We start from the raw sequence: 288,358 nt of genomic DNA, 5'->3' as shown, positions 1-288,358 counted from the left end.
TCCGAATGGAGGCGTGGGTTCGAATCCCACTTCTGACAATACTTTTGCGTACTTCTCTTCCCTTCTTGCGCACAATGGTACGTGTAAATTTTGTTTCTATTCGCCATCGAAGGTTGTTTGTAGAAACTGTTTATTTTGAGGTCAACTTGTTTTATTTCACGTTGTTCTTTTCTAATGCTTTTCTTCAAATTCGATGCTAACTTTACCTAAGTACTTTTGTCGCTATTAAGAAATGCTAATCGTTGGTTTGTCGAAAGCCTAATGAATGATTGAAGAGGGAAAAGTCAGTTTTGTGAGGTTACATCTAAAGCATTTGTGTCAGACGGAGTTAAGTGCTTTCTTCAAGGTCTGCTAAACAGCTACGATAAATAGTTTTATTGAACGCTTGAAATACGGTTTGTGAAATAAGACTTACAAGTTGATGAGCGGTTTGAAGATTGTTTCTGGAAACGTTTCAGCTAGTAGATTATTGGATTGTAGGATGGGTGCAAGACGATTAGACAGGAGAAGCTGGTCGGTCTGAAGTTATCTTGGTTATTTGTACCGAAATTGTTTTCGATATTACTGTTGCAATAGTCGTTTCTCACTAGAATGTGCAGTAGGCTGAAGTAACAAGCACGTTACACGCATAAGATGGAATTATTTTGAAAGAAGTTCGGTGGAATGTCTCATCACTGCAACTAGGACTTCATCACCCCCGTTTGATTTATTTCCAAGTGAATTGATGTTAATTTAAGATTTCGACGATTTAGTGGGGTCTGTCTATGTGAGTATTTGCGTGATTTGAAATCGTAAAAGAGTTGTGTGCAGGGAATCGATAGTGCAAGGTATCAATGTTGTCTTCGATATATCTGTCAAGTATATTGAGCGTAGTATTCCCCTAACGTAGAAGATGCGGATTAGGTGGAAAAAAGTGGCAAATATTTTGCGAAAAACTGAGATTATTCTTCGTGTTTGTGTGTGATCATGTTTTATAGGTTTATCAAAATAAATTGCCTTTTCTCTTTGCGAAGGTAATTTGGAATTACATTTTCTTGTGATCGGTGGAGTAAGAAAATAATTGCCAGTTTAAGTGCTTTTGTTCTTCAATGATATTGTTTTCTTTATTAATTTCATGTCGAAGAGAAGTGTCCGTGTGAGATTAATGGTTATTGTAAGTCGGCGTCTCTCTGAAACGTATTCTTTTTATGCGTTTATGTAATATTTAAAGGTTTACGTTGTTCTTTTTTGGGCTTTTTAAAACTGCATCAGTGAAATTCGTCGGTAGTAGTTATCTAACGAATCAGGGAACGAGGTGACCTATGTAGTGGGAATAGGAAACTTTCCAGGTTACTTTGAAATGGTTTCCAGTCAGCCTTGTCAAAGTTGAATACTGGGTGGGTGCAAATACGTTGATCTATCGATGGGTTTATCTTTCAACTTCCCGAAAACGAGGTTATGATCACCTCCGATGTTTACACGTACTGTAAACAATCAGCACAGCGGCAATGAATGACTAGATGTGATAACGAGGAATAATAAATTTTCTGAGCGGGTGTGTTACTATTATTGATGATGAAGAGACTGTTCACATTTATAAATGAGACCGATTTTATTTGCAATTTTGCAGATCAAATCCGTGTGTATTGAACATAATTTAAAAATTAAAAAATATTAATTACTACTTCTTTGATTGTTAGGACATAGTTAAATATCGTGATTTCTTAGAGAAGGTTTTTTCTACAAAATGCATGCTCAACATCTCTTTTATCGCGATATGAAATTGCTTGATTCTAACCGAATCTAAAGAAAACACGAGTCTGTAGTTTGCCTTAAACTGTTTCAGTTTATATTAGTGAAGTCGATAAAGTTGTGGTCGTGGGGTTGGGTTTGTGTTACTGGGGCTGACGTTTACATTAAATGAAATTTGGTTGTGATCGTCTCCGATTTCTTCTTACATCTTGAAATTGCATATGGAATGAGAAATTGCGAGATCTAGAATGTTTTGTAATATTTTTGTGGCGGATGTTATAATTGTGTAGAATACTACGATCGTGGAGTGTTAAATTCGCGATGGTTTGAATCGAGGTCTCGAAGTGTAAATTGTATGCATTTTGTGCTTAATTACCGTTTCAAGAAGATTGACGTCCGGTTGTTTGTTTGGTGGGACGTAGTGGCAAGCGGTGCCATTTTGCAATGTTTTGGTGTGTGTTATGTGACACGGTATGCGCAATTGCTAAATTTCCGAGTAACTCGAGTTTTCAAAACTATCAACTTTGAGCGGGTCCGTTTAACGACTATAGGGTGAAATTTCACAACGACGACATAGAAAACAATTTATTCCCTTCTTGTACGGAACCGATGAATAATTCTCCATAGAGCCGGGAACATCTTGTCGAAAGCAAGTAAAATCGCAAGAAACTCATTTCGGATAGAAACATCTTGGTTGTTAAAAAATGCTGCTGCCAAAAACATGTTACTTGAAGAAATGGAATAAGAAATGGTTGTGAGACTCGTAGTTATAGCATTGTTAAGAATTTCTCAGCAAATATTCATTGACTTGTTAGCCACGCCGCGTCGTTTCTAAAATTTGAGGCGCGGTGGTGGGTGAAAGTAAATAAAGAAGACAGTGACACGTCGTAGTAACCAACCTCAGCTTCATGTTCGAAACCCTAATGTCTCGGAAGATACTTATACTTTACAGAACCAACCAGCGTTTTTAGAATACGTGCTGGGTAGTTTTTTTTCACCTTTCTAAAAATGTGTTAATGGCTTTCTTGTCAGAAAGAGCCACGGAACCTATAGTAACGGATTCATGTTATCACCCGCATGCACTCGGTAAAGCCTGATAAGACATCACTATTTCCACTAGCTGCTGAAGTTAATATCACGTGACGCTAAACACTCTTAAATAAGGACAGTTTCATAAAATTTATCGAATATATGCTTCGAAGCTGACAATGTCTAATGACCGTATGATTGTTTTGAAAACTCGAACCAGAAGCTAGTAATCTAGTTTGCTTGGCCTAACGAATACTCATGTATCTGCCATTCCTTTCACTCTATGGTTTTGATACTCTAAATCAGTCGTCTTCAATCCGAATAAGAGATAACTGAAAACTGCAGTAAAACTTTTAGACAGATAGGTCACGTGTCTTTGCGCAAATAGTTCGGTGAAATTTGAGCAGTTTTTGTTCAATAACTTTTCTCGTGTGGGCTTGTATTCAAAGCAAATGTGACATTTTATTATTGGTTGTAGAGCTCTATAAAAGCCACAAATTTGTGAAAAGATAAAAAAAAAAAAACAGAGAAAGAAGAGGAAAGATAATTATGTTTTTCTTTATTTAGATACGAAATATAAAACGTCATTTTCCAAGGTCAGGATGGCCGAGCGGTCTAAGGCGCCAGACTCAAGGTATAAAAAACCTTCCGTTATTATAACGGTATTGCGTATTCTGGTCTCCGAATGGAGGCGTGGGTTCGAATCCCACTTCTGACAATACTTTTGGAAAGCGCCGGTTCTCGTCAACGAGTACAGACGTGTTTTTCGAGCTCCTCATTGCCTTAGTGTAAATTTAACAGCTAAGCCTAGTGAGCGTGTAGTTCTTTTTTTTGCTAGATTTTTATTTTTCCAAGTTGTTTGACGATGTCTTCATCAACCAAGAAGGTCATGGAAGTTATGCGTCGTACAGTTTTTGTGGAAACGACAACTTCAAGCCATGGGGACGTTATCCATTCTGTTATTTCTACGTTTGGTGCTGCTTCGGTCACTGCCGTAGTTCCTCGCCCGGTGGATATGAGGTAACTTTTGTTCTTCCCGACGATGTGGACCTGGCTATAGATGCTGGTCTAACTGTAAATGGTGTGCACTGTTCGGCTAATGGTGTCACTAAACGTACTATTACTGTGTCATTTATGGACGTACCCGAATATATCGACGATGATATTATTCTAAATAAACTTAAAGATTATGATTGTGAGGTGAAAAGCCCTATTGTGTGGAAGAGGGACCAGGGCATATACTTAGGTATACGCCATGTTCGTGTGTGCTTTAGTGAGAAGTGTATCTCTTTGCCGTACGTAGTAAAAGTTTTTGATCCTTTGGGCAAGGCGGTAATGGTAAAAGTGAAGCATGATCGTCAGTCAAAAGTATGTAATTTATGTTTGGGGGCGGATCATCTATATCGAGATTGCCCCCAGTTTATATGCCGACATTGTCATATGCAGGGACACGTCCGTCAACGTTGTCCCAAGCTTGTTCCTCGAACTTCCTCTAGTGACGACGCTGAAGTGGCCACGCCTACTACTTCTCGTGACGCCGCTGAAGTAGACACGGCTGCTCCCTCTCGTGCAGTGCCTCATGATGTTGACACCATTTCTGTTTGTCCACGCGTTGATTCGGAGATTCCCCTTTCAAAGAAGGCTGCAGCTACCCATCGGGTGGTGGACGATGTTTCTGCCGACGATCGACGGTTTCTGGTGGGGCCAGGGAACGGGCAAGTAGTCACCCCTGCTGCAAATCGCAATTTTGATCGTCACTTCCCGCCACTTCCGGTTAGTGGTGTGAGTACCGCCGGCGATGTGGAGGTGCCTCTTCCTCGTCGTTGGAGGTATGCTAGTGTGGTGGCAATGTCTCCTGGTGACACTTCTAAGAAGGGCAGTGGACGAAAACGGGTGTCGGACGTGCCAATACTACGGATATCTCGGGCGAAGGCGAAGGCGGTGTCGCAGCCTTAAATGTGTTTTTTGTGACAGTTTGTTTGTTTCAGTTCGTGTAAGACTGTCATTTATTGTTATTTGAACTTTGTGCATGTTTGCTTAGATCTTTACATTTATTCTTGTTATTTTTGTGTTTGTGACAGTTTCCTTTCAATTCTTGTACCTTTACTTTCTCTTTAGCATGGTACATTTACTAAGGGTGGGAGTTTTGAATTGTAATGGGTTGCGTAATGTTAGTAAGCTGGCTTATTACCTGGATTACTTTGTTACTAATTTTGATGTTGTTTGTTTACAGAAACGTTTTTCACTGATAACTTTATGATGTCGTTCTGAAATTTTGGCCAGGTGTAGTTTTTTTTTAATAATTCTACTTCTGGCCGATGAAAGTTACCATCTTGGTACAGCAGTTTTTTGTGTGATAATGTTACATTCGTTTCTTCTGATGGGGTGGGTAGGGTTCTGACAGTCAAATTCAGTTTCGAGTCTTTGTCTTATCTGTTATCATCTGTGTACGCTCCTCGCGATATCTCCGAGCGACAGGAATTTTTCCAAAACTTGGAGTATTGTTTGGATGGTTGCACGGGATTGCTTGTTGTGGGAGATTTTAATTGTGTGGTGGATGTGGCACGCGATCGATTTCCGGTCCGTTTCTACCAGAGACGCCAGCCGTTCGGCTTTTGTCCAGTTTCTTAATAGGTTTGATTTGCTTGATGCGCATTCACTCATATCGCCGACTACACCTGGTTTCACATGGAAGCGTTTTGTTAATGGTGAGATGATGTCGTCACGTATTGACAGGGTTTTGCTTTCTTCTACCTTGCAGGGGACTGTCCAACGTTTCCGTACCTTGTGGTTTCCTGCTACAGATCACGCTTTATTGGGCTTCGACCTTACTCTGCGACCAATTGTCAGAGGTTCTAATTTCTGGCACTTCAATAACCAGTTATTGAGGGATGCCGAATATGTGAAAGCCATTAAGCTGTTGATCGCCAGAAGTAGTAGTTGGTCAGTTTATGGGACTGATAAAATTAAATGGTATGAACAATTGAAATGCGCGTTCCGTTTACTTACCGAGCGTTATTCGATTCTTCGTGCGCGGGCATCCCGTTCTCGCAAATGTCAGCTTGAGTCGTCCATCAATCGTGAGCTTCGAAAACTGACCCGTTTCCTGGTAGATCTAAGGTCAAATTGTATGAACTTGAAGATGCATTGGAGACTTTGGATCACGATACCATAGAGGGGGCGAGGATTCGATCTCATATTCGTTGGTTTGAGGAGGGTGAGAGATCTACGTCTTACTTTCTTCGTATGGAAAAGGTCCGTCAAAGCAGAATTGAGTTTAGATCCATGCTCACTGATAGGGGTGTGGAGGTGTCCGGTGTGGAAGATATCGCTGCTGTTTTACATCAGTATTATTCCGCACTGTACTCTAAGGATATCGTTCTGCAGGCAGACATAGATTTAGTTCTCTCATTTGTTGATCGAACTCTTTCCAGTGAACAAGCTAATATTTGTGATGCTCCATTCACGGTTCCGGAAGTTATCGCTGCTTTAGACAGTTTACCGCTGGGCAAATCTCCTGGTTTGGATGGTTTTACCTCCGAATTTTTCAAATATTTTCTCCCTCTTTTGTTGACGACTTTTTTTATCTGTCTTGTCTCAACTGTTTCACTCTCCACAGTTGCTCCGTACAATGTGTTCTGGGGTAATTGTTCCTATCCCGAAAGGGGATCGACGGTTGGCGGCTAACAGCCGGCCTTTGACATTGCTTTGTACTGACTATAAGCTTTTGGCCAAAGTGCTGGCTCGTCGCCTTTCGTCTGTGATCTCCAGTTTAGTTTCAGATGACCAATCCGGGTGTATACCTGGACGGACGTTGCTGATACTCCATTAACACTCGTTTTGCTATTGCAATCTTTAGCACGTACCGGCCAGGGTGGAATCTTTTTGAAGCTCGATCAGATGCAAGCTTTTGATCGGGTGGCCTATGACTATCTATTTCAACTTCTTCTGCGTATGGGTTTTGGTTCTACTTTTGTTCATTGGGTTCGTCTTTGCTATACTTCTATTTCTAGTTGTGTAAAGTTTAATGGATTTCTCACTAATGATTTTGCTATTACTCGGGGTATTCGTCAAGGATGCCCCATGTCTCTCTACTTTACGTTCTCAGTGTCGAACCGTTACGAAATATGTTAGTCCATAATGTACATATTACTGGTATTGGTGGTGATGTGCTACTCACCACGCCTTCACTTACTTATCAGCATGCTGATGATACCACCTTAACCTTACGAGACGCCGAATCTTTGCCGCATGTGTTGGATGTCTGCCAAACTTTTGGCAAAGCTACTGGTGGGAAGATCAACTGGACCAAGAGTCAGGGTTTGTGGGTTGGGTGTTTGGCCTCTTCTGCAGACTTCGTCCTTGGTGAGTTGAGAATTTCCCAGGATCCTATTCGGATTTTGGGAATAGTTTTCCACTCTAATTTCGATGTCATGCTGCAAGATACGTGGCAGGGTGTATTGCGCAGGGTATCTCGTGTCTTGGTGTCGTGGCGATTTCGTTCTTTGTCGCTAAAGGTAAATCTCTTGTGGTGAACTCCTTGGTGGCATCGGTGTTATGGTACCCGTTGAATATACTCCCGTTGCCAAGACAGTTTGAGGCTAGATTTCGCAAATGTATACTGGATTTTATTTGGCGGGGAGGTATACATAAAGTGGCATAGGTATTCTGATTCGGAGTTATGATTGTGGAGGTATCAACTTGGTTGATGTTAACACTCGTAAACTCGCATTCCGTTTGAAGTTGTTGCAGCGTTGTTTGGATGCTTCTTGTCCTTCCACCTTGCGACAACTTCTTTCTGATTTTTCTTGTTATGGTAATCTCTCTTTAAGCTTTCGGATTCTTCAATGCCGTATTTTGCCACGTTTTGTGAAATCGTTACCTTTCTATATTCAGGAAATGTTTCATGCCTGGAAGGTTCTTCTTGGGGATAAAGGGATTGTCCCAGCTCCTCTTTCCCCCCAAATTTTTGATGAACCTTTGTTTTTCAATCCGGCTATTGTTGATGTTCGCCACCGAACATTTCATTTTCCTTAATTTATTAACGCAGGTTTGGTTCAGGTCCGTCATTTAATGTACGAGGTGCTCCCTGCTTTTCTTCCGGTGGGGGCAGTGATTGAAATGTGTACGGACGCTGACCCGTTGGCCAATGCCCGCACAATTTTTTTCACATTTTCATATGCTCAAGGAGGCGTTGCCTGTGGAGTGGTTGCCGATTTTGTCTACCCAGCCGGCTCCTCTTCCGTCGTCCACATGTGTTGTGGATTTATATTTTCTGGACCACTCCGATAATCGAGTTCATTTTCAAGGTTTATCTGTGCGGCAACTGGTGGGATATTTACAGTTTTCACTCGCTACTAATTTCCCTGCTCCATTCTACTGGGGATATTGTTCCTCCTGGAGACTGGAAACGCATTCGTAAAACGCTTATTCTTCTTTTGTGGGTTTTTTTGTTTGTGATGTGGATTATTTACTCTGGTTGCGGGCGATTACCACAAATGTCAAGCTGATACATATGGACAGACATCCCACAGGGTTGTGCACTTTCTGTTCCCAGGCGCCAGAAACCATAGACCATCTGTTTTTCCAATGTCCTTTTGTACAGCCCTTGTGGTCATATGTATATAAATTATTGGCATTTTATTTTGGATGTCCCATATCAAACTGGGTATGGAGGAGATGCCTCTTAGTGGGATCTCATCCTTCGTTACCCAGGAGATGCTGGAACATATTCCGTTTAATTACAAGTTTGGCACGTCAGGTTATATGTTCTGCTCGTTCAGTTTCTTTGGCACGAAATCGCGTCATTCATTTAATTTCCATGTTTAAAGTGCGTGCACGGAGACATATATATCTTCATTATCATAGATCTTTGTTACATAACTCATTAAATGTTTTTTATTCTGTGTATTCTTATGTTGGTAGCTTGGTAACCCAAGGTGCCCAAGGTTATTTCTTGTGTACGTTGTTAAGATAAGTTGTTATTTCATTATATTTTTGTTACCAATGAAAGATCCATTGATTTCTTATTTGTTAATGTTCTTTATAATGTTTGTTGGATTACCTGCTGTTCCAATTACCTCTTTTATTTCTTTTTCCTTAATTTTATTAACTTTGTGGTAATTTTCAGCATGGTAATCTATAGAGCTATTGTTACATGCTAATTCATTAACTTGTGTTTTATTTGTTGTATTTCTGTGTATACCCCCTCGTTGAGGTGGGATAAATAAAGAAAAAAAAAAAAAAAAAAGCCAGACTCAAGGTATAAAAAACCTTCCGTTATTATAACGGTATTGCGTATTCTGGTCTCCGAATGAAGGCGTGGGTTCGAATCCCACTTCTGACAATACTTTTGCGTACTTCTCTTCCCTTTTTGCGCACAATGGTACGTGTAAATTTTGTTTCTATTCGCCATCGAAGGTTGTTTGTAGAAACTGTTTATTTTGAGGTCAACTTGTTTTATTTCACGTTGTTCTTTTCTAATGCTTTTCTTCAAATTCGATGCTAACTTTACCTAAGTACTTTTGTCGCTATTAAGAAATGCTAATCGTTGGTTTGTCGAAAGCCTAATGAATGATTGAAGAGGGAAAAGTCAGTTTTGTGAGGTTACATCTAAAGCATTTGTGTCAGACGGAGTTAAGTGCTTTCTTCAAGGTCTGCTAAACAGCTACGATAAATAGTTTTTATTGAACGCTTGAAATACGGTTTGTGAAATAAGACTTACAAGTTGATGAGCGGTTTGAAGATTGTTTCTGGAAACGTTTCAGCTAGTAGATTATTGGATTGTAGGATGGGTGCAAGACGATTAGACAGGAGAAGCTGGTCGGTCTGAAGTTATCTTGGTTATTTGTACCGAAATTGTTTTCGATATTACTGTTGCAATAGTCGTTTCTCACTAGAATGTGCAGTAGGCTGAAGTAACAAGCACGTTACACGCATAAGATGGAATTATTTTGAAAGAAGTTCGGTGGAATGTCTCATCACTGCAACTAGGACTTCATCACCCCGTTTGATTTATTTCCAAGTGAATTGATGTTAATTTAAGATTTCGACGATTTAGTGGGGTCTGTCTATGTGAGTATTTGCGTGATTTGAAATCGTAAAAGAGTTGTGTGCAGGGAATCGATAGTGCAAGGTATCAATGTTGTCTTCGATATATCTGTCAAGTATATTGAGCGTAGTATTCCCCTAACGTAGAAGATGCGGATTAGGTGGAAAAAAGTGGCAAATATTTTGCGAAAACTGAGATTATTCTTCGTGTTTGTGTGTGATCATGTTTTATAGGTTTATCAAAATAAATTGCCTTTTCTCTTTGCGAAGGTAATTTGGAATTACATTTTCTTGTGATCGGTGGAGTAAGAAAATAATTGCCAGTTTAAGTGCTTTTGTTCTTGAATGATATTGTTTTCTTTATTAATTTCATGTCGAAGAGAAGTGTCCGTGTGAGATTAATGGTTATTGTAAGTCGGCGTCTCTCTGAAACGTATTCTTTTTATGCGTTTATGTAATATTTAAAGGTTTACGTTGTTCTTTTTGGGGCTTTTTAAAACTGCATCAGTGAAATTCGTCGGTAGTAGTTATCTAACGAATCAGGGAACGAGGTGACCTATGTAGTGGGAATAGGAAACTTTCCAGGTTACTTTGAAATGGTTTCCAGTCAGCCTTGTCAAAGTTGAATACTGGGTGGGTGCAAATACGTTGATCTATCGATGGGTTTATCTTTCAACTTCCCGAAAACGAGGTTATGATCACCTCCGATGTTTACACGTACTGTAAACAATCGGCACAGCGGCAATGAATGACTAGATGTGATAACGAGGAATAATAAATTTTCTGAGCGGGTGTGTTACTATTATTGATGATGAAGAGACTGTTCACATTTATAAATGAGACCGATTTTATTTGCAATTTTGCAGATCAAATCCGTGTGTATTGAACATAATTTAAAAATTAAAAAATATAAATTACTACTTCTTTGATTGTTAGGACATAGTTAAATATCGTGATTTCTTAGAGAAGGTTTATTCTACAAAATGCATGCTCAACATCTCTTTTATCGCGATATGAAATTGCTTGATTCTAACCGAATCTAAAGAAAACACAAGTCTGTAGTTTGCCTTAAACTGTTTCAGTTTATATTAGTGAAGTCGAAAAAAGTTGTGGTCGTGGGGTTTGGTTTGTGTTAGTGGGGCCCGACGTATACATTAAATGAAATTTGGTTGTGATCGTCTCCGATTTCTTCTTACATCTTGAAATTGCATATGGAATGAGAAATTGCGAGATCTAGAATGTTTTGTAATATTTTTGTGGCGGATGTTATAATTGTGTAGAATACTACGATCGTGGAGTGTTAAATTCGCGATGGTTTGAATCGAGGTCTCGAAGTGTAAATTGTATGCATTTTGTGCTTAATTACCGTTTCAAGAAGATTGACGTCCGGTTGTTTGTTTGGTGGGACGTAGTGGCAAGCGGTGCCATTTTGCAATGTTTTGGTGTGTGTTATGTGACACGGTATGCGCAATTGCTAAATTTCCGAGTAACTCGAGTTTTCAAAACTATCAACTTTGAGCGGGTCCGTTTAACGACTATAGGGTGAAATTTCACAACGACGACATAGAAAACAATTTATTCCCTTCTTGTACGGAACCGATGAATAATTCTCCATAGAGCCGGGAACATCTTGTCGAAAGCAAGTAAAATCGCAAGAAACTCATTTCGGATAGAAACATCTTGGTTGTTAAAAAATGCTGCTGCCAAAACATGTTACTTGAAGAAATGGAATAAGAAATGGTTGTGAGACTCGTAGTTATAGCATTGTTAAGAATTTCTCAGCAAATATTCATTGACTTGTTAGCCACGCCGCGTCGTTTCTAAAATTTGAGGCGCGGTGGTGGGTGAAAGTAAATAAAGAAGACAGTGACACGTCGTAGTAACCAACCTCAGCTTCATGTTCGAAACCCTAATGTCTCGGAAGATACTTATACTTTACAGAACCAACCAGCGTTTTAGAATACGTGCTGGGTAGTTTTTTATCACCTTTCTAAAAATGTGTTAATGGCTTTCTTGTCAGAAAGAGCCACGGAACCTATAGTAACGGATTCATGTTATCACCCGCATGCACTCGGTAAAGCCTAATAAGACATCACTATTTCCACTAGCTGCTGAAGTTAATATCACGTGACGCTAAACACTCTTAAATAAGGACAGTTTCATAAAATTTATCGAATATATGCTTCGAAGCTGACAATGTATAATGACCGTATGATTGTTTTGAAAACTCGAACCAGAAGCTAGTAATCTAGTTTGCTTGGCCTAACGAATACTCATGTATCTGCCATTCCTTTCACTCTATGGTTTTGATACTCTAAATCAGTCGTCTTCAATCCGAATAAGAGATAACTGAAAACTGCAGTAAAACTTTTAGACAGATAGGTCACGTGTCTTTGCGCAAATAGTTCGGTGAAATTTGAGCAGTTTTTGTTCAATAACTTTTCTCGTGTGGGCTTGTATTCAAAGCAAATGTGACATTTTATTATTGGTTGTAGAGCTCTATAAAAGCCACAAATTTGTGAAAAGATAAAAAAAAAAACAGAGAAAGAAGAGGAAAGATAATTATGTTTTTCTTTATTTAGATACGAAATATAAAACGTCATTTTCCAAGGTCAGGATGGCCGAGCGGTCTAAGGCGCCAGACTCAAGGTATAAAAAAACCTTCCGTTATTATAACGGTATTGCGTATTCTGGTCTCCGAATGGAGGCGTGGGTTCGAATCCCACTTCTGACAATACTTTTGCGTACTTCTCTTCCCTTTTTGCGCACAATGGTACGTGTAAATTTTGTTTCTATTCGCCATCGAAGGTTGTTTGTAGAAACTGTTTATTTTGAGGTCAACTTGTTTTATTTCACGTTGTTCTTTTCTAATGCTTTTCTTCAAATTCGATGCTAACTTTACCTAAGTACTTTTGTCGCTATTAAGAAATGCTAATCGTTGGTTTGTCGAAAGCCTAATGAATGATTGAAGAGGGAAAAGTCAGTTTTGTGAGGTTACATCTAAAGCATTTGTGTCAGACGGAGTTAAGTGCTTTCTTCAAGGTCTGCTAAACAGCTACGATAAATAGTTTTTATTGAACGCTTGAAATACGGTTTGTGAAATAAGACTTACAAGTTGATGAGCGGTTTGAAGATTGTTTCTGGAAACGTTTCAGCTAGTAGATTATTGGATTGTAGGATGGGTGCAAGACGATTAGACAGGAGAAGCTGGTCGGTCTGAAGTTATCTTGGTTATTTGTACCGAAATTGTTTTCGATATTACTGTTGCAATAGTCGTTTCTCACTAGAATGTGCAGTAGGCTGAAGTAACAAGCACGTTACACGCATAAGATGGAATTATTTTGAAAGAAGTTCGGTGGAATGTCTCATCACTGCAACTAGGACTTCATCACCCCACGTTTGATTTATTTCCAAGTGAATTGATGTTAATTTAAGATTTCGACGATTTAGTGGGGTCTGTCTATGTGAGTATTTGCGTGATTTGAAATCGTAAAAGAGTTGTGTGCAGGGAATCGATAGTGCAAGGTATCAATGTTGTCTTCGATATATCTGTCAAGTATATTGAGCGTAGTATTCCCCTAACGTAGAAGATGCGGATTAGGTGGAAAAAAGTGGCAAATATTTTGCGAAAACTGAGATTATTCTTCGTGTTTGTGTGTGATCATGTTTTATAGGTTTATCAAAATAAATTGCCTTTTCTCTTTGCGAAGGTAATTTGGAATTACATTTTCTTGTGATCGGTGGAGTAAGAAAATAATTGCCAGTTTAAGTGCTTTTGTTCTTCAATGATATTGTTTTCTTTATTAATTTCATGTCGAAGAGAAGTGTCCGTGTGAGATTAATGGTTATTGTAAGTCGGCGTCTCTCTGAAACGTATTCTTTTATGCGTTTATGTAATATTTAAAGGTTTACGTTGTTCTTTTTGGGGCTTTTTAAAACTGCATCAGTGAAATTCGTCGGTAGTAGTTATCTAACGAATCAGGGAACGAGGTGACCTATGTAGTGGGAATAGGAAACTTTCCAGGTTACTTTGAAATGGTTTCCAGTCAGCCTTGTCAAAGTTGAATACTGGGTGGGTGCAAATACGTTGATCTATCGATGGGTTTATCTTTCAACTTCCCGAAAACGAGGTTATGATCACCTCCGATGTTTACACGTACTGTAAACAATCGGCACAGCGGCAATGAATGACTAGATGTGATAACGAGGAATAATAAATTTTCTGAGCGGGTGTGTTACTATTATTGATGATGAAGAGACTGTTCACATTTATAAATGAGACCGATTTTATTTGCAATTTTGCAGATAAAATCCGTGTGTATTGAACATACTTTAAAAATTAAGTAATATAAATTACTACTTGTTTGATTGTTAGGACATAGTTAAATTTCGTGATTTCTTAGAGAAGGTTTATTCTACAAAATGCATGCTCAACATCTCTTTTATCGCGATATGAAATTGCTTGATTCTAACCGAATCTAAAGAAAACACAAGTCTGTAGTTTGCCTTAAACTGTTTCAGTTTATATTAGTGAAGTCGAAAAAAGTTGTGGTCGTGGGGTTTGGTTTGTGTTAGTGGGGCCCGACGTATACATTAAATGAAATTTGGTTGTGATCGTCTCCGATTTCTTCTTACATCTTGAAATTGCATATGGAATGAGAAATTACGAGATCTAGAATGTTTTGTAATATTTTTGTGGCGGATGTTATAATTGTGTAGAATACTACGATCGTGGAGTGTTAAATTCGCGATGGTTTGAATCGAGGTCTCGAAGTGTAAATTGTATGCATTTTGTGCTTAATTACCGTTTCAAGAAGATTGACGTCCGGTTGTTTGTTTGGTGGGACGTAGTGGCAAGCGGTGCCATTTTGCAATGTTTTGGTGTGTGTTATGTGACACGGTATGCGCAATTGCTAAATTTCCGAGTAACTCGAGTTTTCAAAACTATCAACTTTGAGCGGGTCCGTTTAACGACTATAGGGTGAAATTTCACAACGACGACATAGAAAACAATTTATTCCCTTCTTGTACGGAACCGATGAATAATTCTCCATAGAGCCGGGAACATCTTGTCGAAAGCAAGTAAAATCGCAAGAAACTCATTTCGGATAGAAACATCTTGGTTGTTAAAAAATGCTGCTGCCAAAAACATGTTACTTGAAGAAATGGAATAAGAAATGGTTGTGAGACTCGTAGTTATAGCATTGTTAAGAATTTCTCAGCAAATATTCATTGACTTGTTAACCACGCCGCGTCGTTTCTAAAATTTGAGGCGCGGTGGTGGGTGAAAGTAAATAAAGAAGACAGTGACACGTCGTAGTAACCAACCTCAGCTTCATGTTCGAAACCCTAATGTCTCGGAAGATACTTATACTTTACAGAACCAACCAGCGTTTTTAGAATACGTGCTGGGTAGTTTTTTCACCTTTCTAAAAATGTGTTAATGGCTTTCTTGTCAGAAAGAGCCACGGAACCTATAGTAACGGATTCATGTTATCACCCGCATGCACTCGGTAAAGCCTAATAAGACATCACTATTTCCACTAGCTGCTGAAGTTAATATCACGTGACGCTAAACACTCTTAAATAAGGACAGTTTCATAAAATTTATCGAATATATGCTTCGAAGCTGACAATGTCTAATGACCGTATGATTGTTTTGAAAACTCGAACCAGAAGCTAGTAATCTAGTTTGCTTGGCCTAACGAATACTCATGTATCTGCCATTCCTTTCACTCTATGGTTTTGATACTCTAAATCAGTCGTCTTCAATCCGAATAAGAGATAACTGAAAACTGCAGTAAAACTTTTAGACAGATAGGTCACGTGTCTTTGCGCAAATAGTTCGGTGAAATTTGAGCAGTTTTTGTTCAATAACTTTTCTCGTGTGGGCTTGTATTCAAAGCAAATGTGACATTTTATTATTGGTTGTAGAGCTCTATAAAGCCACAAATTTGTGAAAAGATAAAAAAAAAAACAGAGAAAGAAGAGGAAAGATAATTATGTTTTTCTTTATTTAGATACGAAATATAAAACGTCATTTTCCAAGGTCATGATGGCCGAGCGGTCTAAGGCGCCAGACTCAAGGTATAAAAAACCTTCCGTTATTATAACGGTATTGCGTATTCTGGTCTCCGAATGGAGGCGTGGGTTCGAATCCCACTTCTGACAATACTTTTGCGTACTTCTCTTCCCTTTTTTGCGCACAATGGTACGTGTAAATTTTGTTTCTATTCGCCATCGAAGGTTGTTTGTCGAAACTGTTTATTTTGAGGTCAACTTGTTTTATTTCACGTTGTTCTTTTCTAATGCTTTTCTTCAAATTCGATGCTAACTTTACCTAAGTACTTTTGTCGCTATTAAGAAATGCTAATCGTTGGTTTGTCGAAAGCCTAATGAATGATTGAAGAGGGAAAAGTCAGTTTTGTGAGGTTACATCTAAAGCATTTGTGTCAGACGGAGTTAAGTGCTTTCTTCAAGGTCTGCTAAACAGCTACGATAAATAGTTTTTTATTGAACGCTTGAAATACGGTTTGTGAAATAAGACTTACAAGTTGATGAGCGGTTTGAAGATTGTTTCTGGAAACGTTTCAGCTAGTAGATTATTGGATTGTAGGATGGGTGCAAGACGATTAGACAGGAGAAGCTGGTCGGTCTGAAGTTATCTTGGTTATTTGTACCGAAATTGTTTTCGATATTACTGTTGCAATAGTCGTTTCTCACTAGAATGTGCAGTAGGCTGAAGTAACAAGCACGTTACACGCATAAGATGGAATTATTTTGAAAGAAGTTCGGTGGAATGTCTCATCACTGCAACTAGGACTTCATCACCCCGTTTGATTTATTTCCAAGTGAATTGATGTTAATTTAAGATTTCGACGATTTAGTGGGGTCTGTCTATGTGAGTATTTGCGTGATTTGAAATCGTAAAAGAGTTGTGTGCAGGGAATCGATAGTGCAAGGTATCAATGTTGTCTTCGATATATCTGTCAAGTATATTGAGCGTAGTATTCCCCCTAATGTAGAAGATGCGGATTAGGTGGAAAAAAGTGGCAAATATTTTGCGAAAAACTGAGATTATTCTTCGTGTTTGTGTGTGATCATGTTTTATAGGTTTATCAAAATAAATTGCCTTTTCTCTTTGCGAAGGTAATTTGGAATTACATTTTCTTGTGATCGGTGGAGTAAGAAAATAATTGCCAGTTTAAGTGCTTTTGTTCTTCAATGATATTGTTTTCTTTATTAATTTCATGTCGAAGAGAAGTGTCCGTGTGAGATTAATGGTTATTGTAAGTCGGCGTCTCTCTGAAACGTATTCTTTTTATGCGTTTATGTAATATTTAAAGGTTTACGTTGTTCTTTTTGGGGCTTTTTAAAACTGCATCAGTGAAATTCGTCGGTAGTAGTTATCTAACGAATCAGGGAACGAGGTGACCTATGTAGTGGGAATAGGAAACTTTCCAGGTTACTTTGAAATGGTTTCCAGTCAGCCTTGTCAAAGTTGAATACTGGGTGGGTGCAAATACGTTGATCTATCGATGGGTTTATCTTTCAACTTCCCCGAAAACGAGGTTATGATCACCTCCGATGTTTACACGTACTGTAAACAATCGGCACAGCGGCAATGAATGACTAGATGTGATAACGAGGAATAATAAATTTTCTGAGCGGGTGTGTTACTATTATTGATGATGAAGAGACTGTTCACATTTATAAATGAGACCGATTTTATTTGCAATTTTGCAGATAAAATCCGTGTGTATTGAACATACTTTAAAAATTAAGTAATATAAATTACTACTTGTTTGATTGTTAGGACATAGTTAAATTTCGTGATTTCTTAGAGAAGGTTTATTCTACAAAATGCATGCTCAACATCTCTTTTATCGCGATATGAAATTGCTTGATTCTAACCGAATCTAAAGAAAACACGAGTCTGTAGTTTGCCTTAAATTGTTTCAGTTTATATTAGTGAAGTCGAAAAAGTTGTGGTCGTGGGGTTGGGTTTGTGTTAGTGGGGCTGACGTTTACATTAAATGAAATTTGGTTGTGATCGTCTCCGATTTCTTCTTACATCTTGAAATTGCATATGGAATGAGAAATTGCGAGATCTAGAATGTTTTGTAATATTTTTGTGGCGCATGTTATATTTGTGTAGAATACTACGATCGTGGAGTATTAAATTCGCGATGGTTTGAGTCGAGGTCTCGAAGTGTAAATTGTATGCATTTTGTGCTTAATTACCGTTTCAAGAAGATTGACGTCCGGTTGTTTGTTTGGTGGGACGTAGTGGCAAGCGGTGCCATTTTGCAATGTTTTGGTGTGTGTTATGTGACACGGTATGCGTAATTGCTAAATTTCCGAGTAACTCGAGTTTTCAAAACTATCAACTTTGAGCGGGTCCGTTTAACGACTATAGGGCGAAATTTCACAACGACGACATGGAAAACAATTTATTCCCTTCTTGTACGGAACCGATGAATAATTCTCCATAGAGCCGGGAACATCTTGTCGAAAGCAAGTAAAATCGCAAGAAACTCATTTCAGATAGAAACATCTTGGTTGTCAAAAAATGCTGCTGCCAAAACATGTTACTTGAAGAAATGGAATAAGAAATGTTGGTGAGACTCGTAGTTATAGCATTGTTAAGAATTTCTCAGCAAATATTCATTGACTTGTTAGCCACGCCGCGTCGTTTCTAAAATTTGAGGCGCGGTGGTGGGTGAAAGTAAATAAAGAAGACAGTGACACATCGTAGTAACCAACCTCAGCTTCATGTTCGAAACCCTAATGTCTCGGAAGATACTTATACTTTACAGAACCAACCAGCGTTTATAGAATACGTGCTGTTAGTTGTTGTTTTTTTGACCTTTTTAAAGGTTTATTAATGGCTTTTTTGGCAGTAATGGCCACGGAATCCATAGTAACAAAGTCATGTTTTGTTTTTTATATGCAAAAACGGCTCGTTTGGGTTGAGAAAATATTTTACATAGAAGAGCGAACAACGTTTTGACCTTCTTCGGTCATCGTCAGGTTCACAAAGAAAGAGGTAACTGACCGGAAGCTGACCACATGTTTGAAAGGGGTTGTGTAACTGTGTGTCGAAATGTTGAGGGCGGTGTTAGATGTTTGAATATATAATTTTATTTATTTTATTAAATTAATATAGGTATAAAGGCGTTCCTTTATATTGGTTTATTTTGGGTTTAAGTTGTTGTATAAGTAAGGCTTCTTTAATTTTGCGTTTGTTTATGTTTGTTTCTTTATTTAGTATTTGAGTGTTTTCTATGGTTATGTTGTGTTTATTTAACTTGCAGTGTTCGAAAACGTGTGAAGGTGACTTTTTATGTTCTTTGAATCTGGTTTCCATTTTTCTACTTGTTTCTCCAATATAGAAGTCGTGGCAGTTATCACATTGTATTTTATAAATAATGTTGGTGTGGTGTTTGTCAGTCTAGTTTTTACATAGTATAGACCTCAGATTTGTGCCGGGTTTTTGAATAAATTTGGTATTAACTGGAATGTCATATTTTGTTACTAATTTTTGCCAAATGTTGGTTATTTGTTTGCTGATGTCAGGAATATATGGTATACAGCAGTATATGGTTTCGTGGTTTTTTGATTCGTGAGCTGTATTTACTTTAGTTGGTTGATTTTGCTTTCTCTCTAAGTGTTTGCGTATAATGTTTTCTACGGTTTGTGGAGGAAACTTATTGATGTTGATGAAGTATTGTTTTATTTTTTTTTTGTCTAATTCATCGTTAATTTTATCTGGTGAGCATAGTTTTATGGCTGTGTTTATTTGGTTTCTTAGTATGTTGAGTTTTTGTTTTGTTTCATGTGCTGAGTCCCAAGGAATGTATAGTCCAGTATGGGTGATTTTTCGGTGGATTTCTGTTTTGAATTGTGTGTCAGTTCTTGTAATTTTGAGGTTAAGAAATGATATTTGATTGCTTTCTTCCTGTTCACATGTGAAGTTAATGTTGGGATGTATAGAGTTAATGTGATTGAAAAAATTAAGTATGTGTTCTGTAGATTTGAATCCCGCAACCGTGTCATCAACATATCTGTACCAGTATAGTGGTGGATGTAATGCTGTGTTAATTGCTTGTGTTTCAACTTGTGTCATAAAAATATTGACTAGAACTGGTGATACTGAGTTGCCCATGCTTAGGCCATTTGTTTGTATGTAATTGTGGTTGTTGAACATGAAGTTTGTCTTCATTGTGGTGAATTCTATGAGGGTTGCTAATTGGTTGCTGGGAATGTCTATAGATGGGTTAGGGTCTCGGATATAGAGTTCTAAGACTATCTTGCAGGCTTCAGTGGTTGGAACTTCTGTAAAGAGGGATAGAACATCGAAACTGGCCATTAAAGCTTTATGATTAAGTTGATTTAGATTAGACTTGAAATTAAAAGAGTCTTTGATGAATGAGCTGGCTGATGTTACATATTTGGAGAATGCCCATGCTGTGTATTTACCAAGATTGTAATTAAACGATTCATATGTGGACATTATTGGTCGTAATGGACAATCTGGTTTATGAGGTTTGGGGATGCCGTATATTTGCGGTGTGCGTGAGTCGGTTTTACGTAGGTAGGAATAAAGTGTTTCTGAAATTGTGTTGGCTTTTTTCATTTGTAGTAGTAATTTGTTCAGTTGCGTCTCGTGTGTCTTTGTTGGATTTGTGTGTATTGGTTTAAATTTGTTCGTGTCTGATAGGATGTTATTCATTTTTTGGATGTATTCATTCGTGTTCATTATGACTATAGCGTTACCTTTATCTGCTTTTAGAATTTTTATGTTTTTGTCTTGTTTTAGGTTTTTAATGGAATTAATATCTCTTTTTGTAAGGTTGTTTTTTAGTTTTCTGTTTTGTGAAATTATGTTTTGTTTTGTTTAGCAATACCGTATTAGGGTATCTACTCTTTTTTTTTTTCCTTTGATGGTTGAGCTTTTTATATTAGCTTTTTACATTTGCAGACATAGTGCTGACCCATTATGAGATATATTTTTAATGAGGGACAATGTTTATTACATATGCGGTGTAAATTTTCATTTTACGTTTATTTTTTACAAATTTTCAAATGTCTTTATTTTTAATTTATTTCGTGTGTTTCAATACGCAAAATTCACGGTTCCTGAATTTGCAAAGAAGTCTTTCAAAACGGACGACAGAGGGTGTGTAATTTTTTTATTTGTTTTTCATATTGAGTTACGATGAAATATATTTTTGAAATATTTTACTTGTTTGGAGTGTGTGAGGTAAGAGTATGGTGCAAGTATATCAAATATTAATAATAGATTGAGCCAAAAATTTGATGAGGAGTTTGTTATAAAGTAATTAGTAAGCTATATGTTCCGTTTTATAGAGTAGTTACGTAATATTAGAGTTAGTCTGTTTGCTTTTTTTTTTCTTCTACTTATAGTATTAGTAATACTACTTTCTGGTCTTGATCCAGCGTGTACGACGATAGTCGTTCAGATTAAATGAAAAGCACCCAAGCTGGTCGAGACTTAGTATGCAGCATTCTCTTTTAAATGATAACGAGGAAGTGGAGATAAATCTTGACGAGGCGTAGATATTAATATTGATGGCGTAAAATATTAGTAGTAATAGTAAAAAATGGGGTTTACGTTAAGATGTTAAATTCTGGTTTTTAATCTTCAGTTCGAATAGCTGTTAGCTGGAGATGTTTCATTCATAATTTCTGGCATGTTTATAAAAGTTATGAAGAGTTGAGAGGACACTAAACTGCATTGTATGTATTTTTATTACCCTCGTCTTCCAATGTGAGGGAGAAGGGTATTCTAATCAGGTGTGTTTCTCCACACTTGTATCTCAAAAAAAAAAAAGAAAAAAAAAGACCAACGTACACGAAAATGTTACATAAGGTAGGAAGTTAGTAAAGAACAATCGTCTTTAAATTTTATTTGGGCCTGGATTCTGAATCACCTTAAAGATTTGTTTTCATCATAGATATGCATTTTTTACAGTTTTGGGTTAATAACTATGTAAAGTATGGTTGTATTTATACATAATGTCATGGGCTTATTAAGGTTGAAACTTCTCATCATACTACAAAAAAAAAATCATTGATCATTCTGGACCTGAGAAGGATTTCCAAAGTTTTCAAAGACAAAAATGTGATTCTATCCAGTATAAACATATGGCATATTGAAAAGAAGCAGTAGGTGAGGGTGTATAGTTCTTTTGAGTGATGTTATTTCGTATGAATTGAGTCCTTTTTCAGTACTTTGGAGAGAGACAGATACAGTTAGATTTCTCATTTATAATGCAACAGTTGACATAGCAAATTATACTTGAACTATCTGAAGTAATTCACTTATTTCAGTTTTTATCGTGTTTCAGTATTTATCAATAAATATGAAGTAGGTATCCGTAGAATAGTCTTGTATTTATATATTTACTTCCAAATACATAATGAAATATATCATTATCTTTAAACTTGATTATTTTTTTTTTCTTCTTTAGTGGGGGTGGGTGTATCATTAGCCATCAGTAGTTTAACAAAGCTTAAATAATCTCTGCAAGCTAATAATAATTAAAAACTTTAAGTATTAATAGTAGCATTCTGCTTTTTTGGCAGTTCAAAGCTAGAAGTGGCAACAAACAGTGCAAACTCATCACACATATGCTTCTGAAACCCTTGTCAGTTGTATTTTCTCTCTGAGGAAAATATAAAAGATAAACCACTACTTTGCCTTATTATTGCCAAGAGCAAATAATTTGGTTATGATTTTCATGCCATAGATTTTCAAGTTTTAAGAAAACTGTGTATTTATGAGATATCAAGCTTTCAGTGGTTAATAGTCAGGAAGGAATTGTACACAACTGAATTTGATATGTGCTAAAGCACATTACAATGATGGTAAGACAAAAAATATATCATGTATCATACTGCCCATATTGTAAGATATGGTCATAGTCAGTTTCTTGTAAAGACTTGACACAAATGTTATTGTGTTTACTGTGGTTTAGGTACACAGTCAGTCTACAAATGTTGGATTTCTGGCTTTATTTGAGTATTTGCAAGTGCTACTACTGTTGTTGTGTCAAATATGGACTCAGAATGGGAGTTTCCTTATCCTTTTTTCACACATTAACTAAATGTGAGACTACTGTTCAATCCTAATAGGAAAGGTAAAATAAGACTGCATGGGATGTTTGGGTAGTATATACTGATGTAACATCTGCATATGAACTTGTTTCTACATGCCTTCCAGAGATCATAAAAGAGAAACTTCAGGAACGTGAGTGATTTGTTTCTCTGTTGCATTCAGAAACAACTGTGGTGCAAATGTTCTTTAAAAGTACAAGAACTCTAGCATTCCACCAACTCATGGAATTTTGATGTTGTATGTTAGGAGAGCCACTTAACAATAGTGTAGGAGTTATGCATTTACAGTTTGTTAGGTGTAGTGGGTGCCATAAATGGGTTTTATTTGGAAATTTGGGACTAATCTATACTTTTAAGGAAGCTAGTGATAAAGATGTGCCATTTTTGTGTAGAGTTTGTAAATAGGAGGATAAGTTAGAGGCTATCATAATTAAAGTAGAAGCAATGAAGAAAAGGGTAGACTGTAAGAAATGGCAGCAGGGTTCATGAGAAACTTAAGCTTTTACATGCAAGGATACATCAGATAACAATGACTTTCAGGAATTTAGGAAGAGCACTGTTAGAGTATAAACTAATAAAATTAGTTGTAATGAATCTATACTGTTGAGCAGCAAATTTCAACGCTTGTCTTCTATAGATGAGGAACTGCTAGAGAGAAGAAAAACAGAAGGGTCAGAAAAGGATATGGATGATAAGGAAGTTATATTTGTAGGTGATTTCTCAATAAGACAAGGATAGGATAGTTTGTGAGGTAAATGGGGAGAAAGTAATTAAATTATGCTATGCAAGGGTACAGGTTGAGGATACAACTTATAGATCCAGATATTATAAAGAGGGCTAGTAGAAATACAATTTTTGTGTTGCATGTAGGGGTTAATTGATAAGTACAAATGGTTGATAAAGGTATTTAAAGAAAAAGGCCCTAACTTAATTTTATAAGGGATACTGCCAAAAATTAACTGAAAGAACGAAATTGTAAGTATTTCCCTAGTGCTAAATACTACGCTTAGAGTAGTATGTAAGGATGAGCCCCTAGGATAATTGGACTGGTGAGATTGGTTCAGTAGAAGAAAAGAGCTATTTATAATGGATGGTTTACATTAAATGTGGTAGCAGCTGGCTTGTTTGCTAAGGTTATTAATTCAGTTGTAAGGGAAGTTTTTAAACTAGGACTAAACAGTGGTGAGAGCCAAAAACTAAATGCAAATAAAGTAAAAAGCAGAAAAAGTTTAGCATTGGAAATAAGTATAGAATTAGTTATAAGGATAGGCTAAATTGTTACTACTGTAATGCTACACATATAGGAAATAGATGACATTAGAACATTAGTAGGAATGGAGAATTTTGATGTAATAGGAATAACTGAAACATGGTTAAGCATTGATGATTTCTTTGAAATACAGGTTTACAGTCTATTTAACAAGTAAAGAGTATTAAAAAGGGGGCAGAGTAGCTTTATACATGAAATGTGAATAATAGCAAGTTGAAGATGTTAAAGATAACAACAAGGAGATTGAATCCATTTGGGTTTCTGTTAGTGGATATAAAGGGAAAAGGCTTTTAATGGAAATTTGTTAGAGACCACCAAATGATATTAGTATCTCATGATTATGAGATAATTAGGTTATTAAATTGTTTTTTCTCCAGTTTTTAGTGACAAATATTTGAACAGTATTCCACATCTAGAACAGTTGATAAATGTAAACAAGATCAAATGAGATGACTGCATTAATTCTGAGCTGGTTTAAGGAAAAATTGAGAAGTTTAAAAAAAAAGGCTATTGAACTGAATATTTCCCCAAGGATTTTTATGGAGGTTAAAGATTAGGTACGTGTCTTGCTTACTGCTATTTTTTGTCAGTTCCTGAATAGTGGGCAGGTATCAGGAGATTGTAAGTTAGCTGATGTAACTCCTTTCTTCAAAGGAGGTGATAAAAATTGCCCTAGTAATTTTAGACCTATTGATCTTACAGCATTTGTGGGAAAAGTTTTGGAAAATCTGTTAAAAGATGCTTTGCAAAGTCACTTAACAAAGTTTAGAATTTTATTGGATAGTGAACATTGTTTCACTGAGGAAAATCTTGTCTTACAAATCTTTTGATATTCTTTGAAAATGTTGCTGCTTATATGGATGAGGGTAAAGATACTTGATGTATCTGGATTTTCTGAAAACATTTGACAGGATGCCACACAAGAGTTTGTAAAAGTATTTGTGGAAGATAAGTTAGCAAATTGAATAGAAGAGTGGCAGGATGGAAGAAAGTAGAGTTGTTACAAATGGAATTCAGCCAATCTGGATTAAAGATACTTTAGAGCTCAGTCTTAGGACCTGTTTGTTTTGATTTACATTTAGATGAAGGAAGAGTGAATGAATTACTTAAATCTGCTATCATATTAAAGTCTTGGATGTCGCTAGCCGTGAAGAGGATGCTGCTGTTTTATAAAATTATTTAGATCATTTAGTAAGTCTAGCAAATAAATGGCAGATGGGATTTAGTTATAATAAATATAAGATAATGGATGTGGGTTATCATAATTTGAATTATAAGTATAATATGGATGGGAATAACCAACAATGTCAGATCTTGTTGTAATAGTTGATCAGTCTCTTAAGTTATCCAAGCAGTGTGCCATTGCTAGTGGTAGGACAAATGGTATGTTAAGTTGTATCTACAGAAATATTGAATACAAGTATAAAAGAAGTTATGATTTTATTCTTCAGGTCACTGGTTAGGCCACATGTGAAATATTGTGTTCAGTCTTGGGCTCCTTACCTTAGGAAAGACATTGATTTTTGGAAAGGGTTCATATAAGGGTTACTACAATGGTGTCTGTGATAGAGGGAATGATCATGAGGAGAGGCTGAAATCTCTTGAATTATTTTCTCTTGAAAAAATAAGATTTTGTGTGTGTGTGCTAGGGGAGGATCTTTAGTGAGATGTTTAATGGAATTGATAGTATTGGTGCATCATTTATTTCCATATTTAACTATAAAAATAGTAAAATTAGAGGACACAAAAGTAAGTTGTGGAAGGGTAGGAGTCATCTTAAGCTAAGACAGTTTTATTTTTCACACAGGGTTTTTGGCCTTCAAAATGGGTTGACTTCAGATGTTTTTAAGGTAATAAATTTAAATGGGTCTAAGAAAAAGCTTGATAAATATATAAATGACAACAACTAAAATACAGCTCTTGTTTTTTTAAGCTAATTTAGTTTAGTGCATGGAACAGCCAAGATGACCAGTAGGTCCCATGTTGTCCCAAAACATTATTTCTTTGTTCATATCTGAGGTAAAGCTTTCCTTTGATATTCAGAGCTTCCTTCTTCTGCTAACTGGGATTAGGAACAGACTGAATATTGCTGGATGTGAAAGTGGATACTCCTCCTTGGAGCCTGTGAGACTTGTTATTAACTTGTATATTGTGGATGCAAGAGAATATATAGTGAACCATGAAAATGCTTCTGGGCCAGCTTACCTATACAGTTCTTTGTGCTTGTGTTGGATAGTACAACAGACAAGAGAACTGGTGTTTTGATTACAGTTTATAGTCTTGATAATTCAGCAGTGTTAAGATAAACTGTGTTTAAGCCTATGTTTTATCACCATAAAAGTTTTAGAAAAATATATGTATTTCTGCCTCATCCTTGCATATACCCCTTTGTTATACATTTTTCATAGCACCCATAATGAAATAAAAATGCATATATCAAACTACTTCTGGGCCAAGTTTGGTGCTTTTATTGCAGTTTGAATGATTTTGGAACTATGTAAAGTTCTAACAGTTCTAGCTGGTCATTATGTAATGTTAAAATAGTAAATTTTTAAGTGTAGAATTAAAAAAAAAGAATTAAGGGTGTGGGTATTAGATCTTTTAAACAAGGAAGACTCCTCCTTCAATTTTTAAAATATGCATAAATTTCCAATATGTGACAGAATTTATCTGTTTTTCTGGTAGTAAGTTAGGAGTATCAATGCACTTTGTTAAACCTTCAAGTTCTACTAAGCATAGTACTAAAACTAGAAAGTGCTTTTCCATGATGTCAACACAGATGCTATAATTATATAGCATTATTTAGCATCCTTTATTTTTTATAGTGAAGTAGGTCTTGTGTTAAAACAAATGAGAAGATAATAAGTTATATTTTTGGTATAGTTGTATATTTTATTGGTTTAAATTCCTCTAAAGAAGAGCATGTTGTGCTCTTCTGTTTTAAACTTGGAGTGCATATTTTTTTGTAATTTGATTGTTTAGTTTAAATACATGTGTAATGAAAGTAAGATAAATCATTCTTTTTATACTTAAAACAAATGTTTGCTGATTGGTTAAAATAAATGATGTTTTACTACTTCTGTAAATGTCTAAGATATTATCTAGAAACAGTAAGTATTCATGTGGTGGTGTCTCTGTCCAGTGTAAGCCATGCTACCACAAGAATACTTCTAATATTAGTAGCTAGTACTAAAATGTACCAGGGGTTCAATTCCCCTCAGTGGACTCAGCAGATAACTTGATATGGCTTTGCTATAAGAAAAACATACTGAGATGTACAATTACAAGAAAAATCACTTAATTTAGTAATATTACAAAATACAAACCAGAATACAAGAACTTTTAAATTATTTGAATATAGTAAAATGTAAATTGAATTCACAATTTCTTTTAGATGACAAGATAAAATTGCATCAATAAATAGCAATTCTCAATATTTCTAGCTGCTTCTACAATAGAAATGAGTGGGGTTGTGAAGGTTAAACTCTTGTTTTTTGCAAAAGCAAGAGAACTGGTGCATGTCTCAGACACTGAACTAGAGTTGCCAAATGGACATTACAGTCAGAAGAATATATTGTCCATTATTCTGGAAAGATATCCAGTGCTCTGTCCCATTCAGGAAAATGTTATTCTGGCCATAAATGAAGAGTACATGGACAGAGCTCAGAGCATACAACTCAAGGAAGGAGATCAACTTGCGGTGATCCCACCATTGAGTGGGGGTTAAGTTCTTAAAAGACCAGAATAAATCAGAAAGTTGTACTTTTTTCTAACTGCTTTTGAAATGAAAAGGATGACATAGGACACCTGAAATCTAAATTCTTTACCATTTTTTCAGCTAAAAATCAGTGTAGAGGAAGTGACAGCTCATGCTTCATCTGATTCTGAGATAATTTTCTGTTTTACAAGTAGCATCAGTCAGTAAGGTTAAAAAAGAATTCTATTTAGTGTATCAAGCTTATAAGCCATTGACTGTGAAAGAAATGACATAAATTTGTTATGAAAGTATCCAGAAATGGCCTCTTAAAATTTTCATTATGGTGCATTTCAATGAGTGCTTTTCCAGTTATAGAGGAGTATTGTCATAGCTTTTCCTTCTGAACATAAAAGGAAGAGAAATGGTCCATTGATAGTTTAAAAGCAAGAGTTAAGTTTGAAAAAGAAAATATTATGTAAATGAAGATGAAGTAAAATAATGAGCATCTGTGGGAAACATATTTCTGTGATTATAGTGTATTGAATTTTGTTTTTCATTCTGTAGTTTATTTTACTTTATTTTAAGCAAAAACATCTGAGGTTTAATAATACATTTGAACTAAATTTGGGTTTTAATAAAATTTATTTTTTTAAATAAAAATATATTGTATGACATGGTAATCTTTAAAATGTAACATGATCTTTAAAACACTAATTTCCAACACTGTTTACAAATTTGAGTTGTTAAGTGAATTATTTTGATTGAAGGAGTAGATACCATTATAACTTAAGTGCATGTCAAAAGGAGATACTCCAATGATATATAATTAGGACCTGCTACATTCTATCAAATTAACAATTTATAGATGAGAACTATACCAGTATCTCCCTCTTTTATTTCTTTTAATAACAGTTTCTTAAAGTATTGATTGCTAATGATGCTATTCAACTATATAACATAAACTGAAACATGATCTATATACTTATAAGAAATGTACTAGCAGTTAGCTTATTATGTTTGGTAAAATATCTTCTTTGATTCCATTACTAAGTAATGACTTTCCTTGAGAAAAACAGCTTATTATGCAGGTGTTAATACGTATCTCTTAACTATTAGATTGTAAATTACTTCGAAATAATGTTTATAGAAGGTTTGGAAAATTGGAATGTTTTATTTTGTGGATACTATTGATGCATACAAATTATAAAATTCAAAAAGTAATTTTCTTTCAATATAACATGGGATTTTGAAGTTTTAGAGTCCTGACATGTTAGTGAAACAGTTAATCTTAGCTTAGGTTACCTAAAAATTATTTTAGTGATATGAATTTAGGTAATTTGTATTAGAAATGCATAACTGATGTTTATATTGTATGGCATATGTTAATGAATAATAATTCTTTAAAGAACTCTTAAACATTACTAGGAAATGCATTGAGTATATTGCATATAAAACAACTGTAATTGCTATTTCCGTAATGTATTTTCATTGAAAGTCTACTGGGGCAACTTTATATTACAAACAAGGGTCTTACAGGAAGTAACTATACTGTAAGAAGGAAACTAACAATGTGTATTTACTAAAAGGAGAGACATGAAAAGATAAATGAAAGTAACTTTCTGTATTTTATAGAATGCATAGAAAACATGCTTTATTTTGGTAATGGTATGCTACAGTGAAGTATAATAATGTTTAATAAAAAATATTGAAACAAATCCTTACCTACCTGTACTAATGTTTTTATAACATTGTTACCATAAGCACAATGTTAATTGTTTTGGGCTTTATTTGCAAGAACAAACAGGTATTTAATAAGGATAGAGCTTTGTGGAATTGATTTTTTGTTGGATCAAAACAATGAATTGTTGGCCTGCTATGCACTAGAATATTGTTGTGGACAAAACAGTGACTAAGGTTATAGTCCTGGATAATCATATTCTCCTTTCTACAGTAAAAACACACAAAATATCCACATGCTTGCAATGTAGTTGCATACAATCTTTCCACAACCATGGGACTGATTAACTCTATAGTTGTGTTTATATAAAATCTTAAATAGGTTCCTCCCTACAAAAAGATTGCTTAGTTGTAATTTTATCTTGGTACAGGATTTGCACTATGTTGTGTATATGATGAATTTTTATATGTAACAGTTTAGAATTAAAAAAGTAACTTAATCATAAATTATTATATCTTTCTAAATGAAGGGTAATTCAATGTCTTTTAAAAATATCCAGAACAAGCTGAAATAGGAGTATTAGTCTTACAAAAATAATCAATTAGTTGAACGTAATTGATTAATGAGTTTAAGGATTAATTGAATGATAAATTTCACTAAGCACCCAGGCCTATTTATTAAATAGTTGCTATAAAATTCACAAAATTTATTGACTTAAAACATGCGTACAACAAACAGCAAAAGAGAGGGTGTCCCATGAGTCCCTACCCATCCATATATCTTATGTATCCAGTGTATTTTGTGTGGTGTCACCAGTATTCTTGCGTTCGTGTACCCACGTACTTGTCACAATACGTTCTTCAAGTGTAAATGGGCTTACTTCGGCCATATTTCTCTGAAAGAAAAAAGAAATTTATAATACATGCGTAATTGAATATAACATAATAACATATGGATGTGTAGGGACTTACGGGCCACCCTGTACATATTAATTTTAACACCTTTACTTATTGATGTATATGTGTGGAGAGAATGAAGCTAATGCAATCTTTTTGTAATATGCTGGTTAGAATATATCTGTATCCAGCTACTTTATTCTATACTTGCATGTATATCAAGACCATTTTGAAAATATATATAATTTTAATAAAAAGGTCTTTTTGATGATAATAAAATGCTTCAGTAAAGATTTGTTTTGTGCATTAATACATGTAATGTTTAATCTGTCTTGTATAGCTTTTCACAGACATACAAGTATTTTAATACTAATAATTGTAAGCACATTGATTAACCTCCAGATATTTTGTAACACCTTTAGATTAGGATATGAAACTGGTATAATAAAGATATAGTAGTTTTAATTAGGAGTTCTGTGATAATGTGGAGTTGTTTCTAGGTGCTTTGAAATAATTGAGTGTTGATTTAATAAAACATTTAATTTTAGAATGAACTTTGAGAAATTTTTGAGTTTATGAAATGTAGTTAATGTTTGATTAATACTGAAGTATTTGGATAAATGTTAAATCAATCAAATATCTAGTTTATGCTGGTTTAATTGAAATATTGGGTAATTCTAGATTAACTCAGAACAGTTAACCATATAGAAGTGTAGATGCTTCTTCTGAATGCACTTTTAGTTGACTGTAAGGTATTTAGCTTTAAATTTTAATTATATTCTTACCTAGTATGGTGATAAAAAGAAACAATTTTAAGAATGGTGTAATGTCAAAATTAAAAGAAAAAACTTAAATAATATCTATATAAATTATCAAGTGCAATACCTTAATTTCAAAACAATATTGTATATCACATTGTATATCCAGCTGTATATCACATATTAAACTAGCAGTTGATGTGCATGTCTTCACATTTATGCAAGTCTGTAGTTTTGTGCTGTGAGAAATAAAGTATTTTAATTGCAAATATATATGGTTTGTTTTACACATAATGATTTAAAATGTATTGGAAAGCAAAGCTTAATGTTGAAAATGTTGACTCAGATTTTATGTTTCACAGATAGTTGCAGTCTTTTATTTGTTCCTCAGTATAACTCATACAGAACACTTACTGTACAAATACATACACACACCAGTTTATTGTGAAATAATTATGGATTTACATAGAAATTAACTACTATGTGTATAGTATTAACAAACTAATGTTGACATTAAACTGTCATTGACACTTGTGAGTGGAAAAGGTTTGTTTTCTGAAAAAAAAAATTTTATGGTCACATTCAAATTCTCTTTCCTAACCTGAAGATGACCTAGGAAGGTCAAAAAGTGTTTAAGCACACTTTTTACATGATTTACAATTTAATCTAATATTGTATTTCATTCAGTTTTTCATAATATTTCAGGAATCAACCATCTTGTAATTTTACTTTCTCATTTAAAAAAGAAATTATGATTTAGAAAATCAGTACAAGGCATGCATCTTTATGCTCAACTTTTATCACAATTTGCAGACAAGCAAAACACATAGTGTATACTCACAGACCTACATTCTTCAGCTAAAACTATGATCTAGGCTTTCCATATATGTATATCTATATAAATGCTATTTAACATATGTACAGATAGTAGAACAAAAAATTTGTAGGTGGCTGAGTTCATAATGAAAAAAAACCTATTATTCAATCAAGCCATCCCCAAACTTTTTTCTAAAAAAAGTGAGTTCCTCATCATTAAAGATAATATAGTATCTGTGTATCATAGACTGTTTTGTACTACCTATATATCTGATGTTCACCAATTTCTTGAATAAAATATTGTCTGGGTTATATGTATATGTATGTTCCAGATTCTTCTACAGTTGGTGTTTGTGACTTGGTGATAAATTTGTACAACAAGTTTACAGGACAAAATACACTTTTTTTAAAATAATAAATTCAAAACAAGTGTATGTGCAAAATTGATTTACATTACACGATAACACAGTTTATTTTGTCTCTAAAACTAAATAATTCTCTTTTCTTGTCAAAAGTCCAGTCAGGCTGATTCAATTACTTTAGAATCCAATTGACAAGACAAATTATTTTTCTCTACATTATTTCTCACTGTACAATATGTGATAAATTCACCCACATTACTCTATTGGATTCCACAGTTGTATCTTGAACCTTAAATAATTGTCTCCTTTCATCAAACTCCTAACAGATGAGTTCAGTTACTTTAGAACACCCTTTAACAAAAATTATTTGCCTTGTCTCTATTAAATTGTGAAATTCACTTTAAAATATTGCCCATTACAGCTAACTACAAATGCCAACTAACTTTGTTTTTCAACTTTTCTCTGACTCAGTGTTTTACAACATAATTTGTGCTTGCTTGCCACTTGTATATATACATATACTTTGTTCATTGAGGCCTGAAATTTCTACAAACTGAGCAGTGTTATAATGTAACAATACCAACTTTAGGTAATAAGAAAAATGCTGAAGGTTTGAAGGAGTAATGTGACATTATTAGTAAAGCCTAAACAACAGTGTAATTGCAAACAGTGTATAATTACATTTAATTCTTTTGTTATGAAAAGTAAATTAAATATTAAATCACAAAATAAAGTAATTAATACACTCTTAAATTTAGTAGATTTGTATATCCAACAAATACAGTTTCATATTATTTTGATATGTAAAGGATAATGACCTGTTGATCTGATGTAAAAACAATTCAAGTTAAGTACCACTGTGTCATATAGTTTGCTCATCAGATATTCAACAAGTATTTATATGCTTATGTAAATTTTTGATAAAAAGTATTGTTTCATCATAGGACATTCAGTTAATATTATATGCTTTTTTGAGCTGGTTTGTACAGATCAGAACTAGAAGTTCAAATTCTTGCCAACCAAGCCTAATGAGTAAGAACTTAAATTTTTGTATAGATTGAAGCCTTTCCATGAATAAAGACGTTCTCTGTCCAGAAAGGGATTAATGGAAATAGTTTCTCTTTGCATGTAGGCCCTGAGCTTCCACCCAGGCTAAGCATGCAAAAATGTACACTTTTAAGCTCACTATCAATGTCATTAGGTGATATTATGGGTGTATGTATGCGTGCCTGTGAGTGAATGTGCCTGTGTGAATGTGTATGTGTCTGCAACTGTATGTATGTGTGTACTAGTGAGTAGCTTAGTATGTGAGTGCACACGTATGCAATGATGCTTGTGTGTCTGTTTAGCTGTGATTAAGTGTGTGTGTGTGCTCGCTTGTCGACACGCGGAGTCACATGTCCGTTGTTGATTGATGGATGATGAATCATGCGACTGGCCACGCTCTCTTCCCTCCCAATACTTACCCCATCATTACTCTACCTGCACCCCCCACAAGTAGTCAGTGTAAGATCTACAGTTGCCAAAGCATTCATTATTCAAAATTTTTATTTTATTTTAACAAGGAGATAAGTAAGCAGTAGAGGTGAGTTGTGTCTATGGCTAAACTGCACAGATATTCAGAATGCTACCTCAACATTGGCTTCACCACTGTGCACGCCCAACGACGGCATCGAGAAACCACAGTATGTTTCTTTCCCTCTCCTTCACAGAAAATAAAAGAAAAATTAAGCTGCTGATAGTAAGCCCTTAGTAGGGGGTCACATGGGTTTCAAACTTTTAGGTAAGGGGTTGCGAGTGCCAAAAGGTTGGGAACCCCTGTTGTAAAGAGTGGTTATTTGAGTATTTGTGGCATTCATGTCAGTTTGAACTAGTCTGGCCATTCTTCTCTTATTAACAGGGTGTTTTTGCCCACAGAACTGCTGCTTACAGCACCATTCTCTGTAAACTTTAGAGACTGTTGTATGTGAAAATCCCAGGAGATCAGCAGTTTATGAGATGTTGGAACCAACAGTTATTCCACAGTCAAAGTTGCTCAGATCATGCATCTTCCCCATTCTAACATTTGGTCAAAAAACAAATGAACCTCTTGACAATATCTGCATGCTTGTCAGTGTACCATCTTCCACCTGTCGCCATTCTTCACTCTTTGGTGAGACTGTACTTGATAAGTTTCTCTTTTGGTATATATATTTTCAGTGGCTTGTCCTATGTTTTGACCAGGATTTCACTCTGTAGCAAGTGACATCTGTCCAAGTATACTTCAGTCACTTAAAGCCCAAACTGTAAAACCATATTGGCTTCATTTTTATAATTTACATGGCTTTAAAACACACATTGTTTATTACAATCACATAAAAGAAGAATGAGGTATTCTACAAGGATTGGCCTGGCATGGCCTAGCGGGTTAAGGCGTGCGCTTCGTAACCTGAGGGTCTTGGGTTCACGCCCGAGTCGCGCCAAACATACTCTCCCTCCCAGCCGTAGGGGCGTTATAATGTGACGGTCAATCCCACTTTTCGTTGGTAAAAGAGTAGCCCATGAGTTGGCGGTGGGTGGTGATGACTAGCTGTCTTCCCTCTAGTCTTACACTGCTAAATTAGGGACGGCTAGCACAGATAGCCCTCGAGTAGCTTTGTGCAAAATTCCAAAACAAACAAACAAACATTCCAGAAGGATTCTTGTAGGTTATTCCTTGTGATATTTTTGTTTTATAAATATACCCATTCCATACCTATACTAACCCATGAACTTCATCAATAAAACAAGGTGATTGCTACCCATCCTTTAGATTGAAGACACTGGGTTTGGACTGCTTTTCAAAATAAGGTTTTGTGATCACCCATTACACTGTCTCAAGTATAAGCATTCCCTTGGACTATCCATTGTACCCCCCCATTTCTTCCAGTAGGTAGTGGGCCATAGAAATATCATCCTGAATGAGTGATATACAATATAAACAAAAGTCCATTCAGTTGAAAGTAGGGTGATGGTTTTCTGCTGACATAAATAATATAACCTCTAAATGGATGCTTTATCTCTGCATTGGTTTGTCTGAGGGGTTGTTTTAGCTTTGAACTGCTCCATCATAACAGTTTGGATCTCTTATCCTACTCCTTCATGAAGGTTGGTTTCTGGCAGTTAAGTTTTGGGTTTATAGTTGAACCAAGCTCCCTATTTCTCACACAAATGTTAAAATGATTGGGATTTCTCATTACATACCCACAAGGATGCAAGTTTGTTGTGTTTAAGTTTTGGATTTAGAGCTTAACCAATTATCTCATGTCCTCACTCATGTCATGTGATTTGTATCTCTCATCCTATCCCTCTATGAATATTGGTTCACACATTCTCAGATTTAGAACTGAACCAATTTACATGATGTACTCACATGCAGTGTGACAGTATAAATGCATTTCAACCCTTTGATTGGGATCCATCATCCTACTCTCACATGGATGTCCATTGTCAACAGTTGAGTTTTGGATTTAAAGTTGAACCAATCAATGTACATCCATATGTGCTCAGGGCATCATTGGTCTCTCACTCAATTTGCCTTGAGTGCACTACCCAAGTGCAGTCGTGGGTCATAGTGAATGCACTTGTTGGTTGCTCCACTTCCTCTTTTTGTGCTACCCCTCTATGCTGAGGATGTTACTGGATTTTAGATGGTTCCAGTCTGTTTAATTTGAATGGAATATATGTATATGCCATGTTCACACATTTGTGGTTGGGATTTCTACCTATAATTGGCTGAGCTTGAGTTGAAGACAGTATAGTTTTATTTTCTACCCATGCATAGATGTTAGTTGCTGACAGCTGAGTTTTGGATTGTAGTTGACTTACCAACATTATGATCCTCATCCTACCCTGCATGGATGTCAGTTCCTGGCAGTTGAGTTTTGGATGCAGTTGATTTGCCTTGTACAATCCACTGCACTCTAGCCACTTCACCTTGGGACACATCCTTTGTTTTTCCCACATTATTCATCAGAGAGATTGTAATTATAATATATTCTGGTTAGGATCACTGTACAGCCATTTTCTCTCCCATTGAAACATACTCCTCACAATTTCCCACTTTTTCTATGTCTGAGCAAAGAGTATAGCTATTACAGAAGTGGTGTGGTTTCCCTCATATAATCCTCTTATTAGAGTCCCCTCATTAGGGTGTCTTTTGGATGCTTTTGAATGCTTCTATTTTCTCCATCACATTAGTTCCTTCACCTATTCAATGTAGGATTTTAGCTATGTATGTGAATGGAAGTAGAGGGTATCTTCTCAGAAATTATTATTTTCCTACACTGCAAATGTGTTTCCAGCAAGTACTTACTTCTGCTCAAACTTCCCACCCTTCCTTCTCAGTGGCAAACAGAGCTTACACCTCTGTCTGAACTTGAAGTGATAATTAAGTAGAATAGCAAACAGGGAATCAAATGAGTCACATGGTTGTGTGGCACTGTTATTGGTGGAAAATATTTTGTAAGATAATTTACATATGAGAATCAATGCATACGAGTTTAATTGATTAACTGACTTCCCTCAAGATGCCTTTCTGCCAACCAACACATTTGAGATCCTGTACATCAATGTTTAAATCTGAAATTTCTTATATGACATGAAATGTTGCATTTACCATTAGCAACCATCATTTTCCATTTGACTGATCATTTTCTCTTAACCAATTCACTGCAGCTGCCAGTTTTAAAAATTGGAATTTTTTTATCTGTACACTATTGCTATGTTGTACATGGGAATTTGTTGACATTGCAAAGGGGTATTTATAAAAAAAGATAAAACGCTATATTGGCCCATTGTTCAGTAACAGTGCTTAGGTGAATAAGTATCCCTTTCCAGTTTGCAGAGGAAATTTAAAAATTATATCCCATATATGGCACAGCCACAGTGTGCAGAAGAAAACAGATACTTGTATGTAAGTTGAAGTGAATGGGCTAACGTATAGGAAGTCATAACCTACAGCTATCACCTGCCCTACCAGTGAAAGACAGTGCTGTTAACTACATTCTTTGCTCAATGTTACAACAGTAATTCACAAGGACATAAAAACGTATCTCTAGAAAACACTAAAGGCACAAAGTGAACTTAATGTTTTGATAACTAATACCTACAGATTAAATAAACATTCTGCATCAAAATAATTAAATTATTGTGATGCTACAATTAAATTTAAACTTATTAACTTTATGCTTGTATATGGCCAAAAGTATTTTAACTTTCTCTCAACTTTTAAGTTTATACAAGCAACATGAATGACACAATGCTTGAAGAACTACAATTTATACTAGCAACCTTTAAAATAAATTTAAAATTCTATACATTACATAAAAAGAAACTCTTTTCATTGTGCAAAGATACATAATATAATAAAATTATGAATAAAAACTTAAAAAATACTAACAAAGAAATAAAGGCTATAAAAGAAGAAAGTCATTTTGAGTTTTTAACAGTGATCACTTAGTTCCTTTAATAGGGGGTAGCCCACAAAACATACACACAAATATATATATGTATGTATGTAGGCACAAAAACATTGATTCAACTCTGATAGGCATAAAAATAAAAACTAAACAGATTGATATATGAGATGTTACATACACTCTACATTTAAACTATAGTACAAAGAAACAAAGACCATTTATTGAAAATACATTAGACAATTAGCCATTCTTAAAAGATCAGATGAAATACAAGGTAAAAACCTTTAGATATAGTAATTGCATCAAAACAAATTTAGAAACAAAAACATTTAGATAATTGTAACAGTTAAGTGTATAAAAAATATGCAAAATATGTTTAAGATTCAGCATGAAGCTGCATTATCATCACCTTAACACTGTGTGTGAAATTTCTGGTCTTGTTGTCCTATGGTGGTTTTCAGCATGTGTCAGTCTTTTGCTTGGGCCTGCTGTGACTGCTAGCTTGGAACCACAAGTGGTGAATCTCATCTGTTCCTCCAGCCACAACGGAGGTATTGGCTGCTAGTGCAAGAGATTCTTAATTGTAGAAATTTTCAGTCTGGTCAGTGACCATCTCTTGGCATTGTCTTTTATATGTCTTTATATATTTCATTCACCTTTAGTTGGGTGGACTGTTAATATTATGGGTGATTAGGAGCTCCACACCTAGCAACCTCTTGGCTTCTTCTCAAAGTAATTTTGCTGGTGATCACTTGTAAGCTGCCTTGCTTATTTCCGTTGTGTTGATAGTAGCAAATTCTGTTGCCAAAGCTGCAGCCTCCTCATTTATGTTTTACTAGCTTATTCGCATTGCTGTGATTCAACTCTGATAGGCATAAAAATAAAAACTAAATAGAAACAAATGTTATAAAAATATTCACTAAAATTGTGTGCTTATTAAAATTAATCTGCATGGCTGAAAATATTCTGTTACAACCAAATAAAACATTGAGTGCACCAATTTTACATCTGTTATGATATCTAATACTGTTAATAAAAGTATAAAGTTTAACTAAGTCACTATTGTTACTGGAAAATAAATGATATTCAAGAATATAAAATCTGCTAATATTGAGAGCTACCCTCTGTAATGTCTTTATTCTCAGATTATGTGGGCAACTTCGGCACTTTTGGTCATTATTATGAAATACCTAAAGGAAGATTACACCCTTAGGTATCACGTGCTCTTCATTTTGTGCTTGTCTCCGTTACATACGTTGATCATAATGGATTAACAAAACTATGCCGTTCTTGTGCTTTCTAAGAGTTAATGCCCATCCACTGTTTGAAGTTACCCTTCAGTTTCATTTTTTCTTATCATTTTGCTCTCTCTCCTTCCATTATTCCTGCTAGCATAAATTTCCATATCTTGTTGTGCCTTTTCATGTTTATAAGGTATTATGTTTTCCATGACTTTATTGTGTCCATGAGTTCTCTTTTAATATATTTATTTTTTTAATTTCTCAATTTGTGTTCTCTCTCCTTGATATTCTCCTAAGTCTTCAGAGTATCCACATCGTAGTTGCTTCCAGCTTTTTTCTCTGTGCTTTTATTCATTGTCTAAGTTTCTGTGCCATGTAGTATCTAATGATTTTCATTTTTAGTTGGAGACTTTTTCTTAATCACAGAATTTGGTTAATGTTATGAAAAATATATTTCATGTTTGCTATTATTTCTTTTATCTATTCCATATTCCTTACCTGTTTTTATAGATTTTAGCATATTGTTTTTCAGTTTTTAGACTATTTGATCTCATCATGCATGATCTGGTTTCTGATGTGCTCAAATTTAATTTCCAGCCATTTTTCTTTCTTTGGCTTTCTTGCTTATCATCTGGTTAATATCGTATCCAGAGCATATATTTTTATCGTCTTTTCACGGGATTGAAGATACTTTCTTTTATCTACAGTTGTTTTGCACCTTTTACTTTAGTAGACATCGTTTCATTGGCATATTGTATACTTTCTTTAAAGCATTTCCATTTCATATGTATCTTTTTTTTTCTATTATTTTTTATCATTTAATGCATTTTGCTACAAATGCTTCATATTTGTTTCTTACTTCAACAGATGTGTGTGTAAAGTTTCTTTCAGTGATTTCATATCCAATCTGGGTTTCTTGCGTTACTATTTAAGGCCTTTTTTTTTCTTGATCCTTGTGTGGCCACTAAAAGATTGTCTCGATCGATGTCCACTATCGGATGTCTTTATCTGTTTGATACTGTTTTATAAACAGTCTATGATTATTACATAATCAATTTGGTTTCTGTGTGGGTGTCCTAAATTTTTCCAAATATACCATATTGTTTTTTTTGTGCCCAAATCTGTGATATAAATGTATTGTTTTGCAGCTACGTTGGCATTTACATCACCCGTTACTATAAGCAAACCAATTGACTTAGTTTACTTCTTGTACCTTAGGCAAGGAAAATACAAATGTTAACATTCCAGAGGATTTAAATATAACTCTTTACCACACACTCAAACCAATGAAGGAATGATTTTATACTTTAAAACAACACATAAATATAATATCAATAGAAAATTTTAAGTCTAAAATAAATAAATGAAACTATATTTTGTAACATCCACATAAAGAATAGAACATTTTGATAGTACTATCTACTGTTCCCCTTACAAATATATTGACAAAAACAATCTCCAACAACAGATGTCAAGAAGCCTACAACCCCTAATTATAGGTGATTTAAATGTCCCACATAAAGACATAAATGGAAATAGAAATTTACCAAAAGGGGTAACTATACGAGAGTTATTTGAAAGAAACAGCATGTACATTATACATGACGTCACACCATGTTAGATTAGTCACAATTAAAGAAATGAAAATTAACATAAAAGCACACACTTAAGAATTCAATAACCAGTCATGGTGGAATTAGAAATATTGTTCTTAAACTTTAACCCTTTTACAATTGCACTTAACAAATACTATCGGGATATCACTGCTACACACTTGAAAAAAAAAAAAAAAGCAATAATTACAGTAATACCTAAAAGATCAGTAAATTAAATCCAGACAATTTCCGCCCAATTAGTTTGTTAAGCAGCCTTAGCAAGATAATGGAGAAAATAGTATGGAACAGACTCGTATATTTCTGTGAAACAAATAATCGACTATCAGATATTTAAATTCATCACGAAAGAACTGACAAACAGTAGACCGCCTTACGTAACTGAATCAATCTTCAAATCATTGAATAATACTTAGGCTACAATTGTTGTATTCTTATATGTTAAAAAAGGATTTGACAGTGTCTAACACAGTGCTATAAAATAAAACTAAAATAACAAAATATTAACGAAGCTCTAGCTTTATGGATATCGAACTTTAACCGATAAAAAGGTTAAACTCAACGATACATTATTAGAAAACATTCAATATCACTGAAAGAGTGCTGCAAAGACAAGTCCTAACACTTCTGCTGTATATCATAATTGTTCATAGCATCTCTCTTCCTCCCCTTTGCTCGGCATTGCCAGGTAGGTTAAGACGTTCTACTCGTAATCTGAGGATCGCGGCTTCGAATCCCCGTCGCACCAAACATGCTCACCTTTTCAGCCGTGGGAGCGTTATAATGTGTCTGACCCTCAATCCCACTCTTCGTAGGTAGAAGAGTTGGCGGTGGGTGGTGATGACTGGCTGCCTTCCCTCTAGTCTTGCACTGCTAAATTAGAGAGGACTAGCGCAGATAGCCCTCGTGTAGCTTTGCGCAAAATTCAAAAACAAACAAACAATCATCTTGCTTTCGACGATATTCATAGACGCTTTTTTCAAAAATTTCTTGTCAATGTTTATAACGCAATTATAACCACGTAATAACTATTCAGACACGCGGGGTTGAAGGGGCACAATCGTTAAGAAGAGCAGATAACTAACATGTTTTTTATATATATTTCTGACACGATTAGGTTTTTGTGTTTTTTTTCAAATCATCAAAAAGACAAACGCAGAATGATTATGGTCAATCTACAGCCACCTGCTTTTGCCGGCAACAGGTTTCAGAGAGATTGTTGCAGACTTGTTCTTACCTGTTTCGTATTACAATTTCAAATAGCCTAAACTGAGATAAATTGTAATTTATATTCAGAAATTAAATAACTTTCGATACGTAACAAATTTATGATACTTGACAAGAAAATTGATGCACACAGTTTTTTTAACACGAATATATTTTCATATACAAAAAATAATACAATGTACAAAGACTTTACAAGCTTACAAACAATATTGAGTCTTGAAACTTTGTAGAATGGACGGCAACTGCCTGTTATGGAGACACAAGTGTAGAGGACAACGTTTCGAAAGTCTTCCGCCTTTCGTCTTCAGGTCAGTGTGTGTGAAACGAACGAAACCTTGGCAGGGGTTTAATTTAGAGAGAGAGAGAGAGAAGTCTGAGGAATTCTCTCCCCAACAGAGGTGTTCAGGAATGTTGTAGTTCCTCTTTGACCCTTCCCGTGAAAGATTAGTTATCTATCTGTGCATGGGGTTTTTTCTACATTTTAATTTAGTTTGTTTGATGCTATGAAGTATGGTGGGGCAGTATGAATCTGTCAAGTGAGAATACCGGGCGAGACGAAGGCGACACGAGGAAAGTAGGCAAGGTCGGAGCCCATAGTCTAAAAAGCTGGGCGGCAGACGAGATGAAACATCAACTCAAACGGCACGATTCGTGGCCGGGCAAGGATGTTGCCTTGGCCGGGATCTAAAGATCCAATGCCTCAGACTTAGATGTGAGGGAAACAGGAGTACCCCGATAAAACCCACTTTCACAGCTAGGGCGCCGAATGATCTACTCAGACCGTGCCCGGAAGTAGATAGAAAGAAAATAGAGGTTATTAATACATGCAGGAATAGAACACATGTGGCTTAAGGCAAGAATGTAGAAGTAGCTAATTGGATAATGACTTGAAAAACTACTTGTTGTGGTCTTGTAAAGCAGAGAGGAACTTCAGGTTGAACTTGAAGTGATGGGGAAAATCGTGAGAGTGGAGGTGAGTCGACTGGCTGTCTTCTTTGGTGAATTGTTCTTCAGCGGTCTGGGATTATTTGTTTCTTCTTGCAATTTTAGTTTGTGACTTCTGAGTGTTTGTGGACTGGTTGTCTGTTTAAACTAACGAGTCGGTATGCGTAACTTAAATGGTCTGAGTCTGGCAAGTGGTTATATTACATGAATCTGGAATTAAAATGTGGCAGGACCTATCGCATGTCTTCTTCGGATTAGTGAGTCTTGAGATGTTGCTGGCAGTGGAAGTTGACGGCGTCGATGTAGAGTTGCATGAATCTGTTTTCGTGTTTTTCCCGGCTGGTTCTGGAGTTAGTGGTAATTCGGTGGTTGATCATTGGAAGTCATCCGTTTTATGTTAAAAGGTCAGCTGAGATGGCAGTTTGAATGTTATTTCTATGAGGGTCACGTGTGCTCATGCTGAATAGCCTGTAGAGCATGTATCCTTAGCATCTATGAACCCCACAAAGATCCCATAAGCAAGTGTTATAATCGTTCTATTATTGGATGGATTTTGTTTTTGTATTATAATTATTTAGTAAAAATAATCCCAAGATCACCTACAAAATGGTAACAAATTCATTTATTTAATAATGTTTGCTACAGGGTATGTTCACGTTGAAACAAGTTGTGGTGCGGCCTTTATTAACAAACTCTAAAACAAATATACCTTTAATTTACTTAAATATTTTTGAATAGAAGTTTGTCACTAATCGATTGGTAAAAATAGAATCATTCGCTGAATAGCTGAATATTAAATTGTACTCTTGATATCAAATACTTTACAAAATTTTTAAATTATTAAAATACTTCAGCTTTCATAAATTTTGTAGATATAGCGTGATGTACTTACTGGTAAACAAACATCTAGTTTAAAATATTAAAAATATAGCTTAGAATAGTGTTTGTCCAGAGCGACTAACGTAACATGTACTAGTCATTCTCTTTCAAACGCAGGTGGAGAATGTAATTTCAAAACAACACATCCTGTGTCATGTACAGAACAGTTATATCAACTTTTAGAGAAGGACAAATGAACAAAGGCAGCTAAAACGCTGATGATGAAACTTAAGACAAATTGGAAACGTATATAATTAAATATTTTTTAAAATGTATATTACCATTTTTTAGTATTTGTTACAAAACTTTCTTGCATAATTTTCAAGACCTTGTAGCTAAGAATCTGTGAAACATCAATATGGAAGTTATTTAGCTGTTTAGCGATTATATTTCAAATAACTTGATACATCTGTTATATTCCTATAGAAAAACTAAGAATTATATTAATATGAGTATTTTGTTCGTTGCACGATTAACGTTTCAATATTTTCACTTCTTTTTTTATATCCAGCACCAGAGGGCAAAATTCTGGTAATATATACATTAAAGATTCAGAGTTCTTGTGGAGCTTATGAATCATTTATATTATTACAGGTAATTTAATAATACGAGAATGTGTTTAACATTGGAACAAAAACTGATATGTTCAATAATTCCACCACTAACATTTTCGACACACAAGGGACAGGCAGGCAGGATTGGAATAATTGGAGGTTCTCGAGAATATACTGGAGCTCCGTATTATGCAGGTATTTCAGCCCTCAAAACTGGAGCCGATTTGTCTCACGTTTTTTGTACAAGTTCAGCAGCTCTTGCAATCAAGTCGTATAGTCCAGAACTGATTGTACATCCTGTATTGGACATCGTTAATGGCCATGAAGTAATTTCGTCATATCTTCCAAGATTACATGCTCTTGTCATTGGCCCAGGACTTGGGAGAGAAGAAAACACGTTTATGGTAATGCATAAGGTTGTTGAAAATGCGAAAGAATTACAAATGCCAATTGTATTTGATGCTGATTCCTTAATATATATAAATTCACATCAAGAACTTGTGCATGGTTATAAAAAGGCAGTATTGACCCCAAATATTGTAGAGTTCTCTCGACTGTACAAAGCTGCATTCAAATTAGAACCAGATATTTCTGTAGATTTGAATCAGCAAGTTAAAGGTTTATCTCAAAGATTGGGAAACATTACAATCGTTTGTAAAGGAGCAGATGACAATCACAGATGGTGAAATAATAGCTGCATGTAAGGAGAGGGGTAGTCCACGGCGCTGTGGGGGGCAAGGAGACCTCCTTTCTGGTTCTATGGGAACCATGATGTATTGGGCCCATACGACCTGTAATAAAAGTCAGTCTGTTACATTTTCTGACTGGGGACCAAATATTTTAGCTGCTCTTGGTGCCTGCATGTTAACTCGAAAGTGTAGTCATCTTGCTTTTCAAAAATATGCAAGAAGTATGACAACTCAAGATATGATTGCAGAAATCCATTCAGCATTTATTAATTTATTTCCTGTAGACAGATTACCTTTGCAGGAATAAAAACTTGTTTTTTCCAAATAATGTTTTGCATTATCACATTTCTTATAGTTATGATGTGTTTTATGAAAAGTAGACTTTCACTAGCATTAGAAAGTTGTGTTCAATGTGTTATTGCTACATGTATTTACGTACACTTGCATGTAGAATAATTATTGAATAAATAAATAAGTTATTGAGATTGTTCCTACCACATACATATTCAGTTTAGCTTTATTGCTTTGCTAACTGTTTAGGAACTAATACTTGAAAGTATCATAAAAGCATTTTTGTACAATGTTTATTCATTAAAAACTACACTATCCCAAAAACTGATAAGCATTGTATATCCAAAACATAAGATACAGAATGCTTTCTTAGGGTAATATCACAGTCTCAGACAAAGGCATTTTCCTGTGAACAAATAACTGCAATAGTTAATTGTATGAAATACTGTTGGTACAACTTATTACATGACAAAAAATACTAAACATTTTGGTTTATTTCTAACTTTATTCTGTGATTTTTCTGTATGTTGAGCTGAAATGAAAGGTCAGGTAAGTATCATTTGACAAGAAAAATTTAGATAACATGATTCCCTATTGTTTTGAATACATATTGATTATTAGTACTTTATGTGTTAGTTTCTTTTTCAAGTCTGGTTGTATGTTTCAAGTTATTTAATTTATAATGCAGTATTTGTTTTACCATCTAAATAAAAAAAAATTGTTGATTTTATATATTTCAAATCCTTCTGGTTATAACTGAATGACAAAGAACTTAAATGTTGTTTGGTGAATTATAGCAGTGAGAAAAAATGGATTTTTTAGAATGCTTAATTTTAATTGATTTTTTAACAAATGTAATGAAACTAAGTAGTTTGTTTAACTAAAATATGACATATACTTTAGTTTTTAATGAAGAAAACTATGAGACATGTGACTAGTAAAGGCATTTCACCAATTAATAAATATTGCAATAATTTGAATGAAGATGTATATATCAACCTTAAGCTTTATGGCAGTGTTTCCCAACCAGGAGATAGCATTCCAGGGGGTGCGAGATAACATTTGTTTTGGCCACCTTCACCTTTATTCTTAAATAAATAATTACTGTGAGGGGTGTGAGAACATATTAAAATTTTTAGGGGTGTGGGGCATAAAAAAGGTTGAGAATCACTGCTTTATGGTAATAAATAAGTTGTTAATAATGTATTTTCAAGATGGCTGATAGGGTATTAAAAATTTAATTAACCTGAAGATGACCTATGAAGGTTGAAACAATGTTCTGTACTTTATCTTAAAGTCTAGAGATAATATTTACTTTGAGTGGGTTTCTCATCATCATGAAGTAGATAATGAACAAGCACAATGTGGGGTTCAAAGAATATTACTCAGTTTGGCAGAATGAGTTTTTATTGCATAATACTATGCAACACAAATTTTTGTTCCTGGATAGTATGTGTTATTTATTAATTGCTTAATTAATTATTTATTAAAAGTACAGAAAATGGCCATTATTCCCTTCAAACTTTGCTTTTATGACCTGGTTAACCTATTTTCTATGTAAAAATGGGCAAATTTGCACATTTTCATTTACATAATTCTGAATATAACAACATATGAATCAAGATTTACATGTATTTATACTAAAGTTATACAAAAATGTTCAGAAGTGAGTAGTTTTTCGAGATTTGTGACTGTAATGTAAAACACTTTCACATATCAGCCTCCAAATATAGTCTCCCATCATGTTTTCATTACATGCTCCCAGGTCACGAAAGTAAAGTTGGAAGAGAAAAATAGGTTCTTTCCATTTACTTCAGGCAAAACAATTGGGAAATAACACTTTCTGCCCAGAAACAAGAAAGAGTAGAAATTTTGTTACATAGTGTAATCAGTTTACTGAAGTTATTTGGTAAATCATCACATCTGTATGTTTTGTGGAAACAGCCTGGTTGATACATATCTTAACTAAGAAAAATATTTTCATACAGTGGCATTAAAGAAAGTAAAGGCTGGTGATAAATTGGTGTGTTTTTGTTTTACTTTTGTTCCTTATATCAGTAATTTGTAAGTGTTGTGGACACTCAAATGTCTAAATTTGCTTTTGGTACTAAATTTTTGCAAGTTAAATAATATTAACAATTTACAATTAATAGGAGAGAATGTTAAAAGTGACTTTACTACATCTTTTTTTAGAACTATATTTAAAGTGTTTTTAAGAATATTTATTCACTAAAAACATATGAAGTAATGTAGAAAATAATCTGTTTTGTGCTAGCAATCATTCTCATTTATGTTGATAAGATAATAAAAATGTAAAAACTAAATTGGCTATTTTATTAAATATATTAGTGTATATTCCATAAAAAATGATAGGGTAAGTAGTACAACCTCCACCCAATAATATACTCTAACCTAAAAGTTTTTAACTGAAATAAATAAATAAATTTGGTGAAATCAAGCTTGACCAAGAGGCAGAAAAACACAGTCAAACATCAATAAATTCCTTTGTGAGCCAGTCAAAATTAAGAAACAAAGTTGTGACATGCACATAGATTAATTATTGGTGAAAATTAGTTCGGTTGACAACTTCTAATATATAGAAAATTTGGTGCATTTTGGAAAAACTACTTTCTAACAATGGGTTTTACATCATGTTGCTTAGCAATAGAAGTATAACTTAATGCTGTTAGTCTGTGTATTGAAAGTATAAAATGAAATATGTAGACAACAAAATAGGAAAAAAATGTTAATTTCTTAATTTAGTGTCTCTTGATTATACAGTTTTTTATATTAAAATATTGGTGATATAACAGAAAACGGTTAATTTAAAAACAATTTGAGTTTAAAATTGAATTGATATTTTTACTTTTGTGATAAATTTTGTGCACTTTGTATATTATAAAGACTTGTTAGTTTTCTATTTCCATAGAAAGATTGAATTAGTTACTCTTCAAAAATCATATACCTTCCTTATATTTTACTCTTTGGCATTTATTATAATGTTTGTAGAAAAATGTAATAAATGCTTCATACTCCTGTAAATAATTATTCAGTTTTTGTTTTTCAAAGTTAAGCACAAGGTTACACAATGGGCTATACTAGTAGGGGTATCGGAACTTAGTTTCAAGTTCTGAAGTTTGCAGACATACTGCTGTGCCACTGGGAGAACTGTATAAAAAGAATGAAATACTAAGATTTTTTTTTAAAAATAAGCTTTGTAGTTTAAATGTTAAAAATATATTAAAGAAGAAAGATCTTAAAACTTCCAAGTGGAACGCAAGAGCAAAGTAAATAGTGTATTTCAAATACTCTGGATAAAGGCTTCGATATCCTTTTATCTCTTGCGTCTTTTTGAAGAAACACACAAGTGCTAGAGAATGGAGGACTGAAAAACATTCTTCAATCGCTTTAGTTGATCTCTGACCAGCTTTATAACTTGATAATTTAAAAGGATGTAATATGATGTGAACTACCACTAACAATTAGTTTTATTAGATTCCATCATTCTAAAATTGTCAATATTCTCCCATTTTCCATATTTACAGTAGAAACTACTTGTAATATAAGTCAAGTAACACTTCAACATTGATTATTTTCATAAGAACAATGCACAATTTATCAATTTTTCTGTGTATTTTAGTTTAATAAAACTTAGAAGAACCTTGATTTTGATATGTGGCATTTTTTTGCATGCATGATGCATATTTCACTTTCACATAAACTTTCCAAGGCTGCTGCCATTTCTACCAACTACAGTATTAAAGTTTTGTTCACCAGGTGGTGATAAAGAATGTAATATGAAATACTAATTGTTTGTAGTGGACAATATAGAGTGGAATATTTATGAGCTGTAACAATTTTCATTAGTACAGTTACTGATGATAAAGAATGTTATATAAAAACATGATTCTATATTATTATGTGTAAGAGAACGAATTTTTTTAAGGACTTTTTTTGGTAATTAGATAAAAAAACACTGTCAATATACAGTGAAAACAGTATGAAACAATTTTCGTTGAAACTTATATTTTGTTTAAAGACAGAAAAACAAACCTGTCATCTAATAGCATGTATATACCACTTTGTCCCATGGAAGTTTTGGTATTAGTAAAATAACTATGATTGTAACAAAGTAAATGTTGCATAAAAAAGTTACTGTTATAGCTTTATTAGTTTGTGAACTTATGATTTATTTGTGGAGATGCTTTTTATATTGTGAGAAAGTTATTTTAAATCTTTCAGTAAAAAGAAATCATGAATTATATGTGATGGGGATTCAAACCCACAACCCTCAGATTACAAGTCGAGTGCCTTAATTAATGTCATACCAAACATGGCCACCCTTTCAGCTATGGGGGTGTTATAATGTGACTGACCCTCAATCCCACTGTTCGTTGCTAAAAGAGTAGCCCAAGAATTGGTGGTGGGTGGTGACGACTAGCTGCCTTCCCTCTAGTCTTACACTGCTAAATTAGGGACAGCTAGCGCATATAGCCCTCGAGTAGCTTTGGGCAAAATTCAAAACAACAAACTACTTTTAATGGGAAATAGAAGTTATTTTACTTTATTCTGAATTTATGCCTCAAATATCTGGCATCCTAGGTAGTTGCCCATCCTTAGAGCAAGGCCTGGGCCCACAACATGTCATTCCACATCACTAAAAATTATTTTGTTGTACTTCTCCATTCCTATATTATATACCTGTCAGTATACACATACATTTTCAAATTGATTTACTAAGTTAATGATGTCTTGCATACTTTTCCAAGAAGTTTTGTTATTAATCAAATAAATATTATTCAACAAACTTTTCCACTCTTAGATCCAAACTTTATGGAATCCCATTTTTTTATTCTGGACTCTAGTATTTTAATTATCTTATATCCTACAAAACAACAGAAGAATCTGGCTGATACAACAAGAATGAAACTTTTCCCCTGCTAAACAGGAAAAAACATTGCTGTCTATAAAATTTCATATATTTACTTCTATGAACTTATAAATGATCACTGAAACTGCTCTTTAAATGGAAACTTAACACATTATTTTTAATGTATTTAGACAACAGAGGAGTGCAAGGTTCTTTATACAGTTTAAATCTATTGAACTTTGGAGACTAAGTTATCCTACATAAAGACACCATGAACTAGACAATTGGTAAGTAATGATGTATTTTACCTGATAATTAACATCATTATGATCATTTTACTGTGGCAAACATTATAAGAATTCCATTACTTAGGTAATTTCTGATGAATTAATAATCCAACTTATTCTGCAATACTCAGTAGGGTCAGAATTCTTTGGTGTTGAGAAATTCATGAATTTGGAATTTCAACAAGTTCCTAAAATAAGTATATTTACTAATAATGCATCCACATGTAGAAGAAACGAAAGAGTATGTCAGTTTTGGATGTTAAACCTAAAGTATTGTTTTTCTATAGAAGCAAAATGCTGCTGACTGGGCAGATGTTATTTTAGTTGTACTTTTGTTAAAAATATGTTTCTTAAACTGTCAGTACAGTATTTACATACTTAAGAAAAAAGCTGTAAAACCTTTCTCTGCTTTGTTATTTTTTCAATCAATAAAACTAAAAATATTGAATTTTTATAAAAGTTGTATTTTGTAATAAAAGTCTTTGGATTATCAGTTTCATTTACCATTAGTGTTTCAGTTTTTGTATCCTATGCTCATACACAGTAATTAATTAAATAAAGATCAAAGATATGTCATTTAAAACTTTTTTATTACCATTAATACAGTTAACTATGTAATATCAAATCTTTCTAAACAATCCTACAGCAGATTTTTTAAAACAGTGACAGTCATTAAAAAATTACACTTATAGATGGCAGAAGGTTAAATACAGTAGTGAAATTTGATAATTAATTGTTATAATAATGAGAAATTATAATTGCAATATTTCAATTACTTGCATATTTGGAATAATTATATATATTAATTATCAGAAACATTAATTTTGATTATTTGATTATTTTAACAATAATAATCAATTATGTAACTCTAATTTAAGGTAATATTAATTATTTGAGCTAATCATCTAGCTATAGTCTAGGATAGTTTCTATTTAACAATAACAGAATAATTCCATTTATCAATTTCGATGCTTTTTTTTTTTTTTTTGAGCTGATGCACAACAATCTAAAACTCTTAAATTGTTTCACCAGGTAAATACTCAATTTGTAAATTATGAACAAAATTTCATGGCATGCCCAATAAATGGATCTAATGGGGCTTTCCAGCAGCTTGTAAGAAACTATGTAATTTATCAAAAAAAAAAATCAATTTATCTAATTACTGTACTGTGATTTGCATAAAAACAAAGGCAGCTAAAATGAAGCTTTTCTACTAGAATAAAAAAAACAACAACATAATCTATGGCAAAGCTTTTTGTCATTTGTCATCATTAGTGGGATAAGACACACAAAAACACTTCACAGATAACCTAACAAGAAATTTATTCTACTTGATTTATAATACTTGATCAATATAAAACAAAAGATGGTATGAAAGCGTAAGTTGTAACTTTTTCAAAAGATCTCTGTGTAGTTATGAAAAACTGAACTTAAAAAAAAATATTATCCCCTGAGAGTAAATCACACAAATAAAAAATATACTAAACAAATTCCACACCAAATTTAAATTTATTGTCAGTGTAACAAGATGTACTTTAATTTCAGCAAGGAAAAGATACAAAGCACCAATGAATAAAGGAAAGTAGAAATGAAAATGAGGAAACAAAAATAGCCTCTTCTTTTCCATCAGTAATTATAGAATGGAGAAAATTAAAGCACACATTACTTTGTGAAGCCCATGATGTGTTGCTACAAATATAAAAATTTGATATGATAGTGATGATGATATAATGCTTACAGGTTCACATTAAAATATTAGACTGAAATAAACCTTCTTGAAACAGTTTTTATCACAAGTTTAACACTATTAAGTTACTAGTTCAAAGAGTATACATTACTGTTTTGTCATAATAATGCAATAAATGCCTAATTACTTATCAAACACTTAAAAATAGTTTATAATCTTAATAAAAATAAATGTTACAGATACTACTAATGGTTAAAAGTATGAAAGACTTTTGGCAAAACATCCAAAAACTGCACATTTCTTCCTCAAATTTTGTTTGAACTTTTAGTACACTAGTAACTGATATACAATATACAGAAAATTACAACAAAAACACTTAAAAACTTGAATCTTAACTTGATCACAATCAGTCTTCTAAGCTATTTAAATCAGATTATCATCAATTTTCAGAAAGAGAGAAAAAATACGACCGAGCTGACATTGTTGTCACCATATGAAATATTTCTCTTGTTTCATCTTCTTTATGTGTAGTACGTGTGTGTGTGTGTACCAGTGTCAAGATAAAGATCACAAATGTACTTTAATGATAATACAAATGATGGAAGAAATGTTAAGTTACAAAAGCACAATGTATATTCTACATGGGGCTTCACAAACTAGTAAGATATTCTAAAGTGGTTGCAATCCTCTTGAAAAGGCAAGACAATGATATACTCTGTCAAAATTGTCTTTCACACCACTATAGTATCATTATCATTACAAAACTACACAAAGTTCTAATTCAACCTAATTTAATAGTAACTAGCCATTTCACATGGGTACAATTCTTGAAATGCTGGTGCATGATCTGTTGTTTAAAATATATATTGAATATATTAACAGTGCCATAGATGGCCTGTTCAAAAATGTATAAAGAAGTTATTTGAGTTGTACTTAGTTGTGTCTCTGAGTTTAAACTTTCTCAAGTTGGTGGTTTATGGACTCTGCTTGTGAAAGTAGGACCAGTTAAATTTCTTTGTAATGAGTATAGCATCAAACCTAACAATAAAGTCCATGGGCTGCACACATGCTCATTACATGCAACATAAATATTGTGAATGGTGTACTGAATTGTAAGAAACTGACCCCAGCCTACAATTAGCAATTTACAAATGCTAAGACATTTTATTAAAACTGATTCATTGAAGATGGACATCTCTGAGGTACATCCAATCTAGTTCTAGTGAATAAGACCAAGTTTAAAACATATATAAGTTTTAAAAAAGGGAATATAAAATAATGCAAAAACATACAATTCAAAACACTACTTTCATTGAAACCCATTCACACCCCTCAATTTATCCACTTTACATTATCTACAAAACTACTAAATTATACCTTGCACAGTAAGGCCATTCCAATTTATACTTTTAGACTTCTCAAAATTTCTACTACAAGAATAAAAAAATTAAAAACGAGTTTCAGTTGCCCTCTTTTCACCTCTTACTAAACTTGGAGGAGAGTTTACTGAAGAAAGATTGATGATTTCCTGAAGTTATGCTTGACAAGTCCCGATATATGTATGGGTACTGTTCCAAGTCTATCATAAGCACTTGTGTGATGACATTCTCTTCTTTGTCTACTGTGGGAAATGCTGTGATTGGCAGTACCTCATGGAAAATATCTACTAATTGGAGCTGCAGCTGACAATGTTGCAGGTGGTTTTAATAAATCCCCGTCACACGAAACATGCTCGACTTTCAGCCTTGGGGCGTTATAGTTTACGGTCAATCCCACTATTTGTTGGTAAAAGAGTAGTGGGTGGTGATGACTAGCTGCCTACTCTCTAGTCTTACACTGCTAAATTAGGGACGACTAGCGCAGATAGCCCTCGTGTAGCTTCGCGCGAAATTCCAAAACAATGCTGACCTATACACTCAGTTGTAATTAAGATAAATTTAATTTGTAATAATTTTTAAAGCGTATTTAAAATAATATTAATTAGATATAATGACAAAATTAGGTTTACACAAATAAGCCATAATCAGACAGAGCATCGTATCTGAAATTCAAAGCAAATGATCTGCATTCTGCGATGGTTTGTCTCCACCTAGAATAAATTCTTCGGACATTGCTAGGGTAGAAGAAACATCACCAACTATTGAGAGGAAAGTGTGTGTTTGTTTTTCTTATAGCAAAGCCACATCGGGCTATCTGCTCAGCCCACTGCGGGGAATCGAACCCCTAATTTTAGCGTTGTAAATCCGGAGACACACCGCTGTACTAGCGGGGGGCGAGAGAAGAAAGAAAGAAACAAAGAAACTATATCAAAGTAATCTTAACAACTTTCTTGGTCACGTATTTCTACTATTATAACATTAAAATTAAATAACCAAAAAATAAAAAATAAATTCTATATCAGAAAAGCGGTTAAAAAATTTACGATGAAATAGCATAGCACAACACTTTGCATAGATGCATATGGTAATTCACCGTGAATAATAAACTTTATATTCTTAATCACAAAAGCCACATTGTTAAACCAACTAAGGTTTTCAAAAAATCAAATGTTAATTTTTATTCAGTCTCTGTTTTACCCGTAAATCATTTGAATAACTTGCGAAAACAATTCTCACTTATGTTTCTTTATTGTTATTCAATCCTCAAGTACAGTCGTCTTGTGTTCCTCCCTTGTGATCGTTACTGTTTCGAGGTTCATTATTCTGCGAATCATCAGAGCTTATCTCATTTTCTACTATATGTGTCATTCTTTTTCATCCACCAATGTTTTTGTTCAGGAGAAAACTGAAAAAGAAATATCCATCTTTAAAAAGCGCTCGGTTTATAGCGTTTTTATCATTTTATATTAAGACTTTGAATTTGTGTTGTTGTTGTTTTTATATCAATTGTTCCTATTAAATCAAAATCCTTCATTTCCAACAGTGTTCTAAAATCATCTGTTTTATTTCTTGTACTTCTGGCATTATAATAGTTATAATTAAGCCTACCCTTAGAACTACTTCTGTACTCTTTCGTACGTTAAACTTTCCCCTGCAACTTTTTTTTTTTTTTCATTTGGTTTATCCTGATCTTCACCATTGGCTAGTTCTAGAAGCTGAGTTAATAGCATATGCGAACAAGTCAGTATTTACTCTTTTTAGATGTGAACTATCCATTTCAGTATGGTCTTTTTTCCTATTAAATTGATCCTGCAAGTACAAACATATTAACATAAGCCTGGCATTCAGCTCTAGTGACCTACTTATAACTTCAATCCTACAATCAATTCTCGGCAATATCCCTGACAAAATTATGTTATGACCATTTTCTTTAAATGCCTTTATAACTGTCGGTGTTTTGAATATGAGTGTGAGCTGGTATTCTTCTGCGATAGGTGTATATGATTTGTTGACGATAAATTCAAACAAGAAACGGAAAGGACACAGTCTGCTTGTTTTAAAATAATATATTCAAAAGAAGTCAAATGTATGTACAAAAATTCTTTAACTTTTATCTAAAATTCTAAATAATTATCTTTCATGTTGAAAGTCCACGCGGATTGATTCAATTCCTTTAGAATCTAATTGACAGGATGAATTATTATTCTCTACTATTTATCATTTACTTTTACCTCATTGGTTAAAACGCTGTTCATTATCGTCAAACATGCCCTCAGGCAAGTTCAGTTACTTTAAAACTCAATTGATAAAAGGTGCTGATTTTTCTACTTTGTTTCTTACTGTACAATCTGCGATACATTCATTTACTTCACCTCATGTGCTGCCACAATTGTATCTCGAACTTTTAAATAATTGTCCTTTTTTTGTGTGTTAAAGTCCACACAGATAGGTTCAATTACTTTATTACACTATTTAACAAAACAAATTAAATTCATTTAAAATATCGCTTTTACGGATAAACTACAAATCACTCAGTCTATCTTCACTTTCTCTTACTTTGTGTTTTGTGAATTAACTTTTTTGTTGTTGTTACCACTGTTGTATGCAGAGCCTTAAATAACTTTGCATTTCGTAAAAAGTCCATACAGGCTGGTTCAGTTATTTTAGAACCCAACTGACAAGGCAAATTATTTTTCCTATCTCTATATATCTCAAAACGGCTGGTCTTTCTTAACCTGAAGATGACCTAGGAAGGTCAAAACGTTGTTCTCTCATTATCAGTAAAAGTATTGATACCCATACCGGCCGTTTTGAGATATATTTTTATTTCGAGTGGGTTTCTCGTCATCAAGAATTTTCCTGTCTCTGTTGTTACAACACAGCTGTGGAACATATTACGGCTAGCTTGACTTTTTCTTAAAATAACTAACTTTTTTTTTTCATTACTAAACTTCCCTTTTTTTAACTTGATATTTGCTTGCTTTATCACCCACATCCGAGTCTTGGAATTTTCTACAAACGAAGAGATGTATGATGTAACAATACACACATAGTAAGCAAAACTAAAGACCGATGATGTCAACAATACTGCAACAGTTGAACCATACGCAATGTGCGACTCTTAAGTATCAACGCCTCCCACTGGTACAGCATTAAGTCTAGGGATTTACAATGCTAAAATCAGGTGTTCCATTTCCCTGGGTGGACTTAGCAGATAACCTGATGTGGCTTTTATATAAGAAAAACACACACGCTTACGTAACAAAATTTGTCATCACTATTACTTATAAAATAACTAACTTTTAATGCTATTGTTATGAAAACTAAAATAATCATTAAATAGTAAATTATTAAATAATAACTTTTACATTAAACAGTCGTGTTAACCCAACAATTAATCTATTTTACTTATCAGTTAGCTCCTCTGACCTATCTTTCCCTATATCATTAATATCAACATGCACAACAAAAACTGCATCATCGTAAGCCTCTTTATTATATCGCTTGCTCTGTCAGTTCTATCCTCCACCCGTGACCCCGGTGAGCATGATCAAATTATTTTCACCCTATTACTCCATTACAATGCTATCCACGTGTCTTGTCAGAAAATTACTTATAACTATAGCCTCTTTAAGTTTATCATTCAAATCCTTCTCTGTCCCTTTTGTTTTTCTTGCTTCCAATAGTTCACCATCTGTCCAAGCTGAAATTTGTTGCTCAATTTTAAGATACAAGTTGCTATTCCTTATTTAACTGTGATGATGCTATTTTTCATTATCCCGGTGTTTCGTGGAAATCAGCTGTCATTCGGTGTATTTCTACTTTGATTTTATACATCAGTTTACTTATGAGAAACGGTATTAAAGTTGTTAAGATTTCCACACATGCACGCAGTAGGGTGGATGGTTCAATCCAACCCCTTATGTTTTATGTAAAAACAAAACAGAAAAAAAGCTTATATATTTACAGCACAGTTGCTTACAGTTTTTAACGTTTTCTACATAGTCTATATTTTTCTGATGAACAATAACACTTTTTAGCTTGAAACAGTAACATACCACCGGATCATCATAGCATTAGCACGCTTTGTATTCTAGTTATGCTTCATAATTTTGATTCTTTTGAATTTCGCGCAAAGCTACACGAGGACTATCTGCGCTACTCGTCCCTAATTTAGCAGTGTGAGAGTAGAGAAAAGGCAGTTAGTTATCATCACTCACCGCCCATTCTTGGGCTACTCCTTAACCAACGAATAGTGGGATTTATAGAAACTTTATAACGCCACCACGGTTGAAAGAGCTATCATGTTTGGTGTGATGGGGATTCGAACCCGCAACACTTACATTCCGAGTTGAGCACCTTAATTACTTGGCCATACCGGGCCTAGATATAAGAAAAGGTGTTAGAGGATTTATGACTTTTAAAGACTTTTAAGCTATGATTTTTGTTCTTTTTTCTTCTCCTCATTTCACACAATAAACATTCTATTTTGTCATCGTTTCAGGCTGTCTCATATCATGTGGTATAAAAATACTCGACTTTTCTGGTATGTTTCAAAAACATAATAATTTATGTATGAAATTTTCATTTCACGAACTTCTCAAAACTGCAACTATACTATAGCACTAAAACTATTACACATCACGTTGAGTGCTATATTCATGTCTTTTCAACATGGCGGAAAAATCGACATTATATAAATAGATGTACTTTCAAAGTGTTTTGTTTGAAGAGTAAATACAATCAAAGTCAAGAGTAAGAAATACCCTGATTTATTGCTTTTGAAATTTGCTCGCTTTCTTTTTAGTGTTTTGCTAAGCGTGATATTACAGTAGTCTAAACCCAGATTTATCGTTGCTTCTTATAATTATTTTCTTTATATTATGAATTCTGCATTTGTAATGATAATTCGATATGCGAAATGGCATATTCATTTATATTATTAAATTAATAGTGGTTTATCACTTAATGCTTGCTATGACCACTACAGACAATACAAGTTTACAGTACAGGGCATGTTTACCAATTATATGTTTTTTAAGTGTAACTATATTTTAATGCAAGTAAAATTAAAACTTGTAATTTGTATTAAACCTTCAAAGCAATTATTTTTTGGTGATGTAAATGAGTAACAATTACCACTTGCATCAATTTTTTTTAAGCATAGTTACAAAGTTAGGTTCAGGTGATAGATGTAGTCTAGTGGTTCCCAACCTTTTTTATGCCCTGCAACCCTAAAAAATTTTAATATGTTCTTGCACTCATCACAGTAATTATTTATTGAAGAATAAAAGTGAAGATGGCCAAAACAAATGTTATCTTGCACCCCCTTGAATGCTATCTTGCACCCCTGGTTGGAAACCACTGATGTAGTCTAAAAATTTTACCCAGTGTTTTAAATTTGTATTTCAGCTTTGTATGTTTACATAGGATAGTAGATGAAGCACAAATAGTGTACTTTGGTCAGAGTTAACATGAGTAGTCCATATTTGTTTTTGCTTATAGAGAAAATTGATTGTCTCTCTTCCTTCCAAATGTAACATAGCAGAAACGTGTGAGTGAAACATTTTAATTTAATACTAATAAGTTATATTTTCAAACATCTTTTTTTCTTTTTTAGGTCTGATAAATAAAACTAGATTAAAAATACTATGTCTTGCTTCGGTTATTGAGTATCTCTAGCTTTGTGCCAGCACTTTTCTATGGGAAAACTCTGTCGCATGTTTGTTTACCATTTTCGTACTTGGGTCTTCGTGCATAAGTGTGTAGTCATCAAAAGTACTTACCTTTGTCATAGTGTGTATCTATATAAAGGTTATGGCTAACTATGTTTGACTATACATGTAGTTAGCAGTATGCATGAAAACTGTTCATCTGCAAGATAACAGCAGTGGAAATTATGTCAAGCTCAATATACTCTTGCATGTTCATGTGGGTTGCACTTAGTTTAATTGGTCAGTTATTTAACAGCTAATTAACTGGCAGTTTTTAGCAGACATAATTGTTAATAGAAAGAACATTGATGATTATTTAGGTAGCATGTGACTGCTTTTATTAGTGTGTTACACATGTACAGGGTGGCACGTAAGTTCCTACCCATCCATATATCTTATGTACTCAGTGTATCTGTGTGCTGTTCCTCATTCTCGCTGCATAATATTATGCAACGCCATGTTCTATGAGACATTTTCCTCAACATAGGCTTACATTGGCCATATTTCTCTGAAAAAAAAGAAACAAATTTATAATGCATGCATAATTGAATATAACATAACATATGGATGGGTAGGGACTTACGGGCCACCCTGTAGAGCTGGGTTATTAGTGGAATTTGCTACTTAATTAATCAACAACCCCTCCCCTTAAGCAGTTACATTTAATTAATTAATCAGTACATTATCCTTGAAATCATGATACATACAATTAAAAAAAAAGTTGATGATGTGTCCTGCCAGCCAGTTGTCTTCTATGTATTTAGCAATTATTAAAAAGTAAAAGAAAAATTATTCGAGAAGGGTGCAGCCAGGTTAGTTGCCTTTTTTTTCTGATCAGCAATTCAAAATTAGCAACAGTGGCAGGTAGTCTCAATAGCTTTTCTTTAAGAACAAAAAAAAAAAAGTGAGCACATTTAGTGACAATGTCTCAATTACTTTGAGAATTAGAATAATCCAAGTGGTAATAATAAAATAAATAATAATTTTGATTAGTTTATTATTTTTGTAGCAGATAATATAATCAACTTACTGTCCCCCGTTAGGACAGCAGAAGTCTATGGGTTTACAACGCTAAAATCCGGAGTTCAGTTCTCTTCGGTGGGTTCAACAGATAGCCTGATGTGGCTTTTTTATTAGAAAACACAAACAAATAATCAGCTTACCAATTAATCAACTGTTGGAATTCTTCAAAACAATAATAATCAGAAACACTATTTTTGATTAATGTTTAATTGTAATTTTGACTAATTGATTAGCTCATGTGACACTTATCGATATAATTGCTGTCATTAGGCAATCACTTAAACTGCCTAGCTCGACAGACACACTCACAAAGTCAACTAGGGCCACTGAATTGAGTTACATTGTTTTGAAATGGTAAATTTGAATTTCAAGCAAAATCTCTACCTCATCACTTGATTTTTTTTGTTAATATTTAAATATGATACATTACTATTATATAGAATTTCACAAAGAAATTAAAAAATTGTATACATTAAAAGCTCTATGCAGATTTATGAATGAAAGTCAGTAGTGGAACTGCTGAATTTGTGAACAGTGTTTTCCTAAAACAAACCTGAACTTATTCAGAATACTAATGTTGGTAGCCATTAAATAGCTTTATTCCTCATATTTAATGATATACAGGAAATCTGAAATTTCTAGTACTGTTTAGTGAGTAATATGCCACTGATTTGTGTATCTAGGTCAAAACCAAAACTTTGTACTGTCAGTTTTGGTTATAGTGAATGTTCCTAAAGAAGCTGTAAAGTGAAATGTATAATAAAGCCATTTATTTCTTGTATTAATATATCTTCTGTGCACCACTATGCACTACAAAAATTAAACGAGGATTACATGCTTTAAAAATATCAAAATTAAACAGTTATTCACAAATACAACATTACTGTTAGGTTATTAGTGTGATTTCTTTGTTAATAAAATTATGAACTGATCTTTTGTGTATTTAGTTTTTTACTTATAACTCCTTTCTAGTATTTATAGTAGGTTTTAGGTTATAAGAAAATGCTTACTGCTTCTTATAAGTGACACAACACAAACAGTTTCAACTAGATAGTAATATCTTGTAATATGAACAAATATGCTTGATACTGAATGTTTGTTACACCCCATTACAAAATATGAATTTTGTTGACAAATTTACTGTCTTATAGAATTAAATTTCCATTTGAATAATTTCATCCTTTCAGTTTTTCAAGTTGAATAATAATCAACAATGACAGCTTATTCCTCTTACTCCTGTTTTTGTATAATAAATATGAAACATGCAGTTTTCAATACACATTCTGACTAGAAGTAGTTGATTATTGGATTTTCTTAACATGGACCATTTGAGTTATTAAATGTTTCATGCACGTTTGTTTTGAATTAAGTATTCTGTGTATTGACTTTGAAAAAAAAAATCTGCTGAAGAAAGGCTAAACTTGGGTGTTGGCTCTCTTTTATATTTAATCTGTGTTATAAGATATCATGTTTGGCATTACCCAAATTAAGGAGCTTTATTTACCTTTTAGAAACTTTTAACTGCAAATGACCTACATTTAGAAGCTCTAACATGTACAGAATATTTTTTCCTTATAAATTACTGTAGTTTTTATACATTTATCCATGAAATATAGATTTTTTTTTTATCTTCTTGAAGCTATTTGTTTATATAAATAGTAAGCTTTGTATGTTTATATTTGGGTTTAGTCAAAATATATTAAAATTCATTAATGTGTTAAGAAGAAGTAAGATTTTCCAATTTTTATTTGAAGCTGATGAATGGGAACTTTATGATGCTAAACATTCTTCAGAAGATTCGTTATTATAAGTTTGTGATCCTCTTTCCCACCTTTACTATTTTGGTTATTGGTGCAGACTACAGACGAACACAACATTATAAAGCTTTGAAAAGGAATGCTGAAATCTCTCATAAAAGGTATGAAATTGTTTACACATTATTGATAAAATTAATGTTGCAATAAAATTTGTATGTACCTCAGGACAACTGGTCTGGGTATTAATTAACCTGAAGATGACCTGAGAAGGTCGAAACATTGTTCTCTGCTTTATTAGTAAAAGTGCTGATATCCATACCAGCTGTCCTGAGATACTAATCAGTGATGACGAGAAACCCACTTTTTGTGAACCTGACGATGACCGAAGAAGGTCGAAACGTTGTTCACTCTTCTATGTAAAGTGTTTTCTCAGCCCAAACGAGCCGGTTTTGCATATAAATGTCCTGAGATACATTTTTACTTCAGGTGGGTTTATCGTCATCACAAAAATTTATGTATAAAGAAAAGAAAAATAAGAGAAAAGAGGAAGGTATCAGGCCATTTGGACCATCAAACTTTTTTCTTACTCACTGAAAGAATTAAAACTAAATCAAATGTAACTTGTTTGTCCATTAAATTAAGCAACAAGATGCAAGATCTTAATAGAATGTAGTTGCAAAAATCAAAATAACAGGTAAATATTTTTACAAGTTTACATAAATTAATTGAAAAGTAATTTATATGAGTAAGTATACATCTGAACTTCAAAAGCTTAAGTCTGTTAGCCCTAATATTTCACTTGTATTCTTTACTTTATAATAAATACACTACTTCAGTAGAATACTTACTAAGCATATTGTTCAAACCACTATTAATTTTAAACTTCTATCAAATTAAGTCAAATATTACTCTGTGTATTGTTTGTCTTATCAAGTTTATGTGTTATATGTTTGGTAGGTAAATGTCTAAAAAGGGCAATATATAACTTGTTATGTAATACTAGTTTAAAAGTGGGTGTGATAAGATTGGTATGAAGTAAAAATGAAGCTTTTTTTGTATACTTTAGGAATTGTCAAGGGCACTAAATATGTACAATCACACACACACACAAAATAATAATTACTATAAAATTTTTTGAATTATACTTTTCTTTCATATTAGAAAAGCCTCCTGTGGCTGAGTGGTAAGTCCGATGGTCTACAATGGTAAAAATTCGGTTCTGATATCTGTGGTAGGCAGAGCCCATATAACCTGTTGTGTAGCTGTATGCTTAACAACAAACAAATATATTATTAAACTTCATTTTTTTCATTATTTAAATTATTTTAAGATAATGTTTAATCAAGTTCATTCAAAGGTATTTTTAAATGGATTATTTTAACCATTATTGTAACCATCTACTAGAATGTGTTTAAAGATATATATATAATCTTTTTTTTTTCAAAAGTTATTAGCTCAACAAGAACACCTGTATTGAAGAATACTGTAAAGTTTGGTATGATAATTATCAAATCTAATCTAATGTGTTATTCATAACATTTGCTATGTTTGTTCCCATAATTTTGTCATTTCTTTTGCTTCAAACATTTTAATTTTTTTTCCCCTGAATAAAATGTGCTATGTTCATACAGAGTACATCTTGAATAACACTTTTGATCAGTACATAAATATAGCTTCTCAGTCATATAACTTACTTAAAAAAATTAAATTGTAACAAACATAATCTTACTGTATATTTGATTACATCGTGTATTAAGTACATGTAGTTTAGAAAAGTACAACTGTAACAGGAAATCTTATTGCTACATTGCTAATTTATTAAATGTGAACTTACTGTATATTTGATTACATTGTGTATTAAGTACATGTAGTTTAGAAAAGTACAACTGTAACAGGAAATCTTATTGCTACATTGCTAATTTATTAAATGTGAACATAGACAAATGGTGTTTTTCACCTTGCATATAATAAATTTTAAATAAAATGAAAAAAAATTAAAATATTCATGCCTAAGGAAAGTTATTGTTTTGTCCTGATGTTTTAGATGTAATATATGTGTGTGTGTGTGTGTGTATAAATGTACATAAAGTGTTTTTGTTCTTGTGTATTTGAAATGTGTAATATACAAAGTGAATAAGTTAGTTGCCTTTGTGTGTATGTGAATCTGATGCACAATTTTTGCATTTGTGGCTTGGATATTCAATTATATAGGACTATATATGAATTACTAAGTTAATTTATCTTAAAAATGCACAGTAACTTTGTCAGAAATTGATTATGATTGAGAAAGAGAAGTTTGTGTTAAGAAAACCCCTGTGAATTTTGTTTTTAAAGACAGAGGTAAAACCTGATCATGTGGCATTTCAATAACATTACTATTCTGAAATTTCATTTGTTTTTTAAATGTTTTACATTTCATTCATCATGTGGTCTTTTAATAACATTACTATTCTGAAATTCCATTTGTTTTTCAAATGTTTTACATTTCGTTCATGAATAGGATTTTGTTGACTTGTTATTTTTTAATTTAAAGTTGAAGAAAACCAAGGAGCATGGCTTTTCAAAATGTAGGAAAGAAGTGGTGGCCAGTCTTGCTTCCTATTGGATGGTTGATGTTTAGTTTTTAATTGGACCACTGTGAAACCTTATGGATGACTGATTTCAGAGGAGAAAGCAAGCTGTTTGGTAAAGAAGGGTACTCTGATGATACAATGTTATGGCCATAGAACTGATATTGCAAAGAGTTTGTTCATGTAGATAAATAATGTAGCTTTTCACAAAATAGAATATAAGTGTATTGTTTACAGAATATAAAAAAAAAATGTGATGTTTATTAACTCAGCTAAAAATGAGCATCACATAATATATTTAACAAGTAAAGCCAAAGAGAATAAGGTTGATGAGAAGTTTGTCATTTTGAATTGCAAAATACATTTCTTAGGAATGGATAGTACTTAGCATAAAGGTTGATTGATTCATGATTTTCTAAACATTTTTACTGCTTGTTTCAGAGAATACATATAGTATCAATCTTTACCATGAAAGAATAAGACTTCACACAAAACAAGAAACATTTTTATTGTAAAGCCAAATATGGAAAACAAAAATACATCTGCAGCAAACAGAGACACTTCTCTGTATTTCAGGTTAACTTCCACATATATTATAACAAAAAATATGTGGTTGTACTTTAAAATGACTACATTGGTTATCAAAACATTATTATTCTAATATAAAAAAATATTTTAAACTATCTGCTATAAGTTGCCAACAAAGTTCAGAGGTTAATAGTTGTCATTTGTTTTAAAATGTACCATGCTTCAATCAGTTTAGTAATTTTAAAATGCTTTGTTTTTCATTTTGACAGTATCATCTAAGTAACTGTGAACAGTTGATAGAGATATTTGAAATGAGAGTCATGAATTAGACAATACACAATAATATGTCACCTTTATTCAAATATGGACAGAAAAGATGTATTCTGTTGTCTACACAAACAAAAACAAGGTTATAACACAGAAAGATAACTAATTTTGAAGAAACTGTTGTGGTATTCTCATGAACTAGAACCAATATCTAAGTCATCAAATCACAACCTGAAATCTAATAGGATTTCCAAACAGATATAAACCAGACTTGGCCATGAAAAGCTATACATTAAATATTAAACCTACTTCACTGAGTAGACCAACTTGGAATTTAAAATTTACAATGTAGAACCGACAATAACACTATTTAACACAAATTTTGTTCCTGAATAGTATGTGTTATTTCTTAATTGCTTATGTTGTAAAAGTACAGAAAATAGCCATTATTTCCTTCAAACTTTGCTTTTGTGACCTAGATAATGAAATCTAGAAATCTATTTTCTATGTAAAAATGGGCAAATTTGCACATTTTCATTTACGTAAGGTCTGAATAAAATAACATATGAATCAAGATTTACATGTATTTATACCAAAGTTATACAAAAATGTTTAGAAGTGAGTAGTTTTTTTAAGATTTGCAACTGTAATGTAAATCACTTTCATGTATCAGCCCCCATATATAGTCTCCCATCATGTTTTCGTTATATGCTCCTTGGTAGTAGTGTTCAAAGCCCAGTATATCTTGGTGGAAGCGCTCACCTTGCTCCTCTGAGTATGCTTCCATGTTTTCCTTGAATTTATCAAGATGAACGTCAAGGATACGGACTTTCAGGGACATCCTGCAGCCTATTTTGCCGTAGTTCTTCACCAAGATCTCAACCAGTTCCACATAATTTTCGGCCTTCTAATTGCCCAAGAAGTGCCGAACCACTGCAACAAAGCTGCCCCAAGCTTTTTTTTTCTTCCTACTGAATTTCTTGAGGAATTCTGTGCACCCCAGGAACATCTTTATTTGTGGTCCAACGAAGACACCAGCTTTGACCTTTGCCAATAGGTTACAGAAGAAGTCTCGAGGGTACTTGAAGTCTGCAGACTCCTTATCAAGAGCTGTGACAAATTGTTTCATTATGTGTAATGGTGGGAACAACACCTTCTGGAGATCCACTAGTGGCTCACACTTGACATTGTGCCTCCCCACAGAGAACTCGGTCCGTTGTGGCCAGTGTTTCCTGTTGTAGTGTGCTGCGGTGCCCCTGCTGTCCCAAAGGCAAAGATAACAGGGAAATTTGGTAAAGCCTCCTTGGAGACCCATCAGCAATGCCACCATTTTGAAGTATCCGATAACCTTTCATCCATACTCATCATACTTCAAGGCTTCTAGCAAAGTCTTGACACTGTTGTATTTCTCTTTGAAGTGCACTGAAAGATATTTAAACTTTAAAAAGTCTAGAATTTGTATAATATAAAATCTCACTGTTAAAATAAGGCGAAATTGCTCATCTTACCTTCTAGAGTGTTTTTTGCAATACTTGCAGGTAAAATGAGGGGTTTGTCTTGAGCCTCGACAGTCACACGAAAATATGCCTTGTAGGTTTCACACATTTTAGCAGATGCTGTCAGTTTTTTGCTCTTGTCTTGATAAATTAGCCACATACATAGCAGAATGCATCTGGAGAATGCAGCTTCTTGATGCCATCTCTGATAAAATTAGATAGGTCTATGTATTCACTTAGGTAGCTAGAACTAAACTGAAGTGGTGAGCCCCTGTATATATATTACTATAGAAAGTTCTAGGAAATTCTAAAAGGTTCTTAAATTCTCGTAAGTTTTACAATATTCTAGAAAGTTCTCTATCAGCTACTCAACACTGAATCTACCTGGAATGTTCTGGAAAATGGGTAAATTTGAAAATTTCATTACCCAAATCACAAAAGCAAAGTTTGAAGAGAAAAATAGGTGTTTTCCATTTACTTTAGGCATAAGCAATTAGGAAATAACACTTCCTGCCCAGGAATAAGAAAATGTAAAAATTTTGTTACATTGTGTAATAGTCTTTTTCATTTTTTTCTAAGGTTGGTTACTGTTTATAGTTATAAGGAGTGAATCCAACTAATTTGAACAGCTTCACCAGTAAATCTGTAAACAACTGCATTACGAACAATATGGAAATTCTCAATAGACAAATTCATTTGACAAACATTAAAATTATTCTAAAAATGTAAGCTTTAGTTGAAAATATAGTAAATGCTCAAAGCTCTGCTACATTAAAATCGGCTGGGTATTTTACATCAAAATCTAGACAGATATATGAAATGCTGCGAATGTCCATGACAAATTTAAAAATTGATTTTTTCTGTTTGAAAGTTGATTAAGGTGGTTATAGATACATAATATGTGAGATGCTGTTGTGAATGGTTTCATTTATACTAGACGCTTTTTAACTGCGTGGTCACACGAAACTTCACTTACAGAATCACCTGGATCAGTGATCGTGATGATTGGGTGGAAAAACTAATGCAGCAGGAAACTGCTGAAAAACATTTAATGTTCAGCTGAATAAATGTGCACCTATATAGCTTAAAATTTATTCTCTATAAATATACATAAAAATGTAATGAAAAGGTAATTTAAAAAAGAAGAGTGATCGTAAAAAATACAGAAATACGTTGAATGGATAAAATGCAAAGATTACATTTCCAAGCCTACAACGAGGTACCTAAAACGTTAAGCAAAGCTAGATCTAGTCTTATTTTCTCAATTGCAAGTCCATATTTTGACTCCACTAAAATTGATAAACAGTGAGACGTGGAGTCAAAACAGGGACTTGTGCATTGAGAAAATAAAGTAGATACTATTTAAAGTCTAGTTGTGTGTTTGTTTTGAATTTCGCGCAAAGCTACACGAGGGTTATCTGCGCTAGCCGTCCCTAATTTAGCAGAGTGAGACTAGAGGGAAGACATCTAGTCATTACCGCCAACTCTTATGCTACTCTTTTGCCAATGAATAGTGGGATTAACCGACACTTTATAACGCCCCGCGGCTGAAAATGCAACTATATTTGGTGTGACGGGGATTCGAACTCGCACCCCTCAAATTACGAGTCGAGTGCCTTAACCACCTGACCATGCTTAAAGTCTAGTTTGTTTACTTTTTTAGGGTCTCTCGTTGTAAAGGCTTGGCATGGCCAGTTGGAAAAAAATAGCCCAAGAGTTGACGGTGAGTGGTGATGACTAGCTACGTTCCTAAATTAGGGATGGCTAGCGCATATAGCCCTCGTGTCGCTTTGCGTGAAATTCCAAACAAACCAAAAATCTGTAGTTGTAAGCTAGAAAATATAATCTTTGCATTTTGGTTCAACTTGTTTCTCTGCTTTTTGACAATCCCATTCCACTTTTTACATTAACAATTTTTAATTGCCTTGTTAACCTAAAAGTAATACAGAAATAAACCCTATACGTAAAATAATAACATAAAACAATGCATATGAGAAAAAATCGTGTTTGAGAGAAAAATGAAGAAACAATTATTTAAAAGTCAACTTTAAAAAAAACAAAAACCGAGCGAAGTAGAAAGCATGAGGCATATTCCCCTCAGACTCTAAACTAAGATAGTTGTATTTTGATTATCCATTGTAACAACTCTTATGATTTCTCAAACTTTAGCCAAGGACCTCTCTGTGTCTGCGAGTTTCGATAGCTCTGTATTACAGCTGATTCTTTTCCTGACAGTGCTACTTGCATACGGGTATGTGCTATAACGCAAATTGGTTTATGATGAACTTTGTTTCCTTTAGGAGTCTAGCTCTCAACTTCTTTCGGGGCTACTTGAGTAGTGGCGCCTCGACCATTGATGATGTAGAGGCCCTTCACCTTGGCGAAAATGTCCATGAGCCAGCTGGATCATTTGGACTACTAGAGTGGTCATTGCCATTTTAGTCAGATCTCCGGAGATGGCAGGCACTATTAAGGACTGATCCCATTCCTTAACAATGATGATAAACCTGATCATAACACAGAAATATAAACATGACATAAAATAACCCATTTGAGAAAATCACAGGACAATCCATTTTCCAGAAAGGTTTTCTTAGATTGAAGTATGTAGTGATCATGCCAACAGATATAGTCATGTCTATTGTAAAATACACTTTATTATATTGTACCTCTTATAAGGCATTTCAGGAGCACTAGTAGTTGTGGATAAATTTAGCATTCCCTATACACCGAAGAACGTTAATTTTAAACAGTGTGGTAGAGAATTAATTCAAAAAATAGTTCTGATTTAATACAAGTGATAATCCACTACCAAAAGTAAGTACAAATACTATTTGTTTTACATTCTAATGAAGCTTATGTTTTATTTTACATTTTATCCTGTTTGCTTTATTCCCACAAACACAGATATTTGGAGAAATGCGATTTTACTAAGTTATTACTATCAGATGAAACTGATTTCTGATATATTACTAAGTGATTACTATCAGATGAAACTGATTTCTGATATATTACTAGTGATTACTGTCAAATGAAACTGATTTCTGACATATTACTAAGTGATTACTGTCAAATGAAACCGATTTCTGACATATTACTAAGTGATTACTGTCAGATGAAACTGATTTCTGACATTACTAAGTGATTACTATCAGATGAAACTGATTTCTGATATATAACAGGAAGGTGAATTAAGCAAGTTGTAAAGTAAATCTAACTGAAGAACTTAGTTTTAAGTAAGAAAGTAAACAGACTGGACACGTGATGTAAAGCGAAACATTTTATTCATATTGTAAAACAAAGTAATATGGTGGTTACGTAAAATCAAGCATACAGCCATAGATAAACATTGGCAGTAGAATGGGTCGCACTGAAGAGTTCAGTGACTTTCAACCTGGCACTGTCATAGGATGCCACATTTCCAACAAATCAATTCGTCAAATTTCTGCCCTGCTAGAGCTACCCCGGTCAATTGTAAGTGCTGTTATTGTGAAGTGGAAATGTTTAGGAGCAGCAATAGCTCAGCCACGAAGTGGTAAGCCACACAAGCTCACAGAACGAGACCGCCGAGTGCTCAAGTGCGTAGCGCGAAAAAATCGTCTGTCCACAGTTGCAAAACTCACTACCGAGTTCCAAACTGCCTCTGGAAGCAACGTCAACAAACGAACTGTTCGTTGAGAGCTTCATGAAATGGGTTTCCATGGCCGAACAGCCGCAAACAAACCTAAGATCACCATGTGCAATGCCAAGCGTCAGCTGGAGTGGTGTAAAGCACACCGCCACTGGACGCTGAAGTAGTAGAAATGCGTTCTCTGGAGTGATGAATCACGCTTCACTATCTGGCAGTCTGTGGATGCCAGGAGAACGCTACCTGTTTGAATGCATAGTGCCAAGTACAAAGTTTTGTGGCGGAGGAAAGGTGGTTTGGAGCTGTTTTTCATGGTTTCGGATAGGCTCTTTAGTCCCATGAAGGGGAAATCTTAATGCTACAGCATACAATGACATTCTAGAGAATTGTGCTCTTCCAACTCTGTGTCAAAAGTTTGGGAAAGGCCCTTTTTGTTTTGGCATGACAATGTCCCGTGCACAAAGCGAGGTCCATAAAGACATGTTTTGCTGAGGTTAGTGTGTAAAAACTTGACTGCCCTGACCTCAGCCCCATCAGATACCTTTGGGATGAATTGGAATGCCAACTGCGAGCCAGACCTTCTCGCCCGACCTCACTTACGCTCTTGTAGCTGAATAGGAGCGAATCCCCACAGCACAGCCATGTTCCAAAATCTAGTAAAAAACCTCCCCAGAAGAGTGGCTATTATAGTAGCAAAGGGGAGACCAACTTTATATTAATGCCCATTGTTTTGTAATGAGATCTTTAACAAGCACATAAGGGTGTGGTTGTCGGGTGTCCACATACTTTTGGCCATGAAGTGTATCTCACGGTAACATTCGAAATATCTCTATCAGTTCAACTTTTTTTCTTGTTTTCACATACAATATTCGTTAAGTCTTCTTGTGTCTGTACTTTAGTTTTGACTGGTGTTTGTATTCACTTTCAATTTCATAAAGTGTATAGTTGGTGAAGAACAGAGCATTACTTTTGAAAGTTATATAATTTTATTCTTATCCTCATGGCCAGGCGGTTTAGGCACTCGACTAGTAATCCGGGGTTTGAATCCCCGTCACACCAAATATGCTTGCCCTTTCAGCCTGGTGGTGTTATAAAGCTTCTATCAATCCCACTGCTAGTTAGTAAAAGAGTAGCCCAAGAGTTAGTGGTGGGTGGTGATGACTAGCTGTCTTACACTGGTAAATTAGGGACCGCTAGCACAGATAATCCTCACGTAGCTTTTCGCGAAATTCAAACCAAACAATCATATTCTCAAATTATTTTTCACTAAATCCTGGGAAATAATTTTAAATAATAAAAGTTGTATCTTTTATTAGTTTTGTTCATAAAATATATTTATATTTGCAATGTATTAAACAATACTTTCACATTTCATAATCTGTGAGACAATATATAATATTTATTAATTTTTGAAACCGTCCCTTAGTTGTCAGTGATGACGTCCCTTAGTTGAATGAGCATATATAACCTTCGAAGAATTTACAGTCAATACAATATTATACACACAGCAACAATGTTACATTTCAATTGAGGGATACAAATTTGTTTGTGCAGTCTGCGTCATGTTTACTAATCAGCTTGTTTGTTTGATTTTATTGATTTACTAATAGGAAGTAAGCTAACGTTTCTTAATTTTGTGTCGCTAAGTTCAAGTTAAGAAGAAAAGATAATGTTGTCAGGTGGGTGCTTTTAATTTTGCATGGTTTAATATTTAAACGTTATTACTTTTCAAGCACGTGTAGCAGAAGCTTGTCAATGCCACTGTCAAATATTCCGCATCCGAACACGTGAAAATGGGTTAAAAATATATTGTCCGAACTGTGAATTCGATAGTTTATGGTTTGCGTCCCTTTGCTGCAGAAACGCTTTCAGTATTTTGAGGCTGTAGATGCGCCATAATAATGACAGTTTCACTAGATTATTATTTAACTTTGCTAGATTATTTTTTATTTGTTTGCAAATTTATATTTGTTGTTTTAATGCGTTTACATTTCCTAAATCCTATTTTAGCTGTTCTAATTACCTTTTCCATATTTTTGCAAATTTTAATAATATTTACGTAATAAGTTCAACAGCACTTTATTAACTAGAAACTTTGTATTTTCTTGCCTTTCAATGAGTTTCTGTAAGTCTAATTACATTGTTACACTGGATTTACTGTCTTACAAAGGGCGTCTGCTTGTAAGTAATATTGACTATCTGCCTTTCGTCTAGCCTTTCATTGAAAAATTAGAGACAACTGTGCGCATATAGCCCTTGGATGACTTGGAATTAAAATTCTGAAACAAACAAACGAACAACAAGTTAAAATATCTCGCATTTCAGATTTTTCGTAAACTGTGTAGTAATTATTTTTCATATTCACGTTATTTCAAAATGCACGATTTTTGATTAAAACGTAATGAAAGGAATATTTCAGTCCTTTATAGTTTGACCTGCTTGATGTTCCGCTTGGTGTATCTGTTTTACTGTAACATGTTTCTCTCTTCACTACAATTGGTATGAAATGTCGATGAATATGTTATAGTTTTCGTTGTTGGGGTCATTATAACTAGGACAGTTAATCCCGTTATTCATATAAGAGTTGCTTTTAAGAAAATAGGTGACGTTGACTGATTTTACATGTTCAATCTCTCAGTATCTGCTCAGTCCAAATTTCCTAAATGCTAGGACACATGTAGTTTTAGAGTATAAGCTTGTTTATTTTCGGGTATTCGCCCTTGGCTCTTAAGGACTATCTCTCTGTGTGTATTTTCTTATAGTAAAGCTACATCGGGCTATCTGCTGAGTCCACCGAGGGGAATCGAACAAGGACTACTTGCGCTTATCAACTCTAGTTTCGAAGTGATAAACTGTAGGATAAGCAGCTAGTAAACAACACCGACCAACAACTTTTGATTTACTGAATAACGTTTTGATGTTCATCTTTACAACATGCCTTAACACGCTTGGCCATGCCGGGCCTTAGTAGTGTAAGACTAGAGGGAAGGCAGCTAGTCATTATCACCCACCGCCAACTCTTGGGCTACTCTTTTACCAATGAATAGTGGGACTGACAGTAACCTTATAACGCCCCCACGGCTGAAATGGCAAGCATGTTTGGTGTGACGGGGAATCGAACCCGCGACACTCAAATTACGAGACGAACGCCTTAACCCACCTGGCCATGCCGGGACCACCACGAAAGGCTATCCCAAAGGATTCTTCTTTTTGGCTTTCTTCTTGTTTAGTAAATCAAGTGGGAGGATTTACATCTCTCCTCGGTGAATTATTCCCGCAACCGATATAATACTATAGTAGAACAACATGTATTAGTAGAACTACATTTTGACATTTTGTAGGTAGTTTGGTGCCAAAGAAAATTTATTTCTTTTGGGATGGGTATTCAACAGTTTTTCCCATTTCGAAATATTCATAAACTCAAAGCGTAATGATATGTTTATATTTGGAATTTAAAACAGGAATTGCTTTTGTATTTAACGGTAATGGAAAAATTAAGGAAGACTAAATCATAATTCGTGTTGTATCACACCTTTGTTAAAAGGTCATTTATTGTCATAGCTGAATACCAAAACCAAGAATAATGCTATTTGCTACAACATCACTATCTGTAGGTCATGAAATTCGCATTAAATAGAATCTCTCAGACAAATTCCAAGAGAACAGTGACTTTTCAACCATAATTTACTGCAATCTTTGTTATTTCTCGTGCTGTTCGAGAGCACAATTTCTCTACTCTCTAGTGAGAATGCTGGTATAAATTGATGTTCCAGTAAAGTCCGCACAACATTTATTTTACACATAACATGTACCTTAATGATGATGATGAGGGACTATCGTTCTACTCAACTGGCCATTTGGTCACAAAAACATATTTGTAAAAGCAACCTTAAATATACTGATCTCGTGTAAAAGTCCGTAGGTGCTTTTGCATCTATGTGTTCGTTCTTGCACGTATTGATTGGTTAGTTGGTTTGTTGTTTTATGGCACAAAGCAACTAGGCTATCTGCGCCAGCACGTATTATATGTCTTCAGTTAAATAATTATTTGTTAGATTACATATAAACAAGCCAAGTCATGAGTCTAGCTTAATTTGTAACACGCTTGTATATGAGATGATGACATCAAGCACGTGACGGATATTAATAACGAAATTTTTATAAAAGTACTATGCGTTAATTATTAATTTCTAAAATATTTTATTTTTAAAAAGTACTAAGTTCATGTAGTTTTACTTTATGTGTAAGTTAGTCTGATTTATTCAAGATATTCAGTTGTAAGTGAGTGGTCAGTTAATCAGAAGATACCCATTCAGTTTAATTATGGATAAAAGCTTAATCCCTAAGTAAAGTCCCCCGCTAGTACAGAGGCAAATCCGTAGAATCCACCGAGAGGATTCAGCAGATAGCCCAATGTGGCTTTGCTATATGAAAACACACACACCCTAAGTTAGTTAACCTATAAATCTTGTAAAAATAGTTATTAGAATAAAGTAATGGTGTTCCAAATGATAACTGGTATACATTACCCCTTTTATAGCTAGTATCCAGGCATGATATTCAAAATCATACAGTATCAAAACTAAAGAGTTAGCATAAGAAAGTAAACCTAATAGCCCGAGCTCTTTTAGAAAATACCATTTTCCGAAACCTCTCTGGTTATTGAATTTCTATTCTTATGAAATCTTTATTTAAGTATATTTAAGTAAATTTTCAAAGTTTTGTTTAGCTGTTCTGCCGTTATTTTTCATAATCGTCAGCAGGATGTAATGAATTTAAGATTGCATTAATTCTTGTTTCAGGCTAAGGTTACAAACCACTGTGATTATTCCATAGACATTATACTGGCTGTTCATACTTCTGTGTCGTTACTCCTTTGGAATGTGAGTCATACCAAATGGAGGGATGGATGGTGAAGAGATATGAAAAAGCTAGTAAGCTGAGAGTCTGTGATCGCTGATGTATGTAATATAAAACAATGAGATACCACACCAAGTCTTTGGTCAGGCTTAACAATTTAATATAGACATAATTCTGCAGTCTAGTATCTGAAGAAAAAGTGTTATTTATTTGCTCCAGTGCCAAAGTAAACCCCAGGAGACTGGCTTGCGGTTTCCCTAAATCGTCATAGACCACTTAAATGCAAGTACATTGAAAACCATTACGATTTCCATATAAATATTCTGTCGGGATTTGTTTGTGTGTGTAAAGTCATACAAAGTGGTAAGATAGTTGTGATGGGCCGACGCCATTCTGTGGATTAATGAGTGAGAAACGCTGCTCTATAGGACTCCCAGACATTTATTGACATGTCTAGGTATCATCAAGTACTGGTCAAGGTGACCTATGACTGAGGAAGAAGTAATGTCCAATAGGGTAAGCTATGCTACAAGGTGGATTAGCCAGCATCTTATCACAATTCTTTGGATACTTGGGGCAGTTAGGAACCTTAAAGGTCAACAGAGTTCAGTAATAATTCTGGTTCTGACCCAAAACACTGTATTTAAAAGGTTGACTTTGTCTCCAGATGAAAAGGTCTTCCCTGAGCAATGAAGGTGTCTCACCCACTTACTCAGTAATAAAGAAAGTATCAACACAACCATTTCACAATTATGCTGATGTGAAGTAATTAATTTATCAGTGTTTAAAGGGGTTATGAAGGAAGTTCTAAATGCTTTTCTAATATATTTCAGATAATTTGTCTTCTAAAATTCTTAACATGGAATAATCAATATGATGTTTGATACAACGTTTAGATGGTATGATACCTGCTACTGTATAGAACTTGGATAGGGATTATCTCAGTAACTATAACATGGTAATTGATAAGTTGCACCGTAGCTTTTACTCTATGGAGAACTGGGTGATGAATAAGGAGAAGTACATGGCTGGAAGCTGTGGGTCTATCAGGTTTTATGTATGGGCTAGGATGTTTATAGTCAGTGTCTGTGATTTGTTGGCGATAAATTTCAACAATAAACAAACAACACACAGTCAACTTGTTTTAAAATAATATATTAAAACAAATAAACCATATAATTAAATATTCGTTACCCTGTTGATTAACAGTAATATCCATAGCTTTAAATAATTGTCTTTGTTGTCAAATCCCACACAGACTGGATCAGTTACTTTAGAATACAAGTGACAAAATAAATTATTCTTCTATATTGTGTTATTACAGTGCAATATGAAATAATTCCACTTTAATAATCACCACTATGTGCTCTTTATGGCTAAACTTAAAATTATGCAATCTGGATGTATATATGGAACTAAACTTTCTACTCGTATATTTACCCCTGCGGCGCAGAAGCCTAGTTGCTTTGCGCCATCAAACACCAAACCAACCAACCAACCATATACCCCGACAAAGGTCTAGAGCATTCTACACACTACTAGATACTATGATAAAATAATATTTAATCAAAACAACGAGAAAAACTCGGAAGGTTCCAATAACGTGACGCAATAATGCAACAGTCCTAATTCAAAACTACTGAACAATGCAACGTATGATTCGTAAACAGTTACCTAAGTAGACTTGCTATATACTATCAATTCTAAAGATGAGTAAATATAATACTCACACTATACAAACTATTTAAATCATAACTTTTGCATTACCATAAAATTAAACAGTCGTATATATATCTAAGAGGGTCTAACGTCCAACATAATATTGGATACATTAAAGATGATCTAAAGAGACTCATGAGAAGGGCTTTCATGATACCTCCTCATTGTGATAAGATTTTTCAGTTACGAGTTCACAAATGGGTTGCTACATGAGTTTAGGAACATTTAATCCCTGATGGCCCAGCACGGCCAGGTTGTTAGGGCACTTGACTTGTTATTTGAGGGTGGCGGGTTCAAATCCTCATCACACTAAACATGCTTACCCTTTTAGTCGTGGGAGCATTATAATGTAATAGTCAATCCCACTTTTTGGTACAAGAGTAGTCCAAGAATAGGCAGTGGTTGGTGATGACAAACTGTCTTTTCTCTAATCTTATGCTGCTATTAATTTAGCTAGTGCAGATAGCTCTCGTGTAGCTTTGCGTGAAACTCAAAGACAAATAGACAAATAATCTCTGAATGAGGCTATTTCTTTATGCAGTGCATTTAAATGTGGTTATAGTGAATTGGATACTAGAGCAGCAGCAGAAGAAGCTGAGAGCAATGGCTACTGGAATTGCTTTTCCAGCTTCAGAACAATCTATAGTGCTCATGGTGTCATCATGCCATATGCAAGTGTAGACACCAACCTTTTCCACTGGCCAATTATGTGATCCCTAAAAGCTAAATCCTCCCTTATAACCAACGTAAGCGATCAATGTTTACATGGGTAGTGAAAGCAACTACGGAAAAGTATTTCATTATAGTTTTAAGTATATAACATGGTGTTTTCTTAGTGTGGAAATAACTTTCAAATAATTGAGATTTTGAGAGTCAAAGAAACTAACGAGTTTAGAGAAAACTAACTTCATCATGAAATCATTCTCCAGTAAAGACAACCATCTGTCATTTGTTGTTTGTGTTCATAAATAAAAACTCCCTTCATTGTACTATGACATTTATGTCCAGTTTATTTCACAAATTCGATTAGGATCAGAGAAATTTAAAATTTATTTTTCAGTATGTCGTGATCAAATCTCTTGTTCTAGAAGTTTGTCATATTAACTCTTGGAGGAAATATATTATCTCACTGTATATTAATTTTGTGGAAGTTGTAGTGTTTTAGGTTTTACTGTAACGCATTTATTGTTATACATTTATTTTAATGTCTATGTTTGTTTTAATTTAACGTATGCAACGAACATTGTTAAATGTGTATTGTGAAAGTCCTGTTTGTTCTTGTTGAATGTGAGAACCAACAATGTTCGACGTATGTGTGTGTAAAATACCAGTGATTGCCAGCTGAATTTTAAAGAATCTCGCCTAATGAGTATAAAAGACAGGCAACAGTTTTAATGTTGTTGGTTTGCTACAGACAGTATACTTTAATTGTGATAAACTTTTATTAATCGGAAAACTGTAGATATTTGACTAGAAATATTTATAGATTTCGAACGTTACCAGTTATTTAACTTTAGAGAATTAACTTCGGACATTAAATATTTTCGACGGTAAAACATTTACGTGTGTTCAGTGAAACAGTTAGCTGGTTGCTTCGTCAACTGTTTGCTTGTTTGGTTTTTTGAATTTCGCATAAAGTTACCCGAGGGCTATCTGTGCTCGCCGTCCCTAATTTAGTAGTGTAAGACTAGAGGGAAGGCAGCTAGTCATCACCACCCACCACCAACTCTTGGGCTACTCTTTTACCAACGAATAGTGGGATTGACCGCACATTATAACGCCCCCACAGCTGAAAGGGCGAGCATGTTTAGCGCGACGGGGATGCGAACCTGCGACCTTCAGATTACGAGTCGCACGCATTAACACGCTTGGCCATGCCAGGCCAGGTATTGTTTGTAAAACTGTTGTGTATAAATTATTATTTGTAATAACTATTTGTAACAACCGTTATTATAAATTGTATTGTTGTTTGTATATTAAAATGTATTTGTTCTAAGAGAGGAAATTCTGTGTATGAACCTTGTTGGCAAATATCATAAATTTGATACACATCAATATTCAATTAACTTCTAAATTCAAATTTCCGCTTATTTGAAATCTTAATATGTAATGCACGGGCCCGGCATGGCCAGATGGTAAAGGCGCTTGAATCGTAATGTGAGGGTCTCGGGTTCGAATCCCTGTAGCACCAAACATGCTCGCCCTTTCAACCGTGGGGGCGTTATAATGTGACTGTCAGCCCCACTATTCGTTGTTAAAAGAGTACCCCAAGAGTTGGCAGTGATAACTAGCTGCCTTCATTCTAGTCTTACACTGCTAAATTAGGAGCAGCTAGCGCAGATAGCCCTCGAGTAGCTCTGCGCGAAATTGAAAAACAAACAAACAAACATAATAAATTGAGCACTCGTCCTAGATAAATTATAATACGTAACATAACTATCGTTAAATATTCTTGGTGATTTTTCAAAAAAATTATTATGAGCTTTTTAAGTGTTTTGAAATGTTTACTATCAATATTTAACATTTCCATTTGAAGTTTCTACATTGTTAATTTTAGTATCGTTCCTCATACTGTAGCACATAAATCAGTATATTGTAGAAATGGGTTTTAATATCGTAAGAAACAAATTTACTGACTCTTCGAAAAAGGTCAGGTGGTTTGGGCACTCGACTCGTAACCCGAGGGGCGTGTGGATGAATGCCCGTCGCAACAAACATGCTCGCTCTTTCAGCGATGGAGGCAGTGATGGAAACAGGATTTTTTTGTGGTGGTGGGAGGGGGTGATCGACTAAGTTACAGTGACTTAAACCTGACACCAAGTAAAGTTTTCCTTGTTACTGCAACGTAACTTTCATGGAATTAATTCTGAAACAAAGAAAAGAAACATATATGATTATGAACTCTCATTTATTGATTTTATTTTAAAATATCAAGTTACAAGTAATCGTACAGCACTATACTGAATCATACAGCATAGTGCATGTGACAATGAACTTTCATATATTCCTAAATGACATGTTATAAGTAAACATACAGCAAAAAATATTTTAATTGAGATGATCAGTACTTTATATTTCTGATTTCCCATTAACCTACACAATTTTGGTATGGCTAGTGGGGGGATGCATTCCCCCATACCCCTCCTGTATCCATCCCTGGGTGGAGGCGTTATAAGTTTCGTTTAATCCCACTATTCGTTAGTAAAAGAGTAGTCCAAGAGTTGGCAGTGGGTGGTAACGACTAGCTGTTTACTCTTTAGTCTTTCACTGCTAAATCAGGGAGGACTAGTGCAGATAGCCCTCGTGTAGTTTTGCGTGAAATTCAAAATAATAATTAAAAATATCATTTTGTTAAGCATTACGTGTGTGTTAAGAAGAAAATTTAGTAAAAATTTTTACAGCTGCTCATTGCATTGTGCTTTTATAGGCCGAAAGTGCAGTAAGCTATGAAGAATTAAAATTTTAGCTTCATGACCTCAAATTTGACTTCGTGAGAAAACAAATTACTCAGGAAAAGTAACGGAATTAATTTGTATGACGAGTAATCTTATCCACCAGTTTCTAGTGATGCCAGTTTTAACTTTCCATCTGATGAGTTTGATTTTGAAATATTATATTAGCCCTCATATTTTTGAATTAATAATATATATCAGTTATAATCACCAGACAATGCATTTGACATTTTATGTGTGTGCTTTTGTTTTGTTGAAATAAATTTGTGAATTTCTTCATTTTGATATGAAGTGAAAGACAAATATGTATTGCATCTTATACTTGACATTAATTTGTTTTTGTTTTTTTATCCTTTCCTACGTCAAGTACCAAGTGAAGCTGTTGCTTTTCTGGGAGTTGTGTGCGTCTTAAGTCTGTTAGTGGTATGTTACTTGTACATATATTTGAAAAACAAGCTTTGTTTTTCTGGAGAAAATGACAACTCGTACTATAATGATCTGGAGAAGGAGAAAATTGTTGGAAAGAACTTGGGTAAGTTGTTAATAAGAAAATATACATATTCATAATGTGCTGATATGCCAATAACTGTTAAATATTTTACAAAATATTTACTACAGTGAGATTATATTATTAGATTCAATTGGTTATTTATATTAGCCTCAAAGATTGTGTTGGTATGCACTGTACTTATTATTTCTTAGTGATTAATAACATAGTTTTTACTTTTGGCAAAAAAAGGAAAATAATTTTGGTTCATAAAATGTTCAAAGTATGATGTTAAATGGCAATGTTAATTTTTTCTTCATTGGTTAGTTATTGTGCACAATTTCCCATTTCAAGTTATTATTAATTTATTCTGGTAAGTTATAAGGTATTCAAATACACTGATATCCATCAAAGTAGTATTCACAAAACAGAGGTTCTAGAAACACCTTACAGGAAATAAAATTGATATTACCAGCAAATGAAATAAAAATGAAAACAAATGTGCAAGTAACACAGAATCTTTAATGATACATTAATGTTAAGACTTGACTTGCTGATTGGCTTGTAATTCTGTTATAAACTCTCAACTTGCTATTGGGGATAAAACAAAAATATGTCCACATTGGATAAAGATGAGATCATGCAAGAGGAATAAAATATCACATAATTAAGTGAGACTAGAAAGACTAGTGCATTATTCCACAATATTTTGATTACTTACATTACTGATAATTCTCATTATGCATATTAAGTGGCAATAAACAATTGTCAATTTGCATTTTCAATAACTTAGATACAAATAAGTTGCTATTCTAGTTTAGAAGAATTTATAGTTTAGTAGGGTGTAATAATCCAATAGTTACATTTGTTATACAAGGCATATGCATATTTTCTTTCTTGTCTGTACATTCATTATGGAAAATTGTATCTATTCATTTTATGAGAACAATAAAAGCTATTATTGTTAAAATATAGAATTCAATACAGTTTCAAAAAGGAATTCTAAAAGGTATATAAAATATATACAAAATTCATTCATCCAGAGTATCTGGTTTACTAAATTTGTAATTTATTAATTGTGTAACTTTATAATACATTATGAGAAAAAAAAATTCTGCTAAGTAAATAAATTTGCTTTGATTTGAAACAAGATTTATGTTTTAACATAAAAGATCTAGCTTTGCTTTCCAAGTGTAAACAGTGATAATTTCTTCAGAGAATTGTTTGAAAGGTTAATTGGCATTAGCAGTACACATACTTCCTGTTGTAGGAAATACTTTCTGATAACCCAGATGTAGTGTGTAAGAAAAGGAAGTCTTTGCCTTTTATGTACACAAGCAGAAACATTTCTTTTGTGTTTTGAGAATTTGAATATAAAAAATTATGTTGTTTTAATGAAAAGCTGTGGGAATTTTATCTGTATAACTCACCATTATTAATAATAAAAATTATTTATAATAATAATTTAATTTGTTTGCTTTTATCAGTGTTTTAATATTTTTTTTTACCCACATAATGCATTTGCAGGTGATGGAATATGGAACAAACTGTTGTAAATATAATTAAAATTGATGTAACAAATAAAGTTGTTTTGTTATTTATATAAAATACTTAATAATCATCACTGTAGAACTGTACATTTACAGGAATTAAACAGTTGCACATTAGAATTGAAGATATTTATATACAATTTTCAAGCATTAGTCATAAGTTATCTTATTCAATTATTAAAAGATAATTAAAGATTACAAAGACAGATTTGTAGTACAGTGGAATAAAATGTAATCTCATTTTGGAATTTTTGCAAAATAATATTTGTTTTTTTATAAGTCAAATTGCTGTATAAAAGTTAAAAGGATAAAAATAATCTGTTTTTGTTCATTTAATTATGATTCAGATTTTGAAGAAGCTTTATAATTAAAGATAACATCCATTATTTTGTAATATTAGTTTATTGTCAATATATTAATATTATTATTAATATTTAATAATGTAATATTAATATTACATTTATATTAATAATATTTGCTTCAAAATATTAATTGCTTCAAAAACAGAGAAAAAATTTGAAATTTTCTTGCATACTTTAAAAGCTAAACTTTTATCTTTAAGAAAAGGTTGGAAAATATATGAATTATAAGGCTAGTTTTAGAGGTTTTTTTAATTATCATTTTAATTTAATCTTTTGGATAGAACAGCTGGGTCCCATGTTGTTCCAAAACGTTATGATAAAGATGAAAAAGAATTGGAACAACTATATTATAAATCCTGTTAAGTAATTAAAATATTTCATTATAGGTTTGGCCTCTAGTGATGACTATTCTTCAACAGACAGTGAAGATGAGGTGTTTCAGATAATACAAAAATCTGCTAGTTTTCAGATTCTGTCTCAAAGAGCTGCTAGTAATCATGGAATTTCTGAGACTGAAAAATCAAATAAACTCTGTCACCTTCAAGAACAGGCCAGTATGTTTTTCATTTTGATTTTATCATCATTGCATATTTACAATTTAGCAAGGAGTGGTAATATATACATATTTAGTTTAATGCTGAAATCCTAGAGAAGACTGAACTGCTAAATTTTTGTACTTTGATGTGAAAAATTGAAACAACTGTTTTAATGGATAATAATAGAAGTGTAGGTTCTTATCATTGGTGTTATTTAAAAAAACAAAAAAATGGCATTTTTTGGACTTGAATGCAAGGATTAATCCTGAAACAGGATTTTCTCTGCTCTAACCAGTATTTTTCACAGTTTTGTACAAATGATAATTTCATTTTCTTTGTATCCAAGCTTTTCCTTTGTCTCCTCATTATCTAATATCAAAATATTTTAAAGCAAGTTTAAAGGGAATCCTAAATTATTACGATTCATTAATAATAATAATAATAGATACAATTAAAATTAAAAAACTTCTTAATTAAACAAAGAGCAATGATGGTTGGCAAGCTAGGAGTAAACACTGCATCATGTGTTTTTCTAAGTTCTAACACAAAATTGTCAAATCTGTTCTAAATTCAAAATGTGGTTAAAATACAATTATAGCTCAATTACTTTTCAAATTTAGTATTTTATTAAACAAGCTTTTAGTTTGTTTCTTCAAATTCAACAAGTTCACAAGTTATGTTTATTCTATAATAATTGGAATTTGTTGTATAATGTGAGCCCCCCTTTTGCCTCTTCCTGTGGGTACCCATTACTATGCAGAACAATTGGATGTAATTTTAAGAAAACTGTATAACTGAAAATAACATGCATAAGATAAATCCTTATATTATTCACAGCGTAATCAAAAACTTGTCACTATAAAAGCTACTGCTATAAAAGTTTTGTTTAAATAATCTGAGTTCATAATATTCACTTATTCTATTTCATGTAATAATTTTGCTTATTTTGTTAAAAACTGTACTTTAAAGATACATAACACAAGATAATTCTAGGAGCTTACCATTATTATTTTTATGAAATGTTATTTATACTATTTGCAGAAAATATTAGTTAATAAACTTCAATGTTATTCTTTCTTAAAAAATTAAGTTTCATCCCAAATCAACAAATGGAGATGAAGCAAATAGCTTTCAGTTCCAAATTTAAAGTGTATATATTTTTTAGAAAAATTCAAAGAACAATGTATTTTATAAATTTAGTAGTTAGACATAAGAAATTTGAAGCTTGTATTGATATCAAAATATTTGTTGCATCTTGTTGGTTAATACTATTAACAAAATGAATAAATACTTTTTGTTATAGTTTTTACAGTAGGTTTCAAAGTATTACTTGTTAAAACTTTGCATTTGTCTCTCTTAATCTAGCACTGAATCTTCATGAAACACACTCATCCCAAGGGTACAGACTTGGAACTAATCTTTGTTGGGCATAGTTAGATTATTGTCCCTGTTAGTTAAGTTTGAGAAGTCTTATAAAGCTTTTGTTATAAGGTTTGCTCTTTATGGCTGCCTCCATTTTCTGATCACTAAGACATGGTCAGTACAAGGAAATGTTACTACTAAAAGCACACAATACTTATACCTTTGTATTTGTGTAAATAATTCACTGCTAATCGTGAAAGATTTCTAAAACAATTTTGTTCTAAATATCTTCAAATTTTTCCAGCTTATATTTGTTATTTGTTTTCTAAACAATAGTAGTATTTATTTTAGATAGTGTTTTATATTTATCCTTTTCTGCAGCGTAGAAAGGGTTCCTGAAGCTTATGCTAGCTTATCCATTTGTCTGGGTAATGTATTCTGGGTCTTGAAGCAGCCTCATATTGTTGCTAACTTTCTTATTCCTGAGATGACATGATCACATAATAAGCATTTTTAGTATTTGAGGATCCATTAGATTAATTTTACTTTAGTGGAAGCTACAATGCAATATATATATTAAACTTCTTTGGTGCACTTTGCAGTTTGTGAGATCTGGACTGTAATGTAGAACTGCATGAATGCCTGTAATATCAAGTTAATCTTCAACAATAATTTTTGTATTTTACTTTTGTCATGTTCTTTACCTTAAATTCTTCTTTCCTTGAAAGAAGACTTTCAGGACAGCTTAAACCTACTTTCATGACAGTAAGCAGCCAACAAGACTATTAGACTTGACAGAAATAAAACATTCACAGTAATTATTGTTTTGCTTGTGGTGATGTATTTATAGACTGTGGGTGATTAAATACATGAGAAGTAATTAGCCTAATAGTAAGTTGTTAGAGGTTTTTTTTGGTTTAACCTTAAAAATAAGTTTAATTGATACCCATATGGGAATAGATTGTAGTTATATGAAATTTATAGATGCTCGTGTCTAATCACTTTAGTAAAAGTAGCTACCATGTTCCATTTCCAAAAGAGAAGTTTCACCAATCAGTGTAAACAACACCAGAAATTTTTGTATCTTAGAGACTTGATTTCTGTGGTTTAATGCTTTCTGAGACTATACGCAAAAGCTTGGATCCAACATGTAGTCAGAGAGAACATGAGCTATTTCTAAAAAGTTTGCTCTTATTTTCCCATTAATATTTCTATTCAGTATTGTTTTTCACCACACAGCAACCATTGCCATGACAGAAGAATCAGATGGTAGTGAAAAGAAAGATGTTAATCTGTTAATAGATAAAGAGCAACATGAAAAAGTTGCGAGTGATTATTCTGTTACTGATGGAACAATGGAGCAATGTTCTGAAGCCACAAATGACTTGTATCAATTTCTCTTAAAAAATGGTGCTTTCCAGAAATGTGAAGATTCACTCTCTAAGGATAATCAAGCAGTCTCTATAGTTGAAGATCCTTTATTTAACCAAGAAGTGAGTGATTTAAGTTTTCTGGTGAGATTTGTCTAAAGAATTTATACATAAAAAAAATTACTTTTATTTCATTTAAATACAGTTCAAATTCACAATAAAAGTTAAAATACTGCTTTTACTTAAAATTGTTATCATTCATTTTTATTACAAGATATCATTGCTATTTAACTTCAGAAAAATTGCTAAAAGAGGATATTGTATTAATTCTGTAACAGTTAGTAGCTTACATGTTATACTTTCGTAAAATTGTGATCAATATTTAACATACAAAATCTCAAATATGCTTTCAATGTTTGAAATAAAATATGCTGCAGGAGGAGAAATCACAGCAAAGAAAATAAGTTGCATAAATGTGAATAAAAATTAAAGCAATCTGCAGGTACACTCGCAAAGTGTTACATACATCACCAGTCATTCTTACAACATTTTATAAGAGGTTAATACTCTATTCAAATATCAGCACCATTTGTACATGGTCTACACATTAGTGAAGGCCATTCAAAAACTTGATCAGGCAAGCATAAACTCTCTAGAATAATTGTCCAGAGACTGATTAAAGCAAAGTTGGGCTGGATGCATCTTGTTTGCCAGGACATTAATTAAGTGTGGAATGGCTGCATAAACATTTTTAAAAAAGATATTTAATATTTAGTTGCAATTTAATCAGTACTGTAAAATGTCTTGAAAATTTTGTCTTACGAGAAAGATATCAAAAATAAATAGAAACACTCTTAGAAATTTATGGGAACTTGAAAAGCCAAATTTTATCTGGTTTAGAGACTTCCTAAGAAATGCATTTACAAGATTTCGTGAATCATCAGTTGCTGCTCTTTCTCAAATCTGTTAACTGTATTAAAGCTATCTGTTGCATTTTATGACAGCATGCAGTGAGTTGAGTACATCGTATTAAAATATTTCCAAAATGGTACTACTTTCTTCCACTCAAGGTTCTCTCAATCTTGATTTGTCCTTGAAACATTGCTAAAACTTTCAATAGCAGACTAGTCTGTTATACCCCTTCATTTTTGCACCATTGCAGCAGCATATGCTAGTCAATGTTGTCTATTGGGGAAGCACAAACTTTAGTTCTTGGGTTGTTTGTGCCTTACATTTGGCTGGTGATTTTTTTTTCTTTTTATGTTACAGTTTTTGTATAGAGGGATATAACTACTATGGAAAATTTTTAAAGTTTTTTCATATGGGTCTTTCCACCTGATATCATGCTTTCTTGTAATCTAATGGGTTTGGTATTATTCTTTTTCCCAGAAGACCTGTGGTAAGATTTTCAGTGAGTATTTTACACTTCCTGTAGGTATATCCATATTCAGTGTGTTCGTATGAGCTGGTGTGGATAGATCTAATTCCTTCACTCTATAATTTAGATCATTTGTGTCTTCTCTGCTCAATGTTGGGTAAGCTAGATTTTTAAACTTCTTTTTACCATCTACGTTACTTTATGCTTGTGTATGAGGTTTGTTTGTTTTGTTATTTATTTTTAAATATTTATTTCTTTTCACTGGTAATGTTATTTAGTTTGTAAATCCTTATTTTTTTACTACTAGTCACATCCAACTGGGGATTTGTTTTGAGTCAGACTTTGTTATTGTTAAATAGTTGCTTTTTATTTTGATGTATTTAGTGTAGGTTTTATTTTAGTGTCCTTTGTCTTATTGATGCTTTGAGTGGACTTAAGTTATATGTTTAAGGGTCATATATATTCATTTATCTGATTTTGTACTTTCAGTGTTACTTGTTTTTTTTTCTGTTTGAGGTCAAATTTCATAGTTTTCCTGGTTTGTTATTTTTATTTACTTTGTAGACTATACACATTTTTACATTTTTAATTTGTTAGAAGGGGTTATCTTAGTTATTCTGGAACACCAGGAAGAAATCAGTGAATGGGGCCCCATAATGATAAGAAAACTTGGAAGTAGATTAAAAGGCATGGCACTAGGGGGCCCTTCCATGTGTGGGGCCCCAGCAATTGCCCAGTTTGCCCAATAGATAAGACAACCTATGTCTGTTAGTAATGACTACTTTCTCTAACTTCTTTATTGTATGGGTCTTTTTGGCTACACATTCATTTTGTTTATATGGGCTTTTTCATAGGGTTACTGGCTTTTGTTATGCTCTTTCTCAGGATTGCACCTTGTCCAGTCGTTTTGCTGAATCTGTTCAAGTCCTTCTATACAAATAAGCTATGAAACTCCCCACCCAATGAGGATTTTATTCACATCCTTGTTTTGTCTCCAAATACATGTGAATTTGGAGTCCCATCATTGATCTGGCCTGGCTGCATATTTAATTGGAGATGCCTTGCTTCACCATGGAATCCTAGTTCTCACTTCAAGCAAATTTTATTGCCCTTGGGTTGGAAGCACATGCATTCCCTTCATTGGATGCTTCTCGACAGGTGGAACTTCTCACAGTCCCTTGGACCATCCCATTTCCCTTCCACCTAGGATCAGGGCTGATCTTGCCTGGTGGTTTGACAGGGACTTGACCATAGTGAGGGGTTTCCTATTCCTTAGCCTTGTCCTGTATCTTATATGTTCACAGATGCTTCCTTTGTGGGTTTAGGAGGTTATCCTTATTTCCCTCGGGAGTTTGGATCAGTGGTCAGTGGAGGAGGCTCTTCTCCATATCCACATCCTGGAATCTTTGTCAGTTCATCAGGCTCTGTATCATTTCCTCCAATACTAAGCAAGGGAAACAAATCCATATTTCTGTCTTTTCAAAATCTGGCTTTAGTTCTGACATGTTATGTTCCCAGAGCTATGAACCTTGTAACTAGACTATTATTATGTTCCAGCCAGGTTCTCCACAGACTGGACTTTTCATCCTCAGGTATTTTTGTGGCTGTGTTCTAAACAGGGAACACTGCATACATGTATATGTTTCTCACCACTGGTATGCCAGTCTTTCCTCCTCACCCTTCAGCTCTGGATATGGATGCTTTCATTTAAGATTGGAGGGGTCTTCACCTATATGTCTATCTTCCATTTTGACTCCCTTAACCAGACCACTCCTTGTTCTGTTTTGCTGGAGGTTCTCTTTTGGTTGACTTAGATGTGGTTCCCTCTCCTCTTACCCTAAGCAGAGCGATAGACTCTTCCTTTTTCTCTATCCTGTTCATTTCTTCCACAACCATAATGTGTCATTTTTCATGGGAACATTGCCACACTACATCTTTCTATGTGAAGTTTGTCCAGTCCCTTGCCTCAGCTCAAGGACTTGCTCCTCTTGTAATGTCTTTCCTTGTCTGTGCCATTTGCCTTTCCTCCTTGTCTATGTACCAGAGGCATTGGTTTTGCCTCTGACTTTGGTCTGTTTACCATAGCTTCTGACCATCTTTTACTTCTGTTCTTCACCTTTCCCAGTTCTTTGGTTGTTTAATCAGAGTTTGTCTGTTTCAGCTGTTGCTTTTTATAGGATTGACCTGTTAAATGCCTCCTATTTTCCTACTCCTGGAATGACTTCTTTTCCTGTTTTTCCCTCTTTTTTCCATCCCTTTCATCTGTTCAACTGCCAAATTCCTTTTCTCTGCTGAATTTGGATCTCGTTGTTCTTCATGCCCTGTCTGATTTTCCCTTTGCACCCATTGCAATTTGTTCTTCATACCATTTCCTTTTATTACCTAATTCTTTCTCTTCCTGGCATCTGGTCATCATCATTCTGATATTTATGTCATTTTTCATCATTCCTTCTTTCGTCGGCTGCCTGGGAAGGTTGTTTTGCCTTTTTCTTATTTCCTAACCTTTCTTTTTCCACTTGTATTTCCATTTGGATCCAGTTCATCTCCTCTGTCCAATTTCTGCTATGTTATTTGGTTTGCACTGCCTGTTTTCATTATTCTTGTTCCTGTTTCATTGTTCTATGGCATTCCTCTGTTTCCCATGATCTTTTGTGTATTATGCTCTTTGGTTGGGGTCATCATATGATTGGCATTTTTTTTAAGTTTTCATAATAGGTTGCCATCTACATACTGTTTCCTCACCCTATATTCATCATCTCATGTTTAGCTGCTCGAAGTCAGTTTTTTGAAGGAGAGTGTTCATGCTAATATGTGGACAACTCCCACCACATTTGTCACTCTTTCTCTGGACAACATAGCTGTGTCTTCCTTGGGTGGGTATCATCTTTCCTGTGGTGGTTCTACACATGTCTATTAGCCATTAATTGGGGTATGTAAATATATTATTAATTTTATCTTATTTCATTGATATACATCATATTTCAGGATCTCACCTGGTTGCAGGTGCTGCTTGGTCAGGTTATGTCTCTTATCCAATGATACATATCTACTTGTATAGTATTTTATTGTTGCTGTATCATATATAAAGGACCTTCATTCATAAACTTTGTGAGTAGAGCAGGCAGGGATTTTTGCCCATCCCTACTGATACATGATTTTTACAATCACAGTTTTTCTGCTTTTGAAAATAGGGAAATGCAGATTCCCATTCCACTGCCTTCAGTTTGTTGTTCCTTTGGAAATCCCTATTTTTTCTTCTAGTGGATCGTGGGGGTCCTTATCACTAGTTTGGTGAACTATAGAAGTGTCTTCAGGAGTGGGATTTGTACAATAAATCAAACTTCATAGTCATGTGTACCCACTCTGTGAGAAGAGGGCTGTCATCATCATCATACTACATGTTATATTATGGTTTTGCCTGGCCAGTCTACACTCATTGATCTCTCAGTACTTTTTGTACAAGATATGAAACACCTTATTTTATGCAAGACACTTTTACTGGATGGATTGAACTTGTCATACTACCACTAATTACAAGTTTTTGTCCCTCATGTTGTTGTTGTTTTCTTTTCTTAATGGGAGGATGGAAATATTCCATGTGATTTTTTTACTTTGACCCATCATCAGTATTTCCTGTCTTATAGGCTATGAATTTGTTTTGTGTGAGACTTCCTTCTTCAGAGTAAATTATTCTATTTCAGCCACAATACCTTTGATTTCAAACATCTATATTTCACACAGTCGATGTTGTTGGCTTCACAGCTGAGTTTGTTAAGTGCTTTTACTGACAAGTTGATTTTTCTAATAGAGTGGTTTGATCAACATCTCACTTCTGCTGTTCCCTTGGTGTGCAAACTCATCAAGAAATAGCTTTTTTATTTCATGTTTTTGGTTTATGATTAGTTGCTTATACTGCTGATTGCAAAGCTACCTTAAATCCTTCAGTGCCAGGAAACTAATAATATAATTTCTTTATATTGTTAAAAGAAAACCCTCTTCCAAGCATTTCATTTTTGGTGAGCTTGAGTTCCAAAACACTGTCTTAAATGGATTTGACCTAGTTTTGTTACATTTTTTGACTTCTTTTCTTTAACATATTTTTTTCTATTTCTTGCATCAGGCAGAAGTCATTCCAACATATATGCCTTTCGTGATGATGAGAAACCCACTTGAAGTGAAAATTTATTCTCAAGACAGCTGATATGGGTATTAAAATAAAGTACAGAACAACTTTTCTACCTTCTTGGGGTTAATAACCTTTTGTTGCTTTATATGACTTCTTTTCTCGAAAGCCTCATACTTCTACCCAGTACTCACCTCTCTACTTTAAGTTGGGTGTGAGATCAGGTAACCATTGTTTATCCCCTCTCCTGGTATTCATCTTTTCTGATTCAGATTCTCATTCTGAATATCATTCTTTTATGGCTAGTCACAGATATTGTTATCTTGCCTATATTTAATCTTTCGTACAATAAATGATGATCGTCAAATATTGTCTAGATACATTGACAAACTGGCATGTGCAATGGATCCATATTCTATACCTTGACATTCTTATATTTTAAAAGTGAATGTTGGGTTACATTTGATCTAACTTGCAATTAGGTAAAGTCTTTAGGATCCTGGTTGCAGTTCTGTTTAGAGGGTACAATGTAAATATATCTGAATACATTCTTAAAATTTTATTTACACTACATTGCTCTTTCTTCAGCTTGTAGATTACAAATGACTCAACTGAGCAATAAATAAAAAAATTGTGCATGTAAAAGTTATTACTACTAGTCATAAAACATTGATAACAATGTTCAATATTAGTTTAAATAGTGTTAATTAAATAAACATGAAAAATGGAGTATTTTAATACTTAGGTGTGGCTTTAGAAGACCTCAATAAAACTTCCAAGTTTGCCTGAATATACGTGTATATCATTTGTAAATAATATGCTTTTCAGTATACTCTGAAAACTTAAAGATATGGACTTTCAATTTGACAGGAAGGAGAGGATAAGAAAACAAATGAAACATCCAAACCACACTGGAGGGTGGAAATATAAAAGCTGGAAAACCATGTATTCATCAAAAATTAATAAATCAAAATAACATTTGTAAAATGAAATATTACATTAATCAATGATGTGTAATGCTAAACCTGTTGTTTATAAAAAAAATATTAAAGCTAATCATATTATGACAGTCAAGACTGAAATTTATCTGCTTGATAATAGAGCCCTAGCACCAACATTGGTAAGAATATCAATCTCAGATTAGTTGTGCGAGTCAAGGATCCAATATTCAAGCTAAGTCACTACAGAATTTTTAATATTCTTTCATATTAGACTATTGTCACACATGATATTGTAATTATGTTCCATCTTCAAATTATGATAAATCAGTTCTAAGCAGGTGCACTTTTTATTATAATAGCTTTTATTGCAGTTTGAACACATGTGAATGCTGGTGGTGCTTCAACACAAGTTATAAATCACCTGATTTTAATGTAATTGATCATAGACCATATACTAATATTGCCTTGTCATTTTGTGTCAAATGTTGTCATCGAAAATTTTTATATAATTTTTCTGTAATAGTAAGTTTGCAGGTCTGTTATTAAGTTACTAATTAAACTTGTGTTTGTAGAATCAATTATTTATCTGGCACTTTTTCTATGAATATCATTACTCTTAGGATAGTCTTTCAAAACACAACCTTCAGGGGAAGACAACTGACCATGATCAAGGCCAAATTACTCAGTGTGGAATGCTAGAGGTGTCATTTCGTTATGATTCTGAAGCCAAAAGTTTTGTTGTTAATGTGCTGCAGATACATGAGCTTCCTTCTAAAGAACGTGGGAGCCCCAGTTATTTCCAGGTGTTACATGTTTGGTGTATTTTGGTTAACTGCATGTATCACTTCTCAAACAGAGACTTCATTGTAAAGTAAACAATAAGTCTTTAAACATAATGCTAATAGTTGTATTTTGTTTGATAAGTATATTGTCATTGTTAATATTATGCTCACACAAAAAGGAAGTAAGTGCTAGATAACTAAGATTCTGCATTAAAAAACAAATAACCCAAATCAACAAATATTTTGAATGTTATTAATATGATGTATTCTTGAATGATGCACTTTACAAACAAGTTGTATAGCTGAGGAACTTCATTGTAGAAAATACAACAATATGGAGTTCTAAGGACAACATTAATGAAGTAAATTTAATTATAGCTTGACAGACACGTATCCTTTAATTTAAAATGTATTTGTGTTGATATGACTGCTAAGGCTTATTGTTATTTCAGTTGTATTGTATTAGCTCTTTTTATCTGCATTTTCTAGACTTTTTTGGTTTTTGATGTATACACACATACATAGGTAAAGAAGAACATTTTAGGTGTTCCCATAGATTATGTAAAAATAAAGGGAAAATTAAAATTATTTCTAATTTACATTTTCTCTATATTAATGTCAAATAATAAATAACAAATCAAGAAGTTTCTTTGAAATCACAAAAAGTAGTTGTAAAAATAATAATTAAATGTTACACACAAAGAAAATCATAATTATGGGGGTTGATTCCCCAATGGTGGACAAAGCAGGTATCCCACTGTGGCTTTGATGTAATACAAACAAATATACTGTTTTCTAAAATTTTCATTTGTATTACCATTCAAAGTTCTTATATTTTAAATAATTTTACAGCTTAGACTTGTGCTTCTACCTCACAAGAGACAAAAACACAAGTCTAGGATAATGCACATTACTGAAACGTATGTGAGAGAAACTTACACATTCAACCGGATTAACACGGGTATGTATTTAGTAAAGCAACAGATATTAAATGACATTTTAGCATTAATAAATAATTTATGGTGTGTGTGTTTTTCTTCTATGGTTAATTGTATTTATGAGATTTAGTATTTGATCAACATTATTAAATTAAGGTTTTTGGAGTTGTGTTTTAATATATAACCTGCTGAAAAATAAAGACATACCATTATAATTTGAGAAATGCAATTTGAATAGTAGCAGTTCTTTAATGACAGAGAATCTCTCACAATGGAGCTTGTATCTTTAGTGATTGTGATGATTGGCCTGATATAATTTTCTTAAAATAGATACACAGGTTTTTTAATCTTTAATTAAAATGTAGTCTTTACATCTGGTGATATTTACTATATTTCATATCAGTCTTAGCATGAATTATGTTACAATTTTCATTTTAAAGAACGTTATATTTAAGACAGAAGAGCTGAGTGAAGCATATAATACTGCACTATGTTAGTTGTATTGATGATTATTCATACTACTTGTAATTATATAGATATTTCAGTAGCTTGAAAAAAAAATGAAAAGGTTTTGTAATAAAGACTATTGCATCATTTTATCACTTGCAAACAAATTATAAAAAAAACAATTTTGCAGATTGTCAGTGGAATCAGTTACATAAATATCAAAGATCCATAGCAGTTAACTTCTGTATGTTAATTTTTCTTTTATTACAGTTTTCATTTAATATATTTTTATTCATAGAGGACTTAAGCATCATGGGAATAAGATTTCTTCTGTTTGGATTTGAGCGTATGAGACGAGAACACTTATTTGGGGAAACAATTGTGTCTCTTGCTTCACAACAGCTAAATGAAGAAACTACAGTAATACTGAAATTAGAGCCTAGGGCCAATTTAGCAGTAAGTTAGATTTATTATTTTTACAATGTATTACATACAAAGTACAAGTTATCGTTTCAGTTAAACACAGTGTGAATTACTGTTTTTGTTTTTGGTGTATGACATAATTCATTTACATGACATATTCACAAGGATTTCATCAATAAAACTTGTGTAACCTATTATTAGGTACTAAAGTAAGTTTAATTTTCTTTAGTTTAGAAAGTATATTGGTGTACATTAAACTGACATACAGTTGTGCTCTTGTATTTACAGCAAGTCGACTCAACAACTGATGTATCTAGCCCAGTTCACAGTGATAGTGTTGAAACAACTAAGTTCATTCGGGGTAGTATTTGCCCAGAACTTCTTCTTGGGTTAACATACAATAGTACCACTGGCTGCCTAGTAGTAGAAGTATTGAGGGGCAAACATTTTCATAACATATCTCTGAACAAAATACAAGGTATAGGATGTCTTTCTGTCTTTTGTAGAAGTGTAGTTTAAACAAACAATAACATGTTATATTGTGAGTTTACTTACTGATAATATTTTATTACAACTTACAGCTTTTACAGTAAGTAAAATTAGTTTTTAGAACAGGTACAACATTTCAGTCACTGGTGTGATCATTATCAAGCACACAAGTTTTTACAGTAAATAATATTTTACTATTTAAATAAACATTCAAAATCCAACCATTACAATATCGATTTTGAATGGTAATTTAAATACTAAAATGTTCTTTACCATAAAAATTTGTGTACTTGGTAATAATTGTACCAGTGATCAAAACAGTACCTGTTCTAAAAACTAATCTTATTCAATGTATTTTCAGCATGTGAAAATGTTAATTTCTATAGTTTCTTTCAGTCTTTATTGTAAAATGTGAACACATTAATCAATGTGTTGTGTTATTTCTAAACTTTCATCTCAATCAACAACTTCTTGTATAAAAGCTTGTGTTTTTTATACTGTTAATGTTGTCAACTATTTTTTTTAAGTTCTCATGCTGATAAAAGAATTAGACAACAGTTGAGGACTGAAAAAAATAACTTAATTTTAAATTATTGTACCTGACAATGTCTATGAATAAGCAAAGACATGTATATAAAAATATAACAAAAGTCTCTACTAATACAACACAAGATTACTTACTGACTTCAAAGAAAGAGAGTGAAATTCAACTCTACTGAAATGAAGACAAGAGCAAAATTATTGAAGAGGTTGTTAAATCAGATGAATATTACAGTATGGTATCCTGCAGTACTTCACTGATCATTTTGATAATCCATATTCAATGGAGATAAATCCCAACTTTTACATTTTAACAGTTTCTCAACATTTTTTATACCAGAGACCAGCCAGGTACAAACCATTAAATTGTTAGTAAATTTAAAACCATTACAATTTACATATGAATATTCTGTCAGTTTTGTTTGTTTCTATATATTTTTGTGAAATTCTATGAACTGCAAGGTGATTGTGATTGATTGGTGGTGGAGAAATCTGCTCTGTACTACCCCTTAAAATGAGTATGACCTTAACCTATGATAGTGCGACCCAGGAGAAGGGCAAACCAAATACAAGTCCTATAGCACAATCACTGTGGTACATAAGCTTTCTTGAAGTTTGAGAAATAATGCAAGTTTACATCTTTGTACATTTGGTTGATAAGGATGTCACTAATTATTCAGAATAGCTGCACATAAATTTAGAAAACTTTACTCGAGTATAATTAAATAAAAAATTATTCTTTATATTTAAAAAATGGTAAATTATTGCAGTGTTCTGCAATCAAACTAATATATAAGTGAAACTTCTTAATAACATTTGATAAAGTTATATGAAATAGTATAAAGACATACGTTTATGAAAGTTGAAGGTTGAAGAAAATTGTGAGGATTTAGTGAACAAAATATTGCAATAGGTGTCCCTTATTTCTTTCATAAGTACTTTTTCCTGCTTATTTAAGCATATATGACCAGAATATATTCACTCTTTGGGCATTATTTTTGTCCTTCTCACAATACTACTTTCTTTACACTTCATATTGAATTCCAGCATCTAATCAATAAGTATGAAACATGATATGAAAGATTAATACACATTTGTAGCTGGTAATCAGCTTCTCACATACACTTGTCTTTTCACTACTACTTGTTATTCTTCTACTTCATGTGTTTTTACAAAAAGTCACATTTCTTTTCACTTTTAGTTAATTTGTAAATTATTTCAAATTTTCTCAGCTTATTTCATACCTTGTGTTTTAGTTTTTGCTTATATTTTTCATGTTTTGTAGAAACATAACATTGTAACTTATACAATACAGACACATATGTGAAGTTAACCTTTAATTCATCAAATGGACAAGAGATTTCGAAAAGCAAAACATCAGTACAACGAGGTGACTCAAACCCAGTGTTCAAGGAAACCTTTGTATTTCGGGTGAGATAACATAACTTTTGGAAAGTAATATTTGAAAAATGCTATGTATTAAAAAAACAACAAAAAACTTAGTTTTGTGTGTCATAAATAGTGGAGAGAGGAACATTAGTGTAACTATATTTGTGTTATAATCCAATTAATAGAGGTATGAACTTACTTGAAAATATTTATATGAAAACTTATATAAATGTATGATAAAATTCCAAATGTTCAACCCATAGTTAAAATCCAGTAAATGGAGAATAACATTTAAGTATATATAACAATGTAGTGTTCTTAGATTCACTGATTTCTTTTAGAGTAAACAGGTTAAATACAGGCTTGCCATAAAATGCATTGCTGAGCAGAAATCTGAATTTCTCTGAACTTGACTGAATGTGGCAAAAATAAAGAGACTAGACACAAGTTTAAACAAAGTAAAGCAATTTTTACCTGTAAAGTACAGGAATGGTGATTCTATGCATGTTATAAACTTAACTATGTTATATTCAAAATTGTATTAAACATCTGTAGGCATTTGGCAATAAATTTAGCATCAAAATACAGGTTTTTATATATCTCCGTAATCCATACATTTTTCCTGAAACATAATTTAATGATAAAAAAATACATGAAATATTTATTAGATCTTTTAGAATTTTGAAAATTCTCTCTTCAGTAAGCTAGAGGTACAAAAATTATATAATGGTAATTGCCAGAAGTGTGATATAACCTGCAATAAACAATTAGAATAGAAAAAAAGAACACAAAGAAAGAAACAATATATAGCACAAATGAAATAAGTCGTACTAAAATAAATTTAGATGAAGAATATGTAATATACTTAGATGTAAGTAGAGTTTTTATGTACAACGACTTTATAAGAATTTCAGTTTCATGCTTAGCTGTTGAAAGTATTTTAAAATTTGAGAAAAAAATTGGATATCATGTTTTCTTATTGAATTAGTAGAAAGCAGAGTTGGGAGGGTTTGTAATTGTTTTTCCAGTTTTTATAGATACACCTTTGTTTTCAAATGTTTGTACTTCAGTGATGTATAGTTTCACCAATATAAAAGACCTTACAGTCTCATCATGTGTATAGATAGATGAGATGTGAACAGTGTGATAAAATTTAAAGTCTGAAATTGAGGATAGTAACAGTTAAATATTTTTATAAACTGCTTCATGATAAGGGAGTTCTGTCTTCCAAGATTTAGTAAGTAGTGTATAAAGATAGTTTGGGTACAGTAGGTATTTTGTGTAGCCTGTGAAACACAGTTGTTAAGAATGAACAGTTTATTTCTTTAAGAAATGCTTAGGAAAGCTATTTCAGAAAAGAATGCTTTGCATAGAAGAAATTTTCTTGTAAAAGGCCAGATAGGAAGAGGTAAAATTGTTTGCCCTATTTAGGAGGCACAGTATGAGACTGTGTTTGAAAGAAGATATAAAGCTGTCAAATGGGGTGAAGAGGCCAGTAAGTGTATTTTTATGATAGACAGAAATAGAAAAGCCATTAGTTCCATCATTAACCAGAACATCCAAAACAGAAATTGAATTAATCTTCCATTTGGACATAACACATATATTTCATTTAACTTAAATCTATAACAATCCTTGAAAGTGTTTCATACTAGGGATCACACAAAAAATTTGCTCAAAACTCTAACAGAACATTCACATAAAAATCACCCTAAAGAGTAGACTGATTCTTGAAGCAATAGTCAAAACCTTCCTTTTCAATAGTTAAGACCACCCAAATATTAATAATAAACAAAATAAGTTATTTCATGATTATTAAACAAAATCTAAGTTTGCCCATTAGTTCAAAGTATTGTTTTACAAGCCTGCAGCAAAATTGCCCAGGTATTTTTCACCAAAACTAGCCAGATATATTATGTGAAACACTGCAGATGTCCATGACTTCTTTAAAAGTTGATGCTTCATTGAAAGTTGAATTCTGTGGTTATAGATGAACAATAGGTGTAATGTTGTTATGAGAAACTGCCTTTGTACTTGATGCATGTTAGCTCAGTAAATAATCACTTTCAAATACGTGAAGCTTTATTTAAATTGATATCTTAGACATACTTGTTTTATTTTATAAGGCTGCTTTTCTACTGGTAAAATGTTATACATACTTAGTGGGAGTTGTATCTTAATCTAGGCATGTATTTGTCCATTGCTGTGCATTAACAAAGCAAATATACAAGGTAATCAAAAATTGATAATTTAAAATCTACAAATAGAGGTCACAAAAAATTAAGCAAACAAAACTGCTGCTGACAGTTTGCTCAAGCTACAAATCCCTGTTATGATTAGACTGAAAGTATTACAAGTGATATCTATGATAACATTGGGATTTTAAAAAACAATGAGCGAGTACTGTTGAAATTAGTTCAGTCTCTTTAATTTTGCCCTGCTACAAAATTTTTTTTCCTTTACTTTCTGCCATCAGAAAAACTGATGTTTTCCTGTCATGCTCATTGATTAGAAATCAAAGTTCGTGCATTTTATAGCTCATTAATTTGAAACTGTCACATTAAAGATTCCTGATCTTGCTATTGGTCATCTTAACTCAGTTTTACAATCTTTTTCTGCAACTATATTTCAACAAGTTTTTAACAGTGGTTGATTACTGTAGTTAATTTCCAAACTCAGACAATGGAGGTAATTCTTTCACCTGTTTCTTACACTTAGCTGAAATCATGAGTGTGTATTCAGTATTTATTACCACTACATGTAGCACTATTTCATATATTTACTGCTATTTTTAAATAGTTGATGCTTAAGGTAGCAGTTGTAAATGTTGCCAATAACTGGTGACTTATGCTAAATCTTTCTGTTGTCTGTTTTGTATACATTATTTGTGTTGTCTTATTCTAGCACAGTAGACTGTTGAAAAATGTGTGTGTCTTGAGTTCATAATAATTACTTACGATTATTTCACTCACAAAATTTTTAGAGGTTTGTGGGTTGGCACATACTAGTAGGATTGACAGTAGAAGACTGGTTTTGGAATGTGGCTTAAATTTTGTTGTCCTAGTTGCACATTCTTGTGGAGTCACCCCTTTGATGACTTTCAATTCTTTTGTGAAAAATTTGGACAGTTTATACACTCCATAAAAGATGTGTTTGTTGAGCTTTCTGTATTTTGGTTAGCTCTTTCAGACTGTTTTAGGCTTTTGACTGGTAAAGTTCTTTCTCCAGTTTCTTGAAGAGAAAAGCATTGTCCTTTATCCAGTGTACACATCTTTCCTACTGAATTGGCCCCTAGTGGTACAAGGGCATGTAGGTAGACTTATACTGCTAGAAATTAGATTTCAATACTCCTGGTGGGCAGAGCACAAATAGTCCATAGTGTAGCTTTATGCATAACTATAAACAAACACATTGAATTGTATTTGTTTGTGTATATTTTTTATAAAACACTGTATTTTTATTTTACTGCAATTTCATGTTCTATCTCTTTCTTCAATTCAATTAGGTAAGAAAATAAGTTTATCACTGCATAATATTCTCTCCTGTTCATCTTATTATAACAGTCATTATTCTTAAATCTAAGATAATCACAATAACTGAGAATATATCACACATGTAAATATTATTTGTTCCATTTTTTGTAGATAGGCCATAAATGTCTGAGCTGTAAATAATAAATGTTTTTTCTGTCAAAGGTATATTATAATTTTTCTTCTTAGGTGGCACTTTTTCAACTTCCTGATGTTACCCTGATTGTTTCGGTTTACAACAAACACAACTTGAAACGCGATGAGATGATTGGTTGGTTTTCTTTAGGTTTATACAGCAGTGGAGACAAGGAGTTGTCTCACTGGAAGGATGTACAGGAAAGCAAAGGAAAACAGGTGTGTTGCTGGCACACTCTTCTGGAGACTTAGAATTGACAAAAATTATTGGGTAAAGTATACCTGGAAATTCAGAATTTCTAAAACAGAAGATTCAGTGTATCAAACATGTCTGGGTATCACCATTTTCGTCTATTTCTATACTGTATATATATATATATATTTTTTCCACGAAAACATTTTTTGAGAAAAAATCATGTTGACATAGTACCATAAAAATGTTTTGTATTACTTTTTGTCTTGTATTACATGAAAAGTAAAGGTGGCTGAGCCATACTATTAGCTTAGTTCCTAAATATTTAATCATTAGAACCAGCTGTGAGCCAGGACAGAAAATGGTTGGTAAGACTGCATGAGTGGCACAATGATCTTGAAATAAAAGACAAAGAATAGATGATACATTAATCAAATTAAAGACAAAAAAAGGACGTACAAATGTGGCATGGCAGCCTTATAATTAACCATATCTGAGTAAGGTAGAAGAAGGATGGTAAGTTTGTTTTCTTAATACAGTGAATCTGATCTATTTTAATTATTTTCTTGTATATATACATTATTTTGAAGAAACAGCCAATAGAAAAGTTATGGAGTTTTTTGAGCTTTTATTCATTCAGAGCTGTAATTTAGGTTAGTAAATAAATGTCAAGTGAGCCATTTCATACATGCATCAAAGGAGATGTAAATTAATTTGTGAATATTGTTATGGTATATTTGTAATGGTCTCAAATGAACATGCCACTACAGTCCACGGTCAAAGAACAAAAACAAAATATTCACAGTAACAACACTTAAAAATGAATTCAATACAATTAATATACAAATGCCTGGCTATGACTTCACACCACTATTAATGAATAATTTGTCATAAATAGTAAAAATCAATAGCAATGGAACTGAAAAAAAAGGACCAGAAAGAAAAATTATAATTTAAAACAAAAACAGCAAATACAATATTGAAACAATGCTTTTCAGTATTGATAACGGTACTGAGTGACAAACATCAATCTTGTGACTCTCTCTGTTCTAGTGAAGCTTCTGACAGGGTATTTAGTCACAGAGTAGGTCACAACAGTAGAACCTCACATGACAATAAGTTTATATAGTCATCTGCTACATTAATGGTGTCTGTATATCACTGCTAGGGAAGCTGACATACACATCATGCACACACACACTTACTAACAATACTAATGATTTTGTAGAAGGTGAGTTAGTGTCTTAATGCAACTAAAAATTCACAGATAAACTATGCAACAGAAATAAATGAATGATAACCACACTGTAATACTTAAAAATGAAATTTGCAATCTCACACTCCTTCTGCCTTGAAAAGTGAAGTGATGACATTAATCACTTCATATAAGATCTCATTTTTTATATCCTTACTTTTAACTCCCTCTTTCTATTGACATATTAATCCTTTACAGTTTTACCTTACAAGAAAATACAATTTACATTTTTAAAATCTTTAGCTAAATCTACTATAGCTTTTGGCTCTGGTTCAGCTACTGAAAGTCTAAAATTGTGAAGACCAGCTAACTACAATAATTATCTGGAACATGGTCACAATGTCTTTTGAGGAAGAGATAGATGTAGAACATCAGCAGGATTTATTGAAGGATAAGAAGTAGACACACCAACAGGAGCCCTTTTTATTGTGGTGGAACAATTGCCAAGTCTTCTGCAGTTGACATTTTCATTTTGCTGCAATTGCCTAAGACAATTACCATCTTACAGTAATAGTAAAACACCTATTTGAAATGTGTGTAGGTGTCTCTTAAGGTTATATACTTTTCTCTGTCATTTCTTATCCTTTTGAATGTTGGATCTTGCCTTCTGTATGACATCTTGCAGTTCTGCTGTATGTCCATCAGTAATTTGAGGTGCTGTTTGGTGTTTCGTCTATTGGTCCCAAGGAAGGAAGATTTCATATACCATGTGAAGTTTGACTGGCATGTAACCTGTAAACTCATGAACAGAAGTTTTAATGGCTAAAGAAAATTTGGATAAATGATAATTCAGGTTCATTGATTTGTTTTCAACATAAACAGATATCATTCTACCAATATTTTATTCACTCGTTTGATAATGTTGGATGGAGGATGATATGAAGTTGTCAAAATGTGTTTAATTCTCATAGCTTTACAGGTTTCATTAATCAAATGAGACATAAATTGTGAGCCATTATTAGATAATATCTACATAAGTATTTATTAATGAGTTTATTGATGAGTACCTTCAAGGTTTTGTGTTTAAGAAGATGTAATTCAACCATTTGTTTAAGTAATCTATCACAATCAACAAATAACTACTTCCTGTCCTAGACCTAAGATAAGATTCCATCATGTGTGCTCCTATTTTCTTACCAGATTCCATTAGTTTAGTGCTTTGTGTAAATCCAGTAAATTTAGTGGTCTGACTAACTTGGCAAGACAATACATAAGTTTTAATATTCTTTCTTATACTGGTCAATAACCATATCTGGATACTCTGTATACTGATTTTCAGACACTTAACTGAGCAGCTATAGGATGATCATGTGATTCTATTAAAATTGCCAGTTTCAATGTTTTGGGAATAACTGGTCTGAATTCACCATTGCTAGCAATACTTTTTGTGTAATAAAGAACATATTATTCAAGACGTAGTGTTTGGATTTACTTACAGTCTTTGCAAATATAGTAGAATTGTTTGACAATAGTCAAGTTTTCAAATGCTTGTTCAGTAGCCAATTATTCTCTAATGTTAACTTTAAGAATGGCAAAAAGTTTAGGTGATAGTTTACTTATGTCCAAATCTGGAGTTTCTTCTGGGTGATCTATAGATCGGGCATCAGGATTTTCTTTTCCTTTTGTGCAGTATTTCAAATGTTAAGTCTTGTAACTGTAGTGACCACCACATCAGTCTACCAGTTAATGTCAGAGCTGTCTGTAACTACTTCAAAGCAGCATGGTCAATTATAACTGTAAATTCTTCTCCATCTAGATGTATCTTAAATTTTTCTACAGCCCAGACTATGGCTAGATATTCTAACTCTCTACTAGTGTAGTTTCTTTCTGCAGAGTTCAGTGTTCTAGTGGGATATGCTGTGATGTCTTTCTGGCACAGAACTGCTCTTAATTTAACATTTGAAGCAACAGTGTGCAAAAAAATGTTTACTTTTTTCTGGAAGTTGGAAGACAGAGGATTCATATAAAGCATGCTTTAATTTTTGAAATTCATTCTCATACTGGGGAAGGGTCCATTTTTACCTTATACATTTTTTTTGTAACTGATATAAATGTTTAGTAATTGTAGCAAAGTTTGGAATGAATTGATTATTCCCTGGCATATATACCCAAGAATGTTCTTAAATCTTTGCAGTTGCTTGATGTTGGGAAGTGTGCAACAGCTTTCGCTTTGTCATCATTTGTGTATTCATTCAAAACAGTTTAAATTCTAAATATGATACTTCTGATTGGCAAAATGTGCTTTTAGAAACATTTGTGGTAATATTTCCTGTACATAGCTTGTGGAAAACAAAAAACTTGGTCTTTTAAGTGTTGTTCATATGTGAGTTAAATCTATATAACATCTCAAATATAAGCCTTGGAATATTTAGTTGCTCCTGCTAAAGCCTTACCCATAAATCTTTGGCAGATGCATCTTTAAGACCAGAAGGCATCACTTTAGATTGATAAAGTCCATTATCTGGTATGAAAGCAATTTTATGTCAATCCTCCATCTTAAGAGGTATTTGTCAGTATACACTGGATAAGTCTGATACAAATTGCCCCTGAGCAAGCATTCAAAATATCACTTATATGAGGTAGTGGATAGTGGCTGGATTCTGAGACTTGATTTAACTTCATGTAGCCAACACAGAACCTACATGAGTCTTCTTCTTGACTATAACTATTAAATAAGTCTAAGAAGAAGTGGAGGGTTCAATTAAGCCATCATGAAGCATTTTATCCACTTGATATTTAGTGGAAGAATAATGAACTCCTCAACAGGTATGGGTAGTGGGTTGACTGAGGTGATGCATATTGATGAAGTTTCCACAGGGTTGAGGTGAAAGATACCTAGGTTCTCTTGCTAGTAAATAAACTACTAATCATGTTAATATTTCCATCTCTTCTGTCAATAGTGACACGGACTACTTCAGGCTTGGCACATTAGACTCACTAATATCCATAGTGAAAGTTATTCTCAAACATGAAGTAACAAAGTAACTTATATTTCATTTAATTTAAATTATTGCTGATTTAATAATTTGATACCAAACTGAGAAACAAAACGAAATTCAAAGTAACAATTGAACCTGTATGAAGAAAATCCCTGTTCAGACACCATGGTAATGGTCTGAAATGAATATGCAACTACAGTCAAGGTTCAACAGCAAAAACATAATTTATTCACAACAAACACTTAGAAATAAATTCAGCACAGTTAATAAACACATGTCTGGCCAGGACTTTATATCAATGTTGATAAATAATTTCTCTAAAATATCAATAAATCAATAGTAATGGAACAAGGAAAAATAAATAAATAAAAACAACCTAATTCCAAAAACATATAGCAGTTTTGATTATCAAACAATACCTTTCATTATCAATAACAACATCTAGTGATAAACAGCAATAATTATGCCTTTCAATAACTATCTCATTCTCTTTCTTTTAGTGAAGCTTCTGGCAGAGTAGGTCACAAAAGTACAACCTTGTGATAATAAATTCATGTACTCTTTTGTTTCATTAATAGCAAGGAAAATTATTTCAATTTTATCATAAACACACACACACACACACACATATTTAGTCAAAATATGGATTATTATGCAGGATTGAGTTAGGGTTTTAATGAAAGTAAAAATAATAAATAAACTAAGTGATAGAAAGAAATAACAAGTGAATGATAATCACAACCATGGTTATAAGAAAAATTAAATTTTCTATCTTGTATTTATAGTTGCAACTGTATATCACGATCCATGATAACGCTTATTACAGTAATTTCTTTCTTAAAACCAAATATTTGTAAAGCATGTACTAGCAATTTTGCCAAGTGATTATACTGTGTGTTTTGTTACTTGATTACAATTAGACTGATTATAATTAAAAATGAATTCTGCTGTTGTCTAAGGTTTTATATTTGAGAACAAGTAGTAAAATTGTACACAGATATTACACCACATATAATGGAAGGAAAACAGTTCTAGTTTGCTGTAGAGGTGGTTGGACTTAATCCCCTAAAATGATTGTCATTGTACAGAATTATTTTGTTTGCCAAAAATAAGAAACAACCTTAGTTGGATTTTTACATTAAATATATATTTTCCTGTTTTACTACATCATGCTTTGTCTATTACATTAGTCATATTATAATTTAATATACAATTACAGTCATTATATTTGATTAAAATTACATACGATAAAGGCATTGTCACCAAAATATCAAGTTCTTTTGTCTGATTGCTGATTCCCTGATAATGTGCATATGGTACAGGTGAAATATTTTTATAACATTATTTTGAGAGATAAAATGCTCAAAGCTCTGTCTCTTTTCTTCATTAATTTAATATTATTAGGACTTGTTAATGGAGAGATAGGATAATGGTGTAAATTTTTCATCCCAAAATGTGTGTACAATGATCAAAATATCCATTCTTTCTATCTGTGTTATTTTTTATTCTTGCTTATGGTTTCTTGGCTTTACTTGAGTTTAGGTTCCAAGAGCCAATGCTGTGGCTTGATTTAAGATCAGCTCGACCTTAAAAATTTCTGCTCACCGACCTGTAAGTTGATAATGTGTAAACGTATAACATTTTGAGATTTTTAACTAAAACGTTGCTCATTCTTGTGCAGATATGCTGTTCTACTGCTTTCTCTTACATTTGCTGGTGTAAATTTGGAAATCTATAGGATATTATTCAGCACAGAATTTAAAAAGAATACAGGAGAATAGTATGTATACATGATATCATTGAATAAGATTTTGACAGGACGAAAGCACAAAAGGTGTTTATAATATATCTGTGTTAAATATCATCAGAATGTTATGTAAGTTTCAAAAAATCTATTACATATGGTCCCTAGCTCAAGAACAAGTATGGAAGGTGTACTATATTCACAATACTGTCAACTTCATATACTAAAGTATTAGGTTTATTATGTATAAGCTTTATTTTTCATCACTTTTAACATAAAACTAGGTTTTCAATATTATTTTATGTTTAAAAGTAACAAAAAATATGATACATGTGAAACATTTTTATTTTTATGATGCTTTTAAGTTATATTATTAATTTGGTTTTCTTTTAATAACAAGGTGAACTAATAGCATTTTTTATACAATGTTCATTTGAATTAATAAATTTTGACTCCTTTTTACCATGATGTCTGTAATAGAAAATATAATTTACAGATGTAGCATTGTACAATTTGCAAACAATAAGACATGAACTACCAAAAGTTCTTTTCATGTGATACCATCCATTGGGGGTCCTAAACAGGAATATTTTCGAATCTCTTACCATCTTCAAAAATACAACAGCACAGCAGTAATGTGCATGTTAGAAGTCATTTCCATCAATAATACTGCACCATTAACATTTGCAAATCACATGATCTGTGTATGTTGCACTTAGCAATAAATCAGCATGGCCTAGATGTTTATCAGGTTTTAAATGTCCCTTTATTATTTAGTGATATGTTTTTGGACTGATTTCAAAGAAAACTTTTGTTTTTTTCAGTTATATATAACATTAAAACAGTCAAAATTCGAAGTTCCAATGAAACAAAATCTCTGTGAATCAGAGGCTTCTTAAGTTATTTGGAGCCCTAATCAGTTGATTAGTCTACTTATGTCTAGTGCTTCCATTGTAGTTATACATATTCTGAAGACCTGAACTTTTGTCATAATGCCCTGTCTTGCAGTGAAGGAGTTTATCCACTCCTATTGTCTCTTATGTGTGATATTCCATCACACAAGCTCCACTATTAAGGCTTAATCTTGGGAGGAGGAACTTTGTAAGGCCTTGGTACACCAGATGATTTTTATTTCCCTATCTCCTCCTTTGCTCTGGGCTTACAAAAACAGGAGACTTTTGGTGCATTCCCTTATGGGTGTGGCAGTTAGGCTGCAAAGGAAGGGAAAGTACTTGTAAATTTATAAAAGGACCAATCTTTAATCAACACCTTGTCAGTTTCTACATTTTGTTTCTGTCTGAGCTTTCAGTCATGAAACTTTATATTCAGATCCTGGACAATCTAATCCAAACTGAGAAAGCTAAAAAATGCTGATATTGTGTAAATTAAATTTTCAAATCAGAATATTCTCAACTGTACAAGTACTCAACCCCTTTGCTACAGCAACCCGAAATCAGTTCATGTTCCAAAGATTAGTTTGAAAGATCACAAAATTAATGTCATTGTCTCAGTTTGGATTTAATCAAAGTAGTTTAACTGGACTGAAGTGTAAATGTATCTGTTCAAGCCACAACTCATGTAATGATACAATAAATCAACCATGAAGACCAAGGAGCTTTCCAAACAAGTTAGGGATAAAGTTGTAGAGAAGCACAGATGAGAAGGTTTACCAGAAAATTTCAAAGTTACATGACCTTCCAATTACATGATTATCCTAACTTATGAAGTGCATCAATTGCAAAATATAGAGCTTACCTCATAACATAATATACCACCAAATAACTTAGAATGCAAAACTTTCAAAGCATTTCAACTGAGTTTTGAACCACTAACTACCTTTCTTACTTGTATATACTGTTTTATTCTAGGTACTTTATCAATTCACTTTTCACAACTTTTGCTGATCAAGTGGTAATCACATGATGTGGTGTACACAGTGTTTAATGGTTGGAAAGTTGGGTCAGAATGGCCGAGTAGTCTAAGACACCAGACTTAAGTTCTGGTCCTCGTAAGAGGGCATGGGTTTGAACCCCACTTCTGACAACAAAACAATTAATTAATTCATTCATTCATTCCAGCACTAGCCACTGAGCAAGCAACACATGCTGATATCATGCTGTTTTAGATGTCAGGTCCTGTTACACCAGTGACCCCTCCAGTATCCCCCTGTAATCATTGATGGCCTACCGTCCAACCTCACGCCGCTTTAAGTAGCCACGTTCATTGCCCAGGCCAAGCCAGGTGCAACTATTAACCTGTTCAAGACTTGTATCCTTTACTAGGGTGGCATTTTCATCCAGCCCTCTATGCTACACCCACGGATTTAGAATACTTTTGTTAACCATGGAATACTATATTCAATATCAGTTGTTCCCCCACAAAAAATCCAGTTAGCCTTTTCTCAGTGTTTCTTAAAGGCATTCACCTGAGTATTGAATCAGATGAAATCAAACAAGCCATGGAAAGCCAGACCCAAACCAAGCTCCACACAGTTCATTGTATTTTCTCTAAGCATACTAACTGGCCCACCCACTTTATCAAGATAGTAACAACTTCAAAACATAGTGCTGACTACATCTTGCACAATGGGTGTTACTACCATATCTTCCACTTCAGCACCGAACACCCATGTTGTCGTTCCACCCATCCGCAGTCATATAACACTCCCAGACAAAACAGGCAACCTACAGGTGACTTTCAGCAGACAAATATTGATTTTTACTCAACCCAGATTCAAGTAGGAATGACATCCAAACATCCTCTACCAGCTCTACATCAATGCCCTCAAACCCCAATACCAGCAATATGTCTGGACTTACCGACCCAATGAAAACATACAACAAATTATGCCAGACCACAGCTTTAATTTCAAGCACGACAACCTCAAGCCTGATGCAAACCACATGAACCAAGACTACAAACACATTAGTTTAGACTGACTTCAAGACTACTAACACTCCAAAGATACAAACTAGGACAACAAGAAGACACAAATCAGTCCAAACAACTGAAGAACAGAACACCCAAGGAGTACAACCTGATTTTTCTATACTTCTATACTCTTCATACGCTTATGCTCGTAACCAACTACCCGATTACCCAGACCTTTATTTCTTCGCTCATCAATAACCACCAGATCAACGAGACTCCATTACCTGCAGTCCAGCCGAACAGCGAAGTGGATTCACCACCTCTCTTCAACCTCATCTTGCTGATCAAACATGCAAGACATTTCAGTGACAAAGCCCTTTACCTCAACTGGAGCTACAACTCGGACACTCCTTCTTCCTGAAGTGAACTTAACAGGCACTAGTTAGATTATTGGCACCAGCCAGTGAAAGTGTTTTCTTGGAGTTCTCTCGTTTCCCCCACATCAAAATTGTGGCATTAGATGTATAGATCCCAGCTGCCCTGATGAACCCTTAGTCATATATCGGCCGTTGATTTTGTGATATTCACACATAGCGGATGCCTGGTTATAGGTTTTTCGTCTTTCTAGCTTGCTCATGATCTCAAACCTAATATCATTACTCTCATGATGATCTCGTTTTATGTTATGATTTTTTGGGTTGCTCGATCAAACTCTGAAATGAAGAGTGGGGCAAAGAGAAAGTTCATCTTTCTGAGCACCCCCAGTTTTCTCTATCTCCTCGGGGATGGAGAATTTTTAAACCAAAATAACTGTCAGTATTTTGTTTGTTTGTTTAGGTCATGACAACCTTTCAGGTATTGATTTTTCAATCATCTGGCTGCCCTAGCTGTCAAAGATTGAGTAATAATCCTTCAATGCAGTACATAGTTCAGAAAGCAAGGGTTGCAATACCATTTTGATTATTGGTTGTTTACTTTAATCATTGTCCTCTGTTTCTCAGTTATCAATTAGTTCTATCCATATCAATTAGGAAGTTGATGTCTGTGGCCAGGCTGATGTTTAGATCTGTTTTTCCCTTCTAACTTCTCATCTGGTTCATCGTGGAGAGCAAGGTAACTGTTTGTAGTTCTTTCTCTTCATCAGATTAATTTTGTAATTCAATACAACATTCTCATCCTTCTTTGACTCACAAGTCTCATTTTTAGATTTCTGGTCAAGCCAGTGTACCACAGTTGTTGTTTTTTTTGAGATGGATGACAAAAATGGATTTTCCATTTGCATATTAGGTACGGTAGTCGTACATGTTGGTAGTAAAGAAGTAGTTTGCACCTAGGTGGAGTGGTCTGTATATGTTACTCTGACAGTTTTGTCTTTGATTAGCATTCCCTAGTTATTGTAGCAAGAACTTGTGTACATCACCTATTGTAAACCTTTTCTGCTCCACATATTTCTGTGGACCTTGTGGGGGAGAACCATACATGATACAAAGTTACAAAAAGGGCTATCAGTGTTCTGCCCACCACAGGTATCAAAACCCAGTTTTTATCATTATAAGTCCACAGATATACCACTGAGAGGCCTAACATTTTATAGTGGTTGTTTTTATTGTAATTGATTCAAGGTTATTAGCATTTGTGTAGAGTGTATGTTGTCCATGCGAATCTGGCCAAGAAATAGCATGAGGTCCAGCGAGAAATTGTTGGGTCTCCTTTGCAAGAAAATAAAAAGGCCTTAATATCATTGTTCCCATCCTCAAAACAGTAAGAGGTCATCATTATATATTCATCACCATGTACCATTGAATACTTCACAAAATGAGGTTAAGTTTGTATATGGATTAATATTCCAGCACAGACCATTACATGTGTTAGCTGAGAACTGGATAATATGATTTAGAGGTCAAAAAAATTTACACTGAACAAGGAGTTAAATTAAACAGCTACCTGTTTACTGAGTTGTGTAAATTATTAGGTGTGATGAAGTATTGTTTTTAACTTATCACCCCCAGTCTGATGTTTTGGCTGAATGGATAATATAAATTATCAAGTGAATACTTGCAAAGTTTGTTAACTCCAAAATAACTGGTTCCCAGCTGAGATAGCTGTAAGTCTACGGCTTTACAACGCTAAAATCAGAGGCTCGATTCCCCTCAGCAGACACCCTGATGTGCTTTACTGTTATAAGAAAACACATACAAACTCAAAATAATTGGCTTGGTATATGTAATGATGGTATATCTAGCAATGAAAAAAGTGATCAATAGGCTGTTTGCTAAAGATGGTCATGTTCAGACAGGAAGTGTTGTTCTCTGTGTATGTGATACATAGTTATCCAAGATAAGAGGAAATCCCCAGGGTCCAAGAGTTTGTAAAATAGTTAAGGTTAACAATGACTGACACCCATTAATTCACCTATACAAACTAGGGAAAGTAGGCTGAAAAGAGATGAAGTGGTAGAATTGAATGGTGAAAGAATAGATGTTCCAGTGTGGCAACAACTAAACATAACTGTGTTACGTGTCAACTACATGAAAGCAGCTGGGAACCAACTACATTAATCTGTATCCAACAAGTAACTTCTAACATATGAATTACAGCAGACTCAAGATATACAAAAAGTGTGTTGAATGCATCAATAAGCTGAACCTATACATCACAAATGAGCCCCTTGTCATTGACTTGATGAGAAATTTGGAGAGTTAAAAATAAGCCAGAACAGGATGAGGACACTATCTAGCCTATCTGACTGAAGGAGAGGAAGCTGTATATTTATTTTAAAGTCTTCAAAGAACCAGATGAGGAATCAATGGAAATGAAAATGACTACCAGATTTCATTGACAGACTAAGTAATAGCATCAACTTTCCAATATAGGTGGGACTGATTATACAGGCCTGCAAAATTTGTGCTTCATAAAAGTTGTTTTAGTTTTTTCTGTAATTCACCTACAAAGATTTTTAAAATATTAATTTTTGTCTATTACATAAGCATCTTCTACAAATCGGGAAAAAAAACAAACTTACTTAGATCAAATTTACAAGGACTGAGGTACCTACAACAAATTATTAAAGAGTATGCTAAACATGTGACAAGAGACCACGTAACTGGGGCAGGTACATGCAAGCAACATTATTTGCTTATCAAGAAGTCCCAAAAGCAGGTACAGGATTTTCACACTTCAAGTTACTGTATGGAAGAACAGTACATGGTTCGTTACAAGTATTGAAAAAAACTATAGACGAAAGAGAAAAAAATCAAATGTGAGAAATAGATACCAGCACATGTTAGACCTCAGAAGCCATCTGGAAGAGATGTGTTAATTCATTCAACAGAGCTTGAATGGAGCTCATGGTAGTCAAGACAATTTTATAATAAGAAGGTCGTGGATCGATGTTTCAAGGTCAAAAAGAAGATCTCGGATCTGCTACCTACAGATAACAACAAATTCACCCTGCAGTGGAAAGGACCTTTTGATGTGCAGGAAGTACTCAACAGAATGGACTATAAAGTGAAAGTGGATGGGAAGACCAAAATCTACCATGCTATTCTGTTGAAGAGATACTCTGAGAGGGAAGAAGACTTAAGGAGTGTAGGTATTGAGGCACAGAGGGACATGGCAGGTAGCTATCATAGATACAGAACTAGAAGACAGTGATTTTCTTATAAATTAGACCTAAAACCAATATGCAGAAATGAGACAAACAAAGTCATCAAAGTAAATGAAGAACTGACTAGCCAGCAGAAGAAAGTAGCTATAGAAGCAACTGTGCCAGTTTTACATATGGATCAGACAGAGTAGACTTCAAACAACACAAGATCAAGGAAAAATCAAGGGATCCTCTCATGCTGAAGCCTCAGCTATATGTCATATGTAAAGAGTGACTAAAAAGGGAAATGACCAATGTTTGTGCAGACTATACAAAACTTTGTGTATATGTCAAAAATATATACATTGTAAATGTTTTTCTTGAAGAGGGGCTTATTGTTTGATATACAAGGTTGTTTAGTATAATAGTATTTACTTTTTTTAATGATTTAATATTTAATGAATATTTAGTTTTCATAACAAAATTGTTAAAGTTTATTATTTTGAAAGCAATAGTTGTGACAAGACATACATTGTGTGTGTATAGTTTAACTGTCGTACCAGGCTCTTGTAATAACGTTGACAGCATCTTGCTCAGAGCTCCCAAGTTTTTCCTGTTGCATGTAAATTGATGCTGTTGGAGGACTAGATAGCTCTAGATTATTCTTTTGCATGTTATAAATAGATGTACAGTATCTTATGTTAGAAAAAAGTTAGTGAAAGTGAAGTTACACTGCATGATTATTAATTTAGACGTAACAAGCAATATCTAAAGTGAGTTTCACAGTGGTATTGTAACAACAGAGAAAAAAGAATAAGTTGTCTTATCAAAAGGAATTCAAAAGTAAATGAACCGATCTGCATGGAATTTAATGGAAAGGAGACAGTTACTTAAGATGGGATACAACCATGATAATTAGTAATGTAATGTTTTTATACATGTTTGATTTGTTTTGAATATATTATTTTAAAACAAGTGGATTGTGTGCTGGTCACTTATTTTTCAAACTTATTGCCAACAGGTCACAGACACCCACTGTAAACAAGCATTTTCTATATATAAAATTTGACAACTTCTCTGCTTTTACTTGTGTTGTTTGTATAACTTCAATGTTATAGCTTCTGGAGTGTCTAACAAATAATACAGATATAAGTTATAAATAATAATATTGTCAAATGTACAATTCTAATGTCCTTAGTTTCTCCACTTGTTAACATATTTTTACAACTCAAAGCAGAAGTTCCACTTATTTGAATTTGGCAGCAATTTACAGTAGTTGAAAGGAACTGTTTGATGCATGTGGAAATGAAGTTGTTACTTATAAGAGAGCAGAAAAGGTAGTTTTTTATCCTACTTATAGCTTAGTTAGAAGTCAAAAAAAAAAATAAAAGTAGAGTTTACTTCATTTCATAACAATGTATGCTGGTGATGTAACTACAGTTAATGTTAGGGTACAGAAAATAACAGATAAAATATAAAATGTTTTGATAAAAAATCACCCAATCCTGAATGACAAACAGCAGTTTATTCACAATTCAGTACCTCAAACATTTATTTAAATCTTTTTCAGATTTCTCTGAATTTATTTGAGCAGACAAATGATCATAAGATATGAAAATGAAAACCAATTAATCTAAAGAAAACAATCTTATCTGATATGTCCATCTTGCTTAACATAACTTAACATAACTGAAAAACATCTATGTAATGAACCACTGTGTAAGTGGGGAAATGTTTTAATCTCATTCTTCTATAAATCCTGTAAATTAATAGCAATATGAAATCTCTAGATGGGAAATCATTAAAGCTGGTATTATATTCATATATTAATGTTACAATGTTTTAACTTTTAAATGTGTATCTACAGTGCTTGAAGGGACAATTTTTTTCCCAACTGTACAAACTTTTTTTAAAATCATAGTGTTTCATTAATAATGTAATTTAATAAAATTTAATACACACAGTTCATGTTTATCAACAAGCACAATGCTAAAACACAACCAACATAAACATTTCCAAATGACTTAAATAAACAGTATAAGTGTTTAATTGATCTAAGTCATGACTTAATTTATTGTAGCAAAACAAGAAACAAGTATGTAAATAAAGCAAGCTCAAACATAGGTATTAAATCCAATTTCTTGAATGTTGCAGCCTTTTGCATTATTCTCTGTATTTCTATAAAAGATCTGGTTTTTACGACTTGTAACGTGAATGTTTTATACAAATAATGTCTCCCACTTCATCAATCACCTTCAAGGCCTGAAAACAGCAAAGGAACCTCAGATAGATTTGCAGTTTTATTTTAAAAATTTTCAGTACAACACCAAAACAGATCAACCAAGGTTAATTTTGTTCAATAATAAAAACATATTTGATCAAACTGTCTTTTTTATTGCAATAAAACTGAATGGTATCCCAGTAAATTGCATATTGCACATAATCTATCAATTATCATCAATTAAAAAGCTTTGCTTAATTACCTGTTATACATTGGTTTGTTTTGTATTAAAATACTATCAAGCTGTTGCATATAAAATGTCAGATTTTCATGTGCAAATATGAAACTATTTTGTGGCTGAAATATTTAGTTGGTTTGGCATTTTATGGCGCAAAGCAACTCGGCTATCTGTGCCTGGCTGAAAGAAGAGCATTATCATAAATTTGTCAGAATAACATAGTATATTGTCTGGTTCATTTAAAGCTTACTTTATTTTTCTTATTTCATGAACAATCATATTTATATTGATTTTTTGTCACCATGGATAAAATTCTTATTCATGTAATTTTCTTGTACAAGTTCAAGGTTGGTCAACAATGTGGTAACAGCAGCTCATAATATCAGTCATGAATTTGGTGATGGCACATCTAATGAATGTTGGTTTAGGAGATTTTGCTTTGGCGACATAAGCCTTCAAAATGAGCCTTGGAGCCACCCTCAGACAGCAATTAATGAGAAAGAATTTAAACCCTTAGTTTACTCAGATACCTGCAGAACCATCAAAAAACTTGTCAACAAACTTATTGTTCATTATTCAGTGTCCCAACATCTTGAAGCAATTGGTAAGATGAAAAAGCTTGATAAATGGGTTGCTCACAAATTGACTGAAAACCATCAAACAAGACGAGTTGAAATTTGTTCCTTACTCACAACAAAAAATGACCAATTTCTCCATAGAATTGTCACCTATGATGAAGAATGGATTATTTATGACAACCAACAATGATCCAAACAGTAGCATGACTATGAAGAAGCACCAAAACCATATCTTCACCTTAAGGAGCTTATGATCAGCATTTGGTGGTCAGCAGGAGGTGTTATCCATTCTTAAACCCAGAAGAAACAATCACAGCAGAGAGATACTGTTGTGAACTTGAAATTTTGCATCAAAAGTTGTAATGAAAACATCCAGCCACTAGTCAATTACAGTGGATCCATATTGTTTCATAGCAATGCTCGACCTTATGTCTAATATGTTACTATCCCAAAACTAAATAAACTTCAGTGTGAAACTTTACCTCATCCACAATATTCATAAAATCTTTCCCCTACAGATTATCACTTTTTTAGACATTGGACATTATTATAAAGGAAAAAAAACGTTTGCAAACCAAAGGTCAATTGAAAGTGCCTTCAAAGACTTTACTGCAGCAAAGGATATCCAATTCTTTACAAATGGGATTTATAAACTTACAATTTGTTGACAGAAATGTATTGAGTCTAGAAGAACTTATTTTGATTAAATAAATTAAACAAAGAAGAGATGTACTTGTCACACATTTTCCTTTAAAAATCCAACATTTCACATGCAACAGTCTGAGAAATCCTTTATGTTTAAACTGTGCATAAATCATTGTAAACCATTGTTCTTTCTTATTTGCTCTTGGGTCCCTTATCAAATGATCAACGTTATGACTAAATATGTAACCATCTTTATTCTTCAACATATTTCCACCTATGAGAACTGTAAATTCAATATATAACAACACAGCATCACTCATTTTTCAACATATCTAGATAAGCATAATACTAAACTTAGAATATCCTTTGCACAAGAGCCAGTTCCCCATAATTTCTAGAGCACTAAGATACTTAAATAAATTCATCATAAAATTAACTTAAAAATTTTTACATAGCTAAAGTAAAAAAAAAAAAAGCATTTTTAGATATATTACAGGAGGAAACAATTTCCAAAACATTAAAAACGTGTCAAAAAAAGAAAAAAAAAAGGTTATTATGCATTATAAAGGCAGTATTTTAATCAAGTATAGAACTAGAGCAAATAATGCACAAGATTACTGTACTTGAAATATCAGGTCATCCCATAAACTAATATCCAAAAAATTTAATACAGACAGTGCATCATTATTTCTGTCTTTGCAGAAGGCTTTAATGACTAAAATATGTAGTAGGATATGTTCAGACAACTAAGAAAAACTAACCGAACTCCACTTTTTCAGATCATTAATCAAATAAACCCTTATGAAGATGGATATATCTGAGGAGCACATTAGTCATATAATGCTTTATAAGTTTAAAAAAGGCAATAGTGCAGAAGAAACTATATGAAATATTCAAGATATTTATGGTGTGGAGTTGCTCAATGAAAGAAAATGTCAAAGGTGGTTTTAGAAGTTCAGATCAGGTAACTACAGCTTAAGTGATGCACCATGTTCAGGTCCTCCTGTTGAGTTTAATGATGACTTGCTGCTGGCTGCACTTGATGAAAATTGTGCTGTAACAGTTGAAAAACTAGCACAGAAGCTTACTTCAACCCATTCAACAGTTCACCATCATCTGTAACAGCTTGGAAAATGGGTCCTCCATGATTAGACACAAGCCAACTTTAGAGCAAGAGTGGACATTTGCACTCTCATGAATGTAACTCACCTTTTTTGGACAGTTTAGTTACTGGAGATGGAAAATGGATATATTATAAAAAATGTTAAGCACTGCAGACAATGGCTCAGTGCATGTAAACTGGCTAAAGTACAGCCCACAGTAGACCTCCACCCTAGGAAAGTCTTGTTAAGCATTTGTTGAGATATTGTTGGTGTGATCCGCTTTGAGTTGCTGCCACTCAAAGTAATGATTACATCAGACTTCTATTGTCAACAGTTAGAACACTTGAATGTTACACTGAAAGAAAAGAGGCCTGTTTTGATCAATCGTAAAGGCTTTATGTTACACCACTATAATGCATGGCCCCATACAGCAAGGATCACATCTACAAAGACTGCAGAGCTAGACTGGGAAAAACTTCCACATCCTCCTTATTCAGATCTTGCCCCATCTGATTATCATCTATTCCGAAGTTTGCAGAACGATCTTGATGGAAAAGAGCTTGGAACACATGATGTCAAACCTACCCTCTCTACATTCTTTTCCTCCAAACTCCAAGAATTTTATAGAAGTGGCATCCAGAAGCTTGTGAATTGTTGGCAGGAAGTAATTAATGATAATGGAACATACATTATTGATTAAATAACATTAAAAGCATTTGAAATCCTTTCTCTTTTTCTGAACCTAAAATCAGACATTACTTAAGGGATGACCTGATATTTGCTATTATGTTATTGTAACATAATAAAAAAAGTACCTCATTAATCTATTTTAAGAGAAACCAACCTTTTGTAATAACATACCAAAATATAAGGCTAAAGAAATAAACAAATGAACCTTTCATCAGTTACACTTACCTCATCTAACATTTCTTTAGTATGTGCAGCAGACATGCAAAGTCTAGCTCTGGATTCTAACAACGGTGTGGCAGGGAAACCAACTCCTACAGTAGCAACCCCACGTTTCATCAAGTTACGTACAAGGGCCCTGATAATCAAAACAAATATTAAAATTTCATATACATCATAACCTCAACAATCTGTGATTACTAACTGTTTGTATGATTCAAACTATATAATATTGTGTATCCCACTTTCAAACATGACTACCATTTCAAACATTTATTTGCATTTACCTTTTAAAAAAACTTAAGAATTGGCTTGAATGATTTTAAAAACTGTTTAACAAAGTTTTATTAAACAATTAAGATTATCTTTAGAAAACTTCTATTTAAACTTTTACATAATGCCCATTTTATAATACATGTGAGAAATGATTGGTTAATTTATCTTTGCACTTATAAAATATAACAGACTTACACAATTTTTGTTGGGAGATATAAGAGAATAGGAACAACAGGTGAGTAATCATGGCCATAAACAATGAAGCCCATCTTTCTTAAGTTTTTACGTACATATTGAGTATTCCATGCCAACTGCTGAATTTTTGTCTGTCCTATAAATAAATCAAGAATAAGATGCTTTAAAAGGACTTACTTTACAAAGGTTCTATAGATTATTCAAACTTTAATAGGTTTCAGAAACAAAGTAGATATGTGTTATATTTTGTAAACAGTGGAAAATTTACATGACTGTCACCTCACCTATATCTGTTCCATCTTTACCCATGATGATTTTCATACAGCTGACAATCTGTTGTGCCACAGGTGCTGACATACTGTTGGCATACACTGCACTATGGGAATGGATTCTTAGGTGATCAATCAATTTCTAAGAGGAAATAGAAGTTTATGTTAGAAAATACAAAAAATTTATTATGAAAATATTAAAATTTCAGCAGTAATGGAAATATTAATATCAAAAAATAATATAATACAATTCAACTTTCAAAGTTGTCTTCTGACATAAACCATCAAAAGCTTTTACAAAACTTATCTAATTCTTGATAAAAGGCTGAAATTGATAACTGGTTTATAAACAGATAAAACATAGTTTTTGATAAGCTGGTTAGTTTATTGGTCAAATACTCAATCAGTTCTATAATTTCCTTTGACAAAACTGAACTGAATATCACAAACTTTTAGAAAATGTCAGAAAAAATTATACTTTGTAGAAACTTACACTTAATTAATGCATAACAATCTACCTAGGTATTTTATCTTATGGCCTAGCCTAAGCAAACTGGTTAAACAAGATTTTTGTACAATATAAAAAAAATAAAGGCTTAAATTCATGATAACCATAAAACTATTGTTCTAACAAATGGATTATATAAACTGTTCTAACCACTGATAAGCTCTGGATGGAGCAAAATATGACACTGCCAATGGATATCAAAAGTACAGTGTGGTTGAAATACTATTATTATAAACACTTCTAATTCTTGAAAGTCCTTAAAGGACTTGAAAAAAAAAGGAAAAAGTTTGTTTGAAACACTACAAGTTGCATATTATTAGAAAGACCTTTGTCTAGGGAGTTCAGATTGCATTTTGGCTTTTCCACTCAAAATCACCTTTAATGTTTTATGTTCAGTGAAACTTTTTAATGGCATGAGTATGCAACACGATGGCAAATTGTCATTGTCTTCATTTGATGACTGACTTTAATTTCAACTTTTTGTTATTTGCAAAATATTTTACACAAACAACACTTTACCTGCAGGTAATTTCCTACACAATTAACATCACATTAAATAGAATTTCTATGAGCATTCTCAACTTATTTGTCTAAAATACACATATGCAATTTGTTCAAAATCATATATTTGTCACTTTGTGAACATGCATTGAGAAGTTTGTGCATATTCAACTAAGTTCATCTTCATTAAAGCCTTACATTTACTTTACTTTGCAATAATTTACCTTTGGTATGATATATATTCTGCTGCAAATACCTTTCAGCTACTTTTTTCTTTACTATGGGAATTACTTTTCATTTTTGCGTGTTTCTTTGTTTCAACTTGTAAAACTATATCATACACTGTATTCTATTATAAATATCATTACTTTATTGTTTAATTTACTTGTATAGTTCTATTAAATAAAGTTACGTACATGTTGTTTTATTAATTAATGTTACATCTACACAAGTTTGTTTGCCTAACTACATGAATTTTGTTTTTGAAAATAGACCAACAAAAAACGTAGCTTAAATGCTGTGCATTAAAATGATAGAATCAAGAAAATTCAAATGAAGGGCATGAAAACTACTGAACATTTTGGGGAGGGGGTGAGGTCACAGTTGATTTCACAGTATTTAACCATTACTTGATGAACAGACCAATTCTTTATACCAGTCAAATGTTCAATTCTAATAAAACTACTACTCAGATCAACACCAGGTTTTCCCCATATGTACAAAAATAAGAATATAAATATCACATTAAATAAACAAACACATAAAATGTCATACTTGTGTTATTCTTAACAGAATATATTTTATTAAAATGAAATAAACTGATTATACTTCTTACTTTTCATCTAAGAGGAAACAGTTCTGGACTAACTTCTTTAACTCTTAATGTGTATTTAATCAATTGTTTCTTACAAAATCAGCTTAGTCTGTTAATTATTGTGGTTGAAAGTTTTTGTAAATCAAGCTGGTAAAGACATTCTACACAAATGTACTGTGATTTTATTTTTCTCTATAGTAAATATTTATAAAATACTTTAATAACTGACAAGAAGTAAAATTCCTACTGAAACATAGGACCTAGTACCTCACTGTTTTAATAAGCCAACAGATAAAGTTTATACTGACCTTGGTACCTGCAATGTATCCTCCTGCAGATCCAAAGCTCTTGGTAAATGTCCCCATAAGAAGGTCTACATCTCTTGGATCACATCCATAAAAGTCAACAACACCTCTTCCATGTGGTCCCAATGCTCCAATACTGTGTGCTTCATCCAGGTACAAGTAGACATTGTATTTGTTCTTGATTCTAATTATATCTGGAAGCTTGACAATAGAGCCTTCCATACTGTATTTACACAAACATGAATAAGCTTTAAGCTTTATATATTGTACTTACACAAATATATAAACAAACTTGAAACCTTCCATTATTATTTACCCAAATATATGTAAGCTAAATGTATTGACACAATTACATATAAGTTTTAAGTCATTTACATTACATTTGTGTGTTTATAAGAAGAAATTGCAAACCAATAAAATATGCTTTATTAAAACATTTGTTTTACGCCTTGTTGGAATGGAGTTATGACAGCTGTGGCTGCAAAATGACAACAGATTCTCACTAATGGTGATGTTTGTAAGAAAGATAAATCTATACCTTACATATACTGAATAAACATCACAGATTTGTACATTAAATTAGGTAAGTTACAAACTAAAATTAATGATTTAAATAGTTATAACCTAGAAGATTGCAGCTAAATGAATCACTGCCCTACAGAAGTCAATATAGCAAAGAAATCATATGAAACAAATGAAAAGAGTTAGAGCATAAGATGGCCTGGTAATAATAATAATAAAAACTACTAGTATGTTCAAATTTTTCAAAGTTGTATCAAAGGCTTGAGTTGTGAATTTTTGTTAATATTTAGAATTTGTTAATTTAATCTACAGTCTATTTATAACATTAGAGGAACTGTAAGTCTCTTGCTTTCAATGTTGTCCTTAAGCAACTTTATCCATTAAAATATTAAAATGTGGTCATTTTGTAAAAGTCACTACACTCAATCAGTCATACTCCTGGACTATTATAAGTAAAGTTTAGTGTAGCCATCATTTTAATACACTGAAAGAAGATTCCAATTGTTTTTCATATGTACATGCTACCGAACTTTCAATTAAATTACATAACGTAACCTACATAAAGTTCCAAAGCTTTTGTTCTGAATAAAAAGTGATGTTTACCTGTACACTCCTTCTACAATAATAATGATTTTCTTCCAGGGCCTGTGAGTTCTTGGTTGTCCTGAGATTATTGCTTTTCTAATCTTCTGTTCTAAATCTTTCATATCTAAATCAAGGGAGTATTGGTGAAATTTATTTATTGAAGTATACATAAGCATTAACCAAACACAAAAAACACTGTAATGAAACACAAAAAAACAAGGCCAAGAAATGAGTAAAATCAATACATCTTAACACCCTCTAAAATAAAAACCATTTAATATTAATTTAAACTTTTTTTTTATTGTACAGATAAGATTTCAAACACATTACATTTCCACTGGATTGTCTAACTTGTGGTTGTAATAAAATACAGCATAAAAATCTCATACATACAACATATGTATGGATGTGTTTTACTCTCTCATTGTGATGAAAACAGTTGACTTCTTAATCTATACACATATTTCACTTCCTACAGAATCTTCTTTTACCATGTATGTAAAAACATACATAAAATACGTTTCAAATCCATATATCTTATATATATATAACTTATGAAGATAAAATTAAACAGATTTATAGAGAAAAATCTTACTTTTCAATTAAAATGGACTGATATTTAAGATTTATATTATCAAAACACGAGGAATAAATACAGTCACTCTATAAATGAAAATAGTTTTACATCCTACCATTATGCTTGAAAACTTGAATAACAGCTCCAGAGAGTCGACATCCTAATATCAGAGAGGCATGGTTGAGTTCATCACTAAAAATCAGACATCCTTTACACACAAGAGTGGGGATATTGGTTGAATTAGTGGCAAAACCCATTCCAAACACAATACAGTCTTCTACACCAAGGAACTCAGATGCCAAAGCTTCAAGCTCAACTTGAATGTCTAAGGTACCTAAAAGAATGATCTATGGTTTTTTTATACAGACATCTAATTAAAATATCTCATGAAACTGATGAAAAGAAAATACAATGTACATTTTTTCTCTTCCTTTTTTTTTAATCTTTGTTATTAGGTAATACATATACTAAAAGAAACTTGTTAATTATCTTGTAAATTCCTTTGGTTCATTAAGTTTTAGAAAATCTGCTTTTCTTTTTTTGGGTGCAAGTGTGTGCATCTTAATTATATATCAAACTTATATAAAGTCCAATCAGTTCATTATGAGTGTTTCATACACAAAACTATATTTTATATATAGTATGGTAACAGTTTCTTATTTATACATCAAATGAAATCTGGTCTCATGCTTCTCTCTTTTATACCTTATAATATCTGACATCCATAATAAACACCTCTTTGTTCAAGAAGAATGCAACGTATCACTAAACAAAGCAAATTCTAGCTCATAGAAATTGTTTTCAACATTATTGCCTTTAAAACTAGCAGTATCTATCAAACAAAGTACCTTTCACCTTATAACAAGTCTCTACCACCCATAACACTATTTAGTTTTCAAGACATCTACTCTCTCTCAAACAAAAGATCTAGAAAACTTGGTTCAAGACAGATAATATATTTCACCTCATGACATTTGTCTTTAATACCTACTTCAATTACTTAGTTCATAAACACACTCACTTCAAAGTGAACTTAGTGAAATAAACCAAAGTCAATGTGCAATAATTCCTTTCCTAGTCCATAACAAATTATTATAATTTCACATGAATGCAATTAAAAGGTGACACACACACACACACATGTAAATGACACAAGCAACTAGTATAACATAAAAAATGTTGTTCTGTTATGTCAATTGTACATGATGCAATGATTACATCTGGCAATGCATACAGTTAAAAAGTTTCAAAGGATGGATTTTTAGAAGTTAGAAAGTAGTTATATCATTATAGAGATGTGATGGCAGTTATTGGGCAGTGTTTTTCTACTATTATGAATTGGCACTGAAAATGATTCAGTGATATTAAGCAAAGAATTCCAAATAATGTGATGTCTGTCATCTGCAGCATGTGTATTATTGACTGGTTTTACAGGGTTTCACAATCAGTTAATCACTGTACACAAAACATTTTTTAACTCTTAATTACTCTAATAACAACATCTAACAGCAACAAATTCATGCCAAATGTCTCTAACATATCCACAATCAATAATATCTTGTTCATAATGAGTGTCCATTTCAAACAATAAACACTTTCTTTTTCATGATAAGTTATTCAAACATTGTAATAATTACTACCTAAATCACAACATCTGTATCTATTGTGCATAACACTACCTAGGTTACAAGTGCCTTTAGCATTTACCCTTATTAATGCCAATGTTTAAATTCTGAGAATAAATACTACCTAGATAATGAAAAGTATCCTTGACCCATTCACTGCTGCTGTCAAGTATACAGGTCATATGTTTTTTCTTCAGTATACTGCAGCTGTACAATATGCGAGATCTCATTTTTAAATTTTCTGTGTGAACTGATTAGTGATACTTATGAGTGTTGAGGAATTCTCCATCAACCCAAAAACTGTTACGAAGAAGTTGTTCAATAATGTTTGTCTTTTCTTGTCAATATTCTTCAAGTGCAGTGTGCAGAAGAGAAAAAGTCCAACCCATATACATGACAGGAGAATTAGTTATTTTCAAAGCAAATACTCCTCACTTTCACATCAAATACTACCTAGTTCATGACAAGTGCTCCCCACTCCAACTCCATATTCATAAATAGTCTTCTCCACAGCATCAGTACATGGGCCATTAGTTTGTGCAAACCCTAAATAATTATAAGAGCCCATATTAAGGGCCCTAATAGATTCTCCTGTCATTCTGCAAAAAAAAAAAAGAAAGAAAATAATTTGACAATAAACAATTATAGAAATGTAAACATGTTTAATTATTTATTCAGAAAAACATACTATAGTTAATTCCTATTATGTAAATTTTTTTCAAATAGAGTTAGTTTTCAATTACACCTAAAGTTATTAAAATCAATCATACAGACAGTTGATTTTTTATCTTAAATATGTGCATTCAATAAGTGCAGATTTTTTTTACCTTAAACTGGGACATCTAGAGTATATAAAAAAGTAAAAGCTGATTGTGGAAAATTGACATTTTAAAAACTTTATGATCCAGCTTATTAGAGATAAGAAACAAAAGCTGAGTAATTAGTGGAACTTGTTAATCAATTATTTGTCAGGCTCTTTAATTTATTACATTCAACTCTTTCATTATTCTCAAAATATGAGACTTTGACAGCTGGAATAACTGAAAATATCAACATTTGGAAACAAATGATTTTTATAAGTTGTGATACTTTTAAACTGAACAACTTTGAATTAAATAATAATAATAGGAAATCATAATAGCATTATTTTTATTAGTTGGAATAATTAAAAATAGTAATAACTGGAAAGAGTAACTTTATTTTTTACATTAATAATCAAGTTAAATGCCCACCTCAATTACTAAAACTATCTGTACATACACTTGAAAGGTGAATTAGATAAACACCTTCTAAAGAACTTCATGCTATGAGGTTTCTTTAGTTGTTATTAATATTTTATTATTTCAAATATTATGTAAACAGTATTGTAATAAACTGAACACAAAATTTTGTAATATTTGGTTCAATTTTCAGTTTACCTTTCATAACAGTGAAAACTATTTGTGAATTAATTTGCAATTTTTCTATGCACAAAGACAGAAAGTACAAAGAATGTTATTTTCTGTTAGACATGCTCAATAAGATGAAATAGTAAATGAACATTAACAAAAATAATTAAAATAAAAACTCCTGAATAAGTAATAACAATTTATACCATTTTATTTAATTAGGAAGAAATGTATATTATCACATTTTGAGATAATTTGTTTCTACCTGGACAAAGTAATTATAGTTGTTCTTTTACTTAATTAAATGAAACACATGCATAAATGTTATGACAACCCAATAATTACAGTGTTTGACTTGACCACCCAAACCATAGTACTTTATCTTTTTGATTTCCTTTAATTTTATTACACTTTAAAGTTATATAATTACAAAAATCCCTAATTTACATACACATTATGAAATCCCAACTGACTATAAACAAGATGGCAGTCACATATCGTAATGAAAATACCTGAAGATACAAAGAGAAATTGAATGCAGTAATAAACAAAAGACAGAACAACTTGGTATTGCTAATACAACAAAGTCTGTTAGATGACTGAATACATATACAGGTGATGATGTACACATGTTAACTACAGTATGTTCACAAATACATTACGATTACACCAGCATGTAATTTTCTTTACCCATGTAAAGGAGACTCGAGACATTTGGTAGCATGTAATTAAAGTGAAACTATTTTTCTATAAGATAAAAGCAGAAATAAAGATGTGAAAATAAGTAAACATGTTATGTTCCTAGATATTTATGAATTATATGTACTTTGATCACAAAGACCATAGCCATTTTTCTTTTATGTATGTTAGGTCCATGTTTTAGAAAATTTATGATTATTGGTTTCTGTACATTTCAGTACATGCGAGGGAGGGTTGCAATATTTTCCTATTTGTACCTTCAGCCTATGTCCTGTTTCACCTACATGAGTCAGAAAATTTGTTGTATTGAATCTTGGAAAACCTCCTGGTTGGTTGGCTTCGTTATGTACATCTTTCTTAACATTTGTTTAATATGCATTCCTGGGTTATAAATGAATGTAGTACTAGTATATAATTTGTTTTTGAGGTAATATTTGACATATTTCTTTATGAGGAGAATTGAGGTGGCCAATAAATTATTGTATAAAGAAGATTCGATTCATCAGCTCTATAAAGCTGGTATCTGTGAGGTTTTCCTAAGTTCTGTCTACAGAAATAGTTAAGGAAGGTTCTGTAAAGCTTAATCACCTCAATGTAGTGCCTAACAAAGATAATCTGTTTAAACATGAGCACTTTTATTCTATTTTGTGATAGACAAACACAGCACAGTCATCTTCCTACACTGTGAATTTTTGTCACAGAATGCTAGTGAGAGGTAAGTTTTGTTAGCATTAACATTAACATTTATGCAGTTTTGTTAGCATTAACATTTATGCAGAGTAACAGATCAAATTCTTTATAAGAGTACATATTTTGTGGTTCTAACTCGGTTCCTATAACCCACAATATTCCTCTGTAACACCTAATCTCACAAATTCAGTTTAATTGATTCATATACTGGGTGTTAAATTAACGTAATAGATATTTATTTCCAACTATTCACTGCAAGTTATCATCCAAAGTGAACATATTGCATATGATTTACAGTTTATCTGAATTTTAAATATAAATGTAAGTTTACTTATTCAGATAGATTGTGTTGGCTTTTCTATAACTCATATTAACTACATTTTAAAGTTAAAGAAATAAATATTGATTAACTTAAGTTACTTTTGTGCATAATAAATTAAATTTTATAAATTCCAATGTAGGTATGTTTACTTATACCTAATGCATAATGTATTTGTTATGGTTTTATTTCTACAAGCAAACATGTGAGCGACCAATACTAAAATTCAAGGAAAAGATAAAGAGTACAAAAGGATGTGAGTGTAAGAGGTGAGAATTATCCAGTTATGTGAAAAATTATGAAAAACTGAAGCATCAATGAGAAAGGGAGTCACACTGTCAAATGCTATCTGTAGTGTTTGCATAATGTCATTTCTGATTCTCTAATACTATATGTTTCCACACAGACATTAATTTTCCAATACAATCTCCAGTCAGCCTCAACTCCATGGGAGTTTTCAATAAGCTTTCAGATTTTCTCTGGAAAAAGTATTGCTTCCCTCAAGGGTAATGCTTGAAGAAAAGCTAACTTGAATATAAGAATAATGGCCAATTAATAACATACCCAAAATGAAAATATCATAACAAGACTGGATAGCTGACTCAAAATATATGAGCTTTCGAAAGGTAATTTAGTACTTGGCATTCTTCAGTTATTACATTTTGAGTTTCATGTTATAATGTATAATGTGGCATTAATTCCTAGTACTATGCCTGTTATAATTTTCAACAACAGTGCTAAAAGATCACAAAAATAAATGATTCATCTCATAACAAAATGTCATAACATTATTCACCTACCTAAATTAACTCTTTCAACCTTTTATCTTTTACTATATACAACAGAAAGTTTTAATGTTTGACTCTCAAAATTTTGTTAAACTACTTTCAGTTCATGTTATGCCAATTAGTATAGAACAAAATCTTAGCTAACAATCCATACTTTAAGAGTAGAATTAGGAACTTAAAACTATATAAGAGGAAATATTTGTAAAATATCCTGAATTTTCCTTAGTATAATGTGACATTTTTCTCTTGGCATCTTTTCAGTCTTTTCTATTCTTTCCATTACCCCTTGAAAGATTAAGAAATCAGATGTAAATTACTTACTATAGAACTATTATTGCTCTGAAAAACCATACTTTTTATAGCCTTCAATTCTGTTTAGTTAGAAAGCCAAAAAAATTGCGAGAGGTATGAGAAATTGTCTCCTTTTTGCATTTTATTAGTCTGTGTTATTTAATGCATTATTTAATTAAATAAAAATTCATCACATTACTACCATTAATATAAAACACTATATTTAAATGTTCTCAACAATCAATAGCAAGAAAAAAAGAAGACTGGGTTAAAAGCTAATTTATTGTTTTTCATGCTTACTCTTTATTTATTATAAAAGTAACTAAAATGTACAAGTAAGGTCTTCTTAGGTTAGCTGAGATTAGATTAGGTAAAAATTAATAATAATAATAATATTACAAAAATGTTTCACAAGGCAAGCATGCGAGTAGCACATGGTTAACGTAGTTTGATAGCGAAACATGAGTTACACGTTTACCAAGTAACTTACAAATTATAATGGCATGGCCAGTAATAAGACATGGTTCAAAGGGCAATAAAACAATAAAATAGAATAATAAATAGATGTATATTGTTATGAGCTTAAAGCTACTAGGACAAACAATTGTAGTTTGATGTTACAATGTGAAGTCATTCTAGAAAGAAAAAAAGGCTAATTTAGATTTATTTTTATTTTCTTTCTTGGCAGTTATGATCTGAAGTTGGTCAAATTGACCTATCCTGTACAAAGATGGGGTAGAGAAAATAGCAGATAAAATATAAAGTCTCATTGAAAACAAATGTATGAAATGTATTTAAGAGGTTTTAGGGATTACACAAAGGAAATTTAAGGTTACTAAGATGAGAAGTATTTTTAATCTTAACATAAAAATTACTTTGCACACAAACTATTCAAAATAAATATTCAATATATTAATGGACAAATTTTTATTTTAGTTTATTGAAACTACTTCACTAAAAACTATGATTTATATATTTTATTTTGTATGTGAAAGACTTATAATGTTATGTGAAAGATTGTCAAATTTTATGAATATATGCAAACTATAATGAGAGTTAGAATAATCAAACAAAGATTTTAAATGAGTACAAATAGGTGACACAGTTGGTCAGATTGGCTGAGCCATTGTTCAAAAAGTTAAGTTACTACATGATGAAGTAAAATGGACTCAAAACCCCACAAAAGATTCATCTGTTTCTTTTGTGAGGAAAAAAGGTGGAAAATTCTCTTGATATAAAATATTATATTTTTTTGCTACCATAACTGTATTGCATCGTATCATTAATGTATTTGATAAAATACAGTTCAGGTCATTTTTTATTTAATAACATTTTTAAGGGTAATAACACTATTGAATGTTGAAACCCTAAAAAAAAATTAACAAACCTACTTAATATCACATATGCACAAAATAAAAGTTTGTATTTCAAATTAATATTGAGTCCTCACTTAAAGTGCCAATTTTGGTCTACAGAAACACGTTGTTTCACATCAATATAAGCTCCAGGAACACTGCTTATGGGCTGATTCCAACAGTCACATATACGTCTGTAAACATTTCTTGTATAGAAGCTTTCAAAACTGTGGTAAAGTGGAACATATCCCTGAAAATTAAACAACAGTGATAATGTACAATTCAGGATGCTGGTTTAAAAAGTCATGAAAGTATAATGCATGTAACAAAAATTCACAAAGTACATAAAAATAAACTATACTTGAATTTATCAGTTGTTTCTTAAGAACTTGAACAGAATCAATCAGTTCAGACTAAAGTTTTCGACTGGAAGAGTGTCACATATCCCATATTTTTATCCTTCTCACAGTGAAAATAACAATATTCTACAAATGTAGCATAAATTTGTTAAATAGTACTTACTTCAGCTTTTAAAAAATAAATGCTTCTATAATTTAGTAGGTTGTGTAAATTGTAAAATTTTCTTGAGACACTATTTGGAAAATAAATTAAAAATACTTAAATTTTAAATCTTACATTTTTAGAATTAAAATGAATTTCAAATTAAAAAATACTGATAGCTTTTTCTTTGATGAGTTTCTCTTATGCTGTCGACAATTATGTAACTCAAAGTTTCAAATGTCTCTGACATAACGCAGAGCACGTGTTAAGTTACTCATAATTCTCCACTCTCCAATATTCTATCTACATGGCTTATTGCATATGTAATAGAAAAACTTACATACACTGTGCTTTGAAGTGGTAGTCAATATTTCTTAGGTGTAGCCATAATGGAAAACTATGTACTGTATGGTGATTGCGGAGAAGTTGTTGAGAATGCATTTCAGGGATAAGTAGCCATTTGAAATTAATCTAAAAATTCTAATCCTAAAAATGTAAAATTCAAATCAGTGAATGTACCACAATTGCAAAGGAGGTGGACAATGGAGAGTGTTAAAATTATACAAGAAAAAATATAAACACGTGTTACAAGGCAAGAAAGTAATAGCATACACTACAATAAAGAAGTTAGAAACAGAGGCAGAGTAGAATACAAAACTTGAAACATCTGTACAATTGAATTAGAGAGAGAATGATGGACCAAAGGAATTCTTCTCAACAGGTTACTTCTTTCCCCTGATGGGTGGTGATATAATATGTTTACCTATGCAACCAACAAAGTGAACACAGGTAGTGTCATAAACAGGAAGAACAAATACTGTGTCTTGTGTGTGGAAGGCTCTCAGAAAAGAAAACCAACTAACTTCACAAGAAGACACACTGATGGGCCCTTTTATCCATATCTGAAAATAGCAATAAAACCAAGAAAATAAGAGAATTGGTAGTAGCTCAGGCAAAAGCAAATAAAAATCTAAGTTGTTCCAAGGAGGAAACTCAAGAATTTGAGGGCAGTGCAATTGGAACACCAAGGACAATAGAAAATTCAGATATTCCCATTCTGATTGTAGCTATGAAACATCCACTACAGTGGCATTTCTAGTAACTTATATTTGAGGAGTAGAATGGATGTAAAGGGTTAACTGGAAGGAGGAGGGTTAAAAAGGGGTAAATTGTTACTAAACACAAAATATTAGTTTGTCTAGAAATAAATGTCATTTCTGAACTGTGAAGTTTGGAAAAGGGTAACCAGTGTTGTAAAACATGCTTTAATCAAAGTAAGCACCATTTGTTTCAACACACTTTTGCCAATGTGTAATGATGTTCTTTATGCCCCTGTTGTAGAAATCATAATTTCTACAGTCAATGACTCCCTGAAAGCTTCTTCTGCAACTGTCTGGTTTTTAAAGCATTTATTGTTCAAAAAGTTGTCAAAGTGCTTGAAAAGATAAAAATCTGTATTGGAAAAATCTGGGGAGTAAGGTGGATGAGGCAGAATCTCAATTCCCAAATCATTCAATTTTTTTTTAGTGTTGTCATTGAAATGGTCTCATAATGCTGATTTTGATGATCTTCAGTCAGCTCATGCAGAACCCACTTGTCCACCTTTTTCATCTTTCCAATTGCACTCAGGTGGTTAGCAATACAATACTTGATTTGCTTGTGCCTGGGTTTTCTGCAAGCTCACATACTGTTGTGCAAGGGTCTGTCTCAACTGCTTCCCTTAATGTGTTTTCATCTAAGGATAGCTTCCTTCCACGAACTTCATGGTCTTCAAGACTTTCACTTCCATATCAAAACCTTTTGAACCAATGCTGAACTGTACATTCATTGACAGATTCATGGCCGAATGCCTGGTTGATGTTCTGTGTCATTTCAGTAGCTTTTCATCCAAATTTGAAGTCACAGAGGAAAATCAGAGGAAAGTCCTTCTTGTACATGTTGCCTTTGGGGGTTGTAAGACTTACTCTGAGTAGAGTTGAAACAGCAGACACTTAAGACACCTTGTAAGTGACAAATACTGGATTAAACCAATCAACCAATGATAAGTTACTCAATATCTAGTTTCTAATTGTCATTGTGAGAATTCCAACATTTATTTCTGGACAACCTAATAAATAGGTTATTTTGCTTTCAAGGAATGTCTGCATACTCATTTTGATTATTAAGACAGCTGAAAGTACTTTTTACACAGCTCTGCAGCAGTCTCATTAAAGCCATCCCTAAGTCTCAACGAACTATAGATACTTCTTTCAGTACAAGTTGCATAGTATAACTACACTATTTTTTCATACAAATTAACATTTTCATTATCATGCAAAGTTCCTGGCTCAACAAATTCTGAGAAGTGCATACTCTCCTGAGATTAGAAAAACTTCAAGCTATTCACATAAGACTCGGAGAAAGGCAGAGGTATGAATAACCTGCAAAATATCTGGTTGTGCAAAATACCTGAAACCTAACTCTTTTTTTTGGTTAATCAATGACTTGTTAACCCCAAATAATTATAGATAGGAAACAGAATCCTGAAGTTGAGAAGACAGTAATGCAATGTAAATAGAAACTCAGAAATGCATACAACTTCATTCAAATACTAGACTGTAAAATTTTCTCCAATGGGTACAGAGACCAGTAAACCAATGACATTAACAAATGATGAATTTAAAGGGAAATAACTTCAAATTAATTTCTAAGTTGTTAATCTACATCACAATTCACAAAATATATTATCTGCACAAACAATTTTTTTCATGCTGAAGGAACAAAATCCATGAAGCAAGGCTATTTATTGAGCCATTTAAAGATTCTACTCATACAATATAGTAGTAAGTGACCCTACGAGACTGAGTGGACAAAAGGGTTAGAATAAGTCAAATGTCCATGTAAAAGTCAGTGTTGGGTGGTTCAGGTAAACTAGCAAATAAACTATACTTCACAGAAAACACATGAGGGTAACAAGCCAATGTGAATGGTGATGGACTGAAAAATTAACCTTCTCTCTTAAGGACACAAAAGAAATGATGAGATGATGGATAAACATGGGTATAAAGACAAGTAATTCCATATATCCACTCATAAAAAATCAATGGTCTTCACTAAAAAAATCTTTGTTAAAAAAAACCTCAAATCCAAATAATGTGGTGGAGCTATAAAGAAATGAATTGAGATATGTCTCAAAATCTCAGATATTCTCAGAACCAAAAAAGAAACAGGAATAAACACCTGAAGAAGCATAATAATACAGATTGCTATTTCTGGAGGAGATTCTAGATTTACTCATTCATAATTTGTGAGAACTGGATCAGAAGAAAGAGAATGACACATTACATCACTCTGTAGTATCTGTAAAATTCATTAACCACAAATGATCATGAATATCATACATGAATCAATGAATTTTAGAGGACCCTCTGCAACAGCCAAGATGGGTACTGTGAAGTACAGAAAAAAGTCAATGATTTGGTAAAAAAGACTGACTTTACTAATGTCTACATTTTGACACATGGTAGGTCTATGAAAAGGAATGAGCAGAACTAACTAACATAGACAAGAAACAGGGAAAGACAGCAAGGCAGGAGAACAAACAGTATTTGCTGATCATTTTGAAAGATACAATTACCAGAAACAAATTAAAATGCTAGAACCCTAATGGTAACAGAAACTACAGCAGTAAGAGTCAAAGCTAAGTTAAAAATGATACTTACTATAGGACCCTGAAGAATGAGAGTAACTGATAACTAATAACCATTCTGAAAAAGAAAGCTGCAAAAATTAAACAAATCATAATATCCTGAGTAGAATGTCAACAAAGGATGAAAACAGGACACAAGAAAGACTCCCTTCAAAACAAAAAAAGAAAATAATACCAGATTGAATGTTAAGAATTAAGATGAGTAAAATATGACCCCAATAAAAGTTATTAACATTCAGTTGATTCCTAAAAGTGTAATTGGTTATTAAAAAAAGGAGAAACTCAAATATATAAGAATCACTAAACTATTCGATATGAAATTAACATTCTCAGACATAAGAGAAATTAGTTAAAGATGAAAGTGTAAAACACCTAAGAAAAAATGAAAAATTTGAGCAGCAGAAATGTTTTCAGGGTTAAAGCTAACTGACAAATTATTTACAGCAAACATTGAAAGTGAACAGGCTTAAGCAATTTTATTTCTTTTAATCCTCATGGAAAAAAGGTAGGCATTCTACAAATGAACATCCATACTTGCTTGAAACTTATTAAATGCATCAGCTCACACAATTAGAATTAACAGCCTGAATATGTTGATCAATAAGAACCAATAATGCTATCCCATGAACTCCTTGCAAATAAAGGCTGATAGTATGAGTACAGCTTTACAGAAGTTATATAATATCTGATATTAGTAGAAACATTTGCAGCAGTAGTTAATCTTGGCATCAGAATTCACAGTAAATGAAAAACAGCACAACTGTCAACATGAAAACAGAGATTATGTATGCTCTCTTGATGTACGTGCAGTAAGTCTTGTGGAGGATGGAAGAGTGAAAAATTCTAGAAATGTTAATGTATGTTCTGCATAGCATTAAAAATGTTCAAACCTTTGAGTCATAATTGTCAACAGTTGGAAAGAAACTCAGTAAAGAAAGACTTTCAGTTATTTCAAATGTGTACCTACCTAATTTGAAATTTCAATATTTTTATTTAATACCTGCAGTTACTTTGAACTTGACTGATATTCAATGAGAAATTTGCTTTGATAGTTTATTTTGACAACTGCAGTAACAACCACTTCCACCTATAAATCATTAAAAAAAAAGAAAGTCCCAGTGCAGAGCAGAAGTTCTTGATGATGAATGGGGTCCAGAATCTTTAAGGCCAAGGTCCTGGCAGAGTCATAGATCAGAGATCCATATTCTAGTTTTGATCTAATAAGAGCACAATATATCTTTAGCATAGAAGAGAGATCCACTCCCCAAGTGATGGTAGAGAGGACACGGAGGATGTTCAATGCTCTTGTACATTTGACACATAGCTGCTTCATGTGTGGTATAAAGGTCAGTCTGCTGAAAAACAATATGGTTTGAGAGTGCAGGATACCAACGAAAAGTGTTCCAGGCCCGTTTTGAGCCTTTCATGCCATGTGGCAGGCAGGATTCCATCACGGATTAGGATATATTGTGGAAAATGCATCAAAGTTTTAGGAATACATTGACCAGTTGCCTGTATAATACAGTCAGTTAATGCTGCCACACAGTCCTCTATTGATGGCTTACAGACGATGACAGGATCAAGTTCTGCAAGAGCAGTGAAAGACAGCCAGTTTGCTTGATCCAGCTTCCAATGGGGCACGTGGGTCAGGTGTCATTGACCACAGCCAGTCTCTCTCAAAATTATAGGAAAATGATCACTGCCTCGTGGATTATTGTCAACTCGCCATGAAAAGTGGGAGAATAGTGAAGGAGAGCAAACTGAGAGATCAATTGCAGTAAAGGACAGACTAAGCACATGAAAATAAGTATAAGAACTACTATTGAAAAGAGAAAGGTTGTGATCAGAGAGCATACATTCTATGGAGCAACCCTTCCCATCAATATCAGCACTTCCATAGAGGGGTGATGTTCATTAAAGTCCCCCAGGATTAAAAAAGAAAATTGTTCAATGATCACATCAAGGTCTGATTGATCATAGGTCTCTCCAGGCACCAGGTAGAGAGAACAGTGATAGTATGATCCAAGGAAACATGGATGGCTACACCATCCAAGGGGTGTGTCGAGGGGCAAAGACAGGGTGGGCACAAGCTGATCAACCAACAGTGCCACCCCTCCTTGCACTCATCCATCACACAGCTTGTTATTTCTGTACAAAGAAAACCACCAAAAGATGACTGTATTGGCAGGTTTCAGAAATGTTTCCTGTAAGAAAAGACAAATAGGATGGTAGGAAGCAATCAGTGCTTTGATGTCATCGAGATTAGAATGTAAACCTTGACAGTTCCATTGTATCAAGGTGACCACTTTTGTTTATGTGTAGGTGAATTGGGTGGAGAGCCCTTCTGTTTATGATGCCTTTTTTCTTTATTGTCTTTATTTGAGGGAGGTCTATTGATCTCCATGGATCCTGCCTTGGGTTGATTGTGCAGGTCTTTGCTGTTGGAAGAGGATTCCATCGATTGAAGATGTTAACAAATGATTGTTTTGCATCTTTGGGTGGGAGAAGAAGAGGTACCCAAGGAAATGCCAGTACCCAGAACCAAAGGAAGTGGATCTTGAGGTTTGCTGGAATGTATTTTAGGGACAGAGATGGTTGTTGAAGTTGAATTGTCAACTTTATTAACTATGGAGGTCAAAAGACTTTTCATTCGATTAGAAAACAATTCTTTTTGAGGCACAGAGAAATCCATCTGCACTCTCACTGCTGTAGTGAAATAAAGTGCAGCAGCAAATGTCTGACATGAAGTGGTGGACAGCAACTTTCAAACCTTATGGTGAGTAATGTTTTGAATCATTTTCAAATGCTGCACCTCTTTTTTTTCCAACCATTTAGGGCAAAAACGAAAGTAGGATGGGTGAGAGATATCGCAATTGATGCAATGAGGGTCCATTTCACACTCAAAGGCATTATGGTCCTTGCCACTGTAATGAGCACACATCAAGGAACCACAACATGACTTTACCGCTGATACTAAAAACATCTGAGAGGGTTTGGAATGTATGGCTCTACCTTGCAATTAAGATAACCTGCCTTGATGGCAGCAAGTTGATGTGGTGATGTAAATATCAGAATAAAGATATCGGTTTGCATCATAATTCCATCTTTGTGAGTTGAGATACTCCTCACTGCGGAAACTCCTCGAGTGGAAAAATCAGCGAGAATCTCTGACTCAGGGATGTTCTTCAAATCCCTCTCAATGATATCTCCTTGTGATGAATTCAAAGTAGCATGATATACCTCAACAATCACCTTTGAATGCAAGAGAAGTTCAGTGTGTTGAGATGTCAATGTTTCCACCAATATGTTACCAGATCGTAGCTTCTTTACTGATTTTGGAGAGCCAGCAAGTCTCTCTAGTCCCTTCTGAATGAAAAAAGGAGACATCTACCCTAAAGGTTTGTCTGAAAGAAAATGTAGTATAAGAAAATGAAGTACAGATGTTACAGATGTTAAAAATTGCTGCTCAGAATCTTCAATACATGGTCATTTGCCTATGGACTGTTTTTCACTATTTTAGTTAAGTTTTTATTTGGAGGATTCATAATAAAAAAAAGAATATTTCAGTGCTCATTGACCACACCCACCATGGAACCCTACGAGGGGACGCACTACAATGCCAAACAAGGACAATGCAGCAACACCACGGTTTTGTGAGCACTATACCCAAACACCAGCATCAGATACAATGTCCATAACACGTGTTGAGAACATCCAACACTGGCACTTGATTGACCCTATCCCAAGTGGACCAGCTGATTGACCCAAGGGGGGGCCCACCTCAAGGCTGCCCGTCTACAGAAATTCAAGGCCAAAGTGGTGTGTTAGGGTCGGACCCCTCAACCACCAGGTGGGTGGATGTTTAGATCCCAGAGGAAGTAAACTGAAAGAGCAGAACCTTAACTGGGAGGTCCTCTCACCATGTACAGGAATCCACACCAATGAGTAGAAAATTGATAAATAAGCTGTTTGCAACTTGAAACTACACAGAAATTAAAGTTCAAACATTCTTTTTTTCTTTGCAAATTCCACTATTTAAATGTTACAAAAAGAGAAAATAATTTTGAACTAAGAATTCTTAAATAGAGTTAGAATTAAAATTAGTCACTTAAATCTTTGTAAATATGATATACATGTTTTCACTAAAGTGAAGGGACCTCATTTGATGCAATATTGTTAAGAGGCTGAACCACAATCATGTGCACCAGGAGTATGGCCCACTCCCATTCTAGTGTTCCACTACTAGCAGCCCATGGATGAAAGTCTTTCAAATTCTCTACTTTATAATATCCACTGGAGTGAAAGTGTCATTTTTTGCATTACCAAACAAACTTCTTGCCCTCTCTCTTATGCTTCCCCAATCAAAGATATTTTAGAATTAGCTAGGGAGAAATGGAGAGAATTAATAGATTCTGCCTCATACAGGAAACAAAGATTAAAAGTGTAGAGAATAAATGGGAAAAAACTTTACCCAAAGGAAGGTTTAGCCATGGAAGAGCAAGGCATGCTAGCACCATATCTCAAAAGAGGGACAGAAAGCCCAGCATGAACTAAAATGCCTGGAAGCATTACAGTGGAGAACTGTAAAGCATGTATAAAATGGGCTGAAGTAGGCCTAAGTCAATTCATAATCAGGTGGAGGAAAATTGTTAAACTATACATTATCCTGAACAGCAGTTTGAGGATGAAGACAAGCAATAGTGGACTTTGGATCTTCAAAAATTAACTTAATTGTAGGAAATACAAAATATAATTAATGACAAAAATGAAAAACTATTCTAATGAAAAATTAAATGTGTATTGACAATGAAAATTTAGTAGGTGGAATTTGCTAAAGAAACAACATACTTAACCTAATTTACAATTTACCAGTAAGATAAATGGCATGTAAGCCTAAAATTACAATGACACTTATTAAGCCTAAACTAACATTGTAATACAAAAGGATTTCACTAAGCATGAATTAAAGAGCCCTAGACCTTACAAAAATTAGGTAAAAATCAAACTTCTCAGATGTTATTGAAACCAAATAACTACAAGTGATAACATTAATACCAAAATATTAAAAAAAACCAGAAGAGTATAACAATTTATCTGTCCAAAGTCAATAGACCCAAAGAAGGTCAACTGATATAATAATCAATCTCCTAACGTATTAAAGCTGACAATTCCTCAGTTAAATACCACAACTTGAAACCTAGGTAACTGTGCTGGAAGTAAATAATAACATTTTTAAAGTGGAAACATAAGCTTCAGCAAAAAAAAAAATCCTCTTCACATGAAATTCAAAAACATGGAAAGAGAGCACAAATAAAAATGTCTTGACAATAGCACTTTAATGAAGTGACAGTTCAAGAAAATCAAGCAGAGGAAGTATATTCATCAGGAAGTTGGGTTTCACTATTAGTGGATGGTTGTCACAGGATTATTTGCATGTATATGGAGGGAAGCACTGAATAAAAATAACTATTTATGTGAAAGTAATGTACTGTACTGTAAAATTATTTTCTCTTATATCTTAAGACTGAATTACCCAGTCCAGTGAACAAGAAAAAGTTTTTAACCTGAAGAAAAAATTTCACTTTGACAGAAAGTGATAAAATCTACTGTGTGGCACAAGCAAATTTTAGATAAAGAACACTGATAATGAAATTAAATTATACACAAAATGACAAGGGTATGAATTTAAATAGCAATACAAAAATGTTCATATGCAATTAATGATCTCTTAAATTAAACCTAATACTCAAAATATTTAAAGAAGTTACAAGTTTTTAAGGATATGTAAATAATGACCTAGAGAAATAGAAACAGTTCTTTATGGATTTTTATAGATAATATATACTGTAACCACAGGAAAGTAAGTCTCACAACATATCAAATTTTCTGATACTAAACAGTCACAAAAAAAGTGAGTTTGAGCATATCACATGAATGATGTAAAATCTTGATTTTGAAGAATCTTATAGTTAGTGTCAGATGTCCCAAAGCTATCACATTCAGAACAGTAAAAAATTCTTGTGGCATCTATTAGGTCATATATCCTCCTCAAATACAAGTGAAACATTCACTGTGATATCAACAATTTAGAGATGTCATCTGCATCTACAAGACCTTATAGAAAGATCCTACTGATATAATTAAACATAAAATTTTTAAGACACACATTCCAGTATTACCATAACAGTCCACAAGAACTACATTTACACTTCTCAGAGTCCTCAACTATGTAAGTGTGCAATATAACTGTACTTCATGTCAAACACCCAATCCGTTATTAATGGTAATAATTCAAGGATTTCATATATAAATAATTAAATAAAATCTGTTTGTTATCATTGGGAAAGTTAAAGCAGAATGAAAAAACTTGTTTTATAATACTCAAACACTAATTTATTTTCTCATCAACAGAATTGAAGATCCAGATTTTTCAAATGTCTGATGCATTGTACAAGGTTTTGTTTTAACTACGTATATACACACAAACTAGTCACAAAAGATCTGTGGTAACTTCCTTAACCTATGTTGCAACAAGTAAAATTATATAACAAATAAGTAATATCAAATTCAATTGCTAATAATATATATGATCTAAACAATTAAACAGGCATATGATGAGACAGAACAAGAAACAAAAAAAAGTTAGTTAGTTTAAAGTTCAATAAATTTCATAATATAAGTATAATAAATTGTTATACTTCTCTATTTTTTTCCACAGCTGAATGACTCTCTCCAAGTCCATTTCTACGCATGAAATCTCGTAAATGGCCAAATATTGTTAAAACTGCATAACAAAGGTACGTCAGTATGGCAATATGAAGAGGAGTTTCCTCAAAATGTTCATAGCTTTTTTGGTCCAGCTTCACTCTTTCAGAGGAATTCTATCAAATCAATAAATAAATATCAGTAAACCTTATGGAATAATTCATTTCAATGACACACAATATTTAGGCCTAATGTTTTGTACATTATTTTACCAGTTGAAGATGAATCCATAACTTAATATAACAACTTTAATAAACAAAATAGAAAAATTCTTACCTTTCAGAATGTTCGTGCTTAGCATCATATATAATCAAACCAATTTTTCTTATTTTGAGAGTTTTCTATCAGGCCCCTCATGAACCAGTGGGGGATATTTTTGTTGAATAAACAAACTACCATCTAATCCAGTTTTTCTTAATTTAACTTTTTGGACATCTTTTTATTAGCTAAAAAGAAGGCATTTTCCACAGTCCTTCAGTGTTGGGTCTAAAAAAGTGATTTGACGTGGTAAGGTAACAGAAATCTATTAGAGCACCACTAGCTTAGCAGGCAGAGCCCAAGAAGCATGGAAGTCTCCAAATGACATGCAGAGGTATTCAGGAGCTATCTATTTTTGTAGGTATTGTGCAGCAAACTGAGTATAATATTATGGCTATAGCTGTTTTCAAAATGTTACTGTCTGCTCATCCTACTACAGGTTATTGTGATGCTACAACCATCCCTACTGAATCACAGATGAAATCGTTCGTATCTCAGATAAAAATTAAATACAAAAAGGTGAGAAATGAGAGAAAAAGATCAAAAGATCTGATGAGTGGAACCACAATGCTTCTGAAACAAGTATATGCTTCACTCTTCTGTGAAATGTGTGGATGATAAGGGTGGAAGAAGAGAGGAGCACATACAGGTGAGAGAGAATTGTGGCTTGATAGTGACCCCAACAATGAAATGTATATCGAACTCAATCTAACAAAATATAAAAGTAAGTAAATCAATGGATGTGCTCCAAGGTGTACAGTGGCTATGGCTCATTGGACCATATTTGACAAGTCAGCTACATCCAAAATCCATGCAGGGATAGGATTAAAATCATACCATCTTCACTCCAAGTTCAAGAAGCCAGAGGGAACATAAAACAATTCAGACACCTGAGCATGACACTTGATTTCTCCAATCTTCAATCCAGGGACCTAACATCTGGTATCAAAATGATGTCTGTACAACAGAAATCATCTCCCTCAATATTGTAACTAACTATCTAAAAAGCACTAACATCCTTAGCATAAAATACAGTGAAGGGTAGCAAAAAGGACAGAACCAAAACAATTCTCCTTACCACCACAGTGATCAAAAATACAGAATAAGAATGATTGAGGGAGGAATATAGACAACCATAAATGTGTGAGGATTTGTGTTGATTGGGTCTACTCAAAATCAAAACCCAACCATAGGGTACTGACATCCATGTAGGGGTAAAATGAGGGCTCTCAATCAAAGGGGTAAAATGCAATTTGATGTCTCACTACTTTGTGATTGTATAATGCATATTGAAGGCTATCATGTCATCAACATCCACAGAACACCACTGCCCTACTCTACACTAAATAGTTATAGTCACCTCTGTGAGGAACCCATTCAGGAGGGTACCTCCACAATTGACCACTCCAGTAGTTTGGAACTGACAAATGGTGAAGACTCCCATACTCCACTTAAAAAGAGGTGGGAGAGATCAGAAGTGCATGACAGTGAGTGGTATGGATGAGAGAGACCACCAGATGAAAAAATCAGATATGAGGATAAACAAACAGAAATATGTAGGATCAATTCTAGCTGAAGGCATAAAAGGCCAGAACCCTATGATGAGGCACCAGGGGCCACATCAAAAAGGGTAATGTATGACTGAGATAAATGGTAAATGCATCTACATGTAACACACCCCACAGAATGTAAAGACCACTTCATCAAAGATATTTTGTTGGAATGGACATGACATTCTACTATGATATTGCATTCACCCAGACCATGACACATAATGTGATGCATTTGGTTCACTGGTGTGTGTGAGTGAGAGAGAGAGACAACAGAATGATATGGACTGGGTGTCTCCTCAGTGATTTGTATGTGTTACTACTGTAGAATTTGTGGAATGAATCATCACCAAACAATATCACGCAAGAGCAAAGAAGTGAGTCAAAGCCCAAGGAACTGCAAACTTAATGATGTTGATATGCAAAGACTTCTCATCAACAGTTCAAAGACCAGAAGCCTCTAAGTGAGTAGCATATACATCCCAGCTTTGAAGAAACATGTCCCTGAAGAGATATAAATCCAGATGAGAAATAGGTTATGAAATACTTGCTGACATATGGACCATGCCCAATCACTAAAAAAGATTGACTATCAAGGTATGAGAAAGGTTAACAAGAGCTGTCAAGGGGATCCTGAGCAAGGTTCCATTGATTGTAAAGAGCCTACTAAAGGGATTGCAGAAGTGTATGATCAAGGGGGGGAGCAGTGACATTATTGAAGATCACATCCTAAAAAGCAAAAGAACCTTAATCAAAAAACAAACTTAGAAAAACTTATTTGATTTTTTTTACTGAAAACTCTCTGAAGTTTTGCAACAGAAAAGAGAAAAACTTTCATATATAACTGCATTTACAAAAAATACTTCAATAAAATTTACTTTGTGATGTAATGCTGGTAAATAATACTTTACATTATTGAATGTCAAGTATGATTACACTGTTATAGAACTGTCAAAAAAAGTTGCAGGCCCAACACCCTTCCACAAGAATTAAAAGTTATACTTGTCCAGACATTGGGTATTTCTGCTAGTAAAACCTAAATGAGCAACAATCACTTTCACTCAGATGTTCCACAGTTTCCACCCTATTAACAAATTAACTATTAGAAGTTAAAAAATAAATACAGAACAGCATAGTTTCTAGTAGATTCATTCACCAACTGGTAAACAAAACTGCAATGAACAGTTTCTATGAATTTTTCTCTCATGATTTAACTAAGCTATTTCCCAATCTACATGCCTGAAATTAAAATATCCAATAATTATGATTTCATTAACAGCTGAATTCTTTATCTCACTGTAAAGTTTCTCATTAATTTCATAATTTTCATTTGGTGGTATGTAACAAATTACCACTGAAAGCATTCTCACATCATAACTACCAACAATCCTAAATAGAATCAACCTCAATGCAATTAACTTTGATAATCTCAACTTGTACAGAATGCGACTCACATTTTACATGTACAGCAAACATTGTTAACAAAACTGTACATATTTATCTTGTTTTTGTTATTTCTATTAGACCAAAATCCTCCCTTACAACTGGTGCTATGAAGTAATCATTTTATTTCATATTCCTTTAACACTGCAATAATAACAGTTTAATCTTCCATTACTAACACTTTTGTACTTTTCCCTTCACTGTAATTTTCTCTACTATTCTGATCCTCACCACATCCTAGTCCTACATTAAAGTTACCCTTAAAGTTGAGTTAACAGCATAGTTTAAAGTTTTACAGACTTGCCAGAGTTTGAAGGAACAGTCCATAAATTATTTAAATATGCTGATGATATTAAATTTTGGGTGTTGCTGGTTGTGAGAAGGATGCTGTTGCTTTACAAAAGGATTTGGATTATTTGATAATGTGGGCAAATAAATGGTATATTGCTTTTAATTTTAATAAATGTAAAGCATGTGGAATGTCACAAGTTGAAATATAATTTTGAGGGGAATAACAATAACATTGTTATGAAGTGTGTGTTCTCTATAGCAAAACCACATCAGGCTATATGCTATGTCTACTGAGGGAAATCAAACCCTCAATTTTAGCATTGTAAATCTGAAGACTGGAAGACAACAATGTTACTGAAGAAAAGGTTCTTGTTGTTCTGGTCAATCAGCCTATTAAACCATCCAAGCAGAGAGCTATTGCTAGTGGCAGGTAAATAGAACTTTTGATTATATCTACAGAAATAGTGAATAAAAGTCAAGATGTTATAAGGTTATAATTTTCCTATACTGAAAATGTATTTCCAAAAGGTACTTACCTTCTCTCACAAGTTTAGCTACACTTGTTCAGTGCTACCCTCTAAATGCAAATGTTTTCTTTGGATGCCATAAACCTTCCACTCCTCCCTTACTGGAATTGAATCATTCCAACTTTTGAATGATGTGAAATCATTCAAATGAACATCTCCAAGGTCAACATCCCAAGGGATAGGAAATGGAAAGTGTTAAGGGCTCCCATCCTCTACTCAAAGAAGGAGGGTGACAATGTGTTGAAGTGTTCTGAAGAATATCGCCACTGGAGTCAGTGCAACAGGTGACCATGAAACCCTATTTTGAAAAGCAGACCTTATGGAGGTATTCACTCGTGGCATGATACAGGTGGGCAGCTACCCCCTTCTGCTTTACCCATGCAGTCCATGGGTGATACAGTAAGGAACAGATATGTTTCTGAAACAATTATAGCAAGGTAGATAACCTTCCAGTGACCTTGTGGAACACCCCATCTCTATGGTAGGCATGTGGAGCCATAGATAATAAATCCCAAGTCTACATAGTTTACAGTGTGAATTTGAAGTCAAAGAATACCTTGTTAGGTACCAATTGCACACAGCAGGATTCACATAATATAAGGGATGAAAGAAAGGCCCCTGCAAAAGAGAAAAATGAAAAAAACTTAGCAGTTAGTCACATTGCATCTGAAGCACAACCACAGGTGAAAATTGAAACCCCAACTAGATGAAAACAAAACGTGATAAAGATAGTGGGAGATGAATGTATTGGGCATGATCCACATGCCAGTGTGGAGAATCTCCTCCAACAGACAATGAAGACAAGAATTGGAGAAAAATGTTAAAAAATGTAGTGGATGGGAGGAAACATGGAATAAGGTATGGGATGAAGAAAGTAGAGAGAAGTAGGTCATATGGGCTAGAAGAGCTGACCCAATTCTTAAAGGAAAAGGGAAAATATCATGAAGGAATGAGGATTGCCAAGAAATAAAAAGATGGTTGGACATACACTGGATGATGGCTGTACATGCAATATCACATCTGAGGTCCCTGAATCTCTCAGGGACTGTATAAGGGAACAATGAGAGACAGAAGGTAGGAAATAGGAGAAAAGGAAGAACAACCATCCAAAGATGTGTACTTGGAGAGAAAGAAAACCTCTGCAGACCATGAGAAGGAAATATGTCTTGAGAGACAAATGAAACAAAGAGTGCAAAGAAAGTGGTTCAAAAAAAGAAGTCAGAGCATGAAGGACCATAGTAATGGCCCAATCTAGAAGAGGAAGATGAGTAAAAGGGCTTTGAATCTGGAAGAAATATAAAAGTAAAGTGAAAATAGGGGAGGTAAAAACCCCAAGATAAATGGGAAAATGGAAAGTATGGAAAAGGACCACCAAAAACCAGAAAGCAAGGAAAATGAAGACTCACATTCAAAGTAGGGTAGAAATTTTGCCATCTGAACTACAGAAGGTTAGTCAGCAGGAAATTGCCAATAATGGAAGGCACTCCCCCTGCAATAGTACACTTTCATGGAAGATGGATGAACATAAAGAGCTGGCATTGAGATGACTTTACATGTGCAGCATGTTCTTCTTGTCCAAAACCAGACACGAAGATGCAGGACAGGGAGAATGGGATCTAGAATGGGGGATCAAAGCTGACTCAGAAAGGAAGGAAACAGAGAAATGGGTGGTAAGAGGAGTAGACATTGGTTTCTCAAAAACAAAGGTTATGCTGTCCAAAGGAATGCAATCAAGAAGTGGAGCATAGCAGTGAAATCATCCAAAGGTATATATAAAAATAAGTGAGAGCCCAATCCTAACTGAAGGCATCAACAGTAAGAACCTGTGGATGAGGTACAAGTAACCAAACAAGAGACAACTATGTAATGAGGCCCATGACAAATTTATCCAATTGGGTTTAACTCCTTTGAAGGTAAAGGCCCTTGAAAATGAGTGGATCAAATTGCCACTCTGTGGAAGAGATGTGGCTCAGGTGTACAAAAACTATCTGTGAATGGATTGAAAGCACCTGGCACATGAAAAGGGGGTAAGACAAGTGTGATCTACATGGGCCCAGTATAGAGGATCCAAAGTCTGAAAACAGATATTTCTGGGCCACGTTCCCATTTCGTGGCTGATCAGAACCACCACAATAGAGCTATCTAAAAGTTCACCACCAGCTGGTGAAAGCAAGAGAAAGTAAGTAATGTAATGTTGACAAACCACAAAAAGACCATGAAAATCATTAAGCAAGACAGTTTGCAAACCAACAGCCCAAAGCTTCACAGTGCTTCATCCAAGCCCTCTAACTCTGAAGGAACCATCCACGAGCAGATGTGTAGCCTCACACAGGTGAGGAAATGGCACAATTGTTGACTAATAAGCTCAATCCACCTACCACTGCAGATCATCTCCCAGGGAAGAAGAAAGGTAAACACTGGCATAAGATGATCCTGTGCATGATTCCATTTGCCAAGAGAGCATGATTAACTAAAAGGTCCATGGAATGCAGATAAAAGAGAGAAGATAAAGTGTGACTGAAGTTGGTGTTGAGGAAGACTCCCAAATGCATTGGGACTAGATGGGTCAGAGTAAAGACCTCTATAACGTCAATAACCAGCCCATAGAGCTGCTACAGATAGGAGGTGGTGAGTTTCAGTGGTTAATTTCTGGTCAAAATGAGCTGAAAAAAAGAGTCATAAGTCCATGTACTTTTGGAATCTCAGCCTCAGAGCCTTAAAATGATGAGCAAAAGTCCATACAATGTCACAAAACATTTATGGAATCAAGGCAATTGAAAGGGAGCATCTGAAATAGGTAGACCAACAAAAAATGGACAAACTGATTGATCGGTTTGGTGTTTTAGGGCAAAAAGCAACAAGACTATTTGCACCAAACATCCAGTAAAAAGTTAAAATTAGTAAAATTCATAAAAGGAAATTAAGGTAAAACAAAACAAAGTTTAAAAAAACATAAATGACAATAAAACCAATTTTTACATCTAGTCTACAGCAGTAAGAAAAAAACTACAGTAATACAAGATGTAAAGGACATTGTGTAGGAAAATTTAATTTTATCATAACTCACCCAAAAGGCTAACAGGTAAGTTCAAAAACCACCAGTAGTTACTTGAAGATGGCCTTTCCAGTCCTGGTTCTGAGTTATTTGATGTTATGGCCATTTTCAGAAAGTATGTAATAAAAGTTTTAAAAGACTTGTAGCAAAATGTTATTTATAACTTGCCAGAATGACTAACAGGTAGTTCAAACAGCAGCATTAGTCACCTGAAGTTGGCCTTTCCAGTTCTGGTTCCAAGTTATTTGATGTTATGGCCATTTTCTAATTTCAAATTGAACAAGATGGACTTTGATTCCTGAAAGGGAATCACATTAAAAAATGTCTAATGTATAAATTAAAAACTTAAATAGCATTGAAAAGATTAATGGCCTTTAAAAAACTAAAAACATTTCTATGGTGGACAGTGACATCATTGCCAATAACACTATCTAAAATATGAACAAACCTTGAGACAGAACATGTTTAAAATGGTCCAGTTGTTAAGAGTCACAATGACAGCAAGACAGTAAAATGTGGCTTACTGTGACCTCAGTGTTACACAGACAACACATTTGTGCATCAGTCATAGTTAAAAGAAAATGACGAGTTAAAAAACTATGACCAATGCGAAGTCTGATTAGAACAACTTCCTCTTTCCAATCCTTACAGAAGCAAGGTGGCTAAAGTCCAATAGAGAGTTTTATTTGTAAAACCTTGTTTTCACATTGCTCACTCTTAAGTCGACTGCCAACTGGCATGGAGCCGAGCCTTGAATACAGGATCACAGTCCATGTATGGAACAGGCACAGCAGTAATACTACCATAGCAGGCAGACTTGGATGCGGTGTCGGCGAGCTCATTCCCAAGAAAACCAACATGACCCAGTATCCAGAAAAACTGGATAGAAGTATATGTTAAAGAGAAATGAGCCAGTCAGTTTTGAATATTGGTGAGAACAGGGTGTGAACTAAAGTGAAACAATTCCAGGACTAGCAGAAAACTAAGCAAGTCAGTATAAAATTGCAATTTGAGTACTGCTTAGCTTCTATGTGATTCAGGACAAGAAAAATGGTGTACAGTTCAGAGTGAACACAGAAGCTGTATAGGAGATTCTGCGTGCAACCAATCAAATCACAACAAACCATGCTAGAGCCCACACAGTCACCTGATTTCAAACCATCTGTATAAATAGGAATGAAAGGATGGTTCAAAAGATGTTCAGCAAATAAAATACTCCAATCAGGAGTATCTGTTTTTTTCAAATGACTTATAGATATGTCACATTTGGGGACTGTAATAAGTCATGGTGGGATGGGCTGACCGGTGGATAGAGCAATGTTATCCAATGGCAGACCCAATTCATCCAGATGCTCCTGGATATGAAGGCCAAAAGCAACAATGGCAGATTGTCTGTTCTGAAAATGTGTGGCCCACTGAGAAAGGAAAACACAAACCCAGGATCAATGCTTTGGTACGGAACAAAGTTTCAAAGCATATAGTAAAGACAGTTGCAAATGGCAAAGGTGCAAAGAAAGTTCATGAGACTCTGTGTGTAAGCTCTGAATTGGGGAAGTGTGGAAAGCCTCAGTGCAGAGCAGAAGTTCTTGATGATGAATGGAATCCAGCATCTTTAACACTGAGGTCCTCGCAGAGCCATACACCAATGATCCATATTTGAGTTTCGATCAAATAAGAGCACAATATATCTTTAGCACAGAACATCAATCTGCTCCCCATGTGGTGGAAGAGAGGACATGGAGGATGTTCAATGCTTCTGTACATTTGACCCATAGTTGCTTCATGTGTGGTATAAATGTCAGCTTACAATCAAAGATAAGCCCCGAGAACTTTGTCTCAAAGACCACAGGTAGCATAACTTCACCGATATGGAATTCAGGATCAGGGTAAATACCTTGTTGGCAGCAAAAGTGCATGCAAATGGTTTGAGAGAGAGAAGTTAAAGCTGTTTGCTGTGGTCCACTTCAGTAAACAACTGCCACTCAATATATCTCATGTTCATTGACTGATATGAGATGTGAAAGTCGTTGACATAGAGCCAATTTGCAACAGTAAGAGGGAGTTGTTCAGTGAAGGCATTAATTTTTATACTGAAAAGTGTGACACTCAAAACACAACCCTGAGGGACTCCAAGTTCCTGTAGAAAAGAACGGGAAAGCGTCGAACCCACACAAACTTGGAATCGCCTGTCCATTAAAAAATGTTTAATAAAAATGACCACGTAACCTATATATATATATATATATGGAGGACTTGCAAAATGCCATACCTCCATGTTTTATCATAAGCCTTCTAAATGTCAAAGAATATTGATACAAGATGTTTGAGAAAGGCTTCTTTGATTGATGTTTCAAGTCGAATCAGGTGGTCCATTGTGAAGTGCTGTCATCATAACTTAAATGGGTGAGAGGAGGTTCTTTGATTCAAAAAACCAACCAAGACAAGCATTAACAATCCTCTCTTAGGTCTTACAGAGACAGCTTGTCAAAGCAATTGGACAGTAGTTTGAAGGAATCTTGGGATCCTTCCCAGATTTAGTGAAAGGTAGAACAAAAGCCTGAAACCAGGCATCAGGAAAAACATTCTCCTGCCAGATCCGGCTAAAAATAATCAAAAGAATAGCAAGAAAAGTAGAAGATAAATGATACAGCATTTCATAGTGTACATCATCAGGTCCAACTGATGTACTGCCAGACCAATGAAAAGCCATTTTGAGTTCCACCAGTGTAAAGGGATAATTATAGTCATAGAGACAATCAGCTTGAAAAGAAAGAGGTGAGCACTCTTCCTGAGTCTTGATGGCTAAGAAGGTGGAGGAAGAAGCAGAAGTGCTAGATATCCAGCAAAAGCATTCACCTAGAGTATCTGTGATGCTACAGGTATCAGCTGCTTCGTAGCCATCAGAGAACAAGATCAAGAGGGAGACAGAACTATATTTCCCACTGACCTTTCAAATCTTGTCCCATATGACTTTGGAACTGGTAGTAGAAGATATGCTGGTTGTGAGCTTAAGCCAAGAGTCCTTCTGGCTTTGACTTCTTACCCACCAAGCATGTGCATGGGCCTGCTGGAAAGCGATTTGGTGTGAGAGTATGTATGGAATATGGGATACCTACGAAAAGTATCTCACGCCCATTTTTGAGCCTTCTGCACCATGTGGCAGAAGGATTCCACCAAGAACGAGGATATCATGGAAAATGTGTCAAGGTTTCAGGAATACATTGAGCAGCAGCCTGTATAAAACAGTCAGTTACTGCTCCCACACAGTCATATATTGATGGCTTACAAATGATTGCAGAATCAAGTTTTGTAAGAGCAGTGAAAGAGGGCTAGTTTGCTTGATTCAGCTTTCACCAAAGCAGAGGGTCAGGTGTCATCGACCATGGCCAGTCTCTCTCAAAATTATAGGAAAATGATTACTGCCTCATGGATTATTGCCAACCCTCCAAAAAAAAATGGGAGAATAGCAAAGGGAAGCAAATTGAGAGATCAACAGCTGTAAGGGACAGACTAGGTGCATGAAAATAAGTAGAAACCAGTATTGAAAAGAGAAAGGTTGTGATCAGAGAGCATATGCTCTACGGAGCAATCCCTCCTATCAATATCAGCACTTCCCCAGAGCTGATGATGTCCATTAAAGTCCCTCAGGATTAAAAGGTGATGCAGCAACTGTTCAATGAGAGCATCAAGTTCTGATAGATCATAGGTCTCTCCAGGTAACAGGTAGAGGGAACAAACAGTGATGGTATGACTCAAGGAAGCACAGATGACTATGGCTTCCAAGGGTGTGTTGAGTGACAAAGACAGGGTGGGCACATGCTGATCAACCAACAGTGCCCCCCTCCATGTACTCGCCCATCACATAGCGTGTCATTTCTGTACAAAGAAAACCACTGAAAGGTGACTGTATTGGCAGGTTTCAAAAATGTTTCCTGTAAGGAAAGACATACAGGATGGTAGGAAGCAAACAGTGCTTTGATGTCATCCAGATTAGGATATAAACCTCAACAGTTCCATTTTTATTTATATGTATGTGAATTGCATGGAGAGCCCTTCTGTTTATGACCATGTCTGTTTTCTTTATTGTCTTTATTTAAGGAGAGTCTGTCGAGCTCCATGGATCCATCCCTGGGTTGATTCGGCAGGTCTCTGCTGTTAGAAGAGGATTCCAGCAACTGAACACATGAACAAATGATCTTTCTACAACTTGGGGTGGGAGAAGAAGATGTGCATGAGGAAATTTCCATACTTTAAACCAAAGGAAGTGAAATGTATGTTAGGAACAGAAATGGGTGTTGAAGTTGATTCCCCAACTTTTTTAACCATGGAGGTGAAAAGACTATTCATTTGGTTTGAGAACGATTCTTTTGGATGCACAGAGAGATCTGTCTGTTCTCCCACTGTAGTAGTGGAATGAAGTGTAGCAGCATGTGACTGAGATGAAGTGGTGGACAGCAACTTTCAACCCTAAGAATAAGTAATGTTTTGAATTGTTTTTAAATGCTGCACCTCTTTTTCTTCCAATCATTTAGGGCAAAAATGAAAGTAGGACATGTGAGAGCCATTGCAGTTGATGCAATGATGGTCTGTTTCACACTCATAAGCATCGTGATCCTTGAAACCTCAACGAGCACACTCTACGATCCATGACATAACTTCTTTGAGTGACTGAAACACTGACACTGGAAACATCTGAGAAGCCTTGGAATGTATGGCTGTACCCTGCAATTAAAATAACCTCCCTTAATGGTGGCAGGTGGACGTGGTAATGTAAATGTCAAAATGAGGACATTGGCCAGCAGTATAATTCCATCTTTGTGAGTGGAGATACGCCTAACAGCGGAAACTCCCTGGGTGGAGAAACCAGTGAGAATTTCTGACTAGGGGATGTTCTTCAAATCCCTCTCAACAGTAACTCCTCATGATGAATTCAAAGCAGCCTGAGATGTAACCTCAATAGGTATATCACCAATCACCTTTGAATGCAAGAGTAGTTCACTATATTGAGATGTGGATGTTTCCACCAATATGTCACCAGATCAAAGCTTCTTTACTGATTTTGGAGAGCCAGCAAGTCCATCTAGTCCCTTCTAAGTGAAAAAGGAAGACATTTACCCAAAATGTTTGTCTGAAAGAGAATGTAGTATAAGAAAATGAGGTACAACAGGTGCTACAGATGTTGAAGATTGTTGCTTAGAATCTTCAATACATGGTCATTTGCCTATGGACTGTTTTTCACTATTTGATTTAAGTTTTTATTTGGAGGATCCCTATTAAAAAAGGAACATTTTAGTGCCCACTGACCCCACCCAACATGGAGCCCTATGAAGAGACACACTACAATGCTAAACAAGGACACTGCAGCAATGCCAGGGATTCTTGAGCACTACACCCAAACACCAGCATTGAATACACTGTCCACAACACCTGTTGAGAACATCCAACACTGATACTTGGTTGACCCTAGCCCAAGTGGATCAGCCGACTGACCCAAGGGGACCACCCCAAGGTTGCCTGTCTACAGGAATTCAAGGCCAAAGTGGTGTGTTAGGGTTGGACCCCTCAACCACCAGGGCCCTCTCCTCTCCTTCACAGGCCACCATGCAAGGCAAATGCGTGGGTGGACATTTACATTCCAGAGGAGGTAAACTGAAAGAATAGAACCTTCCCTTGGAGGTCCCCTCACCACGTACAAGAATCCACACCGAGGGGTGGACAAACTGAAGAGAAGTCAAAACTCAAGTGCTAATAGGATCTGTAGGTAGGCAATGGAAACACCCATTATGATCACCAACCGTCAGGAGAAAACACCCATATTGGAGTGAAAAGAAAAACACTCCATGGTGAGCTCTGGAGGTGTCATAAAACAGTTTAGGTGATAAACTGATGACCAGCCTTATCTTCCCAGTTGTTGTGGGAATAATGAAAAAATGGGAAGAAAAACCCCTAAAGAGATGGTGAACTGGTGAGACTGCTTGATGCAAAGTAAATCCTGAACTGTTGCTGACAGATGCAAGCATGTCACAGAACCTCAAGAAGAAGGAAAGGAAATGGATAAAAATATAAAAACAGGCAGGAAGGAGAAGAAACTGGATAATGAAATATTCAGAAAGAATCATTAGCCCCATTAATTCTTGATGAATGGAAGCCAGTGAAGTAGAAACATCAACAGGACCTGATCCATCAGGGTGGTCACTAGTACCTGTAGTACTTCATCAAGGAACAGGGAAGAGCTGGGAGAAGTAGGTGGCAACTCAGACAAATTGACTACAAAAACTATAAGGGTAGGCTGCCACTGCATTGACATCATTCACGACTCAATAATGTCCAGAGTTGGAACAAATACCTAAAGCCTCAAAAAAGAAGAAAGAGATAATACCAAGATGTATGGATGGATAATATGGCTGAAGTCAAAACTGAGTAACTACATAGGAGGTACCAACAGCAAAGGAAACACATATGTAAGGCCATTGTTGAGGATGAAGTTTAGGCCAAAGTGGGGGTTAAAAGTAAAGGGTATCAGCTAAAATCCCTAAGGATATCTGTAGAGATCCTCTGAGAACCAATACAAGGAAGACAAACAGTAGAGATAGGCATGTATAAAACTAACAGTAGATTTGGTAGCCACCTCCCAAGGAGGTAAAACATGAAAAAAACTGATGATCAAAAAATGTATAGTCCATCCAGTGGTAAGACAGGTGAACTGATCAGAATTTTTCAGGGGGTGCAACAAGATAAACTTGTCATGGAAATGTGAAGATAACAGAACAACAAAAAACCAACTATCAGGGGAGGATGGACCCCTAAAGATGGGAAAAACAATAAAATGAATGATGAGATAATAATAAAAAATAGATGGCAGAAATAAAACAACACAAACTGGGACAGAAATTCCAAGAAGACCAAATTAAGCCTAGGAGAATCTCCAGGTTGCAAACAAAATGATTGGCAAACTTGATAAGCAGATACAAAAAGTCCTTACCAGCCAGCAAAGGCTCAATAGTTTCAGTAGGAGACATGGCAATGTTCAGGAGAAAGATTGGACTCTAATACATGACAATAGATAGATCTATCATCCAGTCATCCACACCTGAGATCTGTGAAAAATGCTAGTCACTGTTGTGACCCCAAAATGCATTGCAAATAAAAGTTTCACAAAATCAAGTGCAGAAATAAAGTGACATAAATTAACTAAAAAAGTACAAGAATCTGGTTAAATAAATCAGATGAAGTTTAAAATGAACTATTTTGTGAAGAATACAAAGTCAAACATGCAATAACAGATAAATAAAGTACATCTGAACTCAAACACTGCTAAATTTGAAGTGAAAGTTTGGTAAAAGAGTATAGGAGGAGTCACATGATGATTGATGAGATATAATGATTTACAAGAGAAATATGTTGGAATATACTAACTTCAATATGGAGGTGGTAGTGAAAGGCTTGTATAAAGAGAAAGTTAGCATATAGAAGGCAGCACTGAATAAGAATAACTAATTTTATGAGGGGAATAAGTCCTGCATTGGAAGTCATTATACATGTCATTGATTAGCCCACATTTGGAGTTCTGTGTTCATTCTTGGGATCCTCACCTTAAAAAGTACATTGAATTATTGGAAAAGATTCAGAGAATGATTACTAGGATGATACCTGGGATGGGAAAGTTGTCACATGAGAATGGATTAAGTAAGATCTTTGAAACTGTTTAATCTTGAAAAAAGAAAAAGTTAGAGATTATATGAGGTGTAATATTGTTAAGAAAATTCATATTGTTGATGTATCATCCAGTCTTTTTTACTTAATAGTGATAATAGTAAGACTATGAGACATAAGTATAAATTTTAGAAGGGTAGGAATCACCTTCTGCTAAGGCAATCCAACTTTTCTAAGTAGGTGATTGGTCTTTTGAATGAACTGTCTTCAGACGTAGAATACGTAGTTTATCTATGAAAAGGCTTGATAAATACTTAAAGTTAAAGAGCTAACACTGTGTTTTATTTTGAAGTTCATTATCATGGATGAACATCCTAGATGGATCAATAGGTCCCTCCCTCATTGTCCTTAAACCATAAATAGTAACTCATAATTAATTACAAACCAACATTATACAAAAATCTTACATACAAAAGTTGTTACAAAAAAATAAAACTGCATTTACTCAGCGAATATCTGTCATTCTAATAACATGCTTATATATATCAACTTATGACTCAGAACAGATTTATGTGTGAATGGTTTGATAATTCATTCACAACTAAACCATTCTTTTTGTACTAAGATACAACTGATATTATTCTTTTTTCTTAATTCATTGTAACACTATTATGTAACTTACAATTCTATTTTTTCAAGTTTAACAGCAGTTACATTTACTGTTACTTAGTGCTTTTAATCTTACGTGATAATGTTGCTTCTGACATATTTATCTTGATTATGGTTGCTATCACTTGGTTATGCAACAGCAATTTCAAAACCAAATTAGCAAATAAAATATAAGCAATTGCCTTTTATTATCTATGTATGTATGACAAAACTGTACATGTACCTGTCTTTTTGTTAGTAAAGGCACAAATATCTATCTCATTATGAATATTTTGGCAAAAGGATTTATATAAAGACATTTAATACATATTTATTTTCATAATGATGACAGGACAGTCAAGGAAAGAGGGCAAAACTAAAGTGTATTAAATGCACTTTAATTGATTCTTTTTATTAAAAATCTCAAGTGGTATGATTAAATAAAAATAGCTTTATAATAGAGAAAAATATAACTTTGGTGCAACTTACAATGTGTCTGATAAAATGTACTTTATTTAAAAACAGATATCTAACATTAAAAAAAATATCACTCACACTGTGGTACAGAAATACTGTTTTTCAGTTTTAACCTCTGTTCACATGATTCATATGGGAGATGCAAAAAGAAGTTAGAAATAAAAAAATTATAAGTTGAAAACTACAAATTAGAACTAGAAGGCACTGGTATTCAAGCTTATGTCTACAACTATTATACACCATTTGCGTCTATATTAGTTATGTGAATTGTTTCTAAATTCTAATAAAGCATATAATAAACCAAAAATAAAATTAAAAATAATCACTGTATTCGCACACATTACACTGTCATTACACTTTGTCAAAATACGTCACAGAATAAGCTTTACTACAACCACTTTCTCATCGTTAACATTTCATGCCCCATTCGTATGTGTTTAAATATTTATAAACTTTTCTATTTTTCTTTTTTTTTTCTTCTCTTCTTTGTCTATTTACAGGTAAACTTTACAAACCTATTATATTACAACATCAATAATGCGAACAAATAAATAATCAGGGCGTGGCTTAGGTTTCCATAGTAGCCGACTCACGTGAATTGATCTGGCAATAATATTACACTTGAAGTATTACTACAATCATAAATTATTACAATATGGGATATATATATATATATACACCAAAATTTTTGTAATCTATGTGATAAATAATATCATTGTCCTATTATTACTTACATTGATCGGGACAAAACCGTTAGATGAAATTGGTACAAAACCATTTTGCTTTTCTTCGTATGTCATTATCCTTTATTTAAAGACGAAATTCCTTCCACACCTCCTCTCCTCGTCATGAAAACTCAACTTGGGAAATGAACTTACCGTCAACATCTTACGTGGCGTCCTCTATAAGCATACGATCAAATCTATAAAATATTATTTGCTCGGGAATACAAAAGAAGCTTAACATGTATAAAAGCCTAAATTTTAATTATACAAATTGTACAATTAATATTAGTTAGAATTTTGTAAAATAATTTTAGAGAAAAGGAACATTGCTTATTAATAACATATTTTTGCTACTAAAGAAGAAAGGTACGAAATGCTTAATATGTTTTTAACAGGTCCTCATGAGCCAGAGGAGGACATTTTCGTAAAAAAAACCCTACCTAACCCTTTTTTTCCATTAAAAAAACCTTTTGGGTATTTTTATTGGCTAGGAAGATTGCGCTTCTCACATTATTTTATTGTTGAAGCTTTGTTTGTTTTTTGAATTTCGCGCAAAGCTACAAGAAAGCTATCGGTGCTAGCCGTCCTCAATTTAGCAGTGTAAGACTAGAAAGAAGATAGCTAGTCATCAACACCCACCACCAACTCTTGAGCTACTCTTTTACCAACGAATAGTGGAATTGATCGTAACATTATAACGTTCCCACAGCTGAAAGGGCAAGCATGTTTGGTGTGACGAAGATTCGAACCCGCGACCCTCGGATTACCAGTCGAATGCTTTAACCACCTGGCCATGCAGTGTGTTGAAGCTGCTAAAAGTGATTTGAAGTGGTAAGGAAAGAAAAATTCGCCAGCGCATCACAAGCTAAAAGGCAAAACCCGAAAAGACAAGCAATTTTTTTATGTTGTCTCGTAAAGATACGTCCAAAATTACCCTTTTTTGGAGTTTCTGGGGTGATTTTTTAATATTTAACAAATAACAGTGTAAATACATCCCTTGGCTCCTGAGGGACGTGTTAAAAACACGAAATGACTTACCTTTAACCTCATCAGCCTTTGAAAATAAAAGATGTTTTGCAACAATTTGTGCACCATTTTGGTCATAAAACTACATGAATGGAAAATATTTACCACGAGCGTCCATGGTTTATTTGGATTAACTGATTTGCGTGCAAATGTCAGGTAGGTTCACTTCGTAAAGGAAAATTAGTATATCACTCATACAGCATATTTAAATCTAACTAAATGACAGAGAGTTAAACTAGAAGAATAAGCAAATTGCATATGTTATGCAAAACGGACAAAAACCTTTATTACTTGCAAAACAAACGAAAAAACACAGTGTCCATACTCGTGTTAGACATTGGAAAATCACTTTCCTACTGGACCTGTGAAGTAGTAAACGACTGTAGAACCTCGAGAAGTTTATCTGTTGTACTACTTACTTCGGTAATCAAATTAAACCTACTAAAATTAATGCTCATTACAAAAACATGTAACACCGGTTTTAAACCATAAGCATGTTCGTTACCGCGTGACTGTTTGTACTCATACAACATTCAGAAGTTATTATCTCTAGATAAGGGTTATTTAACCTAATATATATATAGCAAGGCCAGCATATGCAGACAGACGATAGCTCGTTAGTTCAATCAAGTCATAGTAGACCTAACTAACAATGACCTATAACTGTGCGTCTCACTGCCCATCGGCTACGAATTATTGCTCTGGATATCATCTATTCAGCCAGTAAGGGATAGTGCTGTTGTTGACTTGTTTCTAACTACTATGTGAAATTGTTGCATCACATTCACAGACAAAAGTCCCCCGCTGGTACAGCGATAAGTCTACGGGTTTGCAACGCTAAAACCAGCGGTTCGATTCTCCTCGGAGGACTCAGCAGATAGCCCAATGTGGCTTTGCTATAAGAAAAACACACACATACAAAATAAATATTATCTTCTATACTAGAGCAAAGGCAGTTAGAACAAAATAACTCCAATGGTTTTCTGAACCATGTTTTTATTTCCAAACCCACATAGAGATTAATAGAATAAACGAAATTAAGAAAACAACAAAACAAAAAAAAACTCCTGTTTGTGATGATGATAAACTCACTTGAAGTAAAAATGTATCTTTAAAAACGTCTGTGTCAATAAAAGTGGGTTCTAAACATAACAAATGCCCGCATATTACAAATTTTAATCATAGAATAGGTTCAAGGCCCTCAGATGCTTCTGCCACTAATGAAGATCATGTCCCTGAAATATGGTTTTTGAGAGGACATAACCTAAGGTTAAATTTGTCCAATAGGAAAGTTAGTTTATGAAATACGTTGCCATTAGCAGTAGTAGAGGCTGAACACAAAGGAACTGAGGTTTCATATATCAGCATGAAGCCTTAGTTCTTTTGAGTTCTGCCTGGTCCTCAACGTGAGTAGTTACTTAGAATTTCATTTCACGGAAACAAAACTGCAGATATATTTGCAGTTCCATCAAAAGCGATCGTCCATTTGTTTGTGTGTGTTTTCTTATACCAAATCCACATTAGGGTATCTGCTGAGTCCACCGAGGGCCGTCCATTTGTCCAGGAAATTATGCATGCTGTTTTTTTTTTGTAATAAAGATTGTTTCATTTAACATCACAGGTGACCGCTGTTTATTTCTCAGTTGAGGTTTACATTCAAATTACTCTTAATTTTTATTTTTGATCCTGTTATTAATAAACAGAAACATTAACACTTATAAGATGAGCTCACTGAACACCATAAAGACTTTCGATTTATTTTTTTGAGCCTTAACTGTATTTTCCCATAAATGTATAATAACAGAGTTAAAACATTATAACTGATTTACACTATACACCTGAAAAAAAAAAAGACATTTTGAGATGTTGCTAACAACAGAAGAAACTATATTTTAGGATTATATGTTTTCCATTACCTTGTATAAAATGTAATTATATTTTTTGTAGTCTCACTTTTGAATGCAGTGAGATGCTCAAAAAAATACTAAACTTTTACTTTCTCTAGAAGTAAATGGGGTGGTGACGTAATTGGGCAATTATCTGGTTTTCTTGGAGGAATAACAAGATATAACATTAGCAAACGTACCTACTTTCTAATGACTCGAATGACAGCTGCAAGCACTTACACTTTTGTCCGCATGCCATCAACATACTGAGGTATAAGTGCAAACAAAGGTCTTCCGTGTTCTAACATATCGTACCAAATATGCTCGCCCTTTCAGCCGTTGATGCTATATAATGTGACCGTCAATCCAACTATTTGTTGGTAAACAAGTAGCCCAAGAGTTGGCAGTGGGTGGTGATAACTAGCTAGCTTCTCTCTAAGTCTTACACTGCGAAATTAAGGACGGCTAACGCAGATAGCTTTCGTGTAGTTTTGCGCGAAATTCAAAATAAACTAGCATACCGAGTTTTATTGTTATATTGAAATCCATCTATGCTTTCAAAATTTAAGTACTGTTTTGATTTTTATCTAGCTTTTAAACATTTAACTTTCAATAATCCATTAAAAATCTCAGATATAGACTTATGATTTTAATTTTGTGTAGAATTTGTATACTTTCCATTTCTTTAATGTGCAGCAAGAGCTCTTAAAGCTATTATGTAAAGAAATGTGTAAAATCAGGTTTGTGTTTTCAAGTGTTATTTGAATTTCAAAAATTAGAATGCTTTGCTTCTAGTGATATTTCTTAAAAAAAAAACACAACCGTTTTACTTATTTAAATAATAAAAATGATTTTATTTGAGAACGACCAATAAAGGAACATATCTGATAAGAGTTAATTTATTATTATATCCTCTCTTTTTGAATTTTTCAATTGACCACCAGACAACACAGATCACATTCTATTGTTTATTGAGTATAAAACAATTTGTTGTGTTATAAAGTAATTGCGTTGTGGTCTTATCTCGTTTCTCGTGTGATACAATATTATTTGCTACATGAAGAAAAACACAATTTAAAACTTGAAATCTAAGAACCCCTTTTAAGGGGGCTTAGTGCTGCGCTATGAGATAAATTCTTTTGACATCATAGAGTGAAAGGGAAGACGGAAATTTTAGTACCATTATCAAAATATTTCGTGATTATGGTGTTCGCAATACTTTACCTTTGAAATTAAAAAAGACAGTCTTGTTGCTATCCAAAAGTAGTTTATCTGTCTAGATTTTTGTGAAGATAGTATTTTTCTATTTGTAGGCGGGATTAAGACCAGGATGAAGATGAGCCAAACGGAAAGGCAGGATAGTCGTCAAATTGGAAGGGAAATCACCTTCCTGGACCTGGGAATTTCGCTATAGCTATAGGAATTCCAAAAAGTCATCTATCTACAGCCAAGGACTCAGGAGACTGAGGAATAAAGCTCTCCTGAAGCATTCACGAAGAGTTATGGACTTCACTTAAAACCAAGCCACGAGTAAAAAAAAAAAAAAAATGTGCAACTGGCAATTGCAAGAGAGATAGTGGGGAGAAACAGTTTGTGCGAGACCCAGTGAGCAGTTTGTATGGGACTCCTAAAAATATGTCAGCCAGAAAGTCTGAGTCTCACGCCTGATCTCTTGTGGCAGAGAAGAGAAATATCTATGGTAGATAAGCTTTATTACCATAAGGTTTTTGCCATTCAAAAAGTTGGTAGTTAGCGAATTAAAGGGTAACTCTGTATGGAGAGAAATTGATATTCACGGGTAATTCATGAGGTGCTGTTAATGGATAATCTCCAACAATGGAAACTGTTTTAGCAAGAACTTAACATTTGGTAGGGCATAAGAGTGTTTCTCTGTAAAGAAATGTGACCAGACTTATCAAGATTTAGGATCGAGAGGCTGTTGATGCATGAGATTCACTAACATTGTTCATCTCACTAATTAGCAATACGTTGGTGAAGATGACCATGACTAGGTAACGGACGAGGGCAGTCTTTCAAAAGAGAAGTGATTGTCTATCATTCCTCACATGTATTACTTAAATTTTTTATCAATTTTAAGTTTACTTATTAACATTTTATATCATATCTTTAAGCAGCTTATATATCTTCATTAATAACAATTAAGGTATTACTATATACATTTGTTAAAATATAAACATCTACAACGCCCTCCAGTGACACAGCGATATGTCTGTGGATTTACAACACATGAAATCTGGTTTCGATACCCTTGGTAGGAATAGCACAGATAGCCCATTGTGTAGCTTTGCGCTTAATTCCAAACAAACCTTAATACAACACATTATTTTACCTTTTCACCAATATTTGTCCTTAGCAGTGCCCGGCATGGCCAGGTGGGTTAAGGCTTTCGACTCGTGATCTGAGGTTTGCGGGTTTGAGTCCCCGTGGCACTGAACATGCTCGCCCTTTCAGGTGTGAGGGCGTTATAATGTTAGGTCAATCCCACTATTGGTTGGTAAAAAAGTAGCCCAAGACTTGGCAGTGATGATGACTAGCTGCCTTCCCTCTAGTCTTACACTGCTAAATTAGAAACGACTAGCGCAGATAGCCCTCGTGTAGCTTTGTGCAAAATTCAAAACAAAAAAAAACTAACATTTGTTCTCAGTATGAAGATACACTACATGACCAAACGTATGTGGACACCCAACCATCACACCCATATGTGCTTGTTGAATGTCTCATTCCAAAACCACGGGCATTAATATGGAGTTAATCTCCTCTTTGCTGCTATAATAGTCTCCACTTTTCTGGAAAGGCTTTTCACCAGATTTTTAGAACATGGCTGTGGGATTCGCTCCCATTCAGCCACAAGAGTATTAGTGAGGTCAGGCAAGAAGGCCTGGCTTGCAGTTAGCATTCCAATTCATCCCACAGGTGTTCAATGGTGTTGAGATCAGTGCAGGACAGTCAAGTTCTTCCACACCAACCTCGTCAAACCATGTCTTTATGGACCTCCTTTTGTGCACGGGCATTGTCATAATGAAACAAAAAAGGGCCTTCCCCAAACTGTTGCCACAAAGTTGGAAGCACAAGCATTGTATACTGTAGTATTAAGATTTCACTTCACTGGAATTAAAGAGCCTAGCCCAAACCATGAACAACAGCTCCAGACCATTATTCCTTTTCCACAAAACTTTACAGTTGGCACTATGCATTCAGGCAGGTAGTATTCTCCTGGCATCTGGCAAACTCAGATTCGTCCGTCAAACTACCAGATAGTGAAACGTGATTCATCACTCCAGATAATGCATTTACACTGCTCCAGAGTTCAACGACAGCGTGTTTCACACCACTCCAACTGACATTTAGCATTGCACATGGTGATATTAGGCTTCTGTGCGCCTGCTCGGCCATGGAAACCCATTTCGTAGAGCTCCCGACGAACAGTTCTTGTACTGACATTGCTTCCAGATGCAGTTTGGAACTCGATAGTCAGAGTTGCAACAGTGGGCAGACGATTTTCAAGCACTCCACGCTTCAGCACTCGGCGGTCTCGTTCTGTGAACTTGTGTGGCTCAACTGTTGTTGCTCCTAGACGTTTCCACTTCCCAATACCAACACTTACAGTTGACTGGGACAGCTCGCAGGGCACAAATTTGACGAATTGACTTGTGTGAAAGGTAGCATCCTATGACCATGCCAGGTTGAAAGTCACTGAGCTCTTTGGCACAACCCCTTCTACTGCCAATGTTTGTCTATGAAGATTGCATTTCTGTATGCTTGATTTTATGCACCTGTTAAAAATGGGTATGGCTGACATAGCCGAACCCACTAATTAGAAGGGGTGTCCACATACTTTTGGCCATGTAGTTTATAATAGCATATTGATACATTAACAAAACCTTTATGTATATGAGCAAATTATTTAAGCTACTTAACTTTTCACATCATAACACTTCAAAACACCAATCCCTTATATAATATTCATAATGGTTTTATGCGTAATAAAAATTATACATACATTACGAAACATTTATTATAATGTCATTCTTTACTATATAGACAATCAGTAATATAAAAAATGTATTAAGTGGTATTTTTATATTTTCTACGACAACCCAAGTATTTCAATAATGAAGGTACAACGTTAGTCTTAAGATTTACAACGCTAAAAGATTTCGATTCCCCTCGTTTGGCACAGCAGATAGCCCGATGTGGCTTTGCTGTAAGAAAAACACATACTAATGGAGGTTAATATTTATAGAAAAAAATTTTCTTAGTTCGTCACACAAACTGATAATTTTATTTAGGCTTCAGTGCCTTCAACCACAAGGATAATATATTTATGAATCAAGTGGTTTTCCAAGTTTGCCCAGTTTTGGACGGAGCAACTACAAAATAAAATCATTTATATATTATTATATTTTATATAATTATATAGTTTCGTGTGTACATATATACTATTATATTACAAACATTTCGGACTTAACTAGGCTTACTTATGCTGACATATTCAGCTGATTCAAGCTGCAGCGTTGGCTTGCCGACTAAGTGTGATGTAATGCTACCTACAATATATAGCGTTCTTTATATTTTTATAATTTAATATTAATTTAGAAGGTTTATTAATTTATTTTTGTGTAAGAAGTTAGTTTAGAGGTACTGTTGAATGTTTTATTACATTCCAAAGATAAACAATTCTAACAAACTTTTCTTGCTTTTATTTATTTGTAATAAAACACAAAAGGCTATAGGTTATCTGCCCATCACAGGTATTGCAACCCGATTTCTGGCGTTATACGACCCCGGACATATTGCTAACACGTTTTAACTGATAATACAATACATTCATAGGAACCTGAAGCGTTTTGAAGTTGCCTGACAGATGCTTTTCATACATTGTTTAAACTGATTTGGATTAGCCTAAACACTAGGATAGAAACTGTAAAAGAAATGATGATTAAAAACTCAAGATGGAAGTGATGAAAGTTCATCACATGCTGATTCAAGTGATATTTCATCATTTTCGAACACTGAAGGAGATTGATGAAGACAACTTCTTGATTTGCTTTAAACAAGTGATTCGTAGAAACCATCAAATCCCCGTCACACTAAAACATGCTCGCCCTTTCAGCCGTGGGAATGTTATAATTCAACAGTCAATCCCACTATTTGTTGGTAAAGAGTAGCCCAAGAATTGGTGATGATGAATAGATGCCTTCCCTCTAGTGTTACACTGCTAAATTAGACAACTAGTGCAGATAGCCCTGGTGTAGCTTTGCCCAAAATTAAAAAAACAAACAAACTATTAAATAACACCATTACTGAGCAAAGAACCATCTATTTCAAAAGATACAGAATCAAGATCCTTCTCTTCACCAGCTTTTAAATCTCGCTTCAGTTACTTCAATACAGCCATTCAATCAAGGGCAGCTGATGAGAACGGTTTCTCAAAAGTGAGACATTTTGAAAGAGCTGGATTGACATATAACAATTTTGAGAAGCTGATAGTGCTGAAATTAAACAATTAAAACAATAAAAAAATTGGAGAAATAATAAGGGATGTAATATATTCTAGTATTAGAGATTTAATAGCTCATATTAGCTCATTTATTATTACTACTGTCATAATATTCTTTTAGTTTTTGACATTATGTTCTCAAGTGCTATCACTGAATGTATCAAAGTTCATTATGTAAAACCATATATGTAGAGTATGTGTAATGTTATTTCATTATAAACTTTGTATGGATTACAATATAAGTTTCAAGATATTGTAATCCATAAAAAGTTTATAATGGATTACAATATGTTACTATTTACTTATGTTCGTAGTGAGATGTGCATATAAAGTATAGACCATATTACTTAATTATGCAAAATTATAGTAAGTATAATGGTAGCTTATTAATTAAGTGAAGAAATAAGACAATAAGAAAAACAGTATATATTCACACATACACTAGTTGGCCACTTCATAACGATTTATATCTTATAACAGGTTGAGCCATCATTTGTCTGAATAACAGCCACAAGACATGGTATAGAATCCACAAAGTGCTAGAAGAGATTCTGAAGGATTTTCCTCTATTCACTCATTAATATTGTACCATTCCATGAAAATTCGATTTTCAAGTTTATTTCTCACTTGCTTAATATGACCAAGATTCAGAGACTGTGAATGCCATGGGAGATGTCCTAGTTCACTATCATACACTTCAAATGAGGCATGCATAATGTTAGCACGTTGAATGAGAGCATTTTCATCTTCGGAGTAGCTGTTCTAATCTGAGTACACGTGAAGTCATAGATACGCTTAATTGGAAATTATGCTTAGATGCATAACTAATCAAATGTTGAAAAGGCTGCAGTGAGTGTGAGAAAAGAAATCCAATCTATGCATGTTTAATGGCATATTTTAACTTTAAAGATGGTATGTTTGAATTTGAAACCAGGAAAATACAGGTTGAGATTTTGCAAATTTAGGTCAAGTTTCTACAATTGAAGATGATTTATCTACATAAGTAACATTCTGTTGTTTTGTCATACGTTTTTGTGGATAAAGACAGCAGTATTAAAAATTATGCTGTGAAAGTGTATACTCAAATGGAGTTTCTTGGGCACATAGTGAACAGGAAAGTCCATCAATCCTGTAAAAATCACAGGTTTTATGGATTGCCCTACCCTGTAAAAGAAATAGATGCATACAGCTTTCTGATGTTTCCAAATATAATTGATTCTGTTGCAAATTTATTCAAGACAGCAACATTCTTGTTAAACCTGATCAAGGTTTATATGCATTTCATATAATGAAGACTGACCAAGCATTCTAGTCACTAAACCATGCTTCATTGGAGGTTCCAGTGATTATTCTCAACAATGTTGTCCATTTATCTTGGATACTGATGTTAGTGATAGAGGAATCAATGCAATATTGTCACAGATGCAATAAGATATTGTGTGAGTTATGAAAGATAAGTAACATATTGAAAAACTGGTAGCTCCTTATGTATACATGTGCATCTTCACTGTTAAAAAATAAGAAAAACAAATAAATATTTATTGATTATGCTGAAAAGATTAATGTTTTGAATTTTGCACAAATCTGTTCAAGGATTATCTGCACTAGCCATCCCAAATTTAGAAGAGATAGACTAGAGGAAAGGCAGTCAGTCATTACTGCCCACTGCCAACTCTTTTACCAACAAAAAGACGGATCAACTGTCGCATCATACACCCCCTAAACTGTAGGGCAAGTATGTTTAGTGTGATAGGGATTTGGACCTGTGACCCTCAGGTGCAGTCAACTGCCTTAACCAGTTGGCCATAAAATATATACAAACGTTATTTTAAACACTATCTGATTTTTGTTATTTACTATGTAAAATATTTAGAAGAGTAATTAAGAAGTCAGTAAGATTTATGTATTACCCTGTAATCTCTTGGGTACTCAGACCCTAGCTAATTACAATCTATATTCTTTATATGAACATTTGTAATAATATAAATATCTGCAGAAAATATCTAAAACTTATCCGGCATTTATACTTTCTGTACATGAAATTTGATTCCACTCATCAGTATTATACCATCAGAAGTTACCTGGTTCTACAATAATTGCATGTGTTCACAGCAAATTATAAAATGTTCTTGTTTGTTAAGCTAGATTAAATAAAGCCTCTGAAATAATAATGCAAATAATTACAGCACAAAATACATTCATTTTTTACAACTAGTCTAGACACGCACACAGATACCCACATTTCTTTTCTACCAACAGATTAAGACAAAATAAGAACACATCTTTGAATATGCTAAAGAATACATACAGTTATAGAGGAGAGATAAAAAATTTAAAGTATCTACAGTGTGAAATGTTTTTATGAAATATCAATTTGTCTGATGTAGATTAAAAGAAATAAATCTAGTTTAAAAGTCAGACATTGATACCTTTAACATAAAATACAGACATGGTACCAAAAATTTCATAATAACAATAACCAAAATTGCACACTTAATATACTTGTAAAAGACAGTTTAATGAAATGATTATCATTACAAAATTATGTAACCTAGTGTGAAAATATGATATCTGAATTTTAACAGCACAAAAATATATAGGAGCAGGGCATTATTAACACACTGTTCAGGAAAATTTACACAACAGAATAAGCTCATTCAGTATCAGCAGTGTACACATAAACAAAATCAAACAACTGAATAACAGAAAAGATAAAGCATATGTGTACTTGGGTCCATTACAAAGACCAGTAAGATAACTTTTGGATGAATTGCAAAAAATTTAAGAATTACCTGATCAAATTCAACCAATATAGTTTTAAGAATAGGTTATTTGATAGTTTGTTTGTTTGAAATTAAGCACAAAACTACACAATGGGCTATCTTTGCTCTACCAACCATGTGTATTAGTGATGTGAGTATGCAAACACACTGCTCTGCCACTGGAGGGCATTTCTAGAGAGACAAATCATGGCTGTCTTGGTTACTGTCAAATTCTGAAAAATAAAACTGAATGTTTATTTCACTTAAATCTAGAAGAAACTGCAAATTTTAAACTAATTTTTTTAGATGTTTTTCCTTTGTGCAGGAACTAAAATGTTTTTGTTTATAATCTGATACCATAAAATAGTTAAATAAGGTTACATTTATGTTTGTTTTTTTCCAGATAATTTTATTTTCATTATTTAAGAAATAAAAAGATTACATAATGTTAAATAATTAAATATTCACTGCATTAAGAGCACAAAATCAGTGGAAAAATGGTGCAAAAAACACGTTTTTATATCTCACAGAGTTGAATCTACACATTTTCCAAAACCAGTAAAAATCAAAATAAAACTATTACCTATGTTTAATTTTTCACAGGCAGACAAATGCTTGGCTACATGACACAAGAAAAACTATAACACAAAAGTACAAAGATTTGGAAAAACAAAAATAGTTATATTTTAATACACCACTTTCACATAATTTGCATTTAGTATTTTGAACTTAGGTTAAACATTTCTCTCATGACTCACATTAAAAAAAAATAAATACCATATACATTAAACTTTTATGAACGTAAAGGCAGTAGAAAATAATGTTCAGTCAACCTAAGTACAAATATTTTGCACTTAACTATGTGCCAAGATTTTTAGAAAAATGGTTCTTAATAATTATTTCATGATTTAAACTACTGCACGCTAATGAGCTTATATATGAACTTGTTCTACTAAAACTACTGAATCATCATTTGGACATCTGACTTTCCACTTTTGTGTGAAGAGTCAATTTGGTGGGTGTGATGGCTGGTCTCACTAGAGGTGGGGGTTGATGAAGCACATTCTTTGGAGGAGTGGATCTGTCAAAAATTGATAAAGGATTTGTTTTTGTATTCTAAATACTGATTTAAAAAACTGAAATTTCTTACATAATATTTTAAAAAAATTAAAAATCTTGAGCTGTTTATTTCTAAAGCTAAAAAGCTTATCAGCTCTCACTACATTTATCTGTATAAAATGTGTAAATTATATAAAATCAGTAAACTCTCAAGTTTTATAATTTTTTTGCTGCTAATTATTATTAGAAAAATAAACATGTTATGAACTCTATATTTATTTTAACAAATTCAAGTAAATTGCTAAAGTACATTTTGAATAGCTAACTGAACTATCTCTAATGGTGCACAATTTAATACATATTAACCTGATAAACTAACTCTGACTATGAGACTGGATATATTGCAAAAGTTTAACAGTAAATTTTGCATGGCTTTTCTACACAAAATATCAAGATTTTAAGTTAAGTATAAATTTGGTCATGAAATTTTTCTTTCAGAACATTTATTATCCAACATGGAAAGTAATTTTCATTTGAATTATTTCTATAACCTCTGAGATAATTATCATGTTTATTTGTATTTTGTTAAAGAGAAACTTTATATTTTATCTGTTATTTTCTCTACCTTGACACTGTGGGGTTGGTCAATTTGACTGACCCCATAACCGCCATAAAAAATTATAAATCTAAATGACCTTTTTTAGACCTACAATGACAGCTACTTGTAACATGAAATCACAAATGTTTACTATACATAGCTTACGTCTGGAAAAAATATACATAATATATTTACTAATTTGTTTGTTGTATTGATCTTTGGACTGTTTCTGACTAATAACACTGCCATACAAGTTGTAAATCATACAATACCCATTACCCTATTGAATAGCATAAAACTGGCCTTTACAAAATATAAATGTCTTATTCTTCTTTGTCTTAGTACTAGAATACCAGTATTTTGTAAAATTCACTCGCATTTCAGTTGTTATACATCACACAAGTACATATATTATTACTTTTATCAAATATATTCTTCAATTTCAGTTTTTTTGCAACTGCACATTCAATAATAATGAAAAGAAAACAATAATCTTGACCATAAATATTTTTATGAAGTTTTTTTTTGTATTTGTGTGTCATACATCCAAAGTCTTGTCAAACATCGCATGTGAAAGATGTAAAAAAACAAACAAACAAACAATGAATTACTAAACTGATATCACAAGAGTATAATGTAATTTATCAGGTTTCCTAATCAAGCATGTCATCTTTTCACACTCTGCAACAGTGATGATGGCTTTACCAAAAAAATACTTCAGGAAGACTGACAAAATTATGAAGTTCAAAATGAGCACTTCTATTGGATATAAATATGTACTTAAAAAAAGTAGATGCAGCTATTTTGGTAGATTCACTAAATACAATATCTTAGTGAACAGAAAAGGTATGAGGATCTTATTTTATATCCTAGCTTGTCAGTATTGGTAAACTGTGTTCCCAGTTTGTTTGAAGCTGTAGAATTTACATTTTATGATGCTAACAATAGAAGTTGAGCAAATACAGAAAACAATGTAAAATGTTACACAAAAAAATCTATAGTTTCCAAATTTGCCAGGTTTTTATGTACATGTTGGCATGATTCTTTACAGTCGGTGCCTGTGATTTGGCAGTAACTTTCAACAATAAACAAACAGCATATAATCTATTTGTTTTAAAATAATGTATTAATGGGACCCTCACAAATCAGTGGTGGACATTTTTGTTGAAAAGCAATAACAACAACAAAAACTACCCAATCTTGTTTTTCTTAATTTGAACTGAAATTATTTGGACATTTTTCTGGCTAAAAATAAGGCATTTCTCACAATCCTTTAGTGATGGGGCTATGCAAGGTGATTTTACTGAAATCTATCAGCACATCACAAGCTCAACAGCCAAGCACAAGAAGCATGGAAGTTTCCAAATCATACACAGAGGTATTCAGGAACTGTGTAGAACCACCTTTGTAGATACTGTGCAGTAAGTCAAGTACAATAGTATGTCTGTATCTAGTTTAAAAGTGTTACTGTTTGCTCATCCTATTGCTGACTATCATGATGTAATGACCTTCTCTATCGAACTGCAGCTGAAATCATTTGTATCTCAGTTCAAAGCTAAACATAAAAAGGTAATAGCAGAACCATAAAAGATTATCAATTGCTTAATTAATGATGCTTAGAATGTGGCTTTATTGATTTATTCCGAATTTATTCCTGGGGTAGACTTTAGTACTAACTAGTATGAAGACTTCAGAGTGATGTACTTCATTTGAAAATACATCAATTAACAAATGAAAACTTATTTCAAAATTGTTTAAAAAACCCCCATCCAAAACCACTCTTTTTGAGTTACTGGACTGAACTTATCTTTAATATTCAACAAACTAATGTAAATACACGACTTCTGAAAGTTGTGTTAAATCAAGTCAAGAATATATATACAAATGTTTGTTAGACAGTTAATTACCACAGTTGTATTCAGAGCTTTAAATAATTGTATCTTTTTCTTAAAGTCCACAGAAGCTGCTTCAGTTACTTGAGAACATAATTAACAACACAACTTATTTTCCTCTGCTCTGTTGTTTACAACAGTTGTATCAGTTTTAAGTAACAGTTTCTTTTCATCTAAAGTTCACACTGATTGGTTAAGTTACTTTCAAACAGAATTGACATGAGAAATTCTTCTTCTCTACTCTGTTGTTACAATACAGTCTGTAATTATTACACTTAAAACACGCCAAAATATATTCTTTTACAGCTAAACTCACTAACACTTAACTTGGATTTATCTAATTTAATAACTAATTCACACTACATTACCCATGTGTATTTTATAACCTTACTGAGGACTAGAACTTTCCACACACTACAAGATTGTCATGTAATAATACCTGATCAAAAGAATGAGAAAAAATTAAAAGTTTCTGGCAACATGATGTAATAATAAAATCAAAACCAATTCACAATATAAGATTTGTACTACTACTTACACAAGCATGTGATAAATTATCACTTTTAAACATAATTACATTTAACACTTGCACTATACTTAAGTTAAAACAGTTGTGTATATGCAATATGATTTTTTAAAAATGTTTTCTTAGTTTGTAAGAAAATCAGTAATCTATAATAATAAAATCTGCTTTTTGCTCATTATTATTCTGTTCTTTACATTTCTCAATTAAATAAAAAATTATTTGCTACAATACTACCATTAGTATAAAAAAGTAGGTTCATCATCAACAGAAAAAAAGAACCAGATAAGTATGTTTTTCTTGTATATTACTTATTATAATCAAATGAATTAAAATGCAAAAACAGGAAACTTTTTATGTTAGTTAAGGTTAGATTAGGTGATATAAATAATAAATAATTATTAAATTTTTTTTTTTAAGATATGCTCTTGTGCAATGTAATTCAAGTTTACTGTGAACTGAATATTCACTAAGTGATTTACAACTTATTATGATAGAGATAGTTAAGGTTCAAAAACAATAAAATTTAAGTAGAAATAGAAGTTCACTATTATGAGTTTAAAAATATTTATGATAAACAAAGGTAGTTTCACATGACAATTTGAAGCCATTCTAGAAATAAGGAAAAAAGGTGACTTAGACTTTTATTTCAATTTCTTCTGGAGATTGTGCAGTCAGCCAAACTTACCAACCTTGTACAAAGTTGGGGAACAGAAAATAACAGATAAAATATAAAGTTTTACTGAAAATAAAATGTCTAAAATCTGTTTAGAAGGTTTTAATGATTAAACAAATAAAAACAGATTTTTGAGACTAGTACTTTTAATCTTAACATGGAAATCACTTAGCATTGGACCAGCATATAGAAATCTATGTATATTTATGAACAAATCCTAATAAAAATATTTCATTAATAAGTCAGATTTTTTGTGTACAAAAGACTTGCAATGTTTAATAAAAATCTGTCAACTTTTGTGAAGGTACCCTACATAGAAAAGTGGTTACAATGTCAGTCAATTAAACAGATCTTATTGGAAGAGTTATTAATTGTGTTGTATACAAGTGAGACTCCTTCTATAGAAGCTGAACAAAAATACAAGTTTTACCATTTTTAAAATTTCCTTTGCAAATATTATTCTAAATACATTTTACAAATTAAACTTCAATTTTCAAACATTTTTGAGTAATAAAGAAATAACAGGATTATTATATTTACTTAAGTTTTAAAATACAATATACATTTGACACCTGAAAAGTGCTAATATGTTCATATAGAGCTACTGTGTACACACTACACATATGGACAGCAGCAATCCTTGAATATCTTACCTAGGTGACAGCTGAGGAACGCTTGAAAGATAAGGTTTAGAGACAGGCTGTACTGGTGCTAAGAGTTCAGATGGTTTCACAAGTGGAGGTGGGGGTCCACTAATTGCACCATTATTAGTGGGGGGTGTCTGGACAGGTAAATCTGGAGAAGTAGTTCCTTTCTGTTCAATAGCCATCTTAAAACAGAAAACCATGGGCTCAATTAAGCAAAAGTACAAGACAGTAACATTAGTGAATAGTATCTGACAGAATGTATTTGTAATGAAAAATCAAACTGCACACAGACACTGCTAGATATCTTCAACAACATATTTATCACCAGCACACTTTTAATTACACTTCTTAACTTAATAAACCTTTATATAAATATTTAAAGAGCTGTACATTTTACCTTTGTCTCAATTTTAAACATTTTATTGTACTATACTATAGAATATATTGCATGAGTCAATAATAATACAGGCTTGTAATGGTTTTATTGTCTTGAAACAATGAGAAACACACCGTTAGTACATGTACACCATTAACAGACTATAACATGCCATTTCTGCATAGTATTGGAACATGCATGCACTTTGATGCTATTTTTTTCTTTTGAATATTATTTACTTGTTACCATGATTTCAGGCTATAAAACTTATTTTCTCCAGAGAAATACTTTTACAGGTACAGAAAGTGTGAAACATGGTTTATACCATACTTTTCACAATAAGGTTCACTGGTTTATTACAACAATAATGCTGAATTAATACCAATGCTAGGAACTGCAATTTATGAACTGAATGAGTGGCAACTGTTCACTGATTTCTTCAAAAGAAATCTAAAAGATGTTCTCCTAAACAATGGTAATATATATGCACCTGTTCCTACTGCTTGTTTGGTTGACTGGAAGGAAACTTACAAAAATCTCTAGGTTCTTAATAAGGTCAAATACAAAGAACATGGTTGGCTACTTTGTGAAGACTTAAATGTTGTTTGTATTGTTGTTTGAAAACCAATTCAATGTCTCAAAGTTTCCATGCTTTTTTGTGTGAATGGGACAGCAGAACATGAAACCAGTAATGGACAGTGAAACAATGCTTATGTATTGTCAGCCTGATATCACAACTGAAAAACATTCAACATGAAAATTTTGTTGACACAAATAAAGTCCCATTACCTCCACTTCACATAAAACTGGGCTTGATGAAACAGTTTGTAAAGACCTTAGACAAAGATAGCAACTGTCTCACATATCTACGTGGGCAATTCCCAGTTTTTCCAGAAGCGAAACTTAAAGAAGGGATTTTTGTTGGGCCTCAGATAAACAGTTCAAAAGGACAACGAGAAAAGTTGAAAAATGAAGCATGGATTATCTTTAAAAATGTTATTGACAAAGTTTTAGGAAGCAACAAAGACAAAAATTATGATAATATTGTCAACAACATGCTTGATAAACTTAAAGAGCTTGGTTGTAATACAAGCTTGAAAGTTCATTTCTTACATTTACATACTGACTACTTCCATCAAATTATTGGTACCATCAGTGAAGAACAAGAAAAAAGGTTCCATCAACATATCAGAGAAATGAAGAGGAGGTATTAGGGAAGGTGAAACATCAACATGATGGCTGATTACTGCTGGTCATTAAAATGAGATGCTCCACACATAATAAATAAAATGAAAATCACAATACACACTATTAACACTGAAATACATATATTTCACATTAAAAAATAACGATGAATGGGAATATATATAAATTTGTTTGACATCAATATTCTTCTCTTTTCTTCAGTTTGTTTGTATTTTTGTTAATAAATATAATAATAATAATAAATATTCACTGTGTTAAACAAAATAATAATTTGATCTAAGTAAGTTTTTTTCCTATTAGTAAAAAATCCTTATGCAACAGAAAAAGTAACTGATATTCACTTAGGAGGTTCTCAGGATTATGCAAATGAAATTTGAAAACTATATTTTGGAAAAACGTATTGTTATACTCTTATTGTTTTGTTGGGTATATGAGAAGCTACTTTGGTAAAGACCTATAAATTTAGTGATAAAGGTTGTAAGTGGATATTTAAAAAATAATTACAAATTAGATACTTGCAAGTTCAAAACTATTCTCAAAAAGTATAAGTGTGTTTGTGTTTGTCTTATAGCAAAGCCACAAAGGGATATCTGCTCAGCCCACCGAGGGGAATCGAACCCCTGATTTTAGCGTTGTAAATCCGAGACATACCGCTGTACTAGCGGGGGGCAAAAGTATAAGTAAATTGTAATTTGATATATCCCTTACCTATGAACTAATTATTAAACTTGACTGCATAAAGATGCAGTTAAAAGTATCATTTCTGTGTACATGTAAAAAAGGGATAGTACAGACTTAGAAAAGATTTCAATTTCTTATAGTTATGTAATTATCATAACCTACATGTATAAAATAAAGAATAAATCAGGCACCTTTTCATCCTTATCCTGATCATCAGTGGTTATCCCATGCTCAGCCTCATACTCCTTGATCACTGCATCAAGATTGAATCGGCGACGATAGTTAGCAAAGAAGTTACGAACATGAGCCTCATTCTTATTTCCTATAACTTCAGCTATAGCTTTGAAATCTTTACCATACTTTCTAACTCCTGAAAATAAAGATTTAAAAATGTGCTATAAATATTAAAGTTGCTTAAACAATTCATTTATATCCTTGTTTCCAGTTTTGAAAGAATTATCATACATTAAAGACACTTCTGTTAATTTAATACTCTTGATACGTAAAATGAGACAATTCTTTTTGTGATTTATTCTATTGAAGATGATGGAATTATTTCCACAGAAACATAGTTTTTAAAGTTTGTTTTTAACTTATATTTTTTACACATTACAAATAAATTATTCTGCAAGTAAAAAACATTAATGTTTCATTCTATTAATTTTTATTTAAAATTTAATACTCTGATAAAATAATTTATATCTAGTTTCAAAAAAAATTTTAAATCTTCTCTATGCCAAAAATTCATCTATAATTTCAAGATCCCCACAGAAAAATTCCTTGGCTTTCCCTGATGACTGTTTTTTTTTCCAAATTATCAATACCCTTCAGTCACCCCTCACAGACATGCCTTTGCCACCAAACACACTTCGATATTCACAACTGTTTCCAATTAAGTTTAATGGAAGATTTATTATAAAGATAGTTATAAGCATAAGAGTTACATTTAGTTATTTTTAGAAGCAACAGTTCATTGAAGATGTGTTTACATAACTGTTTACAAACGATACATTATGTAGTTCAACTGTAGTTACTTGAGCCTTCTGAGTTTTCTCATTGTTTAAATTGAGTATTATTGTTACTGCATCATAATATCTAATAGTGTATGAAATGTTCTAGACTTCTGTCAGAGTATAAACCTGTGTTGGAAATTTGGTTGAAGCTAAATCTACACTGTGAATTTAGCCATCAAAAGTACATAGTAGTGATTTTTAATGGAAAATTATCACAGACTGTATTATAATAACAGAATAGAGAAGAATAACTTATCTTGTTAATTGAATTTTAAATTAACTGAACCAGTCTGTGTAGAGTTTGATGAAAACAGAAAATTATTTAACTTCTTTCATTGCACAACACTATAGACTATATAGTAAGTTTATGATAATGACTACAGTTAGTAATAAGATAGAAAAAAAAAAAGAGTAAAAATATATAAACATTCAACTTAAGCTTAAAAAAATTGATATTCACTAAAGAGAAAATATGGTTTATGTAAATTAAAATTTAAATTTGTATATTGGAAAAGGCACTTTTTTATACTTGTGTTATTGGCTATGCAAGAGGCTACTTGGGTATAGACTCTTAGAGTTAAAGCTCTGGATATTTGTATATATGTTTGATTTGTTTTAATATATTACTTTGAAACAAATGGACTGTGTTCTGTTTGTCTATTGTTGAAATTTATTATAATGACTTAGACACCCACTATAAAGAATGTGGCCTAAACATAAAATATGATACAAATATAATGCGAAATAAACAATTTCAAATTTGCTTATATTGATAATTAAAAATTACAAATAATCAAAAACAACCATTTTACTATTTTAAGTCTTAAGACTTATTGATGTGTTACTGGAAGCAAAATAAAACACAATTTACTGAAATTATTTATATCACATTAGAAGTTACACAACACTGATACAAACAGAAATTCAATTTGCACGTACATGAGACACACTTAACAAAAACAGGTATATTCTTAACCAACATAAGTACACAAACAATTAATATATAGGCAGGTATTCTGAACATAAACAAGCACCTTCTCAAACTTCTGAGGAAAAGTAAGTTTAAACACCTAATTCGTTAGACTAAATGGTAATCTGGTTAAGAAGATATTATAATTTTCAAACAAGATTTTACTACAGTTCTTCTACATAGACTCAGAAAATGTAAATAGTATAGTTTTGCATGAGCAAAAGGATTTAAAAAATGTGACAGAAAACATTAACATGTAATAATATAAAGTTTTATTCTATGCTACTAGAAGGAAACAATACTCATTTTTTAACTTGATTTTTCACTTTAATTAAGTTAACTGTGAAAAACATCTGTTCATTTCAACATTGTCTAACTTTTCCACAGGGCAAATTATGACCATTTCTCCCTGATCCCTGGGGACTCTTAATCCTTTGATTTTTTTTATCTGGACATATAATAACAACAGACTTCTAGTTGCTTGAATCATACATTTTTAGAATTCAAATGAGTTTCAGACTTGCACTTAAACCTGAAATAATGAAAGTTTTTCCTTGCTGAGTTCAAATTCATGCTGCCAACTAAAGTACTGACTCATATTTCTGAATGTGTTTTATGCATTACACAACATGAATCACTTATCACCATCCACATTATTTATTATGTATTTATCAGGGGATCTTACATAAACTCTGCTTTCTCACCATAATTTATAATTTATTGAAAGTAGAAGCTGTAATGAAAATTTGGTTGTGAGGAGAAAGAAGGAAAGATATTTCAAAAGTAAGTAGCTATTTGAAATACAAAACATGCAAGACTTTCCTCTTAAACAGCAAAAGCCAGAATACCCACATCATATAAACCAAATCATATGAGAAACCCAAAATCATAAATATAAAAGCTACAGGGAAGGAAAATCAAACCTAGACTACATCAAATGTCCAACCAAGCAAAGTAAGAGTAGAATCCAGAACCAAACAAATAATTTAGATTTGAAGGAAATTGAGTGAAGTGAACTAGTTTTTAAAAACAAACTGGACCTAAAAAACACACCCAGAAATCAGGTTTTCTGTTAATTGCCCATGAATGTCCTTTATTCAGGCAAAGGGATGAATCATATGAGCAACAACTTTGTAATCACAATTCTGTTAAAAGATTTAACCTTTGTTTTAAATTAATTAATAAAACATTTTGTTATCCTTTTATAGAACTGGAAAAACGAAAAATTAGTTCTAAAAACATAAAAGATATATTAAGTTTCTGTATTTATAATTATATATTCTTCAATAAAAAGTTTTTAAACAAGTAATAGAATTTCCAATGGGAGCTAACTATTCTACTTGTATAGATAATTTATAGCTTTACTATTATGAGAATATATTTATTGAAAATCACACAAATCCAGATATTTTCACCTTAACTTAGATATATAGTTGATCTAATCAGTATAAATAATCCTGAAATAATGTTATTAACACTATTTATCCAATGGATTTAGATACAGAAAATACTTCAATATGTATTGCAGAAATACATTATTTAGATTTAGAAATTAAAATTGATCAGAATATAAATGTAAATATTTTTTTATGAAAGGAAATATTTTACCTCTTAATGGTAATGTACCATACCCTACTGTTATAAGCATTATAACTTTGCAGTTATTCAGATATTGTAAAATGTGTAATAAATTACAATATTTTATCAGTAATGTTGAAATACTAATACAAAATTAATAGTTAATGGATTTAATAAAGAAACTAAATAAAATTATTAAATTATTCTGTAGCAAATACAAGGATGTATTTAATAAATGTAAGGAAATAAAAATTAAAGAAATTTTACTTAAAATTTATACGAGTATTTTTAGTTAAGAATAAGGTCATTTAACAACTTGGCACTACTTTATGCAGATGTACACCTTGCTGCATATAAAGGCTTATTTAGAGCATGATAGTCACAGTAGACTTGATGAATGGGTGATGATTGGGAGCTATACTAGTTTGGACAGCTGGATGAGATACTTTATGCTGGTATAGTTCATTTGCTGTGCTGTCAATTAGTGCCTTTCTACCATATTGGGGGCTAGAATGCTGACATCAAGAGGTAAGTTTTCATCTTACTTACCACCAAATGGTAGTACACTATTTCTTTCTTTTCTTTTTTTATTATTTCATTTCAATTAATTCTTTATTTGGGAGAGCAGTCACCTTCCCACAACTATCTGCAGGCAGTGGAGAGTGATATAGACATGGGACATTATAAGCTTAGGCACCCACATCTTGCTCTCCTAATTTCTATTTCTAATTCTCTAACTGTTGATTTTCTTTATTTCTTGTATGAGACTGGTAAATGGAGGTTAAGATTGATAAATGATGTATCCCCACCTCTATGTTGGTCCTATTTCTTCAGTCACCTCTAAAACCTTGGGTACATTTTATAATCTCACATTGTAGCTTGTATCCTAGAATCTTTACAGTTGATACAACATTTTTTTTTGTTTCAGCTTGTTTTTGAGTTAAAATAACAAATTATATATAAAAAAATGTAGATGGTCCCCATCCTGCTTGGAATTGAGAGATCTTGTTTCTGTTATCTCTTATGACATGCAGGTGGGAAAGGTACCTATTAAAGTATCACCAAGCACCAGATGACACCTTCTGTCTACTTTCAAGGGCTGAAAAAATGTTAAAAAACACATCTAGAACAAAACTTGTTATAATTATCATTATTATTACTTACAACATTTCAAACAGATGCCCCTTTTCAGGCAGTATAAACTGCATTACACAGTTTATATTGCCTGATGAAGGGCTTCTGCCCAAAACATTTTTGTTATATTTATGTGATTTTAGCATTTTCTTTTTACTTTTCACATCTTGTGGTCTTTTCTACTGTATGTCACTTCCAAAGATTAACATCTTTCCACAAAGCTTTTGCACAAAAAATGGAATTTTGACTAGGACCAACCCAAATGTACATTTGAAATGATTCCTGACTGGTTATATCCACACAGAAAGTCATATGGAAGACAAGATCATATTGTTTGACAATATATTTTTTTATAATCTAATAATTTCTTACTCTCAGACATCAAGACTTTTTAAAAATAAGCATCTTTGGTTATATAGAAATATTTTGATTTCTTATGGCAGACAAGGAGGTCAAAGAACATACAAAAGTCTCAATTGAATACAGATTCCTGATAAATGAAAAAGTGACAATAACTAATTTATTTATATTTAATACTTTGAAGTTAAAATCATTCACTATGCCAGGCATGTTGCAAATGGTTAACAATGGAAGTTGGACACAATATACAAAAATTCACAAGATGCAGATTCCAATGAGAATTTTAACTTGAATATAACTTGAAATTGAAGATACAGTGAAGTAAAAGTAAAACAACAAAAAAGGATGAATATTTTTTTCCTATATTGGCCTACAAGATGCCTATTAAAAAACAAAGGTCATAAGGGCAAAATAACAAATTTCATGTAACTGGAAAGCCCATTATAACCTGCTTAAACTGTAAGTAGGTATGCAACTCTCATGAAAGTTCTTTATAAAAATGAAACTAGTTAATGAAATACTTTTAAATTTGTTGATTTTTTCTACTATTCAAAATAAAACGTTATTTAATGTAGTTACTTGCACTTAAGACTGAATAGTTCACATGCGACATGATTTTCATTCTGAGTATAAAAATACTATTTATCATCTTAGTCTTCATATTTCCTTTGCTTAATCTCTAGAACCTCCTTAATTAAAATAAAATGTTTATATTTTATTTTCCATTTTCTCTATTATATCATTAACTTGAAATATTGCCATCAATGTATGGTGCAATGAAAAAATTAGACTAAGGAAATGGAAATATGTACATACCTTTAAAATATTCCTAGAATATTTTTTTTAATTTTCTGTTTTTCATGTGTGTAATTTCCTATCTTTATTTTTTTACTTACAGTTGTATCCTCTTTTTCATGTTTAGTTAAAATACTTCTCTCTGATGTTTTGTACTATTTATTTATAATAAAAGAAAGCAAGATGCAGAGGAAAAAAAAGAAAAGGAGAACCTAAAACAGAAAACTCATGAATGAATTATACTTGAAGGTAGTTCAGTGTGGTAGAAGAAATTATAACAGACAACAGGTCTAAAGATAGACTATACAAAGCTGCAAGATTCCATCAACAATACGTTTCTCAATCAAAGTGAATGTATTTGGCAGATGGATAAGTACACATGTAAACTCTGATGTATCACAAAGAAAAAGAAAACATCTGAAGATTTCCTGAAAGAATGTTAATAAGTGATCTGATATATGAGAGGCTGAGAATGTGCAACTTTAGACCTGGACTCCTGACCAATTCATCTTGGAGAAGTGAACTGAAAGGTCAATTCAATGTGAGGGAACCAGTGGATGAGAATTCTCTAACCATCAATATAACAAAGACAAGTAATGACAAGTGTGTTTAGAGGACCATTTAAGAGTTGCATTACATGTACAAAGACATAGTGCCAAAGATTGAAAGTGAGAGTGCCATAAATTGATAAACCACTCCACAAGATGAAAATGAAGATGTAAATAAAAAGATGGATGAATTAGGAAAGACAAATAAACATCTCTGAAATTTTCAACTCATGTCCAAACCAACCTCAATGAAGAAACGTTCATGAGTTCCACCTAGAAAGTAGGAATACCTAGATAGCAAATCAGATGGGAAAAAACCTAAGGCCAGTTTCCAATACCCTTTTGACAGAATAAAGAGATAAGAGTAAAAACCCTGAAGAAACATGAAATACAATATCATATCCTTGTAATAGAAAAGATTCAAAATACTCAAATCTAAAATAAAATTGAAAACTGAAAGATAAATAGAAAACTAAATTAAACAATTTGACAAATCCAAGGAACACAAAGAGAAGAGCCCATACATCAAAATAATTTTGAGATGATCATCAATAGTTCAAACAGATGAGTAATTGAGAATAGTCAGTGAGTAAACAGAAAAACTCATCATGTTTACATCAACATTAGTTAAAATGAAAGCATGAGTAAATGTAGTGAGCACTGAGTAATGTTACACACAAATCTCTTGGACAATAATATATTTACCAGAAGTAAAATTAAATGTTAAAATCTTAAATAACTCATGCAGGAAAGCTTCCTCTATACAGAAGACAAGTTGAAATGAAACTTCGGTGACAGTCGGCAGATTAAAAGATAAAACTTTGCAGAACAGCCTGATTGGTTAAAGTATCAAATGAATCTAAGAACTACATGGTAATAGAAGCAATAACAGTGAGATCCTTAAGTAATAAAGATGTGAAAGTAGGTAAATAATTCTGATAAAAAATAATCAGGAAAACAAACATAATTAATATTGGTGTGGAAAAGGAACCCTAAAAAAAGGGCATATCATAGCATACTTCAAGTCAGTCTGTACTACATATTTTTCAGTCCTTTCAATGTAAAGTTCATAAAATTTATTTTTTATCTCTATAGCTTCCAGGGTTAGAAGCATTACTTTAGCAATTTTCTGATTTTAACTTTCACCATAAGCTAGTTGGGTAAAGTAATAATATGCTCTTTAATTAACCTGCCCAGTTATCACTGTCAGGAAACTCAGCAGTAGCTGCAGATGGACTCATTCATGACTTTCACTGCCTGTTGGCCAACTGATATGAGCACCAGTCATCATTTTTTTATGCCAAGCACCTGAAAGTTTATCACCAGACTTAAAAGTGTTAGGACCTGAAAGGGGCTTCTCCAGATTTTACATATTTTCTAAATATTTTAATGTAGATTAACTGCTAACTTGTTAATTTAACATATAGCAAGAACTCCTAAAACTCTTTCAGTAGAACTGTGTGTATAACTTTGGGTGTATATCATATATTGTCTTGTTTGAGGATAATTTTTAAAATCTTCCTGAAAGTGCTAGTTGTACTTTAGCTTAGGCACAATTAACTTCACTTAATTTAAGGTGAGCACCACAGAGGTCTCATCAGTAAATCAAGTTTACTTTGTTATATGCATCTGAAATCCTTCTGCTGCCAATGTACAGTATTATGCCTTTATATTTTAATATATAATAATAATTAATAAGTGCCACCAAAAATAAACGTGTATAGTTCAAATAATGACATAATATTTATTTTACCTTTTTAAAGTGTATTTGATTTTTTCAGTAAAATTATGAATTGGGATATAATGAAAAACCACTATATAACAGTTATTTACTATGCTGTTATGCATGCTCAAAGAGTCAGCTTAAAGATGAAAAAATTAGGTCACTTTATTACAGAAAATGATGGTAAAAATGTTTAAAACACTAAAACTAATTTAAATGGGTTACATTTATTTCTCTCTAATTAATTTATAAAATATATGTATGATGTACATATAAAAATATATATAACATATATTGAAAAACAGGATATAAATGTGCAAGGAAACAATACTTATTACATTTCCATGGCTTTAAAAATAACAGAAAGTTATTATAAAATAATAAAAAGTCAAACTCAGCCTTGAAACTTGCTACTACAACATGATTTTTCTTTCTTGTGTACTTACAACAGGAAGGAAGCTCTACAGTAAATAGATTGTGAAAAAAAAATTGAAGATTTGATATATATATATATATATATATATATATATATGTATATACATGATAAATACACTTAGAAATAAGAAATTTAACAACAACAAAAAAGAAGATAACAGCAGCATTGAGTTTTCGTGATGATGAGAAACCCACTTGAAGTAAAAATGTATTTCAAGACGGCTGGTATGGGTATTGAAACTTGTATTAAAATAGAGAACAATGTTTAAACCTTCTTAGGTAGAAAGGTTGTTCTCTACTTTATTTTAATAAAAGTTTTAATACTCATACCAGACATCTTGAGATAGAGAATTGAGTTTTACAGCTTTTTATATCAAAGTTCAATTTTAAAAATTTATTTTAAAATTATTATATGAAAAAAGTTCCATTATTGCATTGACAACTTTGTTATTTTTTCTATGTGGGCAACAAATTTACTTATGTCCACTATCAGAATACAAGTTCCAACAGGTAGCTAAAATTTGACTATCAGGGCAGAAGTTTCAATTTTTAAAAAAATTACTCCACCTAAAACAAATGGTGATAAAATATACATTAAAAAAATTCAAACCCTCACCATATTAGTTATTTCATCTTTGGAGGATAACTGAAATGCATCAGAAATGATTTTTCAAAATTTAATGTTACACATTTTCTACAACCAATACCTGTAATGGAGAGGCTGGAAAGGGTTAATATTCATAGTAGAGTTGGCTTTTATACTGTCAGAATAGCATTTTCTTTGTTTATTATTCAGTAAATGTACTTTGATTGTTGATTTAACCTAAGGTCAGGAACTTTAATTTCACTACTTGAGTGTCTAATTTTATTTACATAGACTTGGGGTTGTTTTTATTTTGTTTAATGGTTCTGTTTCATGGTTTACTTTACATGATTCTGTTAGGAGCCTTTTTTGTTAGCTCTTGCTGGTCCTGCACTTTCCACTTAAAGTGTACACACATCTCACCACTGGCCTGTTCTCTGGTAGTGTATTGAATGGTATTATGTTCTGTATGTATTGTTTGCCTTAGATGTAAATAAACATTTACATTTTTGTGAAATCAGTGTCAGTCTAATTTTATGTGGCTCAACTGTTGATAAACACATCCACATACAAAATCAACAAACATTTTGCTTATATGGGTCTAAATTTCTCTGCTCTGCTGTAAATTGTCAAGATACCTCACAAGCATGACAGAAACTGATGATGGGCAGCAGTAAAAAATTATAAGTAACCCCCCTCTCCTCTAACAGCCAAACAAAGGATCAAGAACATGAAAAGGAAGAGAGGGATGTATAAACATCTTACATGACACAAGCAACTTCAGGTGCAATGGAATTACCTTCAGTATTGAAAATACACTTGAGATAAAAGTAATGAGACAAGTGGAAGTGTCACCACAATTAGGACTAACACTGTATCAGACAAATCTAGTTCTACAGACTCCGAATGAAATTGGAAATGAGCAAAGGAAAGATCCTGACGAAAGACAAAGTAAGATGTCAAGTGTTACACAAATTAGCTGTCCACATGAATGTAATTTCTACCAGGAATACCAGTACAAACTGCACAAATACACTGAACAATTAGGGTTGACAAAGAGCTATAAGTTTACCTTCCATGCTACAGATAAATTACATAAGTAAGTCTGTAACTAAGTTATTAAAATTCTGATAGTGTCTGAAATAATTACCTCAAAAAACAATACAACTATCATCTTGAAAATTTAGATTATGGCAGGAAGGCAGAGATTATGTAAAACACTTGCACAAGAGTTGATGTGGAGGGTGAAATATTATGATTAAGTGACACATGCTCTGCAATGTACAAAGGAAATAAAAAAATTTGATTCACAGTTTCTCTTGATAGTTTGAGTTTAAAATCAAGACAAGGCTTCCAGTATTTCTGTTGTAAGTCGACTTGATTTGAAATGAGTCAGCATTTAAAAAAAAAGTGTAAACAGTAATAATAACATAACATATTTCTACACACCTAATATATGACCATGAGTTAACAAAGTAACTATATTCAATCAATATTTAGTATCGAACATTATCTTTAACCCTATCATAACAGACTCAGTATAGAAGTTTGTATACACATTTGCACACATTACATATTTATACTATAACTTCTGATGCAGTGTACATATCTTCACAAAGTTTGGTATAATTTTAGAAAATACTGCAAAATTTTTATACACAAAAAATCAGATTTTTAATGAAGTATTTTTAATAAAGGTGAGTTCATGAAAATAAGAGTCTGTTTCATTACTAGTCTAAGTATGAAGCAATTTTCAGGTTATGATTAATATAATATTCTTCTTTCCAAAATCTCAAATATTTTTGTGATCTCTAAAAACCTCCTAAATACATTTCAAATGCTTGTTTTCAGCAAGACTTTATATCTTGTCTGTTACTTTTTATTGTTTGTTTTTTTGTTTTTTTTTTTTAATTTTGCACAAAGCTACTCGAGGGCTATTGGTGCTAGCCATCCCTAATTTAGCAGTGTAAGACTAGAGAGAAGGCAGCTAGTCATCACCACCCACCGCCAACTCTTGGGCTACTCTTTTACCAATGAATAGCAGGATTGACCATCACATTATAACACCCCCACGGCTGAAAGAGTGAGCATGTTTGGTGCGACGGGGATGCAAACCCGCGACCCACAGATTACATGTCGCACGTTTTAACACGTTTGGCCATGCCGGGCCCGTTACTTTTTATACTCTAACTACACAGAGCCTGTCAATTTGACCAACCTCATAACAACCATAAAAAAAATTACAAATATAAATTATGCTTTTTGTCATTTTAGAATGACTACATATTATAACACAAAAATACAAATGTTCATTCTAAACAGTGTAAGTCTCATTAGGTTATATATTTATTATTTTATTTTATTGACTTTTCAGTTATGTCTGGCTAACATTACATACCTTGCATTGACACAGTTCATTTGAACTTATGTTACACATACAATAATATAAAACTGACATTTAGCTTTCCATGTTTTAGCAGACTAGTATTTGTAATATAAAGTCACATTTCAATTATTACACATTATATATGTAGATTATTACTATTTAGAAATAAGTTATTAAACTTATTTCATTTAAAATACAGAACAATAAATAAAGAAGTAAATCAAACAGTTATCTCTTTCAGTTATGAATTTGTACTTGGCTTCCAATGGACATAGGTTGCCGAGCCTTAAGAAATTTTGCACATGGAAGATATAAAACGAGGTTGTTTTTTTTTAAAGATTTATGTACATAGCTGTATAACAAAAAATCATAAATTACTACATACAATACTACAGAATTCCACTATAATTTATCAAGCTTAGTAACTAAGATATATTTATGTGTAAAAAAAAAACCCAGAAATTTCAAGCAGACAACCTGCTTCCTTGAAACTTTGGTAAAAAGAATGAAACAATGTCTGACACACTTAAAAGGCTGAGAAAACCACTAGGGGGACATACTAAGCAGTTGGTTGGTATCATATTTATTCAGCACATAAACCACATCTCAGCAAAAAGAAAAGATACAAGGTTCTTATTTTATATTGCTTGTTAATATTGGTAATTTGAGTTCCTATTTCATCTGAAACTACAGATTTGACATCAAAAGCATCTAATTTTAAACACTGCTTTAACATACCATGTGACCCAATAAAATCTATATTTAGGTTGTTCATTTAATATTTACTTTTAAATTAAGAAATTAACTCATATATAAAGTTTGAATTACAATCTACAATTTGGTACCAAATTTATTGATATAAATTCATAAAATAATAGTTCAATAAAATTTTGAATGCAAGTTAACAAACGTGATGACATGGCCTGTCATTGACACATCACCTCTCACAATAAGGTTAAATATAATTTACATATTAAGAACTAACCATCAACAGGACCAGAAGAGGACTAAATAAAAAAATACAAGAGGGAGGGACAGTTATACATTATATTATATCATTTAAGAACCACTGCTTGAAAAAAATGCAATGTCTGAAATAATACAAACATACTGAATATTTTAGTTTTTCCATTATATTTTTGAGGGATCTTATTGCAATTATAGCTGTTTTGACAAGAATTATTATAATACTGATGATTTCTAAAACTTAAGTTACATAACATATTTGAGAAAAGTTAAACTTCTCATAATACCATACCTTGCACAGCTAACAAAAGTTCTTCGTGAGTCCATCGAGCATTCATTCGATTACCAACCTAAAATGTGAAAAGGTTCTGATGAATGATCCTTTATATACTACATAATCATGTAATATCAACTTATGCTAACAAATTAAAACAAATATTTATGCTTGTTTTTTTATGTGAAAGTTTTTCAGTATAATATATTTATTCAAGTCTCAGTAGTAAACCAACTAATATCACATTAAACTTTTTATTGACTCATTCCAAACAAGCACATCATGAGGTTTTACTAAGTTGTATTCAAAATTTAATGAATTTATTACCATAGTATACAAATAAACTTGGCACTAAAACATAGTCATAATCCAAGTTTTAAGTTCTAATTTTATAAGAAAATATTAAAAAACAAATACTCAATTTTCCCTAGCATAACAATTGTCACATTTGCTTTTTAGGTTTCCCCTCTTCTCTAATTTATTTACTTCCTGTTGAAGAAATATGAAATTCAACTTAATAGTCATTATGCTATTTTCAATGTTCATGCAAAGCATAGTTTTATTAGTGTACTAAACCCTCTTGCCACTTCCTGTCACATCCTTTATCCAAAAATTGACAATAGTTATCTCTGACATTTACTACCATATTAGTTATAATTAATAGAAAGCCAAAGTTTTAATCCATCAATAAAATATTGTATTCCATTGTTTTCTGTACAGAGACTTGTATATCTTACTTCCAGATCAAACTTTATTTCAACAGGAAATACATAGAACTTAGCTGAATTTTTAACAGCTCTTGCCACATACTAAAAACCAGAAGAATTTTGAAAGTTACAAGACATTATCTGCTTTTTGCAGATACTATTCTATGTTTTTGGTGCATTATTCAACTAAATAAAACATTATTCAGTGTAGTAATACCATCACTATAAGAAAATGTAGGGTTAACTTTCACTGACTGTTGATAACAACAACAAAAAAAGAAGACTGGTAAGAACTAATTTCTTGTTTTTCATGTGTATTCTTTACCTTTTGCAGTAAAAGTAATTAAAAGAAGTAATAATAACAATAAAACTTATGATGGTAAGCAACTTGCAAGTAGCCAGTATATTACATAATTTGACAGAGTAATATCATCCACATGATCACCAACTTGTGTGATGAAAAAAACATTAAGAAGACACAATTCAAAGAGTAATAAAGCAATAACATTTAAGTACAAACAGATGTAAACTGTTACACGTTTTAAACTGTTTAGGATAAACTAATGCTGTTTCACAATACAATCTGAAATCATTCTAGGAAAAAAAAGGTAATTTACTTTTTCTTTTTTTTTAATGGTCAGTCAAATTGACCAAACTTGTACAGTGTTAAGGTAGAGAAAATAACAGAGAATATAGTTTTACAGGAGAAAAAAATATTTACAAGGTTTTATAAATTATACAAAAGAAATTTGACAGTCATCAAATGAAGAACAGTATTTTAAATCTTAACATGAAAATCACTTTGCACTCAAGGTAGTTAACATTTAAGACTCCATATATTTATGGAGAAATTTTCAGTGAGAATACTTCATTATAAATCTGACTTTTCATCTTCAAAAACTCTAACTGTTACTGAAACCTTCCAAAATTTTGTGAAAATGCACAAAATGTATTAGAAGTTAAGAGTATGGAAACTATAATGGTTAACTTTTGGGTCACAGAATCAGATGATTTGGCCAAGCTCATGGTGAGAAGGTTAAACTTCGATACAAAAATATACCTTTAAATTAGATAAGCATCTTGTTCCATAACTTGAAACAGGTATTACAGAAACCAGGCACATATGGTATCACATATGAATGTGGTAAGAAATATATTTGGCAACCTCAATTCTTTGGAAAATCAGATGCAAAAAAACACCAAGGTGAAATGTGAAGAGGACATTTTGAAAAATCAACATTAACATGTCTTCAATTTGAATCTGATAACAGAATATTTTGGTATAAAATTTCCCTATTACACATCAACCCCAAAATAAAACTTAGAAACTACTGAAATTATAAAAACAGTTGATTTAGCCTCAATTTACAATAGTGGTCCTGGTAATATGTACAAACTTTGGCAGAGGTTATTCTCTTAACATTCTTTTATATGCTTGACCAACCCTGAAAACTACATTAATACACTCAACTTGTAAAATTTAAATGCTGTCAGACTGCATTTCTCTATTCAATAAACCTTGTTCTCCCACATGTCCTTGTTTTGCAAATTAAACCTTATTATGCTTGGTTTTGTTTCATATTTGAAGATGACAATTGCTGCAGAAACATGCATGTTTTATACAATAAATATCATTGTATGTTAATTTACTATTGTATTAGAATAATGTGCTTCTCTTCACAAGTATTATAAACATACCCAAACTGTTTAGTATGAAATATGATTCTTAAAAATTGGTTTTCATTGCAAAATTCAGCTGTACAACTTTGAATTTAAATTTGAAATGAAAGCAACATAATGTGAAACCAGTAAGTGCCAGGTTAGCAAAATAAGAGAATCATTAAATGACGTATAAAAAAGATACATCAAAACCTAGATAATTTATATCATAAACAGTATCTCACTAAAAAATGACTAATTTCAGATACCTCATTAGGCTTGAACTCATTTATACCAGCAGAGGTTTTATGCTTTAACTGACTAACAATCTGCTTGTTATTCTGGACCTGCAACAAATGTGTACTTTAACTCACTGATATAAAAACAATTATAAAAAATATTAAAGCTTATACTATTGACATTCACTTTAGATTACCAATATTAATGCAATTATAAAACTATAAATTACTAGCAGTAGCACAATTATATTTTTACATACTAGTGTAATTGTTACAATTCCTTTACTTTTTCAAATACTAGACTTTTTTCATAGCTATACACATCCAAAACTAATTTGACATTTTGAATTTCTTTCAAACCTCATACAAACGTAATTTAAATACAAACAAAAATTGTGATTTATATTATTTTATGAAAACATTTAGTCCTAATTAAAAACTTAAAACTTATGACCTTTAAATTTCTTTCAAACATTATGAAGGTGTAATTTATAGATTAAAACGAAAAACAAGATTGAAGTTTCTACTGACCGTTTAAGATTCATTTTTAAACTTTCATAAATTTGCAATTTTAAACCTAAATGTATACTGAAACCACTTTCTATAATTTTCAATTTATAATGATTGTATAAAAAATAAAAAACTCCTTTCCACAAAAGTGTATTTTCTTTGTAAGTTTTAATATTTGGTTTTCAAAGAGTATTCTTTCTTTCCTAAACATGTCTGTTGTTCATGTATTCAACAATAATATAAAATAAACTGCTGTTCTCATGCTGAAATATCTGTGGTCTTTATTGTCCAAAGTCTCTGTGCTTTAAATTATCTTTCATAACAAAAATACAGACTTACATATCATAGATGTTTAATACTGTTCTAATATAAGAGATGCATTGAGATATAAAATAAACAAACAATCAAGAAATGTACCAGTCAGTGTTTAAAAAAATGTGATATGCAAAATATATTACATAATTCAATCAGACCAATCACCTTTATATACATATATCTATATACATAAAAATAAAGTCAAATACTAGATTCTGTCGAAAACAACATTTCTCCACATATAGAGCCATTCAAGTCCTTATGCTTTAAACACATCATCAGTTTAGTTCAGTTTAACAAACACTTCCACTTACCTGTCTCTTAAGTGAAACAATTTCTAGGTCTAATGATCTCAGAATATTTTCAGCTTGATTGGGAGGTCCTGTTGCTATAGTGACAAGATCTTCATGACTGAGGTACATTCCTCGAGGAGGTTTTCTCTTACTTCTCATGGGGTTATGACGAGCTGACGTAGACTCATGCTTTTTCATTGGTCCACCAGCACTGCGCATCATCCCAGTTCGACTACATATAACACCAATGATTAAATATAACTAGAAATGTTAATTAAATACACAGATTTTATTCAATAGAGGGTGTACTTATGTTTTACAGTTATGTAGCCACAAAGACAGCATATTACACTGATGACTAGTAATAGTGTTGCCCAGTAGAAACACAACTTGTTCTCATAACCTAAGCATGTTTTTTTCCACTACATATCTTATCAAGTTAAATATCTTTAACAATTACAATTTGTTTTAAATAACTAAAAATTTCTTGTATTAGTGAGAATCATCTAAGTAATAATAAATTTACTAATAAACACAGATTAAACAAATTGCTGTCACCACATAACTCTTAGCTTAATGTACTCAGTGACCCTAAATATCGTTACCTTAGGTCTTCTCATATAAGAATATTGCTGTTGTGTTAAAAGAGATATGGCAAAAAATATTACCATGAAAGAAAAAATCATAAAAAAACTATACAAAAAGTTCCAGATTTCCCACTTGTTTCAAAGTTTTACAAACTTTGCTTCAAATCCCTTGTTTTCCACTAAAGAATTTTTCGTAATCAATTTTTCAGAAATCACATATCACTGTTCATCTATTTACTTTAAAATGATGTAGATAAACAATAATATCTTCTATTCAATTATGTTTAAGTATTATTTTTAATAGTTACTAAACAATCAACTTGCTGCAACATCATAAAAGCCTCTCAATACACTGTTCTTGAAAGAAATAATTGGGGAAAAAAAGTCATTTGAGAAACAAAACCTTAAACTTCCTTCTTCACCCATAAAACAGGTATATTAATCTTAACTCCTTCAACTTGCCTTACACAATTTTATGAAGTTTATATTCTTAAAGATTCTCATTTAGATTATCTCTTGTGTCTTATTTCCTAACATTAACATCCTACTTAGTGCACAAACAAATTTTATAAATATTTAGTACAAACAATACCTACAGGATTTTAGAATGTTTCATTACTAAACTTGCAATAAAGAGCTTACACAGAATTATACTATACTTTTAAGATTTTTAGTCAATAAAATAACTATTTTCGTCAACAATAACTCCAAGCGGCACAAATAATCTGTGATGGAGAGGTTGAGTATATTAACAGCTTTCAGTATATTTGCTGATTAATTATGTAAGAAGCTAGAACTTTACAGTAAGTACAATTTGTTTTTAGAATGAGTATAACATTTCAATCACTCAAGAAAGTACCAGTGATTGAAATGTTATTTTTCTACAAACAAATTTTTAAAAGCTGCAACTTATAAAAAATGATTTTAAGTTGAATGTGTATACCACTTAAACACATTTGGAAAGATCTGTATGAAATGCACATTAATTTCAAGTAACTTAACTTATACACATGGCTTTACATTATCATTTTGTATACCAATCTTCTAATGAATTTTGACTGATACAAATGAATGTACAGATATAAACAAGTAACTGAAAGACAAGTAATTAACTAGGTTATAAATAAAAAAAAGTATTAAAATAAAAACTATCATTACCGCCAATACTGATAACAACCATTGCACAAGATTCCTTTAGAAGTTGTAAAGAGTTGGGAGTAACAAGCTCCACAGTTTGAGCAAGATTTAGGAGATTCTTCTTTCTACAATACAAAATATACATGCTTAGTTACTGTCTATATGTACCAATATTTTTAATGCCACTTACATAAAGAACAGCTCCACACAAACACTAATACTATATTATACATTTTTTTTAAACAAAAGAAGCAACAATGAAACTATAATACAAATTGTGCAAGAAAATCTAAACCAAATTTCAAGAGAACATAACTACACAAAATCATTACATGTCTACCAAAAAAATATTTCATGAAAGGCTGGTAAGATACAAGTATAAGAGTAGTATTTTAACAAAAAGCATTATGTTATCACTAAAAAAATCCTTAGATCCATACAGTACCTGACCAAAGCATTAGGACAAAAACAAAAATTAGATTTGAGGCTATTTCAAAGAACAATGGCAGGTGAAACATCAACATTTTATTAAATTTCATATTTAGTACAACAAAGATGGAGTGGAAGTGTTTGAGTTCAGTAAACAATTAATATATTTTATGTCCACCTTTTGTTTTAATAACTGCAGACAGTTTTTCAGGCATTATTGCAACATATTTATAAAAGTGTCCTTTGGGATTTTACTCCAAATTTCTCTAATACACTCCCATAAATTGCCTTTGAAAGTAACTTTTGATTTGTCAAGTTTTTGATCAATAAAATCCCAGATCTGCTCAACTGGGTTGAGAATGGAAGTCTGTTTGGGCCATTGCACCATTTGAATGGTAGCTTCTTTCTTAACTAAGTAAGTTCTGCACAGGTTGGATGAGTGTTTGGGTTCATTACTTTCTTGGTAGTAGAATAATTTACCAATAATAAGCAAAATACTGGGTATACCATGACAGATCGCTACCTGATGGTACTTGCAAATATCTCCTGTCACCTCAGCAGAAAATCACCCCCAAACCATCATAATATCCCTCTCCCATGTTTCATGGTAGGTGCTATGTATTGAGTATCTTTCACCTAGCTTCCACCAGATATACAAATTACACTTTCAACCATACATTTCAAACATGGACTCATCTGTTCAAAACACCCTTTTCCAACCATCAACAGTTCAGTTTCGTACTTTTTAGCAAATTTCAGACTCTTGACAATATATGGAGATCAAAGTAAAGGTTTTTTTTTAACTCCCCACAGCCAAATATTTCATTCTTGTTGAACCTTCCTGATACTGTAGTCTGGACACTTTTCTATGATTTGGTATATGGTTATTTATGTCATGCTTGAGATCATTTGTAGTCTTCCTTCTGTTCTGAAGACAAAAATACTTAACATCAGTATCATTGAGATTCAGTGTTCTGCCTCTTCCCTTCCTATTTTCAAATTGATGTCTTGATATTAAGGTGGTCTAAAATGTACTTGACAGTATTTGAGGAGCATTTCAAGTCAGATGTAATATGTTGGAGAGTCCAACAAGCATCAAGTAAAGCTTTTATACAAACTATGCTTTATTGGGCTGTTGCACGAAAACAAAATGTAATATATACTATTAAACACTGTTTTTGTCAAGGTTTATTTGTGGATTGATATTGATTTCTTCTAGCATATACCAGTGTACCATGCCAGTTATTTCAGATCACAAATCTGACAAGTATGTTTGTTTAAGCAGAGCCCTCATGACATGCCCTTGGTACAAGTATATGGAAAATGACTGATAAGTATTCTTCTAGCTTGTTCATTTGTCAGCAGGGATCAGTGAAACATTTTTGTAGTGTTGAAATTTGCATCCTGTAATGGCATGGAATAATTAGCCCCATAAAAAAAAATCTTGTATCAAACATATTTTTATGCAAGATGTATAAATATATATATTTTGTACAGATTTCTTCTGTAAGATATTAATGGTTACAAATAAATATGTGATATACCCTTATAGTTGATACTGTTTTATGAAAACACAGTCAACAACTTCCAAGTAAATTCTGTTTCTGAAGAGTTTAAAAATGAGAGTTATTCACTAGAAACAAAAAATGACGAAGGTCACGATAAAGTATATTTAGTTTTATAAGAAATGCTATGAAACATAACAATTACCATGAGGAGTTTTATTTCACCTTACTCAATACTTTTCCAATGGTTCAAAGCAGGCATTCTATTATAGTTATAATATACTAATAATAATCATAGTAAAGCAAATATTTACCCCTTCCCCATTTTCTGTTTCTATATCACTGTCATTTTCAGAAGCTGGTTCTGATCCTGCATCACTATTTTATACAAAACAGAAAATTCTTCCACATTACAAAACTGAACTAATTAAAATTTCAATACTTGTGATCATATGTAAAAGAAAAGTAACATTCAACTTCCTAAGCTGAACTAAATGTGCTTCCAAATATAATACAATACATTTCAAATTACAAAACTGAGCTCAATATAAATAATAACTGTGAATGCAAGTACAGGAATAATCACTTGTAGGTTACACAGTTAAATAAAATAAAACATTTTAACATCATTGGGTATAGAAAAAATGAATAAAACATCACTAATTGTATAAAAACATGGTAAAATATATTTATTGAACTTCTTAAATGACTGCTAAGTCACACAAAAAATTAAAATATCTTAACCACCTATTTTCATTTTGATGAACTGACATTTTTCGTGCCTGTCGATCCATCAAACTAGTTCTGGTCCTTGTCTTCTTCCATGAATAATAGTATTTCACTAAGCTTGATATGGATTTGTCTGGCAACTAACAAAGAAACAACATATAAATATGTTATGATAATTACATTTCTTAAAAGCAAAATCAGAAAAAACAAGTTAAAAATGATTAAAAAATACACTGTAATGAACAGTAGCATCTTAAAATGAACAAATAACATGTAATAAGTCCCCTTCATTAGCAGTGTTCTGAAGAAACTTTTCAAATATTATTTTAAATGAATGAAAAATGAAAAGACACTATATAAAGTCAAAATAAATCTGATGATGGGAGTGCATAAAGTTAACTTACTTTTCAACTGCTACAAAAACAGAAGAAGCATCTTATTTAAATAGAGAATACGAAAGATTACTTTAATGCTTTATAATTTGATCATTATTAATGCAGCTGCTTTTATTATTACTTGCCACAAATTACAAAGTTATCTAGCTGCATAAAAAGAAGCTATATCAAAAGAATGAAAATCAGTGCTTAAATGGATTGTTAAGGAAAAATATAAAACAAAAATACAATCCTGTATCTTGTGCTGATAACTACAATTATAAGTCTATCATCCTGCACTGTGTTTAATACAAAAGATGCATATATCAAGTCACTTTTATCCACTGACCAATTTTAAGCAGCTGTTTTGGCTAAAATAATTATGCTAGCTATAATGACAAGGTGTACTCAGATGAGTTTTTTCTCCATACCCCATTAACTTTTTTTTTTAAATATAGATAACTTTTGTGAAAGTAAATACCTTGTAACTATAAAAAAACTATTTTATGAGTTGTAGCTATTGAAAAGTGGTGCTTAGTAGCTTAGCCTGAGACAAGACTGAAAATAGTTAAGATTATCTTTCAAGAATCAATTTTTAATACAGTTTTCCTGAAATTTACTTCAGCAAAACATTATCCCTTTAAAAATAAGTTTCCCATTAAATAATCTGTATACACAATTATTTCCTTACTAGTTACCTCCATCACTGAAAGTGACAGAATTAATGTTTTCATCTCCATGCATTCATCAGCAAAATTTCTCAAAAATGGCTGAATGGATTTGGACAAAAGTCAGTACACATTTGAACTATGACTCAAATTAGAAGCAATTAGTTTGTGGAAAGTTAACATCATGAAAACCAAAAACTGACTGATTCTGCATATTATTTTTGCTCTATAACTCACTCAAAAATGAATGGATTTTGATACAACTTGATGTCCTGCCAAAAATGGTCTGTATCCATTGATAACAATAAACACGTTGTGTATTTTAAGAGATGAATATGACTCCAACACTAAATGACTAAGGTATGCACTCTATTGAGTACCCCTCTAGTTGTTAAAGTTTTCAGTGCTGACAGAAGGATAGAAACCATACTTAAACAAAATATTTTTTTGTATCTTTATTATTTTACCAACATTTTGATTTACACCATTTTCAAGAGTCTTTGAAGTTGTTAATCATTTTTCTTGAATATGTTAATGTAAAAAAACAATTTCTATCTACAGAAGAAAATGTTACTGTGCAAATATATTCATCCAATTCAACTGACAAACTTAATCATGAGCTTGTTTTCTATCAGATACTTTAAAACATACTACACATAAAACCTTTATGAAGTCAGACTTTCTACATATTTTTAGTTGTGTTCATTTTTCTGCTAACAGGAGTAAAGTTCCAAGAAATTCCAATTTTTCACCAAAATAAACACACTGATAATTGTTTCTTTACTTTTCTTACCATCTGACGAATTTTGTGGAAGCTTTTCCCATGAAACTGGAATGCTTGTTCAAAAAGAACTTTATCTTCAACTGTCCATTCATCAGGGAATGGTGTAAAATTGGGAAGGTCAGCTAAAGCTTTCTCCAAGTCATATTTATGCCAGAAAAGCATTCCAAGAGCCTAGGACAAAAATTATGTCTCAATAAAATGAAAAAAATCAAATGTTTAACATGTAACAGCTCAAAAGTCTAGAGTGTAATTCCACTTAGTTCAACTTACAGTATGTTTGTTTGGTACAAGCATGAGTATCCTTTATAAACAATTGCTTATGGGCATAATGAGTAATGTAATTAAATAAAAAGTTACAAAACTGGATGCTGTGCATAAGAATTTCTGTAAGCAATAACAATATTGAAGCAGCGTGGAGAAATCCTCAAATGTTGAAGTATTTGATTCCCTGTATTCCATAATTAAATCACACATTGAAATAAATACAAAATTATTATAAAGCAGTATTTCATAATATCAAACTATTTTATTGGTAATTATTGTAAATGTTCATAGCAATAAAATACACACACACATAAAATCACAGAGAAAATTAAATAGAATAAATACATTATCTACCAAACAGTACAGCTAAAATCTGCTTCATAATAGTGAGCTTAGCTGTGATCTAGACCTCCATCCTTTAAGTGAATTTTCCACTACCAGAACTTCAAAGTTGGCTATTTGCATAAACATCATAACTTAGAAAAAGGTTTATACACTGAATAATCAAAGGGGGAGAAGGGTTATTCTTACCAAAGTACTTAGAAATAGCAAAAATTTGAGGCTATTTTTGATAAGAAACCATTATTAAAAATTTGGAAATATCAAAAAATAATAAAGTGACTGTTCACTAAAAGAAAATTATGAAGGTGTACAGATATATCCATATATTAAAACTGCTGAAAGTCCCACTCTTCCCTACACTTTCAACAGCATAACATCTGGAAAACAGCTTATCACTGCACTACAATGTGCATCTCATTCAATCAAGTTTGCCAGGTAGATCAGAGTGTATTAGTCATAGCCTTTCACAGTTGCATTAAAAATTTAATGAAGCAACTTTATTATCAATGTTCAAAAATACATTTGGTATAGCTAATGAATGAAATTTTTATACTATAACTGTGAAATTTATAAGGAAGTGTAAAAAGTCTCAATCTCCCCTTTTATGAAATTTGTAACACTAACTCTGTTAGTCTTTCCTCTTCTATATAGTGTATTTACTACCTCTCCGAGAAGTACAGAATTTAAGGTTAATTTAGATATTATAATCAATTATTATACATGCAAAGTATAACTTTTTATAGCCTTCAACCTTATTTGGTTACAAAGTCAAAAACTACAAAATCAGACCCTAATTGTCATACTCACTGGTCACGTCCCCTCTTTCACAAATTTCTGGTAGTTCTCTCAGATATTTAACACTATATCAGTTATAACTAATAGAAAGCAAAGTTTTAATTCATCAAATGACATATTATATTACATTGTTTCCCATATTGAAAATTATCTATTTGGCTTCCAGTTTACACTTTATTCTCAAGGGAAATGCAAGGAACTTAGTCAAATTTCTAATGAAATTTACCACACAGTCAGAAAGAAAGAAAAATTATGGTAATTATAGAATATAGAACACTGTTTACTTTTTACATATTAGCTCTTAGTTGCAGTATGTAATTGAATAAAAAGTTATTTTGTGGTAGGAGTAAGGAAACAGTAGCAGCAGCAAAAGAGACAAAAACCCAGACAAGTACTATACTTCTTGTTTTATTGCACATTCTTTGTTTATCATTGTAGAAGTAACTGAAATGTTACAATTACAAACTTATTAGGTTAGATTAGGTAAAATAGAGAAAAATAATAAATTTGCATGAGCAATACATAGTTCAATAGGGCAATGTGAACATGTTCACTGAGTAATTTTCTTGTGTGACAGTATGATTAGTTAGACATGGTTCAAAGAGCAATAACACAATAAAATTTCAGTATAATAAAATGTGTACTATTACAAAGTTTAAGATGTTTAGAATGATAAACTATAGTTTCTTTTACAATTTGCACTCATTCCAGATAAGAAAAATGGCAAATTAGAATTATTTTCTAACCCTTTTATGGTGGTTATGAGACCAGTAAAGTTGATTGACCTTGTGCAGAATTTTAGTTTAGAAAATCACAAATGTGTTTTATTTGATATTTATTTAAATTTCTGGGATTATGAAATTTGAAAATTTTCAGACAAAGAAAAATATTTTAACTCTTAATATCACAACTACTTTACATTTACAGCAATCAACACTCTGACTCTATATAATTAATTATACACAAAATAGATAATTAAACATTTTGAAAAACTCATAATGCTTACTAAAAGCTTGGAAAATATTGTTAAGATACACAAAATGTATTAGAAGTTACTGCACAGAAACTACATAGGTCAATTTGAGGTATCAAATTCAAGTGAGTTGTCTGAACCCTTATGAGAATGTTAAAGGATTATAAAGAAATCTAATCAGCCAGCTTAGTAATGTTTCAATTTCATCACTATTTATATAGCTGTGTAAGCTGCTGTTATATATGTAGGTTTATATTTGCACATGATTGTCATACATGTGAAAGTAACAAACCAGAGAAATAATTTTACCCTATATGCAAACATTAAATTTACAGTTACAAGCAGCAAATTACAGTATAATAATTCAAAACGTATGTTTTATCAGAAAGAATTTCAATGCTAACAAGGCAGAAGTTCATAATTTATGTTCTCTCAAAAGTTGGCGTAAGCACCAAACTAAATACAGGTATTGCAAAAAATAAAAGACAAAAACAAGACTCTAAATATGAAAGTCAGTTTTGTGAAACTGGCTTAAATTACTTACTTTCTTCTCTGAGAAAAGGTATAGCTTTAATCTTATCACAACAGGTTTGTGTATTTAATACAACCTTGTAAACAAAATATAACTAGTATGGTATATATACTCTGACTCTGAAAGTACTTAACTTCATGAAATTGGGCAATACATTAAAACCTTTCATAAACAAAAAATCAGAATTTTCTATACAGTAATCTCACTAAATATTTCTCCATGAACAGATGGAATATAAGTGTCGTCTGCTTTAGGCGCAAAGCAATTTTTGTGTAAAGTTTAGAAATACTTTTCATCTGAAAATTGTCATGTTTCATTTATGTAATCTCTAAAACCTCCAAAATAAATTTCCATTTTTTTCTGAGTAAAACTTTATATATTCTACCTCTATATTCTAAGAGATAATTTGATATTTCTCATTACTACCTCTGAATAATAAATAAATTTAAATTTCCTTTTTCTTTTTAGAATGACTTCAAATTGTACCATGAAACTAGAATTGTTTATTCTAAATAGCTTAAAACTCAAACAGTATTGATTCATTTCTAATTAAATTTTACTGTTTTACTGCCCTTTGAAACATGTCTAGCTGATAATACTTCCACACAAGTTGTAGATCACTACTAAACATGTAGCTCATGTCACCCTACAGAATTATTGTGAGAACAGCTACTTGCAAGTGTACCTGATGAATACTTTGTAATATTGTCACTATTTTCCTTTTTTTAGCCATGCTAGCCTAAAAAGGTTTATAATTGCTACATTTTAGTTGCCTTTTTAATTACAGTAAAAAATATACTTGAGTAACAAACAAGAATGCATTACTTACCTGGGCTTTTTTTATTTGCTTTTGACTGTTGATGAAACTCTACTTTTTAATACTAATGTTACTACTGCACTAAATTTTTGTATTTAATTAAATAAACTATAAAAAAACACAAAATAATAACATGCACAAAGCAACCGACGTCCCACCACTATCACAAATATTTTTTTGCTTTTTAACTACTCAACAAGACCTGTTACAAATTCATTAATGTGTTTTCCATGGGAATAAAATTTGAATGGGAAGTAAAAACATTGTAAGATAATATACAATTTGATATATTAAAACATTTGACTTCTATTGGTTACAACTAATACAGAATTAAATACTAGAGAGAACTATTGGTACTTTTGGGAAAGAAGGGATGTGACAGGTGGACTTGGCAAGTGGAGTCTGGTTTTCTATTTTATGCTTTGTAACCAGTTAAGATTGAATACTATAAAAAGTATGCTTTGCCTAAGATATAACATTATAATGAATAACTTAAATTAAATTTCATATTTCTTTGAGGGGTAGAAAATAAATTAATGAAGAGGGGAAGCTGGAGGGCAAACATCACAATTCTTACACTAAGGGAACTAAGGATCTTTAAAAATATATTGCTTTATAAAATTAAGAACTTGAACTTGTGTTAAAATTTAGATCATTAGTTGTTTTTATGCCAAGCTTATATATCACAATAAGAAAGTAGTTTAATTAAATTTTGAATATAACTGAATGAAAAACCTTGACATCCACATGAAATGATGCCCATTCTGAAAGAATTAGTGTGTAATGAACTATGATGACACAGTATGAAGAAATTAACTATGTCCAAATATTATCTTCTATGTGGACATGTTAAAGGAGTAAAAACTAGAATCACACCTTAATATGGATGTGTACATGGTGAGGAATAAATAACCAAGACTATGCATTATCTTCCATCTGCACATGTGAAGAAGAAAACAAGAACTAAGCATTAACTTCTAGGCATACATTTTACATTAGAAACTATAATTAAACATGAACTGTTGTGTGTAAACAAGGTATAATCAGCATTATCTTCTATGTGTACATAGTAAGAAGTAATAAACTATATCAAAATAGTAGTTTCTATGTGAAAGTGTTAAGAAGTAAAACTAAACATAAAAATAATGTATACATGTGAAGAAATAATTAATCAAAACTAAGTATAATCAATCTACAAGGAATACATATGAAAAAGTAACAAACAAGATGCAGACATTACCTTGTATTTGGACATACTAAGGAATGATAAGCCAGAAATAAATACCAATGTGCTACATGTGAAAGATGAACTTAACTGTTACTAAATAAGGCCAACTATAAATATCAATGTGTGCATGTGGAAGAAAGATGAACTGTGACTAAACAGAATGTCCTAAATGATACATATTAAGGAGTAATAAATGATGTCTAAAATTAACTTCTATGTGTGGCATGTTAACAAAGAATAAACTACATCCAAACTTCTACATGTTACCTGGTAAGGCAGAAAGGATGAGGCACAAAACAGCAAGAGCAAATTGAAATCCAAAGTAAATGCCAGGTGCAGTACTAACAGAGGAGAAGAAAAGAAACAATGGGTAGAAAGCATATGTAAAGAGGATATGTAAAGTCTGGGTGATGCTAATTTACACTTCTTCTTACTGTATTTATCAACCTAATTTATGATGGCTGTCATGATCAACAGGCAAGAACTTCTCAAATCATGGGTAACTGCAAGTGATAAATGTACTGACATCAGCTGAAAAAGAATTCATATCAGTTGGTTGGTGTTTTTTGACACAAAACAACAAGAATATTTCCAAAGAACGTTTTTTAGCATTGCTTAGAGTGTGGATGAATACTGAAATAACTTTGTATGAAAGAAGGTACAACCACATCAGAATTTATATGCTTAAAAACTTTTTGGTTATTGCTTTCATTTTATATTTTTAATTTTTGTGCATAAGGCAGATTTTATGTATGATCTAAGTGAAATTGAGCCACTAAATAATGTAATCTGAATACATAAAGAATGTAAACTTATATTTACAACTCCAGTTTATTTTAGTTCATTTAGCTGCAAAAAAAAAAGATACTTGACACAGGCTACTAACACCCATATCATGAGGTATTCCTCAAAGCTGAGCTCACTATAGTTTAGTTAGTTAGTTAGTTATCACCATTAGATTCCATCTAGGAACATAGGGCCACAATCGCTTGCGGATTCTTCAACAAGTATTTAAGTGAGTAGGTTGTTAGCCCACTGCACTCACTATAGTTTACTGACCAGTAATTAAATGTTTTTAAAGACATTTATTCACCTACTGTATGTATTGTTTAAATTGCTTTCTGATACATGCATAGTCTGTGGTTCACTCTTTATGTATTTGATACACAATAATAAATAATTTCAATGTTAATAAAATGTAATGCATAATTTGAAATATCATTTTAAAAAAGTTATGTTCATAAATATTTTTTTCCTGATATCAAAACTGCTGAATAATTGCATTGTATCTGTTACTGCTTTAAACAACATATAGTTTCATCTAACAAAACATTTCTTCCATAACTACAGTACATAAAAATTCACTAGGTAACATTAAAATTAGTAAATAAAATAAATTTAGTGCCTCAAAATAATAATGATTAAGAACTGAAATGTTTAAAATAGCATAATTCAGTAACAGACTTATTACACTTATTGAATCAATCAAGGTGGCCCTACCCACCTTTTTGAATTTTTTAAAACACTTGCTAACATACATTTACTCCACCCAATTATATGTGGATTATTAATTTATACCTCAATATGTCTCTCTAGTGGCTTTCTCAGCTTCTCTGAAGTATTTAAGTGGCAAACACGTTGTTTTCATGCTAGATTTCAAGCACTAAGGTAAGATATTATTGAGTTTTAAATTTCACAGTTTTTACACCCAAATACAGCTTAGCTGCTAAGTGTGATAAATTACAGTAAAATTTTGTGGTACTGATATAGCAGTTTATGATTCTTGGTTACTTCAAAATGTGTGTGTGTGTATATATATAACCTTAAAAAAAATTATTTAATTTCCATCCTTTATGTGTGAAATGTAATGAGGCTTAGCAGCCTAAAACAAATATCAAATGAATGCAAAGTTTATAACTAGAAGAGATAATTGTTTGCTACACTTCTTTATTTACTGTTATTTGTTTTAAGAAAAATGTTTAAGACCCTATTTGTATGTAGCAATAATGTATATACATATGTAATGCATTATAACTAAAATATGACTGTATTTTATAAAATACTAGTTCACTAAAACACAGCCAAGAAAGGTCACTTTATAAATACCAGCTTTATATTTTTGAATATGGTAACATTAGTGCACACACATCATGTCATTGCAACTTTGGCAATTACACAGCTAAAAGGTCAATATAATGAAAAATAATAAATACATATACTGTGTAATTTTATGAGATTTAAGCTATTTAGACTAAATAGTTGTGTTTTAATTTGTAATCATTCTACAATGACAAAGCATAATTTATATTTACTAATTTTTTTATGGTGGTTATGAGGTCAGTCAAATTGACAGATGCCACATAGTTAAGGTAGAGAAAATAACACACAAAATATAAATTTATTTTCATAAAAACATTTAATAATCATCTGGAAGTTATAGAGATTTTACATGTGAAATTTAAAAATCTTATTATGTATAAAAGTATTTTTACTTTTAAAAACAAAATTACTTCGCATGTTGGACAGTCAACATCTAAAAAGAAAAAAAGGCATGAAAAAACATTATTTAAAGGAACTGTAAAACTTGACAAAAAATATATTTTACATACAAAAGCCTTGTAATGTTTACTGATAATGTGGAAAGTTTCAGTAAAATACACTTATAAGTTAAAATGTATAGTATGAAAATTTAAACAAGCACAAAATAGTTACGAGATCAGTCCCTGGTATTGAGCCTATGCTGAAAGAGTTAATCCTTTCACTACAGGTCAGAGGCCAAAGGCTGTGTCACTGCATTTGTTGACTTACATCCAACATTTTATTGAACTACTATTTCAATAAATTTATATCAATAAGTTTGGAATCAAATTGTAGAATATAATTCAAACTTTAATGTTATGTATAAGTTAATTTCTCAATTTAAATGTACACATTAACAAAACACATCTAAATATAGATTTTAGTAAGTATTGTGGTATGTAGAATGCAACACTATTTAAAATTATATGTTTGTGATGTCAAAATACTAAGTCTACAGTTCTATACAAATTAGGAACTCAATTTACTAATATTATCAAGCTAGAATATAAAATAAGAACTTTGTATCTTTTTATTTTGCTGAGATATGGCTTATGTACTGAATCAAACCCATTCATCTCTTTCCATTTTTGAAACCAGTCCCTCATATACACTTACTTCAATATATGACATGTGAATAACCAATCAACAGCTTAGAATATCCCCCTAGTGGTTTTCTTAGCCATTTTAATTTTTAAAAAGGCTACCACGTTCTTTCGATCCGAGATTTCAAAGAGGTAGGTACTGTCTTTAGTCTGCTCAAAGTTTCATATTTTTTAAAAATCTAAACACATCTTAGTTACTATTCCTAATATATTATAGCGAAATTCTATGGTATCACGCAGAGGTAGGTTGTGTCTTTAGTCTGCTCAAAGTTTTGTATTTTTTATTACTGATATACATTCGTAAAATAGTAGCTCAATACAATTTTGAATGCAAGTATGCCAACAAACATGACATGGCCTTTGACTCATGCTGATAGGGTTAATTTTAAATACATTTACATAACAAATAAACCAAAAATATGAATGAATATTTCTAAGTATAATGATCATAAAATTAACCGGAATCTTCTAACAACAAATGTAGTTACAATAAAGTTGTATTTAAGTTTGTTTTTTTTTCAGCTGGCACTAAAGAACATGACAAATATTACTTTTGATATGTGCCTAAGACAGGTATACTCACTTGCTCAGCATTGTATCCATATTTTTCTTTAGCCAATATGATGTATTCATCCACTGAAAGAAAAAAAAGATTGTTAAATTTATTTATTCTGTGTTATTTGCAAAAATATAAACCTGTTTGCTATTAATAAATTCTAAAGTACATAATAAATACTTTTTTAAAGTTCAAAACCATCTACTTAAAATCTTTCAGTTTTTACTTTCCATTTGCTGTTCTAAAAACACATTAGCTCGTGTGTTGATTATCTGTAAAATTTATCAAAAGTTTACTCATAGAAAGAGCTAGTAATCCTGGATATAGAATTCCAACCGTCTGCAAATATGGATCTACAGGTTCATTGAGGATTTCAAGTTAACAAATTACATTTTGCTGTAAATAAGTTTGAAAAACTAGGAACAAGAATAGTTTACCAGTTGTTCCATCATGCAACAGGTCAACAAGAATATTTCAAAATATTAAGACTTTTTTATTATTTAGTCAAAAATACAATAGTTTAAAGAAATGTACACATTTCTATGATATTTCTAATGTTTTAACAAAGCTTTGTAACATCATATTTGATATTAATATGCATACTCAATGACAATAATGGCACAGAATTAATTAGGATTTTGTGAATAGATCTACTTAAAATAAAAAAATATCCTTTTAAATATCTCTTTGCTTTTTCAAAAAGGAGATAATTGAAAAATAAAACTACTTACATTTATTGTCTGATATTTCTGGACAAGGAGACCATACCAAGAGAGCTCGTTCTGGAGCAAACTCAGGACATGGACCTGCCCACACAAAGATTAATTTAACAACACATATATATCTATTGTAAATAGTTTCTTGACAACATTCTTATGCTAATGAAAATTATACTGGGAATCTGAATGTCTTAACCCTTTCACTACAAATACGTTCAAGTGTGCATGTTGCTACTTCTAAAGAGTCAAACTCAAAATTTAATTTACCCTTTCATGATGGGCTTGGTATAACATACACAACTTTGTCTACACATTAAATATTTGCACTATAACTTTTGATACAACATGTGTATCTTCACAAAATCTGGTAGACTTCTAGCAAAGATTACAAGTATTTTGTACAAGAAAAAAATCAAATTTTAGTGAAATATGTTTGTGAAAATAGAGTCTGTTTCATTACTAATCTGAATGTGATTTCATATTATGATTAAAAATACTACTCCTCATCCCAAAAACCTCCTATTATTTGTGTAATATCAAACCTCTTATATACATTTCAAATGTTTGTGTTCAGTAACTTTATATTTTATGTTTTTTCTATATTCTATGTGGGGTTTGCCACCAACCTCATAACCACAATAAAAAAAAAAGGAAATAAATATAAACTGTTTTTTCTTGCTACATTGACTATATATTATAACACAAAAATGCATATGTTTAGTCTAAGTACTTAAGTCCCATAACTATATATATATATATATATTTTTCATGATACTGACCTCCAGTCATGCCGAGCTAACCTTACATATCTAGTAATATAAAACTAACCTTCAGTCATCTCTGTCATGGTTGTGTTTTAGTAGATAGAAAGAACATGGTAGCCTTTTCACAGATTAAAATGGCTGAGAAAGTCATTAGGGGACATTCTAAGCTGTTGATTGGTTATTCACCTGCCATATATTGAAGTAACTGTTTTCAAAAATGGAAAGAGGTGAATGGGAGAACTGCATTTAATTCAGCACATAAGCCATATCTCAGCAAAATAAAAAGATACAAGGTTCTTATTTTATATTCTAGCTTGAAAATATTAATACATTAAGTTCCTAATTTGTACAAAACTGTACTTAGTATTCTGATATCACAAACAATTAATTTTAAATAGTACTGCATTCAAAATACTACATGAGTCATTAAAATCTATATTTAGATGTGTCCTTTTAATGTTTACTTTTAAATTAAGAAATTAACTCATATATTAAAGTTTAAATTATAATCTCCAATTTGATTCCAAACTTATTGACATAAATTCATAAAATAGTAGTTCAATAAAATTTTAAATGTAAGTCAACAAATGCAATAATACAGCCTTTGACCTGTGATCCATTGCAATAGGGTTAAATTACCTTATATAAACTTATAAAAAAAATACAGTTAATGAATTAACTTTTAATACTGCAAAAGTGTTAAGTTCTTGATTATATTAAAAAAATTTAAATAAATCCCAAGTGTCACATTTTATGAGAATTGTTACATTTGTTCTATAGGTCTTTCCTGTTCTATAAACTACCAAGCTTCTCTGAATTAAAGGGTTTACATGTAAATAAGATAGATACTACTAAGGCCAAGACTGATTTTTATAGCCTTCAATATCACTTATTTATGGTGTAATAAGCTATAAAACCAGACCCACTTGCTACATTCATCTGCCACATGCTCTATTTCACAAATTGCCAATAATTCTCTCTGATGTTTTACATAATTTATAAACAGTAGAAAGCCAAATTCTATTAAACAACACATAACACTACTTTGTTTTTCAGTGAAGAGCAATGTCAATTTCACCTTCAGTTTGAAAGTTTATCTGGTGATGTTCAGAACAAGCAACTAAAAGAATCATTTCTAGCCCATTTTGTCTTAGAAAGCCAGTCAAATATTATTAGTTACAGGACATTGTTTCCTTTGTGAATATTATTATTATATGCCCTTAGGTGCATTATTTGAATAAATATTATTTATTTATTGACTGATTGCTTGGAATTAAGCACAAAGCTACACAATGGACTGTCTGTACCCTGCTTACCACAGGTGATGATACCTGGTTTCTAGCTGTGTGAGTCCAAAGACATACCACTGTGCCACTGGGGAGGCAATTATTATTTAATTTACTTGTAACCAACACCAACATTGGTTACCAAGAGCAAAACAAACAAACATGGTTGAAGATAGGTACTATATTTCTTCATTTTCTTATATATTTTTTTTCACTTATTGTTACAAAAGTAACTAAGTTATAAAAATTGGAAACTTATGAGGTTAAATATGATAAGATATGAAAAATAATAATACGTAAGTGCAAGGTATGCTTATGAACTGATCATACCTTACATCATTCAATATGATAATGTGTGTTAAACATTCACCAAGTAGATTACAACTTGTGTGGTGAAATGATTAGTTACATACATCTCAAAAAAGAAACAAATTATGAAATTTGACAATTTTTAGATGAGGAAAAGCATTTTAAATTTTAACATGAAAATTACTTTGTGCTTAGTGTAGTCAACACTCTTACTCCAAATATTTACAGACAAGTTTTGTAAAAATAATTATTTAAAACATTTTGATTTTATATGAAGAACAGACTTGCAATATTTACTGCAAGTTTGGCAAATTTCATGAAAATATATAAAACATTACAGTATGGAAACTTTCATGGCTATTTTGTGTTTGCATGGTCAATCACACTGACTGAACTTGTGTAGAAAGTGTTAACTTTTTCACAATGACTTTGTATAGTTTAGACAAGCTTGCAACTGCCATGTAACCATAAAGGTATAGATACTATAATTATGAAAGTACTTAATAATTTCATGAACTTTGGCAAATTTTAGTAAATATTGCAAGTCTTATGGCAGATTGACTCAAGCTTAGTAATATAATACAACAAATTAACAACTAATTGATTTTAATTACAATACATTATTTATCTGCTTTGCAAGACACTTTATAGACAATACAATAAATAAGACATCCACATATTGAACAGTAAAGAAAATAAGCTACCCAGATTTAACAACTTATATATTTTTAATAAAACAATCAACAGACATCACTGGAAACTATGTACAACTCCTATTGTTTAGAATCATATTCTGCTACTAGTGGCTACTTATTCATTCTTGAAAGTTCATAATCCTACCACTCTGTAAGAAAACAAAAACAAGCAAAAATTACATTGGTTTATCTTCTTCATATAAAATATATAGTATTTGATTAAAGTATTAGAATTACTGACTTAAGAGATCTAAGAACAAAAGACAGTGTAAACTGCCAACAAGAGAAAATGAAAACCAGACTTCTAATGAGACAAATGTCAGCTAAGTAATGCTAACTTTTTAGATGAACATTACGGATTTGCCATTATGATATTTTAAAGAAATGGCACATGATACTTTTTTACATTACAATAACACTTTTAACCAACATGCTTCAACCCTCTGAATTTCTGTCATCATCAGGTTAAGTTCTGCTAACTCAATTGTCAAAACATATTTACATACCACATGGTTTATGCAAATATATTTATGACATGCAGAAAAATACAAAGAGGTGCTCTGAAATAAATATTTGATAAGATGTGAACTAACTGTTCAAAACTTTTCAAGCTAGGTAAACACAATCTGCACATTTTGTTGTAAATAAAGAAATGTTGCCTTTTTTTTTTGGTAGTAACTTTGAAAAGTAATTGATAAAAATAGAGGCCAAAAAAGCTAGTTCCAAGCCCATTGGAATGTGGTAGCACAAACAGAACATATATAGAAAACTAAATTGTTTATACCTGGCTTGAAATATAATTTTTATTCTCATATTACAAACATCATATGTGTGAATGCAAAACAGGACATTTCATCTGAGGATATTTATTGATAGTCCTGTGAGGCAACATTCTAAGATTTTTATTTTTTTCTTGGTTGATTTAAATATAAGATAATTGGAATGAGTGGAGCAGCTGCCAATTTGAGCATCACACATGCTGCAGATACATTCTTATCAGTCAAGGGTCATAAATTAATACCAGTAAATTGTTAGTTACCATTGCAGCTTTGTTAGTAAAACTTAGAAGGCACCTGAAAAAAATCTGCTAGTACACATTTCAGAAAGAAAGTTCACAAATTCTTACAGTCAAGTATTAATAAACACCTTATTTGTGCCTTTCAGTATCTTATATTGTAAGGTTCTGAGTACAGATGATTACTGTAATTGTGCATAATAAGACTTTCACTTGTTACAATTGCCACTGTCATCCAAATTTTGCAATCCCCATTTGAGCTTCATGACATATACAGACCAAGTTTAGAGAAATGTGGAGAGCAATGTTTTGCATTTGAGAATTGCTAAGGCAATCAACATGTAAGCCTTAGTGCTATATTTGTACCAGCTGGTCTCTGAAGTTAAGTTTTGTTGCCAGCAAGTTTAAATATAATGTAATTTATATTTAATGTAGTTGCTCATTAAAGGTAGTAACAGAAATCACTAGAACTGCAGATTTTTAGTTGTTTTTTCCACATGCCTCTTAATATGTCTATGATTATTGCAAATGTTGGGCCTACTGGCTTTAATTGTATGCTAGCTTCTTGCTGTTGAATAACTTTTCATACTAAAATATGTTGTTAAGTATAGAATGGCTGTCAGCTCTAGGTAAATGCATACTTTGTTGATCCAGATATAATGGTTTCTGCTGATATCGAGCACCTTTTGACATTTACAAGATAATTAGAATAAACATGATGACATGTATCTTATTTGCATAAGATGGTACACAATTCAACAGGCCAATATCATAAATGGACATTAATTTAATGAGAAATTGCCAAGACTCCTTTAGTAAATAACTTTTAAGATAAATAAAAAAAAATGTTTGGAAACTGCTGCCAAGCATAAGTCAATGCCTAAAGTTTTCCCTCATTTATTATGACCTTTTAACACAGTTTGAAACTCCTTAAAGCAGTGGTTCTTAACCTTTTTCATTGTCTTACTCCCTGAGACTCTCCAGGGTATTACCGTGATCCCTATAATAATTTTTGTAATGGTGAACTTTGTGTAAAGGTAGAATAAAACAAAACTATATAAAGATCCTAATTTATTGAAAATGTTACAAATAAGTGACCTTGAGAAATGCTACAAGCCCTAAACAAATGCAAAATCCATGGAATTACTGAACATCATACAAAACCGACTTATTCACTCAGTGTGAGGGTTGATATAATGTATATATATATATATATATATATATATATATATATAAAGAGAAAATATACTAAATACGATGGAAACTTTGATATTTAAATGTTAAGTTTGATGTATTAATATTATATAGTTAAAAAAATTTAGGCAATTCAAAACGTTGCAATATATGAAAACTTAGACAGCTGTCAAAATTAGACAGGTAGTTGTGCAACAAGCATCTCGACATGGTTCAACTGCCACAAAAACTACAAACTGCTCTGTGATTTCCCCAATAATTCCCAAACCTTCCGTGACCCTCCGAGAAACTTCAAACGACTCCCCAGGGAGTCACAACCCCCAGGTTAAGAAACACTGCCTTAAAAGGATGAGTAATGTTTCTGTAACAGGAGTAAACACTAGACAATTTGATCCCTGGTTGTAGTATAAAAATAGGATAGTAAAATAAACAATTGCTATCCCATGAAAATGTAATCCAAAATTTTAAAAAAATATTTTGCTTAACTTAAAAAACAAAACAAGACTAGTATTGCCTACTTCAAACAAAAAAAAAATGAATAGCCTTTAGAAAAAGGAAAAATCACAGTGAAGTAAAAATATTAATAGTGCAAATATTTCCTCACAATTTAGACTGAGCATAGTTACAATCTTACACATTCCTCTGTACTAGCTGATATACATCATTCAATGTGAGCCTTAATGGTACATGAAAAATGTTGGTGATAATCTGTCCAGAAGTTCACCAGTTAAAGAGGACAAACTTTTATCAAGTAATAGTAGATAAATTATGCTAAACATATTTATATCCAAGCAACTAGTAAAGAACCAATTTAAAGACTAAAACTTGAACAATAAATGTAGTTAGAGCAACAACCACATCAAACAATTACTTACAACTGTGAATGCATTTTATTTACCCAAAGTACTAAGTCTTACGTGAGTATTTCTTAGCTGATACAGAAGAGTTACATATACTTAAGTTGTTTTTTGTTTTCTTTGGAAAATAAGTACTAAATTTGTATAAGACTTAGAATAACTTAATTACTGTATTTTGGTTAAGATTCAACAATTTGTAGATTTTACACCTGCAGGTACAGGAAAGTCTAAAGTTACAACATTAGGCCTCACTACTGTATTTAGAAAGTTAACTTGCAAGCATTTATACTACAGTACTTCAGGATACTAATAATAACATCTAAGTTAATAGATATTAGATTGAAATAAAGAACAATTAGAAGAGTTAACTGAAGAAGATTAAAAATGTATTTATGTTACTGAGAGTTAAAACTATTGTACTATTACTATTTAAGTATTTGGTAGTTTTAAGTATTTTAATAAATGAGTTGCATGTACTTTAATAAGATTTTTCGAACACCTGTAGTTATTAAAAGTATAAATAACAACATTAGTTATTAAGGGGAGTACAGTTTTATATTTATGTAAAACTAATGCATAGTCCATCAAATACGACAGGGCAAGTACTACCACCCCATATTATACCCTAACCTCACATTTTATAACTAAACGATATAAATAAATCTTGCAAAATTCAAGCTTGACCAACAAAAAGGCAAAAAAGTGCAGTTGAAGCAGTCAAACATTAGTAAATTGCTGTATGTTTGTTAATTTTTCTTACAGCAAAGCCACATCCGGCTATCTGTTGAGCCCACCGAAGGGAATCGAATCCCTGATTTTAGCATTGTAAATCTGTAAACTTACTGCTGTACCAGCAGGAGGCAACTTGCTGTATGAGCAAATCAAATTTAAGATCATTCATGAATTGAATTTGTGATATATTCATAGTATAATTATTGTTAAAAATCAGATTTAGCATACAATTAATATATGAAAAAATCAGTGCATTTTGGTAACACTACATTCCAACAATGGCTTTCATGTCATGTTCACCAACAAAAGTATAACCTATTGTTGTTTTTAATCTATGTACTGAAAGTATAAAATGAAATATATAGACAACAAAACTGAAAAATATTTGTTGATTTCTTATTTTCTGTTGATTACAGATGTGTATTTTTATTAATAATGTTGGTTACATAACAGAAATAGTTTAAGTGTGAAACTGAATTGCTATTCCTACCTTCATGACAAATTCTATGCATTTGGTCCTAGGATAGATAATCCTGCATTGCATCTTTACTTTAGGCTTATTATACAAACACTCACTACATTTATAAGGTCTCATGGTACACTCCTCCCCTCATTAATCTGGATAAATGCATTTTGGCTTTCATGTTTTTACAATTCTTTGCATTTTGAGGAATCAAGTATGATGTGACACATGCTGGCTTTTACATGTGTTAGATTTATATGCTAGCAGATACCTTAATTTTAGTTATAATTACTACATTAGGTACCATTTGACAAATTTCAGTATGGTAATAGACAGCTCAGGTAAAAGTGGGATGGAGTTTGTAAGTGGCAATAGGATCCAGGATTTCATTATATTTGTGAATTATGGGCTTACTTGCAGAAAATTCATAAAGATACAGTATATGTTTTCTTACAGATACTTAGATGAAACTCATAAAATAATTGGAAAATATTACTTGATTAGATGGAAAAATAGCAAATTAGGAACAGAAATCAAAAGGCTAGATAAAAAATGGATAGAATTAAGATAGATTGCTTTAGGGTAGGGGGAAAATATGAGTTATAGGTTTACGTGTACAAGGGTACACAGTAATAAAAGAGTTAGGGCATAAGAGACAGGTTTAAGTACAATTATAACTGCTTTTCAGTGGAGATGATTAAGAGGTTTACACAGTGGAAGACCCTCTTATTAAGTATACTGTTAGTCATTTCTAATGCCGAGTATAGAAAATTTACTACTTGCTATTTTGGTGGAAGAAAAAGTATGAATGTAGTGTACTCAGATTTTCTAGAAGCTTCTGATAACATGCCACACAGAACACTAAATAAGAAACTACTACTGGTATGAATTGAGGAAAGGTTATTTAGCTGTATTTTGAGGTGATCTGGTAACAGACAGCAAAAAGTTGTCATGGGGTTAAAACAGCCCAACCAAACTAAATCCTGGTTATTAATGCTATGCCTAATGGCTCGTAGTACTACTGATCTGTAGAACTTGGGCTTCTAGCAGAAATTTACAACATGCTTAATATGAAACATGGTTATATATTTCTGTAATTTATAGTATTAATATGAAGTTTAGTTATAGCATTAAATAGATTTAATATGTAATATTAATTTTTAAAATAATATTAACAACACCAGCCACGTTATAGGCTCGATACATGAAACCATACATGCATCACAGATTAGCAGTTTTACCAAGAACATCTAATCTTATCAGCTGTTTTTGGGTTAAGAGCTGAAACAACTGCTAACAGTAGTCACAGAAACTTTTCGTAATATGCTTGGTTGCTGATAATTAAAACTGTTGGTGTGATTGTATATTTTTAGCAACACCTCTGGTAAAACTATTCCACAATTGAGACTTTGCTTTTTCTTACTTATATTAATGATATTGATATTAATATTCACTTTTCCTTTAGTGTGCAAGGACAGCTGCAGAAACCAAAATGGTTTCTTGTTGTCTGTATGTTATGTTAGTTTCACCAACATATATAAGTAATCACTGTATGCACCAACAACTACAATATATATGCATTTCAGGTCATGCTACAACTAATATATTATTTGACTAGTATTAACAGAGATGTCATTACATGTTCTATTTATTTCACTTTAAGGTTCAATATTTTATGAGAACATTAGAATGCATATACTTGTAAGAACAACCTCAAACATCATACACGCAAAAGAGGTTGAATTACAAAAAAAGAAAAACAAAAAGAGCTTTTGAGTTTTATGACTATCACTTTGGCTGTCATGACAAATATGTAAAAATCAACTTTTTTTTTAAATACGAAACTAACAAAGATTTTAAATTTGTTATAATTGTTTTGCAAAATTTTTTCTAAACACAGAAGTTTCTCTTAATATCAGAATCTTCAGGTTTATTTTAATATCTAAGAAGGATGAATACATAATTTTTTTCAGCCTGCAAGAAGACATATATATATACTTGCTTAATATAAAATCCAAAAACAAAAAAAAAATACAGGAGTTGCATGCAGCCACTTTGAATCAAAAAGGGCAGGCTTCAAACTCTCTGGAACCCCATCCCTGTGTCTGATACTGTTCAAGATATGGTACTTTGGAATTTACCAAAATATTTTAAAATATCATAAAATAGTTAAGAGTGTAAACTGTATATTTTACAATTTATCACAATAAAAATGGAATTGTTTTGTCTGAATTGAAGAATCTTGAACATTTTGTTCCAAAAGAAATCTGGTTACTTATATTATCCATTTACAGCCTAAATGTCATATAAAATTTTAAATATAAAAATTAAAATATGCTCTACTTACTAATTCAAAAAAAAAACAACCAATAAAAAACCACTGGTTCTTTCATGGTGCTAGTATCACTGATGGAATAGGAGCCTCTAGTGACCAGACTCTATTTTATGTTTTAAGAATTTCTACAATCCCTCACACAACATTATGTAAAGCTACATAGAACATTGGCCCTGTATACAATAAATTCAAAGTCTACAGCCCGAAGTTAATTCAAATATAAAATATTTAAGAAAACAAAAACAATTTTTGACTGCCTCTTGCATTTGCTAGCTTCCATGTCCACAATGATATCGTCACTATTGGCAATGCTTAATGCTAGTTATAGTATCGTATACAACATGAAATAATTTGAATAATCATTCTGAGATGAATTATTTCTTTTTTTATTACTTACTCTTTAACTGATTACCCTCCATCCATTTTATTCAATAATTAACATTAATTTATTACTACACTTCTTTTTTATATTAGGTTGCTGTTTTAGTTTTTACCATTACGTCACTAACATAATACTATTACTAGGAGTAAATCTAGCACTGCTGAGTACAATTAACTTATTTACCAATCGAAACTGGAAAGTCTGGAACATGAGCTTGGTAATCTTCTCCAACTCGCATTCCAGAATCTGTCAAATCAATAATAAATATGAGATTACCGTAACAGTAAAGTAGTAATAGAATACTGTTTAGTGAGTCAATATGAAATATAACATTTTAAGAGTTCGGGAAAAATAAAAGGCATATTAGTTATACTGAAAACGATTCAAGCCAACTGTTTCAACCAGATTTTAAATTTATCAGTATCTAATTTACAAAGAGATTTGAGTTACGTTATGTTACTACATTACTTTATTACTTATTTAGTTATTATTAAAAATAATTTTACCCATACCATGTTCCGATTCATCAGTTGTACTATCTTCATCTGAGAAATGTCCATTGTTAATAGCTGGACTAGCGCCACGAGATCGACGACCATTTCGAGTGGTTAATTCATCACCATTTCTTTCTGCTAAAACCATTTTTGAGACAAAAATTTAGAAATACGCTGTTTAACTCCCGAATAAAAAAAATCAAGAACTGTAGACTACCTTCCGCAACCTTCGCGCTTTAACACAAAAATTATTACCATCCTTTGCCTCCGTAGTTTCGGAGTTCCTATCTATTTGCTTGAAGATCAAAGTAGATAGAAAGCAAGACACCAAGAACAAACAGTATCCTTTCAACATAAAAACTAGTTCTATATTTGATAAGACTTTCAAATAAAACTGTGTAAAGTTTGAATGAAATATTACACTTTAAATAAATATTTCTAAATTTTTTCTTTCTTCTTTTTATTTCTATTATATTTTTAAGAGTTAAACCAAATTAAAGATTTTGGTTAATCATACTAATGTTAATTTTCACAAACAATGAATGATAACTGTTAAAGTAAAAACGTAAAAACAATGAAAATATACTTATAAAATACTTTAACTAAATGAACTAGTTAATGCTTCCTCTAATAGCTTCTTGTAAAATAAGTGTGAGAAACAATTGTGCGCTGAGTTTATTCCATTTTAACCTCCGTAGTCTTATTAAACATTTTAGTAATTAACGTATTACTTATTATTATACTTCGTTATATTCACACACATGTTAGTAGGTAATAAACACCATCTTATTGGTAGAATATGTTGAACTGATTATTTCACCACCATGATCTAATTTTCAAAACAAGAAAATTTAATTTCTTTCGTTGAGACTTTGGAGAACCAAATGGATTAAAGTTTTAGTTGTAGCCGTTAGGGTAAAAGTCATTGTTCAAAAATTGTATTATTACGCCAAATATTTTTTAATCAAAGTAATTGGGATAATAAACATATAGTTTCATTTGAAGTTACTTATTGGTGATAAGAGTTTTAATGTAACAGATTTTACTGTAGACTTTAAGGTAAAATCTTTATTTAGCCATGTAAAATGTTTCGATCGTTTGTGTGATCATTTTCTAATATATAGGTTCTAATAATGCAAACCGAGCAACTGGACATTGGACAATTAGACACATAAGCCATTCTTATGTTTTTTGTACTGAGCACAAAGCCACTGAAAGGGCTACCCTTTGTTCTGCCCACTACAGGTATCGAAAACCAGTTTCTAGCAGTATAAGTCCGCAAACACCATGGTGCCACTGGGGGGCGACACACAAGGAAATAAGGAAGTAGGACATTTATACACCTAGTAATTTTAGAGGGATGTTAAAACCTTTGAAACTTCACAACAAACTTACAGGAAGAACTTGCTGATTTTATTGTATCTTGTTTTCTGCTCACCTTGCAGGTAAAACTGAGTAGATTAAACTGGTAATGTAGTAGGTCTAGATTTATACAGGTCATATAATTGAGAATATTATTGTTTTATTTTATAACTAGCGAAAGCACTTGACTTCTCTCGGGTTATTAGGTTGATAGTGTGTATATTCAGAATCTACTTTGGCATAAATTATGTACTTTTGTTGAATGGATTGTAATTAAAAACGCACTGTTTTTTATATTAGAAGTTATATAAGAAACCACGTCTTTTCTATGTGTTTTTTTTTTTTTTTTGCTAGCTTGCCAGACTAAAATAATGAGCATGCGCACACGCACGTGGATAAGATAAGTAATACCCAGGTGTACACCATCATGGTCCATTGAGTTTGGTTTCTAGGTTCCTTTTGATTGGAGCTTTGTTGGTCACACCTACACAAACACGTGTGTGTGCACACGTAGATTGTTTATTATTATTGTTTGTTTTACTTTATAGCAATGTTTCGGCCACTCGTGGGTCATCATTACCTAACTGTTGCCTATTGTGTGAAATACTGCGTGAACATGTGTTCCAATTTAGAAAGTATATGGGATGGCATCTGTGTTTCGATTTAAATTAGGTTTTTGTTCACGAATAATTAACACTTCTTTGACTTTTATTCTATTAATATTGTTCTCATTGAATAACATTTTAAAATTCTTAAGTGTGTGATGGGGGAGTATTATATTCTTAGACCCTAATGTTTATGTTACTTAGCTCTAGAAATGATACAAAAAAATTCCGAAAAGTTATGTTACAACCAAAGCTTGGAAACTCTGAAAGACTTGTACCTCTTTGCACCAAAAACATGTTTTGCCTGTCAAGCCGGTCTAAGCATGGGCAACCCTCTTTCATCTGGATTATAGAGATTGTTTATTAACAAAATAGCAAGTCGGACCTTTAATATAGGTCTCCACCCTCCAACACACTGGGTTACGTAGATCGACGATGTTTTTTATGGATTTCAAAACAATAACCATGAACAGTCATTTTTACAATATGTAAACAACATTTACTCTAACATCAAATTCACTCATGAGGAAGAGAATGAGAGCCCGGGTTTAAGTTACATGAACATAAGAATAGAAAGAAATTCCATTGGTTTTAACACAAAAATCTTCCATAAATCTAGTACTGATAATAGCTATATAGAGTAAGACTTTGTCCACTCAACTCAACAAAAAATTGCATGTTATCGTGTATTTCCAACACAGCAATTAACATATGCAGTAGCAGTAATCTGAAATATGAACTAGAATCAATATGTGATGCGTTTATTAACAAATGCCACTTCCCTAAACATACTGGCATTAGAACTTTAGCTAAATCTATATGAAAAACTCAATAAAAGAAAGGGAAACATCATAAACTCCATGAAGGAAACAGAATGCTTAGACTAATAGGTTTTGCCATATAATGGTTATGCAACCAAAAACATTATAAACATTTGAAAATATTTTTAAAAATACAATATAAACAGCAGAGTCACTTTTATTTGTAATATAAACATTAAAATCAAAGGTCATTTAAGGAAGATTTATTCTGACAACTTCAACAACAGAAGCATCTACAAGTCTCAATATGATCGACGCAATAGCTCTTACACGAGCGAAATGGAACGCAACATAAACATTAGGATCAAAGAAAATAATAATCCCCCATCATATAGTTACGAACACAGTGCAAAATGCCAACATCCAATTAACATTAATAACTTTGAGATATTATGTAATGAGAATAACACTGACAGAAAAAAATAAAATATGCATTAATTGTTTGTAAACAAAAACCTAATTAAAACCAAAATGTAGGTGCCATCTTATATATTTTCTAAATTGGAACAAAATACTTCCCCTATATTTTATTTAATAGACAACAGTTATTGGCCACACAAGTGGTAGAAATATTGTAATATAATTAAACAAAAAAGAAAAATAAACACGACACTCAAAAGTTGTATTTCTGAACGTTTATTTAATTAAAGTGTATAGTGGACACTCTCACTTCACAACTTCAAGAATCAATTTATAACCTCAAAGCTACAGACAATGATGTTACTATCTAAATTACGTAAATATTGTAGGAAACATAAGATATTCGATTTGGGTTTTTATTTTGGAAACAGAAGGTTCCAAGATATTGTCAAGGTATTTACCAAGGCTCTAATTAACTACATGACTTGTTATAATAATTTAAACACAGGAGAGCGATAAGTGTCTTAACCTCTAAATATCACCGAATTTACAATTGGAAGACACTTGCTGTTAAGCCTCTTGCACAACGAGCGGATTTATAGTCATATCCAATAGACAGAACAGGTTTTAGATCCACAAAATGCCAAAGGCAGCTAGAATGAAGCCAAGTTAATGATTTTCTTGAGGACATGTTATGTGAAAACTAAAGAATTAGAATAAACGAAGATTTTTGAAATATTTTACATTAAAATAAGGAGGTGGGAAATGCGTGGATGCTTACGTACTATACTTTTCCTCTGTTTCAATTAAAGACTTATTATACTTGTTAATAGTATAAATATATGGTGTGCTGTTTGGCTTAGGATTCTTCTACAGTAGGTGCCTGTGATTCGTTGGCGGTAAATTGGAAAAAAATTAAATGGACAGTACTCACTTCGCTGAACTAATTAAAGTATTGTACAACAAATTCTTTACACTATAAATTATCATAGGTGTATTGTAAACATTATATAGTTCACTTCTTGTCGAACATCAACTTAGGCCAGTTCAATTGCTTTAGAACAGGGGTGTGCAACAGGCGGCCCGCGGGCCACAACCCGGCCCGCCAAGCCATTTAGTGTGGCCCTAGTTGTTGTAATCTAACCATGTGGCCTGATCTGTAATCCAACGCAAATGGAATATTTTAAAAAGCATCGATCCTACGGGATTCCCAGGCTTCGACTCGACAAACTTCTAAAATTATCTTTGCTAGAGAGGAGCAGGCCGAATTCGATTGGTCGGCCTCCTTAGGGCATGAATAGGTGACGTGCACTAGCACTATTGTCTACGACTCAACGTCATGTCCTGAACCTCGCCTTCGCCCGCTGGCGACAATTTTCCCTAACCTCTGCTGTCCGTCATTCATTATTGGTGAAAATTTTATTACCTTTTTACAGTTACTACAAGAGATTGAAGGTAAATTGATTATTATTTAGCATATTGTTGTGACTTTACTGAATTTATTAAAATTTTTGCTTTCAGATGCATCTGATTCTATGTACAGTGTGACCTCGTTATTCGCGGGGTTACGTTCTTTACCCTCCCGCGAATAGCGAAAACCGCGAATATTGGACGCAGTTTTAAAACGTATATGTATGCGATTATATACTATATGAAATGCTTCCCAAACACTAATGATACTTATACTCATTGATGCAGTAATAATGTAGCAATATTGCATACTGTTATGTATTTCACTAAATTGTACCGTGCGTTACCGGGCTGTGCTTTGCCGTTTGCGTTGTTGGGGAAGCTGAGGCAGTCAGCCAATAGCAGTCCAATCTTGTTTGGTGAAGACGACAATTGATAAAACGGCTTGATTGAGTAAATACAACAGAAATCTCCTCGAAAAGCCCTTTCAGTCTCTGTGACCTACAAAACGCAGTTCGCGCATAACCCGCGAATATGCGGGGCCGCGAATGGTGAACCGCGAATAGGCGAGGTCACACTGTATTTTGCTATTCTCAATTAATTTAAGTACCGGAAGGCTATGATCGGGATGCCAATTTAGAAACATGTGTTTCTGTCCATAAGAGGTTCCATGTGTAAATAAATTCTATGTTTTTTCTACTTTGCTATTTTCGTGAGAATAATTTTTGTTTTGATTTCAGGGCTAGTAAAATGTCAGCAGTTAAGAAACGAAAATTGATGATGAGGGAAGGTTATTCAACAGTGAATGGTGCACAAAATATCTTGTTGTCCCACATAATCAAGGTGTTGTCTGCCTCGTCTGTCAAACTACAATTGCAGTCATGAAAGAGTACAATATTAAGCGACATTACGCAACTAAGCACTCCTCCCAGTTTGATGAAATTGTTGGTCAGGCACGAAAGGACAAAATTGAACATTTAAAACATCCATTGAAAAGCAACAAGGTGTTTTTACCACTTTCAAGAAAAATTCAGAACTGGTGACAAAACTGAGTTTTAAGCTTTGTGAATGTATGGCAGAAAAGGGAAAGCCTTTCAGTGATGGAGAATTTATTAAAATTGTTTAACAATATTCACAGAATATGCATGTCCAGAGAAAAAATATTTGGTGGAGCAAACTAGCCTTTCCCGCTTTACTGTCTCACGCAGGACAAAAGATCTTTCAGAGGACATCAAAGAAACTTTGAAAGAGAGATTGAATTCGTGTGAAGCTTTCAGTCTGGCTTTGGATGAAAGCACTGATATCAATGACACATCCCAACTTGTCATTTTCATCAGAGCTGTTACTGCAGGCTTTGATGTTTTCGAAGAGTTTTAGATATGGCAAGCCTTTCCTCCACAACCACAGGACAGGATATTTGTGAACAAGTGCTTAAGGTTGTAGAAAAGTTTGAACTGAATCCTTATAAATTATGTGGTGTTACAACAGATGGTGCTCCTTCCATGACAGGTAGGACAAATGGATTCACCAAGAAATTTCTAACTGCAATTGGAGCACAAGACGTAGTTGTAAGCCATTGCATTATTCACCAAGAGAGCTTGTGCACCAAAGTTCTGGATTTTGCAGAAGTCATGAAAAATGTCGTCCAATGCGTAAATTATATTCGAACACGAGGATTAAATCATCGACAATTTAAAACTTTTTAGATGAGCTGGACAGTGAGTATTCAGATGTTTTGTACTTCTCTGCTGTACGTTGGCTTAGTAGAGCTGCTACTTTGAAGAGATTCTGGAATCTGCGAGAGGAGATTAAGTTCTTCATGGAGAGCAAACGTCAGAATGTGGACTTCTTGAGCAATGAGAACTGGCTGAATGACTTAGCATTCCTCACAGACATTACACAGCATCTGTCTGATTTAAACTTAAAACTACAAGGGAAAAGTCAACTTGTGAATAAGTTGTTTGAGCATATTTGTGCTTTTGAGAAGAAATTGGAACTTTTCCAGGTTCAGTTGAGAAGAGCCATATTGATTCATTTTACATGTCTTGCAACCAGGAAACTGGAATTTCCTAATCTGGATTGCACCAAATATGGAACCAGTGTACAAAAGCTGCGTGATGAGTTTGCAAACAGATTTCCAGATTTCAGACAAACTGAAATTAGATTGAAATTGTTCGCTCAACCATTTGATTTGGCAGTGGAAGACAGTCCTGATGATTGCCAAATGGAACTCATTGAACTGCAGGCTGACATGGACACTAAAAGGAAATTCTCTGAAAACAGTTTGCTAGACTTTTTACAAACTCTGTGTACGTGAAAAGTTTCCCAATTTGTCCCGTCATGCACAAAGAATTGCCTCCCTTTTTGGTAGCACCTACTGCTGTGAGCAATTTTTCTCCAAAATGAAGCTCATCAAAACCAAATGTAGAAGTCAGCTGACTGATGAACATTTGACCAGTCAGTTAAGAGTGGCAACCACTTCTGTCAAAGCTGATATTGACAAGCTCTGCAAGGACTCTAAATTTCAAGTGTCGCACTAAAACGATCACTCATGCAAAAATATAAAATATTATTGCTTGCATTTTGAGAATTTTTTTTAAATTTATTGTGCATGTACACGAATAAGCTTGTTTTTTAAGTGGCCCCGCTTGATTGATGAAGTTGGTTATATGGCCCACCGACGAAAAATGTTGCACACCCCTGCTTTAGAATGTCAGTTGACAAGCCGAACTATTTTTCTCTATTACTATCGCCAAACTATCCAAGCATAGTTCACTTACGTTTCGTCGAGTTATCACGATTGTATTCATTACTTTTAAAATCGTCTGCTCCTTTTTCCTATTTAGGCCTATTTTCAATAAACGTCCATTCTTGTCAATAGTTCACACGGTCAGGTTCAATTACTTTATAGCTCCTTTTGACGAAATAAACTATCCTTCTTATCTCTTTCAACATCGTTAGTCTCACTCTAATATATATTAATCGTTTACCTTCTTCCTCTGTCCAAACGTTTTTTTTACGTGATATTACTTTGTTTGTATTCTGCTGTATCTCTGTCCGCGTGTTACTTTTCTCGCGCATCTCATACTATTTATATGCGTATTATTTAATCATTTTCACATGACTTTCGATAACATTAATGAGTTACAAACACAACGCACAACTCTTAACAATTTACTTTTACTTCACATTAATTACTTTTAATTATCTTGTTAGGAACAAAACTAAACAATAATAAAATATTCACTTACAAAATAAACAAATTAATATCTAAACTAAACAGTATTTTATGCCATAACAGTTACTAAGTCAAATACAAATCAGCATTTCAAAAATACTGAAATGAAACCTTAAACAATATTACATTACTCATGAAAACTTTATAAAAATGTAACAGATAAACCATTTTCATCATGATAAAATACAGAATACAAAACAATAAAAGCAATTTAATAAACCATTTAAAAGCATATACTATAGTTACAGTATAATAAACCTTTACAGAAAAACATGTTACAAAGAAAATATAAATGTTATTTACCACAATATAGAAAATACACAGAAAAATTACCATCCATAAAATATACTAAACAAAATACAAAGCAAGTCATTTAGACATAAATAACTGAAAAAGAACAAATGTGAGAAACTTGCAAAACTTTGAAATAACAAAAAAGAAAATACACTTACCCAGAATCAGTATATGGAGTTGCTCCAGTTTATATTAATTCTGCCAGTAGATCTCAACTGTAGCTAATGCTTTACAAATGGCTGTTATGGTGGCCCACAGTATATTTCTGGCTTTGTCAGCTAATTTATCCTATAAATGATTCTCTTCTTTGACTACAACTATCCTTCTGTCCGATATAGAAGGCCTTGTCAGCAACCAAGAATGTGTTCTAGTTTGGGCTTAAATGGAATCTCCATGCTCAGTCTTTCTATAGAGCTTCGACATTTTTCAGAGTGGAAGCTTCTTGCATTTTCTCCATTACATAGAATTTCAAAATGACAGAGACAGTCCCTGAGATAGCTATCTGACTTGCACCACTGTGGTAAGAATGGTGTTGAACCTGATTATCAGATCTTCAGTGGCAGCTGATTTAGAAACCTGTCCCTCTCTAACATCCCCGAAAATGGGTCAACTCTCAAGGGGATCCAAGCTCATAAAATGTTAAATGTTTTCTTTGGCTCTGGGATGTAGTGTTATAATTAAATTTGTGAATACCTCTGATGGCTTTGGTGTATTGAGATATTGCATTCAATAATAGGACTGTCAGCATGGGTAGTGTGGTCAGGTGCTAGGCCACTTAGAGGTTTCAGAATCAGCGAAGTTGTAGTAAATGCTGCTCACTCCATGACGAGTACATCCAGTTGATACTTGAATTACATAGCACTTTTAACTGCCATGTGGCTATTCAACCTAAAGATACATCATAGCCAACCCGATTACAGACACAGTGAGCATTTGTATTCATGTAATATGTCATCAAGCAATGCATTTTCATCCACGGAATCTGCCATAATAAACAGCAGGATGGTACTAGCAAATAAAGGACTAACAATGTCATCCATCCCTTCACTGTAGAACTCATCTTGGCTATACTGGTCTTCATTAAATTGTTACTCTATTATGCAGTGGAAGATATCTTGGTAGACCTTTGGCAATACGTCAGGACAACTACTTGCTAACTGAAGAAAGAGAAAATGTTCAAGAATTTGACATTCAACAGCAAAAGTGCAGACTGAAAAATTTAAGATAAGGCGAGTTCTACTTGATCAAAGTTTCAATCAAAAGTGTTTTAATTTCTTGATTACTGTTTTAAAATACTTAACAAATTAGGTCATAACTCTTTAATTAATTGAGTGACATTTCCACAGGTTTTGCATATACTCACCAATAAAAGACGTTTTTCTAATGTCTGTGGACTCAAAAATTCCCAGGTTTCATTTGGTTTCTGTTTGATCAATGTCTTTATCCTTATTCCTTTTATTGTCTCTACCAGAAAGGAATGGTGCCTGAGACTGCAAAAGAAATTCCTTCAAACATGAGCTGACTTAGGCTAAGCAATTTTTACATTATCTTTCCTTTTCCTTTGGAAGGAACCTTCTTTAAGTTACAAGTTTAATACTAATTTTAAGCAAGAGTTACTACGTTTCCCTAAACTGGTGTTATTTTTTGTTTCACTGTAGTACACGTATAGCCTATATTTTCATAAATCGCAGCTAGATTTTTTACTGGAACAATGTTAAGAAAGAAAACTTAATAAACTGTGTTTTTAAATTTTTTAATTTATATGATTAAAATATACTATTACAACATCTTACATCTTAAAAATATCAGGCTACATCATATACAAATGCAACAGTGGTTTTAGACATGAAAAAGCTAGTAAAGATGTACATGCGATACTGCTTTCCAATCATACAGTCTCAAAGCACATTAAAAATATTTAAGTTTTAATATTTAACAAAAATAAGGACTGTTACTTGGGATGTTAAGAAGAATGATTTACAGAGAAAGATGATAATAAAACTTAATTCAACTGATTTAAATAATCATTTGAATGAAATATATATATATATATATATTCATTAAAATATATTATAATTTACAAAATAATTTATGACAGAGTTTTATTTTGACAGGCTAAGATATCTATTTCTAGATCATTGTATTGAACCTGTTCTTAAAAGAGTCTTCCTCTGATTCCTCCATGGAAATATCACACATATCTTGATATCATGTTTATTTCTTACATTTTTTGATAATGTTTTAAACTTATGTGGTTCATTGTTGTCTAATGGTGTGTAAAAAATGTTGCCACTAGTGTATTTTAAATATATTGTCCAATATTATTGTCAATAAATTTAAGTCTATCACAATGACTAGCTTAAAGTGTGATATCATGATATTTTACATAGTTATGTTCAAAAATTAATTAAACCACATTGTTATAAAGGTAAGTCAACAGATGTGATATGAAACGTAATTTCTAATTCAAATCTTTATATAATCTAAACTTTAATCTGTTAATTTCAAAGAGAAATATTGAAAGAATTCTCAATATTAATCATTCTGTCGTGACTTTTAAGCTCTGATTTTTCAATTCCACAATCTTATAATTTCAGTATTGTTTTTTTTAATTTCGCTCAAAGCTACACGAGGACTACCTGCGCTAGCCGTCTCTAATTTTGCAGTGTAAGACTAGAGGGAAAACAACTAGTTATCACCATCCATCGCCAATTCTTGAACTACTCTTTTACCAACGAATAATGGGATTGACCGTCACATTATAACGTCCCCACGGCTGAAAGGGCGAGCATGTTTGGTGAGACGGGGATTCGAAGCCGTGACCCTCGGATTACGAGTTGAACGCCTGTCCATGCCGGGCCTATAATTTCAGTAATAAGCTCCTATATGTTACAATCAGTTACAAACACAAAATCATGACAGCTATTTGATTTTGGAAGTCATAGAATAATAGTCTGTAATAGTTTCTTTGTCCGTGCGCTAAATAATCCTATTTAAACTTCTTAAGAATTTTTTTAACCTATTTACAGCTTACTTACAAACGTAAATAAATTATAACAGTTTAGGGACACTCCATTCTAGTGACTGATACAATATTGTGTTCTAATATGCATATTTGAAAGCTACATGAACTCTTCCCTTCTTGGATACACAAATTTATGAGAAAAATTAGGCTTATGCTTTGATCCATATTTGTTTACCTGAAACAGCTTATGGATTCTCGCTTTTATTTGTTGATTCTGGTTGACGAAAAACTGATTATTTGATCAACAGCACGTTCAATAAAGTCATAAAATTGAAATAAAACATATGTAAAAATGTTAAGAGTGGAAAGAGTGAAGATAATGAATTTCAAAAATAGAAATAACTTATGCATGCAAAGCAAGAGAAAAAGTATTATTAATTTTATTTCATATTATTTTAACTTTTCATTTGAATGTATATTTATGATTTTGTTACAGATAATGTTAACGTAAAGAAAATGAGAGGTTATATGTAAAGTTTAACCAAAACATTTTTAACATCCATTGAAGATACTCTAGAGTTTATACAAACATAATTATACAATATTAAAACTGTAAGAGGAAAATAAGTATTTTAAGCATAGAAATCTTACTCCATAAATGCTTCAGAGATTCAGAAAAAAATTTTAGTAGAAATATGTGATTAAAAATTCTGATTTTTGTGTACAACATACTTGCAATGTTTACCAAGAGTTCACCACATTTGTCTGAAAGGTATTTAATAAATTCAGAGTAATAGTAAACGGTTTTATATGTAGCTTTAAGAAATACTAGGTCGATTTAGTTGCCTCATTGATTAAATATGTTATCTTGTTTTGTTTGTAAAATGTTGTAGATGTGTGAAAGAAATATGTGCTTTTAAACTTTTAGTTATACCAACAGCTTTAAACGAGGTTCGAATATTAAGTATTGAAATTCCTGATAATTTCCGTATAATTTCTACACGTAATGTATACAATAACAATGATCCAGATGCTGCCGTTAGATTAGACCAGAGTTAGTGAAATGCCATTGTGACAAAGACCGAGAAAGACATTAGAAAAAAAATTAGAAGCTACATAAAACAAAAAACATCTTAACAGTTATAACGCCACAAACCAATATCTTTTATTTTCGTGTCTGACATCCGTCCTGTAATGAATAATTTGTAACCAGCCAAGTTTTTACAGTATTCCATAATTTTATGGGTTAATCTATTGGTGGAGTCAACAAGATACACATAACTATCACAATATATAGAAGCTGATCATGTTTTGACTTGTCATCATAATCAGACAAGGTATTTGCATAAATAGTAGTCCAGACCATCTGTGGAATAATATAAGAATCGAAAACAACAAAATCATCCATAAAACGTATATAAACTTATTTTCATGGTCATTTTGGTATAATTTTCAAAATTCAGAGTGTATTGTGTGAGTTTTATCGTTGCATTGGTTTAAAACACTGGACGAGTTGGCATCCAAAACGGCAGATGTCAAAGGTTTGCTTCTGGTAAATCACGTGATCTTGAAAGGTCAATTATAAGCAATCCTTAGCTCATTTGCTAAGCTGTATTACTCATTTGAACACTCTATATTCTGAGACATTTCTAAAGAAATACACACACACAGACTGAATGTGTTTGATAGTATAGCTATATCAGGATATGTGACGTAAAATATAACAACAATTAAAAAGATTTTCACCTGTGACCAGAAAGTGGTTGCATTTTGTTTGTTTTTAAAAGTTTCCTGTTTTTAACATAAAAATGAATCCAAAAGTCTTAAAAATAAAACAAAATATGAAAATGAATACAACAACGGATCATATTGATAATAAAAAACGTATTACATTGTAGGACAGTAATAGCATACTACACTTATGTATACACAATACTGCAACTTTTTAGAAGTTAGTATCCTACTCTTTTGTATTTGGTTCATTTGACACCTTCAGATAACGATTATACAATTACTATATACTTTATAAGCATATATTATTACTAAACCCAATACAAATACATCAAAGTTGTTCAGTGTTTCAAAAACTAGTCAACCAATGTGTTTAGCCAAACGATTAGGATTTATAAGTTTCTCTCAGGATGTGTCACATTATAAGCTACATTTTAAAGTATTATTAACTACGTTTTACTGCCAAGTTCATTCCTTTACTTGATAATAAGATAGTTTACTTAAACTGAAAGCAACTCTGTAAAAGGTAGTAATATGCGCACTTTGACCTACCTTCATGATTTTAACATCAGCTTGAATGTAAGAAGTTTGTGTTTTTCAACATCTTGAGTGTAAGACGCTACCCTCCCTTTAGCTCAGAGGTAAGTCTGCACACTTTGCAATGCTGAAAACAGGGTGATAATACTCGTGTTGGGCATAACACAGACAGCCCATTGCGTAACTTTGTGCTTAACAATAAGCAAACAGTAAGTTAATATTTAAAGAAAGTGTGACGTACATTAAAACAAAATGTGCGATCTGAGGAGATTTAATAGCAATAGTCTAAAAAAAAATCCAACCCAAACTAGGTAAATGCATTGAAACTTGGTCCAATCCTGGTATTTTAAAGGAACTTCTAATGACATATTATGGGTTCAAATACTTTAAAGGAAGCTTCGTTGCAAGATATTAATATCAATATGTCCGAAAAAAAAAAGTGCAAGATACTGAAGCTAAATAGGATCGTGTTAGTTTTGGATCAAGGTGTAGAGAGATAAATCTGGCAGTTTTCGATATAGAAAAATATATATATAATATGTCAAAACTGTGTTAATAGCAATGCGGAAACGTTATTGTACCTCTAAATACCAAACGGATTGAAATTAATACTAATGCTATAAAACTCACTTCGGATTGTCTGAATAACAAGAATAATTCAATTTATAGGTAATGTAGAAACTATCTATGCTTATGTATGGAAATTCTGAACATTTTTTGAATAAATAAACACTCTCATTTCTAAACTAAAGATAAAGTAATATTAAAAGGTTTATTTATCTTGTACACAACTGAGTACAAGTACATTGAAATGATCATTTAGTCTTAGTGCGGCATAAATATACGTCATTGATAACTTTTCCTGTTAATACATGAAAGGAATATTAATTACCAAATCATACTGACATGTACAAAGATGTGTATCATCTCTTTTGATATGAACATCAGAGCATGAACATGTTTACATTAACATTACCTTACAAATCACCGTCAATCACATCTTTAAATGACGCACACGACAGTTTCATAACACGCATGAAATGAGAAAGGAAAACTACATTCATGAAAAAAGGTAAATTACCAATAAAACAAAACAAAATGTATATATTTTTAAATACCGCATCACGTAACATTGCACGTGGTCTTAAGAGTACGATGAAGATTTAAAAAGTGTATGATTACTTTATCTTGTCCATAAAAAAATTAACAAAGGAAAGACAGACCTGTAAAATTTTAAAGATACCAACATAAAAAATACTATTTTCTATTTATAAAATGGTGAAATTATGAGTTTTTAAACTACCATTTTCCTCATTCCTTATCCTAAGATTTTCTAGGATCAAACATTTAAAATTAACATTTTATGCTAAATTTATGTATTAATTAGTGTGGACTTGAATTCCATTAACTATTTCCTTTGACAACACATATGACAAAATGAGCTTTATAAAAGGAAAGACAATGGGAAACTTCATTCAACAGAAAGGCTATAATAACCAGTAAATGGTAAATAAAACCTAAAATTAAGATCAAATAAACATAAAAGTAAATATTGTGTGAACGACCTCTGCTAATCCTATTAGATATGTTGGTTTGTTTGTAATTAGGCAGAAAGCTACACGGTTTCTAGCAGTGTAAGTCCGCAGATATACCGTTGTGCCACTGGGGAGGGGGCCTAAAAATTAACTACTGATTACGGCAGGATTGTTTTTTGTTGTTTTTTTCGAGCAAAACTACACGAGCGCTATCCATCCATAATTTAGCAGTATAAGACTAGAGGGAAAGCAACTAATCATCACCATTCACCTCCATCTCTTGAGTCACTTTTACCAACAAATAGTGGGATTAATCGTAGCTTATAACGTTCCCATGACTGAGAGGGCTAGCATGTTTGGTGTGACGGGGATTCGAACCCATGTCCCTCACATTACGAGTCGAGTGCCTTAACCACCTGGCTATGTCTGGCCAAGTAATTTGAGGGGCCCGGCATGGCCAAGCGTGTTCAGGCGTGCGACTCGTAATCTGAGGATCGCGGGTTCGCATCCCCGTCGCGCCAAACATGTTCGCCCTCCCAGCCGTGGGGGCGTTATAATGTGACAGTCAATCCCACTATTCGTTGGTAAAAGAGTAGCCCAAGAGTTGGCGGTGGGTGGTGATGACTAGCTGCCTTCCTTCTCGTCTTACACTACTAAATTAGGGACGGTTAGCACAGATAGCCCTCGAGTATCTTTGTGCGAAATTCAAAAACAAACAAGTAATTTGGGGACTCTGGATATTATTGTTTTAGAAACAAGCAGCATCCAATGAGTTGAGGACTTAATTAAAGGAAGTTTTTGAATTTTAGTACTTTAAATAATTCTATTTTCACATTGTTTTACAATTATTTATAATATATATATAAAGGAAGAAGATCATACTTAAGCCTGTTTCGTTTCGAAAAAAACTGTAATTCTTATACAATATTATTGGAGATATATTATTGAAATAACCTATTTCACAATTAAATAAATGTTCAGAAAGTATTATTATTATTATAACAACAGGTATAAATATATTTAGCATATCTTTCGTTTTCATAGAACCTATAACAACGTTGTCAATGGTATGACTCTCCTACCTACTAAATTACAGTGTCTTTACACAGTGTGATTTTAAAAATGATAAAACTGTATTTCGCAACACAAAATATCTTATGATAGTTAAGTCAACAAAACTGATTTTTAAGAACAAAATTTTTAATCGCAACTAATTTTTATAGAAATCAGTTAACTTCATAGTGCGATGACATAGAAGCTTAAAGTTTAGAATAATTAGCAAGTTGAATTTGTTTCCCATTAATAAAAGTGACTGTTAAAATCTGATAAGTATTTACATGTAACTTCAAATTACACTTCTGATTAATTACGTTGATTGACATAGATATCTTTCAGTATTTTATGCCTGAACCTGAATGTTAATATTTTCATATCCATTTCTGCGAAACACAATTTAAAAAATATATAAATTAATCGCTACATTTTAAAAAGTTCCGAGATGAAACACTAAAATTTTACTTAAATAACAAACCAGTTTGGCAGTTTTATTAAAAAGGCGGTGTAGAATTTCAAGTGTATGGTTACACAGTTTGTTTGTCGTGTTGAAACACCTGCTGTATGTTATGGTAGTATATTGGTCGACAGTCTATTGGAAAGTTTCCTAACTGATTAACGTTTCGACATAAAGTTCAACTTCCATTAATGAACATGATTTACATATTGTCCAGGTATCAATAACAACTGTTAAAGTCTGAAGTTGTTGATGCACATGAATACGCACATGGGCAAATCACTCATACATAAACGTGTGAACGAACATTAACTGAAATGAGACGACTGAGTTTGGCCCTGATATACTCTTGCAGTAACGTAATTTTGGTTTCGTCCTTATCTATCACATGACAGCTTCAATTTTTACGTTTAGGCTTATAAAACACGCTCTGTTGATCAACATAAGATTTAATGTTTCATAAATAACTAGAACAAATACTGTTCACATTGAGGTTTTTGTATCATATCCTCTATTGACCTAATTTAGACATATGTTCAAATTAAAGCTAATAATTTATCTTTTGCTATTACATTCATAAAAAATGTTGAAGGGGTGGGCCTGTTGGAACCGGAGATGAAATATTAGTACTGGTAGGCTCGATTCAAGACTGCCTGAATTACTTTGATGTTTACGTTAAACTGGCTCAGTGGCGTACATTCAATCAATCGCAAAATGTCTTTTGAAGTCTAGGCTATCCGAACACCTCAGAAGTGCACATAGCGCAATGATGGATGATCAAATGGGATAATAAAAAACTTTAGACTTTAAATCTATTACCATATACTTCATATCTGTGCTATTTTATCCAAATTATTTCGAATTATATTGTACATTTTTCTTTTATCGAACATTATTTCTATGCTTGAAATAATTTAAATTATGCCTAAAATGGATATGATTTAGTGAAAATTGGAATCAGGAACACGAAAATATTATCATAATTGCCTTGTGTAATTAAAGGTTTTTTATTACAAATAAAAAATAATAATTCAACTTATTTTTATCTGTATAAGTTATACACACAAAAAGCCAGTATTTTAGTTAAGTAATGCCATTACTTTATAAAGGTTTTTACAAGCCCAATTTTATTAAAAATGGTTGTCATAGTTGCTTTAGAATTGAAAAACAAAGTCTAGTAGTACAGACAGGGACTCATGTATGAACACTATAATATTTCAAATTTGCCTTTTGAAAGATTTAGTTTAAATATGATTGTCCAATAATTCCAGTGTAATCTTAGTTGTACAAGTATTGCCTAAGTATTTCATGAAATGACCAGCTTTACTTAACTTGCCTATTCATTGCAATTTGTATGTAGTATCTGTTTAAATATTTCGTGAAATGACCAGCTATTACGTTACCGGTCTAATCGTTGCTTGTGAAATGACCAGTTTGTAGTTAACATGACTATTTATTTCAACTATAAGCATTTGTGTGCAGTATCTATATAGCTCTTTCACGAAATGTTTAGCAATGAATAGACGAGTTATGTACGAACTAGTTATTTCGTGACATAGTTTCCGTATAAATATTTCACGAAATTTTGGTTTTTGAAACATGAAATAATGTGACAAAAATCCATTGTTTGCTGATCCAGCAGCAGTAAATGGTGTTAATATTTTGTGCTCCCACACTGGCCTAAAATACATCATATAGCATACAGACTTCTCTGACTTTGGTAGACGCCTTTATGGACAGTGACCCAGGAAAGAAAAAAAAAATAAATTTTATTTTCCTATCCTTGTTCATTACGTTCCGGCCCTCGGTAGTACAGCGGTAAGTCTACGGATTTACAACGCTAAAATCAGGGATTCGATTCCCCTCGGTGGGCTCGGCAGATAGCCCAATGTGACTTTGCAATAAGAAAACACACTCGTTACGTTCTTGCAATATTCTGAGATGAGGTAGATACGAAGATACAAAAAATATACTAAACTACCCACTACGATATCGATAGATATCAAAATTTATCTAGGATCCGTTGAGTAGTTTTTACGCGCTTAACGTTAACAAAATGCACATAGACAATGTTATGCATTATTGTGACTCTGAGCTGCATAAACAATACAAGAAAGTAAAAAAAAAGTTCTTAAATTTATAATGTGTGTACTGGTTTTTGTTTACTCGCATATTTGACAATCTTGTTATTTTTTATTTCTAAAATTAGTATACAGTCTGCTTTTTTTGTAAAATGATGTCTCTTTGTAGTTTTTTATGTTATAACACTAGGCACAATACTTAATTTTACTTATACTATTCACATAAAGAAGGTAAAGATCACTCATTCCAGATTTTACTTTATTTTCGTACAAGACTGTAACAAATTATCAGTTTATTCATTTAATTATCTGCTTGTCCAAAAAAAAAAAAAAGACCGCAGTGAGGGCGCTAGGTTGATAAGCGCTCCCTAGTATTAAATGCTACAACTACAATATTTTTAGCGTTCTTTCTTGGTAAATACAAGTTGGAGCTCTCAGATGTGGTTGTGAAAGCTTTTCGAGCCATTCAGTAGGTGACAGGTCTCCGTGATTTCAAGATACTTTGTACGATAATTCACCCTTCCGCAATGTTAACGACACTGCATTCTACTTTACCAGCACGACCTCTTCTCGTACAAGTTGACTTTGAAGTTTCTGGAGATGTTCATGGTAAGAAAACTATAACACATGTAAATCGTTTTTAAAGTACTCTTTATGAAAAGTAAAGTCAAAATCAGATTTTTTTTGTTTACAAATTAGCAGAGGTAACCGCCCTATGAGCAGCATTTATTTTGGTGGCCTCACATGGATGTGAGGATGATGTGCGCTTGTCATTTGTCCACAAAAGGGGAAATAAAAAAAAAAGGCTGTCAAACTCGTTGAAATAATAAAATTGGTAAAAGTAGGTACCTAAGATTCTCTATGGGTATTATCTAAACCCTTGAAAGTTTCAAAAGTATGAAAGTTGAAAAATGTTAGTTACGGATATACACACAAATCGAAGCTATTCCTTTTTCAAAGAAAGCTACAACAGTTGTTATTTATCTTATATCGATTTCAGTTTTGGAAGAAATTTAAATATTTGTATTGTATTTTATTGCAATGATTTTAGAGGTCGATTTATTTACACCCAAACAGAGTATTTTCTGATACGTGTACACAAATTAAAGACTCTTTGCTAGAGGAAGCTCATTTCAGGGTGACAAAAATACCATCGACAGTGCCTTACTCTTGCTTGTAAGAAACTAGGCTACATGCTTGGCTCAGGATCAAACTTTTACACGAGAACGAGTGTGCCTGTACGGTTATCATCTTCTCAAGAGGTTGCTAAGAATACAGCAGTTTAATATGTGATTTATACAGAGCATATTTCTTCAAGAAGCTTGCTTATCAATTCGACTGAGAAATTTCACAGAATGTTTGCAGAATTAAATCACAATTTTCATGAATATTTTTACACAAAGAGCCACCTAAACTCTAGCCACTGCGAGTATCGAAACTTAATTTTTTCTTTATAAGCCCCCAATCGTTGGGAGGGGCGTATATTAGGAAGAAAGTATGAATTATTGTTATTCACTCATGAGGTTCTTTGTAAACTGATATATAAATATAGTTTTTTTTTGTCAGCAAGCCAGTTATTTACTGAATTTTGCAACATTTTCCGATAAGCTACGTGGTTAGAATACACACGTTTAACTCTCATCTCTTTAAAGAACGGTACTTAACCACTGTATCTGTAGTCGTGAGCCGAAACAAAAACAAAACAAAGTAATGTCATTGATGGTTTATTATCAAATCTGGCGTTAACATGAAATTTTGAGAACTAGGCCTAGAGGAAAATAAATAAAAAATGAACGTTGTCAAAACAGCCTTATCAATTTAATAAAGAATGAACGTAGATAATTTTGTCTCATCAATAATAATGAAAGTAGTTTAATACAGCTTTATCAACAATAAAGAATGTACGCAGTTAATACAGGCTAATCAGTAACGCTAATAATATCACTTGTAGATAATACTAAACATTAACAGTGAACTTGAGCAAAATAACTAAAAAGGAAATTAATCCTGCATTCAATTGGCACAATTTAATGCACTTTATATTCAAATTGAACTAAGTTACTTACACTTACTTACTTTTTAATATTCTTTCATCTTATCCGATCATAATTCTAGTATCTTCATTCACTTGTAAAAATGTGTTAACTTTATTTTATTTCAGCTACGTCGCCATGTCAAATACTAGCTTGTGGTTTGCTGGTTATTATGAATAGTTGTAAAGCTAATTAAAATAACGATACTAAGAATAAAAGTAAACAACTATAAAAGTAATCAGTGTTAAAATAAAAATGTTGTGTTATTAATTATTATCCCAAAAGTCTGATTTGTAAATGACTTAAAAAACTGATAAAAATTAAATTGTTTACTTTGGTTAGCACTATAATTGGCCTGGCATGGCCAGTTGGTTGGGGCTCTAAACTCGCAATTTGAGAGTTGCGTGTTCAAATCCCCGTCATATCAAACATGCTCGCCCCTTTTAGCTATGGGGGCGTTATAATGTTTCGATCAATCCCACTATTCTTGGGTTAAAGAGTAGCCCAAGTGATAGCGGTTTGTGGTGATGACTAGCTTCCTTCCCTCTAGGGACGACTAGCGCAGATAGCTCTTATGTAGCTTTGCACCAAATTTAAAACAAACAAAAAAGCACTATAATAATCATTGCTCATGAAACGTTAAAGTATATATATATATATATGTATATATACTTAATTTTTTGCTTATGCAAATTACCCAGACTGCTACTGTGTCTGTTGAATTCCATATGGCTTAATGAGCCTTAGTATTAAACGAAAGACTTTTTCGGCATTCGTTACGATAACAGATTCTGTTTTCTTTTCATGTATATAGAATATCACTCCAATAATGACTTCGAAAATAATGAATAATAACTATTTATTTTTGAAATGAAAAATATCCAACATTTCATGTACAATCCTATCAAAAACAGTTGGAAGCCTTACAAGTTGCAATGTAATATAATTACTTTTATATGCTTTACTCCAAGGTCGAGTAAAATCAGTAGCAAATAGATGTTTTATAAAGTTAGTAAATGTCGTTTATTTATAACTTATTACAAACCAATTGCTTGCTCAGCGATAAGTACTAGGGCTTATAACGTTAAAAATCGGGTTTCGATACTCGCGGTGGGCAAAGTACAGAGAGCCAGCTCATTGTGTAGCTTCGAACGTAACATCAAACAAAGCTCACGGTAACAGCATGCTAAATAACCGCTGTAATTATCAACATATTTATATATAATAGGCTGTAGGACTGGATTTAAGTTAGAGCAACTAGGATTTTTAATTAAAATGCATAAATACTTTTATTAAATGAGTATTTCGCAGTTTGAAATCCAATTCACTTGCCCCGTAATCGCGCTAGTTAAACGCTGGCATGTGTTACAAGTCGTACGTACACAATACGACGGCACGAAGAATAAAGAAACCTAGCGATGCACAAACACAAAAAAGGGGTAGAAACAAGCTGGTAAAAATGCTTGCTGGAAAAAAAAAATCGAGACTATCAAATTTCGGTTTTAAAGCTCTTAAATATGAAGTAACAACAACAAATACTTTTGAACAGGCGATCAACGAGAGACTTGTCGATATTGTGATTGACAGCAAAGTTAATTATCATAAAAGTAATAAAATAATTCAAATAAATAAATGAAATAATTAATATTGTTTTCTTAATTCTCACCTTAAATCTGATTTGTAAAAGGGTTTAAATGACGATTCACTTGCTCACATTGATTAATATTTTAATAGTTGGTATTCGTGGAATCTGATTATATTAAAAACACAAACACATAGCTCTGTTCTCTCGTTTTCTCGGCGGCCTGATGTGCCCTGACATTGAGTGAAAGGCTACATATTATAACATATTTTACGTCGCTCTCACTCATGGGTTCTCACAATTATAATGAAAATCATTTATAGCTAGTTGTTTTATATATTGTTCACCGGTTATTTGAATAAGGTATCAACGAAATTTTGTCAATCAACACTGTGTTTTACATTGTTATAACAGTATAAATATTTTTTATGTACTGGTTTGATATTTCTTGTCTTTTGTGCAGTGAAACGTTTGATTGTTTATGAATTTCGCACAAAGCGACTCGACGGCTGTCTGTGCTAATCGTCACTAATTTAGCAGTGTAAGACTAGAGGGAAGGCAGCTAGTCATCACCACTCACCGCCAACTCTTGGGCTACTCTTTTTACCAACGAATAATGGGATTGACCGTACATTATAACGCCCCCATGGCTGAAAGGGCGAGCATGTTTGGTGTGACCGGGATTCGACCCCGCGACCATCAGTATACGAGTCGAATGCCTTAACCCACCTGGCTATACCGGGCCCACAGTGAAACGTATACGACGAGTTAAAATATGTCGTATACATTCTTATAAACCCCTAGCTTCTGAACGTTCAACTAAAAGTAGTGAAAACTGTGTCTGCTTCAACTTAAGTTCAGTTTTTCCTGTTTGGGATTGCTGTTCCTTATTTGGTCTCTGTTAATTGGTTGGATGTTATCTCTCACTTTGAGAGTAAAATCACCTGTGTCATTTGGTTATGCAGTATAATATTTGCTAGCATTCTAAAGTTGTAATGATTATCTTCAAAACTGTATTGTACAGTGGCAAACTTATGTTAGGAGAACTGACCCCATTCTGGCATGAAGGGAGTCTGCTCTGATTCCTTGTTCTGGGGTCCACGACATTTAAATCCGACCGTATTTGACTTCGGTGCCTTTACTGGCCGATTATGCAAAACTATGTCATCTATTTTTAAAGACAAGCATTCTATTAGTTTTTAGTTAAATGTTTATTTTAAACGAATATAAAACAAAAAATGTTTATTGGTAGTAAAAAAAATATTGTTTTTTGAAGTTTTAATCGATATAATAACATTTGTTGTCAATTTAGTCGGTCACGACTTTTTAATCCCAGTTTCTGAAAATAATTTGTAAAATGTTGTTCTATGGAACCAATATTGGTTTTAATTTTAGTTTTTCTATAACGTGAACATCAACCTCCAAAACGTTAAAGCGGCATATCATTATTGCGACACTCGGGTAATTTGAATATTAAAAAAAAACACTTTAACTGGAAGTAACAAAGTTATCAGGTCACTTTGATTCTTTAGTTTCAACCGATTTTGAATTTTTGATAATTTGTACTCTGTTTCATGACTCAGAGAGTTTTAACAGTTGCACTATTATGAGTAATAACAAGTTAAAATAAAGATTAAATTAATTTATTTTTATCTTTTCAGGTTGCCTGTTCACGAAGGTAAAGTACTGTTTGGTTTTGTTGTTGAATTGTTAATATAAGCTACATCACGTACGGTGAAAAAGAAGCATTCACGGTAAGTGACAAAGAAAATACGAGGGTAAAGAAATCATGATACACCAGGGTAAAGAAATCATGATACACCAGGGTAAAGAAATCATGATACACCAGGGTAAAGAAATCATGATACACCAGGGTAAAGAAATCATAATACACCAGGGTAAAGAAATCATGATACACCAGGGTAAAGAAATCATGATACACCAGGGTAAAGAAATCATGATACACCAGGGTAAAGAAATCATGATACACCAGGGTAAACAAATCATGATACACCAGGGTAAACAAATCATGATACACCAGGGTAAAGAAATCATAATACACCAGGGTAAAGAAATCATGATACACCAGGGTAAAGAAATCATGATACACCAGGGTAAAGAAATCATGATACACCAGGGTAAACAAATCATGATACACCAGGGTAAAGAAATCATAATACACCAGGGTAAAGAAATCATGATACGATACATCTAAAACCTACTTTAACTACACCACTTTCGCAAGCTTTCAAATTAAAAAATATCAAATAATATTTTAACAATAATATCTCTTTAGAAAACGCGTGTTTAAAAACTTGATTTACAGTAAAATATCACATTAAATCTCCCTGCCTTTCTAATATGTATAATACAGTCTGTCAAAAGAAAAAGCTAACAAACAGAAAGCAAATCGTCCTTAGTGTTACTCACTTTTCTACGGAGAAACTCTAACACACAAAAAAATTAAAACATATATTTTGTAATATTTTCAGATTACTTAGATTTTTAAATAAAAAATCTAGATATAAAAACAAACTGCTACAAGTAGATTAATTGTTCAACTTAAGTATTTGTGATGCCAAACAAAATTATTAGAGTTAGTATCTATGTCGCTATACAAACTCAAAAGTGGTGAAAAGTTCTCGAACCTGTTATCATATAACAGGATAAGGTGAGTTCACACAAAAATCTTCAACTCCATTGTTTTTATTTGTATTTCAGTACAAACAGAAGACTGCAAATGAAGATAGCGTTAGTTAACACTTTCAGTAACATAACCTGTGTTTCGTGAATTATAGTTAATTCCGCACTTACATTCATTTATATATGTGTACCTCTCTAACAGCTCAGTTTTTTTCTTAAATATCTATTTGTATACGTGTTTTTTAAACCTTTTCAATCATTAGTTTTCTTATCAACTGAATGAAAGTTATTGGCTTGTTTGATTATTATTATTGTTATTAAAATAAACAGTGTATTATAATGATTTATAAACAAAACATTTATCTGTTCCTCTACGGTGTCACTAAGGTCTTGTGAATACTTTTGCACATCTTCGAAAAGTAGTATTCCACCACTTCTACTTAGTTACTTATGGGTGGTATGTAAAAATTTTGCGTTACAGCACTTTTGAGTAAACAAGTTAAGAAAGAGCTTAAGTAAGCCTTGTCGCTTGCAAAGAGAAACTACGCTATTCTTGGATCATTTCTGCTCTAACGTTTGCTGTGTGTGTAAAGGAACTGTGTCACACAATGGAATCATTTTCTAAGAGTTAAAAAACCAAACAAACAAGGAGGCTGTTCTATCAGTCGCGGTAGAATATTTATTTTAGAACTGCAATGTATTTTAAACTTTTAGAACTCAATTTAACTTACTTTCTTTCCTAGAAAATCATTTTAAACAAAATTGTAGGTTTACTTTTTTAAAAGAAATGTATCACGACCTCTATTTCCAAAATACAGTTTTTATTTTAACTTCGTATATTTTACCCTATAAATATTTTAATAGAATACAATAAGCAAGATACTGAATTGTAATTCAAATAGTATTCAGATGATTGAGGCTGCATTATGTAAATTTTGAAAATTACGTCAAATAATAAATTCCATGTAGCGTTAACAGACATGAAGATTATAATTTTAGGTTTCACGGCCTTTAACGTGACATCAAGTGCGAAGGTTAAATATAAAGTTGCAAATTTCATATTTCTACAGCTCGTACTGTTAATAATTGACTACGTGTATTAAAAATAAAGTTCTAATTTATCTTCAATATGTGGGATATTCGGATATTAGTAGTCATTGGACTTGGTTTGATTTGATTTTCTGGCAAAACTATACAAGGGCTACCTGCGCTAGCCATCTCTAATTTAACAGTGAAAGACTAGAGGGAAGGCAACTAGTTAACATCCCTAACAGCCAATTGTTGGGCTAATTTTTCACCAATGAATACTGGGATTGATTGTAACTTTATAACGCCCCAACTGCTTAAAGGGTGAGCATATTTGGTGGAACCCTCAGATTGCTAGTCGAACTCTCTAACCACCTAGCAATATGTGGATAGCTGTTAGACAATCTATTAATTGAAATTTTAATACTGTTTACGATGAACTGTACAGTCTCAAATCAGCTATAGAATCTGATACTAGGAAATTATAAGTGACAAATATATAGAGAAAGTCAATTAATTATCTGATTTATTAATGTTGAATAATAAAAAATACCAATATGTCTCGTTTATAGTAAATATATAAAAATATTAAACCGATTCAGTTATTAATAATGTATATTTTGTGTTTGTGTGCATAAATACTTAAGTTTGATATTTTTCAAATTACGTGACCCTCCTTTCTTATAAGAACCACAAAAATAATATTAATTAAAGTGTATTGAAATATTTCGACTGAATATTTCCGTTTGCTAAGCAACCATAGTAATCTTTATTAATTTAATTACGTCATTTTAACCAAACTTTTATTAAATAAATAACCGTCAACATCCAACTTTTAAAAAAGAACTTCGTATTTATTTAAAGTGTTTTAAACGTATCATTTTTATTAATATATGTCTGTTTTAATGAGTTATCAGAAAAAGTATTAAGTTGTATTTGTTTTACATTTCTCTAAGAGTACGTTTGTATCACATTTAGCTTATCACTTATGATTTATTAAAGACACACTGCAAATGCTCCTTTATCATTAGGATTTATCATTGAAATATCTTTGTTTAGTGTTTAAGGTTAAAGAGTTTAAGGTTGTGATGTAAGAATAATAGATGTTCTGCATTTTTTGGGAGCAGTTGTGTTCTTTTTTCTCATAAGTGTTGCCAACTTCTGAGAACAGACGCTTACTACACAAATTGCTGACTAGAGCTGATAGTAATTATTGTGGTGAGATAACACTGGAAATGTCTTTTTACAGTTTCCATCACAGTAACATAATATGTGTTAGAGAAAAATATAAATTAGCTTCACTGAAGACAGAGATTTCTTTGTTATTAACTTTTTGACCAATGTGATTAACACCACATACATTTTCACTGTAATGATCCCCTAATGAAGCATGTGTTTGCTGGTGTGAGGTTTTAACAAGTTGTGCTGCCATGGTGATGAGACATCCATGTCACTTTCATTATCTGTAGAACCAAGCGTATTCTAATAGTTAGTACCTAGGCTATTGACGGTTTGCATTTCATTACTACAAACAACAACAAAAAAACGTTCGTTAGGGTCGTGAAGCTCTACAAGATTAACATTCAACCCTGACTGTTCGGTGTAATAAGAGTAATGACAGAATTACTGTGGAATAGCTTACCTACTTCTAGCTTACCCACTCAAAATTAGGGATACATACGCATAAACAGCCTTTGTTTAGCTTTGTACAAAATCACATAACAATAAGTCAATCCATCATCTATACATATTCAACTACATTTTATTGTGAAAGTGGCAGTACATTCACCATAAAATGTTTATCATTTTATTGTTCTGCTGCTCTTTGAGACATGCTTCATTATAGAAAGAGTCCAAGTGGTGAAGGTGAGATCTGTGTTTCTCTATGCTCCAGAAAATCTACTTTGTAGTCTTTATTTACGAATACATTTTACTGTTTGTTATCTTTTAATAGATAGTGCTGTGGAATATCCGCAGAGCTGAATACGTCCTGAAGCAATTAAATATGTTTGTTTAATAATCTCTACTAACGATTTTAGCAATTTTCAACATATCTATGATAGAGTCCTTTGAATTAGGTGTGATTTATTTTTTGTTAGTGGCATCGAGGCGTATCGTTCTCTCTTTTACTACAAAAGCTTTTCAAAGTTTTTTTGAATTACGTATTGCAAAAACTCGTTTTGAAGCGTATCTGAGTCGTTTCCAAAGTAATTAGTTTTTTAATGTGCTATAGAAGAGTAATTATCATGTGTAACTATCCTTCTATTGACTTCAGCTTGCCTGAGATTCTAAAGTATTCATGACCAGTGACTGTTAAGTGTGGAGGAAACGCAATTTCTTTGACAATCCGGAATCGTTAGGGACTTGCAAAACATGTTATCCATTATTTCTTATTACGAGTTAATCTACCAATTAAGTAAGGTAGATTATTCAAATCAAATTCCTCAGTTTTATTGTGTAGTTCTGTAGCACGAAAGTTATTAATGTACCAGTTTATTTTTTTCGTAGCACTCTTGAACGGTTATTGTTTAATAAACTTTAAGGATTGTTGTTGTTTTGAATTAAGCACAAAGCTACACAATGGGCTATCTGTGCTCTGCCCACCACTGGTATCGAAACCCGGTTTTTAGCGTTGTAAGTCCGCAGGCATACCGCTGAACCACTGGGGCAAACCTTAAGAAACTCAAGACTTTATTCTTACTTTGTATGTTTGATCCAGTAGACCCCACACTATGTTCTAAATGCTTGTTGTCTTAAGCATTTTTAATTTTCATGTTACTATGAATTGGGGAAGAAGTAGGAACTGCTTCCCTCTGACCAGGACCCGGCATGGCCAGGTGGTTAAGACACTCGACTCGTAATCTCACGGTCGAGGGTTCGAATCCCCGTCGCACCAAACATACTCGCCCTTTCAGCCTTTGGTGCGTTATAATGTGTCGGTCAATCCCACTATCAGTTGGTAAAATAATAACCGAAGAGTTGGCGGTAGGGGGTGATGACTAGCTGCCTTCGTTCTACTCTTACACTGCTAAATTAGAGATAGCTACCAAGATAGCCCTCGTGTAGTTATCCAAACACGCTGTATTTATGAGAGATTAAACGTACCTAATTTTTGAAGCAGTCCACACTTTTAACGTATTTTTGAGATATTAAACTTTCCTCATTTCTTTAAAACCATACACAGCTATAATATATTACTGAGAAATTAAACTTATCAAATAACGTTTTTTTTTTTTCATTCATCAATCCTGTTTATTTATATAGATCTCATCGTTTTAAGGATATCTATAAGCAATCATTTATGCAAATATATATATTTTAGTGAAAATAATCACATGTTAATGAAGTTAAATAGTAAAATAATAGTTTGGACAGCGTGATGGGACGCGTCATGCTGGTATAGTTCATTTGCCGTGGTCTCAGTTTATGCCTTTCTACCATACTGGGGTCTGGAATGCTAACACCAAGAGGTAAGTTTTCATCTTACTTACCCTCAGACGTAGTACCTTATTTCTTCTTTTTTTACTTTTATTTCAATTAACATTTTACTTGGGAGAGCAGTCACCTTTCCACAACTGTCTGCAGGCAGTGGAGAGTGATATTGATGTGAGAAGTTGTGGGCTTGAGCACCCACATTTGGCTTTCCTCTATTTCTAATTCTGTATTATTTATTTCTTATATGAGACTATTGAATGCAGATTAAGACTAACAGGCGCTGTATCCCCACCGCTATGTGGGTCCTACTTCCGCAGTCACTTCTAAAATCTAGGCTACATTGTATAATCCAACGTTGTAGCTTGTATCCTGTGATCCATTCAGTTGGTGCAGCGTTTTTTGTTTCGACTTGTTTTTGAGTTAAAATAACAAATTATACTCATATATAGGTAAAGAGAGAATTAACACTGAAGAAGTAAGTAAAATAAAACAAAATCAAAACAGAAATAAAAAACGCTGCATTAATTGAAAGGATCCCAGGGTGCAACCTACGATGTGAAATATAAAATGTACTCTAGGTTTGGAGGTGATAGCGGAAGTAGGACCCAATTGCAGTAGGGATACACTGTTTATCAGTCTTGACCTCCATTCGCCAGTCTCACATCAAAAAGTAAAGTAAAATAAAGGAATAAAAAAATTGAAATTAAAATAATAGAAGTATAAGTTAGGAAAGCGAGATGTGGGTGCTCAAGCCCACAACGTCTCATATCTATACTACCCTTCACTGCTTGCAGACAGTTGTGGGAAGGAGACTGCTCTCTCCAAATTAAAGAAAAAGAAGAAAAATAAAATGAATGAAAAATACATAAAAATAGAAATAATATATTGCCATTTGAGGATAAGTAAGTTAAATAAACTTACCTCTTGAGGTTAGCATTCCAGACCCTATTATGGTAGTAAGACTCTAACTGGTAGCTCAGTAAACGAATTATATTAGTATGAAGAGTCCCAACCAGTTATCTTAACTAACTAGTATAACTCCCAATCACCACCCATTAAGTTTACTGTAACTATCAATTTTCATACGCTAAATAAGTCTTTATATGCAGTAAGGTATTCATCCGCATAAAATAGTGCCAAGTTGTTAAATGACCTTATTCACAGCCAAAAATAGTTATCAGACATTTTTAGTAAAATTTCATTTTTTTATTTCTTGAGATTTATTTAATACATTCTTATATTTATTACAGAATATTTTAATAATTTTATTTAAAGTTTCTTTATTGACATATACTATAAATTTTTTGTATCAGTATTTCAACATTACTAATCAAATATTGTAATTTTTGTGTGTTTTTCTTATAGTAAAGCCACATCGGGCTATCTGCTCAGCCCACCTAGGGGAATCGAACCCCTGATTTTAGCGTTGTAAATCCAGAGACATACCGCTGTACTAGCGGGGGGCATATATATATATACGTACCTTTGTATTTAAGTTAATGTCATAACAACAGGGTTGAATATGTTATTAAAACGATTTTTAATATGAAAACCAGAAAACTATGAGACATTCACAACAGACACAAAGTTATGGTGGAGTAGAATGTACCAGAGATGTATCGACATTTTTGGGATCTTGTTGGTTGTATGATGCTACTTAAAAGTGATCGCTTTTGGGAAGGGTATGTAAGTGTCTTTTCTTGACGCAAAATAATCATTGATGCAGATCATAAAAATTTTTCATGTCTGGGATTCACAAAGATATTTGAAAAGTAAAGTAAGATACAATATAACATTGGATTGAAGTTCAGTATATGCTAATTTTCCATGATGAGATATAATTTACAAACAGTCTCTTCATATATCTTGAGATATTAATCAAAATGACCCACTAGTAAGGAAAGAATAACAAAATACAGAATGAAAAATTGATTATCTAAGACAATGACAATGATAAAATAGGTGTAAATTTTGTAATAGTAGAGTACTTTGATAGGATAACCAGATCTTCATATTACAAATACAGGACGCCCAGTATTTCCAATCTTAAAATTGGGATTTCTACCCTTTGGAGTGTGGGGGGGTATATCTATAAACAATCAATTATGCAAATATTAAATATCGTCACGTAAAAAAATATCTTTACTTACACAATTTATATTACTTTTATCTCTTTGGCCAGATTTGTTTTTTCTGACACCTTGTTGTTGGCCATGAGTTTATCATAAAATTCTGAGTAACTGTCGTTCTTGTTCACTCTTGAGTTATTTTAAGTAACTGCTGCACAACTTAAAAATCTAGTACCGGATCTGAACAGCACGTATGTGTTTGTTTCGGTGGATGAGAAGTTCCGTACGCAATAGTGACGTCATGTCATCTGCTACAGCCTGACTTATAGCCACATTCAGAGCTTCGAAGCAGTAAAGGCTATGTTAAGACATACTGAACTATATCATAATTTTTCTGTTAAGTTAAAAATGTATTAAATAATCCATGGCTTTCAGAGGCTCAAAGTACTGAATACAAGAATAAAAACTGGTATAAGTGCAAACCGAAACACCTCGATATCCCAAACCATATACAAGGACACTGGAATTATTTTCGCCAAGCCAGTAGTGCGGTCACTCTATACGTAAGATTCAGGTCAGAATCAACAGATATTAAAAAGTCTCAAAGATAAACCTTTATTGAATAAAATACAGATGAAAAGTTATTCAAATTTTAAAACATATTTCCTATAGAATACTGATTTTAATATATAACTTTACACTGTAAAATATTATTTGTGAATAAAAGCATTCATTATTGAAGGTAACAGTGGGAAAGTAATAACAATAATAACATTTCATCAATGTCATTATAGTATTTAAAACATACAGAACACAATACAGTATTATTTCTTTATAAGTATTTAAGGTCAATGTGTATTAGCCCTATGGAAGCCTACTTGACTGTTAGTGATCTTTATTGAACAAAATTTCTTAATGTATGAAAATGTATATAAACCTTACAAGGAGTAGATCAAGAAACCAACAAATTACTTGAATGTTATTGTGTTGTTTATATTTTCATATCTAAACAGAGTTGTGATTCTGACATTTTATAAGATAATCTCCGTTGTAAGCAAGAATATTACGTGTTTTCTACCATTATTTAATTATATTCTCTGTAATGTTTTCCAAATTTGTATACGTATAAATTCTTTTAGTTACCTATAAAACTGGATCCTTCGCTTATGGTATCACGTGAACTCTCTTATACAATTTTTTTCTGTAATGTTGGATACAGTGTAAAGATAGACAACGATTGTTTCCATAGGCAGATCGGGTGATGCCTTGAAAATACAACCATTCTTATTTTTTGCTTGGAATGACCAACAGTGACGTGAATAAAACATACGTATTGAGAAGAATAGCTTTATTATTTCATGTGTATAATGCTATGATTTTTTTTCTCTTTGGAACGGATGTTGTTAAGTATATTTTTGTTTCTTCACATAGATATTGGAAGCTTCAGAAAAGGCGACAACTGTTGTACACTGCTTTGCTTTATGAATATAGCCGAATAATATAGAAATGGGTTTGTTTTGAATTTCGCGCAAAGCTACGCGAGTGCTATCTGCGCTAGCCTTCCCTAATTTTGCAATGTGAGATTAGACGGAAGGCAGCTAGTTATTACCACCCACCGCCAACTCTTGGACTACTCTTTTACCAACGAATAGCGGTCAATCCCAGGTACCTTAAACACCTGGCCATGCCGGGCCTTTAATATAGAAATAAAGAAGAAATGAAGTCCTCAGTCTAGTAAACCTGAAAATTGTGAAAATAAAGATAAAAAATACGGCTCTTATGGCAAGGAAAGGTGTAAAAGATAAAGTAACAAAAAAAGGCTTAGAAATTGATCCAAGAATCGTTGCACATAATGAGAATTCAATGCAAATTGTATAGACCTTTTTATAAAATTACTTACAAAAACAATCAACCAACAAACAAGAGAAAAACCTATAAATAGTGACATTTCATCTCTAATTCTTTATCAAAAAAGGAATCAAAAGCTTTTAAAAGAAAACAACAAAATAAATATGATAATATTGATAATATTAGTGAATAAAGTAATGCTGCATTATATCATAGAGCCATCAGTACTCCTTTTGACAGTTTAAATTATCCATGAAAAGCACCTCATACAAAGAAGTAAAAGAACTGATGCTTTTAATACAACGTCAGAAGTAGCCAGCTCAGTAAGGTGCATCTGATCTAAAAGGTAGTTCATTTGAGAAAATTCAGATTGTTCCATATATGCTGCAGAGCAACTCCATTCTCCTTATATAAAACTGTATTTCACCTTCAGTTACAACCTTTCACAATATCGGAAAAAAGAACCTAATTCGATGTTCCTGTATTTTAAAGGTGGTTTAGACATTTTGGTCTTTTCTTCAATTGTGTATTGTAATTATTGAAACAATAGCTGCTAGATATATGCACTTTATAGTGATTTAAAGTACAATAAATACAATTGCCTATATCACCATCCACTGCCTGTAGACAGTTGTGAGAAAGTGACTGCTCTCTTAAGTAAAAAGTTAACTGAAATAAAAAAAAAGAAATGAGGCACTACCATCTAGGGGTAAGATGAAAACTTACATTTCGGTGTTAGCATTCCAGACCTCAGTATGATAGAAAGGCATTAACTGAGACCATGGCAAATGAACTATACCAGCATGACCCGTCCTATCACGCTGTCCAAACTATTATTTTACTATTTAACTTCATTAAAATGTGATTATTTTCACTAAAATATATATATTTGCATAAATGATTGCCTATAGATATCCCTGAAAACGATGAGATTTATATAAATAAACAGGATTGATGAATGAAAAAAAACATTATTGGATAAGTTTAATTTTTCGGTAACACTTTATAGCTGTGTATGGTTTTAAAAAAATGAGGCAAGTTTAATATTTCAGAAATATGTTATAACTGTGGACTGCGTCAAAAAATTAGGTAAGTTTAATCTCTCAGAACTACGCACACACACAGCGTGTTTGGATTAACTGGATTGTTTGTTTCTTTTTGAATTTCGCGCAAAGCTACACGAGGGCCTTCTGTGGTAGCTATCCCTAATTTAGCAGTGTAAGAGTAGAGGGAAGACAGCTAGTCATCACCACTCACCTCCAACTCTTGAGCTACTCTTTTACCAACAAATAGTGGGATTGACCTAACATTATAACGCCATAAAGGCTGAAAGGGCGAGCATGTTTGTTGTGATGGGGATTCGAACCCGCGACCTGAGGATTATGAGTCGAGCGCCTTCACTATCTGGCCATGCTGGGCCAAACTGGATTGATGAATGAACAAAACAGTATATGAATAATAAAAATGGAAAGATAAACATTTTTAACAAAGTGGATAAGTGTTTCATGAAAACTTTCTCTGAAAACTTAGAAAACTAGGGCAAGTTTGTAAGGGAGAGAGTGGAAGAGAAATGACTAAATGAAAAATATCCCAGCGGTGAGTTTTCGGATTTACAACGCTAAAATCAGAGGTTCGATTTCTCTCAGTGGACTCAGCAGATAGCCCAATGTGGCTTTGCTATAAGAAAACACACACTATATAAAATGAGAGTATGTGCTAATGCAGGTTGTGAGTTAGTTGGTTTAATGAGTTAGTGTTTAAACTATGTTTTTAATACTTTTTCATATTCTTTAGTGAGTTAAATGCTTGTGGATGTTAATTGGTACAGTTTGTTTAGATTGGAAGATCATAATAACACGTTCTATCATTCAAAATTTGTCTTATTTTTAAATTATAGTGAATGTACAGCTTTTATTGTTGTAGAGTAATTATAGATGTTAACAAACCTTTCAGTATGCTCGAGAAATGTGTCAGCAACTGGGTGTGAAGGGATGGATTCGATTTTCCAGGTGGGGTACTGTGATTGGCCAAATTCAAGGAGAAAAAGACCGAGTTGATGAAATGTAAGTATTAATTTAATAATTGTACCTTATTCCCAGCTCTGAGAATTCAGAATATCCCTAGTAATAATATAAATCATGTTCTAATGCAACATCCACTTTCACGAGAACTCTCGAATAAACATAAATATTTACGACTGTTTTAAAACTGACCCGATAATAAGAAATCGTTAATTGGAAACTTTCGTACCTAAAAGAAACGAGGCACGTTCAATTTCTCAGAACTATCTCATGACTGCGGAAAGTTTTAAAGAAATTAGATAAGTTTAATCTCTCATAATGACGTTACAGCTGCGGACGGTTTCAAAATAATTTAGGTAAGTTTAGTCACTTGTAACGACATTATAACTGTGGATAATTGTAAAGAAATTACTTAAGTCGAATCTCTCAGAATAAGTTGGTAGTTTTGAAGTGTTTAGTGAAAAAGCACAGAAAATAGCGTTTATACCTTCCTAAAACTTTTAATTTCTGGTACATTCTGGTTTAACATGGATTTATAAGTAAAACAGTGTGCGGTGATTTCACAATTCGATGTAGCATCACATGCTTCTACAAACTCACATCTAAACAAACTGGAAGCTTTCAGTCTTAGCGGAGGTGTCATGCGAGCCTACTCCATAAGTTTTTCTAGATGAAAATATGCCAAGGCAGGAAGTGGCTACAGTCCGTTGAATAAACAGAATATGTTGATATAATACTTGTTTAAAAGCTGCGTAAAATAACGCTGGTCCCTGTTAAGCTGTGTAATCATTATTCAACTATCCAAAACTATTAACAGCCTTATAATTAATTCCAATGTTTATATTTCTGTACGAAACACTTTCGTACCGTGGCAAGGTTATCAAGCTAAGAAATACTCTTGTCAACAGAAAGCGCAATATTAACTAAGTATGGAGTGACTCGTTGATAAGCAACATGAATATGTAATTAACTATAATGTTTATTGAGAAATTCTTTTGTAATAAAACTTCTACTTTCAAGAACCTTTAATAATCCCTCTGATTATTTAACTTTTGTGCTTCCTTAAATACACTATATGGTGTATAATAACAAACATGGTACATAGTATAATCGTGAGTAAAAACAATAATACATTAAAATAAGACGGAAATACCATATCATTACTACAAAGCTATGAACCACTTAAGTATATTATATGTATATATGCTGCTTTGAAATCTCTTTTACTAATACTGTATTTACAAATGATTTACAAACATGCAGTATTAACTCTTCTCTTTAATCTTTGTGAATTATTCAGCAAGAAAAACTGTTTTAAATAGAAAGAAAAAATAAATGCGAAGCCCAGTTTTTCATTCTATTTACAATTTATCACTGAGTTATACCGGTGTTGATAAGGCGAATTAGGCGTCACTCTTATTTTACAGTACATGAGTAGATTATTTAAACGTCTTCACACAATACTACGAGACGGCTAAGTCTATCTTCTACTTGAGCCGGTCTACCAATTAAAATTCATAAGTGCGTTTTAATTTTATCCTGAATTTAAAGTATATTTATGCACGATTTTTGAAGAAATATATCTGATTGGATTTTTCTTTATTCTGACGTTAGGGAGCTGATGCTTACCTATAATAATAATAAAAGAGTTTGTGTGTGTGCGTGACTTGCATAGCTTCAAGTGCAAAGAACTTAATCGTCACAAACTTTGCGAGTATACTGAGAAGATTCTGAGGGTTTGCACCTGGGTACTATTAATTAGATTTTAATAAAAAATATTTGGCCAATTTTTGCCCTATAGCCCTTCAGCCCCCACATCTCTGCTTCCTGAAGCTCCATAGAAAAGTATAATTTTTTAAAATTTTCACTTACTGAACAATATATGGAGGTTTTCTGCCAAGTACTTTTTTCAACACTAACATGGGAAGAAAAATACAAACCTGAGAATTAAAAAGAAAGTTAAATTTAAACTAAGTTTGGGAAAGGGCAACAAATAACACGAAGAAGAATATGAATCAGAGGATAAAGGAGAATGTAGGATAAAGGAGAATGTAGGATATAGGAGAATTTTATTTTAATTCAAATAAAAACAAAGGAAGAAGAAATGAATCTGAGAAGCTAAATTAGAACTATTTGCTTTTAAGAAGTCTAATTAAGTGAGGAAAATGGCAATATACAAATCAATTAAAGAATTGGCGCATTGGGGTATCTTTATAAATAATTAAGCTAATGGCGACACTTGATTGGAACATTGAGGCCCTCTGGGAATCATGATGGGATCTTAGAATCCCCAGCAGAGCGTTAGTATTTTATAGTTAGTATTCAGATATAAACTGTAATTATCCCTGCTCACGTTTCAATTATAACTGTGTACCTCCAGTGGGTCAGCGACAGGGTTATGGACTTACAACGCTAAAATTCGGGGTTCGATTCCCTACGGTGGCCAGAACGTGTGTGTGTGTGTGTGTCTTTATATTGTGTGACTTTAAGATAAAGAAACATTCGTCTCATCTGGGTGGTCTGATGATCCTGAATTCACAATCTGCGAGTCACGGGATCGAATCCTGTCACTAAATGCTCTCACCCTTTCTGACCAGTGGGGCCATTATAATCTGACAGATAACCCTTCCATTCATTAGTAAAGAGTATCCCTTCAAATGAGGAACTGTTAGTGCAGGAAACTCTGAAAAGCTTTGCGGGAAATTCAACAACAACAAATATAGCTGTGATTAATTTCAGGGGACTAATGGTCATGTTTTTATTTAGTCATTCACTAGAAATTCTATCTAAGAGTAGGACATGTGCTATCTATTTTTTTAAAATATAAAACAATATTTCATGGTTTTCCAACGTTATTCATAATTCTCAATTATGAACCAGTTACTAAATGCTAGTTTTAAACAAGTTTGAAAAACGAAACACATGTATATTAAAATGAATTGAAAAAATGATATATGTTATTAAATTTTGTAAATTAGGTTTTGACGCATAACTTTAAGTTGAAGTTCTTTTTCAGACTTCATTGTTTAATACACGTTCAGACCAACGTCATGTTGGACTCCACCCGAAATTAAGCTAAATGCTATTGTTCCTTGGATAACACATAACAGCCTAACTAGCTATGGCAGTTTGTGTATAAAATGGCGCAACATTTTGCATCTGTGCCCACGCAGCGAGTCTTTAATTAGTTATAAATATTTACAGAAAATGGAATATAAACTGTAATGTATTATATCTCTGTTTTTCTGACCCCAGTGACTCAACTGTAAAACTGAAGACTGACATCGCTAAAGATCAGGTTTTGACACCTGTACTGGGCACATAGGGCCTGGCATGGCCTAGCGCGTTAAGGCGTGCGCTTCGTAATTTGAGGGTCGCGGGTTCGCGCCCGAGTCGCGCCAAACATGCTCGCCCTCCCAGCCGTGGGGGCGTTATAATGTTACGGTCAATCCCACTTTTCGTTGGTAAAAGAGTAGCCCAAGAGTTGGCGGTGGGTGGTGATGACTAGCTGCTTTCCCTCTAGTTTTACACTGCTAAATTAGGGACGGCTAGCACAGATAGCCCTCGAGTAGCTTTGTGCGAAATTCCAAAAAACAAACAAACAATGTACTGGGCACAGTTACTTTTACTTTAATCTTTGTTATTCATTATTATGTGTGTGTGTGTATATAAGATGATTTTAATACTATTGCTTCTGCTACTTTTTTACTCTTGAGAAGTTTGCCACCAATTCTTTTCTTCCCAATAATCTCTTCAAGATTCTTCTAGTTATAATGCCTATTTTAATTCGTTGCATATTCATTAGTATCTTTTGATGAAGTTGACCAGACGCTATTGCTAAAAAAATCAATGGCCCTGTTTTCTTCCTTTTTTGTGTTCGTTTGTTTTAGAAACAGATTTTGTTATGTGTATATGTGTGTGTCTGTCGTTAAGCGCAAAACTGCACAATGTCTCTGCTTTGACTGGTAACAAACTCCTCTAGTGAGTAAAAGAATAAACAGGGAACAATGCAGAAAACTTCTTTGCCTCTTTTTTCCCAAGCTCATAGCATCCATTACATATTTACATGTATTTATAAAACAGTTTGTATGTAACTGACGAGAAAGATTGACAGAATACCATTAATCTTGGCCGTTGTTAATAAGAATACTTGAAAGCCTTTGCACTTTTCATCACTCAAAGTAGAGAACCTATGATAGATTGTTATTTTAAACTGAGAGCAATATAACGATCTTGTGAAAAGACAAATACAAGAAAGATGGTTTCTATTACAAACTGGAAATTATATAACATTCGTACTGACCTTGTAGTTTCCTTACTCACAGTAAATAAACAAGAAATATCGGTCTGTATTACAAAACTTGGAGTCAACTAACCTTGTATTTTGTTATTCAAAGCGCCCTTTTTGTATAGCTTTCTGTGGGTTTTATCCAATTACCTAAATTTGTACTGATGTGGTCCTAGACTTTTAAACAAATGTATAATACTAATAAAGAAATAAAAGTAATTATAAAATATCGATGACAAAGGGAACCTAATTTCAGATATGAGGTTTATGCAACATGAATTTATTATATTTGAATAGAAATAACCAGTCCATTTTGAAAAGAGTAAACTATAGAAATATTATGAAAATACAATAATGATTTTATTGATTTGAAAAGTTTTTACAAAAATACTACAAAAACCATTATGATATATAAGCTCATCACGATACGCAGAAACGTTCCAAATAACAAATAAATAATAAACATCATAGTTAGCATTTTATATATTAAATTGTGCCTAAAATACAGTATAATGTAGACTAAACTTCGTGATGCTTAAGGTGTAATAATTACTTATATAAAACATTAACAAATATGGCTGAAATATGAAAAAGAACAAGATTATTTATTATTTGGATACATTTTTGAAAGTTGTTTGGTTGACTATAATCATATTTATACATTCCTGTTTTTAGGGCTCTTTGGCTTCGTCTGCAAGGAAGTCCTGGTTCTAAAATAGTTCGTTGTGACTTCAAAAACTGGCTGATCGTCGACACCTACGACTTTCGGAATTTCAGCGTTCGTTTTTGACAATTCATTTCACCCTTGTGAGAGAAACCAGTAGTTTCTGCCCTTAAAGAACATATGATAAATCCTAAACGCATGAAACATGCTAATCAGTAGTGTATAAATTCCTGAAATTTAAACTATCAGTTTTAATATATGATAACAAAGCTAGTGAAAGATAATTATATTACATCACGATTCGAATTTTCATTAAGAAGAAATATTTAAAAAACAAGTCGATCATACAAATAAACTACTCTTATTTCTGCTACTAATTTATGCTGTATTGATACGTAAACCTTCTTGTATAGTATAAAGCTTTTCTCAAATCATTAGCTAATCGCAATATTAAAGGAAAATCACGCGCAATAATTCGAATATTAAGGCTCAGGTCATTGAATTCATGGTACTGTAATTTATTCTCCATTTTAAAATTACTCACTTATCAGGAATATTTACATATAAAAGATGATTAATTTTTAAATTTCTTACAATAAACTCAAAATAAAAACTCAGAAGGTAATAGAAATTTAGCTGTGTGTAAATAAAACTAAAGAGAAATCAACATATATCTAAAAAATCTCTGATTCATGGTACTTTTTACATATTCTCAAAAAAGTAAAGTAAAACAATTTTAAAAAATCAAATATTAGTCAAATATATATCTTATTTTATTTAGAGATCTGTTTGGAAGTAGCTACAGAAAATAAGTGGTTGGAGAGCAAATATGGCAAAAAACAAACACATTTTCAAATGTTTTATTTCTTGACGAGATGACATGCCACAATTTCCCTTTATTTAAGTAATTTATATATTGTAAGAAATAACTGCTTATTGAATTAAAATAATAAAGTTTATTGCTGTTACAAACAGCTTTCTCACTCTTGAGCTTAGTAATTTTTTCCTAAAAGAAAAATATCACGTCATGAAATTAAATCAAAAATTGAGAAAGTAAGATTTTTCCATGAGCAAACATAACTTAATATAAAGCATTAGATGGAAAATAAAAGGAAAGCTACGTTGAGATAATATTCTAGAAGTCTTCTGTAAGGAAATTTAACTTACAATTACAAAATAGTAAATGATCTTTCATAAGAAGTATCAATCTCAGTTAATCTTAGTTGACAGACAGAAAGGATCACGTACAAAAAACTAACTTGAGAGAAAGTGCTGAAAGATGTTAGAAAAACAACATTAAATGGAATCCATATGCTGGTTGATAGCTAGAAGGAACAATAACATGTTATTATATGTGAAAAGGTATATAAAAACTCTGTTTAAGTGAAAATGAATATTGGAAAGACTGTTGGTATGAACTCGTATGCTAGTGCATATTCTGCTGATTTTTTGGTCTCGATTTATCTAGTGTAAGACTTTAAGAAATTGCGTTATCTCAAACTGTTACATTAAAAACTTCTGGAAGGTGCAATGACTATAAGTCGTATTATAAAGGACGTCTGGAAGGTGTAACAACGTAAAGCATTTGTTGAAAATTTTTGGGTGAGTGGATTAACCTTAAATCATCTATTACGGAATTCTGTATTAACAGGTTTCGAAAAGGTGCATAAATAAAGTCATATACTGGAAGAAGTTATGAAAGATACATTAGTCTCAAGTCTTATACTGCAACAGGTACGAAAGATACTTTAATCTAAAGCCATATACTCCAACACGTATGAAACGTACATTAATCTAAGGTCATATACTGGAGCATGTATAAAAGGTGCATTAATAAAGTCATATACTTGAACAAGTATGAAAAGTGTATTAATCTAAAGTCATATGCTGGAACACGTATGATACGTGCATTAATCTACAGTGGCGTACTGGAACAGGTATGACAGATGCATTAATCTAAAGTGATATACTGTAACAGGTGTGATAGGTATATTAATCTGTTGCCATATGCTGAAACAAGTATGAAAGGTGCATTAATAAAGTCACATACTTGAACAAGTGTGAAAGGTGTATTAATCTAAAGTCACATACATGAATAAATATGAAAGGTATATTAATTTAGAGTCATATAGTGTAATAGATATGAAAGGTGTATTATCTTCTGTCATCCAGCTAAAACATTCTGGAAAGTTCCTTAACATGAAACAATGTAATATAAAAACTTTCTGAAAGTGATTCGATATAAAATTATCAAAGTAATACGCTATAGAAGATTTCTGGAAGTTTTATCAATCTGAAATAATGAATTTAAAGACCTCTCAGTACGTTAATTTTTTTTAAAAGATGTATACTGGAACATTTTGAATAAGTATATTCCTGTGACGTTTTGGAAAGATAATCTTAGGTTAGTACTCCTTTCCATGAGCAAACATAACTTAATCTGAAGAGTAGATGGAAAATAAAAGGAAAGCTACGCTGAGATAATATTCTAGAAGTCTTTTGTAAGGAAATTTAACTTACATAAATATTTACAGCAAAGCTTATACCCTGAAATACTGTTTTAGTAATTTAAAAATTTCGGTGTCAAATTTAATGTTCTGCGTTTGTTGTTTGCTATCATTTAGAATGCTGCTGCAAGTTTCTTATTCTTTTTTTGTTCGAAAGTGAATATTTTACATTGTTAAAGTATAGGCTGGAATGGAATATCAACATGTACTTATGACACAACAAGCTGTGGTTTTATTAAGGTAATTTGTTTTCGCGTCAGTGTGAAAATGTGTTTCCCAAATTGATTACCTGTTGCCGTTAAGCTGTAACTTCCAAGAAATAGGCTACAGATGGCATTGTTATATATAAAAACAAATCAGCAGTAATACATTTAGGAAGAGTATTCAATCTTATTATTAAACATGTGAATTAACTGACAGGACTTGGGGTTAAGAAATAAAGGAAATTGGAGTTCTTGAATAAGCGATTGAAGTATGTATTCGCCATCTTGTTTTGATGCAAATGTGTATTTTATGCCACTTATTCTCCTAAAGGTAAATAGGCTTCGTATACAAAGTACGAGTTTACCCGATAGTGATATAAAGTATTATACCATTTACGTTATTGGTAGTAATGGACGCGACACTTTACTAATACTTAAGGAGAGTGTAAAAAAAAGTTGACATCATTATAAAAGGTAAACGATAAAATAGAGAAGTAGCAATAAACTGTCTATTGAAGGTTAAAACTAATAGATGGTGTATCCCCACAACAATGTGGGTCCTACTTCCTCAGCCATCTCCAAAACCTAGGGTACATTCTATATCCCACATTACAGCCTGTACCCTGGGATTTTTTCAATTAGTGCAGCATTTTTTGTTTTGACTTGTTTTTCGTTATAGCAAGGTAACATTAGTTAAGAGGTTTGTAAATGCTGTTTTTAACACAGTCTTTCCTTTTGGTTTTGATTTGGGAGAGTGTAAAAAAGTTTACATCATTATAGAAAAAAAAGATAAATTAGAGAAATAGTAACAAATGAAGACAGTTCCGTTTTACAATCCATCATACCATAATTTTAAAAATTCACTATAACTTTACTTTTTAGTAAGAATTTCATAAAACAAAAACCTCAGGATCCATCAAAGATGACTTTATCTGGAAAGAAATGGTATTTATATAAAAAAAATATGTACACATATAATTCGTTTACAGTCAGTCTATGTTTTTACTTTAAATCTAAATACATTCTACTTAATAGGTTGTGTTTCATTTATGTCCAAGTACATAATACAACATGAACATTATTTAAAAGATTTATCTGTCTAAAACATCAATTCTGTGTGTATATGTATTGTAACCATAAAATTTTCAAACCATAAACCAAAACACTAACATGAAATTTGTTTACAATTTTTTAAAAATACACTGTGCATTAAAAAAAAAGTTTGCCCTTTCAGCCGTGGGGCGTTATAATGTGACGGTCAATCCCACTATTCGTTGGTAAAAGAGTAGCCAAGAGTTGGTGGTAGGTGGTGATGACTAGCTGCCTTGCCTCTAGTCTTACACTACTAAATTAGGGACGGCTAGCGCAGATAGCCCTCGAGTAGCTTTGCGTGAAATTCAAAACAAACAAACATTTAAAAAAAGAATCCTAGGGTACAAGCTACAACGTGCGATTATAAAATGTATCCTAGGTTTTGGAGGTGACTGAAAACGTAGGACCCACATTGCAGTGGGAATACACCGTCTATCAGTCTTAATCTCCAATTCGCTAGTCTCACATAAGAAAATTAGATATTAGGAGAGCGAGATGTGGGTGCTCAAGCCCACAAATCCCACATCTATATCACCCTTCACTGCTTGCAGACAGTTTTGGGAAGGTGACTACTCTTTTAAGTTAGAATAAGAAAAAGATAAACATAAGAAGATGAAAAATAAATATATACATGAAAATAAGGTACTACTATTTGGATGTAAGTAAGATAAAACTTACCTTTTGAAGTTAGCATTCTTGCCCCAATATAGTAGAGGCACTAATTAATACGACATCAGGAAAGTGATAGTTTGGAAACGCAAACGCAAACTAACGTGGCAGGGGTTTAGTTTAGAGAGAGAGAAATCTGAAGAATTCTCTCTCCAACTGGGGTGATCTTCGTCCCCTTTCGTGAAAGATTATTGAAATTAACAGGTTTTTTTGGTTTTCTTTTGTTTTGACTCTTTTTTTTTTTGGATGAAGGAGTGAGGTTGGTCATAATATTGATGAGCGAGACAGTGATAGTTTACTGTGACTGTCGTGCTTTTATATGCAGCTTAAAGTGTACATCCGCATAAAGTAGTGCAAAGTTCTTAAATGACCTTGTTTTTAGCTAAACATTTTCAGTAATTTTTAACAGAATTTCTCTGAATTTATTTTCTTTGTATTTATTTAATACATTTTTGTATTAATTATAAAATAATTTAATAATTTTATCTAAATATTTTATTGAACCCATTAGTTATTAATTTTCGTGTCACTATATTAGAGAAATAGCAACAAACTGACAATTGGATGTTAAAACTGATAGTGTATCCCCACCACAATGTGGGTCCTACTTTTTCAGTCACCTCCAAAATCTAGGATACATTTTATAATCCCACGTTGTAGCTTGTACCCTAGGATAATTTTTTAAATGCGCAACGTATTTAAAAAAAAATTCACGTTAATGTATTTTGGTTTATGGTTTGAAAATTTTATAGTTATAATATAATTAATTAGAGGTTGGGATTTGCTGTTTTTAACGCAGTCCTTTCTCATTATTTTATTTATTCATTTGACTTAATTTAGATATAATTATTTAATTTCACCCATATCGCACAGCACATGATTCGTATATGGGAAGTTAAAGATTAAGTATCAACAATATTTCTTTTTTTTTTTTCTTTTCCTAAATAATAGTATAAATATATTTAGTACGTACGCCATACACAAAGCACGAGTTGATTACCTAATTTATACATAAATAGGCCATCTACAATCTCGAACTTGAGATTTTGTTGCCATATAGTTTAATTTGTTATTTATTTATAAACCTGGCAAAAAACCTTTCCTGCTATGTAGAATCAATTGTATGATACAATGTTTAGTGTATACGTTTCTGGACACGCAATGAATAAGCACAAAATACGAATCTCATTCCTTGCGGTACACAAAGCACATATGTCCATTTTACAGCTTTATTTTTACGAAAACCAAGTATAATGCCGATGTGATTCGTTTATTATGCGACCCTATGATTTTTTGTTTCACACACACACAGATTTTGTTTTATAGTAAACCGCCTTCATCGTAGAAGGTCTGTTTATTTTATTTGGAGTCGTTTACGTTACTGTTGGTAGTTCCTTTTACAAACACAGATCGAAATCATTTTCAGTTGTAACTCAGCAAAAGATCGTTCAAGTGGAATGTGTTTTCCTTATGCTCTGAGAAATCAAACACCATTGATCTCCAGCGATTTTCCAACTGAAACAGTTTTTCAGGTGCATAAATATTATTATTTTGATTGGTAAGTTATTTAGAAATAGAAACATAACAGTGAATGTTATATTAAGTAACGTTACTTTATTACACATCTGGAAAGTTGAACTTTTACAATTATAACAGATTGAATGTACTTGAAGTGTTTATATATTCAAGCATTTTTATTATAAACGTTTGAATCTTTAAAATCATGTGTTTTTTTCAAAACAACCTAACCATGAAAGATGTTTCATTATAAGTAGAAGTTACATTATTTAGTGTTTGCCATAAGACATTAGTTTAAGGCCTACTATACTTCCAAACATCAAACTCTTTATCTAGTTACTTATATATATAACGAATCTAGTATGGTTGAAATAATGTTATTATACACTATTCTATTCTTAAAAATCCCCAAGAGACAAGACAGAGAATGTGGTGTTTGGAAGCATAATGTGCCTAATATACAATTGTCTTATCGTAGTTATGATTATAATCATGCTTTCCCAGCATGAAGGTGTTTTATTAGTAAAATATATCTGTTTCCGATGACGCGTTTCGCTCAATCCATAGTTTTTCAGGCCAACTGGGATACAAGAAACACAGTAGTGGTTGGAACACTGTTTATATAAGCCAATTGTTACAGAAACAATTTTAACGGTACGAACGATCCCCATAAGCTGTTCAAGAATTATTATAATTATATGCCGTAAGACACGAGTATTTGATCTACTGTGCTTCAGAATACCACATTCTATTTCATGAATTAGAAGTATGTATAATATTATTATTCTAACCACACTATTTTCATCATGTCTGTTGACAATCCCTGAGGGTCTAGTTAAATAAAGTGTCTGATACTAGTGTCTTATGGCAGTTACAATTAAAATCACGTTCCTCCAGCTTGTAGGTGACGTTCGCATCGCTTGTTGTTTACTTCTTTCTACCTTTATCATTAACGTCCTTAAGACGTCCAATTACTTTTGGTATTTCAATAGTTGACTTTGAAATCAACATGTATGAAACTCCTAAACAGTTTATTATCTGTAGTAGTCTAAAGAATGAAGAACTGCAGCGAGTCGTACTTAGGCTCGGCATGGCCAGGTGGGTTAAGGCGTTCGACTCGTAATCTGACGGTCGCAGGTCGAATCCCCGTCGCACCAAACATACTCGCCCTTTCAGCTGTGGGAGCGTTATAAAGTGAAGGTCAATCCTACTATTCGTTGGTAAAAGAGTAGCCCAAGAGTTAGCGGTGAGTGGTGATGATTAGCTGCCTTCCCTCTTTAGGGACGCTAGCGCTGACAGCTCTCGTGTAGCTTTGCGCGGAATTCCCAAAAACAAACGACTCGTACTTTTATGTTGAAAATACAAATTTTATTTTAGAACTATAATACCGTTAGTACATGCTGGAAAAGGAAAATTCGTTGTTATTTGATGTTTAGCCACGGGGTATTGGTTTTTAATTGTAATGCAAAATCGGTTGTAGTTTGATTAATCAATGCTTTAATTTCAACGTTAAATGTTTCTTTTATTGTATGAGAATTTGGATGCTAGGTGATTTAAAAATTTTATTATTACTTTTCCGTGATGACGAGAAAACCCACTTGTAGAGAAACTTACATATGTAAAAACGGCTGATATGGGTAGAGAATGCACCATGTTTCAACCTTCTTCGGTCATCGATTTCTTCGTTGTTCACTCCTCTACATAGTGTTTTCTCTACCAATACCAGCCGTTTTTACATATATAATATTATTACTTTTATATGAACAGTTATATTAAAATTAGAACTGAAAATATTACAGAAGGAATTCGTATAAAATAACAAAATAATATCTGTATTATACCTTTCAAATACATTGAAGATTTAATAAAGGCGAACCACATATAATAAACACGTGTATACGTGTTTGCTAACTATTGCAATCGATTTGGTGAATATTTTACGTAGACATGATAAAAGTAGTTTAATATCAATATATTATACAAAATTGTTATTGTTTCCTAAACTTTAACATTTTAGCTTATATTTCAATGAATAAATCGTTGAATAAAATTGTCATGGAACACTAAGGTGTGCTTGTAATCAGTGGACATGATCTTAAAGAAACCAATTGTCTGTTGAAAAACAAGGTAACAAAAAATATCGTATATCATAATTTGATATGACACCCTCAATAAATATGTAGAAGAATGGTTGTTCTAATGAAATATGAAATCACACTTTGTATCTCGTCTGGGTTGTTCATGCCCATTTTATGGCTGGAGCTAACTTATCGGGTAATAACTGTTTTCTTGTCCCTGATCTTGCGATGAATAGCATTGAAACCTATCTTGAAAACTGCCACCAAAACGAGGCTACTAAGATCAGACGCCAAAATTCAGTATGAGTTAATATTCAAGTAGTTTTTGTTTAGAATTAAGCACAAAGTTACATGATAGGTTATCTGTGCTCTGCCCATCATGGGTATCGAATCCATGATTTTTAGCAGTGAGAGTCCGCAGACATACCACTGTGCCATTGAGGGATATAAAGTAGTAAATCATTGAAATACACAGAAAACTTTAATTTTTACAAGAATTTCAGGCTAGTGAAATTAACAGTAGCAGGACGGCGGACATCAATATTTTATCAAGTGCATGCTAGTTTTAATAAAATTTTTACAAATGTTTTATATAAAACGACGAACTAAATTTCAATGAAAAGATATTTTGAAACATCTTTAAATCTATTTCATGTGTTTATATGTAAACGAAACATCAAAACAAAAATTAAGAATAAGTTTTGACAATAACTAATATGAGAAAATAAATTACACAACATCTTATATTTGTCATATGGGGAATTTCGAAGAATGGATCGCAATGTAGTGACAAAACAATACACGCTCAGAACTAAAACAACTTCTTCCGAACAACGAATACCTACCTTTTGACATCGAACAAATTTTAAAGGACTACGAAACTCAAAAATCAGCTTTCAAACTCACAGAACACTACCCTTCAATGTAACAAAATCCATTGCCTTTAAAAACGTGTTTACAGTTTAAAGAAGGCTTTCTCCACTGCTGTTTACCGGCTAAAATGTAACATCTTCCATCGTACATACATATATAGAGGAGACCGGAAGAACCCTACACATTAAGATAGAACATGCTGACGCTTTTTATGAATAACAGAATGAAAGAAGTGCAGTAGCAGATAATACATGAAATAATCATGGACAAGTAACATTTGACTCGAAATCACCATTCTCCGTATAAATCCTCACCGAAACAACCAAGTACGCTGACAGAAAAACTCTTCTCATTAAACAACTACGACTGAATGAACTGGGACAAAGAATGGCGCTTATATTTGTCATCTTGTCGTTTTGTTATTTCATTTTGTAACCTAGATAGAATTTTCGTTTATTACTAACTAAATATGTCAATCGTGCGATGTAGATTTGATCGGGCACTGAACAGGTACATTCCTTGGCGCCTGCCTAGTGAAAGTGTTTTTTTCCGGACACTTCATTTCCTCCCACGTTAAAATCAACATCATAGGATCTATAGATCGAAGCCGATGAAGGAACCGTGGCCTATTTTACTTGATTCTTTTCTAATATACATCAAAATTAAATTTTATATTAGACCAGTTGTTTTTGGTTTTGAATTTAGCGCAAAGCTACTCGAGGGCTATCTGTGCTAGCCGTCACTAATTTAGTAGTGTAAGACCAGAGGGAAGGCAGCTAGTCATCACCACCCACCGCCAACTTTTAGATTACTCTTTTACCAACGAATAGTGGGATTGACAGTAACATTATAACACCTCCACAGCTGAAAGGACAAGCATGTTTGGTGTGACGGTGATTCGAACCCCCAACCCTCGGATTACGAGTCGAACGCTTTAACATGCTTGGCCATGCCGGGCCTGTATATTATACCAGTTCAAATAATCAAATTTTTAATCATTCATCAGACATAAAACAACCTTTTTTCTGTAAGTATTGCCTCCCAGTTGTCTGCGGACTCACACCGCTGAAAACCGGGTTTCAATACCCGTAGTGGGCAAAGCACAGATAGCACATTGTATAGTTTGTGCTTGATTCTAAATAAACAAACCTGTAAGTATTAACTAATCAAACTACAGTTAAAACATCTGTTTAGCCCAACTATCAATGAGCTCTATTTGCATCTCTGCCCTAACGTCATCATCTCTGCACATTTTAACGTTGCAAATGAAATAAGCACAACACAACCATAGACAACATCAGTCCACTGTTGGGACAATGTTAAGTCTACGGCCTTACAACGCTAGAATCATGAGTTCGATTCTCCACGTTTGATACAGCAGGTAGTCTGATGTGGCTTTGCTATAAGAAAAAACACACACACACACATACAAAACATCAACATACTAAGTAGGAAAACAAATACAAACAAACGCAATATCAAAGAAGCCCTTCTTCAAGAAGAATTTAGACTAATAAAAAGTAACACCTTTTTCCCCCTATTAATTAAAAACCTACAATCTAACTGCAACGCTCCCTAAAATCTCTCACCCTTTCACACTCTGGACTGAAGAAATACGTTGGCCAGGATGTCTTCCACTAAGTGCAGAGAATTCCAATGGTAGGTGAATTAAGCTTAGAAGTCGCATACTTGTATTTTTTTTACCAGAATTTTCATACATAACAAAGTGAAAAGAGTAGCCCAAGAGTTGGCGGTGGGTGGTGATGACTAGCTGCCTTCTCTCTAGTCTTACACTGCTAAATTAGGAATGGCTAGCGCAGATATCCCTTGCGTAGCTTTGTGCGAAATTAAAACAACAACAACAAAGCAAGTAGAAAAGTATCACTCGATAATACCCAACATTAGCTTCAGGACTGCAACCATATTATTCAGGACAGGCCTATATTTTAGAGAACCAATCAGATTCTTTAAAATATGTAGTGAAAGTTTTCTTCTCTAAAACAGTGTCAATGATAAGTTATTTTCTAGTAATACCACGGAAACTAGATTAACGGTTTCTTGCTATTACTCGCGTTGTTTCGGAACTATCGTATCAACCATTATTATTTATGCTAATTGCTAAAGGTAATAGCATGTGACGCTCACCACTATCTAATTACGAAAATTTAATAAAATGAAGCAAATCTATGCTAAAAGGTTGGCAATTAATAAGGAATTACAAACTGCGTGATTCTTTTGAAAACATGAGCTAGAAATTGCTAATCCAGTTTGGTTGGTCTAATCAATATTAATGTATATGCACGTGCTTTCACATTACAGTTTTAGGAAGGGCATCTTGACCTCAAGCTATAGGATAGAAGAGGTACAAAAGATGAAGCCATATTTCTATGAAATGAAACCAGAGGGCGCGTCGTAAGCCACCATGATGTAACAGTTCTGAGAAGTGGATCAAAGTAACTTGTCAGTATAAACAATCATGCAGTAGTTCTGTATCTAATCACATTTCTTGACCATTTATACGAAAATCGTCCTGAAAAATGACGCTTAACAATAATTCGTTAGTTCTATGATTACATTTCCTGTCCATATACACTGCTGGCCAAAATCTTAAGGCCAATGAACATAAAGAACAAATATGCATTTTGCGGTTAGACTCAACCTCTTATTTGAGTAGAGCTTCAAAAGATGAAAATAAGAATGGAGAAAATAAAAATAAAAAACTTTTTAGCATTTAATAGGGAAAATGTTAACACAATGAAATTAGCCTATATACTGGTTGGTCGAAAGTTTAAGACCATACTAAAAAGAAATCCCTAAACAGGGTAGCAAATGCCCAACAAGAGATCTCAGTATTGAGTTGCACAGCCGCCATTGCGAATAACTCTAAACATTCGCTTTGGCATGGTCGATATAAGTGTTTGCAGAAGGCTGGCTGGAATGTTATTACAAGTCTTGAAGATGGCTTCACGAAGATCATGCACTGTTTGGAATTGACGTCCATTTATATAGACTTTCCTTGCCATCCACCTCCAAACATTTTCAATTGGATTCAGTTTGGGCGAACACGCTGGATGGCCCAAAAGAATCACGTTATTCGCCTTGAAAAAGTCCTTTGTCCTGAGGGTATTGTGGATTGCAGCGTTGTCTTGCTGAAAGATCCAGTCATTTCCACATAAGCGAGGGCCTTCAGTCAATAAAAATGCTCTCTTCAACATGCCAATGTAGCCAGCTGCTGTTTGACACCCCCTGTATAACCTGAAGTTCCATTGTTCTATGGAAGGAGAAAGCACCCCAGATCATGATGGAACCTCCCCCACTGTGTCTTGTAGAAAATATCTCCTGTGGGATATCCTTATCGTGCCAGTAACGTTGGAAGCCATCTGGATCATGCAGGTTAAATTTTTTCTCATCAGAAAACAAAACCTTTGTCCACTTTTTTAATCCCATGTTTGGTGCTTCTCAGCAAAGTTTAACCGAGCTGTTTCGTGGTATGGAAGGAGGCGTGGCCTTTGAAGACATTTACGGTTTTTAAAGCCTTTCTCTCGTATGCCGTCTTGTTGTTCTTGAGCTACATTCTGCGTCCGTAAGGACCTTAATCTGGTTCGACGATCGGCTGGTGTCTTGCCGGACAACCCGTCGAATCCTCCTGCTCAACGCCAGCGAAATTTTCTTGGGCCGACCATTTGAAATTTTCGTTCCGTATCCCTCAGGGTCTTTTACGAAATTTGCAACAGTAGTTTTACTACGCCCAGTCTCACCAGCGATAGCACGTTGAGAGAGACCTTGCTTTTGCAGCTCGACAATTCTTCCACGTTCAAATTCCTTCAACCATTTTAGCCTTTGCCATGTTTTTACCCAATGTAACACAGGAGGTGTCAGTGGGAGATGTTGACAATGCTAATGCTTGAACACATATGACTAAATTTTGTTATGTGTTTACCGATTAATGCTTTGTTTCAGTATGGTCTTAAACTTTTGACCAGCTGGTATTTAGGCTAATTTAATAGTGTTCGCATTTTTCTTATTAAGTGCTAAAAAAGTTTTTATTTTTATTTTCCCTTTTCTTATTTTCATCTTTCGAAGCTCTACTCAAATAAGTGGTTGAGTCTGACAACGCAAAATGCATATTTTTTCTTTATGCTCATTGGCCTTAAGATTTTGGCCAGCAGTTGTATATGTAGACAGTGCAAAAAAGCAAAAGATGTTTATTTAAATATCAAAATATTAAGTATTAAAACTTGCCGTTTTACTTGTTTGATTTTATGTTATCAATCTGATTTCACAAAATATTTCATTTTACACATGAAACTTGATAGTTTTATCTTACATGAGTTTCACATTGTAATCACATCCTTTCTTGATGACGAGAAACCCACTTGAAATAAAAATGTATCTCAGAATGGCTGGTATGGGTATTAACACTTTTATTGATAAAGAGATAATTACGTTTCACCTTCCTAGGTCATTTTCTCAGGTCATCAACTCTCTTTTTATTAACCTGAAGATGACATAGAAAGGTCAAAACATTGTTTTCTCCTTATCAATAAAAGTATTAATACCCATACCAACCGTTCTGAGATACAATCACATCCTTTATTACATCATCAATGTCGAATTTTATTATGTTAAAACCATTATTTTAACGACAATCTTACTGTTTTAGGGCTTTAATAAATCAACTGTAATCCATTATTCGAATGAGATCCTAACTCACACTTTTGTTTTCAATTACATATGTATATTTATTAGTTCTACATGTATTTTGCAAAGGCATGCAATGTTACTAAGAGTTGCATAGATTTCAACTAACATTTAATTGTTTCTATATTTTTGACAGAGATGTTTCTGTGCTTCCCTGAGACAGTATGAAGCATATGGACATTCTTTTCATTTGCATCTGTAAGTCATTTACATCATGGAGACATTTCACTGACCCATTGTGATGTGTTCAGTCTAAGAACAATCAGTTTATCTAGCTTCAAAATACTCGAGTTGCAGACTTACCATACACAACTAACACAAGTTTCATTATTTTTAATAAATTAAGTTAATAAATTCTGTAGTAAATCAATTAACAAGATAATAAAGGTGTTTAATCACCACCATGGAATAATAACACTTACCACATTTTAATAAATCTTTGAGGATGGAAATAACTTTTTGGACAAATCTCAATAATGATAATCAGTATAACAGACACAATACTGTCAATACACACAGAACAATACAGTCCTGGCAGTACTTTTTGTTCCAAGTTTACATTGGACAGTTCGTCTTGATAATTTTCTTATGTTGAAGTTATGTGGAGACAGTCCTAATGGATCAAAATATTTTCCTTTCTCTTCTCAATCTATATAAAAACAGACCTATGTATATCAGAACGGCTGGTATGGGTAATAACACTTCTATTGATTAGCAGAGAACAACGTTTCGACCTTCGTAGGTCATCTTCAGAATAACAAAAAAAAAGAAAAAAACAGAGCTATTGGTTATCAGATTTATGACTCAGATCCAGAATGGCGATGTACAGTTCTTTTCGGTATAATTATATGGTTGTTCAGTGAGAAACGCACCTCCAAACGTTTTCATTTGTGTGCACAAATCTAGATGATGATCACATGACTATACATTTTAAAAATATTCATCACAAAGTGTATAATTGTAACACATTAATTGTGAAAAACAAGTAACGCGTTAGTTTTTTCAAAATTGAAAGACAAACTAGAAATTATATTTCCATATCTTTCGTTAAAAACTCTTTAATTATGAGTTGAGTATCCATGAGAGTAATAATATAATTTTCGATAACGTGTGCATATGTTTACAAACATCTGCAGATTATTAGTAAACATTACAATACTTTCGTACACAAAATATCAGGTTCTTAAACTAAATATTAACATATTTTAACAAAATAATTTTTCGTATTTCCATTTTTCAAAATTTTGACCAGGCAACATGCAGAGTTATTTTCATTTAAAGATTTAAAATACTTTTATGTAAGAGAAAATGTTCAAATTTCACATCTAAAATTTTCTATAATCTCCGGATAACTACCAAAAGTTTTTAAGAAAAATTATCTTTATGAAATTGAAATCTATGTACGTGTTTAATATATTCGACCGATATTGTAACCACCACAGAAATTTAGGCAGTAAATATAAATTGTGCTTTTTCTTTTTAAAATGGCTAAAAATTATAACCTGAACGCTCAAATGTTTAAATAGCTTAAATATCACAACATTGCACATTTATATATGTTTCTTTTATTTTTATATTATAAATCTGTCAGCAATTGCTGGCTAACATAGAAGTTACAATGACGCGGCTATCGTTCACTCATATTGCCATATCCAATAATATAAAGCTGACATTTAGCCTTGATGACGAGAAACCCACTTGAAGTAAAAATGTATCTCAAAAAGGTTGGTATGGGTCTTAACACTTTCACTAATAAAGCTGTGAACAATGTTTCGACCTTCCTTGGTCATCTTCAGGTTAACAAAGAGAGAGTTTACAAATGACAGTTGCTGGGTACATGTCTTAGGGACGAGAGTACAAACGTGTACGGGGTTGTAGGGGGCGATGCAGTTAGATGTTAGGTTACTAATTCGTATATGTATAAAGGTGTTTCTTTATATTGGTTCTAGTTGTTGTATAAGTGGAGCTTTTTGATTTTGTGTTTGTTTATATTTGTTTCTCTACTCAGTATCTGGATATTTTCTATAGTTATGTTCTGTTTATTTGATTTCTAGTGTTCCGAAACGTATAAATGTGTTTTTTTAATCTGGTTTCTATTTTCTGCTTGTTTCTTTGACATAGAAGTCGTGGCAGTTGTTACATTGTATTTTATAAATAATGTTGGTGTTGTGTTTGCCAGTGTAGTTTTACAGAGTATGGACTTTAGTTTTATATCTGTTTTTTGAATAAATTTGGTGTTTACTGGAATGTTGTATTTTGTTATAAGTTTTTTTCCAAATATTGGTTATTTTTTCACTGATGTCGGGAACATATGGTATGCAGCAATGTAAGGTTTTGTAGTTTGTTGTATCTTGGGATTTATTATCGTTTGTTTGTTGTTGATCTAGGTGTGTGCGTATAATTTTTTCAATGGTTTTTGGAGGAAATTTGTTGTTTATGAAATGTTGTTTTATTCTGTTGATTTCATCGTTAATTTTATCAGGTGAGCATAGTTTAGTGGCTGTGTTTATTTGGTTTCTTAATATGTTTAGTTTTTGTTTTGTTTCACGTGCTGAGTCCCAGGGAATGTATAATCCAGTATGGGTGATTTTTCCATGTATTTCTGTTTTGAATTATATACCGGTTCTTGTGATCCTGAGGTTGAGAAATACTATTTAGTTAGTTTTTCCTGTTCACATGTGAATTTAATGTTGGGATGTATAGAGGTAACAAAACAATGGAAAACAACCACCAGAAAGAAGACAACTTCGACAACAATTCAATCGACAACCAGATAGAACTGAAAACATCTATTTCCCTGAAACACCTCAAAATAGTATCTTAAACAATTTTTCAAAAAGATTTTCACGTAAATACATCAGAATACTTTCACAAAAAATAAAACTAAAAACAACCTCACACGAAATGATATTATTTCTATAAACAACCTAAAACAAGACAACACGTCAAAATTCTAAAAGCAGATAAAGATAATGCTATAGTTATAATGAACACAAATGAATACATTTAAAAATGAACAACATCTTATTAGATACAAAAAGTATTTAAACTAATAAAGAGAAATCCAACAAAAACACATGAAATCAATTAAATTCGACCTTTGAATTATTTAACTACAGCCTCGGTAATACATAGCGTGGGAATTTTCTAAACATTTAACATCAGCCGGCTCCTTTTTCAAAGACTCTTTCAAATTTAAATATATTTTAATCAACTAAATCATAAAGCCTTAATGGCCAGTTTTGATGTAATCTCCCTTTTTATAGAAGTCACAACCACTGAAACGTGCAAGATAGCTTTAGAACTTTATACCCAAGACCCCAACTCATTGATACACATCCCCAGCAACCAATTAGTAACCCTTATAGAATTCACTACTACCAAAACTAATTTTATGTTCAATACCCAAAACTACCTACAAATACGAAGGCTGTTCAAAAAATACGCGGACTGTTTGAATTGCGCAGCTCCAGTTGGTTCCAGGGGAATCCGCTTGGTGTCGCTAGGTTTGCACAGATCAGCTGATTACGACGACATTTCCCGATTGCAGATATCTTCATTTGTGTATTAACTATGCGGTTTTAAGTGAAGTGCGATTTTTTTCGTTTGGCGGATTTCAGAATGAATGACCTGAAGGAGCAACGACTTGCTGTGAAATTTTGTGTTAAACTTGGAAAATCTGCGACTGAAACTTTTGCTATGCTTAACACGGCTTACGGTGATGTTTCTATAAAGCGTACGGCATGTTTCTAGTGGCATGAACGTTTTAAGGATGGTCGACAGTTCATTGAAGATGATGAGCGTCCTGGACGTCCTTCCATGTCAACTGACGACCCACACGTCGACAAAATCAACACCCTGGTGCGGGCAAATCGACGTCTGACCGTCAGGTATCTTGCTGAAGAGTGTGGGATATCAGTTGGTTCTTGTTACGAGATTTTGACCGAAAAATTGAAGATGCACCGCGTTGCTGCGAAATTCAGCCCTAAGAACTCGTGAGTTTTTGGCCAAACACTCGATCACTGTTTTCCCCCACCCCCCCTACTCACCTGACCTTGCTCCTTGCAATTTTTTCTTGTTCCCCAAACTCAAAAGACCCTTGAAAGGAAGAAGATTTGAGACGATTCCCGAGATTAAGGCAAATGCGACGAAGGAGCTGGAGGACATTACAAAAGAAGCGTACCAGGACTGTTTCAACAAGTGGAAACACCGTTGGGATAAGTGTGTGCGTTGGGGAGGGGAGTACTTTGAAGGGGTTCCAGACCATGTAACTTCTAAATAAAGTACATTTTGTTTTATGACGTCAGTCCGCGTATTTTTTTTGAACAGACCTCGTAAATGGCACCATTTCTAGCCAACATTTGTATGACACAGACTGAATCTCAAGCGATCAATTCAGCCTAACACCCACCACTATACTAGCACAGCACGATATAATTGCTGAATTCACATCTACAGAACACACACTTAGTTTTTCAACCACATTAACTCTATATACCCCAACAGTATATTCACCTGTGAACAGGAAAACAAAATAACTAAATAGCATTCTCAAGATCACAAGAACCGATATATAATTCAAAACAGAAATACATGGAAAAATCACCTATACTGGATTATACATTTCCTGGTATTCAGCACATGAAAGAAAACAAAAACTCAACATATTAAGAAACGAAATAAGCATAGCCACTAAACTATGCTCACCTGATAAAATTAATAAAACAACATCGTGTGTTTGTGTGTTTTTCTTTTAGCAAAGCCACAAAGGCTATCTTCTCAGCCCACCGAGGGGAATCGAACCCCTGATTTTAGCGTTGTAAATCCGGAGACATACCGCTGTATCCAAAAAACATTGAAAAAATTATACGCACACACTTCGATCAACAAGAAACAAAGAATATAAATTCAAAGAAACAACAAACTATAAAACCTTACACTGCTGCACACACATGTTCCTAACATAAGGGAAAATATAATCAATATTTGGGAAAAAACTTATAACAAAACACAACATTCCAGTAAATACCAAATGTATTCAAAAACCAGGTACAAAACTAAAGTCCATACTATGTAAAACTACACTGAGAAACACAATACCAACATTATTCATAAAATACAATGCAACAACCGCCACGAAACAGAGAAACAAGCAGTAAAGTAGAAACCAGATTCAAAGAACACACACACAAAAGTAAATACCTTCACACGTTTTGGAGCACTGCAAATTAAATAAACAGAACATAACCATAGAAAACACCCAGATACTAAGTAGGGAAACAAATATAAATAAACACAAAATCAAAGAAGCCCTACTTATACAACAACTAAAACCAATATAAAGAAACACCTTTATACATATACGAATTACTAACCTAACATCTAACTGCATCACCCCCTACAATCCCGTACCCGTTTATACTCTCGTCCCCAAGAGTTGTGCCTGGCAATGGCCACTTGCAAACTCTCTCCTTGTCAACCTGAAAATGACCTAGGAAGGTCGAAACGTTGTTCTCAGCATTTATTAGTAAAAGTGTTAATACCCATACCAGCCATTCTGTGATACATTTCTTTACCTTTAACCTTTACAAAGCGATCTTAGCTGTATTTTAGTAGACTCTTATTTTGTAAAGTACAATCTTATTTCAGTTATAATACATTATATACACACACACACACACCATTAATATTTACAATTAAGGTTTTAAACTTGTTTTTCTTATAACACAGAACAGTAAATAAAGATGTAAAGCAAACAATTATCTCCTTTTGTTACGTCCATTCTACTCGGTTGCTAAGCCTTAAGAAATTTCGTACACAGAAGACGTGAAACGAAAAAAAAAGGAAAAAAGAGGGTTGTATATAAAAAGTTGAATAACCAAAAAAATAATAAATTACTATATTTCGGTTACATAGAAATTCCTTATAATTTATCAAGTTTAGTAACAAGCTGTATGTAGGTCAAAGAAAAAAAAAACAGGCTAAAGACTCAACTTACCAGCATGAAGGTTTTTCTGAAAGGAAAGAAACCACGCCGTTATGTTTGAAAATATCTGGGAAACAAAACCACCCATCGGACAACCTGAGTTTTCGATTGGTTATTCGCATGTAATATATAGATTAAAGTGTTAATAAAAAACCGTTTTCAAAATTCGAAGGAGCTTAGCGGGTGGGTGGAGGCATTGTGTTTTATTCAGTAACTTGGTGATTTCTCATGATGTGGAAAGAATATATATTGGTTTTTACTTTATTTTCTAGTTTTTAAATAGTTGTAATTTAATTTGCTAATTCGTACAAAACCGTAGACTTTCTATGTTGACATCACAAACATCTAATTTGAACCAGTGCTGCATTCAACATACCACGTGACACACAAAAATTGATGTTTAGGTGTGTTTTGTAAATACTTAATTTTAAATAACGAAATTAAACAATGTATAGTATAAAGATTTGAATAATAAACCACATTTTGAGACCAATATTGATGACATAAATTCATAAAATAGTAGTTAAATAAAATGCGAGTCAACACACGTAATGACATGGCCCCTGACTCATGATCCTTCGCGGTAGGGTTAAGTTCTATTATTACGTTAGGCATTTAGAATAATACTAACTTGATTATAATAAACATAGTTTGTATGTTTTCTTATAGCAAAGCCACATCGGACTACCTGCTGCGTCCATCGATGGGTATCGAACCCCTGACTTTAGCGTTGTAAATCCCTAGATTTATCGCTGTACTAGCGAGGGACAAACATAATCTTTGAATGATGATCTTTAGAAACAAATCTAATCATGTCAGTGAATGTTTTTTTTTTGTTAATCTTATAAGAACGCTCATTATAAACTCATTTCGTGTAAAGGATAGATTCATCTTTTCTTGTAGACCAAAACTTTTGCCGAGATCACAAAATTAAAAAAAAATGTTCACTTTCTTTTCAATCGCGATGCTTATTGTTTTAATGAAAGAGCGATGTCATAAAATATTTAAAACACTCTCCATCCAAAAGCCACACTCAGCGTTCTGCGCTGTTACATGTCAGATGAAGTACAACTTATTGGTTACGTTACATCGTACAGAACTGAATTTTCTTCAAGAAGCAGTTGTTGACCAACATGTAACTAATGAACAAAGGTCAATAAAATAGTTTAATTTAGTAGGGAGTGTAACAAGGGTTATACACTAGCTTAAATGTACGTTACTTGTATGAAAGTTAATTTAACCTTGGTAATCCATACATATTTCAGTTTATTTGTCAGTCAGCTTGTCAAAGGAAATCATTCCTTGGATAAAATTGAAGAAAATCCCAATGATAAGACAGGCAATAATGTTACATCTATACATGTCTAGATGATTACAGCTTCGAAAAGTTAAGATAATGTATAGATTTTTGCGAGTTATACTTAAATGAAAACTTGCAAGTTCTAGATCGAAAACAGAAAGTATTAACTCAGAAGAAAATTTCTTAATGTGCCACCTAGTATTGAGAATTTCATGGATTTAAATTTAGCTTTCTGTATTATGTAAGGTGCATAAATAGATAATTCTATTTATCTGACTGTTAAGTTCAGCGACATACAAAATCCATTCATTTTCAGAGTTAATTTATAGTGAACATGCAGTTTGTTTTGCTTGCAAGGTATATTCTGTAATGATAAACAGTAAACATGATGGATTTATAAAATCTGAAATAAAAATATATGTATTTTCTTGTCGCTTCTCGTAAAAAGCTAACTTGCTTTCCTCGAGTAATGGTCATGTGACCAATAAACATAGGTAAAAATATTAGTGCATTACCTTTAGGCATCAGGTAAGTAGGTAGGTATTCAATGCTTATTGGCACAAAGCTACAAGGCTATCTGTGCCAGACAAGATGTGGTACAGCATAGGTATAGGGCAATTAAGGTAAAAAGTAAAATATGGAAAATTAGGAACTGCCAGGAAGACTGAAGCAACAAGATCGAAATTGCAGTCAGTCACCTGAAGTTGGCCTTTCCAGTCCTGGGTTCCAGTCAAAATAAAAATTGAAATGTGTGAAAGAAATCGTGTTAAAACATTAAAATGTGTAAAAGAAATCATGCTAAAATACTATATATATAGTCCGATAAAAATCTTAACTTAAGTGTAAAAGACCAATGGCTCTTAAAAATGTATAAACATGAGTGAGATGGGCAGTATCAGCTATAACGTAGGCCAAAGTCAAGGGCAAACCTGCACTACAAATATCTTTAAAATGGTGTCGTCGTTCTAGGCTGTAACGACGGCATGATAATAAAATATGGATGATTGTGATCTGAGTGCCACATGGACCACACATTGGTGCAGCAGTTCCAGATAAAAGGAAATGGTGGGTTAAAAAACTGTGACCAATGCATAGCCTTACCAAACAACCTCCTCTCTTCGATCCTTAGAGAGCAAGACGGTCAAAGACCTAGAGAAGGTTTGATTTGAAAAAGCTTGTTATTGTGTTGCTCATTCCAGGTTGCCTGCCATCTGGTGTACAGTCTGGATTTGATAACTGGACTAGAGTCCATGTATGGAATGGGTACTGAAATGATAGATCCAGAACAGACAGACTTCGCTGCTCCGTCGGCCAGCTCATTTCCACAAATACCAACAAGACCTGGTATCCAAAAGAATTGGACGGAGACAGATGAGAGAGAAAGATGGGCCAGTTTGTTTTCGATATTGATGAGAAGAGAATGGTGACTATCATGGAATGATTCCAGGGCTAATAGACAGCTGAGTGAGTCCGTATACATGGTAAAATTTGTATATTGCATTATTTCAATATGATTTAGGGCAAGAGAGATGGCATAGAATTCAGCAGTGAAAACAGAAACTGTAGGGGGAGTCTGTGTGCCACAATCGAACTGTCACAAACCCATTGAGTCACCCGATTTGGAACCATCTGTGTATATAGGAATGGATAGATTATATGAAAGATGTTCAGCAAAGAAAGAACGATATTTCCAACTGGGTGTATCTGCTTTCCTCAGATGACTCAAAGATAGGTTACAATTGGGGACAGTAATTTGCCATTGTGGAATAGGTTGATTTGAAGAAACTGCAATGTTATTCAAGGATAAATCCAATTCTTCTAAAGGAACAATGGCAGATTTTCTGTTATTAAAAAGTATGGTTCAATGGGGTTGAAAAACACAACTCCAGGTAGGATGCTGTGGTAAGGATCGAAGTTTGTAAGCATACATTAAAGACAGTTGCAAACAGTAAATATATAGAGGGGGTTCATGGGATTCCACATGCAGACTTTGCACGGGAGAAGTAAGAAAAGCTCGAATGTAAAACCGAAGCCTCTGGTGATGGACAGGATCCAACATTTTCAGTGCTGAGGTTCCGAAAGAACCATAGACCACAAACCCATAGTTAAGTTTGGATCGGACGAGGGCACGATAAATTTTGACATTGGAGTATCGATCTGTTCCTCAAGAAGTAAAAGAGAGGAAACGGAGAATGTTCAATGCTTTTAGACATTTGATACGAAGTTGCTTGATGTGCGATATAAAATTTAATTTACAATCAAATATAAGGCCTAAGAACTTTTTTTCAGGGACGACAGGAAGTACAACATCATCAAGACGAAGTTCTGGATCTGGGTGGATTCCCTGTTTGCAGCAGAAATGTATACAAACGGTTTTAGAAAGTGAAAGTTTAAAACCATTTGCTGTGGTCCACTTCAGTATCTCATTGATTGCAGTGTGTAGCTGCCGTTCAATAAACCTCATGTTTAATGACTGACATGAGATGTGAAAGTCATCAACAAAAAGACCGTTTGCAACTGTAGGGGTAGCTGTTCAGTGATGGCATTAATCTTTATAATGAAAAGTGTGACACTCAGAATACAGTCCTGAGGGACTTCAAGTTCCTGTGGGAAAAAATGAGAAAGTGTTGAGCCCACACGGACTTGGAATCGGCGCTTCATTAAGAATTGCTGGATGAAAAGGGGTAAGTTTCCATGCAATCCATATGAGTGAAGGTCTCGTAAGATGCCTTATCTCCATGTTGTACCGTAAGCTTTTTATAAATAAAAAAACAGTGACAAGATGTTGTCGCCTTAAACAGGCTTCTCTGATTGATGTTTCAAGGCGATTTAAATGGCCTATCGTAGAGTGTTGTCTACGGAACCCACACTGAGTAGGTAAGAGGAGGTTTGATTCAAGAAACCAAACGAGGCAGGCATTGATTATCATCTCTAAGATCTTACTGAGACAACTTTTCAAAGCAATGGGACGTTAATTCGAAGAAATCGTTGGATCCTTCCCAGGTTTCAAAATAGGGCATATGATAGCTTGTCGTTAAGCATCTGGATAGACATTTTCCTGCCATATCCGATTAAAGACAGCTAGGAGAATAGTAAGAGAATTCTGGAAAAGGTGGCATAACATATCATAATGTATATTATCAGGACCGACTGATGTATTGCCAGACCGATGAATAGCAAGTTTGAGTTCCATCAGTGTAAGAGGGCGATTGTAGTCATAGGAATGGTCAGTTGAAAATGAAAGAGGCAGATGTTCCGCCTGTGTTTTAATGGCTAAAAAGGAAGGGGATAAGTTCGAAGAGCTAGATACACGAGAGAAGAAATCCCCAAGAGTATTGGCAATGCTCTGTGCATCTGCAACTTCATGGCCATCATATATTAAGATAGAGAGGGGGCAGAGGTATATCTTTCACTCACCCTCCGGCGTCTTATCCCATATAACTTTTGTGCTGGTGGTTGAAGACTTTGACGTCGAACTTGCCGAGGGTGTGCACGGGTTTGTTGAAACGCAATGCGATTTGAGAGCATAGGGATATCTTCGAAATTTATCCCAAGCACACTTCTGAGTTTTCTGTGTTATAGAACAGACAGAATTCCACCAAGGGCGAGGATGCCGTAGGGAACATGTCGAGGTTTTAGGGATGCATCGAGTAGCAACTCGTATAATACTGTTGGTTACTGCAGCTATACAATCATCTATGGAGGATTTACATTAGATGGCAGGATCAAGTTCCGAGAGAGTAGTGAAAGAAGGCCAGTTGGCCCGGACCAACTTCCATCGAGGTACATGGGTCGGGTGGTACTGATCACGGCCAATCTCTCGTAAGATGATGGGAAAATGATCACTACCTCGTGGATTAATGTCAACCTCCCAGGAAAAGTGAGTGAGTAGCAAAGGGGAACAGACAGAAATATAGAAAATAGCTGTAAATGACTGATTAGGTGCATGAAAACATATGTAAGAGCCAATATTGAATAGAGTCAGGTTGTGTTTCAGGAGCATATGCTCTATGGCGCGCCCTCTCATATCAATACGGGAGCCACCCCAGAAGGGATTATGTCCATTGAAATCTCCCCAAAGTAAAAAGGGGGTTGACAGTTGCTCAATGAGGGTATCGAGGTCTCATTAATTATAATGCATTTCAGTTGTAAGGTATAGAGAAGAAATAGTGGTGGTACAACCCAAGGAGACATGGGTGGCTACAGCCTCCAAGGGGGTGGTCAATGACAGGGACCAGGTGGGCACATGCTGATCAACCAGCAATGCAACTCCCCCATGTCTCCGTCCTACACATAGCCTGTCGTTCCGGTATAATGAATAGTGGTAGATAGTAACTGTATTTGTAGGCTGTATAAATGTTTCCTGCAAAGAAAGACATATAGGATGATAAAAGTCAATCAGATCTTTGATGTCAGTCATATTTGATTGGAAACCTCGACAGTTCCATTGGATTAGTGTGGCATGTGTAATTATTTCAGAGGAGAAGACGTTAGAGAGTCCTTCTATTTACGACCGCGTTTTTTTTTTCTTTATTGGATGTGGGTCTATCACCCTCTATGGATCATGTTTTAGCTCGAATGGCCGGGTCTAAATGTATCGGTACACGTATTAATGATTGAGGGCGCAAATTGTTTGTTTAATTTTTGGGGTATTAAGAGAGGGAGACCCCATGAAAACATTTTGACTAGAAGAAGGTGAAGTTCAGCAATGACTGGAAGATGTGGTCAGAACAGAGATGAAGGGAGACACTGATTCATAAATGTGTTGAGTTTGGGAAGTGTTTCATTAAGATTTGCTGATGAAGATTGTGTAGGGGATAGGATAAGGTCTGTTTGGACTCCTACTGTAATAGTAGAACAGGTTACAGCAGCAAAAGTTTTGGTTGGAATAGGTAATAATAATTTTCGAGCCTCTGTGTAAGTGAAATTGTTAACTGTCTTGAGATGTTGTACTTTTTTTTTCTTCTACTCATTTAGGTAAATGAAGTAAAATAACAAGGATGCGTACCATTACAGTTTATACAATGTGGTTCGAGTTGGCATTATGGTCTTTACCACCACAACAGGCACAGGTCAAGGAACCACGGCAAGATTGTTTTGAATGACCAAATCGTTGACGATGGAAACATCGTACAGGACTTGGAATATCAGGTCGCACCTTACAATTCAGATATCCTGCTTTTATTGTGGTGGGAGGACGTGGTACAATAAATGTTAGTATTAGAACATTTGTTGGTTCCAGAATTCCATCTTTTTGAGTGAAGATTCGGCGTACTGCTGTGACACCTTGGCTTGTGAGACCTGCGAGGATCTCCAATTCAGGGACAGTCCTTAAATCTATTTCAACTATGACTCCTCTGAAAGTATTCAAGGTGGAATGAGAAGTAACTTCAATGGGTGTGTCTCCCAAGGCCTTTGATGTCAGGAGGAGTTTGGAATGCTGTGATGATGTTTCAACTAAGATGTCTCCCGAACGTAGCTGTTTTACCGATTTAGTGAAGCCAGCAAGCCCTTGTGAATAAAAAATGGGGACGTCTGTCTTAGAGGTTTGGCACTTAAGGAATGCAAAATTAGGAATCGGGGGAAAGATTCAAGTGGTGAGTTAGGCTGTACAGATTTATCAATGCATGGTCGTTTTCCAGTAGTCGGGTTTTTCTCGATGGTTTCAAGTTGCGTTATTTTTTTGTTTTTGGAGTATCCATAATAAATATTTTTCGGTGCCCACCCACCATGGAGCTCTACAAGGGTACTGCAGCGACGCCAGGGTTTCGTGAACACTAATGCCCGAACACCAGTGTCAGGCACAATGTCCACAGCACCGGTTGTAGACGTCATATGCTGGTACTCAGTTGACCCTGGCCCAAATGGACTAGCCGATTGATCCTGGGGGGACCACCCCAAGACCTCTCGTTTACAGGAATTCAAGGCCAAAGTGGTGTGTTAGAGTTGGACTCTCAACCACCAGGATTCTCTCCTCCCCTTCACGGGTTACCACGTAGGTGGATGTTTAGATCCAGGAGGAGGTAAACTGTAAGAACAGAACCTTCGTTGGGTCCCCTCACCACGTACAGGAATTCACATCGAGGGGTAAGGTATCAGAGTTCCTTCAACCAGGATTATGTGTGTACATAAAAATAAACATATGCACAAACACGTGTTAGAAGTATTTTCTATATAGCTTTGGAATTAAAAACGTTATAAGTATTTTTTATGCTGATGATTCTCTGTTTTATTGGAAATAAACCTTGTATATCAAGTTATTCAATTTATATATTTGAGAGAATGACCATATCCTGATATTTTTTCTGTTTATTGTAATAAAATTACACGTAGTAATGTTTTCTGACAAAAACTAGTACATCTGCTATAATCAAATCAAATTTTACAATGGTATTTGGCATCCTCTTCAGCATGCGACTGTTCTTGTTTTTATTGGAAAAATTGAGATTTCTTGGTACTTTATTTGTCCATTTTTTAGTTAATGGCACAGCATCTTTTTTTCTTGCAAATGTTTCAATAATACAGAAACTCTCAAAAAATTAGAAATGTACTCTTTTACAACAAATTCAAACTTCTTAGTAATAGAATGTGCAACTGAATATGTGGATCAATCTAACAGTCACATAAAGTGCAATAAAATATGGTAATATTCAGCTTTAACTTAAGAATCTTCCAAGACATATCTGCCCTCCAAGAAATTTATAAACTTTATACATGCATTTAAATCTACAGGTCAAAATTTAAGTTTCATCACTGATGTTATGAAATATAGAAAATAAATACAGAAAGTGAGGAAAATGGATATAAAAGACAAATAATGCAAGAATGTCACTCCTTTACTGTGTAAAGACAAGTAGCAACAGTATAAGTTGCATGTTGGTGGCTCATATGAATTAGAAAGTTCCATACAAAGCCTCTAAAATACAAAGTTATAATATGATAATATTAATGTTTCCAGTTGCATGGCTTCCAGAACAGAGATAATTCATTAA

At 32.9% G+C, this 288,358-nt stretch overlaps 6 protein-coding genes, 2 long non-coding RNA genes and 4 other non-coding genes across 28 annotated transcripts in view; 8 read left to right on the top strand and 4 right to left on the bottom strand.

The window, feature by feature from the left end:
- The window catches only part of TRNAL-CAA (transfer RNA leucine (anticodon CAA)), a 122-nt gene extending 84 nt beyond the window's left edge, over positions 1-38 (top strand). Inside the window, exon 2 of the tRNA in view lies at positions 1-38. This exon is cut by the window's left edge and continues 8 nt beyond it. This is a non-coding gene — a tRNA (tRNA-Leu).
- Positions 39-3,356: 3,318 nt separating this feature from the next.
- Positions 3,357-3,478, top strand: TRNAL-CAA (transfer RNA leucine (anticodon CAA)). Its single transcript has 2 exons — positions 3,357-3,394; positions 3,433-3,478. It is a non-coding gene; the product is annotated as a tRNA-Leu (tRNA).
- An 8,943-nt stretch (positions 3,479-12,421) lies between these two features.
- Positions 12,422-12,544, top strand: TRNAL-CAA (transfer RNA leucine (anticodon CAA)). Its single transcript has 2 exons — positions 12,422-12,459; positions 12,499-12,544. It is a non-coding gene; the product is annotated as a tRNA-Leu (tRNA).
- Positions 12,545-15,859: 3,315 nt separating this feature from the next.
- Positions 15,860-15,981, top strand: TRNAL-CAA (transfer RNA leucine (anticodon CAA)). Its single transcript has 2 exons — positions 15,860-15,897; positions 15,936-15,981. It is a non-coding gene; the product is annotated as a tRNA-Leu (tRNA).
- A 4,992-nt stretch (positions 15,982-20,973) lies between these two features.
- Positions 20,974-31,521, top strand: Mocs2A (Molybdenum cofactor synthesis 2A). Of its 2 annotated transcripts, none has more exons than XM_076450296.1 (2): positions 20,974-20,992; positions 27,667-31,521. In XM_076450296.1, exon 2 carries the CDS (start codon positions 27,684-27,686, stop codon positions 27,948-27,950), a length of 267 nt encoding a protein of 88 aa, XP_076306411.1. In that variant the 5' UTR covers positions 20,974-20,992; positions 27,667-27,683; the 3' UTR covers positions 27,951-31,521. The 2 variants fall into 2 exon arrangements, with proteins under 2 accessions (XP_076306411.1, XP_076306410.1); XM_076450295.1 differs by having other exon boundaries at positions 20,981-21,076.
- Positions 31,522-37,737: 6,216 nt separating this feature from the next.
- On the bottom strand, positions 37,738-41,660 carry LOC143222982 (uncharacterized). Its single transcript, XR_013012600.1, has 2 exons — positions 40,921-41,660; positions 37,738-38,733 (listed from the first exon to the last, which is right to left on the bottom strand). It is a non-coding gene; the product is annotated as an uncharacterized LOC143222982 (long non-coding RNA).
- A 2,480-nt stretch (positions 41,661-44,140) lies between these two features.
- On the top strand, positions 44,141-47,631 carry LOC143222980 (ATP-dependent (S)-NAD(P)H-hydrate dehydratase-like). Its single transcript, XM_076450294.1, is given in 2 exon segments — positions 44,141-44,997; positions 44,999-47,631. Coding segments are annotated over 2 exon segments (936 nt in total). The 5' UTR covers positions 44,141-44,386; the 3' UTR covers positions 45,324-47,631.
- Positions 47,632-71,999: 24,368 nt separating this feature from the next.
- LOC143222978 (synaptotagmin-14-like) lies at positions 72,000-117,675 on the top strand. 10 transcript variants are annotated; one of them, XM_076450288.1, is made up of 11 exons: positions 72,000-72,192; positions 80,912-81,076; positions 83,330-83,497; positions 86,144-86,334; positions 93,274-93,456; positions 94,288-94,396; positions 95,119-95,276; positions 95,532-95,721; positions 97,588-97,703; positions 101,381-101,545; positions 116,715-117,675. In XM_076450288.1, the coding sequence occupies exons 1-11, from the start codon at positions 72,183-72,185 to the stop codon at positions 116,751-116,753; spliced, it is 1,494 nt and encodes a 497-aa protein (XP_076306403.1). In that variant the 5' UTR covers positions 72,000-72,182; the 3' UTR covers positions 116,754-117,675. The 10 variants fall into 10 exon arrangements, with proteins under 10 accessions (XP_076306403.1, XP_076306405.1, XP_076306406.1 ...); XM_076450282.1 differs by having other exon boundaries at positions 72,001-72,192; positions 86,081-86,334; XM_076450284.1 differs by having other exon boundaries at positions 72,001-72,192; positions 86,081-86,334; positions 101,381-101,597; positions 116,715-117,489.
- On the bottom strand, positions 115,421-159,075 carry LOC143222979 (serine palmitoyltransferase 2-like). Its single transcript, XM_076450293.1, has 11 exons — positions 158,903-159,075; positions 142,200-142,382; positions 131,408-131,562; positions 126,236-126,381; positions 124,273-124,491; positions 123,599-123,704; positions 122,477-122,696; positions 120,361-120,487; positions 120,077-120,212; positions 119,615-119,744; positions 115,421-116,176 (listed from the first exon to the last, which is right to left on the bottom strand). Exons 1-11 carry the CDS (start codon positions 158,966-158,968, stop codon positions 116,111-116,113), a joined length of 1,554 nt encoding a protein of 517 aa, XP_076306408.1. The 5' UTR covers positions 158,969-159,075; the 3' UTR covers positions 115,421-116,110.
- An 11,401-nt stretch (positions 159,076-170,476) lies between these two features.
- On the bottom strand, positions 170,477-220,692 carry LOC143222977 (REST corepressor 1-like). Of its 7 annotated transcripts, none has more exons than XM_076450274.1 (14): positions 220,400-220,691; positions 220,071-220,133; positions 209,868-209,942; positions 209,164-209,216; positions 200,457-200,618; positions 198,640-198,761; positions 198,207-198,270; positions 195,980-196,083; positions 194,256-194,466; positions 193,147-193,224; positions 190,530-190,587; positions 177,938-178,116; positions 175,490-175,665; positions 170,477-171,169 (listed from the first exon to the last, which is right to left on the bottom strand). In XM_076450274.1, the coding sequence occupies exons 1-14, from the start codon at positions 220,527-220,529 to the stop codon at positions 171,058-171,060; spliced, it is 1,587 nt and encodes a 528-aa protein (XP_076306389.1). In that variant the 5' UTR covers positions 220,530-220,691; the 3' UTR covers positions 170,477-171,057. The 7 variants fall into 7 exon arrangements, with proteins under 7 accessions (XP_076306389.1, XP_076306390.1, XP_076306391.1 ...); XM_076450275.1 differs by having other exon boundaries at positions 198,664-198,761; XM_076450276.1 differs by lacking the exon at positions 209,868-209,942 and having other exon boundaries at positions 220,400-220,692.
- Positions 220,693-228,639: 7,947 nt separating this feature from the next.
- LOC143222976 (uncharacterized) lies at positions 228,640-250,789 on the bottom strand. Its single transcript, XR_013012599.1, has 3 exons — positions 250,471-250,789; positions 229,835-229,961; positions 228,640-229,628 (listed from the first exon to the last, which is right to left on the bottom strand). It is a non-coding gene; the product is annotated as an uncharacterized LOC143222976 (long non-coding RNA).
- LOC143222975 (acylphosphatase-2-like) lies at positions 239,221-261,413 on the top strand. The gene is made up of 4 exons (XM_076450273.1): positions 239,221-239,439; positions 244,107-244,123; positions 255,420-255,529; positions 260,451-261,413. Exons 1-4 carry the CDS (start codon positions 239,358-239,360, stop codon positions 260,563-260,565), a joined length of 324 nt encoding a protein of 107 aa, XP_076306388.1. The 5' UTR covers positions 239,221-239,357; the 3' UTR covers positions 260,566-261,413.
- The last annotated feature ends 26,945 nt before the right edge of the window (positions 261,414-288,358 follow it).

The sequence above is a fragment of the Tachypleus tridentatus genome, chromosome 8 (genome assembly GCF_004210375.1).
Source record: "Tachypleus tridentatus isolate NWPU-2018 chromosome 8, ASM421037v1, whole genome shotgun sequence".
Lineage (NCBI taxonomy): Eukaryota > Metazoa > Arthropoda > Merostomata > Xiphosura > Limulidae > Tachypleus > Tachypleus tridentatus.
The sequence above is the reverse complement of the archived record's forward strand: the minus strand, read 5'-3'. Positions and strand labels throughout refer to the sequence as shown.

What these genes read in the sequence shown, in the direction of transcription:
- Mocs2A (XM_076450296.1), top strand. Translation starts at nt 27,684, where the DNA reads ATGAGTGGGGTTGTGAAGGTTAAACTCTTGTTTTTTGCAAAAGCAAGA.
- LOC143222978 (XM_076450282.1), top strand. An exon ending in AATTGTTGGAAAGAACTTGG is followed by an intron (nt 81,077 to 83,329) that starts GTAAGTTGTTAA and finishes ATTTCATTATAG; the next exon opens with GTTTGGCCTCTAGTGATGAC. An exon ending in AGGAAAGCAAAGGAAAACAG is followed by an intron (nt 101,546 to 116,714) that starts GTGTGTTGCTGG and finishes TTCTTGTACAAG; the next exon opens with TTCAAGGTTGGTCAACAATG.
- LOC143222979 (XM_076450293.1), bottom strand. Translation starts at nt 158,968, where the DNA reads ATGACATACGAAGAAAAGCAAAATGGTTTTGTACCAATTTCATCTAAC. An exon ending in GATACATTGCAGGTACCAAG is followed by an intron (nt 120,488 to 122,476) that starts GTCAGTATAAAC and finishes ATTTCCTCTTAG; the next exon opens with AAATTGATTGATCACCTAAG. An exon ending in CTAAAGAAATGTTAGATGAG is followed by an intron (nt 116,177 to 119,614) that starts GTAAGTGTAACT and finishes TGCTGTTTTCAG; the next exon opens with GCCTTGAAGGTGATTGATGA.
- LOC143222977 (XM_076450274.1), bottom strand. Translation starts at nt 220,529, where the DNA reads ATGGTTTTAGCAGAAAGAAATGGTGATGAATTAACCACTCGAAATGGT. An exon ending in AGACTTTCCAGTTTCGATTG is followed by an intron (nt 209,943 to 220,070) that starts GTAAATAAGTTA and finishes TTGTGTGGGCAG; the next exon opens with GTCCATGTCCTGAGTTTGCT. An exon ending in AGAAATATCAGACAATAAAT is followed by an intron (nt 209,217 to 209,867) that starts GTAAGTAGTTTT and finishes TTTTTCTTTCAG; the next exon opens with TGGATGAATACATCATATTG.
- LOC143222975 (XM_076450273.1), top strand. Translation starts at nt 239,358, where the DNA reads ATGTTAACGACACTGCATTCTACTTTACCAGCACGACCTCTTCTCGTA. An exon ending in AAAGACCGAGTTGATGAAAT is followed by an intron (nt 255,530 to 260,450) that starts GTAAGTATTAAT and finishes TCCTGTTTTTAG; the next exon opens with GGCTCTTTGGCTTCGTCTGC.